The sequence below is a fragment of the Danio rerio genome, chromosome 6, assembly GCF_052040795.2.
Source record: "Danio rerio strain M-AB ecotype USA chromosome 6, GRCz13ab, whole genome shotgun sequence".
NCBI lineage: Eukaryota > Metazoa > Chordata > Actinopteri > Cypriniformes > Danionidae > Danio > Danio rerio.
The window spans coordinates 45,372,470-45,607,264 of record NC_141026.1 but is presented as its reverse complement, the minus strand read 5'-3'; the positions used below and the strand labels follow the sequence as shown (position 1 = coordinate 45,607,264).

Below are 234,795 nucleotides of genomic sequence, written 5' to 3'. Positions count from 1 at the left end.
GGGGGGCAAAGTTTTCAAGATGGTTGGTGACCAAGGTCATCATTTTGAAGTTGGCCGTCTTGGATCCAACTTTTGTTTTTTTCAATAAGAAGAGGGTCATTTGACACATCAAACTTATTAGGAATTTCACAAGAAAAACAATGATGTGCTGCCCATTGTGTTGGATTGTCAATGCAACCCTCTTCTCCCGATCTTCACACACTGATAGCAACACCACAGGAGAAGTGCCAGCACAGGCTTCCAGCATCTGTAGTTTCAGGTGCTGCACATCTTGTATCTTCACTGCAGCACCTGAAACTACAGATACTGGAAGCCTGTGCTGGCATTTCTCCTGCGGTGTTGCTATCAGTGTGTGAGGAGTAGGAGAAGAGAGTTGCATTGACAATCCAACACAATGGGAAGCACATTGAACACTTTTTATAAGTGGTCAGAAACTTGTAAATGACTCATGAAAGAATATTCCCAATAAACTTCCCAATAAGTTTGATGTGTCAAATGACCCTTTTCTTATTGAAAAAACAAAAGTTTGATCCAAGATGGCAGACTTCATAATGGTCACCACCCATATATATATATATATATATATATATATATATATATATATATATATATATATATATATATATATATATGTATGTATGTATGTATGTATGTATGTATGTATGTATGTATGTATGTATGTATGTATGTATGTATGTATGTATGTATGTATGTATGTATGTATGTATGTATGTATGTATATATACCATCACCACCCATATATGTGTGTGTGTGTGTGTGTGTGTGTATATATATATATATATATATATATATATATATATATTCACCAACATGCTACTTTCAAGGTCTATCTATTAGAGTAGCAAGTGAGCCTACCACATTTATGAGACATTCCTCTGACTTTTATGTTGGTTTTATTTATGTATATTTACAAAAAATGTGAACAAGACAGTACGTTTTCTTTTCTTTTGCACTGCACTTTAAAAGGTTCGCATAAATTGCTCTCCAAGTAGACTTTGGAGGCCTGTCACGCTTTCCCTGACATAAACTGTGCCTGAGCAAACAGATGCCTGCTTAAACGGTAAACATCTGCATGTCTACAACTTTTGGATCTCTGTCAAATTACCTGATAGCTATGGGAGCCACAGGAGCTGTTGGGCTCCACTAATGGTTCAGCATGTGGTCTTACTATCTATTTAAAGAACTTCACAAAAGTTTGTTTTATTTCTTTGCATCTGTGACGGTCTTTTCATTGTCTCTGATAATTCTGTATTAAGAGAATGTACGATGGATTATGTAAGATGAATGATGAGTTTTTATAGATCTATACTAAATAAGCTAGCTAAATATCACTCGCCAAACAATCTTAAAATAACAGATCAACTCACTCCCCACAATTCTGTACTCTGCATGAGAAAACGCAAGCTACGTTGTTAACAATGTTAAGGAATGTGTCAGAGAAAAAACTTGTTTGAATAAAAGTAATGCAGATCTTGAAATCGTATGATGTGGAAATTATCTCTGAATTATGAATGCTCCGATGTGTGCAAGTGTGAAGTCCATTATCTATTATTTCCCAAGATTATTTATCCCCCAGTAGGCTATCAAACAGCTCGTGGCTTTTGAATCTGGGCCATGCGAGTGGATGTATGTCAGCCATGTACACAATCAAAAAGTGAGCTCCCCCTTTTTTATGAACTCGGGTGGGTTTTATGCCTCTGGGCTACGCAGACGTTCAATCCCAGTGTGTTTCAAACGCCCATCAAGCCCATGGGCTCATAACAGAGATACCTTTCAATGAGTAAATGATCCCCATCTGACATGACAGGTGATTTTCCTTTGCGTCCAATTAATAACCTCATTTTAACAATTAACAATGGAGGATTGTGGAAAGCCCTGCGGAAAGCGAAGGCCTGAGGGATCGGCAGCAGATTTAGGATTCGCCAAAGCAAATCAGACCCTCATAGGTTCATCATCCTCGGTCATAAGGTCACGCTCTTTTTCAGGTGTTGGGTCTCTGAGGATGGGATGGGGTAAAAGGTAAGGTTGGAGATGAGCTGGGGAGGGAAAGCGCATATGGCAGGGAATGATGGAGTCTCTCTTTACACCCCACGGAGAAGAGGAAATTAAAGACCAGGTGGAGGGAAGGAGAGCGTTAGGGGGTGTTTGTGAAAGGAAAGGGTGATTTAAGTGTCAGTACAGGGGGGGATGGGGCTGTGGAGTTAATTACTGAGTAATGAGGGACAATTTATTGTCTTCTTGTTAGACACATCAAAATGGCTATTGTGAGACTCTCTGTTAATGTGTCCCCTTAGAGCTCGGTGCTAAAGGTCTCGAAAGCTTGTCTGGGGCTTTAGTAGCCCGCCAGAGTCTGATGCAGCCATCCTGGGACCCCAAGGGCCCCCCGGAGCCACTGAAATACCACCAGGTGCTTTTAGTGTCGGTCCCCGAGTCAGGAGAATTTATTCCGAGAAATAATGAGAGTTGCATTAGCAGAGTATTGATCCGCCTCAGTGTGGCCTTCCCTGGTGAGCCTGCGGTAAGTCTTTCGAGGCACCTCCCAACCCCACTAAATCTTCACATCCTCAGTTATACAGCCCTCTCCTGTTGTTTCCTACGTTGTGTCCATCCGTTTTATTTTAGGTCAAAGTTTGTAATTCATCTCTGGATTTGTGAAGTTTATTCTGGAAATATTAAAACTAGGAAAGGAAAGATATGATTGATGTTGAGTGATCCCGTTTTAAAACAATTACCTCAAAAATTAAACCAAAGTTTTTGATGAAAAGATGTAAATGATTTAAATTGGAAATATACTACAGGGCTGTTGAATGCTTGAACTGTATGAGGACAAAACCTGATAAATCTCCTGAAAAACAACATCTGAACAATGTGTTTAGGAGTGGCAACTATCATCTAATTGGAATAATTGACTCCATTCTATTGAGTTAAAATAATCGACAATGTGTATTTTGTAGTATTTACCTTGTCTGTCATGAATATTTCACAATATTGTTTTTGCCCTGTTTGTGATTAAATAAATGCAAATTGGTAAACATAACAGACTTACCTAAAGTCAAAAATACACAACAAAACAGAAAACCTAATGTAAGTAATTTAGTTAATGTAAGTTATTTAGCTAATGTAAGTTATTTAATTAAATAAAACTCTTATTAAGGTCAATTAACACCACCACTTTTACCACAGTTAATTAGCACCACTTTCAGCTAAAAATGTCATTTTTAGAATATGTGTTGGCTGTTCCTTTGCATAACTACAACTGGTTTGAAGGTTTTTTTTTGTTTTTTTTTTTGGAAGATTTATTATTGTCTATATATTATCGTTATGTACACTACCTGACAAAAGTCTTGTCGCCTATCCAAGTTTTAGGAAGATCAAATAATAACTTGACTGGTTGTTGATCTTTTGGTATCAGAAGTGGCTTTCATAAAAGGCAAAGGCCTCTAGATTATGCTTATTTTACCAAGAGAAAGTATGATCATGCCTTGATTTTTAATTATTTAATTAGGATAACTCAAATAACTTATTAAAGTCATCTGGAATGGCAAAGCAAACATTCTTGCAGGACTCTGAGAGTTCATCAATATTCTTTGAAATCATCTTCAATGCCTCCTTCTTCATCTTACCCCAGACATGCTTAATAATGTTTATATTTGGTAACTGGGATGGCCAATCCTAATGCACCTTGGCCTTCTTTTCTTTCAGGAACTTTCTTTCAGTGGAAGCTGAAGTATGAGAAGGAGAGCTATCTTGCTGAAGTATTTGCCCTCTCCTGTGGTTAGCAATGTAATGGGCAGCACAAATGTCTTGATACCTCAGGCTCTTGATGTTGCCATCCACTCTGCAAATCGCTCGCACTACCCCATACTGAATGTAAACCCAAACCATGATTTTTCCTTCACCAAACTTGGCAAATCCACCTTCTGCCACTTTTCCAATTGATCAACTAGAATTCAATTTATTATTTGTTGCTCTAACAACTGGGATCAACGGCAAGATAATTGTCAGCTAGTCTAATTATATTGTTTTTATCATCTCCATAAAAACAAAAATGGCAAACTACAGAATGCAGATGTAGTGTTTCTTAATATGGTCACATCGCTAACTACTTGCCTGTCTTACATAATACAGCAGTATTAGTCATTTTCTCAAATCTCCATGAATGGTGGATCACTGATTTTACCAAGAAAGCATCAATTGGTAACTACTGTATTTGTTGGAAACCACCTTTTTTTGAGTCGAGGAAAGAAGCATCAATTCATTGAACTAAAGTGCGTGCGATTCTCAAGACCACTTCTTGAAGGAAAGTCAGTAAAATCATCCTTCAGCCCTTTGCTAGACAGAGAAACGCCAGCCTTTGATGTGGTGCGCATGAAATCAGGCCACAGAACAAAGCCGCCGTCACCAACAGCCAGATGTCAAAAGTAATCCGTACCAATTATTATTGAGTACCTGTCATGCATGATTCACAAGCTGCAGTATCAATAGAGAGACGTGCGTCTGCATGACATACAACCCCAGAGGAGAGGATATAAATACAATCAGCTCTAAATAACATGTTAAACATGCCTAAAATGATCACATTAAACATATTTTGTCCTTTTCCAGCAACAAACTTGAGTTAACCCATGTCTTTTTACCCCCTGGTGCAGATTGTAATCTAAACCCAGCGGTAATGGCATTTCTAATCTGCGATAATGCACATTGCAATCTTGTTTTTGTAACTCAAATGAATATGTTCCATCAGCAGCTGAATCTGCTTTTGAAATGATCTCGCGAGTAGAATATGGGAATGTCTATAGAATGCAAATGAGTTTTCTCTGGACGTGCATAAATTAAGCGATGAGGTTCCTGCAGTAACACCAGGCTGTCTATTAATAGATTAATAGAATTCCAAATGAGGCTTTATTTACGACTCAGCTCCACGAACAAGATTCCTCCCCTGGTGCTTCAAGAGCCAGAGGAACAAACTCTTGGTCCAGTTTAATCCTAATGGAAGCTTTCTGAAGGAAAATGCATCGCTTTTTGCATTACAAACAAAGTGCTTTCCTTATAGCTCAGCATCGGCTTTTACAGCTCAGCGCTCAGATATACAGTATACCCCCAATGCCATACGTTGAGTATACATTATTGAGTGCTTTTCTAAGACACATTCGTGGTGTTGTTCTCTTTTGTTCTCCAAACGTCCCTTAGGGGCCACCGACAGCAAGCTCAAACTCTTTCTGAGGAGAGACTACAATTTTTCCGCCATCCGAGTCAACTTTTTCATTCATCAAAATGGCAGAACACGTATGCATCGGGCTCCCTATAGAATTGTCCTCTGAGGAACGTCTTCGTCAGTTTGAGAAAACAAGTTCTGTAAACCAACAGTGTGTTACTGTAGGTAACAGGCCACCTCATTAATCACCACAAGTTATAGCTTATGTAATGGCAAAACAACCTCAGCCTAACAGTCATAGATTTGTGTCATGCACAAACTTGGGTGTATGATTTTATTTTATTTTTACCAGTCTATGAATTGTCTTTGAATCATTAAATGGACCTCAATAAAATACAGATATGCTCACTGAATACAAACCTCATAGATCACTCAGATCTTTAGGATCATATAAACTAGAAATTCCAAGGGTTCAGTCAAAGCAGGGTGAATCAGCCTTCAGCTACTGTGCCCCTCGCTGCTGGAATCAACTTCCAGAAATGATCAGATGTGCTCCAACATTAGGCACGTTCAAATCAATACTGAAAACACATCTATTTAGCTGTGCCTTTAATGAATGAGCATAGTGCTACATCTGACAGATAACACTATTATGCCATTCGTTTCTTTTTAATTCAAGGTCAAGGTCGAGGTAAAATTTATTGTCTCCCGTAGGAGAAATTTGTTTTAGAAAAAAGGTTCTGCTGTACATAGACACCAACAAGACAACATGTAACATACATACACATTAAAATCTAATCCTAAAATACCTCCTAATATAAATACTTTTATAATACTTTTTATTTTTATAATTCTTTTATAACCTAGTTTTAACACATTTTAATCTGTTTTTAGTCATTTTTATTCTTTATTGTTTCTATTTTTTTATACTTGTCTTATTTATTTCTGTTAATGTACAGCACTTTGAATTTCCTTTGTGTATGAAATGTGCTATATAAATAAACCTGCCTTGCCCTTGATGCTGTTTAAATATAGCAAATGACATTGGTCTTTACCTTTTTTTTGTCAGCTATACTTGACTAAAATAGCTGTCAAGAACTGACATACATTAAAAGGCAGCCATGATGCATAAAACATGGCATTTCTGACATGACATCTGTGGCAGCGCATCAAAAAAATCCATCTTTGATAATTCATGACGTTCACCATATAAACCAGTAGTTTTTGAAACTGCGCATTGATTCTGTTGTGTTCTGTTGAGCGCAAACTCTCAAATAAAACCGTCATTCTGAAATTTACGAAGCCGAATGTTTAGGCAGCTCTAGTCAAACAGGCCTTTGCTGGACGTTTACATGAATAATGCGCATCAGTGTGGCCGATTTTATTCGAATAGAATCGAGACAAAACGTTGACAAACTGTTGCCCTTTTTATTATTTAGTGGAGATGTGCTTTTTGTACGTGTCGTAATGTGTTGTGAAGTCCTGTATGTCAGCAGGTGAGCCTGATACGAACAAACAGCACACGCTTGCCATCATCAATAAGACATGAGATCACAAACAGGGCATAAACAGAGCTTACACATCACAAATAAACTCCTGTGCGCACCACAACAGATGGAGATGCAAAGGCTGCATCAGAGAAAAGGTCAACGGTCAGCCATTTTCTCAAAATAAACCTAATTAAAAATTGCAAAACTTGCATTCTAAAGTAAACTGATAAAAGAGATGCAACTGTCTTAACGTCCCCTCCTCAGCCTTCGTGGGGTTGTTCATTTGTGTAGTTACAACTCATTGTTCTTCCCAAGTTTAAAAACAAGGACTGTCAAATGTCAAACTATTCAACAGCATAGAAAGGTTACAGTGCAGTGGCATCTGTGCGGGTATGAATATGTGTGTCTGACATCTGTATTGACATAATGTATTATAGACAATAATTTTAAAAATGAATGTATATTTAAAATGTAATTTTAAAAACGGTCTAAAATTTTTATTAATTTTTTTTAATTGTTTTTTTTTTTACTATAACTTGCGGGCGGCACGGTGGCTTAGTGGTTAGCACTGTCACCTCACAGCAAGAAAGTCACTGAGTCCCAGCTGGGCCAGTTGGAATTTCTGTGGGAAGTTTGCATGTTCTCCCTGTCTTGGCGTGGGTTTCCCCCAGGTGCTCCAGTTTCCCCAACAAGTCTAAAAACATGTGCTGTAAGTGAATTGGATAATCCAAATTGGCTGTAGTGTAAGAGTGTGTGTGTGAATTTGAGATTGTATGGGTGTTTCCCAGTACTGGATTGTTGCTGGAAAGGCATACACTGCCTAAAACATATAAAACATATGAATAATTGGTGATTCATTCCACTGTGGCGACTCCTGATAGGGACTAAGCCGAAGGAAAAATGAATGAATGAATGAATGAATGAATGAATAAACTAACTTGCAAAAAGCATTTACATAAATAATGAAAATAATACTCATTTGTGAAAATATTATCAAAATAATTATAATAAGGTATTTTTAATTTAACTTAACTTAAGTTTATTTGTAAAGCGCTTTTTACAATAATTATTGCGTTACAATCAAATTAAGATAAGGTTACAGTCAAATATAAGTTACTATATATATATATATATATATATATATATATATATATATATATATATATATATATATATATATATATATATAGAGTGTGTGTGTGTGTGTGTGTGTGTGTGTATATATATATATATATATATATATATATATATTACACAATACATGATGGGAAAAAAATCTGATCATGTAAAGTTCCTGCTATATACTGTATGGCATTTTTTGCAGAAAAGATTATATTATATTGTTATAGCCTGTAACGTGATACATGAAAATTAGTGACTTTGGACACCATTTATACTGCAGATATAACCAAAAACTATGGCATGTGTCTGCACATACTGTAAAATCATATTATTTCGGGATATTGCATTTATAACAACAGTTCAATGGCATAATCAATCACGGATAGTTGAAAACCTTTTGTATTTGGAACTACTTTCTTCCGCCATTTTTTCCCGCAATATTTGTCAAACTGTAGAGTGTCTTCTGTTTGTCACTGTATGTGGGCGGAGTAATACAAAAGGGTGAAGGATTAAGTGGCTGGACGAGTGCTGTTACTGGCAGAATATAGCACGGCTATCAGCCAATCAGACTCAAGAACTAGAAAGAAATGTTGTATAAATATATACCATATATCGTTTTTTCTTCTTGCTATGCTTAAATGAATACTAGTTATCTTGCAAAATAAGTTGAAAATTATGTACTGTCACCATGGCAAAGATCAAATAAACTAGTTATTAAAACGTCCATGTTTGGAAAAATCAATTGGGAAATACTGCATTTTTAAAAGAATTAAAATAATAATTTTGACTTCAACTGTATATGCATATATCACTAATGGAAATTTACATGCACTATAAACTTCTATATATACACTTTATGTGTAGCAAAAATTTTAAATGATAATATGCTCAGGGCTCAACAATGACTGCCTGGTGGCCCGGGGCCAGAGTGAAAGACACTCGGGAAAGTAGACAGGATTGTTACTGGCCCCTATCGGCCAGTAACGATGAGCGCGTTTTTTTTTTTTTTTGTAACCTGGTAACAACCAGTACAGCAAAAGGTGGCAACATGACGGCAAAATTAAACAATGGGGCTAAAAGAAAACGTCTGTTTCTAAAGTCTTAAAAGCAGACAATTATACAAAATTAAGAAACTGAAAAAAAAGAAGAAAAAAACAGTTGTCAGTTTGGCAAGCCATTTTTATAAAAATTATTTAGAATTGCATTAAAATCCCACCATTTTTTGGTGGGGCCAATGAAAATTTTGGTAAGGCAAGTAAAAATCTCAACCAATGGCCCGATCGGACCCGTATAAAAATTCTTAGCGTTGAACCCTGATGCTGTAAACACTGTAGCAGCACAGTATTTTTGAGTAGTAAAGCATTGTTCATTCTGGGCTGTACACAGTGCATGCAGCAGTAACTCGATTTGTCTCCACAATTTCAATCAGAAACTGTCAGACCTTTGAAAAGTGTCCACATTAATCAGAGTTGAGCTCAAGTATGTATGGGCTACTATAGAAAGTTGCTTTTTTCCCCATGAAGGCATGTTTAGCACAACAGTTCTGTGTGCTCTCGCTCCTGACAGTAATTGCAGCTCAAGGAGGTCATCAATAATGTATTCAAGATCACTTACACATCATGGAGCAGTCATGGGTTTAAAGAGAGATGCTAAAAAAAAACTACTGTGCAAAAGGTTCAGGGAAAATGAGGTCTTCAAAGAGACCTTGGAAACGGTTTACTGCTGTAAACAATATATATTGTCATTCGAAAAGCTGTGGTCAAGATTCATTCATTTTCTGTTCCGCTTAATCCCTTTATTTATTAGGGGTTGCCACAGCGTAATGAACTGCTAACTTATCCAGCATATGCTTTACGCAGCGCACACCTTTCCAGCTGCAACCCAGCTCTGAGAAACATCCATACACCCTTGCATTCACACACATACACTACGGCCAATTTAGCTTATTCAATTCCCCTATAGCGCATGTCTTTGGACTGTGAGCGAAACCGGAGTACCCGGAGAAAACTCACACCAACACGAGGAGAACATACAAACTCCACACAGATATGCCTGTGGTCCAAATATGACATTGGATTACAGTTACATAAACTGAAGTGTGCAGTAGGTTTGATTATAAGGTGGCATTTGAGCCTTTTTAAACATAAAATCTACATAATAAATGTAAAATTTGTGATAATTTACATTTAGAGTACATTTAGGGTCTCTGTCATGTTCATGTATGAAAGAGAACTGTCACACACACATTGTTTGCTATATGAAATGCAAAAACTTTAAGGCTAAATATCTCAAAATCAAAATCTCAAAGTGACAATGTCTATGTAGCTTAGTATAAATGATTTTATTTTAGCTTGGAGCTGCACAACTGAATGATTTATCGTTTAAATATCACGATTGATTATTTTAGGTCTATTAAACTTTTGACAAATATAATAACGTGGGATACTTGTCATGTAAAATTATGACAAATATTAGTCCTTTGCCTTTTCAACAACATTTGTCTGTGTGTTAAGCCTTCAGATTATCATAGAAATACAGGGGTGACCGTTTAGAGTTTGGATAATTTTTGTAGTGATCAAAATAAATGATTTAAAAGATTATGAAAAACATAGTTATGCCAAATGGCGGCATCAAGAAACTAGTATACTATACATGTACTTGTCAACAATGACTGATTTGTTGAGTCACTTTGAATATACATACAGCTAAAGTCAGAAATATTACCACCCCCCTATCCCCCCCCCCCCCCCCAATTTTTGTTTAAATGAGAGACTTTAACACATTTCTAAACATAATAGTTTTAATAACTAATTTCTAATAACTGATTTATTTTATCTTTTCCATGATGACTAAATAATATTTTACTACATATTTTATATACTAGACACTTTTACACAGCTTAAAGTGACATTTAAAGGCTTAACTAGGTTAATTAGGCTGGTTAGTGTAAATAGGCAAGTTATTGTATAATGACGGTTGGTTCTGTAGACTATCTATAAAATATATAGTTTAAAAGGGCTAATAATTTTGACCTTAAAATGTATAGAAAAAAATTAAAAACTGCTTTTAATCTAGCCGAAATAAAACAAATAAGACTTTCTCCAGAAGAAATTTTTTTTATCAAACATACTGTGAAAATGTCCTTGTTCTGTTAAACATAATTTGGGAAAAAATTAAAACAATAAATAAATTCAAAGGGGGCGCAAATAATTCTGACTTCAACTGTATATACATACAAACATTTTATAAAAAAAAGTGGTTCCACAGAATAATTAAAAAAGGCATACTAATTCATATTTTATTTGTGTATATATATATATATATATATATATATATATATATATATATATATATATATATATATATATATATATATATATATATATATATATATATATATATATATATATAGGCATACCAGGCATACTATTTAATGTTTTGTTATTAAAACTGTATTATTTTAACTAGTTATTAATAGTTTATTTACCTAAATTGTTTTAAAAATCATATTCTGTGCAGTAAAAAGTGCAGTGTTTACTACTTATACTAAAAACATCTGTGCAAATAAATACATTCATCAAATATGCAAGCAAATAAATATCAACACACTAAAAGAATTCGAAATAGCAGGTTTAAGCGGAAGTTGATATGAAGCAATGTTCTTTTTCTGCATATCTCTATGGCAAGCCCTTTTGACATTTAATCATCAGCCCGTACTAGTACTCATTTTTTAGACACTAGTATCTTTTGCATTAAGTACTAGTACTTATTCATTAGATACTAGTGTATATTTAATTGTTACTAGACTTTATTCAGTAGATAGCATCTATTTAATAAACACTAGTACTTATTAATTAGATACGAGTACTTATTTAATAGATACTAGTACTTATTATATAGATACTACAATGTATTTAAAAGATACTAGTGCACATTTATTAGATACTAGTACTTGTCTGAAATGTCACTAGTAAAAATCTTTATTTTAATTGAACTCTACTCTTTCATTTGGATTAGTCATAAGATGAGTAAAAAAGTAGAACTGACTAGTAAAATAAGAATAGTTACTAGTCATTATAAAAGACACTCGTGTCTAATAAATAAATAATAGTACTAACAAATAACTAGTATTTATTAGTTACTAGTATTTAATGAGTTGGCAACAGTATTTATTTAATAAGTACTAGTATTTACTAAATAGATACTAGTATCTACTAAATAAGTACTAGTGACTATTAAATAAATACTATTATCTAATAAGTACAAGTAATGAATAAGCATTAGTATCTAAAACATAAGTATTAGTATCTAATGAATGAGTACTAGTATACATCAAAAAATAACTAGTGTCTAATGAGTATTTTTAAAGAGCACTAATATCTAAAGAACAGGCACTAATATCTAACATTAGTATCACTAGTAAGCACTAGTATCTAATGAATAAGTACTAGTATTTAATGGAAAACTTCCATCCTTATCTTAAAAATAAGTACTAATAACATGAAAATAGATACAGGCTAATGATTAAATGCCAAAACGGCTTGCCATATATCTCCCATGTGCAGAGTGGAGACAATGGGCAATGACAGTTTGATAGTGGTTCAGTGATCTGTACTAAAGCTTTCTGACTCCATGCTTCCACTTTGTGGACAGACAATGAATCACACTCCTAAATCTGATCTCCAATTCCTATTTGGACTGATTTTTCAACCAACTCAGAGGATCTGTTAAATATAACTTTGCCATTAGATAATAATATACCCTTAATTAATGGTATCTCTGGTTTTAAACACATCAAAACATGTATATTCTGTATTCTTGGACCTGAACATGAATATCATGACAGTTAATGTGATGCCGGCCTTCAGATCATTCACTGAATCGGCGATCTAACATAACAATGAACCTCTCCAACACCAATCTTCTCATTTTCCGTACTAATTATGTAAATATGTGGCCTGAGTATCTGAGCTGATGGCATGAAATTACAGACATTTATGTGCATACCTGCTGTCCTATTGCTTTACTAATGGAACTAATTGGCCACTCCTTTAGAATAATTGCAGTGACGAGGGTCAAGTTCTCCACTGGCCTGTTCATTCAAGTATTGTTTTTTAGCATACATTCAGAACAGAGAGCAATTAAGACAACGGTGGAGAGAGGTCCTCACGCTGCCATTCGGGACTAGTGATGGTGAAAGAGACTAGTGATGTTTTACACAAGGCTAAACAAGAGTGGATGGACCTGAAGAAGTGTGACAGCAAATCATTTTAGGGCAGGTAGCAACAGAGATGCATCTTAAAAATTACTTATGATTAATCAAGACAATGTTGCATGGGCGACAGAGTAGCTCAAGGGTTAGCATCATCATCTCATAGCAAGAAGGTCACTGGTTCGAGCTTCGGCTGGGTCAGTTGGCATTTCTGTGTGAAGTCAACATGTTCTCTCCGTGTTTGTGTGGGTTTTTTCCACAGTCAAAGGACATGCGCTATAGGTAAATTGAATAAACTAAATAAGCCTTATGTGTGTAAATAAGTATGTATGGATGTTTCCCAGTACAGGGTTGCAGCTGCAAGGGCATCCGCTGTGCAAAACATATGCTGGATAAGTTAGCGGATCATTTCACTATGACCACCCCTGATGAATGAAGGGACTAAGCCGAAGGAAAATGAATGAAAGAAAGAAAGAATGAATGAATGAATGAATGAAGACAATGTTACTTCCATCTTTGTTTGACCAGTTTAAAAAGATACTTCACCCAAACATGAAAATTCAGCCATCGTTTATTCACTAAAAGTTACTATGGATGTCAATGGCTGCCAGTTTTCATCAAGATGGTCTTAAAAAAAAAACACTCTTCTCACTGAAATCCTGTAGAATTCATCCAAACACGACTTTAAAACTACTATGGTAATATGGTAAATGTAAGCACATATGTACAACCAAGTATGAAATGAATAGCTTAGTAAAGCCTAAAGACATTGCTAAGATGTTTAATGTTTTAAAAGACTTTTGTCAAGTTTTATCCATAAAATGTTCAAATTAAAAGAATCCAGCATTCATCAGCCTTGTAGTATCCCACCAAGAGATTTTGTGCTTAATAAACATCTAACAGACATCTAAACATAGACGACTTGGCTACAGTGAAAGTGAATGAATTCATGTAATATTTTAAGTGTATATGGATTAATAAATATTTTGTTGGTCATGATGAAAATTATTTTGTTTAAAGAATTGTTTTAAGTGCATGATAATAAATAAATCACATAAAAATAAAAAATAAAAAAAATAAATCAAGTAGGCCTCAATTAGGGCTGTCTGTGAAAATCTATTAGGCATCAAGTCCAAAACTAGACTAGTCATTAAAGGTGCTGTAAGTTTTTGACTCTTCAAAAGGATAAAATACCCTAATGTGTGTGCATATATAAACATATCAAGTGAACACTCGTTTATCTGAAAAGCAATGCTGTAGTCAGATATTCTGCTTTAAAAATGTCCATTTTGTCCGTCTTTGTTTTGGTTCTTTTAATCCGCCCACTGCCAATTTAGCCAATGATTTTTCAGTACCCCGGGTTGCCTTGTTAAAAAACCGCATGTTTTTTTCGTACATTGAGAAAGGCTCTCAAAGCATAAGTCTGTGACCAAAATGCGACCTCCGGTAGACAGTAGCAGACTCCGAAATGAGACGCAGATTCAGAGTTCCACATGAGGTTATTAATTAGCAAATAATATAAATATTAGGAATGTAAACATTAGGTGAGTAGGTTACATTGTAACCCTGTGTCGTAACAACACGCTACGTGACGAGATTTGCAGTGATAAGCAATTTGGCTCTTTGCACCAGACGAAACTTGACAGAAATTTAAATACAGCCATTCAAAAGCACAGAATATCCACTCACTCATGAAATGGTAAGCTTTATAATCTATTTAATACATATTAAACCTCTTTAACATTATTAAATGTACATGCTGAATCACTGATTTGTGTTGGCAGTTCTGATATGATTCACAGTTCTAAAGTTTAATTTAAATGGTTTGTTTTATTTTCAAGATCTGAGGTAAACTATCTACTGCGGATTTTTTTAGGTAGTATGGCAATAAATGGCATGTAAAATGGCATTCAAACTCACGTTGTAAGCATTTAACACTGAATAAAGCACATGAGGTGTACCTGAGGTGATCATTGTCATAGTTCTGTAGTTCAGATAAAAAAAAAAAAAGCTGTTTCTATAAATTTGACTTTTAGCATGGTAAGTATTCCTTCTATCGCATGCCGTTGCTTTTATTTAGAAATCGATTTAAATCAGCCTTTAGGCTCGATAGTCAGGCTCGCATTGGTCCTCAATCTGGTAAACTGTGCTTGCGTGTGTTTTGATGAAGGAATGCAATACCTAGGTCAACCACTGAGTGCCAAACTTACATACTGCACCTTTAAATAGACAGATGTATAGTCATTCCTTGCTGTGCATTTGTTGACTTACACTAGCTTTGGGCTATTCTTAGACATCTATTAGATTGTCAGCCTAAATTTCACCTTGTTTAAGCCAAACCGTCATTTTTTAGATGTCTATTAGACTTCTTTTAAATGGAAACAAGGCATGCTGGGATAAAAGATAAAACCGAAGTGTTGCTTTTAATCTGACAAATTTGGAGAACATGTTGTGGAAGATGGTGTTTATTATAAAATTGTTCAAATGTAAGAAAACCTCATACAAAAATGCTCTATAGAGTAATGTTTTCCAACCCTGTTCCTGGAGGCACACAACAGTACATATTTTGGATATCTCTCATAATCTGTCCCAGTAATGTGAGATTTAGGGGTCTCTTCTAATATTCTGATGAGTGTGTTCGATTAAAAAGAGTGAGGACATGTGTAGAGTTTGTGTGGTAGAGCTACACAGGTAGAGCTGCTTACAACTGAGACATAAGTGTTTATCCTGGACCCTTTGATTACATAAAATGGACAGTGCATCCTTTTACTAAAGTACTGCATCACTAAAATCATATATATTTTATGAACGGTCGATGAGAGTGTTACCGAATCCGAGAGGCAAACTTTCTCTACCATAGACTCTGACCACCCTCTATGACTAAGTTATGCCCTGTCATGTAGTCAGAGGCGTCAGATGCCAAGTATACCACTGCAGCTTGGAGGTCTGTCACTTGAGCCAGTCGTCCGGCTGGGATATCTGACAGCCAGCGCTGAACTAGAGGCTCCAGACTCTCTGAATGGATGAGAGGGGTGTCAACAATACCACTGTAGAGAAAAAGACAGAGAGAGAAAGAGAGAGACATGAGAAGAAGGTAGACAGTGTTGTTTCAGGGCCACTTGCTTCAGTTATAGCAGTCACACTGACATAAAGTAAAGTGGGCTCTTCTTCAAGGACTTCAGTGCTGAGCTCTGATGGTGTTTACATTGGTTCATAGTGCTTTTGATGGATGGACTGATAGTTTGATTGACACACTCCAAACTAAACTTCAGAAAGTTCAAATAAAAGCAAACATGACCCTATTTGTGACTTGATCTTGTTGAGAATTTCTGTCTTTGCATTTAGTTTATTGAATTTAATATATTTGCTTAAGCTGAAATTACTTGCCTTTTAAATCTGAACAGAAAACAGAAAATAAGGTATTTTTAAGACGGCCTAAAACCTCTAAATATTAACTAATATTTGTTTTTCCTACTGTAAATTAAATGATTACAGGTGTTTAGATTTCTTCAAAAAAATATTTTCCTTAGTGTTTAACAGAGTTTGGTTACAAAAGTTTGCAACAACTTAAGAAATAGCAAGTAAATGTTAATTTTTGGATGATTATTACCCAAATTAGTCATGCTGATTTTGGTATATTGCTCCTATAATCCAGTCGTATCACAAGTGGTGTTTTAAATATCTAAATATGCTGAGTAAATAATACGAGTTACTGTATTTGGCCATGAAAATTCACTGATATGACTGCAGCATAAATTTTTTGTCATCAAAATTGACGACTTCATCCAAAACTAGTGACAAGATATATCATTGCCCATTTCAGTATGAGATGATTAGTGGTTATTTTAATGTCAGCTCAGCAACAATAAAAAAATAATTATTGGCCAATAAATGTGTTTAATGGTTTGAGGTTTTTGATTGGTGCTTCCCAAATGACATTTGTAAATGATTTTGGATAGAAACCAAGATGTTTCCTTGCAGTTTCCTTATTGCCTGAAGGTTTAAATGAAATCAGTTAACCATTGTGTTTTTGGAATTAGGCTCAGAAAGATTTATATCAAGATTTGTAAATAATCATGACCAAGGTAATATAAACTCACCACTTTATTAGGTACACCTTACAAGTACCGGATTGGACCCCGTTTTGCCTTCAAAACTGCCTTAATCCTTCGTGGCATATATTCAACAAGGTACTGAAAACATTCCTCAAATGTCCATATTGACATGATAGCAACACGCAGTTGCTGCAGATTTGTCGGTTGCACATCCATAATGCAAATCTCCCGTTTTACCACATCCCAGAGGTGTTCTATTAGATTGAGGATCTGGTGACTGTGGAGGACATTTGAGTATAGTGAACTCATTGTCATGTTCAAGAAACCAGTTTGAGATGATTCACGCTTTATGATATGGCACGTTATCCTGCTGGAAGTGGCCATCAGAAGATGGGTACACTGTGGTCATAAAGGGATGGACATACTCAGCAGCAATACTCGGATAGGCTGTGGCATTAACACGATGCTCAATTGGTGCTAATGGGCCCAAAGTGTGCCGAGAAAATTTCCCCCACACCAGCACACCACCTGCCTGAACTGTTGATACAAGGCAGGATGGATCTATTCTTTCATGTTGTTGATGCCAAATTCTGACCCTACTGTCCATAAGTTGCAGCAGAAATCGAGACTCATCAGACCAGGCAACATTTTTCCAATCTTCTATTGTCCAATTTTGGTGTGCCTGTGCGAATTGTAGCCTCAGTTTCCTGTTCTTAGCTGGCAGCAGTGGCACCCAGTGTGGTCTTCTGCTGCTGTAGCCCATCTGCCTCAAGCTTGGACATATTGTGCATTTAGAGATGCTCTTCTGCATACCTCAGTTGTAACGAGTGATTATTTGAGTTACTGTTGCCTTTCTATCAGCTTGAAACAGTCTGGCTATTCTCTTCTGACCTCTGGCATCAGCAAGGCATTTGCACCCACAGAACTGCTGCTGACTGGATATTTCCTCTTTTTCAGACCATTCTCTGTAAATCCTAGAGATGGTTTTGCGTGGGAATCCCAGTAGATCTGCAGTTTCTGAAAAACTCAAGACCAGCCCGTCTGGCACCAACAACCATGCCACGTTCAAAGTCACTTAATTCACCTTTTTTCCCCCATTATGATGCTTGGTTTGAACTGCAGCAGATCGTCTTGACCATGTCTACATGCCTAAATGCATCGAGTTGCTGCCATGTGATTGGCTGATTAGAAATTTGCGCTAACGAGCAGTTGGACAAGTGTACCTAATAAAGTGGTCGGCAGTGTGTATATATATATTAAATATACATGTGTGTGTGTGTCACCAAAAAAATAAATAAATAAGCTTTCAGATGATCCTTAATAGTTTGTTAGGATATGACTAAACTATTTGAAAATGTAAAATCAAATACTGAGAAAATCACATTTAAAATTGAACAAATTAAGAGCTTATCAAAATTAGTTTTTTGATATTTTAAAGGTAGGAAATTTACAAAACATGCTCATGAAATATGATCTTTACACAAATTTCTATGGAGTTTTGGCATCAAAGAAAAATCATTAATTTTGACCCATGCAATGTATTTTTTGGATATTGCCAAAAATATAACCACTGAACATGAAGTCACATCAGTCATTGGCTTCCAAATAAAGACTTACATAATATAATATCATGCATTTCGCTAGATCTGTAGTTTTGTTTTCAAGTTGGTCAAGCAAATTTGCAGTATAGTTTCAGTTCCTGTTCAAGTTGCTAGTGAAAAACTATATCCCTACATCATCCAGCATTATGGACCAAACTAAAGTGAAGCTTTGGTCCCTAACTAAAGGAAATGCACTCCAAATTGGAGCAAACGCATTTCTCAGCGAGATGGTCGCAAGGGAAATAAAGCCTGTCTGTTCACACATTCAATGACAGTCGAAATCCCCAACAGCCTTCTGCACCATTTAAGCCTAGACGGATAGATTCCATTCGACTTGATACCCAATCCGACACTGCCGCTAAATTAGAGCTGCTGAAGAAGCATGTGACACCTTTGGTTAACATATTTAAATCTCAATTATATTTCTCATCACAACTGCTTTATCTGGGAACCCGTCCTGGCAATCAAAGGCTTACTGTTTTCCCTCAGCCAATTTCGTAGATAATGCGGCTTATCACTGTCGCGGCTAAAGTTGCCAATGAAATCAGGCGGCAGTCAACCTCACGCGCTCTAATTGTGGTCCCCCTGCCCGTATGCATATTTACCAACCATCACTTCACACAAATCAGGGGCCCATTGAGAGACCTCGTATACGAGGGAGAGGCGGGGGCTTGATGGAGAGAAAAGAATTGCTTCCTCGCAAATTAAAATTAGAAAACAAGCTGGCACTACACAGAAATGAATAAAGAGCACATGCGAGCGTGTTGCGGATTTGCTGAGGGAACCACGGGGGCTTGGGGATGCTCGGCTTCAAGCGACATGCACACGCTTCCTCTCGCTCTTTTCTTCCTTTCCTCAGAAGAACTGCGCTGACAAATAGATACAAACAAGGCTGCCATTGTTTTGCTGACACTTCTGCTGAAGAGCCTAATTTGAATCCCTAATTGAATATAACAATTAAAGAAACTGTTTGCTCTACTCATCCCTCTAGACGTCATCCAATTAAGCTGGATTGCATTGTTTCACACTGTAATTTAGTAACCGAGTCTCAATTGTGTGTCCCATTGTGGAAAATACTGCATTTTGACCCTGTCAAAACAAATTAAGTTTCCACTTAAATATCAAAACAGTCCTCTCTGCTTAATTGGTGCACTGCATACATGAAGAAAGAAAGGTCTTTCTTTGTTGGCGAAAAAACTTGGCTTTGATTCATGCGTTGCATTTGAAAACATAATACTAGGAAGGACTGGAGCATGAGAGTCATGTAAGATTGCACAAAGTGGGAAATAATCATTTGTGCAGCACTAAAAATGCATTCCAGTGAAATTTCAACTCATTCCAGAAAGTCGACAGTCTATTTTCTTTGAACTTACGGTGAGATGCAATTGACTCGAACGCCTCGGTCGATCCATTCTGTGCCCAGGGTTTGAGTGAGTTTCACTACTCCAGCTTTGGATGTGTTATAGGACAGCTGCTTCTGTGGATGCGGCACTATTGAGAAGGACACAGCACATTTCAAACTTATTAAGAACATTTTTATCAGTTTTTGTCACTTTAACTGCTTCTGACAGAGAAATACCATTAGTTCGATCAAATCCCAAAATTATTTGATGAAAAAGTTAACTGAGGTGATTGTATTTCCCATTTTGGAAAATACACTTTAATTTTGTGTGCCATATGCATCAGACTTGTGAATGATGTTTGAGACTAAGACTACGGTTAATGTGGCTGCACATTATGTACCACCAAATATAAATAAATAAAAGCATTAAGGTCATGTCTGAATTCTCTTCCACTGTGTTAAGGATGGAAAAATAAGCTCTGCGCCCCGGCACATGGTCTAGAAAAAAACAGACCATCTGCAGCAAGGATAAAGAATGAGCCTCCTCCATTCAGCCTCTTTACTTTCACTTTACTTTTACTCCTTCGTGGAGTAAGAAAACTATGTTTTACGCACTCCACTAAAGACATCCATTAGCCTACATATTTAATTTCTATTGTTGATAACTATAATGCACAGTATAGTTATGATCTTATTGCCACATAAGATCGTTATGATAACATAATATGCCTTCAGTGATTTCCTGAAGATAAATACCAAAAAAATAAACACAACTGGAATAACTACAGCAGTCGCGATTGTCTGATTTCATATGAAGCAAGAGATTGCGATTGCATATGATGACGTGTGCAGGTGCTGTAGTGCTGTCCCATTTCTTAGGAGTACATTTTGAAGCCCTTCCCCTTCACACTCTGTTTCAAGGGCCAAGGGGAAGGGGTAGGGGTACAAAAATAGAATTGGGATTGGGCCTAAATGTAATCAGCAATTGCAAAAAGAACTGCATCGATAAACTGAAATAAATTAAATAAGCTAACTTTTAAACACACATTAACTCCATTTCATAGTTCTAATGACCTAAACATGTGATTAATACAAGGCCCGATTACTTCATTCCCCTCATAACTCAGCGAGAGGGTCCTGAACTCCAATGTGACATGAAAACACTTTCATTAGCTTTTGGGACCCCGCAGATGAAGCGATGTAAAATTAATTACTCGGGATGTTCGGTGTGCATCATCTTCAGGAACAAAGGCAAAACGCCATTTGTTTGCCTTGACCATCACAGATGCTCAACGCTGCATGCAATGCAGGGAAAAAGGGGCTCGCTTGATTAATCATCACGAGGGAGGCTCCAAGTTACATGCAACTTTAGTAGTTAACCTCGTCACCCGGTGATCTCACTGCCAAATTGCCGTGGTTGGGAGCGGGATGATAAATACGGCACAGCTGTGCGAAGGCAGCGGCCGGTCCTGTGGAGATGAGTTCGCGCTCTCCGGACCCTCGTTTGTTTTAAAGGAGAAATGCTAACCGGACAATTGTCAGGTTGCACTGGGCCTGTTGTATTGTAAAAAAAAAAAAAAAAAACAGGTCGTTCTTTGCCCACAAATAAGCTTTATGCTTTAAGGTCTGTCTTATCGGCACACAAAAAGGCAAAAAGGCCAACAAGTATTAATCCTAGCAGAAAATGCGGTGAGAGGACAAGCCTTTTTATGCCTCAGAGCACCACTGATGGTTCAAAGAATATTGTATTTAAAGAGCAGTCAGCTTAAAAGGTTAAAGAGGAAAGTGGAACATATCTAAAAATCACATTTAACATCCATCCAGATTCTCATTTCACATGTTTAAAGGAAGGAAATAATACTCTGCTCTGATCTGAGATGTTGCAGGTCAAATTGATGTCATCAGAGCCTGATTTGTTATCTGACAGATATAGTTCACTATTAGGTATGCACGATAACCAGTTTTAAAGTTTACCAGGTTTTGGAAAAACCTGCTGTTCATTCCCATGATAAAGCAGGGAATAAGCCCAAGTAAAGTGAATGAATGACATTCCAAATTTCAAAAATTATATAGGGATGAAGTTTTTTTTTTTTTTTTTTATAAAAAGTACCAAACTGTGCAAAACTTAAATTCAATTCAATTCATGTTTATTTATTCAATGTAGATTGTGTCAAAGCAGCTTAACATAGTTCTAGTAAAGTCCAGATTTCAGAGTTGAAGTTCAGATAAGTTTAAACTTACAGAAAAAAAAATAACTAAACTGCATAATGGAAATATGGTCACAAAATAGGAATATGTGAAAAACTCAATTTGAGACAAATATTAGAAAGAACCCTATAGTTCCAAAATGACAAAATAGCTAATGCTTTCTGTGAGAAACCAAATTACTGAAGGGTTGTTTTCTGGGGGGAAAGTAAGAGTCTAAAACAAGTTAAAAGAAATGCCAGCGAGGTCAGGAAAAATGTTAACCTAAATTAAATAAATTGTGTTTTGGGCGGCACGGTGGCACAGTGCGTAGCTCTGTTGCCTCACAGCAAGAAGGTTGCTGATTTGAGCATCAGCTGGGACAGTTACCATTTCTATATAAAGTTTGCACGTTCTCCCCGTGTTTGCGTAAGTTCTCCACCTGCTCCAGTTTCCCCCACAGTCCAAAAACATGAGCTATACGTAAATTGGGTAAGCTAAATTGTCCGTAGTGTATGTGCTGGAATGAGAATGTGTGGGTGTTTCCCAGTAATGGGTTGCAGCTGGAAGGGCATCCGGCAACCCCAGATTAATAAAGAGACTAAACCAAAAAGAAAACAAATGAATGAATGAATGTTTTGAATGTCAAATAACAATTTAGGATTTTTATTTATTTATTTTTTAATCTTTACTTTTGAATGTTTTCTGAATGTTTATTTTGAATGAATATATTTGTATTTTCAAAATGAGATAAAAAAAATAAATATAAATCCAAGCATTATAATTGTAATCAGTGCATTCATTCATTTGTTCATTTATTCACTTCAGTTTGTGCTCCAAATAGCTAAAAAAAATCATAAGGATTCAAAACTACATGAGAATAAATAATAAAATAAAATAAAATATATACAATTTTAAATCTCAGATATTTGCTTAGCCATTTCGTTTAGGCATCATGTTTAAATGCATGACGCCCCCTATCTTCCACATTAGGTCAAACACCTCTCTCATCCATAGGCCGAAAAAAAAGCAAAACACTAAATATTTTCTGAGAGACTCTTAAAAATGCCATCCACACTCAACTGAATGTACAATATAAAGAGAGAGGGGAAAACACTGTGCTATTCAGCAGATGGACAGAGGCAGTGTCATTGTGCATTTTAATTGGACTTTCAAGATGTATCCCCCTACTCTGCTACAACAGCCCCCGTCTGATTACACATTATGACAATATTATAACAGATGTCCAGGCCAATAAAGAAAATTCCTAAAGGACTGTATGTAATGTGAGTAATTGATCACTTTTTTTTTTGCATTGCCCTCTACTACCCCTGCTTCATCACGCTCTCTCCACTGTTACAGATTGCACCCACAGTTGGGACGAGCGTCCATATGGTACACAAGTTTATTGGCTACTCGACTACACAGTTGATGGAGTGCTGCTGTTGCACAGTAAGGGACCTGTTGGAGGAATTGTGTTACGCTGAATCGCAAATAATGCCCCTTTTACAGCATGCTGAATTAAAAAAACACACTGGTGCTCCCAGGACCTGCGTAACACTCCAGGAAGTCACTTTACTCAAGCTGCAATTTACAGGCTTCAGCAATGCTTTTATGCTCAAAATGATGCAAAAACAGAACTGTGAGAGGCTATATGGTGAACTGGGTTTTGATTGAACAAACAATAAAAAGGTCAGTGAATTTTTGATGAATAGTACAGATCATGTAGATAGTTTGAGCACAGTTGATATATACGAGCTGTAAAGAGGTAATACTAATAATTTTTTTAATCTGATTTCAGTAGTTTTAGTGTGAAATTCTGAAGAAAAGGGGGCCTCTTTAAAAGAGTGAAATATTTAAGGGGCAGCAAAACTTATCAAGTAGTTAGCAAACTTGTATTATTATTACTAATGGAAAAGAATATGTAATTATTTTATTAAATATACACTTGATTTGTTTTTCATTAAAATGCTAATTAAAATTATATAGAGAGGTATGAACACAACTAAAAGACCACTTGACAATTTTAGTTGCTCTTAACAATTTATAGTTATGTGTTTGAGTAAAACATAACTTCTTGTTTTATCCACTTGTTAGGTCGTGATGTATGGAATACTGTTATAATATGAAATAAATGAAAATATTCATTTATGATCACTTTTCAGTCATATCACATATTAAAGTGAATTTTATATGAAATCATGGTGTACACTACAGTCTCTGGACTTGCTGCATCACAGACATCAATATTTTAACAATTTATCAAAAAAAATAATCACTTTCTGGCCATCTGATATTAGGCATGGGTATATATATTGCGATCAAGATTTTCAAAAGTATTACAGCGCTTTGTAAAGGTTTATTACATTTGTTAAATCTCCCAATACAGTTTGATAGAGGGCTTGGACACGGAAGCCGCTTAGCACTAAGTCACACTTAACAAGCGGATTCTCAACCCAGTCTTATTCTGAAAACAAAGCCCTATAAGCATTTCTGGAGAGTGCCAAATACGTCCCAGCTGGTATGTTTTTTCGCAGTTTTTTGTTTTTCGGGAATTCATCAGAGGCTTCTGTGTACGCTTTTTCAGATCTCAAATTTCCCTCATGAGTGCCACCAGAGGCCGCTGTCGACCGACTGACTGAGTGAGTGATCCACTGACCCAACCAGTTGTTTTTTTGTGTGGCTAGATTATTTTATTTACTTGGTTGGTTTTATTGATTGTTTTAAACTTACTATTAATACTCCAATATTCTTTTAATTTTCCAGGCCTACTGAACTGCCATGTGTGTAAATGTACACCTGTAAGCCCTATTTGTGTATGTGAGCTAAACTGTACCTTCTTGATTGTTTAATAGTTTTTTGTCATTTATTTAACTGTTGTTGTCATTGTATCATCATTATTTTGCAAAGATGTTTTTTAAAGCAAAAACATAATAAACACACACACACACATATATATCTCTATCTATCTATCTATCTATCTATCTATCTATCTATCTATCTATCTATCTATCTATCTATCTATCTATCTATCTATCTATCTATCTATACACACACACACACACACACACACACACACACACACACAAAAAAAGCACCGATTGACCCGCCCACCCACTTCTCTAAACCCAACAGAAAGTTTTTCTAAAAAATCCATTAAAAAAAAGCCCAGATTTTTACCACATTTTTCTGATTTTACCACATTCTCTGCGTTATTTACTTTATTTTTTTAGGCTTCTGTTTTTGTCTTACCCGTTTTCTGATACCGTTATTTGCCAGACTCGAACCCCATCATCACAATCAACTCCTCTCTATTTCTCAAGTCCACCAACATACGTGACAAGCTACGGGACAAACTGGTAACAGTCAGAATGCGGTACATTTGGAGTAAACAATCAGCCGGTTAGCACGAAAAGGAACAGCGTCATACCGCCCCGGAGTGAACGTTTAAAGACGAAATGCACCCATACTGCACATACTTTTGGCTACATAATTCACAACCTCCAGAAATGTATATTGGACTACATTTTCAGAATGAACCTATATTGCTTATTCTGAAAACTGCTGATTTTTTCCAATTTTCAAAAGAAAAAGGTTGTTTTGTAAAGCATTATTTGCCAAAAAATAACAAAAAGGTGTTTTATTTTCAAATATGTTTTATTAATATTTAGCTAATAACTAATTATACATGTTTAGATAATAAAAATTGGAGTTAAAGTAAACTGTCATAATTATGTTAATACATTTGTATTTATTTATTTTAACTTAAACCCTTTGTACGTTTTGATATTTTCTCAAAAGCATATGAAACCAACATAAAAATGAAACATGGGTAAAATAATAAGGTATGCCATTAAGTTATCAAAATGATTGTTCTCATAATTATAGAGGCATATGCGTCAATAATGTATAGTCAAGTTTTCTTTATTTCTCTTGCTTGATGCTCTCTTTTCCAAAAAAAAGGCGCTCCCATACGCTTGATGAGCGTATTAAATTCAGAGGGAAGAGACGGTGTAATATCTCAGCTTATGGCGGCATAAAAATCATCACTCACCTATTAAACTGGCCATGGAAGCTGTGTTGATTATCTTGCCGTATCCTTGCTTCAGCATGACACGACCGGCCGCCTGAGGCAGTAATTTGAGGGGAGAGAAGAGACAAATGTGCTTTCAGAGGAGCGTCACAGTATTGACACCTTCACTAATCAGACTTCCACGTCTACAGTCTTACAGGGAGAGAAATAACACTCCCTGGATGAGCGGAGCGACAAAAAGTGTCAAAATCTCTGGGCTTTCGTTTTAATGCATCTCCATCACCTCTCGGTTTGGTGTAAAACAGCTTACTCTGATTTATCTGCTGCCTGGCAGGATTTAATGTCTTCTAATGCTGTAGGTATGAAATCACTTTCCTTTACACCTCTTGGTTCCCATATCAAAGCTTTTATTCCGTCTTCTGGGGAAATGTCAGAAACTAATGGAAAAGTTGCTGCTAATAGTGTCACAATTTGAGAATTTCCAACTTCGATACAATACTTTGTACACTATTTTTTTTTTACATATTACAGGAAAAGATAGCCAAAATATTTTAAATATCAAGCGTTTTTACTTGCCCTGCCAAAATTTTCACTGGCCCAACTAAGAAAAAATAATAATAATAATAAAAGGAGATTTAAAAAATACTTAAATAGAAATATTTGTTGTTTTGAAGCATTCTAGTGCATTTTTACAAAATTTCATATTTCCAATTTAAGTATCAAAGAATATAATTTATATACATTTAAAACTAGGGCTGCACAACATATCAAAATATCTTCATCAGGATAATGGTATATGCAATATTCATATTGCAGAGAAGAGTGACAAATTATTTTCATTCCTTTATTATTCATTTATTCTTGGCTTAGTCTCTTATTTATCAGCGGTCGCCACAGCAGAATGAACTGCCAATAATTCCATCATATGTTTAATACAGTGGATGCCCTCCCAGCCACAACATAGTACTGGGAAACACCCATATACTCTCTCATTCACACACTACAGGTAATTTAGTTCAACAAATTCACTTATAGTGCACGTCTTTAAACCAGAGCACCTGGAGGAGACCCACGCAAACACAAGGAGAACATGGTAACACCACACAGAAACAAGAACTGGCCCAGGCGGGACTCGAACCAGTGACCCTCTTGCTGTTAGGCGACACTGCTAAGTAACCGTGCCACCACAATTGTTTTTGTGTGTTAATTTTGTGTGCAGAGCTTTTGTGTTATGTGCATAGATTGCATATCCAAGTTTGACAAATCAAATGGGGCATAACTACCTTTATACCCGCTTCCAAGTAGGTGCTGTTCTGCTATTGGCTAGAGGGGCTCAAGAGTGAACATCAAGCCTCGGAGCAGAGCTCACTCATAGGGTTTTAAAGTTGAAAGATTTGCACTTTGATAAAGCTAATAGCTAATAAAAATATCCTTTAGAGCGTCACGGTGACACAGTGGGTAGCACAATCGCCTCACAGCAAGAAGGTCGCTGGTTCGAGTCTCAGCTAGGACAGTTAAAATTTCTGTGTGGAGTTTGCATGTTCTCCCTGTGTTTACGTTGGTTTTCTCTGGGTGCTCCGGTTTCCCACACAGTCCAAAGACATGCGGTACAGGTGAATTGGGTAGGCTAAATTGTCTGTAGAGTATGAGTGTGAATGAGAGTGTATGGGTGTGTCCCAGTGATGGGTTGCAACTGTATAAAACATGGATAAGTTGGCGGTTCATTCCGCTGTGGGGACCCCAGATTAATAAAAGGACTAAGCCGAAAATGAAAGAATGAATAAATGAAAACAGCATTTTTCTGGGAACATTTTTTATATAGTTAATAAAATATCATTTCTCAGGGAAAATGTTATATAGCTGGCAAAATTTTTAATTGCCATACTCAACAACCATATTCCATATCTTCCGAAAAACATGCAGCCCTTTTTGAAATATCCCTGAAGACAAGTGAACAGTCAGTAATGAATAATTAAATTACAGTCAATAGCGCCAATAAAGATAGCAGACATCAACTCTGTCGGGACAGACTAGACTGAGGTGGGCCATAACACCAAAACAAAAAGCTTCAACCTGTCTGAATGAAAGTTGGGTGGGAAATATTGATTCTTCTGACAGCACTACTTGCTCATATGCAAAAGCAATTTGAATCTGGAAAAAAGGTTTGAAACAAAATGTTACATACTGCATACAACAAAAATGAACAGTGATCAATGGCTGTCAGATTCACTGGATGTTTAGCTTAAGTTTATATTGTACTAAAACGACATGATTTCTGAGGATTTAAACCTATGTCTTTTCAAAAAAACTGCACCAATAGTTTACTATTTGGCCAAGACTAAACTTATCTACATGTCCTCTTCAAATGTTCATGCCTAAATTTAATTTAGCTTGAAATAAAAACAAATAAAACCTATGGATGTACCTGGCAGCACATGAAAGTGCCTCTGAGGTTCACGTTAAAGGTTTGGTCCCATTCTTCTAGACTGGTCTCCTCACTTGCTGAGTTTTTGTTGATGCCAGCATTGTTACAAGCAATGTGAAGTGTGCCCCATTTCGTAACGATGCCGTCAATCATCTTCTGGACGTCGTCTGGTTTGCTAATGTCTGCCACTACAGCCATGCTTGAAATGCCTGGACAACACACACATGAACACAAACAGCAATGTATCATATATTAACACATTCATGTGTGTCTTGTCCCAGTTTTAAGCACTCACTAATCATAAGTGATATCATAAGTCAAAAAGTGAAAATCAGTCTAAACAAGATGAGAAGGATGAGTGCAGTTTGATACTGTGGTGCAAGGACACCATCTGCTGGTCAAATTTGGCAGTGCATGAACTATAAACAAGATGAACCATAAAAAAAATATTAAGCATTGAGTTAAACTTATTATAAAGCACTCATTTTCAAATACACATCTATTTCTATGATTTCTGGTATGACCCCTTAAATAAGTGTTGTTACTGTACTATTACAATATTAACATTTTAATTAGCATTGTCTTTTTTTTTAGCCTCCGGGTGCTTTGGTTTCCCCCACAAATCCAAAGACATGCAGTATATGCAAATTGGGTAGGCTAAATTGTCCGTAGTGTATGTGTGTGAATGAGTGTGTATGGATGTTTCCCAGTGATGGGTTGCAGCAGGAAGAGCATTCGCTGTGTAAAACATATATAATTTGGCGGTTCATTCCGCTGTGGTGACCCCTGATGAATAAAAAGATTAAACCAAAAAGAAAATGAATGAATTTTTTTTTTAAGTTTTAGAAACGGATATTTTTATTTACATTTAATATAATATAATTAGAAAAAAATGAATGAAGCTATATTTAATGTCCTTGTTTAATGTTTTTAACATTAGCATCTCCTTTCAGTTACCTTACTATTATTTATACCATTAATTTACTGTTTTATTGTAATTGTTTATATTATTGTATGATATTGTTTTGTTTTAGTTTGTTTCTAAAGTTGTGATTTCTCAAATATTTTTATACACTTCTTTTGCCTTGTGTTTAATTTCCTTCTTCAGCTTTACAAATTTTAGTCTATTTTCAGTCTTCAGATTTTAACAAGACTCATATTAGTAACATAATTATCGGTTACTGCAAGTAAAAGACACGCATAGTTGAAGTAATTGAAAATGTTTGTAAACATTTAATGATGTCTATTTGATGTATTTATATGTAACATTATATATTTACATAAGAAGTGGTAGCACGTTGTAGGTTATCTAAAATAAAGGCACGAAAGAGAAATTCTCATGTTTTATGTCATTATAATGCTCTTTTAAATTACATACATTTAAATGAGATTTTGCTGCATTCAGGTGCTACAAACTATACCCATTACAACTCCAATGAACCAGTAGGATCGCCCAGGGTCCTAGGCAGACCCAATTGTCAGGGGGGACTCGGTGTCACATGACACCGGCAGCTGGCTCTCTGCTACTCTCAAATGGTCACCAACTGAAGCTAAGCAGGACAGTACCTGGATGGAAGATCACATGGGAAAGCTTGGTTGCTGCTGGAAGTGGTGTTAGTGAGACCAGCAGGAGGCGCTCAACCTGCAGTCTGTGCGAGTACTAATGCCCCAGTATATTGATGGGGACTCTATACAGCTCAGTGAGCGCTGTCTTTCGGATGACAGGTTAAACCGATGTCCCGACTCTCTGTGGTCCTTAAAAATCTCAGGATGTCTTTCGAAAAAGAGTAGGGGTTTAACCCTGGCATTCTGGCCAAATTTGCCGACTGTCCTCTGCCCATAATGGCCACCTAACAATCTCAGTATCATAATTGGCTTCATCACCCTGTTTCCTCTCCACCAATCAGCTGGTGTGTGGTGTGCGGTGTGGCGCAATATGGCTGCCGTCCCATCATCCAGGTGGATGCTGCACACTGGTGGTTGATGAGGAGATCATCCACCCCCAAAAATGTTTTTGTCTTTAATGTCTTTAAATGTCTTTAAGTGTCCGGAAAAGCACAATATAAATGTAAGGAATTATTATTATTAAGAAATTATTTAGTTTGTGAAATTTGTGTTTTATATATACTGAATTAACAAAAACAATTATTAATCATTTCATTTCTTTTAGTTTTAAGTTAACAATCATACGACTGTCTGAAATACAAAACCATGAAAGGATCACTTACCTTTTAAAGTCAGTTCATGCGCCACATCCTCAGCCTTTCCTCTGTCCATGTCTACGATGGCGACTTTGGCTCCAGCCTCTCCGAGAGCATGTGCGAAAGCCCTGCCAATGCCCTGACCGGCCCCGGTAACATAGGCCACTTTCCCATCCAAACGTAACCTGTCCAGAACTGGCTTTCCTTGGACTCCTCTAAACACCTCATCATAGGTTACTGTACCACTCTGCAAACCATAGTTTATCATCACCGCACTGATCAACTCACTCACTTGTGACATTAAAGGCTGATTTATACTTCTGCATCAATCGCACGCATATGCTACGGTGCAGCTTAAGCCCTCACCATAATCATCGGCATCGCAGACATGCACCTCTCAACAAAATCTAATTACATGTCGCACCGACGCGTAGCGCATCTGTGATTGGTCGGCTTGATAGCACTGATGAGTGTGGGCGGGACCAAGAGCTAGTAGAGGGGGGGTTAGTAGAGAGGGGGTGGCATTTATTTTTTTGTAATTGTTTTTTTCTCCTGTTCATGTTCGTAAGGGAGTGAGGGTCTTTTGTAGTGGTGGGCAAAGCAAGTCCCTGAAAGAGTTGAAGCAAATGTGTCAAAGCTTGAAACTTTTCGAAACCCATTTCTACAATAACATCAACTAGTAAGTTTTTTATGTATTGCTCATGAACGGCTTTAGCAAAGAACGAGTTAAGCAAATTAAGGTATTAAACCCATTGTTGTAGAGTTGAGGTTTCAAGTGATTTAGTGAAGCAGTGAGATCCAGGGTGATGCAGTTATAGACATTCATTTTTAAATACTTGGTCTGACAACCTAATGAACACTTTGTGAATAAATACATCCTGTTTTGGTCATTAAAAAATTACATTATTAAAATACATCATCATAAATAGTCATAATTTCAGAGTCAGGATTCGAATGGTCCATTAGGCTACATATGACCCTGTCAGAAAACAGATTCACCAGCTCTTGAAATGCTTCTGAAATGACGTCAGATGACGCGAGTCCACGTGACCTGGTGTTTCAAAACCCTTTAGTCACATGACCTGGGTGTTTCGGATCATGCTTTGGTGCAGGGTTTCAAAACACTTGCACTTCAGGATCTCAACACTCTGTCAAAACGTCAGTTTCACGTTAGTTTTTAATGCGCTTTTCTTTCCTTGATAAGATTATTTAGTTCTTTCCTTTCTATCAGTTAGAGAACTTTTAGTTTGTTGCTTTGGCATGAACTCTCTCTTTAATCTTTCTTGAAACGCTCCCTAATCGAAATCAACATTCAGAACCTATAATCGATCTAATTTTTCCAGATCAATTTTTTCAATTACTTTCCCTACCATGTGTGGAGTCATGAATATTTTATACTTTTATACTTATTAAGATTTATACGTATTTTATTATATTATATTATACTGATGGGGCTAGGCAGTGGCGCAGTAGGTAGTGCTGTCGCCTCATAGCAAAAAGGTCGCTGGTTCGAACCTCGGCTCAGTTGGCGTTTCTGTGTGGAGTTTGCATGTTCTCCCTGCCTTCGTGTGGGTTTCCTCCGGGTGCTGCCTTCGTGTGGGTTTCCTCCGGGTGCTCCGGTTTCGCCCACAGTCCAAAGACATGCGGTACAGGTGAATTGGGTAGGCTAAATTGCCTGTAGTGTATAAGTGTGTGTATGAATGTGTGTTTGTGGATGATACCCAGAGATGGGTTGCGGCTGGAAGGGCATGCGCTGCGTGAAAGACTTGCTGGATAAGTTGGCGGTTCATTCCGCTGTGGTGACCCCGGATTAATAAAGGGACTAAGCCGACAAGAAAATGAATGAATTAATTATACTGATATTATACTTCTGCCAAGCGCATGGTACAGTGCAGCCTCCGCATAACCGCACACCTCTCAAAAAATGTAACTACACATCACAATGACACACAGCGCAAGCTTTGTGATTGGTTGGTTGAGTAGCGATGACAACGCAACACGGAGAGTGGCATTTTAGCCAGTGTGTGTTTTAATTTTAGTTGTTCAGCATTGATGTTCAATAAATATACAAAGATAGTACACAGTGTGTGTTTCCTTCAGTTATTTTGAAAATCAAATAATGCTTCCTTCATTTGAAAATCTCTCTCTTGTAATAAGTATATTTACTGTACAAAACCTGTCAGTGAACTATGAGGGCAAAAACATAAAATAAATAAATAAAATAATCGTTCATTAATCAAAATCAAGTAAAAATATTCAATTTATCGAGATTTTGATTTTAGGCCTAATCGCCCAGCCCTATTTTCCACTGTGAGTTTTCCTCTTTAGCTAAATTTTCTTTCATTTAGTCTTTTGGAGGTTGCTCATGGGATCTCATTGCTGATACACACACACAAACTCCACTAACCTTCTGTTGCGTACCTGTGTTCCCCTAGACAGAATTAAGGGATCATAACATTCCTCTTATAGTAATATTATAAGACTTTTGGGGGCTAAATCATCTAGTTTTGATTTTTGTTTCATTAATCTGAGCAGTTCAAGACTAGTATATTCAAGTTTGCCATCTGAACACACACACACACAAAAAAGACTTGATTCAACAAAGGTAAAGTATAATGTATCGTCACCTGTGAGTTTGGCTGAGGTGTATAGGGCACTCTTCGTATTATAGTGAGTCCATCTCTCAGAGGGATGATGACCTATAAAACGAAATACACCCATGATCAACACAGAACTGAAATTCAGATTGTAAAATATTCATTTTGTTGCATTGAGAAAACAGGTTTCTCACCTGCTCTACCCGAGGATCAGCTGTGACAAACTGATTAAAATCCCGCAATGCTTTTCCCATTTCATCCACAGAGTCCTTGAGGTAAACTCTGCCTTTAAACAGTGTGTTGTCGACACATATAACACCATCGATCCGCAGAAGGTTATGGTCCAGGAGGAACTTATAATAGTTGATGTAGTTCTGCTTGTCCGCGTCAATAAATACCATGTCAAACTGCTCTCCTGTGGCAGCCAATTCCTACAAAACAGTAAATCTGTTTTTTAACAAATAAATCAATATCAGGGGGAAAAAGTGGAAGATGTTCTCACCTTCAGGGTATCCATAGCAGGCCCAGTCTTCACAGTTATCTTTTTCCCATGAGGAGATTTATCAAATATAGGCTGTGCAAAGTCTTTGAGGTAAGGCTCAAGCTCACAGGCGATAAGCTGGCCATTTTCTGGTAAGGCCTCCGCCATTGACAAGGCCCCATACCCTGTGAACATTCCTATCTCTAAGACCCTCTTTGCTTTGCTCATATGCACCAGCATCTTCAATACTTGACCTATGGAATAAAAATAAATGGTCTTAAAGTTCAGTTTGCACACACACAATAAGCTATCATTCACATTTTTAGGAATCTGTAGAAAAAGTCACCTAGAATGTATTACTTTTATTTAAAATACTTTGAAATAAAATTTATTTATGTGATGTCAAAAGGGAATTTTCAATGATTAGGGTCGAATGTTGCTTTAGAAATCATTCTACACTGTAAACAATACTGGGTTCAACAAAGTTGCTTCATGTTGTCTTAACCCAAATCAATTAAGTTAACAATTGTTTTAACAAATTTAAAGGTGCAGTATGTAAGTTTGACACCAAGTGGTTGAACTAGGTATTGCATTCCTGGATCAAAACAAACGCAAGCGCAAGTTGCCAGATTGAGGACCAACAGAAGCTATCGAGCCTAAATGTGGATTTAAATGAGGTTCAAAATAAAATGTTTTAACTAAAAGCAACAACACATGATAGAAGGAATATTTTTATATATTAAAAGGAGTTTTTGGTCCAACCAACACCTCGAATTGAAATATTAGTACGGCTTCTCTTTCTTGAAGCTGAGCAACAGAAAAGTGACAATGATCACCTCAGGTACACATCAGGTGCTTTATTTAGTACTAAATGCTAATAATGTGAGTTTGCGTGCTATTTTACATGACATTTATTGCTGTATACTAAAAGCAGCAGCAGCAGATAGTTCACCTCAGACTTTGAAAATAAAATAAACCAATTTAAATTGAACTTTAGACTCAAAACCAACAAATAATGATTCAGCATGTGCATTTATTGTTAAAGAGGGTTAATATGTATAAAAAGCTTACCATTTTGTGAGTGAATGCATATTCTGTGCTTCTGAATGCCTGGATTTGCATTTCTGATGTGTTTCGTTGAGTCTAAACAGCCAAATTGCTTATCACTGCAAATCTCATCATGTAGCATGTCATTAGGAAACAGGGTTAGAATGTAACCTGCTCTCCTAATGTTTACGCTCGTTATATTTAAATTATTTGCTAATTAATAACCTCATGTGAAACTCTGAATCAGCATTTCATTTCAGAGTCTGCTACTGTCCACCGGAGGTCACATTTAAGTTACGGGCGCATGCTTTGAGAGACTTTATGAATGAATTAATAAAATACGCGGTTTTCCAACAAGGCAACAAGGAGTGCTGAAATATAATTATCTAAACTGGCAGTGGACACATTTTCAAAGCAGAATATCTGACTTTAGCATTGCTTTTCAGAACATATCATGGTATTTTTTGCTTAAGAAGACTCAAAACTTTATAGCACCTTTAGCTGGACAAAAAATTGTAAAACTTAAAACAATTAATTTGTCCCAAAAAAAAAAAAACTCACAAATTGTGTTGTTTTAGCTCATTTTAAATAAGTAGTTTGAATGAGCAGTAAAAATCTTTTTTTTTAGCGTAACATGCCGATTTAGCACTGAAGAAACATGGAGTATTTTGAACGCAGTTGTGCATGTTGCAGTGCGCAGTTGAACATGGGGTTTTTGCTGGTGAACATTTTTTTTTTTTTGTGGAAATAGGTGATGCAGTTTTATAATACTAATTTTCTGTAATATGATAAATGGTCTTAATGTCATTTTTGATCCTTTTTATACATTATTACAAAGCTAAAGTATTATTTTCTTTTAACAAACATCTTGCAGATCCCATCATGGTAGCTTAAAACTTCTTTGTTGAGAGATTGTGTGCACCCATGAAAACATCATGCATCAATACTCAAAACTATTACAGTACTGAGTAGGTTTTGCAATTAAACTTTAAATGATGTGCATTTTAAAAAAATGTATACCTTCTACCTGTCCGGTGATGCATGTAACAGGAAGCCTAAATAAGGTTTTTCCGTCCGCATGCACCTTATTCCAGTCATGAGAAACTGATTTCCTTCAGGAAAAAAATATTGAAACGTATAAAGTGGATACTGCATATATAATATTCAACAACTGAAGTCAGTTACAGTTTTTCTTGATTGCTTTGATGCAGCCGTCAACTGAAACTCCACATTTTCAAAACAGTTAACACGCACGCCTAAACAGCAGCACTCATGGTCCAAATTACACATTGTGTTTTCAAAATGCACATACCGTGTCAAAACATTTACAGTATGCAACAAAAGCTAGTTTTACCTTCAAACAACACAACTTGCAAACAAGTATATGAGCTCTTTCAATTAATCATTACACAACGAACAACAAAAAACAAAATATAGAACTCAGTGTGAATTAGTGCACCATTGCTTGACATTGTAGTCTATTGCCAATGCCGTTTGTTGTCTTTATTTGGGCTGTCAAATTTACCTTTTTGCAAAGAATTGGATCAAGAATAAGAAATGCTTTGATTAAATTTATATTGAATTCGGAAAATTTTTGAAACTGTGGCTGAAAACTGAAAAACTGTATAAATTTTTTTTTTTAAAAACAGACAAAAGTAATAAAATACTGTTAATTTTAGAGAAAACACATGTAAAAACCTACATACAGTCAAATCTATTGGGAGTATAGGATGTAGCCACTACTGACTTCCTCCATCCATGCTGGCACAGAACAACACAGACCTTCCACCTTTTTCAATGTTTGCAGACTGATTGCTAAATGAAAATTTCTGTGAAAGAGTGTCAAACCAGTGTTTCAGTGAATTCGTACTGATCTCGGTAGTTTCAAATGATAAAGAATAGATGGTCTCTGTTTGGTTGCCATAGCTAAAACAATGGGGTTTGGACTGCTTGAATGACATCTGTGTTAACTGTTTTGAAAAATGGTGGGGAAAATGTGTCAACCTAAAGAGAAAGGGTTGACACATTTGCAAGACCTGTCTTCTGCTCTGCTGGGATAGTGATAATGAAAATGAAGTGGAACCTGGTTTCTTTACCCAGGTCAAAGGCAAAGCAAACAAAAAAAACTGTAAAATCTACCACCAAAGTTGTCCAAAAACTGTTAAACAATCCCCATGCTCTGTCTTGGGTCAATGTTGACTTCATAAAACAGTAATATAATGCATGCTAACAGCACTATTTAAACACTATTAAAAACTGTTTAAACACAAACATATATTAAGGATCTTTAACCCACACTATATATCTCAGGGGAATAGTAAGTTACCTATACAACTCAGTCAACGGTTCACTCTCCTTGCTGCTCATTTGTTCAAGGTATTCGTCTAGTCCACTAGCGATGTCCAAAGCCTTCTGAAGATTATCCCGAAGTTCGACTGGAATACTTGCATGATTCTCTGCGATCTCTTTTGCCTTCAGCAGGTGTTCAACGATGAACTCCACAGGAGTGTCTGAAACTAATATTCAGAAAGTAAATAACTAGATTGTCATTGTGCGGTTAGAGGTGTTAGTCCAGTAGGCTTTTCCTGCTATCTAATTTTCTTGCTGCTATTAACGGCAGAAGCTTTTAACATGACTATCATCATAATAATTAATAATTATGCACAATATTTTGAACTGTTTACAATATATTCAGTGCATGTTTATAATCACAATATATTGAATATTGGCATGTCTAAATTCCAGTGACTAATATTATTACATGCATGCTCTATGGAATTGCAAATTTGACAGTAGAGCATTGAGCTAGAGCTGAGGTGCAAATAAAATGTATTACATTCTTAAAAATATAAATCATTCTAGTCAAATATATCAGTGATTATCAGTAGTATTGTTCTAAACTGACCAACAGCTTAAGTTGTTATAAAAGTATCTGCACTGGTTTGTAATTGAACTCTCGATCATGAAACAAATACATATACTAGGCATCTTTGCTCCAGTAACTTGAATTTTAGGAGTGTATAACTTTTTTATAGGCTCTATGTTATACTGTATCATGTTAATCGTCAATCCAGTGTATGACACACAGGTCATTTACATTTTTTTAATTGTATTTTTTTATTAATAATTTAAAAATAAAGCTTTAAAAAGAGAGGTCTGTGGATAGTGCATGTGCATTTTGTGAGATCAATGCATTGGGTGGAGCTAAAGACCTCTACTGTTTCTCAATAACTCTGTGGAATTTTCTGCGCAGCCTCATGTGTAAAATACTTTTTCTGCACTAATTGTACTATTAAAATAACAATTTGTTTTTTGTAAATTTGTAATTAATTAATGCATTCCTGTTTTCATATGTGAATATTACGAATATAAAACGTTTATACATTTAATTAAATACAGATCATATGGAAACCAGACTGCTGCTTTCAGATTTTTAATTAAAACATTTTTTTAACATTTTAATATATACATAAAGAATATTCATGTATGTACAGTTGCAATCCAAATTATTAAACCCCCTTTGAATTTCTTTCTTTTTTAAAAAAAATATATTTCCCAAATGATGTTCAACAGAGCGAGGACATTTTCACAGTATATCTGATAATATTTTTTTCTTCTGGAGAAAGTCTCATTTGTTTTTAATTAAAAAAATAAATTTAAGGACAGAACTATTAGCCCCTTTAAGCTATTAATTTTTTCGATAGTCTACAAAACAAACCATCATTATACAATAACTTGCCTATCCTGCCTAGTTCACCTAATTAACCCAGTTAAGCCTTTAAAATGTCACTTTAAGCTGCACAGAAGTGTCTTGAAAAATCTAGTAAAATATTATTTACTGTCATCATGGCAAAGATAAAATAAATCAGTTATTTGAAATGAGTTATTAAAACTATTATTTTTAAAATGTGTTGAGAAAAAAAACTAAAAATAAACGGGGGGGGGGGGTATAATTCGGGGGGAGTGGGTTAATAATTCTGACTGCAACAGTGTGTTTCAATGACTGTAAAAAATATGGACGACGCGACAGCCCTTTTTCCCATTGAACGCCTTGAGGGCAAAACGCCTGCTTGACGGGCACAAACTGTCGCAAAAGACTGCTGAAATTGGAGCCAGACATGCGCAGAAGGATTGTCTGATGGAGCCAGAGGAGGAGCCGCGAAAATGAGCGGAGTCGAGCTTCCAATCAAACGCTTTATGTAAAATCAACTACGCCCCCCGAACTTCTCAGCATGCGTTTGCTGTCATATCAACACAAATGGATGTAATAACGTTAACAAATATGAGGGTTTTATATATTCAATCGCGCCAGCTCCAGGCCGCAGCGCATAACTTTACTCGCGGCGTCGCGGGCTGATTCCGGCTCGCATGCGGCAGCACCGGCTCGCTCGGCCGCCGCATCTGGCTCGATTGACTCGGACTGGAATCGGGCAGTGAGTCCAGGCATCCGGAGTAGGTCCAGCAGAGGTAACATTAGTCAGTCTGAGCTCTAAGAGATAAGTCTCCGGCAGGCGAGAATCTAGCCGGAACTGTGTTTTGCTATCTGGGTGGCTAGGCGTGTATCAGCAAACTAATAAAGCCCGAAAAAAGCCCTGAACTTAGCGAATAAACAGTGTTCCACCAGGATCATGTATGTCAGAAACTATAGTTTACTGCTGAACTCATTTTGTCATGGTAAAATAACACAGAAATCGAATAATAACATTTCAGTCTACTTCAGTCTCCTGCCGAAGCTCAGACGCCGCGCTTTGAGAAACTGTCAATCACAGCTGTAAATCACGATGACACGCCCAGCATTAAATTACTGCTAAAAACAAACTGTTTACAAAAATGAAGATCTGCACCTATTTCAGCACAATAACCAGTGCCTTAATCGACCAGAACTATCTTTCGGGACATTTTATTGCAAGTGTAATATTTTTTTTTATTTGGGCTCAAGTCTCCTTCATTAACACGGAGGAGGCGGGCTTTATGACTTGTACTGCAGCCAGCCCCCAGGGGGCGATCTAACGGCCGAAACCTTCACTCAAACGTAGGCTTGCGGCACACTTGGTGTGTTTTCAGCAACGGTTCTGTTTCATTCCCTGGATTGAAGCGAATTGCATTGACGGCAGGAGGAGCTGTTCCACACATAAACACAACAGTTTAACACGATCAACGCATGACATGTTTTCGTTTTTATTGTGTTCTAAAGTAATTTATTAACCGTGTCGTGTTGATATTAGGAGTACACTGACCGAGTTCAGCAACACTAACCCAGACTGGAATCCCACTCGTGACTTTGTGAAGTTATTTTTGGCTGTCCTGATAACGTTAGTAAGTCTCAGCTAGATTTATGAGACAATATTAAGCACGCGTTAGCTCTGCTCCAGCAAGCAAAACAGACGTTATTTCAGAAAACTGCGGTTTGGTTTGTCATTTAGCGAGCTCCAACAGACCCACGTAAACATTCCTACCTTTTGCTGTCTGCATGGCGAATCCGTGTAGTTTTAGTAGGGAGGGCTTGGTTGTGTTGGCCGTGTTCCCCGTTGAACAAACCCACCCTACATGTACAGTTTATGCAAATGAGCGCGTCACAAACTTACACAAGGTAACGATTTCGCCTTGAGTGCATTGCTCCGCTTCTATAGCTGCCTGCCACGCTGCTCGCGTGTGCGCGCGCAGCGCACTGACTATGTAACTGTGTATGGGTCACCCGGATCGCAGTGACCCGGGCACAGTGCCCCAATGCGGTCACGTTATCTCAACCTGCTCTGTCAAATATGTTAATGATTGCTATATTTTTTTTAATCATGAGGAACAAGGTTTGGCTCATTTGACTGTCTAAGACAGGGTTTTCATCAATATATTAATCTTAAAGGCTACGCCTTGTAAAGCTATAGCCTAGGCTTTGTTTGTGTGCATATAACTTTATTCTTTAGATATTTAATCTATGTTTCTGTTTATAGTTGATAATGGAATAAAAGTAATGTTAGAGATTAATAGTTGTAAGTGAGTAAAAATAGAAACTTGACCTCAAGCAATTCCAAAGATCAGATGAAGTCTACATGACATGCAAAGGCATGCAATAAAAAAAAATCAAATGATTTTTTTTAGTACGCATGACTTCCAATAAAATCCAAAAGTGCATAACACTATTCTCCACCGCACAATTTACTCTTTAAAATCTAAACACTGTCATAGAGCATAACTGCAACTGCAATTAAAAAAGGATCAGTACATGCAGTAGTTACAATTACAGTGTACTTATCTAAGCAAGCTATGGGTAAGTTATAGGGGTTAGTAAATATTATATAGGCTAGATATGAAAACTGAGATGTGCTCTGAGTTTGCAGTGCATGTGGTTGCTTATCAAACAATCAAACCAGTTTAACCAGCTTTACTTCACACCTAAAATGTATTTCCTTTGTCTTGTTTTATTATTGTTTATTTTCATTTATGATCATGCTAATTATTTACTTGATTGTGTTTTTATTTCATTTATTTGATTTAGATTCAAACTGTCTAAAATTAGGATTTTAAAAATGAGTCATCTTTACAATGGATGATTACCATTGCAGCTTAGAAATAAATAATAAATAGCTCTACCATCATATAACTGTGATGGCATTCTTTTAAACATACTGAAAAAAGCTTCTGTCTTCAAAGCACATTCAGACTATTTAATGAAAGTAGTAGCCTACACTTTGGTACAAGATAAATCGTCTAAATGTGTGTGTGTGCGTGTGTGTTATTTTTTATTTTATTTTTTTTAATTCATTTATTTATTTTTTATTTTTATTTTTTTGCATAATCGCGTAATACATAACATTAACCGTTGATTATATAGCTCACCTAACGCCATATTTCATAACACTCGCCTCCGGGTGTTTCGTGCACGTGAGGCCATCGCTACTAATCTTATAGTGAAGATGAGTTATGCAAGTTCAAGTTTAGTGAGAGACAGCGGGTTTTGGAGAGGGAGAAACTTTCATAAGTTTCTCGCGCAAGCTCCTCCTGCTGATGCGCCTCAAGTCATAATATATTGACGCCTGAACTATGGAGCGACCTGGGGAGACATTTACAGTGAGTTCACCTGAAGAAGTTCGCCTGCCATCTGTTCACCGGGACAACTCGACGATGGAGAACCACAACAAGCAGGAGACTGTCTTCAGCCTGGTGCAGGTGAAGGGGACGTGGAAACGCAAAGCAGGGCAAAATGCCAAGCAAGGAATGAAAGGACGAGTTTCACCGGCTAAAATGTGCGTATTAATCAAATGTGTTTCATTTACAGAACAGTAATTATTGAATTTTTAAATGCGTTGTCAGGTATGCCTTTTATCAATTAGTTTTAAGGGTAAATCCATTTCAATATGGCACAGAATGTGCAACGATCATATAAAGTCCAAATTAGTCCTGCTATGAGATACTGCAACAATCTGTGGTCAGTTTAATTTTTTTACAAGCTTCCAATATTTTACAAAATACATGAGTAATGTTTTAGCTTATGGAAGGTCTTATGGATCATGTATTATTTAATTTTGTTTTTTTCCTTACAATTATGATATCATTTGGTTCATTCACTACATAAATCATCAACATGATCAAATATTTTTACTAGCATCAACAACGATTAATTTATGTTGTATTATCTATCATCGAATGTTAACAAAAAAACATTGTAAAGTGTAACTAAATGTGTTAAATATAAATTACTTTTAGTTAACTTTAATTACTTTTGGCATTTAATAACATTTCATGAAAAGTATTACTTTAACTTAAAAGTTCATAAATTTTTTATATTCCTCTTTTTATCATACTAACTCTACAGTTAGACAGAAAAAAACTCATGGTTAAGCCAGTCAAGGCAGTCAAATATGAACTTTGCATATCACATATCCATTGCTAATGCAAAGCAGGCTTTGTCATTTTAGGGTAGTGGCTTAATGGTTTATGTTACTACAGTGTCTCTAGGTAATTACAAAGGGACAGATTTTCTACCCCAATATTTAAAAATCTCTTTAATTAACGCTTTAATGTACATTTTGTTGTTAGGATGACAAAACTTTTAGGTTGTTCTCGGTTGTTGCATCAGATGTCCAACATTGATTGTCGATGTAAAATGAATGAGATGAGCAAATAAATTAAAGTAGTCAGAGTTTGGGAGTCACCAATGTGGAAACTTTAAAGAATGACTGTTTTAAATAATGGTTTACACACACAGCATTGTTGGTTTTCAAACAAAAAATAATAATAATCAAAAACATAATTCTGTTGCACTACTACGCTTGGTTTTGGTATTGGTTTTGGCCTACGGCCTCGTGCCAACGCATGCCTCCCACCAGTGCTGTGCTGATATACAGCCATATCGCACTGCTACTCGTGTGATATTGCTCATATATATATATATATATATATATATATATATATATATATATATATATATATATATAAGAAAACATGTTAAATGAGAATCTGAAATATTTTAAGGCATACTTCAAAAAATAAAGAGGATTTAGTATTTAAAAATGTTTTATTTTGAATAGGTTTTTTAACAAATTGGTCTTACACTTCGTATTTTCAGATTTTTAATATTATAATGGTGCTTTTAAAATAAACTGACTTATCAACCATTTGGTAGAGGTTGATATATTTAACTAGCGACATTAGGAGTTAAGAAATGCAATTCAAAATGTTTTTTCTTGATGGCGCAGTTAATAGAATATATAACATAAATATGCACCAATCATACCCTCATGGCCAGCAGAACACCTCTGAAGGGGATCATCCATCAATTATCAGCTTTAATGTATTGACTTGATTATTTGCTTTGGACCGATAATGATGACATTAAAAATAAGCATCTGATATTTATCATTTGTAATTACTGAATGAATTATTATCCATATTTTATTGTCTTTATTATATAAATATATTTGGACTGTAGCAATAGATAAATGTATTTATCGGTCAGTATAGATGGCTGTCAATATTTATTATGAACCTATAGGGTTTACTGTTTACACACCGCAAAGAAAAGATTGAAGGGATCAAAACATTTAAAGGTGCAGTAGGTGATTGTCTTCAGAAACATTTTTTGTTGTGGTGGTTGAAAGTCTCTTCACATTCAAATAGTAATAATAAAAGTAAATTATCTAAACATACTAATAATAATAATAATAATATAAAAATACTTAAATGTATTTTTATATTCTGGGTAAGGCATAAGACTAAAAAATGTTCATCCAGTTAAAAATTGTCAGGCCGACAATTACCATAATTCTGATAAGTAGCCCAAACTGTTTGTCAACAAATCTAGATTTGTACATCTGTGCACCCCGTTCACACAGATTCGCCATTTGCGCTTGTATATTTAGTTTAACAACTAAACATAAGTATATAGCTCTTTTTGCTAGAAAGAGGTGATTAAGAATGTAATTGTTGGACTTCATACAGCTGTTCCACTCACGCTGTCATCTTTAAGGTGCACATTTGTAATTTCAGGAAGCTTGGCTTTGGATGACAGGGGAGGGACTGTGTTTTCAAAGCTATTATGCTAATGGATGGCATTCTGGCAGATCACCTACTGCACCTTTAATGTATGACACATTTTGTTCAAACTGAAAAAAAATCCTGTTATTGTGTAAGTGAATTTGATGTGGAAATAATACATTCTGTGCTGTGTAAATCAGTGATAAAAAAAATCTTTCTAGAAATAGACCTACAGTCCTACAGCAATTTACTGATCGCCATAAAATAAACAAATAAATTAAAAACAGTCCCTTAAAAATCTTACTTTATACTTAATCTGCATATTGCCTTATATTATGTCCTTGCTCCAAAATAATGTAAAGGTTAAATATCTTTCTACAAGCATTTTTTAATAAATTAAAAATGTTTTATTAGATGGAAAGCAGGAACATCTTAGTAATATTTAATTTAACATTTAAATTTCCAATCAAAACCAAGCAACAAATTGAGTTACGAGCTTTATATGTTGCAGTTACGAAAGCAGCTCCTCTAGTGGCACTACCTGGACAGTGGTCACCCCCATCACCTTCACATATACTGTTACTCAGACCAAAAACCTTCTTGACCCCAGCAATGACACTCTGCTTTTGGGCCACATCATTGACACTCAGCAGCTTGAGGCCGTACGGTCCAACACCAAACCCTTAAAACGCTTCATAGTCATGGATGAGGTAGTGTACAATATCTATGGTTCTCAGGTCACCGATTACCTCGAGGCCAGAAATGTCCTGTACCGGATCCTGCCCCTGCCCACGACAGAGGAGAACAAGTCCATGGATATGGCCCTGAAGATCCTAGAGGAGGTGCACCAGTTTGGGATCGACCGGCGCACGGAGCCCATTATCGCCATTGGAGGGGGCGTCTGCCTGGATATCGTGGGTCTGGCGGCGTCGCTTTACAGAAGACGCACTCCATACATTCGTGTTCCCACCACTCTACTGTCCTACATTGACGCCAGTGTCGGAGCCAAAACAGGTGTCAATTTCGCCAATTGTAAGAACAAACTTGGCACCTACATCGCACCTGTTGCTGCATTCCTGGACCGGTCGTTTATACAGAGCATTCCTCGCAGGCACATAGCTAACGGTCTTGCAGAAATGCTGAAGGTACATTGGAGTGTTTTAGTCTTTGTTGAAGCATTATTTTTCTACAAGTTTCCATGATTTGTTTCTCATCACTTAAATTGAGTCACCTATTCATAAAGACTCAAATACAGTTGAAGTCAGAATTATTAGACCTCCTGAATTATTAGCCTCCTCTATATTTTTCCCAATTTCTGCAGGTCTAAACATAATAGTTTTATTAACTCATTTCTAATAACCGATTTCTTTTATCTTTGCCATGATGACAGTAAATAATATTTTACTAGATATTTTTCAAGATATTTAGCTTAAAGTGACATTTAAATGTCAATGAATGGGGTTAACTAGGCTAGTTAGGGTAATTAGGCAAGTCATTGTATTACAGTGGTTTGTTCTGTAGACAATTGAAAAAATAATGCTTAAGGTCGCTAATAATAATGACCTTAAAATGGTTTTATTAAAAGTAAAAGCTGCTTTTATTCTAGCCGGAATAAAACAAATGAGACTTTCTTCAAAGGAAAAATATTATAGAAAACACTGTAAACAATGTCTTGCTCTGTTAAACATCATTTGGGAAATATTTGACAAAAGAAAATCCCAAGAGGGCTACTAATTTTTACTTCAACTGTATGTCTATGTGAATGTAACTACAAAGCTGAATCTATATATTTATTTATTGTCTTTTATAAACCCCATTCCACAATTCGATGCACAATATTCTACTTTTTAAAAAATAAAACAACCAAAAGCACTGTTAGTTTTTCAAGTGCCTTTCGTGATTTTGGCTTACATGAATGGGTGTGTACACTTTTACACACCAATGTAAACTTGAAATCTGAAACTGAGCGTCAAAGTGCTGAAAACTTTAATATTTTGGAGACTTTGATGTATAGTTTTGGTAGCTGTAGACAGTGTTGGGGTAACGCATTATAAATAATGCCAGTTACGTAATAATATTACTTTTACATCATGAGTAACAAGTAAAGTATTTTACTCCAGTAAAGAGTAAAACACATTTCTTTTCAAAATTAAGTTATAATATTTAAGTTACTTTTAAAAAATGTAATGCAAGTTACTTTTTAGTTGAGTTTATTCACTTTTAATAAATAAATTGCTGAATTAAAATTATCGTAGTCACGTTGAATCATGCACTCAAGGAGAGAATGCAAGGATAGACAGAAATAAAGACGGCACAGCCTTACATTTCTCAAATATCCTTAATATTATGAACACATGGAGAAAAAGGAAAAGAGGAATATCTGAATGGACAGTGAATTTAGTTTTTCATAAGGCAAATAGCTCAAAAGTAGCTTTAAAGGGGTGGTCCACTATCATATTTTAAACTTTAGTGGGGATGTAATGTAGCTGTGTGAACATGAATCTCTGAATGTAAGCCGCTCAAAGTTCAATGCAAAGGGAGACATTCGCTTTACAGAGTCAACTTAGCAAAGCCTACACCAAGCAAAGTTTGGGGACTACAAAAAAATACATCTGGGTTAATGATGTCTTAAACCCTTTGATTATGCGCATACACCCTGCACAGCGAAGGGGCGTGGCCAGAGGCAATGCAATGTTATAACAGAGACACTACCTGGTGATGTGGAGCTGATCCACTAATCACATCACATTATGTTGGCTGACCAATCAGAGCCTCTTAAGGGCGGGCTTTCGGAGGCACTAGAAAATATGACAGTCATTTTCATGTTAGCTGAATAGCAGTATATAATCAAAGTAAAATATATGAAAAAAAATATGATTTTTACAAATAAAGCATGAGCATACACTGCTATGCATTTTGCTTTGCATTTTATAAACAAAGCCAAACCCTAAAAATACACTCAGGACCATCCCTTTAAACTTTCACTAATCTGTATATATGGCATGTAGAACTCTGGGGTCAGGAAGTTCTTTGAAGATAATATCCCACATTAATTTTTTATGTGTTTTTTAAAGGTAAATGCAGGTTATACAGTGTGTTTATAATTGCAGAGCTTCACTATTTAAAGAGAGATGTTTTATCCAAAGTCATTAATCCTCAGCTAGGTCAGAAAAAGTAGCGCAAAAGTAACATAACGCATTACTTACAATAAAAAGTAAAAAGTTACTTATTGAGGAGTAACTCAATATTGTAATGCATTACTTTCAGAGTAACTTTTGCCCAACACTGGACAAGTGCAATTTCAATTCAAATTCAACTACTGTGCTATGCTAAAAATTGTAAGCTGATCCATGTAAAGTTTTTGAAATATTGACAAACATGTCATAGTGACTGCAATAAATAGTACATATCACTGAAGTCTATTCCTATTCTTGTAGATGGCTCTTATGAAGCACAGAGGGCTGTTTGAACTCCTGGAAGTGCACGGACAGTTTCTCTTAGACTCCAAGTTCCAGTCTGCTTCAGTCCTAGAGAACGACCGCATTGACCCTGCTTCTGTCTCTACACGTGTCGCAATAGAAACCATGCTAGAAGAGTTAGCCCCAAACCTGTGGGAGGACGATCTTGACAGACTGGTTGACTTTGGGCACCTCATAAGCCCTCAACTAGAGATGGTATCTTCAATTCTTCACCTGTGCTATCAAGCACTTTCCAAGATTTGGGTTGGGTTATAAATTACAGTCTACTGTTGATGATTGATGTATTTTACCTCAAGGCTTACAATAAACTTTTCTTGCGTAAGATACATTACTTTAGGAATGTAGACTGTCTAAAGGGAAATCTCATAATTAAATATTGTTTCTCCATGTTTAAATGCCTCATACCACATTTTGGGGTTTGGATTTTGCATGCATGCCAACTTCAGCATAAACTACATGTGAACTTTCCCCCCATTTTTTTTTTAGAAAGTCCTACCAGCTCTTCTCCACGGTGAAGCGGTGAATATTGATATGGCCTACATGGTGTATGTGTCTTGTGAAATTGGATTGCTGACAGAGGAGGAGAAATTCAGGATCATCTGTTGCATGATGGGACTGGAGCTGCCGGTGTGGCATCAAGACTTCACATTTGCTTTGGTGCAGAAGTCTCTGTGTGACAGACTCCAGCATTCTGGAGGCCTCGTGAGAATGCCTTTACCAACAGGCCTCGGAAGAGCAGGTAATATATTAAGTCAAATCTTAAAAATGAGAAATTATTCACATAACCATAGACAATCATCACATTAAAGTGTGTCACATCTCAAACATTTCACAACCTGACAAATGGAGGCTAAACATAAGACAGGTGGCAACAGTTGGCAACAAAACCAAACAAAGGGTTCGTCGCTGCTTACGTCATCTCGGTGCAATGTCAGTTATCATTTTAACTAGTCTTGTTGGCAGAATTTAAAAAATGTTAAATGCAAATCATGTAGTACAACAAACTAAAATTTTGTGTGCATACAGTAAACCAGTTAATCAACTTTTAGGGCCAGGACATACCAAGCCTACAGCAAATAACTAGCACCAACAAAACCCAACTGTGAGGTCGCTTTGCTTTAGATCGCCTGCGGACCAAAAAGCTGCACGTGAACTCCCCAAACGAATAACAGCAGAGAACGAAAACATGAAACGAGAGCTGTCCCAGATAGCATACGCATGTGGGCCACTTTAGGCAGTTATGCAGCACTGGTGGTTTTCCTTCTGCCAGACGAAATGAATGTGAGCCTGAAGTGGCCCACCTGTACAATGGCAAAAGGGGGCCATAGATTCCAATTCATATATGGGCCATTTAAGGCAAAGATATGGCGCTTATGGCAAAATGTAATCTGAATGTGAGCCTAATGTGGCCCAAGTGGAAAATCATAAATTTGGCCCAAATGATGGAGGACAAATGTGAGTCACAGTTGGCAAAAATCTGAGTCTAAACCTGAAGTAATTCACACGTGTAGGTGCAAATGTGGCCCAGTTATCTTAAGACATATGTGGGCCACTTTTGGCAAATATTTGGCACCGTAAGCTCTGGCTATTGCAGCTGTGAGCCTAATGTGGGCCAGAGAAAATATGGCAAATGTGGCCCAGTTATTTTAAAACATATGTGGGCCACTTTTGGCAAACATTCGGCACAGTAAACTCTAGCTAATACAGCCGTTAGCCTGTAATGGCCCAAAGAAGATATGGAAAATGTGGCCCAGTTATCCTAAAACAAATGTGGGTCACTTTTGCCAAATATTTGGCACAGTAAGCTATGGCTAATGTGGCTGTGAGCCAAAAGCAGCCCAGAGAAGATATGGCAAATGTGGCCCAGTTATTTTAAAACATATGCGGACCACTTTTGGCGAATATTCGGAACAGTAAGGGGTCATAAAAGAGATGAGAATTTTAGGGGTAAAAACCATAGCTCTTTGACATGGCAGATATAGGTAGTAATATATACTGTAAAACATTTTGTTGTAAATTTACTTTTTGTTATTATTTACAATAATACTGGCAGTTGGTTCAGTAGTCTGTTTTCTCGTTCCACAAAGGGAAACCAAACTTCTAACGAATGCAGAGCAGCATTAGGTATCATTATCTTTGCAATATAAACTGAACAATTATAGTGTCTTTTTTAATGCATTTACTTAAATGCAAAAAGTGGGTCTCATTTACAAATAATCAGCTGATTCGAATGTTATCACTTGACTGAATTATCAGTCGTGATCAGCTGATAGATATGGGCCAGTAGGATAATCTAATCACCCATCCATATGGTTAATCAGCTATAGATCAAATATGGTTGTGGCTGGAAGTTAACAAGAATTATTTATATCATTTATTAAATTTTACATTAATTGTATTTTATTAACATCTTCCCCGACCCTAACTCTAAACCCAACCATCACAGTAATGTAAAAACAGATCTGAATCTGGAGTCTTCTCTATTAGTATACCGGAATAACCATGAGAATTATTGATATTATTATTAAATTTCCCGTAAATTCATTCATTCATTTCTTTTCGGCTTAGTCCCTTTATTAATCCGGGGTCGCCACAGCGGAATGAACCGCCAACTTATCCAGCACATTACTACGCAGCGAATGCCCTTCCAGCCGCAACCCATCTCTGGGAATTTCCCATTAAATGTATTTTATTAATGTTGCCCCCTACCCAAACCCTAAACCCAACTGTCACAGTAATGTAAAAACATATCTAGATCTAGAGTCTTCTCTATTAGTATAGCTGATTAACCATGTGGATGCATGATTACAGCCTTTTGAGCCTACCATTAGGTGCAGAAGGCCCCTACTGGTCCATATCCATCAGTTGATAGCCACTGAAAACGTTCATTCTATCGAGTGATAACATTCAAATCGAGTGCAAATAATTGCATAGATCTGCATTTATGTGTACATCCACAAAATTGTTCTTTTTTATGTTGGTTAATTTGGAGTATAGTAAATTAGTAGTCAAGAGCATAAAAATGCACAAATATAAGCAGGTAATTTGCATAAAATACGTACAAAACATCTTTATCCACACAGCATTGTATTTTATGTGCTTTTTTGTGTATGAGTGGTTTCAGAAATTTGTATATATTTTCATAAATTTGAATGCATTTTAGTATAAAAATTAAGTTCATGGGTCTATTTCACAAACAAACTTGTTGGGCTCTATTTTGACGATCCAGGCGCAAAGTCCAAAGCGCAGGGCGCAAAAGCATTAAGGGCGTGTCCGAATCCACTTTTACTATTTTAAGGATGGAAAAATCTGCTTTGCGCTGTGGCGCATGTTCTAACAGGGTTGAGCTTATTCTCTCAATGAGTTATAAGTGTGTTTTGAGAATAAACCTATCAAAGTCTCATCTCCCATTCCCTTTAAGAGTCAGTTTCGTCGCGCCATGGCACATTTGCTATTTACATGGCGGACTTTGTAAGTGGAAAAACTGAGCGCTTTGCTAGCGAGAAAACAGTTTAACAGGGTTAAACATTTTTTACTTTCACTTTCGCTCTCGTGGATAGGGAAACGTGTTGTTCGCAAAGACATCCATTAGCCTACACATAATTAATTTAGTTTATTAAGCCCAAAGATTTATTTTACAACTATTTCTAAATTCAGTTTTATTTTCCAGCAAATGAATAAATGAACAATAATTTAAAAAAAATTTGTTCAAAAACTGAGTTATATCCAAATACACATGCTTTGCCTTTATGTGGTCTTAAACCTGACAGGTGGGCAAATCTAAGCTTGTTTTTATTTAAACAAAGATAAATATGCATATATTAATATTAATACTACAACTAATAATGACATTATACAAAAGCAAATTGTCATGAATAAACTAAAAAATCCCCTGGGATGAGAAAGGCATGGAGGCTGTGCATTTTATATTTGTGTAGGCTAGAAAATAATATTTTTTGTAATATTTTAATCCTTTAATTCTTTTTCATTTGTAAGGATATTTGTGTATTGCTGTACATGCTTTGTGTATTAAGCAGTGTGTAAGCGAGACGCACAAATAACGCGCTTTGCACTGGACTCTATACCAGCTTTGATCTAGTGTATTGTGCAGTCTATTATAGTTCCTCAAAATAGCAGCGCGCCAGCAATGCGCCTCAACACACCTCCTTTTTTAGACCAGAACGCCTATGGGCACACATGAGTGCAAATGCACTTGCTTTTTAAACAGCATGCTGCAAAACGTCAAAACACAGTCCATGCTTGAATTGCAAGTTGGATTATATTTAAAGTGATCTTTTTTCTTCTCATTTCTCTCACAGAAATCTTCAACGACACTGATGAAGGCTCTCTGTTCAGGGCGTACGAGAAGTGGTGTGATGAGCTCAGCACTGGGTCACCTCAATGAAACCACTTCAAAAACCTGACACCAATGTTTACTCTTAGCTTTACCAATTAATGCTCATGTATTATTCTTTAGACTTTGAATTTCTTCTCAACTTGTACACATCATGGGCATTTAAGTGTTTTACATTTAAAACAATTGCTTTTCATTACTGCAAATGCCATTTTTGTATGGCTGCGAATAGAAGGAGGACTTGATATGTGAAGATCTTTCTTTAGCTTTGTTAAAGGGTTTCTTTGCCAGTATTTCATACTGCATTAGATAAAGGGACATTTCGGTTAATAGAGAGATCATGTATTAAAAATGTTACGAAGTCTGCTTAATGTGTTTAATGTAATGCATGCAGGTTTATAATAAACAACTCATTTATTAACAACAAGTTTCTTGTTATGAAAAGAAGGCCACATTATGTTTTAGGGCCACAATAGCTTTAGTTTTGTGGTGAATACCATCAAAAACACCACAGATATGTCTGGTGATAAAACATGACTCCATTAGTGTGTTATTCAATGAATGCATCTTCCTCTTTTTATGTTTTTATAGGCCTTAAAAAATTTAAAAGTGCCTTTAATGCAGGATTCTTAGTAATCACTGACCCGTAGTCAGGTCAGCTAAAAAGGAAAAAACTAATAGGATAAAAGAAAACTAATAGATATGGATCATATAATCTGATATAAATATTCATCTCTTAAAAAGCCTTTGAAAATTGCAGAAAACTTCAATAGGAACCAAATAAGGAGTATAATACTGAAAGAGATTGTGTTTCAGCTGTTTAAGAGCAACATTATTCATTATTATATGGTATATATCAGTGGTTTGGAAAATGTAGAAATAAGTCATTTAAAGATTTGTGTTTTTTGTGTTATTATCATGCCTAAAATGTTTAAGACTGAGAAATCGCTGCGTAAAAACTTGCTGGATAATTGGCGGTTCATTCTGCTGTGGTGACCCCGGATTAATAAAGGGACTAAGCCGACAAGAAAATGAATGAATGAATGAAAAAAATCACTTACTAATTATTAAAAACAGTCACTGAATGATGAAATCTGCGAATACATCATTCATCAATTTTTTTCTTTTGGTTTAGTCCCTTTATTATTCAGGGGTGGCCACAGCAGAATGAACCTCCTACTTATCTAACATATGTTTTACGCAGCGGATGCCCTTCCAGCTGCAACCCATCACTGGGAAACACCCACACACTCTCATTCACACACACTCATATGCTACAGACAATTTAGCTTACCCAATTCACCTATAGCGCAGGAGGAAATGCCAACTGACCCAGCCGAGGCTCGAATCAGGGATTTTCTTGCTTTGAGGCAACAACGTTACCTACTGCGCAGCCGCCAATACATCAAACCCTGATTAAAAGAAGAAACAAATAAAAGACATGATGTGAAAGTTCATATTTGCTGATAATGACGATTAAGGTTGTGCCATTACACATTCTTATAAAAAAATAATGATAATCACTTGCAGTTTTGAAAGAAAATCTAATAAAAAATGTTAGAAACAGAACACACCTTACTCAGATTATCTAATTAAGACACTTAAAAATGCTTTTTGATTTACTTTCATTTATTCAACAATGAATTAGAAAATACCTTATTTTAATAAGGTATAATATACCACTTACTATAAACAAAAGAATCTCTGACCAGAATACTTGTTTTAAAGGTTTTGGCAGAAGTTCTGCTAGAGCTTATAATTTTGTTGCACTTTTGTTATCACTGAATTGAAAGCAAGTTTGCACAAGACATTTTTTAAAGTAAAAAAAAAAAAAAAAAAGATTTGAAGCATTTACCTGCCTTCTCATTGATAGTATATAAAATGTATTGATCATTGAGTTCAAACACAAGAGTTCAAAGCTCCCATAAGCACTCCCATTCCCATATTTGATGAATGAGTGGCCTACTTTAAGTTTCACCATCAGTAATATAAGTTAATTAATGAGTCATAACTGCCACAATTGCCAATGGCTTTGACTTTTGAAAATAGACCCTATTAAGTTTTTTTTTCAGCCACCAAAAAATAATAAAAAAAAATGTGTGCTACAATATATTATTGATCTAACAACCGTTCAATAATAATAGCAATACATGCTAATAATAATAGCATAGCTTATTGCATGTTGCCTGTTGTGTTGAAAACTTTAAATGGTTGCAGTCTAATCAAATTCGATTGGTTTTATGTGATTCAAGAAAATTATAACTCAATTCAAAATCGGGCAGTTTGATGAGAAAAGACAAGTAGTAGCATTGCCACATTACTTAAATCTTACCTTGCTCTTAAAGCTTCAAGCTGGATATCGCGCTCTTTTTCTGTTCCACAAACTCCGCCCACTATAATTACCATCTCAATCATTTCCATGCTGACGACCAAACTAAAACCCAACCTACTTTAGAGATGTCAGTTAATGTCAAATGCCAAATAACCTTTTAACAGTTTTGAGTTTTAAAACATAAGAATACAAATAATAGTGAATGAATAGCATCTTTTATAAAAACAGTATTAGCAAATTTGCTAAATGATTACTTCCTAACTATTAGCCCTAGAGACTGTCTTCTCTGACTTATTTCATTTTAAAAACAATTTTCAAGGCATGGTTACATCAATACGTAAAAGTAGGGCCTAACAAACAAGAGTTTTGAGTAATGGAGCACTGCAGGGCGGTAGTAAAATATTAAAGGGATCGTTCACTTTAAAATTAAAATTAAATATGAGAGCTCTCTGATCCTATAGACAGCAGGAGTCACAAGACATTCAAAGTCCAGAAAGGTACCAAAAATATCCTCAAAATAGTCCTCAATCGTAAAGTTATGAAGCAACAAGAATGATTTGTGCACAAAAAACAAAAATAACTTTATTCAACATTTTCTTCTCAGTTCAGGGCATGCATTCACGCTGCGTTGTGCTCTGTATAGTATGTGTGTTGTGTTGCTGGTGTACAGTTCAACTCAGAGTTAGGGGAGAGCGGGGCACAAAGTAACACTTTTTGGTTTTAGTCAAATGATGAACAAAGTAATATGTTTAGACAAACCATATATATATATATATATATATATATATATATATATATATATATATATATATATATATATATATATATATATATATATATATATATATATATATATATATATATATTTACAAATAACACACAAGCCTCTCCTACAAATGAGCACTAAAATTATGATCACCGGACATATGGTTTCAGTGTAGTATTGCTAAAAGTGCAAGGAGTAAAATAGTTACTATTTACCCAACCTGCGGGTCAAGATGTAACAGACAGAGGGTTAGTCGTAACACATGCTTATAAAGGTAGATTTTACACAATTAATTTAAATTCGGTTCACTTTAAATAGTAGCTATATATCCTGATTAATTGGCTCTTTTTATTCTACATAGCACAGCAGGTTTATTTATTTATCTATTAGACTTACACATTTGAATCTATTTGCATTATTATCAATTTATCCATTATTATACAATGCATTTATTTGCATTATTAGCTTTTTTTTTCTATTAAAACAATATTTTCTATTAAAAAGCTTTTTTTATATAAAAAGTTCTCAGTGTTACACTCATAATTCAAAACATTATTTTTTTGGTTTAATTGGTTTCCAGTAGTGTGTGGCTTACTTATAACACCCTGTTATAACTAACCCCGCTGTGTCATGTTTTCCTCAAAACTGGCTAGCAGTCACTGTCAATGTGTGTTTTATACACCATTCCAAATGGTTTAATATTTTAGCCTAGAAGACAATAGTCACAACAGTATAATATTTTACTTACATATTTTCACAGATTTTTTTAAAATAAATAATATCGACTATAATAAAAAATACTTTTATGCTACAAAAATGGTTTCTCCTGTGTCTCTCATCCAAATTTCTCCGAACTTTTTCAGTAATCTGCAGGAAGACATCTGCTGACACTGTGGTGAAATCCTTAGACGCATGCCATGGTTAACCCTGAGCAAATACCTTTAAACTGTGTTACATTTAACCCCACGTTACTCTGTGCCCCGCGTTCCCCTATTAGCCCCCCTGAATTATTAGCCCCACTTTTTTTTCTCAATTTCTGTTTAACAGAGACCAGATTTTTTTCAACACATTTCTAAACATAATAGTTTTAATAACACATTTGTATTAACTGATTTATTTTATTTTTGCCATGATGACAGTAAATAATATTTGACTAGATATTTTTAAGACACTTCTATACAGCTTAAATTGACATTTAAAGGCTTAACTAGGTTAATTAGGTTATCCTAGCAGGTTAGGGTAATTAGGCAAGTTATCGTATAATGATGGTTTGTTCTGTAGACTATCGAAAAATATATAGCTTAAAGGGGCTAATAATTTTGACCTTAAAATGGTTTTTAAAAAAACTAAAACAAATAAGACTTTCTCCAGAAGAAACAATATTATCAGACACACTGTGAGAATTTCCGTGCTCTGTTAAACATAATTTGGGAAAAATTAAAAAAAGAACAAATTATTGAGAGGGGGGCTAATAATTCTGACTTTAACTATATATCCCCCAGATTTGTCTGTGCTTTGTTTTAAACAGAGTAAGTTGCATACGGGCATGCCCTTTATCCCTGAAAACACTTAAGAAACTGTTGCTTATTTTTGTTGGGCAAAAAAATCTCACAGCTTTTTAACATTATGACAGAACCACCGAGGAAACATGCACTGTTTTAAGCATGTATTTGGGAACTTTATGAACTTCGACTTGCGAATTCTGCTGCCTATGGAGGGTCAGAAAGATCTCAGATTGTATCCAAAATATCATTTTTTGTGTTTTAAAGATGAACAAAGGTCTCAGGGAATTGGAACGACATGAGGATGATTAATTAATGAAAAAAATTTCATTTTTGGGTGAACTATCCCTTAAATCAAAGCAATTTGGGCATTTTTTTCTAATTATTATGGAGAACTTGCATCACAGCTCTTCCACTAGAAAATAAATTTCAGAAATACTGCAGAAATACTTTTGGACTTAATGTTAAATAACAATGTAAAAAGTTTTTCCAGGGCATCGTGGTGGCGCAGTGGGTAGCATTGTCGCCTTACAGCAAGAAGGTCGCTGGTTCGAGACTTGGTTGGGTCATTTCTGTGTGGAGTTTGCATGTTCTCCCCATGTTCGTGTGGGTTTCCTCCGGGTGCTCCAGTTTCACCTACAGCCCTAAGACATGCGCTATAGGTGAATTGGGTAAGCTAAATTGTCTAAAGTGAATGGTACTGTGGTGGGTGTTTCCCAGTGATGGGTTGCAGCTGCAAGGGCATCCGCTGGATATGTTTGTTGGCATAAGTTGGCAGTTCATTCAACTGTGGCAACCCCTGATTAATAAAGGGACTAAGCCAAAAAGAAAATGAATGACTGAATGAAAGTGAATCCAGTTGTACATGCCTAGACATGTCCTCCACCCTTGCAAGATGTACACCCCAAGAAATGGAGCTGCATTTGAGGACAACAATAAGCCAAGCCTGCAAATAAAAGACACCTCAACAGTTTTTATTCAAGCTACTCTTTATATCATCCGCGAGAATCCTTCAAAAATCAACTAATTGTTTACACGATTTCATTCTTGACTAGACTCTGACATGATAAATGAAAAAATATATACACAAGCACACTAAATATTCTGAAATACAAGATTAATACTTTACGAAATTGCGCTCTTCATGATCTGGATGTAACACTGGTACTTACAAGACACACACACACACAAATCTAATTGTCTAACTTTGGTTCATGAAATTTAGTTGGCATTGCTAACAGCCATTGTCATGTTCGTCCATACTGCTGCTGACACTACTGTTGGAAGGTACTGGGGATCCGGAGGACAACAGCGGGTCGCTGCTGCCCACCGGAGACAGGGTGTTGTCCATAAGCATGTCCTCCAACTTGGTGGAGGCCTTGTTTGGGCTGTCGTAGACCCCCGGCTCGCTGTCCTCTGTGGGACTGTCATTGTAGCTGATGGTGCCGTTGTTGAGGTCCAGAGTGGTAGGACGGGACATGTCAGGACTGGGAAGGTGTGGGTACAAATTGGATGTGCAGTCCCCCATCCCAGGCTCTTGTTTTATTGCTCGAGCCACTAACTCAGCGGAATAAAGGCTGGAAGAAGCTACAACGGTGAGTCCATGAGCACGGGCTTGCATTTCAAGTTCCTGGACACAAACAAAAATGACAAATGCATAACAAAGCTTTATTCACAAAAATGCATGTATGCTTGAAAAGTAGTGTGTGTAAACAGTAGGTTTATTGTGAACTAAATGCCATGTGTCAAAGTGAGGGAAATTCCCTTTAATTGATTAGTTAAGTGTAACGTTTGAATTTCATGCAGCTGAAGCACTGAGCATGCTTGATAAGCTTTTAAAGCAATGTCACGCTTGGTGCTTCGCCATCCAACTTCAAAAAAACAGATGGCGTTTTGTGAAAGGGCAAACCGAAACATGCTTGTCCACAAAGCTCATGTGAGAGATTTGAACCAATGGCCTTGTGTGTTTTTTGTTTATCGTTGGGTTTACCTGAATACGGAGCAGGAGATGTCTGTTTGCGTGTTCTAGTCTCTTCTGTCTGTTTTCCAGCTCTTTTGCTTTCTGCTGCTCTTTCTGCAATTTCCTAATGTAATCCACCGATGCTTTCAGGATGGTGCCTTTATTCCACCTCATGTCTCTGTGAAAAAGAAATCAAGACTGTTGATCTGTAATCATTACATTTTCACATATTGGTGTAGAATTGGATAACGTATAAGATTTATTTTTCAGAGTAAAATTGATTGCCTATCATACATTCGTAACTCAAATTACAGAACAAGACGGGCAATAAAAGGTTATTGTATTGTATTGGTTATTGTAGATCACGTATGTTTATATCAAGAATCATTTTATACATAACAGGGATGTCCAGATTGGATCGGGCGTTGACTTCCGATGTATATCATATATATTATCATTATTTTTAAACACGTCTATAGTTATGCAATGGCACAGAGTTAGACCTCTTTCTTGACTTCACACAGGAACAACAACGTGTGCGGCATGACATCACTTTGTTTTAGACGCTATCGATTAAAATCAGACAAAGTAGAAGCTTGAAGCGGAAATCGCGAGTATGTGGTAAAGTCTACGTAGGATACAGCTGCGGATACGCACTTTAATATAGCATCATTTTTGTGACTGCATAACAATAATTCATATTTTTTACAGGACTGGGATTTTTGGGTTTATGGTTGGGGTAGGGGTAGATTTTAATAAAATACAATTTATTGGGTAATTTAATAAATAACATAAATAATGCTCAGTACAGCTACTGTTTTTACATAACTGTGACGGTTGGGTTTATGGTGGGGGTAAGGGTAGAATATGATTAATGGAAAATTTAAAAAATAACGAAAATAAATCTTGTTAGCTTCTGGCCACAGCCATATTTGATCTAGCAACAATGGTCTTGAGGTATTATAAAGTTGATGACGTAACAAACTGGATTGCTAGAGGTGAAGAATTGGTGTTATTCATTAGTTAATTATTCAAGCTATTTCACAGAAGTGCTCTGTGTGTTGACAGAGTTGTTGAATGTAAAAATAAGGTGAATTAAATAAAAAAATAAGGAACATCCTGGACCTGTTTCTTCGCTCTTCTTTATTAATTGTTCATGTATTATCCCTGCAGACACAGGACGTCAACATGACATCATATTGACGTTGTACCCCAACGTCATGAGGACGTTGGCTTTTGTTTGGAAATGAAAATCAGGTTGACGTCCGAACCCAACGTCAGGCCAATGTCAATGTTTAATGTCCAACGTAAAATCAACCTTAATTGAATCAAATATCAACGTTTAATCATGTTACACCTTTATGTTGTGTGGACGTTACCACCATGACATTTATTAGACGTTAGATTATGGTTCCAACACAACCTAAAGTCAACCAAATATCAACGTAATTTAACGTTGTTATTGAACATCAAAATAAGATTGTCTTCAGACGCTGGCTAGACATTGATTTTTGGTCACCTGACGTCACAACCTAAATCTAACCTAATATTAACGTCTTACGATGTTGTGTGCCTGCTGGGATTTATATCAGATTGGGTTTTAGTATTGGTACATACTCAAAATCAAATGACTCGGACTTAGACTCGAGGGCAAAAAAACCTTATCGGGACATCCCTAGTTTATAATATAATTGTTACTATACTGTACTATACTATACTATACTATACTATACTATACTATACTATACTATACCACTAGATTTTACCTATTTGTCATCTAAATGTTTTTATTCATTTGAAATATAATACAATTTAGTATCATAATTTGTTCTTTATATATTTATTCAAATATGTAATTATTTAAAGAATAAATCCATATTATAAATTTGATGATGATGGAACAATATTTATAATGTTTTCTCTATATATAAAATCACTTTTATTTATTAATCCATCATTTTATTTACCACAGGCACCAAAATGTAACATTTGGACTAAAGTAAATCAAGAAGTAGATCAAATTTGAATTTTAATAGAGTGGTTTTTGAAACTTACGGATCATTTGACTTGGGAATTAAAGTCCCCAGCTCCTTAATTCTGTCATTGATATTAAACCGCCTTCTTCGTTCAACTGCAAGGATGAAAAAAAACGAGACATTATCATTAATAACTGTACAATAAACAAAATAAGATGTTTCATCACATATTTGAAATGTGATGAACATTTAATGTGATAATCAGACTCACTGAGGTTGTGGTTGTCCTTCTTTTGTCTCTCTTTTGCCAGGGCTCTGACTTCTGCTTCTGAAATGAATCATTGCATTAACTTCATTCATAACTGTCACAGTCAACTTCTCACTAAAACTACAAAACGAATGCAGTTTCTTCCTTAGGATGCCTATGTATTCAAAAGTGTTGCTTTGCATAAGAAATTTGTGAAATTTATTTACAAAGGCCATTTTGGTTTCTTGAAATGTATGTCAATGTAATTTCATATGTGCAACTTGTTGATATGCATCTCAGTTTATCAAATAATGTACCACACACAACAAAGAATAACACTTTATTCAAGCATATAGCCTTCATAGGCTGAGAAAAGGAAAACATACCTACTGGAAAGCCATCCGGTCTTTGATAAGAGTCAAACTTGCCACATGGTCCAGCTTTGTCCATTATGTGCATCATGCCCGGAGATGGAGTAACTATTGAATAATATAATACATCTTTGATTGATATTGTGCATTCATTACTGCACCCAATATGAACACTTCTATTCCTCAGCATGGTGAGCTTGGACATTTAAACTCAAACGTTATTGTAATCTCCAATGGTAAACAAGACAATGTTAATACATACCGGATAATTCCCTTTTGACGGCCGGCAGGCTTGAGGGGCAGGAGTTACTGATGGAAACTCCAGCTGGAGGAAGAGCATGATTGCTGTACATGTCCAGCAGGTTTGCTGAAACTGGAATCTGAGAAATAATAAATGATTATTTGGATGTGCTGATTGTTCAGGCTATCTTAACTGAAACAAATGTGCATGATACTAATGTTCGTATCATACTTAAGGCTATTACCGTGTTTGTCATTTGAAGTCCTGCATCCATGAACCCAAGAATGTCATCACTGTAGCTTGATTCCAAACTTATAATGTCTTCAATTACATCGTCCATCTGTAACAAATTTAAATGAAAGAAGAATGTACAGTAGTTATTTGGTGTCATCTTGTAATTAATGCTTAGGTGCCAAAATACTAATCAGACCTATATCTGTATTAACCTGCACTCATGAAGGGAACCTCAATCCACACATCCATTATCAATCAGTCACAGACAAGATAGCATCTCTCTGAAGAATTAGTGAGAAAGTATTTAGACTTACATAACTTTTTTTTTTTTTTTTTTTTGATGGCTAACAGGCCTCGGCATGCATGTTTGGTGTAGTTTTATTTTAACATCACAGAGTAACTATTGTAGTTTTAATTGATAGTTGTTGTCTTTTGCTTTGATTACAATCTTAGGTAACTTGGCTGAGCACTCTTTTTTCTTTTGTTTTGAATTAAAATATTTGTTTTTATGCTTAACTTTTATATAGTTTACAGTGTCTTCTTTATGTATTTGTTTTATTAACATTTTTCAAATTAAACATGTACGCATTAATTTAGCAATTTTGGTGAGTGTTATTTGTTTTATTTGTGTTTTTTATTTTTAACTACTTTTGCATTGTTTCAATTCTTTTCATTTTCAATTGAGTTACTTTGAGTCTGTCTGTCTGTCTGTCTGTCCACCTACCTACCTTTCTGTCTGTCTGTCTGTCTATCTGTGTATCTATTTATGTATCTATTTGTCTGTCTGTCTGTCTACCTATCTGTCTGTCTATCTATCTGACCATCCATCTGTCCATCCATCCATCCTTCCATCCATCCATCCATCCATCCATCCATCCATCCATCCTTCTGTCTGTCTGTCTGTCTGTCTGTCTGTCTGTCTGTCTGTATGTCTGTCTGTCTGTCTGTCTATCATCTTTTTAAAAGAAATTAATACTTTTATTTACCAATAATCTATTTAAAAATTCATGGTAAGTGAAAGGAAAAACATTTCATAATGCTAATAAAGCATTTATTTATTTGTTTATTTGCAAAAATAGATGTATCAGCTTCTTTTATCATTGGTAATTATGGTAATAAATGTTTACTGATGTCTAAATCAGCATATTATAACAATTTCTGAATATTAATACAGTGAAGAGTGGCAAAAAGATGCAATAAATGCTTATTTTTTAAAATAAATTTTGCTTAAATACATTATATATTACAAAACTTTTTTTTACTTTAACTGTATTTTGGACCAAATAAAGTCATAAATGACTTCTTTTAGACGTAAGAAGTGTTGAAATCACTGTTCTCACAGCATTTTGGCACCAATTTTTGGCCAAATGTAGAGCGTCACAATCATTCAACATTTATCATTTGCCAGTTCGTGCATGTACCTCTTTCTCACAGTTGAGGGTGAGAAGGGCCATAGGGCTGTTGGGAGCGCTGGCTCCGGGTCCCGGGGTCATGCCGTGCTCGGCGGGCTGGCTGGGGCCGGGCCCTGTGCTGGCCTGTGGGCTCAGCTTGGCTCCCAGTGCACTGGACAGGTAGTGCTTCACCTGCTGCCTCTGGCTCTGCTGGATGTGGTACTTCGAGGGGGTTTCCAGGTGGGTCTGAACCTGAATCACAAACAGAGATAACGCCAATAAGCTCACATTCTACTACTGCAAAAATATTACTTTGCATATCGCGGTATATTCATCTTAAAGTGGAATTATTGCAATTATATGTTTAGTCTTGCAATTCATTAATGCTGTTGGATTGTATCAAACTAATTTAGCTATTTTAAGGCAATGACAAAGAAGTTTCTTATGTTTCTAATGTTATTTAAAGGTATAGTTCACCCATAAAATTTAAATGCAATTACAATTTACTCATGCTGATGTGATTCTACACCTTTATGATGTTTTTATTACTTTGCTAAACACAAGAAGAGAATATCTAGCGATTACTGGAAACCAGTAGCCATTTACATTCTAAATTAAGAAGAAATATACAGTTGTACAAGTCAATGGCTACCATTTTCTAACCTTCTCAAAAAATATCTTCATGATCAACAGAAGAAAGAGACAGATTTAGAATAAATGGACAGTGACAAACACGACAGGTTTTATAATTTTGTGTGTGATATCCCTTTATTACGGCACATATGAATAATATTTTCAACAACACATTATATTTAAAAAAGATTAGAGACCTAATATGTTAAATCAGTATTTTATAACCGCTCAGTCTATAAATATGCAAGCATGCAAACATACAGAAGATTAAATGAATATTCTAATCTGCTTACGTCTTAATATGTGTAAAGCATATTTTTCTTCAAGGTTAACACACAAAATCCCATCTCACCTGGTAGTGACTGTACTCGAGCATCTCCAACATGTTCAACTATGTGTTAGCTTCAAAAAAGTATTCCCTTTGTGAATTTAGGTGATGTGCAAGAACTGACCAGTCGTCTTGGCCAGCTGAAGATGTCAATGCCAAAGAAAAGACACAAAATGTATTTAAGGGGGTGGGAGGGGATTGCTCTTCTCATATTGTTTTTTTTACCCAAACGATGAATTTATGCCTTTATAAAGTTCATTTGACGTCACCGGTCCGATTCGACAAAAGCCTCTTTGAGACGATGGGTTACTAGTGTCTAAACTGAAACTGGCTTACGGCTAACTAACGTTTCATCTTTAGTTCCACTCATCCTGCATAAAACATTGTTTGTTCTCAGCATCCGGCATACAATCACTAGCACTGTTGGTCTAAAAACAAGACAGTTTAAGATGGAGTTATCTCTGAAATGTTGAAGAGCAAAAGATAGGAAAGAGAACTTTGTTGTCTGATGGGCCTTTGGTAATTGCATTTTTTTCTTAAGAGTTGAAATATTGTGCACACGTATGTAAGTGCGCACAAACAAAATCACAGACGTACAGTTCATATTCAGAAGCCAATGGATTCAGACATGTACAGTCAAGCCCGAAATGATCCATAACCCAAATTTTGACTTAAATAAATAAAACCTGAGAAAGAGTTTTTTTTTTTCTACAATGATGCCTCATGTACATCATCTTATTATCTTACGTGTCATTTGCAGTCAAAAAAAAACTAGCTGGTTGAATAAAAGTAACTTTAAGTCAGAATTTGCCAGACGTATGAACACTTTGGGGCTTGATTGTAAGTCTTTTTTGTTGTTGTTGTTGGATGTACTGGCACAATTATCATCAGAGTAAATCAGTAACTGTTGTGCATTTGCACAGAAAGCATAGAAATGAACTGTAGTTAAAAAAGCTAACAATCATAAACAAAGTAGCATGTGCATATACTGTACTGAATTTTTTTTAAATAATAATTGACATAATCACTGGTTGTAATGTGTAAAAAATGAGTCTGCCTTAACCCAACTTCCACTCTAAATTGTGTGTTGATGCTCATTTCCCAAAAGGGCTGAATTACGATAGAAAAGATAAGTCAACAGTTTGTTGTCTCTGCATTGTTTGAGTTGACTACATCTTGAGCAAATGTAGCTATTGTAAAATGTGGATGAGTATGTGGTACAGAGAACCATCTCGTCAATGGAGTGGAAACTGCATTAACATAGAGAGATAGAGAGAACAGCTGTGTCTAGGCATGGGGTATAAGATTCTGATGGTATGATAACCTTTGATAAAAATATCACAGTTTGATGGTATTGTGATTGCCACTCTAAAATATATTATTTTTTTTAATGTCTTAGTAAAAAACAAAAACTTTAAACATAATATATTTTATTTTGAGAAACATTTAAAAAATATTTTGGAACAGAAAACATGTCAAGCTTAATAATTTCAATGAATGATCGACTTCTGCTGTCTTCATTAGTTTCAAAAACAGATTTCTTTACAATTTAAAAAGCATTTTTGTATCTCTTTTCTGCTGAAAATGCTGTTGTCCTAAAAAACAAAAAAATAAAAAATAAATAAAAAATCTTAAATATACCTTAGGAACGGTATAGCAGAAAATATTGGTGGTTTTAAACCCTTGACTTTTTCAAACCGGGGTATACCTTGAAATCGGTTATCGTTCTTATGCCTAGCTTTGTCAACAACCAAAAAGCAACTTTATTAACATCTTAAGGCAAGTTTAAAGGCAACATCTAAAACAGAATGAACGGTTGGAGTTTAGTGAAGTTTATTTATAAACTAATTTCGAGAGAATCACGTGCTTATGACTGACTACAGCTGGTCCCACATTAGCCTATGTATGATTCACCAATCAGACAATTCCTAACTCATCATAGGCCGCCAGAGTTCCTTTCATTTCCTCGAAAGAGCGGCACAGCAGCCCAGTGGTTAGCACTGTTGCCTCAAAGCAAGAACGTCACTGGTCCAAGTCTCTAACAGGCCAGTCCATGGTTCTGTGTGGAGTTTACATGTTGTCCTCGTGCTCATGTGGATATCCCCTGGGTTCTCCGGTTTTCTCCTACAGTCCAAAAACTTGCGACATAGGTGAATTGAACAAAACCAAATTAGCATAGACAAGCTCCTAATCAGCAGAATATCTCTCCGTAGCAATCTCTTATTCCCCATTAGCTATAAATAGCAGGGAAGTTCTCGAGACCTACCTAAGCTCAAACTCCCCTTTAGCCCTGCAAACGAGAAGGATCCCAGGGCTCGAGGATCTTATAAGCTCAGGGCTCTCTCCTGGGACAGCATGCCAAACAAACTTTATAATCAATCGTCAGCTAAGTGTGAACTCTTGAAAGAATGTTGGGGTTTATTTTGACTCAGATAAATCAGGGTACTGCTGTGTACTTTGAGACTGCTATGCTGAATAAACATCTTCACTGAGATCTTTCAGAGTCCTCATTTTTTCTTAAAAATGTACAGTAGCTATTCAATTAATCCAAACACAAATTTAAACCTGCTCAGCTTGGGATATTATATATATATATATATATATATATATATATATATATATATATAGAGAGAGAGAGAGAGAGAGAGAGAGAGAGAGAGAGAGAGAGAGAGAGAGAGAGAGAGAAAGAGAGATGATAGATAGACAGACAGACAGACAGACAGACAGACAGACAGACAGACAGACAGACAGACAGACAGACAGATAGACAGATAGATAGATAGATAGATAGATAGATAGATAGATAGATAGATAGATAGATAGATAGATAGATAGATAGATAGATAGATAGATACTTTTTCGTTATATAATCTGCATCTGTTAAACCCCAGAGCTGTCAATGGTTTAAAACCAATACAACCTGAGACAGCTCTGAAATCAATGCTCTTTTCATTTATCAAGGAGACTTTTTTTCCCACGATGATGCTTTTTGTGAATCATCTTATTATCTTTTAGGAGAAGTTGGTGTTATTTCTGGTCAAAAGCAAAACTTGCTAGTCGAATAAAGGTCATTTTAAGCCAGGACAGGAGTATGAATAATTTTGGGCTTGATAGTAAGTTAAACTATAAACAATAAACAATAAAAATAAACTGTAATTATAAATGCTGACAATCATAAACAAAGTAGCATGAGCATATACTGTACTGAAGGTTTTTAATAATAATTTACATAATCATTGGAGTTGTGATGTTTTGCATGTTTGCACATGCGTGAATGCGTAAAGTAGGTATTCAAGTAATCCAAAAACAAATTAAAACCTGCTCAGCTCGGGATATTATATATATAAGAAGCGCCTCGGGTACTTTTTCATGTCATAATCTGAATCCGTTAAACCTCAAAGCTGTCAATAATTTAAAAACAATACAACCTGAGACAGCTCTGAAATCAATGCTCTTTTTCATATATCGAGGAGATCAAGTAGAAAAACTTTTTTTTTCCCCCACAAAGATGTCTTTTGTAAATCATCATATTTTATTTTGGGAGAAGCCGGTGTCCTTTACAGTCAAAAATAAGACTTACTGACTGAAAAAGGTCATTTTAAGTCAGACTTTGCCAGGAATAGGAATAATTTCAGGCTTAATTGTAAATTATCAAAGGACAGCATTTTTTGTTGCTGACACAATTATCCTCATAGGAGTGCATCAGTAACTCAATATTTGTGCATTTGCACAAAAGCATAGAAATAAACTGTAAATAAAAATGCTAACAATCATAAACAAAGTAACATGCACATGAAGTTTTTTAAAATAATACAGTAATTTATATAATCATTGGTGTTGTGATGTTTTGCATGTTTGCACATGCGTGAATGTGTACAGTAGGTATTTAAGTAATCCAAGCACAAATTAAAACCTGCTCAGCTTGGGATCTTTTATAAAAAGTGCCTCGGGTACTTTTTCATGTCATAATCTGAATCCGTTAAACCCCAGAGCTGTCAATAGTTTAAAAACAATACAATATGAGACAGCTCTGATATCAATGCTCTTTTCATATATCGAGGAGATCAAGTAGAAAAACTTTTTTCCCAAAATGATGCCTTTTGTAAATCATCTTTTTTTTAATTTGGGAGAAGCCGGTGCATGTCCTTTACAGTGAATAATAAAACTAACTGACTAAAAAAGGTCATTTTAAGTCAGAATTTGCCAGGAATGTGAATAATTTCAGGCTTGATTGTAAGCCATTAAAGGTCAGCATTTTTGTTGGATTTACTGACACAATTATCCTCATCGAAGTGCATCAGTAACTCAATATTCGTGCATTTGCACAAAAAAGCATAGAAATAAACTGTAAATAAAAATGCTAACAATCATAAAGTAACATGCACATGAAGTTGTTTTTAATAGTAATTTATATAATCATTGGTGTTGTGATGTTTTGCATGTTTGCACATGCGTGAATGTGTACAGTAGGTATTTAAGTAATCCAAGCACACATTAAAACCTGCTCAGCTTGGGATCATTTATATATAAGAAGTGCCTCGGGTACTTTTTTCATGTCATAATCTGAATCCGTTAAACCTCAGAGCTGTCAATTTTTTAAAAACAATACAATATGAGACAGCTCTGATATCAATGCACTTTTCATATATCAAGGAGAATAAGTAGAATAGTTTTTTTTTCCCACAATGATGCCTTTTGTAAATCATCTTATTATATTTTGATAGAAGCCGGTGTCCTTTACGGTCAAAAATAAAACTTACTGACTGAAAAAGGTCATTTTAAGTCAGAATTTGCTAGGAGTATGAAGAATTTCAGACTTGATTGTAAGTTATTAAAAGACAGCAATTTTTGTTGGATGTACTGACACAATTATTCACATTGGAGTGCATAAGTAACTCAATATTCGTCCATTTGCACAAAAAGTATAGAAAACAACCTTAAATATAAATACTAACCATCATAAACAAAGTAACATGCTCATGAAGTTTTAAAAAAAATTAATTTACATATTCATTTGTGTTGTAATATTTTGGTTGTTTGCACATGCATGAATGCGTACAGTAGATATTCAAGTAATCTAAACACAAATTAAATCCTGCTCAGCTTGGGATCTATTATATATAAGAAGCGCCTCGGGTACTTTTTCATGTAATAATCTGAATCCGTTAAACCTCAGAGCTGTCAATAGTTTAAAAACAATACAACCGGAGACAGCTCTGAAATCAGTGCTCTTTTCATATATCAAGGAGATCAAATAATAATAATAATAATGATAATAATGTCTTAATTTATTTACATCATGAGTCATGACCTTTTTTTATTGTACTCATAGGACAAGTCAGAACAAGTGCTATTCTGGATTCAGTAGTCAACTCAAAAGCAATACCTTTGTGATTGAAAAAAATACTGTACAAAAGGCATTTAAGGATAAGTCGCCCATCAAAGCAAATAATCTCACCAAATCATATTACATATTTTACAGATTATAAATATATACAGTTTGAACATTTACTTTCTCATGTGAAATATAATCTAGACAGTCAGATAAAATAAATATAAATAAATAAATAAATAAATAACAGGACTTCCTTTGACTTGCTCACTTTTAAAGTGGTTTCACAAGCCTCCTCCCCTTTTCTAAATATTTCCAGAGTCTTTTGAATGTCTTAAAAACAGAGGAGTAATTCAGAGATTTCTGTGATGAAGAACTCACATCATCGGTCTAAGCACGTGTACGGCTGACATTCACACAGGGAATATAGTCTGTGTTCAGTGATCCTGAGATTAAACTGATTCTGATTATAAGAAACATGAATTATTTACTTGGAATGATGGCCTGGTGTCTATTCTTATGATACAATCTATAAGCACTGGTTAAAAAATCCTCACAACCTGTCAATTTTACAATCCATCCAAATTAAGACTTAATGCAGCATTTCACACCAATTATCTATTTAACTTAAAAAGCAAAGCAAATGATCCAGCAGCATGATTTATTACATACTGTTATGTGCTGACATGTTGCACCACCACGAGACACAAACATGCTGAAACCTCCCTTCTGGTCAAATATAGGGACAGTGTTTGTCCCCACAATGTGAGAATTGTGCATTTTTAAGATCCCTGCAGAAAAGGGAAGAAAAATCCTGCATTGTATGGGTATATTTTTATGGGTAAATAGATTGTGGGTTAAACAGTTGAGTTTTCGATCTTCGGGTCTGGCTGGGGAAATTTTAGCTTAGCTTAGCATAAGTCAGTAAATCGGATTTGACCATTAGCATCTTGCTCAAAAATAGATAAATAAATAAATAAATATTGACAATTTTCCTATTTATAGCTTGATTCTTCTGTAGTTACATTAAGAATTAAGACATTATATATAGAAAATAAAAAGCAATTTTGCAATATGTCTAGGAACTCTCATTCTGGTGAAATAATCAAGAGCTGTTTCTCAATTGCAAGAACGCTGAGACCAGACTTGCCAAGTTACCTCGGATTAACAAACTCGGGAGACTGTGAGAACAGAGAATGCGTCCAGTAAGAAATGGGATGCTGGGTTCTTCCTGATGGTCACATGACCTTTATACATTTTAAACAGAAAAGTATTTAAACATTACAGCAGTCATACAACGATTTATTGTTTGTCCCCTTCTCACAATATATACTTTGCATAGAGACCTTACAAATATATGTTGCACGATACAAATAAAGCGGATTTTGATATGAATTTCAACAAATAAACACCCTTAATGTGTTCATATCTTCATAAAGATTTTCATGTTAATGTTTAATTTTACCATTTCATATAGGGAAACTCCTAAGTCAAATAAGTTATATCTCTGAACCTAATATTAAACCTATATTAAATTCTGCGTGTCTCAGAGATGCGTTGCACCTGGAAGGGCATCCGCTGTGTAAAAAAAATGCTGGATATGTTGGCGGTTCATTCCGCTGTGGCAACCCCAGATTAATAACAGGACTAAGCCAAAAAGAAAATGAATAAATGCTGCGCTTCCCACCTCCTTTATTCCACAGCAATGACTTCTGGGACTTCTCGAGTGAGTTCAGTGCTCAAATCTGCATCGATGCATCCGGTGACTTTCACATCTCCTCCATTTTTTTTTTTTTGGTCTTGAGTTTTGGAACTGAACGTTGACGATTAATGATGACGTTACACGAGAACACAAGGATGCAAGAACGCTGAGGGCCCATTCACACAGGGCATCAGCTTTAACATTTCCTATTCACTTTAAATGTGTGACGTCAAGCATTGCTGAATTAAATTGTGGCTCTGTCGGTGCTGAAGTTGGGACTTTCTTAATTTTTCAAGCTTCATTAAGATCGCTGAATCCAAATATCGCAGCTCAGACAGTAGCCAATTGCTGACTAATTTCATTGGCTGGCACTGCTATGATGATCACGTCAGCCCCAACTTCAGACATGTCCTCTGTCAAGAGTTGACGCTGAAGCCCCGTGTGAATCAGGTGTGAAGAACTCATATTGAGAAATATGCCAAGGAACTTTGCTGTTGTACCACGGCTGCAGCAAATTATATTACGCAGCACCTGAAAATAGTCCCCAGTTAGGTAACTAGGTCTGCATTTTAAATAGGAACACTGTTGAAACTCTTTTCTTGACTTAGAGCGAGATGCTAATTGTCTAATCTGATTCAATTATTTATGCTAAGCTTAGCTAAAAGTGCTCCAGCCAGACCCAGAGTGTCACATAACCAGCAATCTATTTCTGAAAGATTGCTGGCATACTACACATGTCATTCATGAACTACATATCCCAGCATGCCTTTGCACAAACCAGTCACCATTAATCACACACAGCTGAATATCGTCATCATCAATTGTTTGGACTATTGATACACATTGCACACACCAGTCAATGCGGAATCTTTGTTTGTCAGTACCTGTATGGTTTCAGTGAATGTCGTCCTGTTTAGTTTTTCTAGTTATGTTTTGATGATTGTTTTGTAACTTTTTGTACTTTGATCATCGCTTTGTTTTTGGATTTTTCGATGCCCTTCTTGATTTCTGAGTTCTTGTTTTGTGACCTCATTTGTTTTTGCCTGCACGAATAATCTTTTTCATTAAAAATTGCATTTGGATCCAACCTCTTGTCTTCGCTCCCTTGACATCTGGTGACACAGAGACTGGCTGAATAGATTCAATAATCGTAAAACTCAGATGTTTAACTCTAGGCGACTTGCAAAATTAGCCATTTCTTTAAAAAAGTGAGTGTTGCTTTAAAGCCAAACTTATTCAGCACAGCTTTTGAGTAACCTTTTCCACCTTTTAATTGCTTTAAAGCTTTATTGATATTCCTGTATTGATCAAGCAGTCCACTATTTATAATGTTTTAATTTGTAATTAATTTGCAATTAATGTGTAATTTTGTTTTGTTGCTGTAAAGCACTTTGGGCAGCCCTTTGGTTTAAGCAAGATACTAAATAAATAAGGTTTGTTGATTGATTGAAGGTGGCACGGTGGCTCAGTGGTTATCCCAATTCTGGGTGCTCCAGTTTCCCCCATAGTCCAAAGACATGCTCAACATAATTGGTGGTTCATTCCGCTGTGGCGATCCCTGATAAAATAAAGGGCCTAAGCTAAAGTGAATGAATGATTGATTGAACATGCACAAGTGGTAACAGTTGGCTATTTTATATTATATCATGGCACTTTATTATATTTTGCACTGTTTTTCCAATTAATAAAAGGAAATGGCTGATATTTCACACAGTGCATGCGTATACATGTGTGCATTATTATTTAAAGATAGTCACACTTCAAAATATCAGTCACGTGTGCATCCCACAGACAGTCATGTCCTCTAGGCCTTAAATCTGTAGTCATATCAGAACTCTCTTCTATTTTTTTTTTCATAACATAAGGGAAAGTCTTTGTGCTTTTCTTTACTCTCACTATCTGGTACTATCCTTCGTCAGCTCAAAACCTTTGACTTCAATAAAGAGTTGCTGCTGAAGAGAAGCAGTATTCTCTGAATGCCTACAGCTACTGCATCTATAGAGGGATTCAGGAATTTTGAGCAGTTTTATCATCTTTCCACAGGAGAGTGGCTGAAGGAGGTGAAAGTCAATAGTCACCCATGTCCTTGAGGAATTAGTGACATTTTGGTGACGACTTGAGGCTTGAAGTCCAATTATATTGGGTGTTTGTTGATTACAAGTAGATGTTCGTATAAAACAACTGAGTAACACTACTTTATATACAAATATATTAAGTTTATTAAATAAAAATAAGAGGTAATTATTATCTGTGCATCTGCACCAGAGCTTCAGGCTCATGTTACTGCTTTTTTTTCTTTCTCCTTTTCTAACTGTTCTGTGAAAATGTAGTGGCTCCTAAAATCAATTCATTCATTGACAAAATGCTTCGATCCACAGCAAAATAATCAATCTTAAATAGCCTGAATGAACTCTGGAGCGGTTGGTTCATATAAGGAAGCAATTCAACCCAAAAAGTAAACTAAGCAATATTTATAATTCATAACAGTACATAAAAGGAGCACTATGTGGTTCTGTGAGTGAGCCCATTAGTTAATGCATCTGAAAACAAAGGTGCGCCTCTTCGTCTTAAAATACTGTGTAATTGTTTTTCCTCTGTCCTGAAGAAGCCTTGACTCTTGCTCTAACTGCATTAGAAATTATCATTTATCATTATCATTTCAAATCGAAATGGAATTTTCACAGTATCTCCTATAATAATTTTTCTTCTGGATGAAGTCTTTTTTGGGGGAAGAATAAAAAAAGTAACATTTTTTCTAAACAAGTGTAAGCTTAATGTTGGTAGTCTCCTTTAGAAATATATGGTAAGGTAAGAAAGTTTATTTATATACTACATTTCATACACAGTGGTAATTCAAAGTGCTTTACATAAACAGGAATAAAAGAGACATGTATAAAATACAAAAAAATAGAAATAATAATAGATAATAATAAACAGATTAAAATGTGTTAAAACAGGGTTTAAAAAAATGAAAAAGAAAAGAAAAACATAATAGTGTGATCTGTTGGACGTAGCTCAGTGCTCATTTTAGTAAAGGCACAGCTAAACAGATGTGTTTTCAGCCTTGATTTGAATGTGCCTAATGTTGGAGCACATCTGATCATTTCTGGAAGCTGAATCCAGCAGCGAGGGGCACAGTAGCTGAAGGCCGATTCACCTTGCTTTGACTATGTTGGGAAAATAACACTGTTAAACAACACTTGGGAAATGTTTATAAAATAATAACATATCTGGTCTTGTTTTAAACTTTCTGATTTTGGGGGAAAGTCTTCAGGTGTTTTTCTGCTTTTTTTTTTTATGAAAAGACTTAAACCCCTTAACAGCACTGTTTCCTGACAGAATATGTTCAATTAAATTCATTATAGGCTGATAGTGTAGCCTTTGCAACTTTACTGGCAAGACGACTTATTCTTATGAATTGGAAGTCAGCAGCTAACTCTTCTTATCAGCAATGGGTTTCTGATTTTTTACATGCTCTTAGAATGGAAAAATCGGTTCACAATAAAACAAAACCTGAAGATTTCCAGAAAATCTGGAGCCCTTTTCTAAAATAAATTAAAGAAACACCTTTATCTTAATTGCATTTTTTTCTTTGTATAATTGTTTAGATTTATTTATGTTATTTACTTATTTTTCCCTTCTGCTTGCTTTTTTAATATTTTTCATGATTTCACAGTTACAGATGAAGCATATTTGGCATGCTCGGAAAAGCACAACCCCCCCAATTGATGTGTTACAATGGCTGAAACGTCTATGCATGCTCCACCCGAAATATGTTTATAAAACAACAGTTATTGTCTTTAAGTTATCATATGTGTGTATATTTTTGTGTATTTATGTGGCATTTTACCTTATTATTTACACACTTTTTAGTGTATAATTATGTTTTCCTGATAATTTATCAGTGTGTGTGTGTGCGTGTGTGTGTGTGTGCGTGCATGCATCAACATTGTGTCTGACTTAAGATGAACCTAATAAAGCAATATATATATTCAATCAAATTGCATGAAGATGATTTACATATATATATATATATATATATATATATATATATATATATATATATATATATATATATATATATATATATATATATATATATATATATATATATATATATTTATATAAATCATTTTCATGCAATTTTGAAATGTTGCCCTGTGAAAGTGAAATCCATTTTAAAAATTGAAACAAATGATGTCTCTGTTTCTGAACAAAGCAAACCATCTATAAGTCTAAAGTTCCCACTCAATGAAAAGAGGGTCTGATAAAGTCCAGCTCAGTAATTATTATTGGAAAAAAATCCTTGAGATGCCTTGGGGATAGGGGGTCTGGAATATGCGTTCTATGAACTAGCAAAGTACAGCAAATTGTTACAGCAAAACCATGTGTGATACGCCTTAATTTGGGTCTATTTTAAGGTCTATCAAAATGCGTTCAATTGGATTCATCAATTCCTTAAAGATTTTACTGGATAAACGTGGGACAGCCTTATAAAACTGCACTATAAGAAATGCTGGGTTCCATGCAATTCCTTGATGTTGATCGAATAAGTCAGGGGTGTCCAAACTTGGTCCTGGAGGGCAGGTGCAGCTAAGTTCATCTCCAACTTGCTTCAACACACCTGCCAGGACGTTTCTAGTATATCTAGTAAGAGCTTGAATAGCTGGATCAGCTGTGTTTAATTAGGATTGGAACTTAACTCTCCAGGACATTGTCCCTCCATGACCGAATTTGGACACCCCTGGATTAAGTTAACTAAATTGTTTTTACAAATTTAAGTGGATTGAACATAAAACCATTAGGTTGTCACAAAAACAAATCTAGAATTGTGTTGATTCAGCTTATTTTAAATAAGTAGGTTGAACAAGCAGCTAATAAATAAATAGATTTGAGTGTACAAACTAGGAAAAGGGAACCAAAAGCAACCCATAAGGACTTTGGATTTAATTAAAGCTTTGTAGTAAAAGCCTGTCAGTCTGAGTCATGTGATTTGGTAGAAGGGGACAAAGATTTGGTTAAAGACTGACAAAGCATTCCCAGCAAATGGTGTGCAAAATCTTCTTCACATAATCTTGATTTTGTTCAATAATATTATCTATAAACCAAACGAAGACACTCAAATCACTTTGAGATATAGCTCACAGTATTAATTCTTATTTGTTCTTATTTTGCTATAAAAATAAATCTATATCATAGTTGCAACTGCATTAAAGAAGAGCTGATATTTACGCTCTGATCCTTACTAGCATGGTCACATAATCAGCAAATATCTATAATGTTGTGTATGGTGGTGGCTAAACGAGTGATCTTGATAGATTGGAAGTCCATTCTACCATCTACTTTTCATAAATGGCTGACTGAAACGGTTACCACTCTTCAGCTTAAAAGAATTTGTTTTGCTCAGAAATCAGAATTAAGTAATCAGGATTTGTTTATTGTTTATGCTTACGGTTAGGTTTATGCACTTCTACATGATTGTTATCCAATTATTATTACCCTCTGATCTTTTGAATAATTTACAGTAATGGTAGGGATTAAGGGCAGGGAATAAGTAACCAGATAGCATATGAATGTGGGCCACTTTAGGCAGTTATGCACTACTTGTGGTCTTCCTTTATCCCAGACAAAATGAATGTGAGCCTGAAGTGGCCCACCTGTACAATGGTAAAAGGGGGCCAAAGATTACAATTAATATATGGGCTATTTAAAGCAAAGATTTGGCACTTATGGCAAAATGTCATTTGAATGTGAGCCTAAAGTGGCCTATGTGGAAAATGGTAAATTTGGCCCAAATAACAGAAGACAAATGTGGGCGACAGTTGGCAAAATGTGGTCATTTAAGGGTAGTCCTTGGACTTGTGGGGGAATCCGGAGCACATGGAGGAAACCCACTCGAACACAGGGAGAACATAGGAACTCCACACAGAAACACCAACTGACCCAGCCAGGGCTTGAAAGTGTAGGGGAGTTTTTCAAAAGCTGACATTCGTCCTAACTCTGAGATCCACTTGAAGATCGGAGAACTACTGGAAGATTTTCAGTTTTTTTACAATCACGCATCTGCCTAGCATGATACAGCTCTGTATTTACTGTGATTTGGCTTTATTCATGACGCCTGTTAGGGATAGGGGTCACCAATTATGCATAAGCTTGGCAAAAGTCATACTGGGTCTGCAATATCTTTACATGGTATTCATGCACCTCTCTCCAAAAATATTGGACTTCTGACATTGCCATAATTGGATTACATTTTCTAACAAAAATGAGGTTCCAGTATCAACATAGATAGAGAATAGAAAATTTACATATAAAAATCACACACATCTATATGTTTTTGCTTTAAAAACTTGAATTGTAGGGTTTTTCTAACAAAGTTAAATGCAATAATATTGTGTGCATTTTACAATACAGAGACACCTAATTCACAGTACATTATCACCATATTAAAAACACATTTTCAATTATTTTCTGATGTTTATCTAGTCCTAAGTTTTGATTTTCACAGCTAATTCACAACTAAAATAATGCAACGCAAAAAAAATGCTTGAAAAGAGCTACGCACAGCCTGAAACAAAAGAAAAAAAAGAAAAACAAACACTATCCTTTATATGCCATACTTTGCTGACATTAAATGATCTGTAGCCATAAGTTTATAGTAAAATAAAACTTTTATGTCCATTAAGACCATAAAAGATCAGTTAGGGGGTCAAAGTTCAAAGACTGATGTGCTTCACTTCAAATGGTGAAAGTGGGGAGAGAAAAATGATCTGAACCACACACAAATGTGCATGACCAACATCCAGCTTGTTTAAGACAACAGCCACTTTGTATGGATGAGAGAGGGTTTGTATGTGTGCATTCATGAATGTGTGTGAGCTTGAATGGTGCATGTGCACATACATGAAAGAAAACGTGAATGGGTCAAACACAAAACTATGACATTTATATGGTAAAACTCATTCAGAAACATTGAAATAAACTCAAATTAGTTGCTTTAGGATTATTTATTCGATGTAATCTCTAAAACTATCCATAAAGAAATCCCTGTTTGACCTAAAATTTGTATTCTTGATCTTTTTCCATCTGCTTTATCTCTGAAAACATATGAACAGAAGTTTGTAAACCTGTGTCTATTGCATGCGAAGCGCCTGATTGCCATTCACTGGAAAAGTATTCATGGTACATCTTTGTCACTCTGGATTAAGGAAATGTCCTCTTGTTTGGCAATGGAAAGACTAACTTACTCAATCAAACAAAAAATGCACATATTTTACAAGATTTAGGAATTCGTCCTTCATTTTTTAGATAAGAATGGACTGAGAACTGAATAACACCAAACAATGTGATCATGTGTAAGTATTTAACAGTTGACTGTGTTTATATGTGCACTGTGTTTGTTATGACCTATTTGATATATTTTTCACTTTCATTGGAATGTATATGTGTTGAACAGTCATTGTCTTGATATATATTTATTATGTAAAATATTGATTTTTTATTATTATTTTATCACTATTATTATGTTTTTTGCATGTATACACAGTTGAAGTCAAAAGCCCTCCTGTTTACTTTTCCCCAATTTCTGTTTAACGGAGAGAAGACTTTTTCAACACATTTCTAAACATCATAGTTTAATAACTCATTTCTAATAACTGATTTATTTTATCTTTGCCATGATGACAGTAAAATATATTTTACTAGATATTTTTCAAGACACTTCTATACAGCTTAAAGTGACATTTAAGGGCTTAACTAGGTTAATTGGGTTAACTAGGCATGTTAGGGTAATTAGGCAAGTTATTGTATAACAATGGTTTGTTCTGTAGACTATTGGAAGAAATAGCTTAAAGGGGCTGATAATATTGACCCTAAAATTAAAAAATTAAAAACTGCTTTTAATCTAGCTGAAATAAAACAAATAAGACTTTCTCCACATGCACTCAAAGAAAAAAAATTTTTTTTTTTTTTGCTTGTTCAAACTACTGATTTAAAATGAGTTGAAACAACCCAATTCTTGAGGTTTCATTGGGACAACTACATTTTTTATGTTCAATCAACATAAATTTGTTAAAAGTTTTAAGTTAACTTAATCAAATTGACTTGGAACAACATAACATTTTGTGGAACCCTGCATTTTTTACAGTGCAGAAGAAAAAACATTATCAGACATACTGTGAAAATTTTCTGTTAAACATCATTTGGGCAACATTTAAAAAAGAAAAAAATTTCAATGGGGGTGAATAATTCTGACTTCAACTGTGTATATTTTTATGGCTCTGTTGGGATGGGGTGGGTGTTCATTTGTTGGTATTTGGTTACTAATACAGCATATATCTATCACATTTTTCTAAAACAATAAAAGTAAAAAAAAAAAAGTTAGTAGCTTTAAATTTTCACAATGTAATTTACAATTCAATTTTTAATCAATGTATTTATTATTTTGACAACAAATAAAAGATTCAATCAAAGTAGAATCACATTATCCCGTCAGCATTTTCAGTCAATGTAACATCCAAATGTTACCTGTGGTCCGTCACTGACTCAATAGGTGCAGAGAATAGTGTCTAACAGCCGTATGTGTATATGTGTAGACTACCCTGTTGCAAAATATGGCGAAAAGTCCTACATGACGGTAATAGTTTGATTAAGATGTTGACATGTCTGTAACTTCAATAATGCCTCTTAAATCGGCATAATCCACATATCTTGATTTAATTTCTGATTTGTTAGATTATGACCTGGTAACATGGTAGAATCTTAACCAGAGTATTGTCTTATTCATATTAAAATTTGTTTTCAGATTATTGGTGTCCACTTAAATGTACTCATTGACTTCCATAGTATATGTTCTTTTGTGTTTAACATAAGATAGAAAGACAAAGGTTTGTAGCAAGTAAGGGGGAGTAAATTATGACAGGATTTAAGTTTTTGGGTGAACTATCGCCTTTAGGCACAGCCTAAAAAATGAAATTTTTATAATGAGTTTATATAAATACTTTACTAGACTTGAACAACCCAAAGAAACACAATTTGTGTTCTTTTAACTTATCCGTTGTGTTGTTCTTAACACAGGGAGTGTGTTTTAAATTGTCTTTTTTTCACATGCAGTGAGATGTTAATGGGCACCTATGATGAAAATCAACTTTTGTAAGCTGTTTTAACAGAACTGTCCGTATGTATAGTGTGTGTACTGTCATATTAGATTAATATGAACCCAACAAGTCTCTTTTTTTAAATTTCCTGTCGTTAAAATAGGACCCAAATCCTAGTGATTTTGAGGCCCACCACAACGTGACAGAGGAGTGCAGTTTCCCCACCCACCCATTTTTGCAAATAAACTGGGATTAAAATATCCCCTCTAACTCTGTGATTTTTATAAGTGTTATACACTTAAAACAATTTTAAAACAGAGCATGTTTGTAATAAAGACAGAAAAATTTATATGTAATTCTTAACCGCTATTATCACCCCAGCCGCATGGTGTCAGTAAACGCTAGTGTGTGTGTGTGTGTGTGTGTGTGTGTGTGTGTGTGTGTGTGTGTGTGTGTGTGTGTGTGTGTGTATACTGCAAACGGCATTTTGTGAGACTCATCATATCAGAAAGGCTTGAATAGACTCTGCCACAAATATATGAAATAAACTTACTTAGTAGTTTTGACTAATGAGCTGTATTTCAGCTTTATGAATGTCTGTCTCTGTCACTGACTGCTGTTTATCTGTAGTAATGCATCATAAGAAGCAGACAAAAACAGCTACAAAAACAGCTACAGTATACTCATGCACCAAAATGGACAAATTGTAGAGGCTATAATAAATAATCTGATAGGTATTTTGAGCTGAAAATTTACAGACACATTCTGGAGACACCAAAAGCTTATCTTACATCTTGTAAAAGAGGCATATTTACAACAAACATTTGAAAGATTATTCAAGCATCACAGTACAGCCACAAAATACTAATTCATTGTCTTAATGTTGACGACACAAAGGCTCAGAGGTTAGCACTGTCGCCTCACAGCAAGAAGGTCCCGGCTGGGTCAGTTGGCATTTCTGTGTGGAGTTTGCATGTTCTCCCTGTGTTCGTGTGGGTTTCCCCCACAGTCCACAGACATGCGCTTTAGGTGAATTGGAGAAATTGGCCATTGTGTATGTATGTGAATGAGTGTGTATGGGTGTTTCCCAGTACTGGGTTGCAGCTGGAAAGGTGTCCGATATGTAAAACACATGCTGGATAAGTTGGTGGCTCATTCTGCTGTGGCAACCCCTGATGAATAAAGGGACTGAGCCGAAGGAAAATGAATGAATTAATGTCTTTACGCTTTACCACAATGCTTCAAAGTTCAAACCACTAGGTTTTACCCAGTTGTTAGTAACACAAAAAGGTTTAAATGTAATATAAAAATAATAAAACCGATTATGATCATGTTTTACATATTTTAATAAGCACAAGTCAGAATAAGTATGCTCCGTTTCCACTCTGAATTATAACAGAACACAAGTTCACCTCTATTTTGACTTTCTATTTTCACAAAGGTTATTGGAAACATTAAAGTAGTATGGCTTTTAAGCATGGTTTATGGGTGGAATTCCTTTTAAGCAACCAAAAGCATGAACACAATTTTGAAATGGAGATTATACTATACACAAAGTGTTTATTTCTTTGTGTGTATGTGTGTGCTGCTAGCCTGCACTTACTGATTAGATGTAAGCCTGAGGCTGGTGAATTAGCATTTGCCTCTAGTGAAGAGACATTCACATTACGCATAAAGGGCCATGATGAAGATATGGGATCAGAGACAAAAGAGTGACTTTTTCTCCAGCCACATTCGTGCAATGTGCTTTTGGGCCTGTGGCAAGAGGCATTAACAAGAATGTTCCAGCGTCAAACCAGAATGGGCAACACTGGACGATTTACAAGAGACTACAAAAATGCACTTGCTTAAATGACAGACAATGCTGCTTATGTGCGCAGCTGGGCTACTGTCCCAAGTCAAGTCTGATATAAATTCATTAAAAGTCCAGGACGGCGCGATTATGACAATTTGGGAGGGCCAGGGCCAAACTGAATACACAGTGTACCATAATGTGGGTGTTGAGAGCACAAATATTTGTCACGGTGTCAGAGGTCAGAGAGGCCACACAGGCCAAAAACAGCATGAATGATGACTTTATAGTGAGACACACATAGAAATAAAAGACAATTAGTCACTCTTATGAAAGTACACAATACGCTGCTCACAAATCTAAGATTATCCTGCAGATCGGCAGATCATAGATAGTAATGAGGCCAATGCCAGTGAGAGGATTCTTCACAGACTAAAGTAAGATTAAACCTCATTCCGTTCATGTAAGACTGATGCTATATTCAATCATTATAAAACATTCAACATAAAAAAAGCACTTTTTAGCGTTAATAATGTATTTAAGACAGGAGAGCAACACACATTTCTAGTAATAAAACTCAGAAAATGTTTTGTTTAAAGCCATTTGGGGGAAAAAAATCTAAATAGCTATAAAAAAAAAAACTAATTAATTGTCAATTTTCAAAGTTGGTGTCAGATTTTCTTTTCCCCATTTCAAACACACATTTGAAACTGAATCTTTTTCATAAGTATATGCAGTTGTCAGCCACAAATCAAAAGGGATTTAAGAATTGAATTAAGTTATGTTAATTCCAAAGTTTTTAATACTCGTAATTCATATTTCTCCAATATATATATATATATATATATATATATATATATATATTGCTGTTCAGCTCATATGTAATTTGAAATGCCAAAGAATTTAAATTGTTTGCTAATAACATGGTAGCATTCTAAACTTTTATTTTTTTACATTATTTATTTATTTATTTATTTAACCAGGACTGTCCAATTGAGAAACAATATCTCTTCTACCAAGGCGTCCCGGCCAAGACAGGCAGCATAGGACAGAGTAACAAAAAAATAAATAAAAAATACATCACAATACATAAACACATGCAAAAAATGATATAAATCATACTCAATTATTAAAACATGCCCACTGTTCTAAACTGACAGTCTTTAAAATAGCAAGAAATGGTATGTAGTTTATCTTGAAGCACATTCCATACATTTTGGAGCATATTTAGAGAATGCAGATCGACCTAACTCTGTGTGAAAAAATGGCATCTTAAGTAAGAGTATATCTGCTGATCAGGTATTGTAAGTATTTGAACAGTACTCAAACAAACTACAGTTGAAGTCAGAATTATTAGCCCCCTGTTTATTGTTTCCCCTATTTTCTGTTTAACGTGGAGAAGATTTTTTTTCACCACATTTCTAAACATTATAGTTTCACTATAATGACACTTCTATACAGCTAAAGTGACATTTAAAGGCTTAACTAGGTTAGAGTTATTAAGCAAGTTATTGTATAACCATGGTTTGTTCTGTAGACTATCGAGAAAAAATACAACTTAAAGTGGCTAATAATTTTGACCTTAAAATGGTTTTTAAAATTGAAAACTGCTTTTATTCTAGCTGAAATAAAACAAATAAGACTTTCTCCAGAAAAAAAAAAATATTATCAGACATACTGTGAAAATTTCCTCGCTCTGTTACAGTAAACATCATCTAGGAAATATTTAAAAGAGAAAGAAAAAATTCAAAGGGGTGCTAATAAATCTGATGTCAACTGTAAATACTGTGGTAATTTACCAACTAATGCTTAAAAAAATAAAAACTAAGAAATGTTGTTTTCTCCTTAATTGTAATGAGGTCCAGTCTTTCATTTTATATAAATTACAGTCATGTGTGCATGTACTTGAACCAGGGACAAATTTTAAGGCACTATGGTAAACAATAACCAAATTTTTAAAAACATTCAGAGGTGAATATGAAGTATATCTCTATAATGCAAAACTGACAGAAGTGTACTCTCAACTAAACGTTTTCAAACTACGAAACATTTTTTTAAACGAAAATAAAAACCTAATGTTGGTCTCAGTTTTTTTTTAAAGGCTATCAATATGAACCTTACCATCAAGACAGACACCTAAATATTTATAAGATAAAAACTTTCTCAGTCTGTGTGCCATTCATAGTTTTAATTTTAAAATCGTGTATTGAGCTGCTGATCAGATATACAGTAATTTGGGTTAAACTGAAAAATATCATATGAATGCCTTAAAACAACAATTCGATAACACTTTACAAAAATGTTGTTTTAGTTAATGTTAGTTAATGCTTTTACTAACATGAACAATTCATTTATTACAGTATTTGTTCATGTTAGTTCATGTTAACTCACTGTGCATTAACAAGCATGAATTTGGATGTTAAAAATCCAATATGTAATGTTGAATTTTGATTAACCCCTGTGTGCTGTTTAAATTTACTACCTTTTGTCCTGTTTTTATATCGAAAATAAGTAATTTAGTGCGTTCATATTTTACCAAATGAGTGACATTATTTGTGAACTCAGCAATTAAAGAGTTCATCCTGTTTTTTTTACTTTATTTTTGTACGTTTTACAGAACTATACAGTTAGTGACAGCAGCAGTTCTTAAAATAATAATAATAATAATAATAGTATTATTATTGTCATTATTATTATTATTATTATTATTATTATTATTATTAACAACAACAAGTAACGCTACCAGTAAATGAAAACAATTTGCAAAAAGACATACACCGTTAGCTAGGAATATTATGTCCTGTTGCCATGTTCAGATACATAGTAACAGGTGCCCATCTTTGTTTAAAAATATCCTATTTCAATTGAAGTTGAGCAGACAAATATTCCATTCTATATATTGATTCAAGTTTTTCTACCACTGTGTTGGAGGGTGTGCTCTCATCCAATTTTTTGTTGTAGTCTTTCTTGCACTAAGTAGTAATATATGTCGTAAATAGCTCTGGTTTTTGTTATATACATCAAATCCGGTGATATTCTGAACAATTTAGTAGTTTTGATCAGGACTGAGGTTTTATGTTTTATGTCGGTTTTTAACCGATTTATGAAAATAAATAAATAAATAAATAAATAAATAAATAATTAATAATAATAATAATAATAATAATAATAATTTAAATATTAATCTGATGCATGTTTACAGCAGTTTATTTGAATGAATGTTTTCATCACTAACATAACAGAAGTAGAAAAATCTTTCTGCTGGTTAAAACAAAGAAAACGTTATGGCCAAATTAAGACGAAAAATCACCCCAGAGTGAATGAAAACATCCCCAACACAACATAAGGGTTAATAAATGCTGTACAAGTGTTGTGTTCATTAGTAGTTCAGGTTAGTAAATACATTGATTAATGAAACCTAATTGTGACCAACAATTCATCTAGTCAAAACAGACACTAAATGCACATAGGCTACAGCTTTTGAATGTTTTATAAGGGTGCAAATAAAATATGATCCATTTAAAAGACAATAAATATTTAACATGTGTTTAAAATCTTAAAAATTACATTTGTAATACAAGGACAGACTTGCACATTAAAACTGGAAACACCGATCTAGCATTTTATTTCAAAATATGATGCTGGCATATTTATTTGACTAAACCATTAATATATGTTTACATAGCATATCCTATAATACAATGAATGTGAAACAACAGATAGTCATTTCCAAATAAAAGCCAAAAAACTCATTTGTGTAATAATATGCCTTCCAAACGACAACATTACAGCCCTGCTACTGTATACTCAAAACGACATACTTATAACCAACTAAATACGCTACAGGCTTTTATATTATGAAAGACTCCTTGCACGTGACAATGAGTTAGCATTTTAAATATCGTTTTAAACTCAAAACTTTTGAATGTACATTTAACTCAACTCGACAAACCTGCCAGCAAACCAATACACACAACTTCTCAGAAACAGGCCAGTTGCATTTTTTTTTCTCAGAACAAAAGCTCTTTTTCTGCTGTCTAGGTTTTGACAGAGTACAGTGCCTCAAGCCTCATCATCTCCTGGAGCTGCTACACAAAGCCAGAGTTGTGTATGCACACGGACAGAGTCCTGAAGCATCGCAGTTTGAAAGGTCAACCCAACCACCAAGCAGCCAAGCAGACAACAGCAAGCCATTCGCACGTGGAGCTCAAATCTGATGGTATTTAAAGTCATCTGTTTGTGGAAAACATTTGCAGGGCTGTCTTGCCGAAACAATAAGTACAGTGCTGCCATGCAACGAGTAATAATGCATTTAATTCACTCACATGAAACTATCAGAATGGGTCACAAAATGATTTTTTGGTTGAGAAATTAATTCAGCTCCATTTTCAAGTGGTGAATACTGGAAGTTTTGACATTATATGTTTTGTATACATTTCTTACAATGATATTTCCAAATAAACTTTCTCCTCAGTATTAAAAAAAACTATATATGAGCATTATTCATAATACATTGTAAAAAAAAGTAGTTTCTAAATTTACTTTGACTTAAACACGTATTCCAATTCTGGTTTTTGCAACACATTAAAAAACGTTAGAACAGAAGAAGTTTAGGGCTAGTAATCAGGTAAATTGGTTAAATAATTATGTGATTTAAAACAGCCGATGTCATCAGTTGATTGTAATTATGATTTGGTACAATAGCAGCATCCAAGAAAGGTCTTGTCCTTCAGAAGCAAAGATGGGCAGAGGATCGCAGGTTTGCCAACAAATACATGAGAAAATTATTGAAATGTTTTAATAATAATATTCTTTAAAGAAAGATAGGAAGATATTTGGATATTTCACCTTCAACATAACATATTTAAAAGATTCAAGGAATCTGGAGGAATTTCAGTACGTAAAGGACAAGGGCAGAAGCCTAAGCTAAACAGCCATGATCTCTGATCCCTTAGGTGGCACTGCATCAAGAATCGTCATTCATAAGCGATATCACCACTTGGGCTCAGGACTACTTTGACAAACCTTTATCAAGTACCACAGTATGTAGTTACATCCACAAATGCCAGTTAAAACTGTACTGTGCCTAAATGAAGCCCTATGTTAACAGTTAACAGTGGCTCAGAGGCATCTGGGATGAACCATCACACAGTGAAAACATGTACTGTGGTCAGATGAATCAGTATTTCAGGTATTTTTGGAGAGAAATTGATGCTCTGTGCTCTGGATCAAAGAAGAAAAGGATCGTCCAGACTGTTACCAGCAACAAGTCCAAAAGCCAGGGTTTTTCATGGTATGGGGTTGTGTGGATCGCCAGTTTGCCAACAAATAGATGAAAAAATTGTTGAAATGTTTTTAAAATAATGTTCCTCAAAGAAAGATAGGAAGACATTTGGATATTTCACCTTCAACAGTGCGTAAAATATTTAAAAGATTCAAGGAATCTGGAGGAATTCAGTACGTAAAGGACAAGGGCAGAAGCTGAACAACTGCGATCCCTCAGGTGGCACCGCATAAAGAATCGTCATTCATCTATAAGCGATATCACCACATGAGCTCAGGACTACTTTGGCAAACCTTAATCAAGTACCACAATATGTAGTTACAAATGCAAATTCAAACTGTACTGCGCCAAAAGAAAGCCCTATGTTAACAGTGTCCAGAAGTGCTGGTGACTTCTCTAGGCTCAGAGGCATCTGGGATGGACCATCACACAGTGAAAACATGTACTGTGGTCAGATGAATCAGTATTCAGATGAATCAGACACCGTGTGCTCTGGACCAAAAAAGAAAAAGATCATCCAGACTGTTACCAGCAACAAGTCCAAAAGCCAGGGTCTGCATAGTATGGGGTTGTGTCAGTGCCCTTGGCAAAGGTAACCTACACTTCTGTGATGGCAACATTAATGCTGCAAAGTACATAGAGATTTTGGAGCACAATATGCTTTCTTCTTTTTCAGGGACACTCATGTATATTTCAACAAGACAATGCAAAACCACATTCTGTACACATTACAAAGTCCTGGCTGCGGAGAAAGAGGATACAGATACTTGACTAGCCTGCCTGCAGTCCCGACCTGTCTCCAAAAGAGAATGTGTGGAGCATTTTGAATCTTGAAATGCAACAATGAATTCCCCGTACTGTTGCCCACTAAATACTTAATTCCAGGAAGAATGGGACAGAATTAGATCTGAAACACTTCCACACTTGGTGTCTTTAGTCCCTAAATGTCTTTTAAGTGTTCTGAAAAGGAATGGCAACATTACAAAGTGGTAAATGCCTTACTGGTCCCAGTTTTTCTTTAAATGTGTTGGAAGAGCCAAAATTTAAATACGTGAGTATTAAAAAATAATCATGAAGAAGGAAGACTTTTTATACCTCTTTATTAATTTTATTTTATTTATTTTTAGTTTTCATGTATATTTTCGTTATTAAAAAGTGGTAAGTGCAGTAAAAACATGATAATATTTAAAACATTGACATTTTTACACATTCATTGGTTAATCAGAAGTTTCTGATCAGATGCAGTATGGTTTTAGTTTAAATAATATTAATTATGACTGTTCTATCAAAACATGCTGAGACGTTTTCAGTCTCAAAGGGAATCGTGAGCTTGAACGTTGATCATGACGTTAAAACCCGTAGACAGGATCATGTCCCGTCACCATTTCAAAGCAGTCCTCCTAAATATCCGAGGAATGAGAACGGCTAATTATGAGCATTCTTGGTTGAATTAAAACTGAGTGTGTGTGTGGCAGAACTGTGTTTGCCTTTGTCTTCGTATCTTGAGCTGATTCTTTGCTTATTTCTGGTCGGGTCAGAGGTACTTCAGCTAATTAGGGGTTCACTCATTCTTTGGACAAACCCATTTGGGCTTAACGATTTCACTTTTCTGCTTCAGCAGTCTCTGCCTGGTACCTCTCAAAAAAAAAAAAAGTTTGTCTGCCTTGTGGAGACATGGACTAATCTATACAAAAGACCTTGATCTCCTGTAAAACTCTTTACAAACATTATTACTATATTTAAAGACAATGTGCGACTATGTTTTGCTTACATTATGAGAACTAAACGTCCCCACAGGGATAGTAAAACATGAGATTTACTTTGAGGAAGCGGTGGTCATTAAAAATACAAAATGATGTTTATCTGAAAATGTAAAAATGCATTAAGTTTACTCTGTGGTTTAGAATTAACTGTAGGCTTAGGTTTAGTGAAAATATGTGTCCATTGTAAAAACTGTATAAACTTGAGTGTGTATGTTGCAGTTCTTAAAACAGCACAGCATATTATCATGTTATTTAAAGCAACAAAACAATCTGTTGTAAACTTTTTATGAGCCATATACAGCATTTGCATTGCCATAGAAGAGTCTTTGCATATTTTAAGGGTCCAAACAGTATATTTTTATTACAGCAACTTAGAAATGCATGTCTGTCATCTTTGGCTTGCTTATAGTTGGGGTTAGTAGAGCTGCCCACACAGTGAATCACATTCTATAACAGTGACCGACCTTTATATGGACCTCAAATGAATCATCATGAACCAAACATAGAGCATAATCAGCAGCCTGTAAAGGTGAATGTGCTTGATGAAGTTATTTAGCATTGACGAAACTTGATATTTGATTTTAGCCTGTTTTCTCTGTAAAGCTCCTTTGACACGATTTGCAATGTATAAAGAGTTACACAAATTATGACATTGCTTGAGTTGTATAAAGCAAATCAAACTTGTGGATTTGACTAATATTACACCTGCAGATATAACGGCTCCCTAAATACAATCCTCATCAAAGAGGACAATGCTGGTCTCAAACAGAAGCATAAAAGAAGTATAGAAATTATGGGGAAAAACGTAATTAATACTTACTTGTAGGGATTTATCTAGTAACATTCCAAATGTGCACTGAAACCCCGCCAAAAGACTTTGACGATTTGTAGTTTCTCTTTTCAGTGCTTTAAATATTTTCAAAAAACTTTAAATATTCTAGCTAAATTTTAAAGAGTAAAAAAAAAAAAAAAAAATGTTTCCACTATAAATAAAACTGAAAATGGATTGCATTTTTTAAAGCAAATGAATTTCATCAAATTCCTAACTGCTCAAATTACCTTGAAACTACAGCAAATCAAGTAAAGCAAGTGTGTCATTGGCTATAACCATCACAAGATTATTACAGTATATTCTCAACAATTTTACAAATAAATGAGAAATCCTTACCAGATCCTTTCAGCTAGTTCCTTTCTATCAGAAGGGCCATTTTTGCCGCCAATGAAACCACTCTGTGCCTCTGTTCAAGAGATTCTCACTATCTGCTTGTGTAGTCCACTCGGACCTACCAGAAATCAAAGCCATGAAAATACGTCAATGTAGTGGAGCAAATAGGATTAAACATTTTGAACGCCAAAAGTCTGGAAACGGAGCACAAATTAGGAGAGGAATTCACTGAGTACAGATAATCCCCCCTATGGATTTAACACAGTTTAGTCTTTTAAACCAGTATTATTTAGCCGAAGACACAGGCCGTGGAATTTTCTCTGGAGGCCGAGATCCTACAAATGAGATTGTCACTGCAAATTCAACTATTTTCCGAGCTTTATTAAGTCTCTGTCCAAAAGCGAACAACTTAGCTGTCATTTGTAGAAAACTGGTCAAAAATGTACCAAAGCCTTACCTTCAGTGCATCAATGGTAATTCCATCATCTAGTGTTAGGATCCTTCTAGCATGAAGATCTTCAGATGATGTGGTGCTTGTTTTTTCTCAAGATTTTTTTCCTGGCATCATCTGCAGACAGAGAGAAATGGTTGATCTCATTTTCAATTAGATATACCGTGCACGAACACATAAAATACACACCGAAAGTGAAACACATGAATACCAAAAGTGCACATGGCAGAGAAACACATGTCAGAACTTTAAAAATCCTCAGAGAGCGCTTATATGAATGACAAAAAGGAACAAATGGGAAAATATGACCAAAAAGTGGTGCAACAACATCCACTAGGAAGTAACAAGAGGAAGTGACAAGAGGAAACTCAAAGTGTGGAAAAAAGACTATTTTAGAGAATAAAAATCAGTTTTGTGCAAATAATTAGATTTAAGCTGTTCATTAATGCATAGACATTATAAATAAATTATTTTACTTCCTTTCATTAACATGATTCAAAATTATATAAATTAAACAGGACCATTTAAATCTGAAAACCATAAATATATTGGTTTAAATATTTTACCCAGAGAAATTTATCTTTTTATTGTTCACTCAAAAGTGAAAATTAATTTACTAACCCTTTACTTAACTGTTTGATTTTCTTTCTTCTGTTGAACATGTAATTAAATATTTTTATTTGTATATAATATTTAATTACAGGCTTTTAGCGTTCTTCAAATTATCTTCTTTTGTGTTCAGCAGAATAAAGAAACGCATAAAGATCTGGAACCACTCATAGGGTCAGGAAATAGTGATTAAATTTTCATTTTTGGATGAACTGTCCCTTTAATAGCAGACTTGCCTCCACCTGATGAGTCAACATCCTTTTTAAGCAAGACAATTGAAATATCAAGATTAAAAAAAAAAATCAATTCAAGTCTCAAAACATTGTTTTATTTCAGTTGGGCAGCATACATTTATGGAGAAAACTAAATGGCTAATTGTGCATGTAACATCTCTAAACATCTCTAAACATAATATTTATTTTATTGGTTGAAGGAACATTCCTGTTTTTTGACAGTAGGCTCCTTTTACAGGTCCTCCAGCCCAGAGTTAAACTGAATTTTGCCATTTTTGAATCCAGCCTACTGATCTCCTCGTCCAGCGGTAGTATACTTTTAGCTTAGCTTAGCATAGATCATTGAATTTGATTAGACCATTAGCATTTGCTCAAAAAACACTACATTTTTCTATTTCAAATTTGGCTGTTCTGTAGTAACATTGTGTACTGAGACTGAAAGAAAACGAAAAAGTATTACTCATTTCAGTGTAATAATCAAGGAATTTTGCTGCCGCACATGTCTGCAGCAAGCACAGTGACATAACACAGTGGCAGAATTATTTTTTACACATTTTTTCATTCATTTTCTTTTCGGCTTCGTCCTTTTATTAATCCAAGGTCGCCACAGCGGAATGAACAGCCAACTTATCCAGCACATGTTTTGCGCTGGATTTCACAGACAGATCCGCTTACCCAATTCACCTGTACCATATGTCTTTGGACTGTCGAGGAAACCGGAGCACATGCAACCTCCACACAGAAATGCCAACTGATAAATAAAAAAACTAAGCCGAAAAAAAAAAAAAAAAACATATATATATATATATATATATATATATATATATATATATATATATATATATATATATATATATATATATACCTTGTCAGGCATATTTAGAATAAGAATAACTTGGCGACAATCCATCATTGCTAGAATCCTTCAAACCACTACAGTGCAATTCATTTCGAAAAATTGTGCACAAAACAATCTCATCATCAGTGTCTCCAGTCAAGTAAAGGCATTTATGTTACAAAAGATTTTATTTAAAAAAATGAATGCTTAAATTTGCCAATATGTTGTTTCATTTAATCTAATTACAAGTTAAACAGATGGTGCAGTGGGTGATCGCCTCACAGCAAGAAGGTCGCTGGTTCGAGCACCGGCTGAGTCAGTTGCTGTTTCTGTGTGGAGCTTGCATGTTCTCCCCGTGTTGATGTGGGTTTCCTCTGGGTGCTCCAGTTTCCCTCAGAATCTAAAGACATGCGCTATAGGTGAATTGACACAGTCCAAAGACATGTATAGGTGTTGTATGTGTGTGAATGCAAGAATGTATGGGGGTTTCCCAGTACTGGGTTGTAGCTGGAAGGGCATCCTCTGAGTAAAACATATGCTGGATAAGTTGGCAGTTAACTGATTAATAAAGGGACTAAGACAAAAAGAAAATGAATGAATAAATGAATGAAAAGTAATTTGACACACTAGGGAGTAAGATTTACTATGAATCTTTTGTATGTAAAATCACTTCTAAAGGACATCATCTTTGACCCATTTAGAAACTTATTTACATACAAATATATATTTATATAAACTTATTTAACTGCTGTTAGTGAAAGGAGGTGATGTTTGATGCTTGAAAGCCAACAGAAACTGTCCAAACAACCTGCCAAAGCAAACTATTTGTGTTACATCTACTGTAGCTGTACCGCATTAAACAGCATGTTTTAGAGGTCAAAACTGGCTCCTGAGTGGAAAATTCCAGCCGCTGTTATTCTGAGTTCTCTCTCTGCACTTTGTGGCGAGTATGAAACAGGAAGGATGGAGCATGACGTGTTTCCAGACTTTAAATGATTCTGAAATTGTGCCCATTTCTGTGACAGGTTGCTGCATGCTCTTTCTCCTCCCTGAATATTGCAAAGTCTGATGTTGGCCTGGCACCAATAAAAGTCAAGTTCGAGGAATGATGTGGTTTAAAAATTTATAGATAGATATAGGTGATCATTGTACTTTTGCAACTATTGTGAATAACTCGACAGCCAAAACATAGAATTTAAAAAAATGAAACACAAGAGATAAATTATGTGATCAAACTTATGAAACTACAGAGTAGAAATTGAGACTCATCAGACCAGGCAACACTTTTCCAATCTTCTACTGTCTAATTTTGGTGAGCCTGTGCTGACAGGAGTGGCACTCGGTGTGGTTTTCTGCTGCTGTAACCCATCCGTCTCTACGTTGAACAAGTTGTGCTTTCAGAGATGCTCTTCTGCATACCTCGGTTGTAACAAGTGGTTATTTGAGTAACTGTTGACTGGAACCAGTCTGGTTATTCTCCTCTGACTGCTGGCATCAACAAGACATTTGCACCCACAGAACTGTCGCTCACTGGATAGTTTCTCTTTTCGAAACATTCTCTGTAAATCCTACAAATGGTTGTGCGTGAAAATTCTGAAATACCAACAGCCATGCCATGTTCAAAGTCACTAAAATCACCTATTTTCTCCATTCTGATGCTCGGTTTGAACTGCAACAGATCGTCTTGACCATGTCTACATAACTAAATGCATTGATTTGCTGCCTTTTGACTGGCTGATTAGAAATGTGTGTTAACGATCAGAGAGATGTACCTTATAAAGTGGCCAGTGAGTGTAAATAGCTGACCTTTTTTCCCTGCCTCTGGCTTAGTAATGAATGGAGAGTGTTTTTTTTTATTATTTTTGTTTTCCATTTCTTTCTAATAATTTTTTTTATTAATTTATTTTCTACTGCTGTACCTTTTGCATATTTGTATTTATATATTTTCTGTATTGCTATAAGATATGTATTGCTATAATTGCCTGATTTGTGTTAGTTTTATTGATAATGTTATTGTATCCAATCTTTTTTATTTATGTTTTGTGCTTTTTAAATTGTTCTTATTGCAAGAATATATTATTGTATTGCTTAATTCAGAGAGAAAGTAAATGTGAGCTAATTGTTTTCTGCTGCAAGATTGGAGCAGTTGATGTCTTGTAATTTAAACTATTAAACTATAAATCACATATTAAATCGGAATTTTGATCAGAAAAATCGTAATTACATTTTTCCTCCACATTATGTAGCCCTTTGACAACGTTACTATATTAAGTTACTGTTAAGTTACTATGGGTAGTGGAAAGCAAACATTTACAGTGAAAATCTATTTTGATTTTCAGCCTGAATCAGCAAAACAGTACATAAATATATTTATAGTAAATTATTGTTTTATAAAAAGTTTTTGGTTACTCATAAATGAAAGTAGGTTAATTTATGTTGTTTTATAATTTTTGTTGTATAATCAACTTAATTTAACATTTCAGCAACCACAACTGTCAGATCCTGCCATAAATCACACAGGTAATTTTACAGTGTGAAATTTGATGTGTAAAATCAAAGTGACAAGCGATAATAATCTGTGTATGATATAAACCCTCTTGTGCTGTTCTTACATGAGTAATGAAGGCTTTGTGAAACATGTACCATCAGCAGCCCAACCCAATACCAAAATCCAAAACACTGTTACAAAACTTCCAGTCATCCAAAGACACGGAGATGGCAGATAAAACACCTGAAATCCACGTGAGCTACTGGGGCTACTGGGTTCATAAATGGCACAAACAGCCTCCAGGAAAATTCTTCTCAAATGAAAGTGTGAATTTTCAAGCTGAAAAAAGCATTTCTCCCTGCCTGCATGCTACCTGCAGGCTACCCTCAAAAAAGATCATGTCAGTCAAACTTGTGGACTTGCATTACTTGAGATACTATGAAATCTGTTAGCAGAGTTTGACCTAAAGCAAGGGAGTTACTCTAAAACTGCTTAAAATTAAACAAGAGGGAGTTTAAATACTAAGAGAGAAAAAAAATCATTCACACATTCACATCTAACAATAATTAAATTATAATTACAGAAAACTGTCCCCACTGGCTTGCTTGGTTTGGACTCGTGGAGCTGCACATCGATGGATTTGCTCTTCAGTGTTTGGACTTTCAGCAGTGAAAATTAAACCACACTGAACTGAACTAAATTGAATTGAATTGAATTTTATTTGACAGATTTTAGACAAACTGTACAAAAAGTATTCCATACAATTTGTTAAAAAACTGTCAAGGATAAAAACACAATAAAGCCCTGGGCTCATTTCCATTGTGGTCCTCTGTTAAATAAAAACAATGTATGGCTTCAAAATACTAATGAAGAATAAAAAAAACAGTCGCCACAGCGGTACGAACAGTCAACTTATCCAGCACATGTTCTACACAGCTAATGGCCTTCCAGCCGCAAACCTATTCACAATCAAGTAACATACAGTATAAATTAAAACATCCTCGTCCACCATGCAAACTGATTATCCTCATTAAACAACCATCTTTTGATAATTTTTTTGAACAACCTTAAATCTTTTATCTTTTAATTTATCCTTGATTGATTTTGGTAGTTTGTTCCACATGATTGCACTTGTATATAAAAACATATTTTTCCCCACTAAACTTCAAAATTTAAATAAACAAATATTAAAATCCCAACTCCTAGTACTGTATGAATGCTGTTGCCTCACCATTTGAAAATAGTTCATCGAATAACTAGGACTGAACTGAACTTCAACTCTGAAAAGTGGACTGTAACAGTTTCAATTCACTAGAACTTCTATGTCTTTGACACAATCTACATTGTAAAAGCGCTATAGAAATAAATATAAATTTAATTTAATTGAACTATAATCATAAACTTTTATTTGTTATTATGAATCTGAGAGCAGAAAAGTGCCACTGTTATAATGTTTTCAGTGTGAACAGACCTGTATTCTTATTTCTATTCTGGCACTGCATACCACACGGCTAGAACATATCATATTTCGAAAGATTGAAAAGCAGAAGCAGATTTTAAAAAAATATGAATATTCATAAAATTATTATATAAGTATTAGTATTTTAAATTCTATGGGAGTTTTCACAGTTGTGGTTAGGGTCCTTTGCTTCTTTTGTTTTGCTCTAAAAGAGAAAATGACACACTGAGTCCCCAATTGGCAGCTATGTGGTACAACTCTTAAGATATTTTACTGTAATTTCAACTTTGTTTTACTTTTAGCACAAAAAGAGAGAAATGGTGTGGCTCACAAACAAAAAAAAAATCTCCCATGTAATCAATCTGAGAGGTTGGGTACCAAACTACAGCAAAAAATATAATGAGGTTAATTATATTTTGGTTTTAGATATGTTATATCCAGGAAATATATTACTTACTTCGAACATTATGTCTCACAAAAACAAATAGTCCAGCAGATGATCCACACGCCATCATCTCAGAGGAATGGTTCTGTTCATGTAGACCATTTTAATGTGGCCATGTCATTGGCCCATGAACATGCTTGTTATCAAACCTTTATAACTGTAACAAGAGGCAATTCAGTCATAACTTAATGTTAAAACAACTATCATAACATTATCAATATGTGGCTCCGTTTGGATTCTCGGAAGCTATAGAAATTAAAAATGTAAAACAGGAAATATGTTGGGTTCATTGTTTTTGTTTACATCCCTCAAAATGGTATATAAGACATCCAAAATAATCCTAAAGGACAGAAATGAATATATTTTTTGTCTTTTTAATTTAAAGAGAAAGCTTTAAAGATATAGCACCCAAAATTGTAAAATATCATCATTTACCGACCATTGTTTCAACCCTTTTATTCTTCAATTAAACACAAAAGATGAATGTGAAGATGAATTGAAGAATGTTGGAATGTAGCCTAAGCAAGAAAAACAAATAGAATGAAAGACAATGGTTATAGTGAGTAGACTTTCGTTCATCCCTTAAAGTTCATTTGGAAACAAGCACATAAGATGCACACAAACTATTGAGGCAAAAGGAAAGCATAATGTATAATGAAGTATAATTCTGTAGGCCTATAAGTAGACTGAAAATGTAAGGAAAAGTAGATGAACACATTATTTCTATAGAACCACAAGTTGTTTTATTAGTTTTTTCACAACAAATCTTGAATTCTGTTTTATGAAACACACTTGACTTTGCGTTATGTTCGACCTATGAACCTTTACAATGACCCTTATGAACATTTAAACATCAAAGAGTGAGAGTTTTAAGCGAAAAATAACTCATCTTTAAAACCATCAAGTTCTCTGTGGCATAACCTTTAAAAAAGGCCAATCTTCATGAGGTCAAATAATTGAATAACAGCTTCAAAGTAGGCTACGCTAATATCTGAATTTAATCTTTTTTAATCAATGTCTACAATTTCGTTTGTAGCTTTACTAAATGCATGCATACGTTTGTCAACGATTCATTCGAAATGTCAACTGACCCAGCCGAGACTCGAACCAGCGATCTTGCTGTGAGACGATCATGCTTAATTAATTTAGCGTTGGAAAGTAAATGTGTGTGTTTGTAGTTAGCTTGTTAACAAACTTGTGTGACAAAATTGACAAAATTCGTGATCCTTCTTCTTGAGGTAAAATAAAAACATTCATTAAAACACTGCAAAAACAATTAGCCTGACTGCGCTGCCTTTACACAGAATATACTTATAATTCGTTCGGTTAAAGTCAAAGACTATAGAAATGGACTTTGTTAAAGAACTGGTGTTGTAGAACAATTCAAATAGGCCTACTTACTTCTCTAGTCTCTTTCTGTCATGAGATGTTTCTCCAACAGATGGAGCCAAACATTTCTAATTACCTGACTAGTAAAACAGTTTTACCCTCTAGATGGCAGTAAACAATAGCTTATCATTACTTACAGCTTATCAAAGCTCTATTGTGTTTGCACGTGTCTTTTTGTTTTCTTAATATCAGGGAAAGGATTATAATTTACTACTGTTCATATATGCATGACACACGGTAATTTCCTCAGTTTTGCTTTTAATGGACAAATAGTCTACCATTTAGCCAAGAGCATATCTTAATTCAGAATGAATTAATAATGTTTTGTTAATTTAACAGGCCTATAAAAGAGAAGTTTGTTTTGGACAAAGTGACAATGGTAACAGAACAAAGCTGTGTGTATATTTTTGTATTTACTATTTACAATTAACTTTAAAGCATTTAAAATAAGAAGAAAATCAATCAATGACAAATACAACAAAAGTTAGGCCTACATATATTGTTGTTTTTTTTTATTACTGATTGATTTCATTTTGTAATATTAAAATCTAATTCGGTGCCTAATGTCCAGCATGTTATAAGCCACTTTTTTGTTCCTGCAGTATAGTTCTATTGTTTCTCTTTCTGAGAGATTTTCTATTGTTTTGAGCATTGGCACTCCCTTCCTTCCCCATTCCTCTCCCTCCCTCTTTGCTCTCTCTCTCTCTCTCTCTCTTTTTTTTTTTTTTTTAGGAAAACCTTTTAAATTGGAAAGCCTACTTATACCATATCCCACATCTTTATATTTACATTTCGCATGATGATCTGTACAACAGACTATAACTATTTTTGATCAATTTTTGTGTACATTTACATTACATTTTTATTTGGTCCCATTACGACTACTGGAACCAAAAAGAAATAAATAATTCAATAAAAGAACAATGACAAAACAGATGTGTTACTTAGTTTTTTTTTTTTTTTTGTTACATTATTTGTTGGTAAATGATATGTTTAGGATTAAAAAAATTAAAAATATATATTTTTCTCTTACAAACACTACCTTTGTTATGAAAATGATTTTTATTTGTATATTTAAAATTATTTTAATGTCACTGTTCGTTTCTTTTTAATGTTTAATATTTATTTTTTATTTTAACTTTTTCATCTGGTAGTTGTTTGTCTTTGACTTCATCAAAACTGTTTAAACAAAATACATTCTTGTTATTTTTGGGTTCATAAGAAAAGCCCACATGCAGCTATACTTTTGACTCAGTATCGAAAAGTCAATATAGTTCAAGGTGATGTGTCCTTCATTTGGACTAATGTGTGTTGTGATTGTGGTGTCCAGTGATTTGTTGTGATCACTGAGGTGAGAAGTGGGACTTTTCTCTGTGATGTGACCAGAGAACTCATTAACCCGTCTTACTGGATAATCAACTGGATCAAATGAATGTGGGAGAGAAAGCGGGCATCACAGTGTCATTCAGCCATGTGTGAAATCACAACGACGGACAAGATAAGATTGCAATCACTTACACTCCTCCTTTTCCATAAGATACAGAAGCAGAAAAGGTCTAAAAGAAAAAAAAAAAATCAGCATGAGCATCTGTCAATTCCTGTCTGTATTGTATGTATGACTGATGCATGTTGTATTAAAGTGCAATTTAATGATGGTGTTGCAGATATTATATTGATATTAAATTAACACCTGAGGTGAATTAGAGTTGCTGACTTGTCAAATAGGCTTGACTAAATAAAAATGTACAGTTCTTTGGACTAATAATATTAATGTAACGCGTGTTTGCATTCTCATGGCATGTCAAACAAGAAAAAAAAAAAAAAAAAAAGCCATTATGCTGAATGTCTAAAAAATATTGCTTGGTGGTACTTTTGCTTTAAGTTCATAATACATATGTCTTATTATTTGGTATTGGCAGTGTTCATATGACAAAATAAAGTTCCTCATATTGATGTATTGTGTAAATTTAATAAATGTCTGTGAAAATAACTAATTTTAATTTTGGCCTAAAAAGCATTTTAAAACTTTTTATATTTGATTCTACTTACAATAACAGTTACAAAACAAAAACAAATGTAACGAGGAGACTGACACAGAGGGATCCATTATGCAGTATTTATTAATCACACTCTTACTCAAACACTCAATATGCACAAAGGTGCAAACACACATCAACAGTAGTAATAGTAAAGGTCTCAAGGCTGGCGGCAGACTCAAAGTGATTTACCAGGCATGGGTCAAAGGCAGGCGGCGTGATTCAGAGTCCATGTATCAGGCTTAGGTCGAGGGCAGGCAGCGAGTTTCAGAGTCCATGTATCAGGCTTGGGTCGAGGGCAGGCAGAAGGCAAAGCAGAGTCAGAAACGGGCTAGAGTAATACACAGGAGATCAGGCAGGATATACCGCTCAGTAATGCTGACCGGGGCTGAACAAGACTTCACACTGAATGACTGTTTGAGTGCGGCTTATAAAGGGTACGTGGGTCGTTAACTGAAATGGGAATCAGGTGTGCACGATCAGTGTAAGTGGATGATGTAATGCTAGAAGTGCGGAGATGGCGACCTCTGCTGGCCAGCGAGTGGAATGACTGGGACCGAGTCGGTGACATCAAAACAGCTTTTGTGTCTAAATTTGACTATATGTGTAGGATTTTTGTCTTCGATATTACATCTAATTGAAGCTCAATATGTGTTTAAAATCAAATCTTAAAACAATAAAATAAAAAAAATCTAAAAAAATCTAAAACAATTTAAATAATAATAATAATATTATATATATATATATATATATATATATATATATATATATATATATATAAATATATAAATATATATATATATATATATATATATATATATATATTATTTGTATTTACATTTTAATTAGATTTTATGCTGGCAAATAGGCTTGTAGGACTTATATTCTAATTTTTGCAGGATTTATATTCCACATTTATATTTTTTTTACATTTAAATATTTTATTATTATTATTGTTATTATTATTCATTCATTCAGTCATTTTTCTTCGGCATATGTTTTCACAGCGGATGCCTTTCCAGCTGCAACCCAATACTGGAAAACATCTACACAAACTCATTCACACACATGGCCAATTTAGTTTATTCAATCCACCTATAGCACATGTCTTTAGACTGTGGGGGTAACCGGAGCACCCGGAGGACACCCATGCCAACATGGAGAGAATATGCAAACTCCATACAGAAATGCCAACTGACTCAGCCGAGGCTTGAACCAGCGACCTTTTTGCAGTGAGGCGATCGTGCTACCCACTGCACCACCATGACGCCCAATGTACAGTTCTTCAGACTAATAATATGAATGTAAAGTATGTTTGCATTTTCTTATGGCACGTCAACAAAAAAAAAACAAAAAAAACATGCCATTATGCTGAATTCATTCATTCATTCATTCGTTTTCTTGTCGGCTTAGTCCCTTTATTAACCCGGGGTCGCCACATCAGAATAAACGCCAACTTATCCAGCAAGTTTTTACGCAGCAGATACCCTTCCAGCCGCAACCCATCTCTGGGAAACATACACTACGGACTATTTAGCCTACCCAATTCACCTGTACTGCATGCTGTCTTTGGACTGTGGAGGAAACTGGAGTACCCGGAGGAAACCCACACGAATGCAGGGAGAACATGCAAACTCCACACAGAAACAGCAACTTAGCCAAGGCTCGAATCAGCGACCTTCTTGCTGTGAGGCGACAGCACTACCTACTGCGCCACTGCTTTGCATTATGTTGGATGTCTGAAAGAAATTACTTGATGGTACTTTCTGCATTAATTTGTGTTATGATTTGGTATCCATAAAATGTTCCATAAAATAAAGTTAACCGTTTTGTGTAAATAAGATAAATGTCTGTGAAATTAACTCAAATGTAAATTTAGGCCTGCACATTATTTTTTTTAAACCTTGTTTTATTGTATTTTGCTTACAATAACAGTAACAGAACAAAAACAAAACAGTTTTCTCATATTTCATCTAAGTCAAGCACATTTTTATTATTTTATTATTAAACACAAATATATATATTTTTTATTTTTTTATTATTATTTTGGTGTCTGTAGATCTAAATATTTGTGTTTATTTTATTTATGCAGCCACATTATACAAAAAAATCTGCTTGTTCAAACTACTTATTTAAACGAGTTAAAACAACACAGTTCTTCACATTTTTGTGGGACGACTTAAATATTTTATGTTTACTCAACGTACATCTGTTAAGTTACCTTAATCGAACTTAATTAACTAAAGTAACTTCAAGATTAAAATTTGTGTTGGGACAACATGAATTAATTGTATTAAACCCTGCATTTTTTCCCGTGTAGGCTAACGTTATACTCAACAAATTTTTTGCTGCTTCTTCAAACTATCTATGACCAGGATCAACACAATTCTCGAGTTTTTCTGAGGATAACTTAATTGCTTTAAGCTCAATCCTCTAAGTTTTTTTTAAACACAATAACTTAACTGAATCAATTTGTGTTGGGACAACATAGCAATCGTATAGCGAACAGTGTTTACATGTATGTGTTCATCCCGCGCTCCCGCGAGTCAATGGCGTTCATATCCCCATGGTAACGACAGAGGGAGATTCGCCTGCTCCGGCTGGGCTGAAGGGGCGGAGGAGGAGAACAGAGAGGCAGCGGTAAACCAGTCAACGGACACCGCTTCACCGACACTGCCCGAGTCCTCACAAACCTGTCATGAACTCTATCACCGGCTGCTATTGCTTTGCACGCCGGCTTTCTCCTTGTGTTCATGACTCTGGAAGCGATATCACGGAGACAACGGAGTTATTTTAGCCTCCGGTGACAAAAAAAGACAAAAGATTTTCGCCAACCTGGGGCTTGAACACAACAATACCGACCATAAAGAGAGGTGAGTTCCCCTTGTTATTGAATAGACTGCTTGTTATGCATGTGCTTGTGCTTTAGGGATACTGGATATACAATATTATAATAACTTGAGGAAAAGAAGTTCAGTTTCTTTGATGTGTACAGTATGTTTGTTATACATGACGGTCTCGCGATGTGTAAACCTGACTGATGTCAGAAACTTCACCGCATGTGCCAGAGGCGCTATTTATTATCTGAGATACAAAACAAATAGCTCATTATCTTACTATACATGAACACACAACAGACAGACATGATTTAAACTTAGTGGAGAGAGTTTTTGAATTTCAAATAGCCTATATGGTGTTATTTTGACAAAGCACCTGACTCATAAAGGAGCCCTCAATAAGTGTTTACATTAATTTATTTAGTTGATTCTCACAGTTACTCAGTGTAGAGTTATATCTTTTTCATAATTATGGTAAAAAAACAACAAGTTTTTGTTTCTTGTTTAAACCTTGTTAAACAATGGAGAGACTACCTGAGTGAGAACATGTGTATGCTTGTTTCCTGTTGACACATGTGAGAGCTGTTGATTAGAAACACAGACTGGTTTTGAGAGACCTGAGGAAGACAAAAGTCCACCGAAAAGCCCATTTTCTCCACTGCTCCTATACAGACGCTGATTCTGAACTTCCTGCTTCCTGAGAAAGACAAACAATGGGAGACAGAAGCATGTGACATCCTGAGAGTGTGAAAGAGTGACGCATTTCAGTCCAAATTTAAGAAGGATAAGAAATTTAAGAAGGAAAAAATTCTTTGATCTAGGGCTTGTTTTTGGGAACAAGTGATTTTATTCAGCTTGAATCAAAATGAAAATTAAATTAGGCTTGTGTTTTTGAAGACAAGGACTTTTTTATTTTGTGCGTGTGGTTACAAATGATTTACGCCACCTTTTTTCATTTTAGTTGGTTATATTATAACAGTGCATGCTTGAAGCACAAATGTATACTAAGGGTGTTTTTACACTTGGCAAGATTGTTTTCATTGAAATTGTATTGGGCTAGTTTAGATGTCTTTATTCAGAGAGTTGCATTCAATTGCATTAAACCTTCATCAGTTTTTTTGAGCATGCTGACACCAATCATTTCATTGGTTTCAGACTCTGTCTGCTTTTTTGGTGCACACCAAGAACTGGCAAAACTCACAATTATTTAATGAAATTTACACTTAATTTCAAACACACCAAACCTGCCAAGTGTAAACACACAGATGTTGTTCATGAGCTGATTAAGTGTGAATGCTAATACCTAAAGTTGGTGCTCACCAAACAAGTTTGATTTTTACAAATGTTGAGCCCAATGCATTGTTTTCAGGCATGGGCCAGTTAGATTGTGATAACCTTGGATAATGGTTTCACTGTATTGCAGTTACTGCTCTAAAATGTATTCTTTTTAAATGTCTGGGTAAAAAAAAACTACAACTTTTTTTCTTCTTTGAACACAATATATTTTATTTTGAGAAACATTTTAAATATTTTGGAACAGTAAATATGTCAGGCTGAATAATTCAAATCAGTCATTGACTTCTGCTGTCTTTGTTTAAAAAACACATTTAAAAAAAATGTTGAATAAGAATCTTACATATACCTCGGTTTTAAAACCTTGACTTTTCCAAACCGTGGTATACCTTGAAAAGGGTTATCCTCCCATGCCTAATTGTTTTGATGTTTCTTTTGGCTCTGATGCAAAATGAGACATAATTTTTTGGTGTGAATTTTTACGTTTGGTCTTAAAAATAAGTGTTGTGCAACTGAACCTAGATTAAATGCTTAATTTTTAAACCCAATCGATATAAAAAAACAAAACTAAAAGTATGAATACAAAATAAAATCAAGTAGACATTTTGTTAATATTATAATCTGGCTGTTCAGTTGCATGCATTAAATAATGTGGTCAGTGTTTCTGATTCCTTTAAGCTATTAACTAATAAATTCCATACTCAGCATTCGCCTATCAGGGTGCTTTAATGGACAGATGTGTCTATAGGAACTATGCTTTTAATGGGCAAGTACCATTAAAAAGCAAGGCTTTTTTTTCCTCTGGAGGTTTTTAGGGTATAGAGTGCTTAATTGAAGCACACGTTAAACACTTACCATCCCCCCTCTCAATTGCATTTCAGTCTATACTGTATGTTGGTTCGCAGAGTTTTATCTTTAAACCTTTGTCAGATTTCAGTTTCTCACCTTTTAACACTGCACTGGTGATGTTATATGATATAGTTGTAAATCCAGTATGTTCACCATGTGAAACCTGACAACCAGCTCATCTTCCTGTTGCACAACAAAGGAAGGCTGACCACTAAAGATAGTATTCCCTGCCTGTGTAAACTGAAGACTTCTAGAAGTGTACCTTAAAAATGGGTATTTTTGGCAATTGTTTCCCTCTGCACTAGGTGGATTTCAAAATGGCTTTAAGGTATTGTGCTCCAATTGTCAATTTCTCTCCATGGGTTGGCCGTTATCTTTAAGCTTGGAAGTACAAATCAATTCAAAGCCTCTGCATTTAGTGTTGCTAGCAATGCCTCAGAGGGGTGTGTGGATTCAGTTCAATTCAATTTAACTTACTCAGTTAAAGCACAAGTGTGACCCGGTGTCGTATAATTGATCCCTTATTGCATTAAGGACACTGGTGTCAGTCTAAATTGACCGTGTCCTTAGAAAGGCATGCTGGCAAATATGGCATCAGATGGTTGAGATGATGAAATGTACAAAGTACATTTGTAGTAGTACATCCAGAAAGAGTGGGTGAACGTGTGCTTTTATGTTGTATTTGCAGATCTGATGAAACTAGATAATGCTTGAGGATGTTTGTGGCATTCACTGCTATAATTTTCTAAGTATCATGTGGACATTTAGAATATCTGTGTCAAATTAGTGTGAAATGTTACAAGTTTTAGTAGGTCATTGCTTTCATGTGTTTTATAGCTGTTTTAGACTTGTTTTTCTCTTTTGTCTCAACTTGGAGTCTTTAAATTGTTATGAGGCAGCTCTGAAAAACAAAAGCATCCAAACAAGATTTGGGAGTCCATAAATCTGTCCACATGACTTTTTAGTTCATGGTGGTAATCCATAAAAATATATAGGGTAGAACATGTCCTGTTCATTTTTTTAAAAGAAAAAGTACATTTTTGCCATGACTTCGAGAAGACACTCATTAAAATATAATTCTGTGTAAAAAGTTTATACACCAAAAACGCTTGATATGCATACTGACTACAAAATAATTTCAAGACACGATGCGGTCCCAAAATACTATTTAATTTAAATTTTTGTTACGTAACCTCAACCACTGTAGATTCCATCCATATTTTGATAACTTATTATGGGCACTTATTTTTGAATGTATTTTCATAAATACATAAGTGTGTTATTTAAATTTTATAAAAATATGTAATTTTTCACACGTATGAACCTTAAACATTTTATTATCATGAGACAAGAGTTATTTGAAACATTAGAGGCTTTATTCACAATTTATATAGTCAGTTTGATCAATTTAATTTAACTCAAACACCAAAATAGAATGCATCAACTTTGACCCATAGACAACATTTTATAGAATCACTTACTTACTTACTCCCAGGGTTGTTTATATCGAAGTTCATGTTTATCCACATTTTCGTGTTTGAACGGGGCTTGAACCAGCGACCTTCTTGTTGTGAGGTGACAGTATATCTAAATGTATAAATATAAATAAAAATTTATATCATGATTATTTACTTTATTCTTGGTGTGCGAGCTGGTGCAGTCATTTAAATCTTTTTGCCTAAAGACTTTCGGTCTCTTTCATTTCCATTAATTGTAGATGTAAAAAACAGCTTGTTATGCTGCTTGATGTTGCAGACTGACATTTTCTTATTATATGATTTTGCTTTGTTTATATAATCATGCAAAAACCTGTTTGTAGAGCATATAATTTGACCGTTTTCTGCACTTTATTATTCCTAGTCATTTCTCCTATAGGAAGCTGAATTGGAAGTTCTAAAACAATCGCAAAAACGAGTGCACTTTCACACTGAAGTATAAGGTCAGTAGTAGGGCTGCAACTGAATAATCGATTAATCTGTCGATTAATTTTCAGATTAATAGATGAATCGGCATAAAAAAACAAAGCATTAATTTCTAACCCTTAATTAAAAACAGAACTAAAATCTTTAGAAAGTGAACAAACATGTTGTGCTTAAACATCACTGAACTGTTATAATACTAAGTATAATAATATTAATGATAATGATAATAAAATAGGGTGACATGGTGGCGCAGTGGGTAGCACGTTCGCCTTACAGCAAGAAGTCAACTGGTTCGAGCCACAGCTGGGTCAGTTGGAATTTCTGTGTGGAGTTTGAATGTTCTCCCTGTGTTGGCGTGGGTTTCCCCCACAAGTCCAAAGACATGTAGTACAGGTGAATTGGGTATGCCAAAATTGACCGTAGTGAATGAGTGTGTGTGTTTCCCAGTGATGGGTTGTGGCTGGAAGGACATCCCTTGCGTAAAACGAGAAGAAAATTAATGAATAATAAAATAAAAACCTAACTTGAGTTTTGTTAGGAGATCATTGTTTTAGTACGTTCACTGTTAATGTTTCAGTGGCGATGCAATGCGTCATGTTTGTCACGTGACACACCGCAGCTACAATAGTGTGACAGATGTATCACTTTTATTATGCTTTTTCGTTTTAATACAAAATATTCACACTCTTGCTCATCATGTCATCAACTACCTGATATTCCAATTCACAAAAACATGTAAGTGCTTTTCTTGTTTAAACAACGTATAAATGATCTTGATTGTGATCTGCAGTATGACGTGAGATGGGCATCGCCATGTTTATTTTAAGTCTGGTCGTATGCCTCATACATAAAAATAGAACACGCAGTATTCAGCACATAAATTAATCATTTACTCCCAAAATGCATGCAAGCAAGTGGCTGGCCAACTGGGAAAAGAAGCTCAGTTAGAATTTTTCATGTTATGCTGCTTTTGTTTATTTAGCGTGAAATGTTCCCACACCTTGGATGACTAGGATCGCACAGAATACTCTGCCTTTACCATGTATATTTTCTCTAACGTTACCGCCATTTGCTTTTTTGCGCTGTCCTGTCTACGAGGCGCCGAATTCTGCTGGCATCAGTGCGCGACAGAGGCAGAGTGCATTCACTCTGCTCTGCGGTCAACTAAAGTTTTTTAATAATCAAATGTCTCCGCGTCGCGCGACACGGCCAATCGATTATGAAATTAGTTGCCGATGCTTTTAGTAATCGATTTTAATTGATTTAATTGATTCGTTGTTGCAGCCCTAGTCAATAGTATATAATACAGTTGTGATAATAAATAGTGAGAAAATATGGGGGAAAAATGTTTTGTCCTATGTAAAATATAAAATTACATATTTTATGTTTTATTTGTATTTTAATTATATATATAAACCTACCTTCAATTATAAGCTCATAGAAAAATGTTAACTAATCATTATGTGATGCTGTTATGTTCCAAAAATGTAATTATAATGTCCAAGATGCCTCGCTGCTGTTCTGCAGGGAAAGCTGAGAATGATTCATACTCATTTTCTCTTTTCCACTGGCAGGCATATGTTCAATTACATTCCATCAATTCACGAATGAGAGCGACTATTAATATCAGTCCACATAGACACAGAAAGGAAGTACTCATGATAATGGGCCATTCGCTACCGTCTCGCCTATCACTACTGTTGGATATAAATGTGTGTGTGTCTGTGTGTGTTTCCCCTCTCGAGAGGCCTCGGTGGAAACATCCTCACCAAAAAATAGACATGGCCTACAGTCTGGGTGCAGTGGAAATCAATAGAGCTGCTCCACATAAGTGGTAACGCTGGAGGGCTTGTGGCTGAATCTTCAATATTTTTCCTCTTTTTTTTAAAGGGAGATGAGTAGAGAGTGAATAATGTGTCCTGTAATATGGTAAACATTATCAGAAGGATGTTTTATAAATGGTGGGTTTGGGTTAGTAGCACAAATACAGCCCCAAGGCCACAGTGACAATGAACTGCAGGCAGGAAATGGACACAGGTCAGGGGCAGCTTTTCATCTAGCAGATGGTTAAGGAATTGCTTTTTACATTACAATGAGTGACAATCAAATCCACCACGTGCCCTTTGCTTTTTAATGATTATTCAGCCTTAAAAAAGTATCATTTTTAAGGAACAGATGCTGCATTAAAAGTGGATCTTCGTTTGTTATTTGTCCCATATGGGCTTGTGCTACAGAAATTGATGATACTTTAAACTGTGCAGCATTGTTGGATGGAGGCTTGCTGTTATTTTTCTAAATGATTTTTAGTCTAGTCATCTGAACCAAATGGTGCTTGATTGCTTGTTTTGTTTTTTGAAAAAAAAAACAGTAACATGAAAGTATTTTAATGAATAAATTTGTATTGAAAATATTTACAATTTAGCATAAGATTTGATGATAAAATGTGTGAAAATAAATACCAGCCCTTTTTACACCAATGGCAACTGTACAATTTTAATGACACAACTATAATGACAATATTAATTACACAAAAGAACAATTGCAGCTCCAGGGCTGCACAATATTGGGAAAACAAATTTGATATTTTGTTTTCTTGCAAGATACTGAACAATGGGATTTGGCTCCCTAGAAAAAAGCACAATGTTTTATTTCATTTGTGTCTTTGTTCTATTTTTCTATGGTTGTAATTACATTATTACATTTTACTTCCCCCCCAAAATCGTTCCATCCATTCTTAAATTGTGATTTCCACACAGCTGTACGTCTACTGAAATTGTTTTCAGATCAGAATATAGGGCTGCACAATATACTACATGTGGAAGTATGCTAAAGGACTTTTAATTTGTCAGTAACTCGGGTTAAGTGCTTCCGGTGAACTTTATGCCATTTCAAAATCGGCTTGATTAAGGTCTGTTATTTTTACAAGTCAGCGATCTCCACTGGCTGAATGATATCCGATATAAAGCAAGTCTCAGGTTATACAAGGCGCACTGCTTTAAATTATATTTTCCCCACCATGTCTTTATAGTATGAGCTTTTATTTTACCCCAGTATATTCAATGGAGCTTCGGTACTAGCCTGCCAGTTCTGACGGGCATGTGCAAGTAAACGGCTTTTTGTCTCGTTTTACGCTTGAGGAACTAAATGAATGCCAAAGTCTATTTAACTGATTGTATTGTAATTACATTACAACATTAATGCTGTAAAAGTAATCAAATAAAATGGAAAAAAAGTCACATTAACCGTTTACCGGAAGTTTATCAGTATGAGAAGAAACATTAGCTCCACATATACCCTATAAATCATTTCAGCATCGAGTTTCACTATGTGCACATCCAAAATAGTCACATTACAAAGATATGCAATGTCCAGTCTGAATTATAGTTGACCATGAGCTTCAGAATTGTATTTAATCACTGAATTTATGGACTTTATATGATTTATGCAAAAAAACATTTCTTAATTAAAATTTCTGTCTTGTTTCTAGTCCAAATATCTACATTTTAATGCAAAAACAAGATTTCACTTACCTCACTGGCAAATAATTTCCTTAAAACAAGCTAAATCACTTAATTTTCACTCATTTCTTCTGACAATGAAAATTAAACAATGTTTTTAGTTGGTCTAAGATAATCTGGACTTAACAAAGACATAACAAAGTAAGAAAAGCATTTTTTGCATTGTGGTTATTCAATTTCTGTACACCAATACCGTTAGACTTCCCAGAAGATCGTCCAACAGAGCTATTCAAACCATCTTCTGAAACAATATTCATATCGCAATATTTATCGCAGAAAAATAAAATATCGCAACATCAGATTTTTTCAATATCGTGCAGCCCAATCGGAAGATTTATAAAACAAAATATTGCATTGTGAGTTTCCAATGTTGTGCAGCCATGGTGAATAGCATTAAAGTACAGTCCCATGTGTTCTGGGGATATACATGACACTAATTCATGAGATTAAACTTGCTGTTTACAACAACTAGCCTAGAAAAAGGACAAATGGACAGCTTTGATAAGTCAAGAACAACAAAACATAACACTCAATGTGATTTTCTCAAAATTATCTGTCGATTTTTTTTTTTTTTTACTAAATGTTAAGACGGGTTGTACCAGTCAGAATCGCATTTGACAAATAAACACGATAAGTTCCTCATATTGTTACAAACACAACAGAGAAGTGCACAGATTTTGTGTTGCACTTCTATTTATTCTATGTATCATCAAGGTTTTCATCCTATATAAGCCTGTCAGGATAAAGAATATTTGTTGTGCGATTTAATGTTGTGATGATCTGCAGTATATTATTGTCATTTTGAGATCATTTTATTCACTGATTTTATAATAATTATTCAACAGCATAAAATGGCAAATAGCCACAAACACTTTCAATAAACAAGACTTTAGACTTTTCATTCTTAAGGTTATTTAGACACTTGAATTTAATGTCAAAACAGTAAATGTCCTATTGTAAGTCCTATTAAATGTTCTATAAAGTAAAAGTCCAATTATAAAGATTGACACTGGTGAGGAAGAATGTAAATGTGTTTCAAAATGGCTTTAAATTTATTATAAATTATCATTTTTTATAAATTATATTGCAACACCAAAAGTTATTAAGGTAATGCATGTATTGCAACATATAAGTCGATGTTTATTATTGTGACAGGCCTAATCAGAAAATACATTTCTTGAATGACTCAGCTTTCATGTTTCCCATTACCACCAGTAATGTCAACTAGTTCAAAACTAATTTCAAAGAAAAACTCACTTTGTATGTCCACAGTGAAATTCACATTTCAGACCCCTCTTTGCTTCTAAAGATGACTTTTGCCTTAGAAACCTGATACTGTTACTAGTTTCCCGAGTTTAGCCCTAAAACTGAAATATTTGACTGAAAGAGAGAGATCTTGTAGTTTTCCATCATTGTAATCTGACCGTCAGGTATGCCTCTAGCCCTAGGATGGGGCAAAGGCCTTGATAAGGCTTTGAAAAAGGGCAGTGACCTTCTCATGCCATAAACAACCGGCAATAGCTGACTAACTCCTGCCCAAAGCTATTAAAGCCTTTTTAACTCTATAAGGCTTTCTTGTAATTTGTTGTACATAATCAAATGTCTTTTTTCTTGTTTTCCTGAGAATGGTGGGGATTCTGCTGAATGGTTTTTATTTTGAACCGAAACAAAGAAAACATCTTGTACGACTGGATCATTGAGATAAGACTTAGAGAAAAGGGTGCAGGTGGCGTGTTGTGATCCAACTTGTCATGTCTGCAAATTACTCGCTTATGCGTTCGCTTTCCCTGCTGCGAGCTTGCCCTGTTTATTTATGCTGACACATGGCGTTGGTCGGTGGGAGAGGATAAAGATCTCAGTTCAAGTCATTTGATTGTCCTGTCCTTCTGTTTCCTGCTCAGAGATTTAAAGGGATAGTTCAGTAATGAAAATTAGCTTAATTGATTTATCCTTTAAGCCAAGATGTAAATGGATTATTTTCTTCAGAAGAACATTAAAAAAGATAAGATTTTGGGCTGGAATTTTGACTCTTGGTGAGTCAACAGCTATCAGCACTTTGAGAGTCAAAAAATCATATACAGGCGAAACAAGAAAACAAGAAACTGAACATATTTAATATCATTATTACCTTTAATAATTCACAGATTCAGCAAACAGTTAGTGTCTTGTCTCATAATAATTGTTTAATAGCAAGGTTTTATTGCACTGTAAATGGCAGTGATTTTTAATGATAAAACTGAAAATAAAAAAAAAGCTACTGCAATAATCTGTACCCTGGTTAATAGTAAGTTTTCTTAATATATACAGTAAATAACCATAATTTTAGTTTCCCAGAATTGTCTGCATAACACTTCACTTTTATGTTTTTTTTTTACATTACTGTGTGACAGAGGTACAATATTTAGATACTAATACTTCAAAACATTGTTGTATTTACACTATAAATGAATGAAATATGGCAGTTTACTATCAAGTTGATTGTTGTTGTATATTCTGGCAATCATAAGCAATGTTTCCATCCACCTATGGTTGCAAAATAGGCTCCTTCTGCAAACGTAGTCCTATATACATTTCTGGAAATCATAAATTATGTATCAAAAAGTACGTATGGCTGCATTTAATTTTTTAAATGCATGCTACAAGGCGGTATGATGTCGTTCCTTTTCACGCTTACCAGCTGACCGCTTACCTCTGTATGGACGACTTTTCGGCTGTTACCAGTTTGACCATTTAGCTGGCCTTATACGTCGATGTACTTGAGACGCAGAGAGGAGTTGACCATGACGACGAGGTTCGAGTCTGGTGAAAAATGGTTCCAGAAAGGGGGTAAGACAAAAACAGAGTCAAAAAATACATAAACAAGTAAACAGCAGGGTGAGTGCGATTATTAGTGTATGCAAACCAGAGATGGGTTGCAGCTGGAAGGGCATCCGCTGTGTAAAACATATGCTGGATAAGTTGGCGGTTCATTCCGCTGTGGCGACCCCAGATTAATAAAAGGACTAAGCCAAACAGAAAATGAATGTATTGGTTGGGTTTAGGGAAGGGGGAAGGTGGGCCAGTCGATCGGTCAGTCAGTCAGTCATTCAGTCAGTCTAACAGTTAGTCCACAGCGACCTCTACATTTTGTACTCTACGTGTACAACCATTTGACGACAGTCACCTTTACACTTTGGGTCAAATACCATGTCTTCTGTTTTCTTAGTATTTATTTTTAGCTTATTGTTATCACACCAATCAACAAACCGGCTCATTTTTGACTGGTAGATAACACTAATATCATCATTCTCATAAAGTAAACTTAGTAGGGCTGTGTCATCTGAAAATGTTAAAATAAAATTCTGTTAATGCTTACTTGATCATTCATTTGTAAAAAGTGTAAAAAGAATCGGTCAGCCTTGTGGAACCCCAGTACTACTGTTCTTTCCATCTGAACTGATATTTTTAACCTTTACAACCTTAGTTGTTTTTGTTAAAAATGAGAAATACATTTTACATATGCATGGGTCTATATTTTGAGTTTATATTTTCGTATAAATCGTATTAAAAGCGAAACTAAAATTAACTAAAGGATTAAACAAATAATGCACAACACTACTACAATTAGAAAAGGTCGCTCTGTTATAATTCACTTACATTTGAATACGTTTTGGTGTGATTATAACCTGCTGTAATAAAAAAAAAAAACTGCAGCAACTTAAGGTTTTGAATGAGGAAGCCATAATGTAGCCATGGCGGGAAGGAATTTTGGTGTGCTGCCCCACCATGGAAGAATGAATGTGGCGGAAACCATGCTGTTGCTTGAAATGTTGCATTAGCAAAAAACTTATAAGGAATGTAACTATTTCTCATTTTGTCGGTTTAGTTTGTACCAATTTATACCAGTTCAGATGTACGAAAAATTTAAGATTTTTAAAAGGAGGCGTGGCACCAAACCACACTCCTAAACCCAACCGTCATAGGGAGATGAGCAAATCAATTGTAATGAGATCATTATCAATGAAGTTACACATTTCCTTGAGATATTGTTTCAGATATGGCCTTAATGAACACAAATGTTTAAAATGTTCACCCACTATGTGTTTAAGGACTGTGAATTATTCTAGTATCATTTTGTTACATTTTAAAACAAATGCTAGAGTTAAAAGGGAACAACTACATAAACATCTACACAAGAAGTTGAATTCTTGATTCTTGTCTGGAAATACTTACACATGGCCATTTACAGCAGTAGCTTTTTTCTGAACCCAGCCTGTTGTGGTGCAATAAAAGTATTCCACAAAACTCATCTGTATTTATTAAAACAGATTCTTCCAGCTCTAAATATTATTCCATATATTTAAGGCCAGCGGGAGGAATTGTCGTTTCAGCACTGTTGAAATTAAGCCGAAATTTCACACTGACTTTGATGGATACCACAAGAGACAAGGACGTAAGGATCGGTACAAATGTTCTGAAATGTTAACAGTGATAGTATGCATAATATATAGTTGAAGATGCACTGTGAAGCAGGAGGGAACATTAAATATTAATAAGGACAAGAGCCAAGAGAGATGGAATGAGCTAAAGACTTCTTATGCTTCGGTAGCTCTGCCATTACAGTTTCACAAAAATGCGCATATATAAACATATCAGTGTGAGGATGTATTCAGAATGTTTTATGTATATAGTGTGCTCATCGTTTTCTAAGCAATTGTCAGGAGACAATAATGCAGTAGGTCAGTGCTTCTCATCTGGGGGGTTGTGACCCAAAATAAGTGCTAAATAAACAAAGGATCGAATGAAACTAAGGATATAATGAAAGAAAAAGAATTATATTGTATATGTTAGGGCTATGAATTGATTTAAAAAAGAATGAAATCGTGCAGGTTTTTCTTATTAATAGTATAAACATTAGCCAAATAAAGGGACAGAAAAATAGAGATCACATTGCAGTGTTCACAATGTTAAAAATATTTAATAAAGTATCAGGGTGTCCACAGGGTCTTAAAAATTTCTACATTTCAAAAACTAAATTGTAGGCCTTTAAAAATAAGTCTTAAATTCACATAAATATTGTGCTGTAGGTCTTAAATCCAATTACCAACAATCAATCTAAATAATTTTTATATAGAAATATTTAAGTTTTTTATTGCAAACTCACAACACCTGTTAGACATTTTACATTTTTCTTAATTAATTTTTTCTAATCAGGAAAAGAAAACTTAAAACAAATACACAATTCCTTTATATATGGTAATAACAGCAATATATTTCTTTACATGATCTTCCATTTAGACAAAAACTATTCGCAGAAGTAAGGGGGAGTGCAAATAATATTTATAAATAGGCATGAAAAATAAGGTTTTATAACAGAAACACATTACGTTGAATAAGTGTTATACTCATTTAATTTGGACAAAAATCAAACAACTGTATATTTTTGTAATTTTCTTCATAATAAATATACTTTTTACAATGCTAAACTTGTCACTAAAAACAAACATGCTGAAAAACGTGTATACAACTAAATAAACTAAGATATGTGGTTAAGAAATAAATGCATTTGATTTGTTCCCAATTCCCTTTTGGCCCAAATGGGCTATTACAAAAAATCCTTAGTGTTTAGCCCTATATAAGTCTAAAGTTTATTTATAATGGCATTAAAAGGGTCTAAAAAAGTCCTTAATTTGACTTGACAAAAATAGCAGAAACCCTAAATATCATTAAGATTTATAATTTGGGTTTTAATCAAATAAAATATCATTGCTGATTCTTTTTTTGCAAGTGAGCCAAAAATTCTTTCTATTATTATTAGGAATATTTATGAATGTTTTTAATAGACCTGCAGAGCAGTATTGATGCGTCCTCAATTAAAGTGAAACGACCATAAACTCCTGCAAGATAAAGTATGTCATAGTATGCAGAGCCATTGATCTTTATCTATAAAAAAGTGTAATTTTGGAAACTGTTCATCATAACCGAAAGCAATGTCATATTTGCTGGCCTCACGCATCACACACCTGTCAGTCAGTCAGTCAGTCAGCATGTCACCTTAAAAGGTTCAACAAATAACGCACAGCATTACTACGATTACAGTAAAGTTAGCGCTGTTATAATTAATTTACCTTTTAATATGTTTTGGTGCGATTAATTCGCTATTTAAAAAAAAAACCGACTGAACGTTTTGAATGAGAAGCTGTAATGTAGCTGTGGCGGGATGAATTTTGGTGTGGCGCCCTGCCATGGAAGAATGAATGTAGCGGAAACTATGCACAGTGATTCAAAATAATTTCATCGTCCCAAAATGATTCAAAAAGTTCAGCATGTTCTGTCTGAGAAAACAAAAATTCTAAAAGTTCAACTTCTAAAATAGTGTTTAGCCAATAATATATATATATATATATATATATATATATATATATATATATATATATATATTTTTTTTTTTTTTTTTTTTTAAATGTACAACTTCAAAACATTATTTCACACTGTAGTTGCTCATTGCTATGAGTTCATTCAGTCTCTTTCTCTCTCTCAGATTTCCCTCTTTGTCATCATTCTGCCCCCCTACAGTGCAACGAAGAGAATCCATTCATGGTTTTCATCTCTTGTAAATGATATTTAAACCCAGTAGTCCCCGCATTCTCAATCTACCCCTCTGCACAGTCCCTGCACCCCCCACCGTCCCGCTGGGACCTTATTAGAGGGGTCAGACAGACAGTACTCGCTGAACACTGGGCAGAAGCAGCAGTGTCCACCTCCCCCGTCTGCTCCGCGGCATCTGTGTTATTCACACACACACACACACACACATACACACTCACGCACACACTCACACACCCATCCTTTTTGTCATGGTTCAGAGGTTTCAGCATAACCCATCTCTCTGTGTGTTGTGGCCTACATCAGCCCCAAATCCCAGTCATCCAGACACTTCAATGGGCTCACAGTGACAGCTCACATACTAATAATTCCGCCACCACCACACATAAAGCAAAGACTTACTGTAATCTCAATGCCTAAGCTGAAATATTCATGAAGGCGTAAGCTTATATTTCTTAATCTTCATAAAGATGTCCATTTGTTTCTCTGTGCTGTCTAAGATTAAAAGAACATTTCATTTTCTAAGAAAATAAAGTGTTTCTTAGTGAAGTGGGTGGATGTCGCTCTCAAGGTGTTCTGGATTGGTTAAAAGATTGTCATTAGGAATGTGCGATATTGATAGAACAGTTGGATCTCAGTGTTTTTTTTTTATATAAAATCAAGAATTTCCAGTGCTGCTACCTTGGCAGGTTTAGGGCTTTTGTGAATAAATCTAAATATCACTCACGATTGTGTTTTTTTAGACATTAAAGCCTGGTTTATACTTCTGCACCAAGTGATCAGCGTAACCTATGGCGCCTGCCTTGCGTGTTGTGGTGTATTTAGAATTCTGCATGCTGTCTGTGTTGATCTTTAATAACACTTCCGAAACACTAGCTGGCAGTGAAGTTTTTATGTTTCTCCATCTTAAGTTTTTTTTCCGCTAGTGTTTTGTTTTTTCTGAATGCTACCCTAATGTGCAAGTAGCTCAAACTCACTTATTTTGAGGCTGAAACCGGCAGACGTGCAACAACTTTATTGATAAGGTAAACAACACAAAACAAAACTTTCCATCTAGACCTCCTTCACAGGACTCGACTCTTGTTAACATTCGCTCCATCAGGCTCACGCAGCTCTCGGTCCCGCCCACACTCGCCAGCGCTACAAAGCCGACCAATCACAGAGCTTGCGCTACGCGTCATTGCAACATATAGTTACTTTTTTTAAAGGTGTGTGTCAGCATCAGAGATGGCCACAGCGAGGGCTCTGCAACTACGTGCAGGCTGCGCTGGAGCAAACAAGTGCGCTTGACGCAGAATTATAAATCAGCCTTTAGACAAAAGAAAATTTGTCAGAGAGCGGCATGGTGGCTCAGTGGTGGGCACTGCCGCCTCACAGCAAAAAGGTTGCTGGTTCGAGTCCTGGCTTGCCCAAGTGGCATTTCTGTGTAGACTTTGGATATTCTCCCCGTGTTCATGTGGGTTTCCACCGTGTGCTCTGATTTCCCCCACAGTCCAAACATATGTAGTATAGGTGAATTGAATAAGCTAAATTGGCCGTAGTGTGTGTGTGTGTGTGTGTTTCCCAGTACTGGGTTGCAGCTGGAAGCGAAAACATATACTGAAATAGCTGGTGGTTCATTCTGCAGTTTTGACTCCTGACGTCAAAATAACATCCTTAGACACTGGCTAGACCTTGAATTTTGGTCACCTGACGTCACGACCTAAATCTAACCTAATAATAACGTCTTATGATGTTGTGTGCCTGCTGGAAAGGAACTAAGCTGAAGGAAAATAAATTAAAATTTGGCAGAACAATTTTTTTGGTATGACTTATAGCAAGATTTGCATCGCTTCGTTAATGGAAAAGCATGATTTTGCAATGAGTTTTACAGACAATTTGGAAATATATATATAAAAAAACAAATCAGACTTTCTCAAATGTACTCAAATCTATATAAAAGTTAGTTATAACTTTTTGTTAGGCGAACAGTTAGTAAAACAATCAATATCACATTTATTGCACATTTATTGCACATTTATTATCACAATTTATAACAATAAAAAGCCACTCAATGGATAGATGTTTTTATCACCTCAATTATGTGGTCATAATAACTGCATCACTTATCACGCATCGAAAATATTTTTGTAATTATTTTGCCAAGTAACTTACAAAATGTGACGACACGGTGGCTCAGTGGTTTGCAGTTTCGCCTCACAGCAGAAAGATCACTGGTTCGAATCCCAGCTGGGCCAGTTGGCATTTCAGTGTGGAGTTTGTATGTTCTTCCTGTGTTCGTGTGGGTTTTCTTCGGGTGCTCCGGTTTCCCTCACAGTCCAAAGACATGCGCTTTTGGTGAATTAAATAAACTAAATTGGCCTTGGTATATGTATGTGAATGAGTGTGTATGGATGTTTCCCAGTGATGGGTGGCAGCTGGAAGAGTATCCGCTGTGTAAAACGTATTCTGGATAAGTTGGCGGTTCATTCTGCTGTGGCGACCCCTGATGAATAAAGGGACTAAGCCAAAAGAAAAATGAATGAATAAATGAACTTACAAAATATAATGTCAGCTTACACACTGTTAAATCAGCAGTTACAATATTATCATAGACTATAAAGAGTTGGACATTTCTGCAGTTGCATTATTGCTCCAGTCTTCCATGTCAAATGATCCTTAGATGACAGAATGTGGCTTAAGTTCTTCTGTCATATGATTTTCTTTTTTCTGAAGCTTGTTTGATTTTGTTTCAATTGTATAGTACGCCTCTGTTCAGCCAATCAGCCCAATTAGAGATATCAGTTATGCTCAAAGCACAAGCAAAGCAGAACTAGTTTGATACTTTGATACTAAATGTCAGGCTAAACTCAGTATCAGAGCCTTGTGTTTTTCTTCTGAGGCATTTTAAATTAAAACACACCAGAGCTGAATTTATTACAGCTGTCTGCTCTGATTTAGACCTCCGTTGGTTATGAAAAATCATTATTATTATATATATATATATATATATATATATATATATATATATATATATATATATATATATATATATATATATATATATATTACAAAACAGTCCTTTAATATAAAGACTCAGAATATTATTGATTTCTCTTCTAACAATCCACCTGTCAGGCCATCTGTAACCCAACAGAGACTTCAGTCAGTCGTTGGGCCGGTCAAACAGCCGTTTTTCTGTTGGCTCTGTACAGTAGTCGAACGCTTTGGAAGGCATCCCAGTAATGAAAGGGTAATGCAGACGCTGCACTTCTCAAAGCACTGTCATGCACACTTTTGGGGCCATCAGCTGTTGATGTGCACACGTGTACTTCATAGCAGCTGCATACCCATCGTGTTTGAGTGCGTGCACGCGCCCTCTGGATTCATGAAATGCTTTGCCTTTTCAGCCAATTAAATATGCTCATATTGCTTTTGGTAATTGATGTCACATTATTGCTATGCTGAAGGGGAACCGCATGGTATGATGAGGGTGGAAGATATGTGCAGCCCTCCTCTGGGTTATCATCGCAAATTAGCTCATTAATACAAATCAGCGTATGAATGGAACCATGGGAGTTTGTCCTAGTGCTGATAAAGGGGAGAAAGATTAAGAAGACTGCTACAAAGAGGGAGCGAGGGAGAGAGAGAAAAAATCCGCCATTAAATCTTTTTTTTTTTTTTGTGGGTGGCATGGTGGCTCAGTGGTTAGTACTGTCACCTCACAGCAAGATGGGCACTGGTTCGAGGCCTGGCTTGGCAAGTTGCATTTCTGTGTGGAGTCTTCATGTTCTCCCCATGTTGGTGTGGGTTTCCTCCGATTGCTCCGGTTTACCCCACAGTCCAAAGACATGCGCCATGTGAATTAGATGAACTAAATTAGCCATAGTGTATGGGTGTGTGTGAATGTGAGAGTGTATGGGTGTTTCCCAGTACTGGGATGTGGCTGAAAGAGCATTCGCTGTGTAAAACATGCTGGGGTAGTTGGTGGTTCATTCCGCTGTGGCGACCCCTGACAAATAAGGGACTAAGCCGAAGAAAAAATAAATGAATGAACTTCTTCATGCCTTAGATACTATATGATTAATGGATTCATTTCCCCCCATTTATTCACCCTCAAATGGTTACAAGCTTTGAGTTTTCTTCTTTTTTCTTTGTTGTTTAACACAAAAAAAAATTCTTTTGAAGAACGTTGGTAACAGGTATAAAATATATATGTAAATTTCTAATTTTTGTTTTTATTTTTCCCTATTTGTTTATGCTTTTAAATTGCATTACGAGACCTTGATTTTTCTTCCAACAACTTTTAACCTTAAAAAGTGTGTAAAAGTTAATTCATTCATTGTCTTTTCGGCTTAGTCCCTTTATTGATCCGGGGTCGCCACAGCGGAATGAACGATCAACTTATCCAGCACATGTTTTTATGCAGCTGATGCCCTTCCAGCAGCAACCCATCTCTGGGAATCATCCATACACACACTCATTCACACTCATTCACTAGGGACAGTTTAGCCCACCCAATTCACCTGTACCGCATGTCTTTGGACTTGTGGGGGAAACCGGAGAACCCGGAGGAAACCCACACGAACGCAGGGAGAACATGCAAACTCCATACAGAAGCGCCAACTGACCCAGCCGAGGCTCAAACCAGCGACCTTCTTGCTGTGAGGCAACAGCACTACCTACTGCGCCACTGCGTCAATTTATTTTTTTTATTTACATTTTTAGTTTAAAGTGATATTTATTGTCTTGGTTGGTGTTAAACTTTATGGTACAAAAACCTTGAAATAAACTGCCAGTACATTTTCTGTTATTTGCATTATTCTATATATTATTTATTATACATAATATTATTTCAAAGCACTAAAATGTCAGCAAAAGTCACTTTGTTCAACTGTAGAGTTGAATTTTCAACATCAAAAGTTGACAGAGCAGAGATTACCGTCCCATAATGCAATTCACAACTGTAAATAAATGGAAAACACTTGTGGATCACAAAAGACGGAAACTGTTAATTAACAGTTTTTTTTTAAACAGTGTAGCTATTTTGGAAAAAAATGAATGGAAGTCATTGGCTATCGGTTACCAACATTTTGCAATTGATCTTCTTTTGGGTTTCAACAGGAGAAGTAAAAGTCAACTGGTCAAATAGATCACAATTTTTCTTTTTTTTTTTCAGGTGAACTTTTACTTTAAGGAATAGGTCATCAAAACACACAAACATGTAATACCCATATGACTTCCTTTTCATGAATGACTTATTTTTTGCAGTTATTTTTGGCTTTTTGTGAATAATTGTGTGGGTTATTCACTTTAACATGCACTGGAGACTCACACCACATAGAGGAAATGAAAATGCATAAATAAAAACACAAAAAAGATGTCTGTTTGGTTTCAGTTGAGGTTTGTTTTCCCAGACTGAACATGCTGATTCTGCACTTCTGCTGTCATGCAAATTCATATACAAGGTCAGATTTTTTGCACATGTACTTGACAACCAAACTGCTGGATATGGTTTTATCGATTTTTTTAAATGACTTTTTTATCTCACAGTTCAAAACTGCACAATAAAATCTTGTATTTGCTAGTTATGAACAGAATAACGAGGAAAACAATAGAAATGGCGTATAAACCCATAAATCAAATCAGACTTTTCTACTTATAATTCTGGCTTCTTTACTCACATTTACATTTATTCACCAGATGAGGGGCAGCACAGTGGCTCAGTGGTTAGCACTGTCACCTCACAGCAAGAAGGTCGGTGGTTCGAGTCCCAGCTTGGCCAGTTGGCATTTCTGTGTGGAGTTTGCATGTTCTCCCTGTGTTGGTATTTCCTCCGGGTACTCCGGTTTCCCCCACAATGCGGTACATGCAGTATGGGGGAATTGAATAAACTAAATTTAGTGAGTGTGTGTGAATGAGTGTGCATGTGTGTTTCCCAGTGGACTGGGTTGCGGCTGGAAGGGCATCCGCTAAGTAAAACATAGGAATAGTTGTGGTTCATTCCGCTGTGGCGACCCCTGAAATAGAGACTAAGCCGAAGGGTAATGGATGAATGAATTTAGTAGATGCGACTCAAAGCAAATTACAAATGAGTATACATTTTTTATTTGTTAACTATTGTTAGAAAAAATGATTAATAAAGTATTATTGAAACAAATGTGTTTCTTAACAGATGTTTCTTAACAATGGCTCAAGACTTCATTCCACTGGGTTTGAACATTAAAGGTGAAAGTCCTTTTTATTTATTTTAGTGGCAATTTAGGATGGTAATTAAAGCAACGTTCAGTAGCAGAGTGACACAAGACACAAGACATAAACTTGCAATTATCAATTTTCTACTCACAATTCTGACTTACATTCTCAAAAATCAGTACGATACCAATAAAAAATAATTTAAAATGTTACAAATTTCACTTTCTTTTAAAAATCCCTCCTTAAAATATTTTAACTTTACCTGGGATCACACCATCATTCATGCCTCGTCTTAAAGACTTACTCTGCTGACGTAATACAAGACAACACGTAATTGTTTTGTTTGTTTTGGAAATACAACAGGCATTTAATTACCAGCAGGCTGCCATCAAGTGTCAATGCCATTAAAATGAATAGGATCCCATGTCACTGAGAGCTTGAGTGCACATGACACCAGACCAATGGCAGTGTGTGAGATCACGGTTCAGACTGAAACCGTAATAGTATCTCCTTCATAGTTTCATGTGTAATGTTTCTAATAATGACAAAAATGCATCTCAAAGGCACTGCTCTTTCAGATGTTTTGGCTTTTTGAACACAACATGTGGAAATTAAGTTCACCATTTGATGTTTTCGCCCCCACATTGAAGTGAAAGTCTTTTGTTTTAGTTCACAATATGCTTTCTTTTGAGTTTCGGCCTAAAATATGGCTTCAAAAGCTACAGCTGTGTTTACTTTTAAAGGTGCAGGCAGAATGTGAACATTGGTTGCTCTGTGCGATTGTGAATACAGGCAATTATTTTCCTTTCATGGAAGAGCCATTGAGTGTGAATCTCATGCAGTGTGTGTGTGTGTGTGTGTGTGTGTGTTTGTACTTGCATTCCATATTTACAGCCGGCATTTGATGTGAAGTATGTGAATTTGATCTATGTGATGTATGTGCATTTGATCTATGTGGTGTTTCTCCTTGTGTGATGTGTGGTGTTGCTGTGTTTCATACACACTGAGATATACCCAGTTATCTAAGACTTCCCCTGGGAATGAGTTTCAGCTTCGTATTCCTTGGTGTATTCTAGTCTGAGGCTTCATTAATCAACAAATTATGTAACAAGAGTGTTTTTTTGTCATATTCATTCAAAACAATACAAATTCCTTTCTTAGTTTGTTCAGTTGAAATGTATTTTAACTAGATGTATAATAAATAATTATAATGGTTAATTTTAATACAAATAATATTTATATATTCAAATCAAATTTTTTTGTCTTACACTGAAAAAAAATTATTCATTGGATTTACAAATTTTTTTTAAGATAAGAGGTTTTAAACTGTTTAAATTGGCTGAATTTATAGTTTTCAACTTCATTTGTGGCGACACAGTGGCGAAGTGGGTAGTGCTGTCGCCACACAGCAAGAAGATTGTTGGTTTGAGCCTCGGCTGGGTCAGTTGGCGTATCAGTGTGGAGTTTGCATGTTCTCCCTGCGTTTGTGTGGGTTTCCTCTGGGTGCTCCGGTTTCCCCCACAGTCCAAAGACATGCGGTACAGGTGAATTGGGTAGGCTAAATTGCTTGTATGTATGAGAGTGTGTGTGTGTGTGTGTGTGGATGTTTCCCAGAGATGGGTTGCGGCTGGAAGGGCATCCGCTGCGTAATAAAACGTGCTGGATAAGTTGGTGGTTCATTCCGCTGTGGCGACCCCAGATTAATAAAGGGACTAGCCGACAAGAAAATTAACGAATGAATTAACTTCATTTGTTTGTTTCAATACCGATTATTTAAAATTGTTTAAAACAATTTGCAATAAACCATTTTTTTCAGCGCAAACAGTATGATTTGCAGTGAAATACTTATATACCAGCCCGTGACCTTAAAAAATGTAACAAAAAATAATATCAATACGAATCTAAATTATGGAGTAATTAGACGTAAAAACACAGACAGTTTTCCCAAAGATGGCTTGCGGCTGAAAGGGCATCCGCTACGTAAAAACATGCTGGATAAGTTGGCGGTTCATTCCGCTGTGGTGACCCTGGATTAATACAGGGAATAAGCCGACAAGAAAATGAATGAATGAATGAACACAGACAGTTTTAGATATAAATAAAATAATAGAAGTTATAGTTATATCATATAAAACAAATATCAAACATGCAATATAGGCTCTTTCTGAAGATGTACCCTTATATTCATTTCTGGAGATCACAAATTATGTAGCCTTTTCTGCTGTGACCATTTTGTCCAGTGGCTCGCCGCACACTTTGGAGGATTTGAGACATAGAACGGAATTGACCGCTATGATGGGGTTTGAATCCGGTGAATATTCGAACCCCAGGAACCATTCTTCTTTTTGAAGAATAAATCCAAAAAGCAGATAAGCAAATAAGACAAAAACAAAAATCTTTAAATAAAATAAACATAACAGGGTGAGAATGTGGTAAAATCTGAAAATGTGGTAAAAAATCTGCCGGTTTTATTTTTCTGGATTGCTTTTCAAAACACTGTCATTGGGTTTAGGGAAGTGAGTGGTCAGTCGATGCATTTTAAAACACTATTGGTTGAGTTTAGGGAAGGAAGAGGCTGGGAAGATTGGTTGACAGCAGCCTCTGGTGGATTTATGCAAGAACAGCAGGTGTGAATTCGCAAGTGAAATTTGAGATCTCAAAAAGTGTACACAGCGGCCTCTGGTGGATTCACGAAAACAAAAACTGCAAATAAGAATTTAGCTCCTGGGACTTATTTGGTGCTCTCCAAAAATGTATATAGGGGTATGTAATCAGAATAAGCCTAGGTTGAAAATATTTAAACTTTAGATATGAAGAAATATAGAAAATAGAATAAAATATTAGAAATATATGTAAAAAAAAAAGCTATACAAAAAAATTACAAACATAGAAGTGTTTCTAACAAAGTGTCTGGTGTATAGAGAGGAAAGAGTGTATTGTTCTGGTGTTTTGACAAGCTCACTCATCTGCATATAGAGTACACTCAGAACTACACAATATATGGGTGTATGATTGTGCATCAATGTTATAATTCTATTTAAATTAGTCATTATAACATTTTAGTGACATTTGTAAGTATATTCAGCTTAGTTTGATATTTGAAAGAATAGTTTATAACATTTTCTTTTCAAATGTCATACTTATAAATATTAAAAAAATAAACAGCAGAATAATAAAAAGTAATGATTTTTTTTCTTGTAATTCCATTGTTTTTATTTAGCAGAGGAAATGTGTTTCCATTGTAAAGTCATGTATGAAAAAGACGAAATAGGCTTAAAATGATTATGCAAAATAAATATATGGGTCAATGACGTGACGCTCATTTTTTTGTGTCCATGTCTTTTAAATAAATTCAAGTAGGTTACAGTTTCAAAATAAATAAGCAAATTACTTGCATACATTCTCTATTTTGAGGACCAAGTTTAATTTTTTGGTTTTAATCCATTTTAAGAAAATTTTTAGGGGATTATTGCAAGAATGTCAATGTGGTGTAACCAAAAAAAATTGGTACCAAATAGTTTACCTTGTTTAAAAAATGTGAAAGCCTCAATGAAACATTGTATCGGCTAGTCTGGCATAATTTTACATTAGACATATTTAATAGTAAATAAAGGTAAATATAGCACAATTGTTTTAAATATTATAATTCATTTGGGGAATTTTTTCTGTCACCTCAAATTTCTGAAATGTCAAGATGGTGTAACCACCATTTATTGAGCCATTTTGTTAATATTGTGCACAAGACAGTTAGACAGGAAATTGAATCACAGAGAAGAACTCTTGATAAGACTAATTGCTGCATGCAAAGGTTAGTAACTCTTTTTAAAATGTGAGATACTTTGACCTTTTTAAGGTATGGTCAGCTATTCTTAGATATGCATGTCAAATGGTAAGACCCCAGAAATGCACTGATAATTGTTCATAATTATAAAAATAAGTATTATATTTAAAAGTTAAATTTGAAATATTCCCACCAAGCCCATGTGCTTACATAGATGTTATTGATAATGCCTGTCAAATTTCATTTTGAGTTGAAATGTCAAGGGGTGTAACTGGTTACACCATTTGACTCATATAGCAGGAGTCTTTCTGTCAGGGGTCAATTTAGTCAAATATCATTAGTTCATGATGCTGATCAAAAATGCGACATAAATTAAACTACTATTTGTGTTCATAGTGTAGATTATTTATTTATTTTTGTTTGAGAAATAGGTGCTTAATCCACAACCTTACTATTAAAGCTTTGTAAACATAGGATAAAATTATTTTACTGCACAACATGAATGTTTTTTTTTTTGTTTATGTTAATCCATGTTTATATTCACACAATATAATGTACACACTCTCTCATTCACACACACATTCATACACTACAGTCAATTTAGTTTTTCTAATTCACCTATACCGCAAGTCTTTGGACTGTGGGGGAAACTGGAGCTCCCAGAGAAAACCCATGTCAACTCCACACAGTAAGCCATCCTGGTCCATCTTGGACTCAAACCAGCAACCTTGTTGTTGTGAGACAACTGTGCTAACCACATTAGCCACTGTATCACCCTCCTTTGAAATGTTGTAAGTATTTTTTTTCTTCTTGAGAAAGTCTTATTTCTTTTAGTTTGGATAGAATAAAAGCAGTTTTTAAAATGTTTAAGCAGTTTTTAAGGTCAATATTGTTAGCCTTCTTAAATACAGAACAAACCACAGTTACCCAATGACTTGGCCAATAGATCTTACTTGCCTAATTAACCTAATTACATTTTTAAATGTCACTTTAGGCTGAATACTAATGTCTTACAAATTATCTACTCAAATATTATGTGCTGTCATCATGGCAAAGATTACGGAAGAAATCAGTTATTAGAATTTAGTCATTTAAACTATTTTGTTTAGAAATGTGTTGACAATAATATTCTCTCTGTTAAAGAGCACTTGGGAATTTCTTTTTTAAATAAAAGAAAAAATTAACATGGGAAATGAAACAAGGTTGACAAGCCTCTATAGACTGAGTGCACACAGCCTTAAGTTTTGGAGGTTTTCATACTTGATGCGCTTGCTGTTGTACTATTATTATTAACAACTGGAGGTGACTCGGAGGAACTTTAATGATGAAAAGTTGTGAAGAACAAGTCAGAAGTCGCTAAACAAATGAATTGCAGTTGAAATCAGTTTTGTTTGGGTTTTTTTACAGCATGTCTGATAAAAAATTTTCTTCTGGAGAAAGTCTTATTTGTTTTATTTAGGCTAGAATAAAAGCAATTTTTAAAAGCCATTTTGAGGTAAAAATTATTGGCCCTTTTAAGCTTTTTCCCCGCGATAGTCTACAGAACAAACCATGGATATACAATAACTAATTACTCTAACCTGCCTAGTTAACCTAATTAAGCCTTTAAATGCTACTTTAAGCTGTATAGAAGTGTCTTGAAGAATATCTAGTCTAATATTATTTACTGTCATCATGGCAAAGAGAAAATAAATCAGTTATTAGAGATGAGTTATTAAAACTATTATGTGTTGAAAATGTGTTGAAAAAATCTTCTCTCTGTTAAACCGAAATTGGGGAAAAAATAACAGGGGAGCTAATAGCTCAGGGGGACTAATAATAATTCTGCATAATTCTGAAGTTAACTGTATAAAATAAATAGTTTGTGGATAAGTTGTGGATACACTCATGAAATTATTTGTTGTCAGTCAGTCGTGTATGCTTACAAAAATTGGCCTTTAATCCCAGCACCAAGGCAACAACGAGTAAGCAGCAGTTCTTACGTACTAGTGATTTACGTACAGTGTTTGGCAAATTGTTTCTAAATAGCTTAAAAGTAAAATAGTGGATTTTTTTCTAATATCATCTACTTATTTTTATTTTAATTAAGCCAACTGAAAAGAAACAGTGATGGAAAAGGTGTTAAATGTTAAACATGTTTCTTTAGTTTGTTAATATTCTATTGATGAGGGCCACACATTTAATGTAAAGGATGTTATTACTTGGTGTATTAAAGTTCAGCAACCTGGTTTCATTGTTCTAAACACATTTGTCAATGACAATCCCACTGAAATTGTTGACTATCATTCTTAATTTGAATTGATTTTAATTGTCAATTTCAAAATCTTTGGCTGTAGAAGCAACACTGTCAGGTGGTGTAACTGGTTTTTGTCAATTGGTGTAACCAGTATTTTACATAAAAATATAATTATGTACATGGAAATAATGTGAAATTAAAATTAAAACACTTAGTTTAGTGTAATAAAATAGTTTTTAACATTTTTTACATAATTTGTCAAAGATTATTTAGAAACCAGAAGTGTTTTTAGCATGTGTCTGGCCGAATATTGCAAAAACTCATTAAAATGTACATTTAGAGATAATGCGAATACAATAAATGTTATTGTGGTATTTTAAAATAAAGTATTTATTTCAGTGTGTACACTTGCATATCATCTAGAAGGAGTAAATTTTTTAATATTTCACAATTTTTGGCAGTTACACCATTTGACATTTTCAGTTGCATTCAGTCTTAATGTCTGTAAAAAATGGTGTAAATGTTATTTTTAATTACATAAAATCAACATGAATACAATCTGTACATTTTAAAATATCTGACGGATGCTTTTAAATCAACTTTGTAAAAGATTTTTAAATTTCCCATCTTGCCAAACCTCTTTTGTCACTGACCCATATACAGTAAAGCCTGAAATTATTCATACCTCTGGCAAATTTTGACTTAAAGTTTTTGTTCAAATGTAAATAAAAGCTCATAATTATTTTTTTTTTCACAATGATCTCTTCTACAACTACATCTCTTGGGAGAAGCCAGTCTCATTTCTGTTTAAAAAATTGCTGGTTGAATGAAACTAAATTACTTGACTATATAAAATGTTTTATGCAAAAATGTATTATTATGAAAAATACATTTGTAAAACATGGATTGTTTTCAACTTATAGTTTTAGACTAAGGTTGAAGGCTCTTAGAGATCAATGCAAGACCGCAGGCTGCCCAGTTTCTAACCCCTATGTTCTCTCTTACCAATACCAAAGGCTCTCTGAATTCCCAGAATGCACTTAAACCCTTGACTCTTTGCCTTCAAGCATCCAATCAGCTCCTTACATGAATGGCTGCTCTACTCCTTGAGGAGATGTTATTGAACATGGGTCATAACTTCGTCAGTCATGGTTGGAGGCTTTTTACACTAATGCGTGGTTTAATAAACAGTTTGTATTTTTGCAGTGTTGTCTATATAAATAGTCATGTGGAGCTTTGAGACTACAAGAATTTTGTGTTTACTTGGACTAGGTTTTAAGGTTATTGTTCAATGGCGTTGGTTAAATAAAGCTATATATGGATGAAAAACTATAGCTCAGAGACCACTTGAAAAAAACATAATGATTTATAGTTATGTATTTGAGAAAAACATAATTTTTGTTTTATTCCTTTAATGGCTGATAGCATTTTTTTGCAAAATATTTTTATGTAAAGCGTAAAATGACAATTCATCAAAATAAAAAAAATGCAGACATGATTTCTGAAGTTTATATTCATGTTTAGACAACACAAACTTGACTTTAATAAGTCAACCCTGTAAAATATATATTGCTGCCTTAATTTTGTTAGTTAAATCAATTTAACTTTTCAACCCAGGCTCATTCTGAAAATGTAGCCCTATATACATTTATGGAGAGCGCCAAATACCTCAAGAGCTACGTGTTTTTTTTTTTTTGCAGTTTTTTTTTTTTTTTTTGCAGTTTTTGCAAATCCGCTGTGTACGCTTTTTGCGATCACAAATTTCTCTCGTGAGTGCCACTCTTGCCTGCTATTCTCGCGTAAACCCACCAGAGGCCACTGTCGACTGACTGTTTGTCTGACTGAATGACTGACTGATCGACTGACCCACCCTCCTTCCATAAACCCAACCAATAGCACCCAAAAAAAAAAGCTTAAAGGGACAAATAATTTTGACCTTAAAATGCATTTAAAAAATTTTGTCGAAAACTAGCCGAAATAAAACAAATAAGACTTTCTCCAGAAGAAAAAATATTATCAGATATCCTGTGAAAAATTCCTTGCTCTGGTAAACATCATAAATATAATATATGTCTTTGTGTTTCTCAATTCTCTCAATTGTTTTTGTTTGCATTATTTTGTTGTGACTTCTGCGAATAAGCACCTTAAGCAACTTATATCCAGTTCAAGTGTTTGATTAATTTAGCTGTTTTTCTCTTACCATTTGCATCATATCCATTAATTTCAAGTGCAGTATTTAGTTTAACAAGATTTTCATCCTCTAAACATGCATTGAAATGTAAAATCCACTTTAAACAGCTGTGTGCGCATGTTCCTTCTTGATGTCTAGTTGTCTGCCAAAATGACCCTTAAGTATGAACTCAACACCCCTAAGATGTGTAATGCAAGAACCCAAACTCATACACAGACAGCAGGAGGAGAAAGAAAAACATCCGCTTGGATTGCTGCAACCTGAACATCTGACATTTTCAGTGTAATTTCAACAGATTTAGATCAGGAAGTGATGCTGTGGAAAACTGGAGGTCAGATGGATGACAGATTTAGGTGAGGGGTTCACTGTGAGGATGGAAAGTGTCTTGATTTATTCCGTTTTGCCCTTTAAATTTCCTCTATAATTTGCTGAGTTTGGGCGTTAGTCATAACACATCAGCCGCTTATATTGTACATAACTCACACGAAAGTGAGTATTTTTATACGTTTTTTTTTCCTTTATGGAATATGCCGGGTGGAGAAGTGTGGCGTCTGGCAGAATGCACACACTTAATAGGCACACTTTCACACTTGTATATACAGAAACTGCTCAGTTTGACCATTTTTTTCTCAAGAAGTCAAAAATACAAGTGTAAAAAAGTTCAAAGATTCAAAGAAAACTGTAATGTGAAGCAGACGGTGACAACAGAGGTGCGGATCCAAATGCAGAGTCTTTAGTTAACAGAAAATGGTTAGGCAAGCAACACAGAAGCAAACAGATGTATAAAGGCAATCCAGGGCAGTAGTCAAAATAACAGGCAGATGGTTAAAAAAGCAGGAAGCATACAACATAAACAAACAAAACAAAGCTAGGGTCAAAAACACGGCAGAGCAAGGCAGCCGTGTCGTAATGTTAACTCACAGTTCAACAAGACTCAGCAAAGTCTGTTTTAAATTGAAATATTTGTTTGACATTTTTAAATAATAGTGTTTGTTGAGTTAATACAGGTTCAGTTTAGGTTATATTTCCTTAAACCCAACTGACAGTTTTCAAAAGCAATTCAGAAAAAGAAAAGCCCTTACCTGATTCTTATCATGATTTCAGGTTTTACCACATTCTCACCCTGTTATTTACTTGTTTATTTTATCTTTTGGATTCTGTTTTTGTCTTACCCACTTAACTGTTCTTCATTGGACTTAAACCCAGTTGTTATAGTTAACTCCTCTCTGCGTTTAAGTTTGCCAACGTACATGGCGGGCTAACAGGACTAACTGCTGACATCGGGAAAGCCGTTTATACGGAGGTAAGCAGTCAGCTGTAAGTGCGAAAAGAAACGGCACCATACCGCCCTGTAGCATTGGTTTTCTGGATACATAACTAGTGATCTCCAGAAACATAAATAGAGCTCCGTTTTCAGAATGTTATTGAACATCTATAAAATTTACAAGGAAATAACCATTCAATAAAAAAATTGTGACAATTCTTTATGAGTTCTCCCAATTCTTTTTTTCCTCTTAAGAATTGTGAGATATAAGTAGTATAAGATATAGGAGATATACAGTATGCTGCTCAGAAATAATTAGAATAGGGTTTTTTTGATGGGCAAGTAATTTCTTATTAAAAAGCCTAAGCGTTTAGCCCCTATACAGCATAAGTCCAAAATTTGATTCTTGATGGTTTTAAAAAGGTCTTTAAAAGTCTTGAATTTGACTTGGTGAAACATGCAGAAACCCTTTCTAGGAATGGTAAGACATAAACTCAAGGTAAAATGACTTTTGCTGCTTATTTAAACTACTTAACCCTTTAACTGCCTGCTCTACCAAATGGTTGACCTTAATTTGACTGTTTTTATTAATGACTGTTAAATTCATTTAAAGAATGACTGTTTAAAGTAATGGTTTACACTACACAGTATTGTTACAAAAAATTAAAAAAAAAAATAAATTAAAAAAAATAAAGATGATTTAGTACTCAGAAATGTTTTATTTTGATTATGTTTTTAAATAAATTGGTCTTACTCTTTAAATGTTCAGATTTTTCATAGTATATCTAAAAAATCCAGTACTTTTACCATAAACCGACATATTAACCATTTGGTAGAGGTTGATATTTAAAAAATAATGGGGTGTGGAAAAAAATGCATTAAGTGTGTTAACTAGCAAAATGAGGAGTTAAAAAAAATCTTGGTGGGGCAGTTAAAGGGTTAAAATAAGCTGAAACAACACAACTCTTAAAGTTTTTTCGGGGACAACTTAATAGTTTTATGTTCAATCCACTTAAATTTGTAAAAAATGATTAAGTTAATCAATTAAGTTAATCGATTTGTGTTTGCAGAAACATGAAGGTTTTGTGTGGAACCCAGCGCTTTTTAAATTGTTAGAAGATACAACATCACAATGGAGAGAAAAAGGAATTAATTTTTTAATAAATGTTAATTTGTTTATGAGTGAAATTTGTTTCGACACCAACTATTTTCATCCTCACTTTACTCTCTATGACAACCAGAACAGAAATCTCTTTTGATTGCTCTTATATAAGTGTCTATAAAATCTTGCTCACAATTGCCATCCCCTTGTGAAAAGCCCAGAGAAACCACAACGTTTGTTTATGAGAAGAGACTGGCACGACTGGGTCGGCCATTGTGCTCAATCTGAGTAAATATGTGTGTGTATGTATGTGTGTGTGTAAGTCTGCACTTATTTGTGCTCACATTCTTTTGTTTATGAGTGTGTAAATACTCAGTATGTCTCAGTCAGAGTAGTGGTGGTGGAGGCTTGTCTCTGACGGAGGATTGTTTGTGGCCTCTCTCTCTCTCTCTCTCTCTCTCTCTCTCAATGAGTGTTTTTCCGAGGGGGAAAGTCTTGGACAGGATCCTCAAACCCAGCCAGTGGTATTCAGACCCTGGCTCTTCCAGGCTCCAGTTAGGTTACATCAGCCTCTGAGGGAGCACAGCTTCCCTATACTGTAGAGTGGCAAGCAGACAGGGATGGCGCTGGGTTTGTTTTGTTGCATGGAGGATCTGCTGGCTGCTGGAAGTCAGTTAGTGTGGACTGTGGCTGAGCAGGTGCTGAGGAGATGCTACAGTGATGGGCTTGTGCCCTGTAGGAGGTTCCTGCAGACGTGGTGTCTTCTGGGAGATGTCTATCAGGTATGAGATGTTAAAGGAAAGAGACGATTTAGTTTTGCTCCAATGTTTGGGGTCAGTTGTGTATGGGACGATAACCTGTTTTAAGGTTTGAAAAAGTCAAGGTTTTAAAACTGCTAAAATTTGCTGTTAAACCATTCCTGCGGTATATGTGTTTTTTTTACGACTCTTTTCTTTGGTTTTAGTTTAGTTTAAGCTGTATTGTCCATTCTGCTTGGCACAGAAAGGAAATTGGTCTTTAATACTGCAACATGCATACAACCCAACCACATAATAGCAACACTCAGCAAGTCAACAATATGAAATAAAAACTTAAAAACAAATTAGCCCCAAATTACAGCAGATTATTCTTAACAACCGCACCATTTACATTAAACAGTGATCCGATCGGATACAGCAACTACAATTAGTACACTGTAAAAAAGTCCAGGTTACCTTAAAATTGAACTTACTTTATGCTGAATCAAATTAACCTTTTGAGTCCATTGAACTTATCTATAATGACGTAAAACGTTTGTTGTCAGCACCAATTAATCATATCATTTTTACAGTGTATAAATGACATTTTATAAGCATTTCTTTAGGCTCTAGGAATTTTAAACCTGTGTCCTAATGGTAACGTTTCAAAAGTTTTAAAAGTGAAGGACATTTGTGTTATCTTAAAAATAAGTTTTTTACATAAACGAGTCAAATAAAATCTGCAGTGAATGTTATTTGTGACCAGTTATCTTATTTGCCTGATTGATCATTTGCAGACATTTCTTCTTCTGTTTGAGTGTTGTGTTACCAAACCATGAGAAAATATTATATGTCAGAACACTCTCTATTGATGATGTAAATGCCAAGTATGTGTGCTTAATTTAAAACTTCTTAACTTGCGGAGGAGACTGAGGCGCTGACTTGCCTTCTTCTTCTTATAAACAGCCTCCACATTACTATTAAAAGATAAACAGTATCTCCAGATCAAAAGCCACCGCTGACATTTGCTACACTACACATTTGAAAAACAAATAGCTTATATACCAACATCCAAACATGATATACACCTGAAGAGGGCAGTGGCTTTTCTTTTATTCCCAGAGAAAAGAAATAAATCCAAATATGTCTTTTAAAGCTGTAAAAAATCATTTTTTTAATCTAATGAAGTTAGCAGAAGTCAATGATTTATTTTAATTATTTATCCTGACTTGTTTACTGTTACAAAATATTATAAATGTCTCTTAAAATAAAATATATTTTGTTCAATGGCGGAAAAATCTTTTTTTTTTTACCAAGAAATAAAAAAAAAAAACATATTTTAGAGCAGTAATCACAATACCATGACACTGTGATATTTTTATTTGAGGTTCATACCATCTGAATCTTACACCGGCCCATCCCTGGTTGTGTATTTTTGTAGCAATGGATAAAAAGAAGAAACTAACTGGAAATTCTAGTTGGATGTATTGGATTTATAAGGTGTTTAAGTGAAATGTTAATATTTGTTTTATCCTATTTCAAGGTCTGATGGTAACACTTTACGATACGAGACTAACATGAACAAACAATGAACAATGCTTGTAGCATAGTATTTATTAATCATAGTTCAACATTTACTAATGCATTATTAAAATCAAACAATGTGCTCGTAAACATTAGTTAATGCTCCGTGTTAACATAAACTGTATTTTCATACAAACGCAAATAAAGTTTAGTTTATTGTTTATTGATGTTAAATACATTACAGACAGTAACTATATACTTGTTTCTTATTGTAAAATGTTAGCATTCTGATGGCAAGTTTCATATAAATATTGTCAAAATATTGTTCTTTAAAGCATTTTTTTTCAGAATATTACAGTTGGATAGCAAAATGAATTATTATTATTATATTAAATATAGTATAACACTAGTAAACAACTAAAACACTGCTCTCAAAAAAATATATGTTTGCTGTTTGTTCAAATAAACATATTTACAATGAGCTAAAACAACATAATTGTTGAGTTTTTTGCGGGACAACTTAATTTTATGTTTATGTAACTTAATTCCTTCAGGCTGTCTCAACACAAATTGATTATATGAAACCCAGCATTTTTTACAGTTGTTCAAATTCATATAAATGTGTGAAAAAAAGGTAAAAGCATGCAGAATAAATGCTGCATACGTGGAAATGTGATCAGCAGTTAACAGTATAACAAAAGGGACCTTCTACTTACGCACATACACTGTAAAATAACCCAACAGTCAACTTTATTAAATGAAATGAGTGTAGTTAACTCAATATATATATATATATATATATATATATATATATATATATATATATATATATATATATATATATATATATATATATATAATATTAAATATAAATTATATATATATATATATCAATATATATAAATATATATTTTTAAAAATAAATCGTACTGACCCACAAAATTATAAACAGTAGTAGTGTAAATTCAGACTACAGGTTTAGTTTATTGAAGGAATAATTTTCTCAGACTTGCTCCAAACCTGGCTTTTTGTTTTCTTCTGTGGATCAGGAAATGAATAAGTTGAACGCCTGCAGAATTTAGTTGCTGTTCCTATGATTAAAGTGGATAAAGTCCAATGCTGTAGTTTATAGCTTAAATTATTCACTATATTTCATATCTCTTACAAACAAATTAGATTAGCATTACACAGCAACCATGTTAAATATGAAGGAACAGCTTGGACATTCTGATTTTATTAACTTCTTTTGTGCGTCATGGAAGATAGAAAGTCATACGGGTTTAGAGCAACATCAGGGTGTGGAACTGACAGAATTTGAATTTATGGGTGAACTTAATGACAAAAATGTTTTATTTACAGCAGACCTGTTAAGAGAAAGATACAAATTCATGTTCATGTGTGTACTGTAAAAGTGTGTACATTTTGGACTAAGGATGCAGTTTGGTGTCTTGTTGTCAGTGCTATGATCTTTCTGATGTCTTGTGTTGTTGATGTCAATCCGGATTCAGCCCTTCATGATGAACATTTTCATAGGTCTTATAACTGTTAGAAGTGCTTTTTTTTTGTTTGTTTTTTACATGTTTACACAAAAAAAATAGTGGAAAAACTAAAAAAAGCACAATGGGAACTATCCTGTAACTGCGTTCCTATAACTATCTGATGTGAAAGCCACTTAATATGTATTAAATGCTGTCAGAAAAGTATATGAATTTCAGGAAGTCAAGATAAACAAATGTTTATTGTCCACTCTAATGTTTACTTTTTTGAACAAAGTATTTAAATATGATGACAATGAAAAATAGGCAGTAAAAGTGATTTCTTTTTCTTTTGTCATCAAACAGTCAAACGAAAGAAAATGTTGTTTGCCCATTTGATTTCTCAGAGCTAGACACACAGTGTGGAGCTTTATTTTGAGTGTCAGGTAGTTTCCTCGGTGAAGTATGTCAAAACCTAATTCAATTTTACAGCTTTGCATTTGATTGTGATTGTTTACGATTGAAATGCTTTCTGATGGTATGAGATTCTGCTAAATTAGTTGTAGTCATTATATTCATTATTATTGAATATAAAATATGAAAGTGAAAGTCGTGACATGTGGCCAAGTATTATGACAAGATGGGCAAGTATTATGCCCATCCAAGTGCACACACACACACAGCAGTGAACACACACCATGAACACTGCTGGTGCCGGGATTTAAACCTGCAATCTTTGGATCACAAAACCAACTTTTTGACCATAAAGCCATGGCTGCCCTTAAATGTACATCATGTATGTAATGTAATGTAAACATTTACAAATTTTTTTATTCAGTTTATTTTTATTTATTTAGCAAATGTGTTTTAATATGCAGAAATCAGTTAAAATGTTTTCTTCACAAAATGTAAATAGTGTCGTCATTACTCTCCATTTGATTTTTCCTTCTGTTCATGTGGGATGCATTTCCCAAACAACAACATAACTAGTGGCTGAACTTTCATAGTACCATGCATTGTTTGGGAAAAGAACGATGTAGTGACGAGTGTTTCCCCAAAACCGCAGTTTCTCTGTCTCAGATCCAACGTTTGAACCACGTTAGTTATAACGTAAAACCTCCATAATGACGCTCTAAACGGGGCGGATTAACAACTTCCTTAGAGAAAATGACCAGCATTTTTTTGTATAAAATGATATTGTTTTATCCCCACACACACACTTAAAAAAATCCAATATTAGTTTTAGTAAAACCATGCACTCATTCATTATATTTACTAAAATATATGTAAACTGTACATATACACAGCTGTCACTGGAGTGGTGCCTTTTCAAAAGATACAAATTTGTACCTAAAAGGTCCATGTTAATACCTCAAGGGTACATATTAGTTTCTAAAAAGTACAAAAGTGTTCCTTTTGAATTTTGTAGGTACTAATATATACTTTTGAGTTACCAATATGTACGCTTTAAGTACAAACGAGTACCTTTTGAAAAGGTACCACCCCAGTGACAGCTCGCGTCGAGTGTAGGGTCAATGTTTCCTTTACAAATATTTTTGAGAATACTCCATTTTCAATGCTAAAAGATAAAATCAATTAGCTAACACTCTTAGCTCATGCTAATTAAGTAGCTTGAACAAGTTAAAAAATATATTTTTTGAGTGTACTATAAATTAAAATCATTAACCTATGCTATATATTTTTGTTTTCACAAGCATTGGAGATGTAGCGTAAATTCCGCTTTTAAATAATTGTCACATATAGCTTTCGTTATGAGCCACGGCTGCGTTCAAAATGTTTAATGTTTTCAAAGTGCCCTACAAAGAGAGCGCAATTGTCAATATGAAGATCGCTAAAACTGAACTGTTAAAATACTTTGAAAGCAAACTACACCTAAGAGAGCTGACTTTTTAAATCATTCCAAGTTTAAATGTTGGACGTTCTAAATAAATGGAGCATAAGGGGGTAGACCAGGCCCGGCGCCAGGAAGTCAAAACTGAGGGGGCACTTTAAATCCATAGGGGGGCACTAGACCTGGTGACTCATTTTGTTCTCTTGTTTCTTTCATTTAGGCTATTTATTCACATTTATTATTACTTTGCATTACTGCCTAAGTTACTGAACTAAGGCAGTAATATAGGCTACGTTTTAATAGTAATAACAATATGCAGTTTCGCTATTACGAATTTTATTAACGATAGTAATGATTACCGCTTATTAATGCAGACGGATGATGGCTTCAGTGCCAAACGAGTGCTTTAAATCATATGTTATTCTCCTTATTTCCGTTTTATTTCAAATAACAGGCATATGAATGTTTAAAGTTTTAGGTAAAGACGTCAAATTATGCCCACGCATGCAAGCTGACCCACAATCAGACTATTCATTTAACCGGTAAATAAATATAGTAAAATCAGCTTAACCGAGTCATCCCGCTTCACGTATTATCCAACCAACATCATTGTTAGGGAAAAGCTAAATGTTACAATTTAATGTCATTTAAAACAATTACTTAGTTTCATTTTAAGGCATTAGTGTAGCCAGAAACATACCTAAAAAGATACCAAAATTCACATGTTATTACCGTGAAAAATGGTTAAATTTTGGCATGGATAACACTCAATATGCTATATAACTTTTTTTCATGATTTTAAATGTAAAAACAAAAATTTATCTTAGGCTATCATAAGTGTGTTTTTTTCGTGATATTGTAAACCATCATAAACCATTAGGTTACTAAGCCTACCCGTAATTTTATTTATTAATTATTTAATTTATTAAGCCTTTTTTAATAGCTTGTTTTCAGGTTATTTTCATTTTAGGGCCATGAGCTACAAGTCAAAAAAAAAAAAAATTATATATATATATATATATATATATATATATATATATATATATATATATATATATATATATATATATAGTTTAATTTTACATGAGCAAAAAGCTGTATAGCCTAAATGACATATTTTTAAAAGATTATCATTCTGCCTACCTGCAGCGCGTGAGAGGTTTCTCGGTTGATCCGCGATAAATCCACTTAAGCACTATATTCCATTTATAACACTGCAAACTTGACTTAATAAACGCAAAAGGCATTTATTATGTGTTATACCTTGACTGCTGCTGCATAATGGGATGTTTCTCTACACAACTGTAAAATTGCGCTTTTTAGCAAAATGAAAGCAAACATTCAAAGGGTTCTGCGTTTTGTCAATTTTAGTTTAATTGTAATAATATTAATAATAATATTAATAAATAAAATTAAAATATTATTTATAGTGTAGCCTACTGTGGGACTGTGCAGTAAACTATTTGTTTTTATTAAAACATTCTATTAGGCTACATCTTCCCGAATTCTAATAAATGACTGGCAGTTGCGTCTCTGCTAAAATTAATTTAACAGCAAATTTCTTATGTGTTTTTTTTCCTTTTAGAGCTCAAGAGAGTTGTGTTTAAATAATTAGTTAACCAAAGCATGTAATGAATTAAGCTGCTCCTTTCATGTCACCCACTTTTCTCCGTTGTGAGTTGAGTGCGCCTCCATCGCCGTGTGCGCGTTTTAAAGGCTATTTACGGCCGCACCTGACCTGACGCGGGGACCGGATCTCTGAACTATGAGACTAGCTTTAATATCACTATTTTCATAATTCAATTGCTATGTCATATATTTTAAAATATTTAAATGTGTGTTCTTAAGGTTGGAACGACGGGAGTGTTACTGGGGGGGCACAAACTCTTTCTGAGGGGGCAATGCCCCCCTTTGCCCCCCCGTAGCGCCGGGCCTGGGGTAGACACAACCAGAAACTATTGCTAACTCTCTAGAGGTGTAGTTAAAAGTGTACAAGCTTGCAACGCAGTTTGTGAATGTTCGTTGGAACGACAGATTTGGAAAACATTAAATCAACAAACTATGTTTGTAATGATGGAAATTGCGACCTTGGTTGGCTAACGATGGTTTTCGGAAACCCACCCCAAGCTAATTTACATGATGCTGACACGTCTTTTGTCTTTACAATGAAACTGAATAGAGACTATATATGTTGTCTAGCTTCATGAATACCCAAAAAGCATAATAAAAACCAGAAGGAAACTTTTTGACTTTTGAAACTAATTAAAAGTAGCTATATATTTTATAGCTAATTTTAATTTCAGTAATCAAATGTCAATTCACAGTTTAGTGGTATTTATAAATCCGCACAGATCTTCTCTCCAGATGTTTTCTCTCTTTTTATATTTCGTTAAGTTGCTGTAATTTTAGAGCTGGTATGAGTCATTTCATCCTTTTGTTTTTCTTTGGGCTCAGCCCTGACTTGTCATTGTTTGTGTAGGACTGGACATGAAAAGGCACACTTAAGCTTGGCACAGGTTGAGAGGTTTTTAAGTCACCAATGAAGCTTGGCTAAAAGTCAGACGAGTTTGCCGCTAATGTTACATTAATGGTTTAAGAGGCATTTTAAAACAGAACTAGTGGTACATCTATATGTTCATATGTATATGTTTTTGCAAAGGGAGTAATGGGCTTTGTTTGAACTCAGATTATAATTCAGAGTCAATGACCCATATGTCAAGAGCATTACACGTCACATGACCCTTTCTTTTTGCATGGTCACTCGTTCCCTGCCCCCGTGGTCACATAGGCTTAAGATCATACACAAACACAAGCAAGCTTTCATTAGCTTTGTCTCTATTCATTTTTTGGGTAATTCCATGTAAATGTTGGATGAAAACCAATATGTGCTTCACATTTTTATATGATAAGATAGCATGAATAAACTGTTGAAAATCAATTCATCTTTATTTATATAGCGCTTTTACAAATTGTGTCAAAGCAACTTAACATTGAAGTTATAGTAAATTGAAACTGTGTCAGTCCAGTTTTCAAAGTTCAATTTAGTTCAGTTCAGTGTGAATACATTTTCACTGTTGAAAGTCCAAACACTGAAGAGCAAATCCATCATTGCGCAGCTCCACGAGTCCCAAACCATGCAAACCAGGGCAACAGTGGCAAGGAACACTTTCGTCAATTGGTGAAATTTGAAGGAAAAAAACTCAAGAGAAACCAGGCTCAGTTAAGCACGATCATTTCTCCTCTGCCAAACTTCTTGTGCAGAGCTGCAGTCTGCGCCGGAGAAGTAGGCATTGCTCTATAGACTGTGTAATAAAGTAGCACATTCTCCACCTTGTTAATTTGACAGATTGCCTTCAATATTAGCTGTTTTTAGTTTAACAAATGTTTTTTGTTGGTTCTGAAAATGTTTTTATATGTACACTGTAACTTCTTATCAAATGAATGTGGATTTTTCAGTTCATTATCCCTTTGAAGTATAAAACACAATACTTTTTGGCAGTCATATCAAAATAGTTATGTGATTAAAGAGTTTTGTTCATTTCTGACCTAGCACAACAAGAGCAAAAGAAACCAAATTTGAAATGTTTAATTGCTTGCGTTTGAAGTTAACCATATAATTACTCATCCTTTATTTCATGATCTTATACACTCCTTTAAATCAATTACCAAACTTTGGTAATTTATACATTTATTACAGATTGCTTATCCAATGCGTACTAGGACTGGACGATATGACAAAATTCTCATAACATGATATATATGTCAACTCATATCCTTATAATGATACATCACGATATATTCAATTAGTAAATATTGACTATATGGTAAGGACTATTTCTTTAATTCATTCATTCATTCATTCATTCATTTATTCATTTATTCATTCATTCATTTTCTTTTCAGCTTAGTCCCTTTATTAATCTGGGGTCACCTCAGCAAAATGAACGACCAATTTATCCACCATATGTTTTACGTAATATGATTTACGATGCCCTTCCAGCTGCAACCCATCACAGGGAAACATCAATGCACTCTTATTCACACACATACACTACGGACAATTTAGCCTACACAATTCACCTATATCACATGTCTTTGGACTTGTGGGGGAAACTGGAGCACCCGGAGGAAACCCAAGGGAGAACATGCAAACTCCACACAGAAATGCCAACTGACCCAGCCGAGGCTTAAACCTGCGACCTTCTTGCTATGAGTCGATGAGGCTACCCACTGCGGCACCACACCACCCCTATTTCTTTTTTGACAATTTAAAGTATATGCTCAAATATGTACTCATACATTATTTTTTCTTTTTTTATGTATAACTTTTAGGCAAATGTTTGATTAAGAATGTAGACATTTTAAATAAATATGAATAAAATATATAATACACTTTACTGCAGGCCTAATGTAAAATATTGATAAAAAAAATTCAAAGTTGGGGCGGCACATTGGCTCAGTGGGTAGCACTATTACCTCACAGCAAGAAGATTGCTGGGTTTGCTTGAGTCGTGTAAGTTTCCTCCGTGTGCTCCGGGTTTCCCCACAGTCCAAAGACATGCAGCATAGGTGAATTTAATAGACTAAATTAGTCCTAGTGTATGAGTGTTTGTGTGAATGATAATCTGTATGGGTGTTTCCCAGTACTTGGTTGCAGGTTCAATGTTGCAGTTGTCGGTTCATTCTGCTGTCGCGACCTCTGATAAATCAGAGACTAAGCCGAAGGAAAATGAATGAATAAATACTTTCAAAGTGCTTTTTCGACCTGCATCCAGATTGGTCATTTAAATGATGAGAAAAGTAAACAATGTACTAAATAAATAAATGATTTAGCATTATATTCAATGATAGACATTTTATTTGGCAGTGCAATATATATTGTCACATTGCACGGCCCTACATGAGTACTCTTTTTTACTATCTGCATTGATCCATAAAGGAGTTAGCTGACTGATATAAAGGCCCATTGGTGCCTGGCACAGTGATGACCTTACAGTCTGACAGCAAACAACACAAGATCTCTGCATGCGTAAGTCTACACTGGACAGGCAGAAAATACATAAGAGGATGTTTTCAGGGATAAGTGGACGGCTTGTTAGCGGGGGACAATACGGCCTTAGGTGGGGGGCAGGGAAGTGATGCCGCATTAAGCTTAAATAATGCTGATGCTGAGTCTGGTGTAAAGCACTTTCAAGAGCATTGTTTTTGGCAAGATAATGTTCAACTCATAGCCAACGAGGCTCTCTGCTGTCCTTGTGGAGCAGCTTTTCCTAATGTATAGCAAATGGTATTGACTCTATGGACTCGTGTCATGATTCAAATATTAAGCGAAGCATTTGAACAAGCATGAAACATTGAGTTAGAAAATGCTTGAAATCAATTTGTAATTTGTCGGAAATTAATTAGACATGCTTTTTTTTATTAAAATTTGAATCATCAGAATAAATAAATAATTTATAAATATAAAAAAGAAGAGCACGTTTTTCATAAAGCTCCATTTTAGTACCAATGTTGTCATCTTTCATAACAAAACAAGATTTATTAGAGCACTGCTTAAATCTTTTATTGGGCTGGGCTGGTCCTGTAAAGGGTTTCTATAGTGACTAATCCAAGCTTAGACAATGGAGCCTGTGTAATTAACAACACCAATAATTCTCTCCGCTAAGACGGCTTAAATGTAGGTCCTTGTTTTTTATAGTGACCAACCCTCTGCTTTTTCTCCGCAGTTGAGCCTCTTTTACCTCAATTTTCTAGTACTGGTACTTTTTTAGACCCGATTGCAATTTTATACAGTTGAAGTCAAAATTATTCGCCCTCCTGTGAGTTTTATTTATTTTTTTTATTATTTCTCAAATGATGTTTAACAGAGCAAGGAATTTTTCACAGTATTTCCTACAATATTTTTTCTTATGGAGAAAGTCCTAATTGTTTTATTTTGGCTAAAAAATATTCAATATCAAGAATTCAATAATAGAATCAATATTATTAGCTCTCGTGAGCAATATTCGTTTTAATTGTCTACAGAACAAACCATCGTTTTAACCAGCCTAATTAACCTAATTACCTAATTAAGCCTTTAAATGTCACTTTAAGATGAATACTAGTGGCTTGAATATCTAGTCAAATATTATGTACTGTCTTCATGACAAAGATTATTAGTAGTGAATTATTGAAACTATTAAGTTTAGAAATATGTTGAAAAAAAATATTTTTTCTATAAAACAGAAATTGGGGGAAAATAAATAAGTCGTTACGTATTGGTGATGCATGAAATACTTTTTTCGGGTCCAAGCTCCCACTCATTTAAATTGAGAAAATATTAATATATGAAAACTTTTTAAGTCATATCACACATTAAAGTGAATTTTATATGAAATCATGTTGTACACTAGAGTCTCTGGACTTGCTGCATCACAGACATCAACATTTTAACAATTTATTAAAAAAGTAAATTACTTTCTGGCCATCTGATCTATCTATCTATCTATCTATCTATCTATCTATCTATCTATCTATCTATCTATCTATCTATCTATCTATCTATCTATCTATCTATCTATCTATCTATCTGTCTGTCTGTCTGTCTGTCTGTCTGTCTGTCTGTCTGTCTGTCTGTCTGTCTGTCTGTCTGTCTGTCTGTCTGTCTGTCTGTCTGTCTGTCTGTCTGTCTGTCTGTCTGTCTGTCTGTCTATCTATCTATCTATCTATCTATCTATCTATCTATCATAAGCATTTGACGAGCCTCCCCACACAGTCTGATATGGTGCTTGGACCCAGAAGCTGCTTTGCGTGACATCACACTTAACAAGCGGATTCAGGAGGGCTAATAGTTCTGACTTTAACTTTATAAACTCTAGGGCTAGGCGGTATGACTAAAGGTTTATATCATGATATAGTTTATATCATATAGTTTATAACGGGTGTCTATGGGCGCTTTAAAAGTACTAATAAGTCTTAAATGCTATTTAACTTGGTATAGTTTTGGATTATAAAATGTAGAGTTTTATGCTAAAGTTTGCCTAAATTTAATCTGCTAATACTGGGATGATGTGTAGTTTATGAAATCAATAAAATCCTGCTAGATTTGACATCACGCTGCTTTGTTTACTACAGTAACCAAGTGTTACGTCCAACGGCAACACTTCCGGCTGTTTTATAGGGTCCTTGATCAAATATGATTAACAAGAATTATTAATATCAATTACAAAATATGTTCTGTAGACAACTGGAAAAAAAATATTGCTTAAGAGGGCTAATGATATTGAACCTGCAGTTAGCTCTCTGCAACTCTCACATAGTCACCCACTGAAGCTAAGCAGGGCTGTGCCTAGTCAGTACCTGGATTGCTAGAAAAAGCTGAAAAGCTAGGTTGCTGCCGGAAGTGGTGTTAGTGAGGCCAACAGGGGCCACTCAACTTCCAATTGAGGATCAACTCTGTGTGGATCCTAACGCTCCAGTATAGGGAAGGGGACTCTAATCAAAGGCCTTTATTTGTCACATACACTTCCATGTAGTCAAATAAACAATCATGTGGTGAAAATAGGACTCCTCTATACTGCTCAGTGAGCGCCATCTTTTGGATGAGAAAACCGAGGTCCTGACTCTGGCAAACACCGACATCCTGGCCAAATTTGCCCACTGGTCTCTATCCATTATGGCCTCCTTAACATCCCTAATATCATAATTGGCTTTATGACTCTCAATCCTCTCCACCAATCAAGCTGTGTGTGGTGTGCAGTCTGGCGCAATATGGCTGCCATCGTGTCATCGAAGTGGATGCTGCACACTGGTGGTGGATTAGGAGATCCCCCCATATGTAAAGCGCTATGAGTGTCCAGAAAAGCGCTATATAAATGTTAAAAAAATATATCATTATTATTATTAATAATAACTTAAAATTTTTTTCAAAATATAAAAACTGCTCTTAATCCAGCCGAAATAAAACAAATAAGCCTTTCTCCAGAAGAAAAAATATTATAAGAAATACTGTAGAAAAAAAAATCCTTGCCAAACATAATTTGGGAAATATTTAATAAATATATAAAAAATCACAGGAGGGCTAATCATTTTGACTTCAACTATATATAACATATTATGATATACATAATATTAATTATTAATATAAAATACTTTATTATAATAAATATATATATTTTTATTTTTATAGAAATAATCACAAGCCACAAGACAAGATAGTAATGCTCATTAGAATGACTAATTCTGGTAATTAATCAACTGTTATCAGTGCATAGACACTGGTGAATCTGGTGAAGCAAGATAGTTTGGTTCTTATTAATTAAGCACGATTGACATTATTCTTTAGCTCTTAAGTGTTTTCATTTGTGAAAAAGAAAAGTGAATTGTGATCTTTATTAAATTTTCAATTGATTTAAAGCAGTGTAAAGGTGATTCGATAAAGGCAGATTGATTATACACAATTAAAGTAATAAAGCTCTATCGGTGGGCAGCTTTCAACAAAAAAAGATTTGTAGTTTCCAATTTCACATGACTATGATTCACTCGGATTATATTAAATTCTATTAGGGCCCAGTGTTGTGCAAAAAGGCCTTTCAGTTATGCAGCTGCACAGCCATTGTGTAAGAAAACATGATGTAAACCCTCAAAAATAAATATAAGCGTTGTAATAGACATGGCGAAGAGAACAATGTGTCCTTACAAATTCAGGTTTACATCAGTTCAAAATCTTTAGGCCCTCTTGTTGAAGTGCTTTTGCTCTTCTTTTTCTTTATTTGTGTCTGTTGTTTTTTTTTCTCTCTGTCCCATTCTAAATCAAATGCTTACATTTTATATATACATATTCTGTAAATGATAACAAAATTCATAATTATGTTCACATATTTTGATTTGACTTTGTTGAATACTTTTAAAGTCACCCTGCCAAGAGGCTGCCAGGACCACATCATTAGATTAGTGGTTAGAAGTGTAGCGGTGTCTAAATCACTATTAGAGTTCATGAAAGCGCGTGTTTACTATATTTTAAAATCTAATTCATTCTTGTGGCAGCAAACACCGTAAAAAGTTTTATGGCAGAAAGTCAAGACAAATATTGCTATGCTGCTTTAACTTATTTTATAACTAAATTTAAAAAAAAAAAATTAAGTTATGCAACGTTTAACTTAATAATTTTAGTCAGTTTGATTGATGTAAGTTGAAATGACTAGAAAAGTTCATTTGATTCGGCTAAAATGTTTAAGGCAGCATATTTATTTACAGTGAAAATTAATTTTCAGCAGTTAGTCATCAGACCTTTAGAATTTAGGTTAACTGGGCAGGTTTGGGCAATTAGGCAAGTTATTGTATGACGATGGTTTGTTCTGTAGACTATCGAAAAAAATAGCTTAAGGGGCTAACAATTTTGACCTTAATATGTTTTTTTTTTTTTTTTTTTTAAACTGCTTTTATTCTAGCCGAAATAAAACAAATAAAACGTTCTCCAGAAGAAAAATAATTCTGACTTTAACTGTATATATTACGCAATATAATTATTTACAATAAATATTTAATATCCAATCAATAACAGTACTTTTGTTTAATCTAGGATATATTTTATATGATTTTTTTATCAATATTTACACTTTCGGTCAAAAGTTTGGGGTCCGCTTTTTTATTATTAATTTTATTTAAAAATGTAAATAAAATTATTCTGTTTATCAAGATGACATTTAATAAATGTAAAAAATGTTGAATTTGTTAAATAATTAATAATAACAACAACAATAATAATAATAATAATAATAATAATAATAATAATAATAATAATAATAATAATAGAGTGATTTCTGAAGGATCATGGGACTCTGAAGACTGAAGTAATGATGCTGAAAATTCATCTTTAAAATCACTGGAATAAATTAAATGATTAAATTATACTCTTCTTTTGAACAGTTTTTTATAGTGCAATAACATTTCACAATTAGTTTTTTTTTTCACAATTTGTACTCTATTTTTGATTAAATAAATGCAGCCTTGGTGAGCAGTATAAGCTTATTTTAAAACATTTAAAAGTCCTACTGACCCCTAACTTTTGACCGGTAGTGTATATTCTGTATATTTTTTACTTAAATAATTGGCTTGCTGAATAAAAAGTATCTCTGTCAAAAAAACAAATTTTACACTTATTCATTGCCATATATTTTTTATACAGCTATGAAATATATTCAATAATTGTATGTGTATGTGTTTGTTTTTTTTTAGATGACGGAGGGTCGGCTGTGTCAGGTGCTTCTCCTGGATGACCGGCAGCTGGAACTGCTGGTCCAGGTACACCAATATAACTTATTTCTCTGAATCAGAAAATAAAACAGACACATAATTAAAGGTAAAATGTGTTCTCCCTTATACAGCCAAAACTGCTGTCTCGAGATCTCCTGGATCTGGTTTCATCACATTTTAACCTGAAAGAGAAAGACTATTTTGGAATCTCCTTTACTGATGAGAGGTAAGTTAGTAAAGTAATTAGTTATCAGTGAATATAAAGTTGTATTTATGATATATTTGCTTTAATAGGCCTACTAAAATATTTTCAATATTAAAGGGATAGTTTACCCAAAAGTAAAAAGCTTATCATTTATTCTCCCTCAACTTACTGCAAACCTATTTGAGCTTCTTTCTTCTGTCAAACTCAAATGAAAATATTTTGAAGATTGATGCAAAACTGCAACCATTGACTTCCACGGTATTTTGTTCCAACTACTGATGTCAAAGACTACCGATTAGCAACATTCTTCGAATTATCTCATATACGGCGGTTAAAATAATTATTGAACACGTCACCATTTTACTTAGAAAACATATTTCTAAAGGTGCTGTTGAATTTAAACGTTCCTCCGATGATGGTAACAACCAAAGATATCCATATATGCAAATAAACCAAACCTAATTAGTTTACAAATTAGGTTATGCATAATGGATGAATAAAGAGAGCTGTAGAAAAGCAGTGAAAGCTCAGACCATCGCTGAAATATCCCAGTAATTCTTCAGCAACCTTCTGCCCTTTGCCATTGTAAATGAATATGAGCTGCTTCAGTCCAACATCTACATTAGCAGGATGATGAAGATGAAACCAGAGTGGACATTTCAGCAAGACAATGATCCAAAACACAGCCAAGAAAACTCTGGGGAATGCTAACTATTTATTCATCCACACAAATCACATATAGAATCATGCATATTTACATAATGGCCATTCAATCAAAGACAGCATCACAGCAGATGCGTGTGTTTCTTATAAAACTTCAATCACAGTATTCAATTCGATTTATTGCCATTCATCAGGGGGCAGAAAAAGTGGCTTCAGCTGGACCGCAGGGTGCTGGATCATGACTTCAATAAAAAATCCGGACCACTTGAGCTCAAGTTTCAAGTCAGGTTAGTTCATACTATCTCATTTGCATAACTATTGTCTGTCCAACAGGGGGCGCCACCAGCACAGCATGAGATATAATGGCACTTTTTCAGCATGCAAAAAGCCCCCCACAGATTTATGGTTTATCTTTGGGACTGGCAATCATTTCTGCTTATTCATATCCTCTTTCTATTAATATGCATAGAATGAATTAATTAGGGCTTATTATGGGAATCAGTTTGTTGTGTATGTGTGTTTTTTTTTAGGTTTTACATTGAAAGCGTTGCATATTTGAAAGACGCTACCACTGTTGAACTGTTTTTCCGGAATGCCAAGATATCAGTCTACAACGTAAGTTATCTGAGTTTTAAAACAGTACCATAGATTAGAGCAACTACTACAATCCACTCTTTAAGTACAGTAATTGACTGTTATTTTATAGCAAAATCCATACTAAAGGTTAATAGAATAACTCCCTGTGTACTCTTATGTTTTCTGCAGCAACCATCATAGATGGTTTTTCCCTTTCATTTTTATTTTGTGAGGCTTTAAAAGAGCTTGGCAGGTGGCTTCCATTAAGTTCTTTTTGATTACGGGCATTTACAGATGACAGCCCTGACACAGCAGGAAGCTGCAGGGTTGGCTGGGTCCTCTCTCGCCGCTTTCAGCTGTAAAGGCTATTATTGAACCAGCAAATCTAATTTCACCTAACACATTTGATAAAGAAAGAAAGATAGCAGGAGTTTAACTTGCCCTCAAAGCTATTGTTGTTTTTTGTGAAGAAGCCATAAGAAATCACATAATTCAGGAATAATCATATTCAGGGTTTTGTTTTTCTGTGCTGCTTTTTCCTGGTTTGATAACAGAAAGAAAAGCTAAATTACATTTTTCACAAAAATGATTATATTATAAAAGTGATTATATTATAAAGAGAAAGTAAGGAAAGCAGTTTTAATGTTGAAGTTGATGCAGAAATGTTCTTTTTTATGGAAGTCAACACGAACATTTAGAAATTTTATTAATGTTTGTTTTTATTTATTTATTTGAAATGGACAGTTTACAATATTGAACATAATGACAAGCTTGTATCTAGCCTATATCTCACAAAGTGGAGCTTTTTGCAGTTATTCACCTCAATTTCTATTCAATTATGAGGTTTGAATACTGCATTTTTGTAACATTTTAAGCTCTAATCTTTGCTGCATTAGCTTGTGGGATTGTGATGATAACCACACTTATTTATGCAGCAAAAATATTTCCTCCAATTTTTTCAAAGTGCTTAGCATACTATGTTACCTTAGAGTGTTAATTTAGAAATGTGTTTAAACTGTAAGTTATTACAGTTTTATAAATAATGTTATATTTTTATAGAATATTATAGAATATAATTTTAAATTAAATTTTTTGAATAAAGAACAAAATACTTATTTTTAAAATACAAATTTATTATGCATCATTAAAAAAGTAATTAGGAATCTGTTAAAACATATAACAATTTAGCCTGTATGCAAATAACAAATTGGCCAGCTTATTTCCTCACTCAAAATTTGTGAATTTAAATAATTAAAATTTTTTATTTTCAGTTTATGATGGCATACGGTCAAAAAACAGACAAATGAGCTCATATAGAGGCCAGACACCTTGGCTACAGGCCTGAATGATCATTATTTGATATTAGAACTGTAATGTTTTAAAATTTTATACAATCAAACATTTATTTGTTGATTTCATGAGTCTTAAAGGAATAGTTTTAGCATTGAAGAACTTTTTTTTCAAACCATGGTCCTCAGTGATACATAAATTGCAATTTAATAGTTACCAGCACTTAGAGAGGTAAAGAAACATATACAAGCTAAACAGAAATGTGAAACAATCTGTCTGTGCGGGGAAAATAATGTTATTTGCAGCATTACTATGGCAATGTATCGTCAGGAGCCACAGTATTAATTTTGATTTGCTTTAAATGTTATTCAAGCAACATGCCTCTCAAAATGCCCTCTTAATTTGCATTATTTAAATCATCAAGGACCACAGTTACATCTAATGTAAAAACGCCACCTACATCTGACCTAAGGCTTAGTAAATGACATAAAATTTTCTTCTGAGTTAGTTATTTTATAGTAGATATGTTATATGGTAGATATTTAAACGTTTACAGCTCTTACAATCAAGTATACATGTATCTTAAATAATGTAATTATTAATATTATTTATACTATACTATCCTATTTATCAACACTGAATTTTTGAGTAATCCTGCATTCCCTTACAAAAGTAAACCATGCTTTTATTAAAGTAAACATGTAGTAATCAAAGTATACAAACAACCATTTATACTAATTGCAGTTTTACAACAAATACTATGGTTAAACTAAGATTAGTGTGTCAAAACCATGGTGCATTTGCAGTTATTTTGGTTTAGCAACAATGTTTTTGTTGTTGTTTGTAGTAAAACCATATTTTTTTCATAAGGGTATAAAATGATATTTATACAATTGCTATTCATTTATTATTGTAAGTATTATAATGTATAATTAATATAGTATATATCACTATTAATTCATTATAAATAAACATTTGAGCAGCCTGTAGTATTCAGTTGTGTGATCTGAGGCCTCACGGGGCGCTGCATATGGCGTGATTGAGTGCTTGAGGGATTTTCCTCGTTGCTGTACAGCGACCCCATGTTGACTGATTAAACATCTACTCTTACAACTGTTGTTTTAAAGCCTCAAACTACTTTCGTCGTTTATTTAAAACTGTCCCTTGGCGATCGTGCGGCTAAAACTGTTTATTTAAATCCATAACGTTTGTTATCATTATTAGCGTTAGCGAGACACCAGAATAACTTTTGATGCACGTTGAAACACGAGAGCGCTGAACCTGCTCTCCGACTGTACCATGGCATTCTGGGGGTGAACCAAGTTATTTATTAAAGGCATTTAGAACATATTGCTGGCTTTTGTGATGCTTAAAATGCTAAATAAGTTTGTTTTCTGAATAAATTGTCAGTCGCTTAATGATAATTGTGCGTGTAATGTAGATAAAGTGATTACTTTCGTACAGACGCCCTGTGTCTGTTTACAAAGATAGTATCGTCCTCAGTGGAACCTGTGTGTGTGGAGACGGTTGTTGCTGGGATAAATAGTAAGATTCGACCTGCCGAAAGCTTTACGAGTATAGATTAATCGTTTTCTCCTCTTTTTTTTGTAACTTACAGGAAAACATTGAAGTGGAGAGTGAGATCGTTTTTAAGTTAGCTGCGTACACTCTTCAGGTGAGTATTTGAATTCTCTCGGTTAGTTTTGACAGACTCGCTGCGAGTCATTTTCATAGCAGTTACGTTATCTGAAGTGATTTACTGCTGCTTTACAAATAAACCCGTTGAAACGCTATACAAGCTACTGAATGCATAGTTTTTACGTCAGGTTTGCATTATATTTTTTCTAAACTACAGTTTGATGTTCGTTAGTTAAACTTTTGTGTTTGTGTAAGCGATAAGGGTGCAAATAAAGTGAACATTTCAACTTTTCATTAATTGACAAATGTTTTCTATAAAGTTTGGAGACGGGTGGTCTGTAGTGGATTGCACTATGCAGTTAAGCTTCTTACCGCATTGACTCAAGACTCGAGCATGTGTAGTTTAGTGTTCAGTCTGAAATAATTCATCAACACAAGCACTTTTTGTCTCTTTCTTTAGGAGGCAAACGGAGACTATACAAGGTAAGCCAATCTTTTTATTTGAAACTTTAGATCAGAGGTAAAGGTTTTTTTAAACACTTTAAAAAATATCCTTGAATCATGTAAAGTTTGCGATTTTTTTTCAAAATCAAGAAAACCATCTGGAAAAAATATTATCTAGTAAAAGTAAAACTGAGGTTGTCAAACTTGATGAAAAGGTTTTGTGTCTTTCCTTTTTGAGCAATATAACTAAGTTAAGTTAGTAAGTTACAGTACCGGTAAAAATGTTGTTTTTTTAAGCTTTTGAATAATTAAATGTTTGAATCATGTATAAATATTGTTTAAATTATGAAAGCCATCTAAAAAAAAGTCTATCACCTAGTAAAAGTTAAACTCAGGTTGTCAAACTTTATGAAAAGGTGTTGTGTCTTTCCTTCCTTGGCAGTATAGTAGAGTACAGCTCAAAAATGTAAGAAAAATATAATAATAATAATTAAGCCTTTGGATAATTATATATTTGAATCATGTATAGATATTGTTCACAATTATAAAAAAAACACCTGAAAAATGTTTATCACAAAGTAAAACTTTATGAAAAGGTGTTGTGTCTTTCCTTCCTGAGCAGTATAGTAAGTTACAGTACGGTTCAAAAAGGTTTTTTCTATGCCATTGAATAATTATATCTTTCAATCATGTATAGATATTGTTCAAAATTGTGAAAACCACCTGAAAAAATGTTTGTCACCTAGTAAAAGTCAAACTCGGGTTGTCAAACTTTCTTTCCTTACTGAGCAGTATATAACAGTACGGTTCAAAAATGAAAATACATCTGTGTGAATGAAAAGGGATAATATTAAGTCCACTAAAATGACCTTGTATCCAAGTTTACATAAATGCAGTAATTGAAAGCTAGTTCTGAGAAAATCTTAAGCATCAATTTCCTGTGCAATGACATGTACGAGTAGTGTTTATAAAGTTTTCTAAGACATTTATAAAGTCACTGTTAGGAAATATCTGTATTTCTTAGGATCATCAAGTTATTTTGAAAATGCTATGAAAAGTTAGCACTCTCACTATAGATTAAGCGTTCTGTTCTCACAGTTTATCTTTTAAAAAGTTGATAGAGACAATAACAAGTGACAGGCGTAAGGGTTACTAAGCTGCTCTCTTGAGATACTAAACATTTATTACAGCAGTAAATGATATACAATTCAAATAAAACAAATATATATATATATATATATATATATATATATATATATATATATATATATATATATATATATATATATATATATATTTAAGCCTAGCATGAATGTGTCCTTCAAATGTTGTGTTTATGAGGTTTTGAATGAAAACAACTTTTTTTTTCTTTTATTGTGTAGGGCGGTTTATTTCTTCATCTGATAATCAATCCATAATAAATTGAACTGAATTGTCAACAGCTAAGAAAGAAAAGTTACTCTCAATTTTCAAACTTACTATCAAATATTGCATTTGATTAAACATGTCACCATATCATGCAAAGTAATTGCTAAAATCTTAAGTTTAAAAATGACACTGTGTTTTGTAGCTAAAAAAAAGTGTCTGTCCTACATGGTCATGGTTAGATCCATCTAAAAGCAAGCATTTTTAAGTTAATGTTTAGACTATGTGCCTCAATGTTTTGCTGTGAATCCAGTTCTAGTTGATCATTTCCAGAAGGAAACATTTAATGTGTGAATAGGGTTGGTCATTATATCTCTTGTATATATCTTTGGCTTGAATATTCCAGCATTTCAGGACTCTTGGCATGTGATCTCTGTGTAAGACAGAGCATAATTCAGCTCAGGGCTTTTCATTGCTTATAAATGTTGCCCTCTTTCTAAGCACATTACAGTCGCTATACCGGTTGGCATTTTACCGTGTCCTCCGTTCATAAATTTTGAAGAGGTTTACATCAAATGATTGGTTGCTGTAAGTAATGGAGTTCTTCATCTTCTCCGTTAGCCTGTTTTGATTTTTAGCAGTGAATGAGCATAGGGATAAAGCAATCTGTTAACGTAACACTAACAAATGAAAAGGGTCAAAAAGGTTTGAACGTGTTGGTCAGCCTTGAAGCTCATTATTGAAAAACAAAGCTTTGCCACTATTAAGCATAGAGCAGCAGCGGTGTGTGCAAACAGCCCCTTTTTACTCCAAAAATGTTTACCTTGCGACAACGACTGCCTTTGTTTGGCAGCGGGGAGCTTGTTAAAGACCTTGTGAAATAGACTGACAAGCTTTGTTTTCTTTCTGTGGTGACGTGTTACTGTCAAAAGGGACGGGAAAGGACATTCGAAAGGCTTGAGGTGAAAATGGGAGGTTGGAGTATACGCAGGTGGCATTAAAGCTAGTTAGTTGAAGTTCATGCTGAGTGTATTTTTAATTTTTATGAATATTTCCTGGGACATAATTAGGCTGTGCGGTCAAGCTGTTCTGGTAGCAGTGTGTCATTACTGATAGCATAAGTGCATTTAAGATACAGCAAACCTTTTCTTGCCTCTGGTTTCTGTTCCGTTTCATTTCCATGTGGATGAAATCTTCTAGATCTCATAAAGCTTGAACGGTTGCATTTTGAGGCCCAGGGCTTTAAGTTTATATAGGAAGTTCGAAGACCCCCTCCTCTTTCCATATAAACCAACTACTCCTACTCTCTCCTCTGTTAAAACTAGATGTAGGGTGAAAGGGAGTGGAGACATCTCCCGTTGGCAGACGATAGGGCGTCATGCAGTATGCTGATGTCATCTGTCTGCAGTTTATGTCAGGAGCAACCAAGCAGGGGTTCTCTCTATAACATCACCCCGTATGTTCGGTGGACAGAGTATGGAAATTTAGGAAGTGGTGTTTCTTTTCAAATAAAAAAGAGGTCTTTATTGTTCTTAAATATTTTTACGATAATCCTTGATCCTGTTGAATCTTAATTATAAACAGAAGTCACCTTTGGCTCAAGGACAGTGACGTCTGTTAAGAGTATACTGTGCAACAGTTCAGTTCTGGACTTAAAAAAGGTCAATTTTTCTTGACAGGAAAGTATATAAGTGGCTCAGTGGTTAGCACTTTCGCCACAGCAAAAAGGATGCTGGTTGAAGTCCCGGCTGGGTCAGTTGCCGTTTTAGTGTGCAGTGTTCATATTCTCCCTGTGTTTGTGTGGGTTTCCTCCGAGTGCTTCTGTTTCCCCCACAGTCCAAAAACATATGATATAAGTGAACTTAATAAGCTACATTGGCCGTAGTAAGTGAGAGTGTATGGGTGTTTCCCAGTACTGAGTTGCGGCTGGAAGAGCATCCGCTGTGTAAAACTGGTGAATCCTGATAAAAAAGGGATAAGCCGAAGGAGAAGGAATGAATGAATGAATGAATGAATGAATGAATGACAAAATTAGCTAAAACGCCAGTTAATGGAAACGCCAAGATGCGCATACATTTTGAAAATGTGCATAAAAATCTTATGCGCAAAACAGAGTTGGATAAACTTTTTATTCAAAGAAAATATGTGCATAAACTACGATGGAAACACTTTTACAGCACAAATTTCAGTAAGCGCAATTAAAAAAGGTCATGTGATTGTGTTATAAGAGATCATGTGATAATGAAAATGTGTGTAAATGGACAAATCAGCCGGCTGAGCACACTGTTCAACATCTGGAATGTTGTTTTGGTCATTCTAAAAGCCTTACCATTTAAATATTAGTTTTATTATATTATTGATGACCTCCAGAGTCTGTGATCCATGTCTGACACCTTAAAACGCCACCGCGTGTTCACTTCGTGTCAGGATTGCCTTCTGAGGCGCTAGTCATTTATTATATGAAGAAAAGATTCACGCAGCTTCTACTGCAGCAAATTCCATTTTTACTGTTGTTATTTGGCACCAGTTAATCAGGAAGTGATGATTTTGTTTGCTTTGACTCGTTGGTTGGAAATGCTGCTTTATTTGCTTGTCTTTTATGCGATAATCCAGTTTTGCGCATAAAGTTCATTAGCATTTTTGGATGGAAACATAGCTAATGTCTTGATTTGATTCTCCCTCTGCCCTCAAATATATGCTTTTAATAAATATACATACATACAAATATACATACATACATAAATGTATTTATTTAAATTAATGATATATATTATATATTTAATATAATTTTATTTATTTATATATATATATATATATATAGTTTTTTTTTTAACATTATTATCATTTATTTTATTTTTTTTTAAGATTTATTTTTGCCTTTACATGACAGGACACTAGTTTTGACAGGAAGTGAAGTGGGAGAGAGAGTGAGGTAGGATCGGGAAAGCCGGGGTTTGAACTCTGGACACCCGGAGCGCTTTTGCACCATATGTCAGCACGCTAACCACTGGGCTATTGTGCCAACAATAATAAATATTTTTTGCTTAAATGAAATGAATCGTTTTTATTGATTTAATTTTTATAATAAACAACTTTAAATTAATAGCTTTAGGAAACATTTGCTGAACAGTTTCAACTAAAACCTAAATATTATTTCATGTTTTGTCTGTTAACCTAGTTAAATGCTGTGATTTAAAAATATTTTTAAAACCATACCATTGTAACATGAAAATTACCTATGTATTCAGTCTATAGGGATTAACAAGTACGCAACCAGAATGACAAGTGCTGACTATAGAACTATAGTGTGCTTTCACACTGTGTTTCTTTACAAAGTGGCATTGGTATCTACTAACCTAGCATGAATAAGCTTTTGTAGTAGCTTTTGCAGGTCTGTGTGAAAGAGGACTGTTTGACAACATTGTCACCTGCTCATGAACTTTGTAGTACAAGGATGTCCTATAAATATACCATTTATATTTCTCCATAATTTAGATTGTAATTTGCATTGCTTAATGTAATTGTAGTTCTTTCCTTTAGTAAAGTCTTTTACTAAAAGACTAAAAGACAATGTTGTACCTTTCTTGATTGATTTTCATAAATAGTTTTTATAGTTTACTTCAAATTAGGGCTGCACAATATATAATTTCAGCATTGATATTGCAATGTGCTCATCCGCAATATTCACATCGCTAGGTATGGAATTTTTAGCTTCAATTATAGTTGAAAAGTAGCTACAAAATTGTATTTAATCACTGTATTTATATGGAATTTATATGATTTTAATCAATGTTATATGATTCAATATACGATCCAAATATGAAAACTTTTTTTTTTTACTTGTCCCACTGGAAGTTGAAAACAAAACAAAAAAATTGTACTTGATCTCAGAGTTTTTAAATATTTGTACAAGAAATGAGACAAATCAAAGTAAGAAAAGCATTTTTGTGTTGCGTTTATTTAATTTCTGGACCTGAATACTGTTGGGCTCCCTAGAAAATCATCATCAAATATAATCAAACTATCTTGGGATACCATTCATATCGCAATATTTGTCGCAGAAAAATAAAATATAACAATATCTGTTTTTTCCAATATTGTGCAGCCCTACTTCATATAAGTCATTTAATGTGGTGTAAACATTTCTTTGCATTGAGCATATTGAAAAAGCTGACACATGGCTTTCACTCTTCCATGCGTTACTTGTGCTGGGTTAGTAGAGACAACATAATGAATTCCAGATTGCTGACAAGACATTGTGGTCTCAGAGAACCAGCTTAGTGTATTTTACCACATCATCAAGCCAGCCTGTTAGATTTATACCTTAAACTTATCATAAATCGCTGAACAGCAGAACCAACTGGCCTGGAAAGGGAGGAGCGCCAGGGAATATAGTGGTGCTTAGTCAAGCAAGGTATTAATTGCCTGATAACAGGGCTAGAAAAGGCTTTTACATGTTATCCACTCTGTAACCTGTTTCCTTTTGTTTTCAATTAAATTTCAAAGTATTCTTACTCAGATGTTTAATGTTTTTCACATTTAGGTGAGTTATTGGCCCTTTGTTTTCTAAGTCATTGCTTCCTGTTAAAACAATATCGCCCACTGCACCCTCAACAGTTTTGGAAAAGATTAGATCAAAGATTGCTAAATTAGATTAGATCCATGAAACCCCATGACATGAGGGTTTATGAATTCAGGTGTTGTGTCTTTCCTTCCATTGTGATGGTGCCATTTGTGCCTCGTTTGCACTGAGAGGTATAGTACAGTACGGTTCAGTATGAGTCTCCCTGATCAGGCTTGTGTTTCCACTGTCAACAGTACCACTACTTGGTAGTTGTGGTGTATGCCAGAATGTTGCAATTGACGTCATTCTCGCTTGAAGACGAAAGCTGTACAGGCCGTTTACGTATCGCATATCTTTTGTACTCATTTATTTCAAATATATGCATCTGGTAACCATGTACAAATTGAGAGTAGAATGACATGCTCCTTTCCACAATTTGATTTGCCTCATAAACAACAATATAGCACATCCAGCAGATCATGTTCTTGTTTCTTGGCATGTGGCTGTTGGTCACAAGAATACGCCAAGCTTTGTTTCGTGTTTCGGCTCTGCATTTCAAAATTCAGCTTCCTGGTTAGTTGATCCCCTGCCCCGTTGTATGCACTGGTGATGCTTCTCTGTAAACCGATAGCATTCACCAGCAAGTATAGCTCTACCTGCTGAGTTCAGACTGCACGATTTTTAATCTGATGTTTTCATACTGCATGACTGTCTGGGGTAGCATTCCGTCGCTTATGTGTTTCCACTGCAGGATGGATTGGCGACAGGGGGTTCACACTGCATGACTTTACAATAGTAGAATCGCAAGTTTGTCTCAGTCCAAACACTACCTCTTACAACCAAACACCCGCGAGAAGTGACTTGAAAACAACGCGAGGTCATGTAGTATATATTTTTTCTTTTGTTATTAACTTATTAATGAGAAAGAAGCCTTTCTTGGGGTAAAAAAATGTACTTTTTTTGCTTACCTGGGTTTTGAAGGGAATTAGCTATTTATCCTCAACGGTTGAGATTTTGCTCAGATAGCACGTCAAACAGACACATGTGCTCCGGCCATTTTTACACAAATTTTTCCTCCATTTCTTGTGTCCAAATAGACCAAAAAGAAGCCCTTTTAACTTCTCCCTCTGCAGATACGTACTAAAACTACAGTGTTCCTACGGAAATCCTGCAAATTTCTTGATTTTTTTAATATAGTGTTTTTTTAAGGTTAGAAAAGGGCTTGAATTTTGAACAAAGTGCTTGAACCTGCTTGAATTTGAAATTGCAGGGCTCGAAATTGTGACCGTTTTGTTGCATATGCGCACAATTTTATCTATATGACCTCAAAATATATTTGGGAGTTCTTTATTTTTGTTAGCAAAATAAATGTTTATTTCTCAAAAATAAATTTTCGCTTTGCAGTTTTTAGAGATTTGCATTTATTTATTTATTTATTTAATTTAATTTTTTATTTTTGCTCAATACTTTTTGTTTGCAAAACTTTCTTTTATTTTGCAAGTATATATGGCCCTAGATTGACTCCATACAAATAATAAAGCCACTGTTTTCCCAAACATCAAGAAGCTCTAAAAGAAAAAAATTCAAAGATCAGTCTATCAGTGTCTTCAACCTATCTTTTAAGATTTCTATTTCAAAAGAAGGCTATCTGCTTCTTCAAACAAACCTCATTGTATTTTTGAATCATTTGTTTTGTCCTGTCAAGACTGGCATTCAGATGAGCTATTCAGGTTTTGCTGCATTATTTTGTAGAATGCATTCATTTTCAGTGAAAGGGAAAAGGTTGTATTAAGTTGTAAGATATTGTGGTAGTAGAGAAATATCTTGGTCAACATCAAATAAAAAGTTAATTTAAAAATCTGTTATTTTTTCAGAGTTTTAAGTAACAGCAAGACTGTTAATAATCCACATATGTGAAAATATCATGGCTTAAACATAGACTCAGGAAACTCTTTACCTGATTTAAACATCCTTTTTGTTTGTTTGTTTGTTTGTTTGTTTGTTTGTTTTTTGTTCTCATTTAGTTTTTTTTTTTTACTATGCTAATATGCTAATTGAAAAAAGAAATGAATATATTGTACCAAAAAACATGAAAGTATAGTAGATTTTCTAATTACTATCGAGGTTATTAGTCTTGTTTCTTTGAAATAGTTTTGAAATTAATGCTCACAAACACGTCAGACTATGACTATTTCTATTAAATGTATATTACTGTTTACCATGTTACTATATTAAAGTTCATAAAATTCTGAAAAGTTTTTATTTGTTTTCCTTTTTAGTGATGAAAGCACAAGATCAGCCTTAAAAAAGCTTCCAGCTTTCCCTACTGCGGTTTTAAAGGAGCACCCGTCATTAACATTCTGGTAAGACAGCGTTTTTATTTCTGTAATAAATGCAGGCAATGTAACTGACATTTTTTGAAACTATATTTGATAGGAAATTATGCAGCATGAAACTTGATCGTATCTATTAGGATATGATTTCATCTTGAAAAGTGTGTCAATTGTATAATTTGTTAATATTATAGAGTTCAATGCTGCTTCTCTTCATCATTTTGAATTTATGTGCAATTTTAAAAATACTAATGCATACATTTGATTTTAGACTTTTAAGCACTTTTATTTTCATTCAGTTGATCTTTATTTCCAAAGCTCTTTTACAATGTAGATTTTGTCAAAGTGCCTGTGCTTTACAGAAGTTCTAGCAAATTGAAACTGTCAGTCGAGTTTTAAGAGTTAAATTTCAGTATCTAAAACCCCAAAATGTGAATGCATATGCATCTGGAGTCTCAAAGCAGCTATTCTTTAGTGTATCCAGGTGTAGTGTGCAAGCTGCAGCCTGTTTATTTCAAACAAGCCTTGTTAATTAACTTGCTTGTTAATGATGCCTGCCCTCTGGCTTGTGGAGCCCTAGACGTCTACATGTTGATGTCTGCCACCTTAAAAGGATTGATGTGGCAGCTTTAATCAATGGCTATTGAATGTGGCGAGCTGTAAGACAGTAAACCAGTTAGCAGACAGCAATTATTGAAGTGTGCGAGTGAGAATGAGTATGTGCAGAAAACAGCTGTGCATTAGTGCAAGTGTTTAAGAGGCAGCTGCATGAGTCAGTGCATAAGCAGCTGTGTTCCTTTATATACTGTATTACATACAAATCACTACTATATTACAATTCATTTTTAGGTGAGCAGATTTGTTGTGATCTTTATCTGGCATATTAATGTCATTTCTGCTGTTCTTCAGTAATGGTAGACATAAATGAATACCTACAGTGTTTGAGGAACTGGTTATTAGGATAATTGCAGCAAACAGTTTGTGTATGTGTATGTGTGTGTGTGTGATTCACAGTATGTCCAGCCAGATGGCATTTCACACATGGGTGCACCTGGTGTAATAGTTAAAAGTCTGACTAGCCACGTCATTTAAATGGCACATTCACATGTTGGTCTCATGCTCAATTACTGTTATGTTGCAATTGTGCGGATGGTAATGTTTCTCTCTTTTGCCCTCTAGTGAAGATAAAGTAATCGAGCGTTATAAGAAGCTGAAGGGACTCAGTCGTGGACAGGCTATTGTACGGTAAGCAGTCTTCGATCACGTTTGATTTGTTTATAAAACAAAAAACATAAATCCCTCCATTTTTTTACTAATAATTCCTGTTCATAATAGGGCTGGGTGATTTGAACTAAAATCAAAATCTCGATCAATTGAACATCTTAACTCAATTACGATTAATGAATGATTATATATATGGATAAGTTCTATACAGTCAGTCTTAGCTTTTGTTTTGAGTGTTTGCCGTGACCCACGGCGCATGCCTTGGGCGTAGTCGTGCATTTATACTTCTGCATGCTGTTTGTGTTGCTCTGCAATAACACTTCCAAAACACTGGCATGGGGTTTTTATGTGTCGAGTCTCTTTAAGATTGTTTAGTTTTTTCTGAACGCTACCCCCTCCCATCAATGTGATGTGTAGTTACATTTTTTGAGAGCTGCACATCAGCATCAGCCACCCTCACCAAGGCTGTGCCAGACCATCCGCGTGCCTACGATACAGAGGTTTAAACAGAGTGGGGTCACATGACTCCACATGCGGTAGGGAAAATAATCGGAAAAAATCCACCTGGAAAAATGTTATCAATTACAAGACCTAAATGTCGATTTCTATTTCTATTATTAGTGCCCAGCCCTAGTTTATAACCACAATATTGTTCTTTTTCTTTGTTTTTGTTTTTTCAGAACAGATAAAATGTTTATAAAATTTGTAAAGAAAAATAAATAAATAAATAATTTTTTAAATCTATTTTATAAAAGCATTTCCTTATTTATTTTGCATAAAAACACTAACATAGACAACAGCAGGTTTATTATTTTATGAGTAGTGATGGGCAAAAAAATAATTGTGATTAATCGCATCCAGAAAAAAGTTTGTTTTGAAATCAATATAGTTGTGTGTACTGTGTATATTTATATAAATACAGGCATGCATGCACATATTAAAGAAAAAAATATATATAAATTTAAATATATTTATGTAACAAAAAAGTTTTGTTTTTATCACATATACATAATAAATATTTGTAATGCACACACATAAATTATGTCAAATCCAACTTTTATTTTGTATAGGATTAATCTGTGCCCAGTGATGTAGGGTTTCATTTAAAATTTAATAAATCATGAACTATATATATATATATATATATATATATATATATATATATATATATATATATATATATATATATATATATATATGAAAACAGATGTGAGTTATTATGTAGACTTAAATTGCTATAGATTGATTAAAATTTTGTAATATTATGTAATTTATAATTAACATAATACAATTATACTTTTTGCTATAAATCAGTACATTAATTATAATAGGCCTATTTAAAAGCATTTTATATATAGAATTATTTAGTTTTTTGTATCAATGTAGAACCATTCACATCATCATCATCATTATCATGTATCAAATAATATATTTTTTTTTTCCACTATCAATAAATTAAACATCTGACATAAAGACCTCAGGAAACATAATTACAGGAATTGCGAGTCTCAGCCTGTAGTCTTGCCTCTGATTACTGTTGCACAGTTGTTTGTGCAGAAGACGAAACTGGGTAATTAATTAGACCACATTACTGAAAATGACTGCCTAACCACACTGTCCCACTTTATTTTTAGCCTTTTGGGATGAGACAAGGTCATTTCTGTTTGCAGTCATGTATTGACATTGTCCATCACTGTGAAAGCACTAGTAGAAATCAATAGTGGGAATACAGTCAGTGGCATGTTACAGATGGTTTACTATGGTTAAAATGTGTTCATTCTTGGATTTATCTTGTCTGAAATTGTGCTGTGCTTTTGTTTACTGTTTTAACTTCAACAGGTATCTGACCTTAGTTGAATCCTTGCCTGCATATGGAGTTCATTACTACAAAGTGAAGGTGTGTGGTTTGATTTATAATGTGTTATTTGAGGAGACAGAACTAGACGCTATAAATACTGAAGCTGCCGTAATTAATTTCTTCCTAACTTGATTTATGGTTTGTTAAATTATTAACTACTAGAAAAAAAAATGTGTGTGTGGGTACAATTAAAATTGTGCTTTGTTCATGAGAAATGTCTCTTGAGATCAGATAAAATAGCTGCTGCTGTATGTGAATGGTTGTGTTGGCCGGCTCCATTTGATCTTTTTATTTTACAACTGTGCCCAGACAAAAGCAGTAATTACCTTTCTTTTTCACACATTCTCTCTCACAGGACAAGCAAGGCCTACCGTGGTGGCTGGGGATTAGCTATAAAGGAATTGGACAGTACGACCTGCAAGACAAGCTCAAGCCACGAAAGGTTTGCTGATTTGTTTGCTTTGTTTAGAACGGGGGTGCTCAAACTATTTCGTATAAAGGACCAAAAACCAAATGTCAATGAGAGCCGTGGGCTGAAGATACACACACCAAACTAAACTACAAAACTTAATCACATTTATAACACAGTGGAGTTCAATGCTGAAAACACTAGTCAAGCAGAATCTGCCTTTGCCTTGATTCACTCTTCAAAGTCTCTGCATTATCCTCTCTCTGTCGCATGTACATTTGAAACTAAATCTGATTCATTTACACCATTTAAATGTTTAATTTTAGATAGCTTTTTTGTGGCTTAACAACAAAATAAACAAATGAAAGGTTATTTTAAATCTCAAATTGCATTCTCTAAACCATTCTCTGATGGGATAGCGGGCCAAATCAAAGGTTACCATGGATCTCTGAGAGCCCTTGTTTGGGCAACTCTGGTTTAGAAGGTAATAAGAGACGACAGTAGTTGAAGGAAAAAAAAAGAAATTGGTTAAGGTTTTAAAAAATGTAAACAATTTACAGACAATCCATTGGCGTATATATGTATTTTAATATGTTCATATTTAAATTTTCTTATATTTTGGAAGGGAATTATTTTTAGTAAAACATTCTTTTTAGCAAAGATCCAAGAGTAAAATCAAGACTTAAAGTAAAACAAAATAAAAGAATTACGTTGCACAACCGTTTTAAGAGAATTGAACTATTTACTCTGATGGATCATGTGACTGGAGTAATAGTGCTTTACATATTACCAACCTGTTTGCCCTTATTTAAAGAGGTACCAAATACTCTCTGAACTGCTCAGAGGATTTGCTGTGCTTTACCTGTTTTAAGACTAAAATGTCTTAGCGTACGAGCAACGCGGTGCGTCTTCGCTGGTGTGGGGGTTGAGGAGAGTTGAAATCAAGTCAACTTTATGGTAATGAGCTATGACGCGGTGCGGCAGCAAGCAATCAGAATGAAGAAGTCCACCTCTTAAGAGGAGTCCAGAGAACACAATCACTGTGAACTTTGGTTACGACCACAGTTGTTTGATTATTGCGGACGCCAGATTTCTAATTATTTGCAATGTTTTCTTAAAATAACATACATTTAAAAAGTTACTGGCAAGTTGATGTGCAGTAATGTTATTTTTTTTTTCTTTAAAAAAAAAAAACGGAATCTCAAACCAGTATTGCTGCTTCAGAATGTTTAAGACACTATGGACACATTGAATAATTAAGTAGAGCAAAGCCACACCACATGCAACTTGATCTTCCGTTGTTAAATGAATTTGCTTGTTAAGTGGGCAACATTTTCTGGCTAATAAGCATGTTTTACATGGGAATGTAACTAATGTGATATGCTGCAACGGCCCCTTTAAATACGAGATCAATGTAGCGAATTTTGACGCTCTCGCCGCCGGAGCTGAAGGCAGACAGCGTTGTCGCCAGGGTGGCCAGAGCGACCTTTGATGCTCTCACCGCCTTTGGTGTGAATGCACAGAAATAGACAACTTAAAATGTTAGTTTTTTTGCAACCTTTAAAAAGGTTAGAGTCATTATTTGCTATACCACACTTGCTGTAAATTAAAATTTGCTTTTGCCATCTCATGCGGAGCATCAGCATATTGGTATGCCCGAAATCTCAGAAGTTGCTAAAAGTCAGCCAATTTGATTGGTCAGTTCTTACCTTTTTTGCGCAATATGCATTCCCTTTTCTCTTTAAATATATCAAAGCAACATTTTTTTTTTTTTGGCAATTAAATAAAAATCCAGATTTACCACATTTCTAGCCTTTGAGAGATTACTACCTATTTCTCTTTTTTTATGAGGAGGGCTTCTATATTTCACCCCAGACTCACTCATTAAAGTGTTTGTTAATTGGCATCCATTACACCCGTGCTTTGTAGGATGCAGCTGGGTGTGTATGTGTATTCCACCCTGTGCCAGAGTGTTAATGGGCATGTCCCACTCCGTAACCCTGCTGCATGGCTGCAATGAACACCAGCCCCTCCCTGCTGGATGGTGTAATTATGGAGCTTCATGGGGAGCAGTGATGGGCTGCAGAGACGGGATCTGGAGAGATGCCAGCAATCTGATGTCTGAAGGAGGATTTTGTCTGTTGATGGTGCCCCTGTCTGCTCATCTCTTGGAAAAGCAAAGATCTTTAGGGAGTTAGAGAGTTAATATTGTCCTTTTCTATATTTCTGTTTCTTTTCTTTTTTGTGTGTGGATGGTGCAGTAGTATAACCAAAGTATATACAGTCACAATTTTACAAGATACAATGTTGGAAAAAAAAAAAAAAAAGATAGTAAATCCGGTCATCTTTTCTTCCATCCCCTCCCTCTCTTTTTTGTGTTTTTCCCACTCGACTGAGTATTTTAACACTCTTTTTTTAAAGTACACTATAGGCCCTGTCAGAGTGCAACTCATCATCTGGCCAGTATTGATTGTGTTTCCTGCCAAGGAGGGCAGTCTTTGTGTCCGCCCGCCCCCCAATCTTCTCCCAGCACGCCAAGCTCATTATGCAGATCTGACCGCCATTGTGCATTTCACTCAGCCCAGACAATTGATCAAGCAATAAAACACAATTAGCTTAGCAGGGGGCCATAGAGGATAGCGAGGGGTCTCGCGGCTGTAACTCCTCCGCATACAGGAGCCATCGGGGGTGTTTGCTATTAAAAAGCTCTCCAACTTTTTGTCTAAACTTTCCCGGGCTCTGAACCGATGCCGCATGAAAGCAGCAAGTGAAGTGTATTTTGAAGTGTTGCTGATAAAGGAACATTTTACCCAACTTATTAGATTTTTTTTCGCCCCAGTTTTATCTCATAGTTTTAAAATGATTTTAACTACATTCATTTACTTGCCAGATGAATTGGTTATTGTTATTTTTTGTGTATTAAATGCTATGTTCTAAAAAAAAAATTTAATGTAGGTTTTTTTTTTTTTTTTTACTAAGAAGTAGGGCTAGGCGATTTGGGCTAAAATCAAAATCTCAATAAATTGATAATTTTAACTCGATTACGATTAATGAACGATTATTTGATTTATTTATTTAACAGATTTTGCACATTAAATGTACTCACAAATTACAAGTGAGAGATCTTTCAATGAAGGGTGCATTACTTGATTTTAAAGTAATTAAAGTAAACACATACTGCTGTCTTTATGTATTGAACGTCAACGCTGAACAGCTGAAATTAAACCGCACTTTGCCTACAACCAACAGTCACTTTTTTTCTTAAAAAAATAAATAAATAAATAAAAATTGCACTTTTGGAAACACAATTAATCATATTCAGTGTTACATCTTTTTATATTAAAAGTAGAAAATAAGCAGTATCTCTTCTAAATAAAATAACTTGTATATTCTGTAAATAATATTTTAAACAGTGCATTTCTTGAATCTTCTGTAAACAAACATTTCAATGTAAATAATAATTTTATTGTAATGGAAAATATGCAGTCTTTGGCGCAGCTTCCAATCATGTCAATGTAGTGCAAACTTCCGACGTGTAGTTAAATTTTTTGAGAGGTGCACAGGTATGCGACCTCATGAAGGCTGCGCCAGACCATACCTGTGCATTCGATGCAGAAGTATTAAATAGCCTTAACAGAGGGGTCACGTGACTCGATAGGGAAAGCAGTTGAAAAAAATAGATCTGAATGGTAGGTTCTGAATGTTGATTTTGAATAACTGCTCAGCCCACCAAACTACATTTGTTGCTATTTTGGTTTGCGTTGATGTCACTGCTTGTGACATGGCAAGTAACTACAGTATATCTGAGACACTGACTTGGCACTTGATTAGTTCAGAAGAATGCATGCTCTTATCCTATGAGAAGATTCTTTGCTTTATTTTTCGTGACAACAGTCATTGATTTCATGACAGTCTATTGTGAGCTCACATAATAATAATAATATTGATAATAATAATAAAAATAAAAATTCCTTACATTTATTTAGCACTTTCTGGACACTCAAAGCGCTTTACACATTTTTTGGAGGAATCTCCTTATTCACCACCAGTGTGCAGCATCCACCTGGATGATGCAATGACAGCCATATTGCATCAGAACGCACACTACACACCAGCTGATGGATGTGGGGATGGTTAGAAGGCCATAATGGGATAGTGGGCAAATTTGGCCAGGATGGCGGGGTTAAACCCCTACTACTTTTTTTTTTTTCTTTTTTTTTTTTTTGAAAGACATCCTGGCATTTTTAATGACCACCGAGAGTCAAGACCTCAGTTTGACGTCTCGTCCGAAAGATGGCACTTACTGAGCAGTATAGAGTCTCCGTTAATATACTGGGGCGTTAGGACCAACACGGACTGCAAAGCATGCTTACACTGTACATACACAATCAACAAACAGTATAGGAAGAAATATGGCTGCTTGCCTGTGCAGAACATGCCACTTGGATGGTTTGGTGTTGCATTCGTGGATTAAGGATGGTTATTTTTGTTTTGTAAGAGTTTAGCATGGGTTAAATTATTTTCTGTATACCCTGAGATTTTGAGACATTGTATTAAGAAATAACAAGTTCTAAAATATGACGATATATTTTATATCCGATCGCAAGTGACTCCTTTTATGAAATAAAATGGCAGCAGTGTTATTTCACATATAAATTCCTATTATATCATGTGAAATATTCTGTAATTTACAGATACAGTGCTCAACATAATTGAGTACACACCATTTTGAAATTGAATATTTGTATCCATTTCTCAGTGAATATAATCAATGTATTTTGGTGCATTTAAACAAAACAGTTAAAAAAAAACAATTTATTAAACATATATATTCATTAAAATATTTTTTTAGTCACCAAACATATTCAGAAATTGAAAGATAATACAATTAAATTCAAGCAAAATATTGCAAAAATATATATACAACATCCAAAATTTCTAATACACTTTTCCATTTTTTGTTTCTCTTGAATTTTCCTTTTTTTTTTAAATAAAAAATAAATTGTATTTAATATTTTTCTTTAACATATAAATTTGAGTGTACTAGTTTTTGGACCGTTATTGTAAGTTATTTTGTTAGATAAACTGAAGTGATTTGGCTTCAGTACTGACTAATCTTATTTATATGCACAAATATAATATTGTATAGCTTCCTATTAAAATATGAATTTAAAAAATAGATTTGTAAGGGGTGTATAAATATAACCTGTTGTTTTCTAAATTTAAAAACAGGCCTTACTTTATATTGTTATTGTACAAAGGCCAAATCAAATTAATGAAGTAGTTCCTGTAAATATTGACTTGACGTGATATTGACTGTTAATAATCTCTGAAGATCTTAGCAACAGCCCAAATCACCAAAACATCAAGGTGGCGCGCTCTGCACAGGCAAGCTGCCATCATATTTCTTCCTAAACTGTTTGTTGATTGTGTATGTATAAGCACGTCTTGTGTCTGAGAGACCAAGACGGATAGTATGTTTGAGTCATCTTTCAGAGCTAATAATCACGTTGGGTTGTCTGTAAATGCGCTGATGACAAATCATAGACACATCAGAGATTTCAAGGCTGCCAGACCATTTAATATTTGTTGTCAGTAAGCTGCTTTCATTATAGACGCATCAAGCTTTCAAAGCAGCAGCACTTCACACATGAGCTCATGTTTGATTGTGTGTATTAGTAGTGTCTGGTGTGGCCTCAAGTCTCTTATATCTATTAAAAGACTGAAATATTACTTTACAAACTGTATTGTAAATAAATCAAATAAACACTTTCATATTATTACTGAAATCAATTTAAAAATGGAATAAAATATAAATTTACATACATTTACACAAGTAAATAAATAGACTCAGTAATGGGCTACAATCTTTAGATTTCTGGGCACAGATTTGTTGTAGGCCTGCACATTACTTAGAAAAGTAATATTATTACAACTTTTTGTGCAATGGTTAGCATTTTCCTCTGCTTTTTAGGTGCTACCATGGGTACCTTAGATGGTGCATAATGTTTAGTCGACATTATGGGGTTTGTTAGGGAGAAAATTTGCAAACATACAGTACAGCACTTCAGTCGTACTGCTAGCTATAAAAGATTTATGTAAATTTGGCAAGCTAAATGCATTCTGTACTGTACAGGAGACACGGCACAGAGGAGATTGATTGATAATTTTCTACAGCCAATCAGGACGCAGAACATAATGCGCTGTTAAAAAAAAAAAAAAAAAAAACATGTAAAATTGCACTCCAAAAAAAAAAAATCCGCAGAACTACGAGACCGCGAAAGGTGAAACATGTTTTGACAACGGAAACCACTGTATAGTGCAAACAGGCTTAAACCTGTGCTGTTGGTTAAGTTTTGTGACTTGTAGGAAATTCAGTGGGTCAGTGTTTTGGATTGACAATTCTATTTCCTAAACATTTTTAAAGAACATCCTGTTTTCTTCAGATAGTCCAGATTTATAAAATGTTGCTGTGAGTCTTGCAAAATTGTAAAAGGATCAGTTTGGATATAGAATGCCATTCTCCGCAATCACATAATATACCCACGTGTCATCATTACTGTATTTATCGCTCCAAAAAAGGACTGATAACCATTTTCTGCTGCTGTGTGAATTGAACGCAGCCTGTCTTGAAGATCCAGTGACACATCTTGAGGGTGTGTTCATATTAGCAGCATATTTGTACAGTGGATCATCATTATCCCAGTAACATCAAAGATTTTTAGGTGTGTAAGATAAATGCTCCTGTAGTCTGTAAAATGCTACTTTCACTTATCGGGATTATGAACTGGTTTTTAGATATGTGTAATGGTGCAATTAGAGTACATTTATTGAGACTGGTGCTAATTGGTATCAGGTAAGCGTTGCATCAGGATCAGTCATACTTTTAAAGATACATAATCTGCCATTGCTTATGTGCGTGTGTTTATTATTACTTTTGTGTTTATTTTATTTAAATTGTTAACTTCTTCAGATTTCCTAGATGTGCCTACATTTTTTGTGTTATCAGTCACAGACGGTCTGAGGTGTTACAGATTGTCTTTCCATTTGCATGCTCTCTCATTGAGACTTATCTAGTTATCTGCTATTTAATTAACTGAAAGAATTACTCTGTAATAGCTTGTCTTGCTCAGCCTTTTAAAGGTCTGCTGTTAATGGGATGTTGACAATAGTTTAATCTTATGATCTTGGTATTAAATTAAAGAGATTTGAAATTCGTCACAAGAAATTGATGTGTGTATTCTATTGAAAAAATAATGACTTCACAAAAAGACTGGCTAAATCTGAGTATAATATATATATATATATATATATATATATATATGTATAATATATATATATATATATATATATATATATATATATATATATATATATATATATATATATATATATATATATATATATATATATATATATATATAATTTTTTTTTTTTTTTTTTTTTTTTTTTTTTAATGGCAAAGAAAGGTCAGGGAACTTTCACGTTGTCAGACAGTGAGACATTCACTGTTGTCGTCGCATCAGCTATTCAGTCCCTGTGAGAGAGGCATGCTGTTTTCACCAGGAGGTGAAGAGTGCCATGGCCAGCCATTAATGATTACAAGAAAGTAGTAGATTCCTGACATATTTCCTTTAGGAAGTGTGAGGGAGGGAGCATCTAAACCAACAGGTGACAGATTAAATTTTGCATGGTAAAAGTAAGATACAACAGGAAAAAAAATTATAATAATGAATGGCTATTGGGGGGTGTACATTATGACCAATGCTCCAAATCTCCTCCCAAAATGAAACAAGAGGAATGCCGTTCTGTGTGCGTGTGTATTTCAGTGAGTACAACCTGTTTGTCTGGTTTGACGAGATAGGAAGCTAGTATCAAGAGGGAGGTGACCGTAAAGAAAGAATGAAGTTCTGAAGCTTTAATTACGTGTGTGTATGTGTTAGAGTTTCAGAGAAGTCATGGCATAGTCGATGGATTGAGACTAGTATTTGAAGACAAGTCTTACTCAAGGTGGGTAATGGCAGTGTGAGGTGCTAGTGATGTCATAGGAAGAGGGTGGAGCTCACTCTCCTGAAACTCTTGCAACACCTTTTGGTCTCTTGGAAAACAGACAAGAGAGTATTGTTCAAGAAAGCCACAGCCCTGTGGGAAACTTTAGAGCAGGACTATACACAACCTGTCCGGCTATCCAGGGATTTTACAGGCTTACTAAACTGGTAAGGTCCATTTAAGGTCTTTGAAATTAGAAGTAGTAGATTATAATGTGTGCTATTACACATGATTTTTTTAGAAATGTTACGGTTGAAGTTAAATCTCCTCTGTGATGCATGCTCAGGTTATTTTGTTCTGTGTTACTCAGAGCTTCATTCGGGCAGTACCCGGTAGAGAGCGTTTATTAACATTCCTGGTAAATCCTCACCCCCGTTCACTGATAGTAGTTGGATATTGTACTTTCCCTGCCCTAAGCTGGGAAGAGCTATGACTGCACTGTGGAAAAAAAAGCTTTGAAAGGACAGTTCTCATGAATGGCAGATGTTTTGGCCATGCTTTAAAGATAAACCTGTTTTTCTCTGCTCTCCCTTTAGGGTATTTAGGTTTGATAACAGTAGCTCAGTGGACGATTTGCTTTTGTAGTGATTGTGTGTTGGCTTCATACCTGAAACAATTGTCTTGTGCCTCCAGCTAAGCATATCAATATCCATATGGATCTAGTGATGTTTTTTTGAGTATTTTGTTTCTAGGAGGAAATGAATCATGCATTTTGGTGCAGTTTTTCTTTTGTTGACAGAGAACGCAGAAAGCTAAATAAAAAACTGTCATATAATGGTTTAAATGATCTTGATAATTTATGTTTATGATCTAAACATTACCCTATTTGATATTTTAGGACTTTCTTCCCTATTTAGAAATGTTCAAAGCATGTTTCCCCTAACCACGTTCCTAATGTTGCTCTTGTCTAAATCGCATTTCCTTTTTCTCTGTAGCTATTTCTGTGGAAGCAACTAGAGAACTTGTATTTCCGCGAGAAGAAGTTTGCCGTAGAGGTCAACGACCCACAGAGGTAAGAGAATAAGGCAAATCTAGGTTAGTTAAGGTTTTATGTGGACTGTGGTGTTAAAAACAAAAAAAACAGTCCCCATTTGGATTGAACTAATGAAGAGATTATGATTAGGTCATTAATGAAATTATGCTTTCAGTTTTATATTTGTTGACAATTCTTTTAACAGATGTATCATGCAGCTTTTATTTACTTTGAACTACTGTAATGGGAGATGTACATTTCCATGGCCATATTGAAAGATAATGCCAAGATTCAAATGGTTCATTTTGTGGAAATGGTTTGAGCATATGGACTTTAACTATTTAAAAATCTGTTAATAGGTAAAAAATGTGCTTATTTTAACTTTTCGTAATAGTATGAGTAATGAGTTTGATTCTCATTGTCAATGTAAGGTCTCAGATCAAAAATAATGAATGCAACTCATGGAAAAATATATGTTGTGGTCTTCAATAAATTGCATGCCACTGTGCATATACACTTCAACACTATAATCAAAGCTAAAGGTGATCCAGATAAATATCAGGGCTATAAACCTGATTGGAAGTTGAATGAAGCCCTCTTTGAGCACAGTTTATGATGTAAGCATTATTTCTGCGCTTTCAGGCTGTAGGACATGGCCTTTTAAATGGACTGAGTAAATTTAAGTCTTTTATGCATTGTCAATGCTGAAGTGCAGCAATGATGCAATTGTTTGTAGTAGTAATATGGGCTGGGGTTGCTCTGTAAACAAAGATGATATCACCACTGTACATTGTACCACAATGTCACCAATCTGCCTCATAGTTGATCTTTATCATATATAAAATCCAAAAGACCTCAAAACTACTAACTTCATTGTTTTTATCCAACTAAATTAACCTATTGGTGTGATAATAACTGGATATTTTTAGGAAATGTTTCCACGTTTTAAATATTATGTAAATTATATTTCTTGCACAAACTTTTGTTTAAATATCATTGACACAATATAGGGTTTAGTGTGTAATGCTTTACTTCAGTGTGTACATGTGTTAATTCACAGAAGAACAGCTTCTAGACGCACATTTGGTCAGTCTGGCCAGGCCATCCACACGTGGTATGCCAGCCACTCTCTGATCAAAACCATCTGGGTGATGGCTATCAGCCAACACCAGTTCTACCTGGACCGCAAACAAAGTAAAGTAAGTATGCATCAAAGTTGGCACATCTTCAGTACTCACAATTATTAGAAACGCACAAATCATTGCTTTGTTTCTACATTGATAGCATGCAAAAGTATTTAAGATGGTGTTTTTTTTTTTTTTTTTGAAGGCTAAAATAACAACAGCAAGAAGTTTGGGCGATATTGCTATGGATCTCACAGAGACTGGAGCTCCACGGAACAGTAAGCTGGTCAGCATGGAGAGTAAAGACAAGCTCATCATGGCCAGCAATGGAAGTTTGGTCTCTTCCAGTAAGACAATCTTGTTTCTTCCATTTCCAAGAACAGCCTGTAGTGAACTCTGCCATTCATATCGATGGCATGATCGAGGACACTTTTGCTTTCATTTAGATTCTGCAGACAATGATGTGAATGAGGAACAGAAGAAAGAGAAAATAGCAGAACTCAAGGACAAACAGGAGAAAATAAAGCAAATTCTGGCACTGAAGGAAGAAGAGCTGAAGAAAATGTGCCTCCGGGAAGCTGTTAGTGTCATATTTTCAATATATTTTTTTAAATACTTCAGTTTAAAAAAGGCCTATCTAAGGTTTTTGTTTTTCCCATTTTTATTTGATTAGGAGTTGACCGGTGTGTTGCCTAAGGAGTTTCCTTTGGCATCAGGAGAAAAGCCCCCCACCATCCGAAGGCGTGTGGGAACTGCTTTTAAATTAGATGACCTTTTCCCTTATGATGCGGTAGGTTGTCTCTGAAATTCTGCAGACTGTTCTCTGTTGTGTACTACTTTGCTAATTCTACATTTTGACTTGTTTTTCCTCGCAGGATCCTTGTTTAAGAAATCTAGAGAGCTGTTTCGCACTCCAAAAGAAGATCGTGGAGGCAGCGAGAAAACTTGCTCATGAAAACGAACTCGGGAAAACCGTGAAGAAGAAACGCAGGAGAAACCTTTTGGATGCTACCAAAAAACTCCAGGCCATCGAAAATGAGATTAATGATTACAGAGTGAAGATTGGCAAGGAGCCCACACAAAGAGCTTCCGTCATCATTGCTGGTGCTTACTTGCTTCAATTACTAGTCATCATTGTATGTTAAATGTATTGGAGAATCTGGAAAGTTGCACTCTCTTCTTGTTGACAGTTGACTCTTAGTTTGATGCTATTCTTGCAATGAGCTAATGTCTTATGTTAGTTGAGGTGATTGTTTATGACAGCAACAGAACTATAATGTCTGTTATTTCTGCAGATGATGTTAACCTTGACAGCCTTTCGGACTGCCTGAATTTAGATGATAGTGAGTATTGCTGAATGTTGATTTCTGATGCACAGACGTTCAAAATTTTGAAAAATGTATTGGAAAAAAAATCTAATGCTCATTAAGGACTACAGAAAGTTTTCAGGAATTACTGTATTTACTAGATACCTTTGTCTAACATTATTTGTTTTATTCTATATTGATTCCATAACACTTCTTTTAAATTACGAAAGAAAAGGGCAATTTTTTAAAAATAAAAATGTTCTTAAAAATGAATTAAATAATCAAAAATGAAGTTTTTTCCCACTAAACATTTACTTAAATACTCTGAAGTAATAATATTGCTATATACTGTTGTCTAAATGAAATATAATGAAATAAATAAAATGTAATTAATATAATCATTTTCTGTTTGGACAAATTTATCATTTAAAATATTGTACAACATTGGAAAAATCTTTGATAAATATTGTGATAAGTATAGTTTCAAGAGATGGATTGAATAGCTCTACTTGACAGTTTTCTGTTTTTTTATAAAATTAAATTTAATTAATTTTTAATAAAACAAATTTTTTTGCACCTCCAGCATCATAATTTTTTGTGCCCAAATGTTAAACTCTTGAAAAGCTCAGTTACTGACCTTAAAAACACATGCACATATTAAGGTTAAACATAGCAGTGACTAGAAACCTCATGTGTTCTGTGGCTCATAATTAACTTTAATTCATAGTCAACCCTGCTTATCTTGCGATGTGACTATTGGGGATCACACATATGCAATCTTGATGCTGAAACGATATATTGTGCAGCCCTAAGTCAGAATTATTAGCCCCGTTTATTTTTTTCTTCCCCAATTTCTGTTAAACAGAGAAGATTTTTTTTCAACACATTTCGAAACACAATAGTTTTAACAACTCATTTCTAATAACATTTTTAATAACTCATTTCTAATATATATATACATATACAGTTGAAGTCAGAATTATTAGCCCCCCTAAATTATTAGTGCTCCTGTTTATTTTTTTCCCCAATTTCTGTTTAATGGAGGGAAGATTGTTTCAGCACATTTCTAAGCATAATAGTTTTAAAAACTTATTTCTAATAATTGATTTATTTTATCTTTGCCATGATGACAGTAAATAATATTTGACTAGATATTTTTCAAGACACTTTTACACAGCTTAAAGGGACCTTTAAAGGCTTTCCTAGGTTAATTTGGTTAATTAGGCAGGTTAGGGTAATTTGGCAAGTCATTGTATAATGATGGTTTGTTCTGTAGACTATCGAAAAATATATATAGCTTAAAAGGGCTAATAATTATGTCCCAAAAATGTTTTTTTTTAAATTGTGTTTATTCTAGTCGAAATAAAGCAAATAAGACTTTCTCCAGAAGAAAAAATATTATCAAACATACTGTAAAAATTTCCTTGCTTTGTTAAACAAGCATACATATTTTAAAAAGAAAAAAAAAATCAAAGGGGGCTAATAATTCTGACTTCAGCTGTATATACCAGTAGTTTCCAGAACAAAACAAAATGATGTTTTTTTTAAAATGGTTTTTACAGTTAAACTATTCATTTGAATTACTTCTAAAATGTAAGTTACATCAGCTACAAAACTTTAAACAGTATTTTATAAACACGTGACGCTTATCGCTGTAGGCTAGACTAAATGGCAACCTTCTTAATCCTGTGAACTTGTTTTGTCTTAGACGAGCCGTCACAGAGACAGCGTTCGCGTTCAGTACAGTATTCTCCGCTTCCCAACTCCTCTGGCTCCTTCACTGCATCCTACCATTCAGATCAACTAGATCACGCCAATGACGACTACAGCAACTGCAGCAGGTGAGAGCACTGCCAACCACAGCTCTTCAGGATTAAGCTGAAGCACTTTCCACCATTCCCTGCCTCTGGCTTGTGTTTGCTTTTGTGTCCGCTGAGCTAGTAGAGACCTGCGAACAAGGAGTCAGGCCTGCATTCCAGTCCTCCCTTGCCTCGACTTCTTCCTTCACAATCTCCTCTTATCAGCCCAAACACTCGCAGTGTTAAAAATAGTGCCCCAGGAATAAGCATGTCGCTGCTTGACTGCAAAAAAAACTCCAGCAATAATCGCAAAGAGGGGGCGGAAGGGGCATAAGCAGCTCTGGAAAATCTCACAGGAACAACAGGCATTAAATTAAACAGCCAGTAAGGTGGAAGTTCAATGAGACCAGACGGTTCAAATCCATCTGTAAAATGAGATGAAATGCAGCCGTTTGTTATTCAATCATTTGTTCCTTAAATAAAAAGCCAATGGGTTTTGTGTTTGATCTTAACAAGTATAAGGTCGGTGTGGTGTGACATGTTTTTTTTGTACTTCCTTTGAGGCTTTGTTTAAGGTAAGAACTCCACCCATGAAGGAAGTTTGGTTTGATAAAGCCTTGTTCTTATCTGTGTTCTAGATTAAATTATGCTGAAGTCCAAGAACCTGTTGCCTATATTCACGAAGATGCCTTATCGACCCACAGCAGCCCTTACCGGCAACCTTTGCGACAACCTTCCGACTCGCGGAGCATGCCACCAACACCTCAGCTTCCCCGCAACGCCTACAGCAGCATCCAGCTCAGGTACAAATCGCAGTCCACTTATATCACGTTACCTGCAGTTGACTTTTGTTAAGGAGTAATGACCAAGTACCAGTGCTCATGAACAACATGAGGAAATATCCAAGTTTGATTTAGATTTAAAGAAATGTTCTTGATCCTTTTAGCAAATTTTTAAAATAATAAAAAAAGCTCATATCATTATAAGTTGTACCAGGACATTGGTGTATAGATGATTTTGACGGATGTAAACAAAAACTGGTCCCAACGTATTTCCTGTTTTACATTTTTAATTTCTATAGCTTCCGAGAATCCAAAAAGAGCCACATATTGATAAATAATGTCATGATAGCTGTTTTAACAATAAGTTAGGATTGAATTGCCTCTTGTTACACACATGAAATAGTTAATAATAATAATAACAAGCAGGAATTATTCATGAGCCTGACCACATTGAAATGGTCTATAGGTCAAATTTTATTATTTAATTTGCAAATAAAGTCAAATAAGCTTCTGGCGACCTTATAACAAAACACTTACACACATTATGATCGCATTTAAAACAAGAAACGAATGCTAGAAGTACACAATGCACCGGTATTACCATGGAATTCACTATTAACATATACTTTAAATACATAACCTAAACAAATTTATTTAATGTGAAACTGAAAACTAGCGGGATATGTAAAATAGAGCATGCAAATACTCACATGGCTCTTTAATTTTAATTAGAGTTCATCAAACCTGTCCTCAGGTCTTTACAATGGCTCCCAGTTACATTCAGAATAGATTTTAAAGTATTATTATTCGTCTCTAAATCACTAAATGCCCTAGGACATCAATACATTAAAGATATGCTCACTGAATACAAACTGAACAGATCACTCACATTTTTAGGATCAAATAAATTGTGTTTAGTCAAAGAAGGGTAAATCCGTCATTCAAAAAAAACACATTAAAAAAACACATAAACAAAACATTGTATTATTACATGTAATGTTGCATTAATAAATTGTTGTGATTTCCATAAACATAGCATTTTATTTGTTTATGTAAAGTATAATTTGGTTAATTTAATTTAGTTTAGTGTGATTTAAAGCTTTATTAATGCCCTTGTGGCAATTCATTCTAACATGGTATTGTGCTTCACATATAGCAAAAATGACACCCTTAACACAACAAATAGCAACACTTAACATCAAGTGCACAAACAAAAACTGAAACAAAAATAATATTTATTAATAATAGTTAAAAATAATAATAATTAAGCTTGATCAGCTACATTTCTTTTGTGACCAAATTGCTTCAGGCACAAAGTAAATATTGATTAAAAAGAAAAAAAGATTTATTAGAAATATTATGAGATCTTAATAGCATTCAAATGTCTCCAGTAAATGGGTTATTTTATTTATTAGTTAAAATTGACACTTGACACACCATTTTGATCCTTAAATTTAATTTGACCTAATTTCATTAATTTATTTTTTACATTTAGATTACTAGCTAGGCAATAGGGCTGCACAATATATAGTTTCAGCATCGAAATCGCAATGTGATTCTTCGCAATGGTCACTTTGGCCTGTTACTGTGTGAAGGTTTAAAAAGCATTTAGGCATAAGAAACTGTACCGTTTATAACTTTGAAAAATGAATAATCGTTGGTTTATTAAATTTTTCATAAAACGAAGACTATGCAGTATTATTTTACATTTGATTATTCATTTACTGTATACACTAATACGGTTCAACTCCTTGAAAATAAAAATTAAACGCTGTTTATTTAAATTATATTTTATTTTAAATTTAATTTGTCTGTGCTCGTAGATTGTTTATTATATTTTACAAACTTTCTTACAGTATCATCCCAATCAAAATTATAAATAATCTAAAATGATAAATTCTTTCCAAATAGTTAGTCAAGTTATGCAGTGAAATTGTATTTACTTAGCAATATAAATCACAGAATAAAAAAAAATCGCAATGTTAGATGTTAGTATATCGTGCAGCCCTAGCATTATATGGAGAAATCTGAATTGTTTCTCCCCTTTCTCCGTGCAGCACTCTTTATCGCCAGCGCAGCGGCAGTCTGGAATCTCAGTCGCAGTTTCTAACAGAGAGCGAGCCGTCAGAGCCCGTCTTCATTTCTGCTCCTCGTCGAAGCAACAGCACGGAGTTACTTGATGACGGCTCATCCTACACCAGCCAGTCCAGTGTGGAGTACTCCGCGCCTCATTCCCGTGCCAAAAACCGCCATCGACGGAGACAGGGCAACATATATGCCAACACGGGGAGCATGCCCAACCTAGCACAAAACGACACGCGGGGTTACATATCCCAATCTCAACATCCGCAAACCACCACGGCCTATTACGTTACCGGATATCCACGGTACATCGAACCTGAAGTCTATCCAAATGGACCATACATGTATGAAAGCGAGATGGAGGGACACTATAATGTGAACCCATCCTACCATAGACATGAGCCACATGGAAACTACGCTCAGGATGAGATGGACGGTTTGTCTCATAATCTCTATGCCACATTAAGACCACCAAGGAATCGTCCTCCATCCAGGAATGAGAATTTAGTCAAAAACATGCAAAGGGCTGAAGTGGTGGAACACTTGCGGGGTTGGTACAATAGACAGCACAAACCACAAGGGTATGATGCGTACAGGGCGCCACAGCAGAGTTTGAACTACAGGACTATGTCAACGAGTTATGTACGCAGCGACAGTACAGCTTCCTACTCAACAGGTGAGCACTTTTGAATAAAAAAAATGACATCCTGCTTCCTCGTGTTAGAAATGTTCAAGATACTTCATGGCAGGCAGAGTCATTCTACAAGAATCTCATTGTTGACGTTTCTTCCACAATATGTTACAGTACACTGCAAAAAAAATGTTGTTTCAATTCTAGTCCAAATATCTAAAAGTTCTTGAATCAAGAAGTATTTTCCAGACAAGTAACAAATATTGTTATATCCGTTTTTCAAAAAAAGGAAAACTAAGAAAACGCATGTTTTTTTGATTTAGGGCAGGAAAACGGATAGTCTACATATTCATTCAATCATTTAGCAGTTAGCAGGCTTACATACGTTGCGTACGCATGAATTAAATAAACATGTAAATTAGCAGTATTATTACACATTTGTCATTAAATAAGGTCATGGTTTGCTGCCAAACTTCTTGCTGCGATGCACCGGATTTTGAGCAAAGATTGCTACATATATATATATATATATATATATATATATATATGTATATATATGTATATATATATATATATATATATATATATATATATATATATATATATATATATATATATATATATATATATATATATATATATATATGTGTATATATATATATGTGTATATATATATATATATATATATATGTATATATATATATATGTATATGTATATATATATATATATATATATGTATATATATATATATATATATATATATATATATATACACGACTATTATTTTGAGGGTGGTGTCACAAGCTCAGATTTGGTTGGCCAGAGGAAAAGGGATGTTTCAGCAGCGCCTACATGTGTATAATGAATTTTAAAGTCGTTTATCCATTTTCCTACCCTTAAACCAAAAAGAAAATTAAATTAAGCCAAAATCTTGTTTTTTTTTATTTGTAACTTTTTGTGAGCAAAAGAAAAACCAAAAAGCGTCCAAAACTAGCAAAATAATCTGGCAATGGGTGTAAGAAAAATATTCTTATGACAAAACGTTAAACAAGATTATTTTGCTTGTTTTCAGGAAAAATTCACTTAATTTTGGCATATTAATGCTTAAAACAGGACAATATTCTTTACTTGTCTAGAAAATGCTTCTCGATTTAAGAGTTTTAGATAAACAAACTTTTTTTTGTTTTAAAACAAAAAATAAATGACATTCTGATCCAGTTTATTTTATTTAAAGAATATTTTAGTCAGAATAATCATTCATTTGTACTGCACACATGTATTTACAGTTTAGCATACAGTATGTGTTAATAAATATCTTTATTTCTATTGTTAATGAAATAATTACTGTGTTTAATTGTAATTAAAATATGACTCTATTTTTTCTTTTAAATGTTTCTTTCAAAAATACAGATGACAATATTTAAAGGGCACCTAAAGAAATAACAGATAAAGATACTTCTGGGCAGCCAGAGTCATTCTACAAGAATCTCTAAGAATCTAGTTTTTGTTTAATTTCTAGTCCAAATATCTGAAAGTTCCTGAACCGAGAAGCATTTTCTAGACAAGTAAAGAATATTGACTTGTTTTAAGAAATAATTTGCCAAAATTAAGGGAGTGTTTTCCTTAAAACCAAAATAATCTGGCAATGGGGTAAACAAAGTAATCGTTTGACAAAACAAAAAAAAACAAGATTATTTTGCTTGTTATTATTTAATTCGTTAACTGCTGTAATTAGTTGTAATTAAAATATAACTCTAATATTTCCCTTATAAATGTTTCTTTCAACACTACAGATGACAATATTTAAAGGACACCCAAAGAAATGTTAAATTGTTGATGGAAAATGAGATTTAGATGAGATAAGTAGAAGAACTTTACATTTGAAAGCACTAAGACATCTAATAATTTTGTTAATCTGCCGTGTGTCCATATCAGTCAAACATCTTCCATTTAATTATCCTGGTTATCTAAAACATTTAGTGTTTTTTGTGTCTTGATGAATAATTTGTCTTCTCTTTTATAATGTTTATTTACCTGAGGTTCCCCTTCATTAATTTCCTTTCATCTTCATGTAATTGCAGTTGGTTCGGGGAACTGGCACGGTCGACCAGTCATGGCAATGTCAGAGTATGAAATGCCTCTCGCACACCATCAGTCCTACGGCTACAACACTGTCCATCACAGCCACCCGTTACACAGCAGGTACAACTCCTCTGTGCTCCATCAGCCTTCACAGACGTCCTCATTAGCCTTTATCTGAACCATCTTAACTAGAGTAAATCTTGACATGCCAAGAAACTCCATGCTGGGTGGTTTCATAGCATTACACAATTTTTAGGGTGAAATATACTGTACACTACCTGATAAATGTCTTTGCCTATCCAAGGTTTAGGAACAGCAAATAATATCTTTACTTTTTGGTTGATCATTTTGGTATCAGAAGTTGCTTATATGAAAGACAAAGGCCTCTAGATTTAGCTTATTTTACCAAAATAAAATATGATCATGCCTTGATTTTTAATTATTTATTTGGACTCTAAGGTCCCAGAGTTCATCAAAATTTTTTGGATTCATCTTTAATGCATCCCTTCATTTAACCCAAACATGCTCAATAATGTTTATGTCTTGTGACTGGGCTGGACAATCTTTGAGCACCTTGACCTTTGAACTCAAGAACTGACTAGGAGCGCTACCCTGCTGAAGAATTTGTCCTTTCCTGTGGTTTGTAGTGTAATGGGCAGCACAAATGTCTTGATACCTCAAGCTGTTGATGTTGCCATCCACTCTGCAGATCTTTCGCACGCCCCCATACTAAATGTAATCCCAAACCATGATTTTTCCTTTACCAAACTTGACTGATTTCTTTGACCTTTTGCCACTTTTCCAAATGATTAACTAGAAGTCAAGTTATTATATGTTGCTCTTACAACTGGGATCGAAGACAAGTCTTTTGTCAGGTAGTGTACACCCACATGAAATAATGCCTTGGTTATACCTGGTATTAAGATGCAATTTGTTAACACTAAATACAGATGACGTGTTTTGATCTTGTCTGCTTCCCAGCATTTTCAGGGGCAGCCAAAAACTAATTCAGTTGGATTGTTTTGTAGTGTAAACTATGAAATACATTTAAAGGGCCTCATTTTTGTGGGGTTATTGGGCAAATTTTTTAATTATAATTTTTTTTTTCAAATTATAAAACATTACAAAACTTCATAGTGCACTAGCCAGATTGGCTAGCCACATTTAAATTTGGTTTCTTAAATCTTAAGTTTGGTCTGAAGTTGGAAAAAAAAAAGTAAAAAGCACAATGTTTTCTTAAAGGGACAGTTCACTTAAAATTTTAAGTTCTGTCATAATTTCCTTACAATTGGCTTGCTCCAAACTGGTTAGAGTTTTTTTTGGTTCTGCCGAACACAAAAGATTCTAAAGAATGCTGGAACCCGGTTCAACAAAAAAAAAAAAAAAAGAAAATTAAACGGGTTTGGGACCAGTCAAAAAAAAAAAGAGTAAACGATGACAGAATTTTAAATTGTTTTTGTAAAATATCTTTATCAATCTGATTCTAAAGCCTGATTTATACTTCTGCATTAAGTGAACGCTGTACCCCACGACCCCATGGTCATCAATTGACAAAAATGCACCTTGAAGCGACATTTCACCCAAAAAACTAAATTCTATCCTTATTTACTCATCATTGACTTGTTCCAAACTAGTTTAAGTATATTGTTCTGTTAAACACAAAAGAAGATTTTTTGAAGAATGTTGTGAACTCTATAGCCATTGACATCTATAGTAGGAAAAACAAATACTATGGAAGTCAATGGTTATCAGTTTACAACTCTTTTTTAAAATATCTTATATTTTCAGAAATGAAGGGTGAATAATGACAGAATTTATTTTTTGGGGTGAACTATCCCTTTAACACCAAGTGTAAACAAAACCTAAGGCTCCTCATTCATATTATTGAAGCTTATGGGGGCTATTTGTTTTAACTTGGTCACTGATCATCCACCCAGAACCCCCTACACTGTAAAAAATGGTCCACACAATCAGTTTGTGTTGGGTTCAACATAAAGGTATTTATTTAACTTATTAATATTTACTTATTGAAGTAGATTGAACTTAAAACAATTAAGTCATTGCCAAAAGAACTTAAGTATTGTGTTGTTTCAGCTCAATTTAAATGAGTAGTTTTTTACATTTTTGAGTGTATAAACCACCTTAAAACACCCCACATGTATTATTCTGCATTCTCCTTTAAATGTAGTATATATTTTCCTGATGTTTCCACATTGTTGGTTATCCAGCTGTATGCTACAGTGCATCAGGGGCTTGTGTTAGCTAACAGCTCGGCTGATATTGTGCATCTGGTGAATTCTGCAGGTGCGCTGGTGCAGTAGCTGCTCTCACACTTTTTTTTTGTTCTCCGTATGCTCGTTCTCTCCCTCCAGCTCGCACCCTAAACGTGCTTGGCACTGCCCCGCCAGCCCTCAATACTATCATCCTCATTTTTCCCAAGCTTGCTCTTCCTCCCTCCCTCCCCGTCCTCTTCCTCCTTCCTCTTCTTGCTATCAGATGAAGCAGACGGGGTTGTCCGCGCCTCAAACTGGCGGTGCAAGAGTTAATAAAGCTTCATTTGCTAAGTGTAGCCCTTGATAGTAAGTAAAGCGTCAGTCGTGTGAGGTTGCTCTGTCTGTTACTCTGCGTGATTTGTTGTTTCAGTCAGCGTTTTAGGATGTTTGCTTTGTTGTGTGTTGTAAAAGTACGACTGCATGGCTTACTTTTAAATGTCCTGCTGGTGTTTCTCCAACTTTAAAGGTGTAGTTCACTCTCGTGTACTCACCCTCATGTTATTTTATACTCCTGTGAGTTTATGTAAATATGCAAATAAAGAAGATGTATTGCAGAGTAGTTGTTTTCAAAACAGGTTTCATATGCATCTTATCCTTCAAAAGCTTTTACTGCAGGATTTGAAAGTATTTCATATTTTTATTAAGCAAGGATGCATTGGAACAAAAGTGACCATTAAGATGTTTATAATTTTGCAAAAAAAGAAACTTCTATTGAAATGTTTTTTTTTTTGTTGGTCATCAAAACATTTAGAAAACTGATCATTGATTTTAGTGAGAATTTTATGCAAATGTTTTTGCTGATTTGTTTTCTTATTATTGATAATAACGCAAAATGTTTTGGAGCTCCAAATCTGCATAGTATCCGCTTGTTAAGTGTGATATGCTCAAAGTTCAATACAAAGGAAGACATTGGCTTTTACAGATTTAGATTAGCAAAGCCTACAGCAAATGAAGCTTGGGGACTACAAAAAAATACATCCGGGCTAGTGAGATCATAAACCTTTCAGGTTACGCGCATGCACCACCTGCAGCACAGAGATGTGGCCAGAGGCGCTGTAATGTTATGCACTTGTTAAGTGTGATGTCTTGTGAAGCGGCTTCCGGGTCCAAGCGCTCTATCAAACTGTTTGGGGAGACTTAACAAATGGTAATAGTAAACCTTTACGAGGCAGTGTAATACTTTCAAAAATCACCATCGCAATATAAATACCCATGCCTAATAACTGATGGCCAGAAATTGTATAAATTGTTAAAATATTGGTGTCTATGATGCAGTAAGTCCACAGACTGATATGTACACCATGATTTTATATAAAGTTTACTTTAATGTGTGATATGACCAAAAAGGGGCCATAAATGAATAATTTCTCAATTTAAACGAGTAGCAGCTTGAACCTGGAAACCGTATTTCATACGTCATGACTTATCAAGCGGATAATGATTTCTAAAACATTTTTTTTTTAATGTGAAACTTTATTATTAAATATATAATAATATTTCAATTATAGTAGAAAACAGATTTTTATGGTAACCAATGCTACATTTATTTAAAAAAAAAAAGACTTGGTAAGACATTTGAATATTTATATAATATGATATAAAATTTGAATAGGGATATGTAATTTTATGTGTATATGCAAAGTTTTGCATGTATATTGTTAACACTATCAAGTGCGTTAAAGGGGTGGTCTAGAGTATATTTTTAAGGCTTGGTTGTGTTTATAAGATGCAAAGCGATGTGTGTTCATGCTTCATTTGTAAAAAAAATTCTGTTATTTATTCATATATCTTTTATTATATACTGCTACTAAGCTAACATGAACACGACTGTCATATTTCCTAGTTTCTCCATAAGGCCCGCCCTTAAGATGCTCTGATTAGTTAGCTAACATAATGTGCTGTAATACGCGGATTAGATCACCAGGAAAAGTGTCATGTGGGGGTTCGGGGGGTCTTCACGTGAACACAGCTGCTGCGCTCGTGCATCCAGGTTAATCATGAACAACTCAGTGCGCATGCGCTAGTTGCACTATCGGGGTCTGATTATGTTTCAATCAAGGTTTATATGCATCAAATACATAACATCTGTGCCAAACATTTCAACTGACGAACATATTACCAATAATACAACCGTATAGCCGAATTAAATGTATGCATTGGCAATACAGTCCAAATGAGTATGATTATGTGAAACTCCATATAGATACATATTGCAATGATTTCGGGTACTTACTTAGCGATGCACGCACACATAACGTTATGTGCACAATCCTTAAATGCTCTGCTGATTTGGACTCTATAATACCTGTTTTATAACTTTAAACTATCAACAACCACTACGTTCTTTTTGCTCCGTGGTGGATTTTGGCATAGTCCATTTCACATGAGATGGCGGGGGTGAGTGGAAGAAACCAAGTCGCGGGGGGAATATTTCTACAGCAATAATTTAGGATTTCTTATGTGGCCCGGTACCAATTGTTCTCCGGTGGTTGGGGACCACTGACATAGAGAGACACTGTATCGCTGGTGAAGATTGTATCTTAGCTTTCTCTGCAATCTATATATCTCGATATATATATATATATATATATATATATATATATATATATATATATATATATATAAGAATCCATATATATATATGAATCTATCCATGCATCTCCCTATACAGTTTGATAGAGCCGGAAGCCGCTTCACTTGATGTCACACTTAACAAGCGGATAACATTACAGTGCCTCTGGCCATGCCTCTATGCTGCAGGGGTTGTATATGTGTAACCTGAAGGGTTTATGATCTCACTAGCCTGGTTTGGTGAGAAATCGGGTCCCCCTTGCAATCGAGTTCGCTTAGGACCCTATTGGATCGTCTGCGTTGAATGCCTGATGAAAAGCTATTTGGTGCTTTTTAGTCTATTCTCAGTCTCGGCATTTCAACAAGACTAATCATATTAGTAACATTATTATCGGTAACTACAAGACACACATAGTTGAAAACGTTTGTAAATATTTAATGATGTCTTTTTGACGTTTTATGTATTTATATGTAACATTATATATTTACATAAGAATTGGTATTACGTTGTAGGCAATCTAAAATAAAAGATATGCTCCATGCCACAATACATGCCTTTAGTTGTACATCAGTATACGAAATACATAATTTATATATATATATATATATATTAATCAGGCACTACAAACTATACCTTTTACAACTCCAGTGAACCAATAGGATCACCCAGAGTCCCAGGCGGACCCGATTGTCAGGGGGGACCCGATTTCTCATGACACCGGATGTATTTTTTTTGAAGTCCCTAAACTTCATTGGCTGTTGGCTTTGCTAAGCTAAATCTGTAAAATCAGTCAAATCTGTCTCCCTTTGCATTGCACTTTGAGCATATTTCATTCAGAGATGTTGTTTATGTTCACAAAGCTTAGAATAGGATGTTGTAGTGGACCACTCCTCAAAAAAAATTAATAAAATCATAGCTAGTGTAATAATTACACTTTAATGTCCATGACCGTGATCAATTGCTAAATACTTAATGGAAAATGCTCAATAATTACATACATTTTTAACAAGAACCGAGCTTATGTAAAGCATAAAAGTACTTGGACAACTGCCAGCACCTGTATCCTGCCTTTGTCCATGTTTTGTCCACACTTTTTATGTGTGTTTTATGTGTTTTCAACAACATGAGGATGAGTCCTAGTTTTGTGTTTGAGTGAACTATCCCTTTAAGCGTCAGCATACATCCAGTCATTTGTCTCTCTCTAGCAATGAGCACACTGATCTGACTCCTGCTAACCCTTCCTCCCAAACCAGCCCTGACCCCCGTCTGCTGGCTCCGCCTCCTGACCCTCTTTTGGACAGATTCCCACCCGAGTACGGGTGGATGACTCCGGGCAGGAGAAGCCCATTGCCAGTGCCTTTAGAGGTGCCTGGTGCTGTTGCCAGTGGTTATGACCCGGATTACTTTTACACTGATTGCTAGTGAAAGAGACAACACGTAAAAAAGTGGTGAGACATGAAGGACTCTCTTAACAATCCTGGCCAATCACTCAGGGGGGGTTTGCCACAGCTCTTTTCTAGCCCTTACTCACTGGTGGTGGGATGATTTTCAGTTTTTTATTTTCTTCCAGTCGGGTGAGGTCTCGTTTTGAAGGGAAGCATGTGACTCTGCATTACATATCTTTGATTGCTGTGTGCAAGTTTTGACTAGCATACGTGTGTTTTTGTATGGTCTGCTTCAGGTGTGTGAGTGTTTAACAGTGTTCAGTGATGTTTTGTCTCGATCAACCTTGAAATCTGTCTAATGAGCATGTTTGCATTTGGGGTGTAACGGTACATGTATTTGTGAACAGTGTTTTGCTGTTATGTTTAACAGCTGCTTAAACTACTGAACGTCTTGAAGTCTTAGTAATCTTAACTTTAAAAAATCAGTATCAAATTTAAATCCCAACCCATGGTTTTTTAAAATCAGAAAGTTTCCAGATGATTTAGAGTATAACGATGCTCTAATATTGACCAAATCTTTACGGTACTGTTAAGAAATTTGCTTCAACTTTAGTTTTAGTAATGTTAAACAGTGTGGAGTTTCAGTTTTAATTGCAGCAGAGCACGAGTGAGCTTGATCATTTTTTTTTCTTTACTGCTAGTTCTAGCATGAGATAAATTATTAAAATAATAAAATAAATAATCGTATCAAATTCTAGGTTGATGGATGGATGGTTGGATGGATCGTTAAATAGACGGGTGGACAGATAGACAGACAGATGGGTTGATGGGTAGATATGATGGATAGGATAGAAATGGATGGACATAGATAGACAGACAGATAGATAAATAGACAGACACCGACAGATGGATAGATCCATAGACGGGATAAATAAAAGGATAGGCTTAGATAAGTGGATAGATAGATAAACAGACAGCTTGTATAACATTTACGCCATGATGTGGTGAGATTAGGAATAATTCCTAAACAATTTCTGGAAATGAGCGAATAACTGTTTATAGTTCCTATAATATTTACATAGACACATTTTTAAGTTTATAAAGCATGAAAAAATCTAATTTATAATCCACAAATGTAGCATGAAATGGCAATCTGCAGCAGTTGGATAGAGTTTTATCTTAAAGTGATAGTTCACCCAAAACTAATATATATTTTATTTTTGAGAGTTTCTGTTTGAGTTTCTAAGAATATATTTAGAAAAATGTCAGAAACCGGTAGCCATTGACTTCCATAGAATTTGTTTTTCCTACTCTGGAACTCAATAATTACCGGGTTTCAGCTTTCTTCAGAATATTTTCTGTTGTGTTCTTTTGAGAACTCAAAGGTTTGAAACCACTTGATTTTTGGTTGAACTATCCCTTTATGAAAGCTTTTTCCTACTATCTACATTTCTGGAGCAAAAGCTGAAGTATGCAACAAACCATCATTATTGAGTACCGTCACACCCCTGAGTTTACATGCATTAATAACAAAAAATACAATAAATCATCAATTTGGAAACAAAGCTTGTTTCTTCACCAGACATACTGAATTCCTTTGAACTCAATGCTGCAAAACCAGCCGCACGAGCATTTATTTTTGTACCATTGTTGTTTTTGAGAAATCATCTGGATTTTAGTATATCTGGTGTTGTGTGTGTACTTTCTGTGTGTCACTGGGGTGTAAAACATTCAGCGCTTTATACAAGTAATTGTCCACATCTTCTTTTTTCCTCCAAGATATTACATATTGAGCGTCTTTTCTCTTTGCAGATCCTACATAGACGTGAGCCAGCACGATTCCCACACCAGCAGCCCGATGGACAGCAGCTTTGACTCTGAAGACCAGCAGACGATATACTGGCATGAAGACTCCAAACCTGGAACAATAGTGTAGAGAGTGAGACAAACTGTTTTCTGTTCGCTCTCAGGTGCCTTCTTATGCTTATTAATGGCAGAAAAGTTTTTAACTTGAGGAATGCAGCCAGACGAGAGGCTTGCGGAGTCGATCCTGCCAGGCGACTTAAGAGAGGGAGGACAATGCATTCTCTCTGTGAACACTTATGGGATAGCACTTCACCTTCAACACACAGAGACACTGTGGGGGAGGTTTTTTTTCCGATGCTGTGGGGCTGAATGAACTGGGTATGCTGTTTAAACCCCAGTGTGTGACATTGAAGGATTTGACATTAATACTTCACTATGATATGAAGGATTCAAAGCAGATTTCTCTTTCTTGTGTGCAAACATATTCTGCAATGCTGATCTTTAGTTCTTTTTAAGTTGTGTGTTCATAGACTGAACACAAAACTGCGCGACAGCTTTTCCTTCAGTGTTTCATTCATTCGCATTCAGCATAACCGGGTCTTTTACTGGAAGATTGAAACCCTCGTCAACTATATTCACACTTGTATTCTTCAAGCTTTTGACATTTTTCTGAACACAAAACAGTATTTTTTTCACTCTTTTGCATTCATAATAACAGTTATCTGCCATTTCTGGCATTTCCATTTGGTTAACAGGGTTAAAACTAACATTTGGACCAATCACAAAGCAGTATTTCTGTTTTCAAGCATACCAAGTACTTGTAAATCGTCTCGGTGTCATCTTGGGTCGGTGCCAAGTGTTCAACCTCCTTTCTAATCCTGCTCAAGTGGAGTGCAACAGCTCTAATTACTGACACCTCACCGTTTAATTGTATTTATACCGTCACTAACAATTAGGCAGGTACAATTGTGGTCATTTACTGCACTTTTATACCCTATTGGACTTTGGAAGATTGAAAAGCGTGACCCGTCTCTCTTTCTCTTCAGAAGGGAATTGTACATGTATTTGTAAATACTGTAAAAACATTTGATACTTTTTTTCTTCTTTGTTTTTTTTGTACTTTTTAGAGAGATTTGTTTTTATCATTTGGAAAGTATATAATATATAGTTTGGATTTCTCAAGCTGGTTCTTAGTAATTTGTCTAAAAATATTCATCGGAATTAAAAGCCAAAAACCAACATTGGTTGCCTTTATTTGGGTTAATATTGTGCATGAACGGTTGAGTGCATTTAATAGGAAATCTCACTTTCATAATGACTTTATAAGGAAATGCCACCTGCTGGGATGCAATAGGGAAGTTGCAGGCTTCACTGAGCCTATCTTCAAATGCTTTTAGTACTATAAAAATGATGGTTGCATTGTGTGTTTTGGCCTACTTGTTTGGTCCACACCATGGTTGGATGGCATTTACATATGAGGTCTTTGCACAAAAAAGTCTGACATTTTTGCATGCGTTTTTTTGTATTCATATGTGAAAAATTGAGCAGTACGTCAAGTGTATGGACACACACTACCAAACAGCACAGCAGCAGGGCAGAGATGTGCCAGTCACTGAATCCAGCATAAGGGTTCTCAACTGTCTGCCACATGCTGTCTTTATTTTGTGCACTGCGTTTGACTTAAAGTTATCTGTAGCTCAAGTGACGTCATTCTGTATTTAGCTATTGGCTTGTATGGTGGCTCTGAACTGTCAAAACACCTATAAAATGCTTTTATGAATGTGAAAAGCGGGGGAAAACAAACCCGGTTCCACGTTTTGTTTTTAATGACGGACAAAAGTTTAGGAGGCAGTGTGTCGATACGATTCACACAATGTGAGGTTGATTTTTTTTTTTTTTTTTTTTAACATGTTAAATTTACGGACAAAAATTTCGGATTTAGTGTGCAATAACCTGCATACAAACCTTTGTTTTTATTTAAATTAATAGTTAAATTACATTAACTCCTCGCACTCAACACTTTAAAAAAATTTACTCAAATTTATAAGGCAACTTGCTGCAGAGCTTGTTTGAGTTGACTCAGCTTTTAACCCAGGGACTGCACTTGACTCAGTTTAAGTTGAGTCAGCTCAAAAAAAAAAAGCTCTGCAGCAAGTTGCCTTAAAAAGTTGAGTCAACTTTTTTTTTTCTAATGAAATGGTTCCAAACTTTTAAGAATTTCATTCTTCTGTAGAACATAAAACAGGATATTCTGAATAATGCTGGGGAAAAAGCAGCCATTGACATCCATAGTAGAAATGAAAAATACTATGGAAGTTAATGGTATTCAGTATTTTTAAGTATAGTTGCCTTTGTAGAAAAAAAGCTCAAACAGGCTTGAAACAATTGGATGATGATTACATTAGCATTTTGGGGTAAACTGTCCTTTTAACCAAAGCTCAACTTAGATCATTTTATCCAGTAATGTTTACCTTTTTTTTATTCAAAGGTGAAAAAGCTGCTTATTTGTAGTAAATATCTATCTATCTATCTATCTATCTATCTATCTATCTATCTATCTATCTATCTATCTATCTATCTAGCTAAAATATTTTGTAGGTTTATAAGTTTGCTTGTAAAGCGCTCTTATTAAAGCTACACACTCTAATAGTTAGGGTGATTTTTCTCATGAGAACAGGCAGGCCGTCATCATGCATGAACTACAGTATCAAACCAGAAGAACGTGTTTAAAGTGTCATGAGCCACTCCTGTAAAGATAAGTAATCAGTCATCTGTGTACAGAATGAGGTAAGGAGAGATCATGCGACTGACCTGCTTTCTATGCTACACCTTTAATAAATATATTATAATAAAGCATTGCTAAAGTTAAAATTCATTAATGTTTCTAAAAAAAACAATTAACATTTTGTGACCTTCACATTCTGTGACATTCTGATTTTGATACAAACTCATAACTTAAACACTGTAAAAAATGAAGTTAGGCTTTGTGTAACTTAAAACATTTACTTGAAACCTGATATAAAAATATTAAAATATGTTAAAGCAACATAAAATATTTGTTGTCTTGACTTTTTGTCTTGACATTTTTACGGTGTGTATAGACCATTTTAATGTAGTGATGTCATTGGCCCATGAACATTTCCTTCTCATTGTCAAACCATTGCATAATTGTAACTAGAGGCAATTTACTCATAACTTAGGATTATAACCGCAAACATAACATTAATTATCAATATGTAGATCTTTTTAGATTCTCAGAAGCCATAGAAATTAAATATGTATCACAGGAAATATGTCAGGACCATTGTTATAGTTTACATCCTTCAAAATGGTCTGTATATACACATGTATATGATGCTAAATATACTGCAAGGACTATATTTAATTTAAAAAACTATATTTTTAACTGGAGAAAATATAATGACCTTAATTCCTTGACCTTTTTTCAATATTGTATTATAAATATAATAACAATCATTAACTGAGGAGGGAAAATCAGAGTTCAACAAGCATCAAAAAAGGGAAATCCTTTACCTCCATACTATATGTTAGAATGTGTTTTGGTTCTTTTGAGCCAAATAAATAAATATAATTCAGCAGATGGACAAAAGTGTACACTCAAAAATATATTTTTAATAAACCGTTTTCTGTATTTGGTGTTTTTCACTTGTTTATGCTTTAGAAATGTATTATGGTCATGTATGTCGTGGACTTGAGATGACTTGCGTAAGACAAAAATAGAGTAAAAAAAATAAATAAAATAAACAAGTAAATAACATGGTGAGGATGTGGTAAAATCTGAATACGTGGTAAAAAAACCAGGTGAAGGCTTTTCTTTTTCTAGATTGCATTTGAAAACACTATTGGTTGGGTTTAGGGAAATGGGTGGGCGCTGGTCAATTGGTGCTTTAGAAAACACAATGGCTGCGTCCGAAACCGCATACTTCCATTCTATATAGTACGCCAAAATCAGTATGCGAGCCAAGTAGTATGTCTGAATTCATAGAATTCGAAAATCAGTATGCGAAAAGTACCCGGATGACTTACTACTTCCGGCGAGATTCCGGAGTGCGCATCCCATGCATGCTGCGCTATCCCATGATGCCCCGCGAGCGAATTCATGAATGGAAGTAAAGCGACGCAACTGACGCATGTAGGTCACGTGACCATGACAAAATGGCGGATGTAGTACGTCTGAATTCCATTCATACTTTTCACATTCATACTGTATAGAACCTACTTTTCTAACGGCCGAGTAGTACGTTTAAATTCAAATGCAGTACCTACTGAGTAGTAGGCGGTTTCGGACGCAGCCAATATGTTGGATTTAGGGAAGGAGGAGGGTGGGTCAGTCGATCACTCAGTCAGTCAGTCGACAGCGGCCTCTGGTGGATTTATGAGAGAACAGCAGGCGTAAATAGCACTCACGAGAAATTTGAGATCTCAAAAAAACGTACACAGCGGCCTCTGGTGGATTCGCGAAAACAAAAAGTGCAAAAAAGCGATGCTCCTGGGACGTATTTTCTGTTCTCCAGGAATGTAAATAGGGCTAAATTTTCCGAATGAGCCTGGGTTGTTTGACTAATATTTACAACAGCTTACTCTACTTACACCACATTTTTGAGTACGTAATAGTACTTTTAACCCGAGTATGATTTTTCAGTGCTCTTTTCACCACCGGCGAGGAGCATCAAAATAAAGCATTCACAGATATTAGTCAATCCGATTACTGATACTTAAATAACTGCTAGTTGACATGAAATCCCAAGCCGTCTAAAGGCATCGCAATGAGGTCTTACCTAATTCCATGATGTGTTTAGTAAGTGTCTGTGATTTGAGGGTGTTTTTTGAAGTCATCTGTCCTCCTGTTGCCCTCTGCTCTGGAGAAACGGAGGCTTTGTTCTGGCAAGCGCAGGCCTGAGGCGGTTCACCCTACACTGCTTCTGAAAGACTGGATATACTGCAGCTGTGCTCATCTGTCTAAGCCTCCTCCAGCTGTACTGAGATCAGCCAGGTCATCCACAGCTGACTCCATCCACTGCAAACAATGGCCATCTATTACTGCTTCATCAACACACATAATCTCTACAATTGTCAAGTGGGGTTGTGGTTAAATGTACCACATTTAAATTTCATAGATGGTATCCAATATTGTTCTATAACCAATGATAAACTGCATGAATTGAGACCCCCCAAATCCCCCGCACCCTGGATGTGAGCGTTAAATATAGTTTATATATAGTTTATTGCAAGATACAAAAACATAAAGATGCAGGGTCCCATGTCACAAATTCCCAGAATGCATTGCACTGTAACGTCACTTTCATTCTCTGTTTATAAACCATCAGTCACGTCTGGAAAAAAGGTGGATATAAGCACAATATTTAATGGAACCATTGCTTACTGGGTAAGTGGTGTTTTGTTTACTTTTTCCTTCAAAAGACTCAGTGTATACATAGACCTGTATAACCACACAATTGCTCATCAAAATCACTTCGTTTGAGACTTTGTCCCTCAAAGCCTTTTACCTTTGACAATTGCACTGTTCAAACTTGCTACATCTTCTGCGTCGTCAAAAAGCTCTCCTTTGTTCCGCTACCCCGCTGAACCAAAGTCATTTCACGGTGGTGTAAAATTTAGCAACAACGGTCAACTTATGCACCTGAAGGTCATCAGAGATGAGGTCATGTTTAACCTTTATAGAGGGAGACTTCACTTTCTTCCAGAGACACTCGTGGCCTAACGTTTCATAAATCTTTTAAAAGACATATTCGGTCAGAATTTAATATGTGCTGTAACATATGTAACATTTAATATGTGCTGTAGGTGACGATTTTAAAATTATAACATTTAACCTAAAACTGTCTTTATTTGATTTAACTGCTAGTCAAGAGTCAAAAACATCAAAGGAAAACAAAATTGAATACCAACATAGCTCCCGAGTGACGATACATCGAGGTCTAATGAAGTGAAAAGAATAGTCTGTAAGAAACTGATAATGATATTAATAATATATTAATCCACCACGGTCTCAGCAAACAATCCATAAAATCTTTTATGAGAGACGAGCTTAAGGTCACATTATGGCACTTCATTTACAGTTATATTAGCGGGAACAAAATCACTGTAATAGCTATCAAAATGTTTTATTTTCAGCTGATGAGCTATTAAAAAACTCCTAACCGATCAGAATCCATCTTGCGTTAAAGGGGCAGAATATCTATAAGAAACCCTTGTTATTAGGTGTGCTTAAGTGAACTGCAGCTTGTAACTTCACTCAAAAAATGATGTTAGCAGTTTGTTCAAAATACTTGATTAAAGTTAGCTGAGACAACCCAAATCTTGAGTTTTGGGGGGACAACCTATTTGTTTAAGTTTAGGTGGATTAAACATAAAACAATTAAGTTAACTTCATTCCTTCATGTTGTGTCAACACAAATCGACTGAGTGAAACCCAGCATTTTTTACAGTGTTGTAGGTAATACGTTGTTTGCAGTCGTAGATATAGGCCTACTGTACAGGCCAGTAGCCAGCATGGGGAAAGGGGTGGTTCTTTTTTCTCGAAAAGTGATACTTTTTCAGGTTTACACCTCATTTTCTGCAGCTGGAAGGGCATCCGCTGCGTAAAAAAAACGTGCTGGATAAGTTGGCGGTTCAGTTTAGAAGTTACTTGTAAAATGTTTTCTATTTAATAAACAATTCAGTCGCCAAAGATGAATTATCTTACATCAGATTATGTTTTTTTGCACATCAGGATGTTGGACTCATGAAAAATAATTGTTAGTATTGGCCAAAACTGATTAGCTGAAGTCACACCAAAGCGACAGCTAAAAGAGGATTCCGCTTGGGCCTTTTTCGATGGGATATTTTCACTATTTGTGACAAATTGACAAACGAGCTCATGTATGGGACAAATTCTGGACCTTTGTCAGTGAGGGGTGGGTCATCCAACCTCCCCTGGGTACAGGCCTGAGGTATACTGTAAGCTACCTACAAAAAAGATTTTTCAAGCCACCTTTTCTTGTTTTTCAGTCAGTTTCTTGAAAACTACTCTTTATGAGCAAATAATTTTGAACTTTATAAGCTCTTCGTTGTTTCTTAATTTGACAGGCTTTAACAATTTTAAACAACACAAAACAAACATTTTAAAGTTCTGATAGTGATTCTTATTAAATAATCACTTCCTGGCCTCTATCTGAAATGCACATAAACCATAGTTGTCAAATCCACAAATAATACAAACATTTTAAATTATTCTTAAAGTTACGTTAAAATATACCTGGATGTTTGCAGATCTTTCTTATTTTATTTGCTTGCTCAATAAAAAATAATAAGCTAATTTATTATTATTATTATAAATTTTTTTTTGCATTTGGCCGATTATGTTTTCCAAAGCTTTGACTGACACTAAAATTCAGTGTAATTATATTAATTTAAATTAGATCCTCTTTTTCTTCTTTTCCATCTCCCTACGTTTTGATGTCCATGACAGCCATCTGTTAAGGATACGGGCTGGATCCAAGATTATGTGAACCTTAAAATAAGGAGAAAGAGGCTGGTTTGAGTGTAGATGCTGTTTAAATTACAGAGTTTTTGGGTAGTGTTCCTGGCTCCATTTGCTCTAATCAATGCAGGCTAAGAATTAGTATTTTAAAAGTTACAGTTTGTGTTTTGTATGTATGCTAGCGCAAATCCATGTTTTTTAAATCTAGTTTTACCCAGAGATTTTCTAATGTGAGGAGCATGCAGATTAAAATAAGTCAATGAAAGGTTATCAGCTACTTTTTGTTGAATCAAACAACAGAAATAAGGCCGTAACAAACCCTAAATGGCTTTGCAGATCGTCCAGTAGTATTTTTCCTCAAATATCAAGAGAAGAACTTATTTATACAGTGCACGGTGAAATCTGGGGACATTACAATCTGTAGTAAATCTGTTTGCTCAGCAGTTACAGTAAAAAGAGTGAATAGAGGTCTGAAAAGGGTCTGTTTTTAAATGTAAACACATGAAGGTGAAGTTGCTGATTCAGCAGGTTGCTTCAGATGGAGGGAAAGCCGCATGATTTACTGCAGGTGAGTTTGCGCAGATGTTGAGAGCCGCTCTGAAACACCCTGTGATCTACTGCAGAAAACTATTAATGGGACAGAATGACGACTGTTCAGATGTGCAGATAAGCTACCTTAAAAGTCATCGTTTCTGTCAAGGTTTTACATTTTAAAGACTCAATGCTTTGATGTACGACTCCTCAATCTTCTGTGTAAGTTCAGTCGTTTTGCGGTCTGTAATGAGAGACAGCTGTTGAAAACGTGGACTCGGGTCTGTGCTCAGTCATTTTATTTGCAGAAAAGTCATGTATAGCCTACTCGCAGAAGATTTCGGTCATTCAGTAGCCTAATAAAAGCTGATTTATCTTACAAGATACGTTGCATGTGGTTAACATGTTGAGGTCACATGACCAACTTATACTTGTGCTGTGTCCCAATTCACATACTTACACTACGCCTTAAAAGTATGTACTTTTTGGTAAAGTAAAAATCTTTACCTTTAGGTGTGTAACAGTAAAGTATGCAAGCTTTGGGACGTACAACTTCCTCGTTAACAGATCGCTGTGCTGCTGAGTTATGATCCCTTGGTTATCCACACATCATCCACATTTCTGACTAATTAATTTCCTACCTATTTGAAGAAGCAGTGTTAGGCGGTAAAGTTAGTTTGATGTTTAACATTCATTAGAAATTACATTTTAAACCAATTAAATTATTTGCTGCTGTTATAGTTTGAGCCAAAAAATATGTCAGATAGGCATAAATATGTGCCCTTTATGTTGCACAAGGCTTAATTTCTCGATTAATAATAATAATAATAATAAAAATTAACCATGTGAATGAAATAAACAATTCAACCATATGAAATTATACAATATAACCCTCAACAAAATTTTTAGAAAAACATCCTGCTTATTGCACAAGACTGTTTTTGGAATAAGCAATTGGAATTATTTGTTTTGTAACATTTTGTTAGTAACTTTTAATGTAAAAATGGTAAAAGTCAATTAAACTCTGACACAATTTGAGATGAAATATTTAAATCAACTCTAAAATTCTCTAAATATTATCCTCTATGATGCACAAGCTTTGTTTTTTTTTTTTTGTTGATTTTATATACAGTTCTGAATCCATATTTTCAGTATATTAGATACACTGAACACTTAAATGAATTAAACTCTGACACATTTTAAGATAAAATATTCAAATTAACTAAATAAAAGTAATACATTTCTAAATATTATTTTCTAAACTTCTAAATGATAAATATGGATTTAGTACTGTATATAAAATTAACAAAGGCATAACTGTAAAAAAAACAAAGCTCGTGCATCATAGAGGATAATATTCAGACAATTTTAGAGTTGATTTGTATATTTTATCTCAAATGGCATAAATTCAGTATTGTTGTCGCAGATGAAATATAATGCAATTTAAATATTTTCCAGTCGGCTAGACATTAATTAACAGTCATACAAAATTCTTTACTGAAGCCTCTCTTCTTGATGGTTGGTCTCGCGTGTCCACCATGTTTGTAGTTTATTTACACTTTTCATTTGCGTGTGTAGTACTAATCTAATTCATGTGTAGCGCTCAATGTGCTGTGGGCAATATCAGCGGTTAAAGTATGGACACTTCTACACTTAAATTTTGCCCAGAAATAGTAAACCATCCAGCAGTATCGGGGAATTACCAACCTACGTCACACGGGCTCATCCGCACATAGCGGTTGCAAAAAAGACAGATTGCAATAGCAAACATGTCGTGTTGTGCAGTAGGATGCCAAATTCGAAAGGCCAAAAATAGAAAACTTACATTTTACCGTACACCACACTGCTTTTAATGCCAACCGCTGACATCTTTGGCTAACGGCCATTGGAAGAGCTGAATGGAGTGAGGACCTAATTAAAAATGCTGGACTCTGCAGTTCTCATGTTAAATCAGGTAAGTTCACGCTATGCTGAATCATACACATTACTCATTTTTGATTGCAGCAATGATTTTAGCAAAAACAGTTAAATATGGTGAATTAAGCTGCGGACACTGAATGCTAAGAATGAAATGTAAAAATGTAAGTTCAGATAGCCTGGATTACAGTTGCAGTTCTTTGTCAGAGTGCAGTTGTTTTGCTTGTTGATGATTACCCAGGCCTTGTGCAGATATGTCTTCTGTCCTTGTATTTGGCTAAGCAGCACCTCTGTTTTTAGCACTACAAAGTTTTGAATCTGATAATCATGCAACATTATTTCTTGCACTTGACCACACAGAACAAAATTTTAGGCATCTAAATACATTTAGGCCTTTAACTTCTCTCTTGTAAAATTACATGGAGCTTCAATGAGATTGTATATTTTAATTGTGCTTATCACTGGGTCACAAGCTGTTATAATAAGCTGAAAGCATTATGTAAATAGTATGTAATCAATATAACTTATCTCTAATACAACAACTAACTCTGAACCACATCAGATGCCATTCCCTCGCTGTAAAAGCTATCGCTCCCATTTTTTTCTGTAACCTCGCTGCGTGCGCATCCTGAGTTTTTACAAACCGGTAATTTGTCTATTGGCATACTCTTTTCAACATAGGCCACTACAATTTGGGACATACTAATTCTACTTTCAAATACTATTTAGGATGAATGATATGCAAATTGGGATGCAGCGTTGGTTTATCTGTGCAATGCCATTGATTTCAAACACATTTGAATGTGGAATAAAATAATTGTTACTGATTGCAAATAATGCGTCTCTAAAATACCTTTTACTGTTATTCAGATTTCAATAATCCATGTTTGACTAAAATGAAACAAATTATGTGCCACAATGGGTCTTTATTAACTCTTTTTCTCTTTTTGCATAGATTAAAGAACGCAGGCTCTTCTTTGATCACACAGGCTGTAGATTACAGAATTTACCAACAGGTAAGTGATGATCATAGACCTGATTGACCTATGGTAAAATCATTGTAATGCAATACTTTGATTGTTTACTTATTGCTGGAGCAGCATTATAAAATACATCAATGTTCATTAAGTCCACATAAACAAGATCAACCTGAAGAAAATAGTTCCAATACAAGGTGTTTCAGCTGCCAATAAAAACGGTCACACTTGTACAATTCCAGTTATCATCACACTTCACAACGTTTGGAGATGTTCAAACTCAGAAACTTCTTGTCGTTTTATAATTAGATTTTTCATAATAAGGGAAAACATTTTTAAACATTAACACTTTAAATATGAAACATGTTTCATTAAGGTTAGAAAAATGTCTCAAAGACCATTTTTCAATTGCATCCTGCTACATTTGACCTGAGATGTAAACAAACAACACGTCTTTCCATAAAACATACTTTTGCCAAATTAAGCATGTTGAAAGTAACGGAGCGAGTTTCTCAAATTGCACCAGTTTCTTCATGATTTGGTGAGAATCCCAGACGAAAAAAGATTTCACTCCTTCAGTTTGCTCTCCAGAAAGTCTTGAATTTTATTGAAGTTTTCTTCTTGTTGACCCAGTGCTTCAAGTATGATCCCCATGGGTGATTTCTTGAGTCCCGCACTTTCCATCTTATTCTCCAGTTTGTTTTTTATGTTCCTTAAGCGAAGAGATGCATGTGCAAAGATCACTGAAACACAGAATGACAAAAGTTTCAACAGAGTATATACAGCAGGGGTTGCAAGGATGTTTTGAGAAAGCCAAGGTAGCGCTTGATTAGCTAGCCCAGATGTGTTTGATTGGGGTTGGAACTAAACTTTGCAGGGCACCGGCCCTCCAGGACCAAGTTTGGACACCCCTGATATACAGGAATCAGAGAGTGAAATTTAATACTTTTAAAGACCTTTTCTATACATTTTAAGACCTTATAACCACTTTAGGTTTTAACCAGAAACACTGGCGAGATTTTAACTTACAGTATATTAATATTAATGTAAGAAACTAATCCAAAACTAAAACATTATCCATATACTGAATAAAAATCTATTAAATCTAGCTAATTCAGCTGGTTGGCGCCTATAGAGCAGCAGAAATAATGGTGTTGCCTTGGTTGCTGCAGTAAACAAAGCAGCATGATGTCAAATCTAACAGGATTTTATTGATTTCATAAACACAGATTACAGATCACCCAAAACCTAAAATCCTGTCAGCATTTACTCACCTTCACTTGTTCCAAACCTGTTTGAGTTTTCTTTTGTTGAGCACAGAGTAAGATATTTTGAAAAATGTTGGAGACTGAAAGCCATTGACTTTCATAGTATTTTTTATGCATGTTAAATGCTACCAGTTTCCAACATTCTTCAGAATGTCTTCTTTCATGTTCAACAGAAGACATAATTTGGAATCCCTTAAAGAAATACTCCACTTTTTTTGGAAAATAGGCTAATTTTAAAAGTCACCAATAGAGTTCAACACTTGCGTTTTACCATTTTTGAACCCATTCAGCCAATCTCCGGGTCTGGTGGAGAAACTTTTAACTTAGCTTAGAATACATTAATGAATCAGATTAGACCACTAGCATCTCATAAAAAAAATCCAAAGAGGGTTTTAATAGTTTTCCTATTTTAAGCTCGAGTCTTCTGTTGTTTCATCATGTAATAAACATGACGTAAAAATGAAAAGTGGATCATCTCTAGGTCGATATGACTACTGAAGGAACTTTGTTGCCGTACTATGGCTGCAGCAGTCACAATCAAATTACACAGCACCTGAAAATAATCCACATCCAAGTATCAGCGCTGTGTAATATTGTAGGATTCAAAAATGGTAAAAACCAACCGTTTAACTTATATTTAACCATATTTCCAAAAAAAGAGGTGTGTTTCTTTAAATCGGGGTTCACACGCTTCTTGGAAATACTCAGACAGATGATTTTAAGGCCTGGAAAGTGCTTGAAAACAAACACAGGTCCTTGAAAGTGCTTAAATTAAATTTGAAATTAGTTTTTGGATTATTTCAACAATTATTATGCTGCTGTCAAAAAACTGAATGAAAAAAAATATATAGAAATTCTTCATTGAAAAATCTTAAATTAAAAGAATTATAGTTCTAGTACAAAAAGACAAAAAACGCACATTTTATAAATATAACAGAAACCACATCTGAATATTACCAAATATTGAAAATGACACATGTAAAGTCTAAGTGAGTTTTTTTAACCATTTTTTTAAAACCATTCACCTGATCTCTGGGTCTGGTGGAGGTTTTAGTTTGGCTTAGCATATAGCATTGAATCAGATTAGACTATTAGAATCTCACTAAAAATTTCCAAAAAGTGTTTTAACAGTTTTCCTATTTAAAGCTTGACTCTTTTGTCATTTCATTGTGTACTAAAAATGAAAAGTTGCTATTTTCTAGGTCGATATGACTACCGAACGAACTTTGTTGGCAAACCATGACTGCAGTAGTCTCAATGATATTATGTAGCACTTGAAAATAGCCCCCACCTAGGTAACAGCACTGCGTAATATTATTCAATGACTCAAAAATGGTAAAAACCAGCTGTTTGACTCATAAAATAACTTGTAACTATTTGGCTTGTAAAATTAGCATATTTCCAACAAAAAAAAAAGAGGTGTGTTTTTTTTAAATGGGTTTCCCACGCTTCTTGAAAATACTTAAATTTCAGCAGACATATAGATTTAAGGCCTGGAAAGTTATTGAAAACATACACAGGTCCTTGAATGTGCTTGAATAAAACTAGAAATTTGTTTTTGGTGTTATTTCAACAACTGTAATGCTTTTACTTTTAATTATAGTTCTTGTACAAGAACTGACCAATAACGCACATTTTATAAAAGCATCAGAAACCACAACTGAATATTACCAGTTTGGAATTCAAACTTTGAAAATGACATTCAAAACATCATCACTCATCACTGATTAATGATACATACATTTCCATCTAATAAATTTCCATCCCCTTTTGTAATTGATCATTTTAGCTAGCAGTAAATGCTTGATGGTTTCTTCAGAAACTTACACAAAAGTGGCAGCTTGATTCCTAGCAGGAATACCATGACTCCACCAAAGAGAGACATGAGGAAGTAGCTCACAACCATGATCAGGAAAACAAACAAGCTTGGGTTCTCCTTCTTGAACTTTTTGATGATGGCCTTGTTCTCTCCTGCCCACACAGAGCCTATGAAGACGGATGCCACCACCACTGCTCCTGTGAACATGCTCACAGGATTTAAGAAGCTGTGGACAGAAAATAAACAACGACAGAATGTTATTGAGGCCACAGTTATGGTAAGTGTAGTATACACGCTTGCGAAATTGCTTTTAATGTGTTCTTTTATTGTGCTTTGAAGGTCCTGTTAAGTGCTTTAAAATGTGCTATTTTTTATTCGAAGTTTTGAATGGTGGGTTGGGGGGGTGGATAGGGGGGTAACTTCTCCCCTTTCAAAAAAACGGCCAAAAGCTTTAGTTTTATATCATATACTATAGAGCATTTAATTGCTCAAGATTTGATGAAAATACCAAATTTTTTATGCTGTGATAAAAAAAAAGTATAAAATAGAATAGATTTTAAAAAAAGATAGATTTAGGCAGAAGTAACTACAAGCTGTGGATGTTTATGACATCCTGTTTTGGAGCACACTAGCTTATAGACATCCATAAAACAGACCGATAATAACATTGACATTTTTTATTTTAAATTTCACAGGACCTTTAAAAGCACACATTTAAGTAAAAAGTTTATTAGTAAATAAGATCATATTTCTGGAAATAAATGTGCGTGATTTCAGTTTATTATCATGTCCAGCCCCTGCTCAATGAACCTTGTTACATAGAAGTCAAATATAATTACAAATATGTACATAATAATGTATATAACTTTGAAGAAAGTACATATAAAGCTGTTAAAAGTTCAGCTGAAGTGTGTTGTGCTGTGTCCAAAATGTAGATTTTTATTTATGCTTCAAAGTCTGTTTAGAAATAAGCATTTTACTCATTAAATCTTCAACAGGTGAACCCAAAAGCTTGCTTGAACTTGTACTAGAAGTTACCGCCAATAATAAAACCATCTCTGACAGTCACCGTTTAAAGGCTTAGTTCATTCAAAAATCTAAATTCTGTCATCATTTACTTCTTCTTGTTTAGAACCACTAAGAGTTTCTATTTTCTGTTAAACTCGAAATAAGTTATTTTGAAGAATGCTGAAAACCTGTAACCATTGACTTCCAATTGTCTGTCCTAATCAGTGGTGTAAAGTAACTAATTACAAATACTCAAATTACTGTAATTGAGTGGTTTTTCTCAGACATTGTAATTTACTAGGTAGTTTTAAAAATGTTTACTTTTACTTACCCTTGAGTACATTTTTAGTGCTGTATCGGTACTTTTACTTTACTACTTTCTTTTAACCTGCAGTCACTACTTTATTTTTTCTAGTCTATAGGGATTAGAAAAAAATCAGTCCTGTGATTCTGGTCTAATCACATTGCACATAGAAGGTAAATGGCCTCATAATGAACTACTTCAAGACATGGGCGAGTTATAATTGCAGCAAACTGTTTGGAAGCATTCAAAGTGTACAAGAAGATGTCCAAAATCTTTATACACATTGACCCAGAGACTGTTTAGATGCATGTCACTGATGACAAGATGACGGATGTTTACTGTATGATGACTGAAATGGGCCTAAACATCCAGCAAGCACAAGACCTCAACATGATGTCAAATTGACGTTGTACCCCAACATCGTGGGGACGTTACATTTTGCTTGGAAATGAAAATCGGGTTGATGTCAGAACTGAACGTCCAACCTTAAAATCAACTAAATATTAACGTCTAATGATGTTACAGCTTGACGTTGTGTGAACATTACCACTATGACGTCTATCAGAGATTGGATTTTGGTTGTCATACCTGACGAATAAATGTCAGTATTTGAAGTCAATATGATGCTGGTTTTAGATGTTGGCTGGACGTTGGATTTTGGTCACTTTCCAACACAACCTAAAATCAACCAAATATCAAAGTCATTTGACGTCGCTATTAGACATCAAGATAATGTTGTCCTTGGACGCTGACTAGACATTGAATTTTGTCACCTGACATCACAACCTTAATCTGACCCATGATTAACGTTTTATGATGTTGTGTACCTGCTGGGAAATAAATGCACTACAGAATGTTATGTTTACACACATCCACAAATTACATGTAAATGCATCAACTTTTTACAGCGGATAGGCCTGTGCACAAGGGACGCTTTTTGCTCGCATTTTCCATCGACGTTTAATGCCTTATGACTGAATAAACATTGGCAATGTGATCGTGCACACCAACGTGCAAAACGCCATGTGCAAAAGTATCATTTAAAAAAATATATGCCTCTTGCTCGTTTTTTTTTTTGTTTTGTTTTGACACGCCACGTCAAAACCTTCTCCTCCAATCAGGCATTTTTGTTCACATGCACGGAGCTGCTGAGTACTTTTAAAAAGGCTTTTTACTCCTACTTTGAGTAATATAATGGTACTTTTACTCAAGTATGATTTTTCAGTACTCGTTCCACCACTGGTCCTAGTATGGAAGTCAGGTCACAGCTTTCTGTTTCAAGGTGTTCAGCTTTCTTCAAAATATCTTCTAATTTGTTCAAGAAAAAGAAATAAACTCGTAAAGGTTTGGAACCACCTGACAATGAGTAAATAGTGAGCACATTTTCATTTTGGGGTGAACTATACCTTTAAGAAAGCAAGCATGCGTTGATGGTGACACCTAGTGGCTATAAATTGTAAACGCTATAAAACATTGTTGATAAAAGGAAACATTGCATGTGTTGACCTGAACATAAATAGTATACATGATTTGAGTGTGAAATAATACATGTTAATAAAATGTGATAATAACAATTAGAATGGAAAACTTGACAATAATTAACAGAGTTTTTTAAACGGAGTAAAAAACAGGGTTAATAGATGTTATTATACTAACCACGAGTCAATCAAGTTATTGCTACACCAAATTTGATTTAACCAAGTTTTTATAGTATAACGGATGTTTTAAAAATATGCACTAACATTTATAACAACACTCATTTTTGTGAGAGCTGTATGATTGTGAAAATACTATGACAAAATACTGTCATGACCTTTGCTCATAAGTGTCATGTGATAAAACCCTTAAATATTGTTCAGTCTTAGCAACTAGTTATAATATTAGAGACAAACCATCATCTCTTGGACATTAAACTGGCTTACAAACTTAAACACAGCTGCCCATATATCAACACAGCCATGTCTGTCAGGATCAACTAGCTATATTTAGGTAGAAATAACATCATGTTCTATATTGGACAGATGGGGAAACAATTTTAAAAGTTTATCACTTAAAAACAGCATGAAATACACAACATGAAATACCCATAAAATAAAACACCATACAGTGGAGATTGCAATATTGTGTACCATGGGATTTACAATGCAAAACTATTGAAAATATGTTATACATTGCAGTTTAACAACAACAGTAGAACTAAATGCATTGCCATGTTAGTTTGTGCTCAAATACAGCCTATATTTAAAGATCACTGTTCTCGCGATACTTTCCGCAATCCGATATTTGTGTTGAAGTTCATTGAATGTTACAAATACTACTTTAATATTGTTTTTATAGAATTTCTGCATGTAAGACGCTGTGCAAAGGACTTACCCTACAACCAGGAATACAAGTATAGCTACCACCAGATAGTTGGTTTGATAGTACAGGAGGTTGCTGACCACTCTGTTGTTCCATTTCGCCAAATCGCGTGTATCTGGTTTGCCGAAGCGATCTGAGCCGGGATAGAAATCATCCCAGCCTCTCAAAGGAGCGATTTCCACTTTAGCCATCTATTCAGACTGTCCGGATGCCGACAGCTGCTCTGAATGTAAGCAACAGCCTGTCACTTCCGTCCTCTCGCCAGCAGCATGCGCTTTGGCTTTAAATGGGAGGTTACTTCAGATGTAAACAAATGATCAGCAAAAATGATCGCGTTTGAATATTAGGGACTTAATCTAATCATGCAGATAAGGATTCTTATTATCACACAGTGTACGATATACTGGCTGATTGAATTATAAAGTAAACTAGCGATTAACGAGTGAAACGTTTGCGCTATGGCAAGCTGTTTTAACATTTAATCGATGCTAATATATTTTCATGCTGCTAGCTGCTAGTTTATTTCAACTATTCGGTTTTTAGTGTATTCCAAGTATGAGAAGTGCATGCTGTTTTTAGTAGACTAGTAGTTGTATGCTAGTTTTTTTACGCTATTCATAGGTAGCCTATCGCTAATAGCTCAAGATGTCAGTGCTTATATTAGATACGAACTCATTCAGTTTGTTACCAAGTCTACTACCGTAAGAATAGTTACTCTATATAACGAAACAAATACATTTACAAATACAAATGATTATTTTCAACAAGTGCAAACTAATGATTAAGTTATACTACGATCTAATAAATAAGAACTAGTATCTACTAAAAATGTAAGTATATAGATTATATGTTAAAATGGCTTGCCATAACTGTAGCATGCTGGATGGGCGACTGAAAAAAAATAAAAGTGCTCAGTTTTCATTGGACGATCTTGTTATTACGCGAGTGTCCCGGAAGCAGTTGGCCACGCCCTTACGTGAATGTCTGTCATGGCTGCTCGCAGCGTGAGTGAAACTACCGATGTGCTAAAATAGCATCTGATGTTTTCCTAAGGTGAATAAATATTAACTGTTGTGAGTCATGTTTGATAAATGCTTAGCATCGCCATTAGTATAATAGGTGTTAAATAATAGTAATTCCTAGCATATTGAAAACTAGCATTGGAGTTGAAGAGTCTGGAAGATAATTACTGAACATTCAACGTTATAGGTATTTAGCATGTATCATTAACATTAATTCAGTGGCATGTGACATTTACAGATAACGACTCTCTTGTTTTTAGGTCCACCGATGTGGGCAAAATTATTTCTACGCCCTTCGTTTGTCAACCGGGTTCATCTCACGTGGAGTTGCAGGGCTTTATTGACGATGCAGCTGAAAACTAAAGAGTTTGAGTCTTTATTTACCGACGGACTCGTTGGTCTTGCTGGTAAGCTCACTTTATAAATGACATTGCTAAAAACACAGAGTTAATACTTCATGACAAATAATAATTGCACATCTACTCACACTTTGTTGCTAACGATACCACAAAGTTTATTCATTCATTCATTCATTTAGGGCTTTATTAATCAGGGGTTGCCACAGTAAAATTAACCGCCAACTTATCCATCATATTTTTTATGCAGCGGATGCCCTCCCAGTCGCAACCCAGAAACACCCATACACTCTTGCATTCACACTCATACAGTACACTACAGACAATTTAGCTTATTAAATTCACCTATACCACATGTCTTTGGACTTGTGGGGGAAAACGGAGCACGTGGAGGAAACCCATGCAAAAACGGGAAGGATAAACGGTTGGCACAGAAATGCCAACTGATCCAACCGGGGCTCGAACCAGCGGCTTTCTTGCTGTGAGGCGACAGTTTTACCCACTGAGCCACTGTGTTGCGCTAATTCATTCAGTTTTGTGCAAACCTTTGAATCTTTAACATTGTCATGTACCTCACAACTTAATTAGTGCAAACATATCCAAAACATGCCATATTTATTTGATATCTAGAAATATTTCAAAAGAACCAGTTTGAGCTGAGGATTGCCGGAGGTGCGGTGCGGGACCTTCTGTCTGGAAAACGGCCTGAAGATGTGGATTTTGCCACAACAGCCACTCCAGAGGAGATGAAGAGCATGTTCCAGACAGCAGGAGTCCGCATGATCAACAATAAAGGAGAGAAACATGGCACCATTACTGCCAGGGTGAGGTGAAGCATAGGTTCTAGTTCTTCAATGAATTCTGATGTCCACATGTCAACGTAATGACTCTAAATGTGCCAATTTCTTCATAATATAGCTTCATGAGGAGAACTTTGAAGTGACCACATTGCGAGTGGATGTCCAGACTGATGGACGTCATGCAGAAGTGGAGTTTACCACTGATTGGCAGAAAGATGCCGAGCGCAGAGACCTCACCATCAACTCCATGTTTCTCGGTAAAACACAAGGAGCTATGAGGATATATTTAACTAGAATTATTAGTCTTTCTATTTAAATTTGCCATTTTTATTGATTTGCTTTGTTCTTCTTTGTGTGTTTAAAGGTCTGGATGGGACTCTGTATGATTATTTTCAAGGATATGAGGACCTTAAAAACAGAAAAGTGAGGTTTGTTGGAAGTGCTTCACTACGGATCCAAGAGGACTACCTGCGAATTCTGAGATATTTCAGGTAATTATAGGCTGAGAAAGCACATGGATCAGAGAAAAAAAAAATCAAGCATCTAAATAGTAAAATATATATATATATATATATATATATAGTAAAATAATGATATAGCTTATTTTAGCATTATTACTCCATGCACATAAACCTAGAAATTTAGCTTTGAAATCACAGGAAAACAATGCATGTTTAAATATATTCAAATAGGGGCCAGTTATTTCAACTTATAAAAAATATTTCATTATTTTGTTTGTTTTAAAACTGTTGGCCAGCAGTGTGTGTATGTATGTATGTAAAATCACATTTATAATATTAATTAGTGATGTGACGTTGTGCGCCGAGGCTTCGAAGCATGTATCAAAAAAAGATACATCTCGCAGTGAAGCAGTGTACCGGAGCTTGATTCGTTTTGCCATCATCACGTGATCAGTGACGTCCGAAGCTTCATTTTCGCCTTTACCCACTTGACTGCTTCGAATTTTGATTCAAAGGTTTAAACACCTTCATAGTAAAGTGTATAGCGAGAGAATTGGCGTCTATTACATACATTTGTTTCAAAGCACTGCACCAGTCCCACGCACCAGTAATTAAACTAAACTACAATAGTATTTTTTAGTAAAAAGGTTTTGAACAATACTAAAGTGTATTAGCGTATTTTTTTTATGACTATCTTTAAAGAAAACCACCGCATATCGTAGTATTGTGTTTAACAGAGACCATCTGGAGAATCTGACCCTGAAGCATCGTTCACATAGCGTCCTCCTAGAGCACTCGCCTCCCAATCAGGAATCCCTGGTTCGATCCCTGCTTGGAGCGGGACTAATTGTATTATGATAAACTTTTAAAAACCTTGGATTTTACTACAATCATCAGTTGTGTAATGTTATATATCTTGTGTAAAAACTACAGTAATTGAGTAATTTGTTTATATTGCTGTTGTTGTATTACTACATGAATGAGTTGGTCAGTTGTGAACATTTGACATTATGGCAACACAGTGCTTTCCCACACTTTCACCAGAAGAGGTCCTCATCGAGCTCTGATTTAGAAAGCTTCGAGTAACGAACCTTTTTCCGATACAATTGAGTCGAGTGCTTCACTGGTTCAGAAAGCTTCATTTCACCATCACTAATATTAATTTAACAACAAGGAACTTCTCGTCTTTGATCCACATGCATGTTTGAAACAGTACGAGGGTAAAGTAATTATGAGGTTTGGTTGCTCTGTAGATTCTATGGACGAGTGGCAGCTGAACCTGGCCAACATGAACCAGAGACTTTGGAGGCAATAAGAGAAAACGCTAGAGGATTGGCTGGAATCTCAGGCGAGAGGATCTGGGTGGAGTTGAAGAAGATGCTGGTTGGAAATCATGCTGGTCACCTACTGGAACTCGTCTATGAGTTGGGTTTAGCCCAGTACAGCGGTGAGGAAAAACTTTGTGATTGAAAATATGTAGAGAAACATCTTACAGCTCATTTTTTTCATTTTGATTTTTAAGCTTTTTAATTAAATTGCAATTCATACTGACAGTAGCTATGTTTCCATCCACCTATTTTATTCACATTTTGGAGATGCGCATAAAAAATCAGTTGATGGAAACACCACAATGCACATAAATAATCAGGAAGTGATGATTTTGTTTGCTTTGACTCCTAGAATAGAAACACTGCTTTATTTGCACGTCTTTTATGCGATAATCCAGTTTTTCGCAAAAGGTTAATTCACATTTTTGGATGGAAACACAGCTAGTGACTGTGATGTGCATGCTTTTGATGTCTGAATTATCATAGAAGTATCTTTATTTGTACTTTTGAGGGTAAACAATTGTAATGTAGCTCTTTAAAGATTTTTTTCTTTTTACCTTAATCATAAGTTCTATTCAAATATATTTTTATCTTTTTTAAAGTATTTTTGTATGAATACAGATCTATCTACAACAAACGTTTTAAAAACATTTCTCTACATGTGTTATTTTTTTTAATTCATTTCAAACCTTGCTGTCTTTGATCTTAAGATTTGTATAAACAATGTATCTTTCAACATCCTTCAAACAACAGTTAAAAATCTCTTAAGAGAACACCTGAGCCCCGGTGAATAATAATTAAACAGCCTGGAGGAGCACCTTCTCTTTTCCTCTCTCTTAAAAGACCTCTAATACTGTACCATACTCTAGAACTAAATTCTCTGAGCACAAACAACTTCTTTGAAATACTAGCACTTATATGTATTGCCTCTTGTTGAATCGCTAAATTCCTCCTCAATTGTAAGTCGTTTTGGACAAAAGCATCTACTTAATGTCAATTAAATTGCAATGTAAGTGTTTTTTTTTTATGAATGCAGAAAAAAAATGTAAAACGAAGAAGTTTTAAAAAAATGTAAAACAAAGAAGTTTTAAGTTTTTAAAGATGCATTACATAGCTAACTGTATTTGATTAATATATCTACTTTTCTCTTCATGTATACTTTTTTTTGAAAGAGGTTTTATTTGAGTGAAAACAAATAATGTGCCAAAAAAGTGTTATACTTTGTTGTTGTTGTCCTGCAGGTCTTCCAGCAGATGGCGATGTGGAGGAAATGAAGCAGGTCTGGCAGAGGGCCCATGTCAGCTCTCCTAAACCCATGACCGTCCTGGCAGCTCTCTTCAGAAAGCAGGCCGATGTGGAGAACCTGGACCAAAGACTGAAGGTGTCCAGAGAAGAGAAAAACCTGGGCCTCTTCCTGGTCAAATACAGACGAGATCTCATCAAGGGACACGACGAACATGACACAATGAAACCATACACTGATTTCATCACTGATGTAAGTATATTTCCCGGCTAAGACTTTAACTTGATTTAAAAGTAATATTAAAAATATGTGCGGAAATTAATGTACAAATCACAGGATATAATGCATAAGGGATCATTTATATCTTGATGGTTGTTCTCTCAGAAAAAAAAGACTTGACAGGCTTATCAGCAAATGGAGAACTGTTGTAAAAGACAGAATACATTGATTCCGCAAAACAACCATTATATCAAATACGTTTTCTGGTTTATTACATGACTACATGACACAAAAGTAACAAATTAGACACAAAACATTGATCTAAGCGCTAAAAGTTTACAAATTATTTAATTAAAATGTTACAAACCTACATATTATTCAGTCACAAGATTCCTGCAAACAGTGAAGAAGAGCAGCGTGACAAACAAGCATATACGTATGCATTTGGTTAAACTCACTAACAGTAAAGATGTTTCCTAGATGAGCCTGTGTTATTATTTCAGCTCTTGTTGTTTAGGGATAACATTTTTGGAATGTTGTGATTGACCAATCAGCATCAAGAATACATTTAAACATACAGTTGAAATCAGAATTATTCGCCCCCCTTTAACTTGTTTTCTTTTTAAAATATTTTCCAAATGATGATTAACAGAGCAAGGAAATGTTCACAGTATGTCTGATAATGTTTTTTCTTCAGGAGAAAGTCTTTTTTGTCTTATTTTAGCTGGAATAAAAGCAGTTTTTTATTTTTTAAACACCATTTAAGGACATAATTATTAGCCCCTTTAAGCTATATATTTTTTCGATAGTCTACAGAACAAAACATCGTTATTCAATAAGTTTCCTAATTACCCTAACCTGCCTAGTAACCCTTATTAACCTAGTTAAGCCTTTAAATGTCACTTTAAGCTGTATAGAAGTGTCTTGAAAAATATCTAGGATATATTATTTACTGTCATCATGGCAAAGATAAAAAAGAAATCTGTTATTAGAGATGAGACATTAAAACTATTATGTTTAGAAATGTGTTGAAAAAATCTTCTCACCGTTAAACAGAAATTGGGGAAAAAAAATAAACAGGGGGGCTAATAATTCAGGGGGGGTTAATAGTTCTGATTGCAACTGTTTATGAGCTATTTTGTTATTTGTTTCATTTTACTATACTAGTATTTATTAACATTGTCTTTATTTCTATATTTTTATTGTTTGTTTTGTTTAACATGTTTGCGATTTTTATTGTACTATTATAATTTTTTTTTTCAGTATTTCTATTTAGCCTCATTTTATTTTTTTGTCATTTTTGTTTAAAGCATTAAAAATATTTAATGTAATCTTTTAGTTCATTTAACGTCTATGATGACTTATTAAAATACAAAACAATACATGGTGAATACATTTAACATTTTGAAATTATTAAAAGCTATTTTTGCTGAAGAATTTTTAGGGGTGTGATGTGACTCTTACTCAATGAGAGGAGACACGAGATTGGTTCACGAAGAATGAGACTTTTAGACATTTTTTTTTTAAGTCTAAAGGGCAGTTAACACCAAAGACGATAGCTATTTCTCTTATACAATAAAAGTCTTTTTTTTATTCAACAGTATAAAAAAATAGTACAATCAGCATCAATGACCCAAATTAATAATGCAACACATGCAAACATTGCTAAATATGTTTTTTTAAAAACCACTGACTAGGCAAACTCTGAGCTACTGGATGTGAGTAAGGTCTGATAGGAGAGAGCAGTTTTAATGGAATTTGATACTGAATGAAAAGAAAACTTAAATTTTTTCGGACAGCATAAATTATGATGATGATAACTAGTGTGTGTCTCCAGGAGTTTACTGTGTGTGTGTGTGTGTGCGCGCCAGTGCTCGCACTAGGAGGAGATGTGTGTCTTTGGTGCTTTACTGACTCAGTAGGTGCAGAGAATAGTGTCAAACAGCCGTGTGTGTATAGCTTATCCTGTCTCAAAATGCAGCTGAAAGTCCTACATGAGGGTAATAGTTTGATTATGTCTTTACATGTCTTTCCTGCACTTCAATAATGCGACTAAAATAGGAATATTTCACATCTTAATTTGATTTGTGTTTACAACGGTAATGACTTATCTTAAGTGCTATTCCATCACATGGTTAATGTGTGTTCGTGTGTGTGTGTGTGTGTGTGTGTGTGAGTTGTAGCAGCCTTTCATTTGGACACAGCAACCTTTAAACTATTACGTCACACCCATCCAAGCAAACGGGTTGCCAGGTGTGTGCAAAGCACTTGATTTTGCGGTTCAAATCTAATCCTGCCTCCAATCTTCAGTGCTAAATTCACCCTCACGCTCCATCATAACATCACAACTCGCGAGAAAACTTTTCACCTCGACGAGAAATCTCATTGCAATTTAGTCTTGTGAGATCCTGTAGCCTACGATCTCGCACATCCCTACAAATTGGTAAAACCTAGTAAATTTAATAAGTGAAAAATTTTAAAGATGTATAAAAAATAAAAATCTGAGGTAAATATGCATGACACGAATTTGCGGTATTGTGCACTGAATTAAAATTTTAATAAGGATCCTTTTTTTTTTTTTGTCCATTGTAGTCTCGAGAGCCGGATACCCAGAGTAAAGTACTAGAGCTTTTGAAGTATCAAGGAGAAAATAAACTCTTAGATGAGCTGCGCAGGTGGTCAATCCCACGATTCCCAGTGAGCGGACATGACCTACGCAAACTGGGTTACACCTCAGGTAAAGAGATCGGCACCATCCTGCAGGAGCTCAGAGACATGTGGAAGAAGAGCCGCTATCAGATGAGCAAAGACGAGCTTTTGTCCACACTCAGTCAATCCTGATGACATAAACACTCACACACAAACACACACACACACTAGAGTCAAAAGTTGTGCATGCATGAGCTATAATGCATTACGAGTCTAAAGATGAACCTCTGTAGTGTCTTATATCGAACAATCAGGGGAGTTTAATGCTTATTATTCACAAAATTTCCTTTCATTTTCCTCTTATAATTGGCAGTTTGGTGCGACAAGATTACGTTCATTCATTAATATAATTGCTTTGAAGAAAGGATGTGTCTAAACTGAATGCCTCCGTAATAGAAAGTTCATTTTGTGCTTTTTATTATTTGATGCAGGATTTTGCCCTTTCATGAGAGTGAAGTGGTGTAATTATTACAGTAAAGGGAGCAATTTATCTGTCCTGCAGGATGACATTTTCTCATATGAAGCTGTAGCCATGGTTTCATTATAAGGAAAAATTGTCCCCTTGTCAGTGGTTCATATAGTTGTTATTAGAAGGTTATGTAACCAACTCTCAAGGTGTTTACTTTACAATAAAGTAGCAAACATCACGTCTTGCAGTGTCGTGGTGTCTCTTTTTTTTTAAAGGCCATCGGGTGGTCAGAGGTGACTTATTATTTTATTAATATTATATTATATTATTATTATTATTATATAGAGGTGACTTCTTATATTTTGAGTATTATATATACATATATATATATATATATATATATATATATATATATATATATATATATATATATATATATATATATATATTTTAAATGACCTTATATAATATTTGTTATAAAATGATGCATGTTTGGGGAGAGGGGCTGACCATCAATTGGTATTATTATTATTATTATTATTATTATAACCTTTATTTTACCAGGAAGGACACATTGAGATTAAAAATCTCTTTTACAAGACGGTCTTGGCCAAGATTAGGCAGTATACATGTCATAGGTCTAACAGACAACAAACAAAAAACCATTACAGTTAACATGAATCACACATCAACAAACAAACTATTGAACGCATCTACAAGCATGTGTTTTATTTTCTTAACCATTTATACTCCTTTAAAAACATTTAGTGAAATCAATTCTTTAAACTGCGACTTGTTAAACTGCAAAAACCAAAAAGTTAAGGTAACTCAAACCATTTGAGGAAACCGATTGCAATAAACCATTTGAGTTCAAGTTGACTGTTGGGTTTTACTTTGTAGGTTATTCCATGCAAAATCTGCTGAGTATTTAAAAGCTATTTTTCCCCATCTCAGTCCGCAATTCAGGAACAGACAGTAAATAAATATCCTGAGTTTTTTTATTTTTTATTATTAGTATTATTATTATTATAATTTTTTTTTTTTTTTTTTTTTTTACAATTATTAGTCATTTAAACAGTCTTTATGTTAAATAAAGAATGAGTCAAAGTCAGAGGAAAAGTAGTGTAAAGACAAATTTGTAACCAAAAATGTAAATTAAGTTTGGTTTTGGTTATATCTTTTACTTTTTGTTTGGGCTAAAATTGATTCTATGTGAATTTTAACTGCTTTGTGTAATAAAATAGTGAGTGTGTCATTTTAAGGGTTTTAAATGTACCAGCAAAATGTTGACTCCTACTGTAGATGCATTTTGGAAAGGCTGTAGAAACCCAAAAATAAGCACTTAAAATGGCAGCAAGCATCTTAGACTAGAACATGGTGTGCCAAATTCTGATATTTGAAATAAATGAGAAAGTGTGTTGTATTGAAGGAATTTTGTAAATGCTAACAGTTTATTTTTATCAAACTGCATTCCTGCTTGAAAATCTGTAAAAGGACAGATTGTACACGAAGTACAAATAGAAATGAACATTTCTTAAGTGCAAATAATGATGGATGTGATTTGGAACTCGGTGTGTAAAAATTGGTTGTCATACAAAAATCATTATTTTGTGTCTGCACTGCTGATTTCCAATTGACTTACAAAAATAGGAAATAATAAGAAGACATTTTATTACAATAGCTGAAAAATCAAATACATTGACTTCTATTGGTTTATCACAACGTGTGTATATATATAGTACATGTCTCGTTTTAATTAATCTGGCCTGCAAAGCAGAAAACAAGTACAAAACATGTGTTTGCTTTTGGCCGAACTTATATATGTTTAACAAGTCATGTGTATTATTTTATAATAGTTTCAAAAGTGAATCCAAAGGGCATGCATTAATGAGAGTGCTCTGAGGGATACGTCAGCAGAGAATGTAGGTATTAAAATGGATGTTATATTGGTGATAAATGTATGCCCTTGGAATATTAAACACTATTCTAAACGTTCACTCGGGGGAATTTATGAGTATAAGATGCAACTTACAACTCGTACTAGTGTACAAAGATGAATCAAAGTCAGATGGACGATATCTGCTGCAGTAGCAGCAAAAGTGTTTTGGAAAGTGTAATCCTGAACAAAGCTCAATGTTCACAGTTGAAGCATGTCAATTACTTTTAGCTCTTCACCGATTAGAAAAGGAACAGCAATCAATGTCATATTTAAATTGGCACAGTATCTATCTTGCTAACAAGCACTCAGGTCTATGAAAACTGATCATTCTATGATTTTCAACATAATAGGACTGTTTATAAGAAGAAGAATTTTTTTTTTTGCTGTTGTTGGATACTTGGACATATGGCAATTGACTGGAAATAAACGGACAGATAAAGCAGCTAAGGAAGCCCTACAGTTAGAAGTATAGCATAATGCAAAATTCCTGTGTCTGATGATAGAGTTGCTTTCTGTTCGATTCTGTTCGTTAATAAGAAATGGCAAATTTAATGTGTTGAATGTACAAAGAAATTGTCTGAAGCGAATCCCTTAGTAAGTGAAAGGTGTAGACTCAACCAGGTTGCATATACAATAGGGCTGCGTGATATTGGAAAGATTTGAGATGGAATATTTTTTTCTCTGCTATATATATAAATGCAATGCGACTATTCTGGATGCACATTGCTATAACAATGCTAAAACAATATATTGTGAAGCCCTAATAACAAGATGACCACTCAGTACATATTTATTGAAAGGGGAAGAGAAACCAATTTGTGAATTGTAACAATATTTTAACTATAAAATATTTGAATAAAATGAATATATTTTTTAAACTATTAGAGAATGTTTTTATTCTGAAAATATTTTAAGGGGAATGTTTAAAAAAGTGTCTCCTGTATTTAATACTGAATTTTTTAAATACTATCACTGACTAAATTGAAAGATCTTCTATGACATTTTATGAGTATTGTAGCCATCTGAATGTTTTTGTATAATGTTTTTTTTTATTAAGAAACTAATATGAGGCATTAATAGGAGTGGGAAGACTCACAATGTTTCACTGTACACAGATGATCTCATTATATACAAATCCAATCCTAATAGTTCCATACCCAAAAGAAAGATCTTATAAATAGATTTTGGTCAATTTCAGGATATAAAATCAATTTCAGTAAAAGTATACTATTTCCAATTATTAAGAAAGCAAAGAAGTCAGAACTCAGTAAATTCCCAAACAAAATTAATAATCTATCTTTTAGGTACCTTGGAATTTCAGTGACCAGTACATATAAAGCTATTTAGATTAACTTTGATGCAGTGATGGAAAAAACCAAACAAGATTTAAACTGATGGTCTTTATTGCCTATCTCTCTTGCAAGCAGAATTAAGTCGGTTAGGTTTTTGTATCAAAATGTCCCAGTATTTATCCCTAAATGTTTCTTTAAGAAGCTGGACAAACAGGTGTCTTCTTTTATATGGAATAAAAGCATTCCACGAATTAGGAAAACATTTTAGAAAGGCAGAAAGAATTTTTCGAGAACAGATCTATTCCAAATACTTTAATTGTAGCTCCCCCAACTCACCCCTAAATCTATTTTTTACAATTTTTTTTATTTACCTTTTTTTTTAATAGTATTATTTTACTTTATATTTGTTTTCCTTTTTTCATATACTTTGTTTTTGTATATGTTTGAGGTTCTGTGTTAAAGTTTTTTCTGAAAAATTCAATGAAAAGACTTGTCTACTAAGAAACTAAGTTTGTTGGGCTGCACTGTCACCTCATGCTGGTTTGAATGGGTGTACCAGAAGGCCTTTATAAGTGTGTTTATGACTGAGTGCATGGGTGTTTCCCATCACAGGGGGTTAGGTTAATGAATGCACTCTCAGTGCTGGGTTTTGGCTAAAAGGGCATCAGCTGCATATGCCACAGTAATTGGCAGTTTGTTCCAATAGTATTTGGATGCAGCCTTTACAAGCTGAGATTGCATCTTTTACCAATGCAATGTCAGACACAATGCACTTAATAGAGCTAGTGTAATCACTGTGAGGGGTAGGGTTATGGGTGGGGTTAGGTGAGCCCATTAAAAAGCATTGCATGCAGCTCAGCTTGCGTCTGCACCAAGTCTGCTGCCAGACCCCTCTTGTTCGTTCTGCTGTTGCAACCCCATAAAAACAGGGACTAGCTAAAGAAAAGTGAGCGAGTAAATAATTTTGAGCCTATTGGGACCTGTACTGTCTATGGAAGACGGAGGAGCCCTCTGATATCACCCAAAATATCTTAATCTGTGTTTAGAAGTCTTTGGAACCAATATAAAGACAAGTACTTGAGGCAGAATTGTTTTATTTTTGGGTGAGCTAACATTTTAAGGATGTGCTAAAGATTTAACACTTTTGTCAGGAAGTTGTTTTGTCCCACGATTTAATGGTCCATCTTTTTTTTAACTTATGGATTTCTGAATGCATTCATAATTTTGAATGAAGACCCTCCCTCTCCCGGCAGAGCCCCATATAAAAGGTCTCGTCTCCATTCTCCCTCACACTAAAGATGACAGTGTGGTGTACGCGCCACCAGCTGGACTTTACCTACTGAACTTGAAGTATTTCTAACATCATCCACCTATTCAGATAATGCCGTTTTCATTCACGTTAAACTTAAGCAACACATCCGTGGAGATGGACACCTCCGCAGATGAGCCCCGAAACGAGCAACTGGCTCAAATCGAGATCGCGCTTCTGAGCGTTATCTTCCTCTGCGCGTCCACTCTGAACTTCAGCCTGCTGCTGGTCCTGTGGAGGAAACGACAGCAGATGTCCAGAATGCGCGTGTTCGTGACCCACCTCTGTTTGGCGGACCTGGTGGTCGCGTTTTTTCAAGTGTGCCCTCAGCTGATGTGGGACATAACTGACCGCTTCGTCGGTCCAGACCTCGTATGTCGTTTGGTCAAGTATCTGCAGGTCGTCGGCATGTTTGCGTCCACTTATATGATAGTTGTGATGACTGTTGACCGCTATCAGGCGATCTGCAACCCGATGGTGACTTTCCAGAGGAGGCGCGCGCGCTGGAATCTGCCCGTGTGCGTCGCGTGGCTGGTGTCGTTCGTTTTAAGCGTCCCGCAATTGTTTATTTTCTCCAGAGTTCAAATCGCCCCGGGGGTCTACGACTGCTGGGCTGAGTTTGTCCAGCCGTGGGGACTTAAAGCGTACGTGACATGGACGACGCTGGTGATTTTTCTGGTGCCCGTGGTAATGGTGACTGCCTGTCAGGTGCGCATCTGCCGCGCGCTCCAGATCAACCTGTATCTAAAGACGCAGCAGCAACAGCGGGGAGACGAAGGACACTCGCACCCACTCTCCTCCAGAGCCAGCAATGTGGTGTCGGTGTCCAAATCTCGGATTAAGACGGTGAAGATGACTGTGGTGATCGTGCTCGCCTACACTGTTTGCTGGGCTCCTTTCTTCACCGTGCAGCTGTGGTCTGTGTGGGACGACGACGCACCGACCGAGAGTAAGAGAAGTTTTCTTAAATTGAATTGTTGCTAGAATTGTGGCACCTTTATCGAATACTAGCCTTTATCCATTTGACAGTAAACATATACAATCTATTTGATACATTTTAAACAGTTGTGTTCATTAATAAGAGTTTGGCCACACAACAAATTAAGCAATAGAACTATACAGAATTAAAATACATTCTAATGTTGCAAAAATAAAAATACAAAATTTCAACAAAATGCAATATTTTTATGGTACTCATACTTTTTCTCTTGAATAAAATGTAATGTAATATTATTGTAATTGTATTTATTTTGGTGTACACATTTTTTTTTTCAAGATGTTAAGTTATTTTGTTAGATTTATTCCAGTTTTGTCTTTGGTACTAACTAATCTAATGTACAGTGCCTAGAAAAATCATCTTACCTCTTTGAAATAATTACAGTCATACACTCTGAAATAAAATCACATTCCAAATGTGATTTGGAAATGTTTGAGGGGTGAATGTAACCTCTAATTAACCTTTAATTCCACATAAAGAACATCAAAACAAGATGTATGAAGGGGTCTGCCCTTTAACACTTAAGACAAAGTTTGCTCTGATCACCTTAAATAATATTACTAATTAAAATAATAGATAATGTAAATGTACATTAGACAATCTCTATTGTAAATGCATTGTTTTTTAGCAGTTTGAAACTGGTAAATCTAGAGCACCAACAACTGACGGCGTAATTGTTCACAAAACGTTTTTTGTAAAAAATGCTTTTGTATTGTATGTGTCCATAAAACTAGAAGCGTAGTTGGGGTTTTATTATACACTTGCTTGCAAACCTCTAACCATTTATTTAATATCACAAATATCATTGAGAACCACCCAGTATCCCTTAAAACACTCAAAACAAAAGTTAGGTTAATGAATTAAATGTAATTGAATTAAATATATAACTTTGCTTCACTTTGACATACTACTGAACATAACTGAAAAACTTGACACCCTCGCTTATCAATGAATAATTTACACCCTGCCTGTGCCTTTCTACAACTTTATCTTGAAAGTCTTTTGAAAGCAGGGTGTAATTTGAGGAAAAGTTTAGAATTTTTTTTTTTTTATGGGAACTGAATATAAACACATCTTATTCTTTAGCATCCTATACATGTATAAAAACTTAGATTCTTGATTGGTGGATGAATATACAATTTTTCATAAATACATTTCAGATTTATATTGTTTATTGTTCTACCTGTCAAAAAAACCATTATAAAGAAAAAAAATACAAACAAAATATTCCCTTTAATCTATGTGTATGAAGAGAGAGCCACGAGAGTGATGTCATCATTCCTGTAACTCAATTATAATTGTGTAATTCATGTCAACACTCCACACTCTCCCCTTCATAAGCAGTGCTCAGTCACTATGGAATGTATAGGGTGTTTACTAAGAGTGGGACCAAATGCGGTTTCTTATGTCTAACCCATATATATTATGATATTTCAGCTGCAACCTTCACCATCCTCATGCTGCTGGCGAGTCTGAACAGCGTTGCCAATCCATGCATCTACCTGCTGTTCACAGTGAAGTTTCCAGAACTCTTAGGGTCTCTGCTGTGCATGAAACACGCTGAGAAGAAGGAGCCACTGCCTGAGGAGACTACAATGGTCAGCTCTCTCTATCTGAGCTTTAAAAGCCACTCTGACATACGGTGAAAAAGAAACATTGTTTTGTACTTTGCGCATGTATGCCAGTATTCTCTGTACATTTACCATGTAAATAATTTGTAAATTTGATAAGTGTTCAGTACCTCTGTACATACAACATAATTTATATAGTGCTATTACCATCTAGTACCATCAGTGCATCATGGTACGAGAACAATACATTTATTTAAAGTAGACGTTTGTTAAATTAATTAAATTTAAATGAATGGTTCGGTACAATGTGCTTATTGAGTACATGCATGTTTCTATCATAGTTATTTTTGAAATAGCTGCATGTCATCTGCAATTACATCCTTAAACTTTTATATGCAACCAGACCTGACCCTTATACTTGTATCCCTCCTCAGTAGCACCAAGTATTTTGGAATACCATATGAACACAATAAGTACATTGCATTTATTTTTTGGATGGAAGTAAATTGTTATGGGGCCTTACATTGTACATTTTGATTATGTGTCTATTAAATAGGCTCTTAAATATTCTGTCATTTGATATATTTATCTGTACATATCAAGCAGGGAAATAAAATGATGTACAATGACTTCTAGTCTGACTTTAAGTGTTGTTGTTATGAAATTGGCTGTACATGTTGACTGTTCTGTGTGTTAATAAAGTGCTTTAACATAACAAACTGAAATCAGTTCTACGTGAATTTGTTTAAATGCATAGCTTAATGTTCTAAAAGCTACATTTGAGCCTTATGTGAGCTTTAGGAGACTGAAAAGACTGAAAGTCCATGTGTGGAGAGAATCAAAGGCAAAGTTAATTTCTTTTTAACGTGGCATTGTTTTCGCTGGGAAGACTGTGTGGTCTGATCCTCTTATTAGGGTTTAACATCCTCCTCCAATGGAACCTGCTATACAAATTAGGTGCAGAGACATGAAAAAAGAGCACACTGTTTTAATTCACTTATTACATAAGGAAGAGCTTAGCACTAGCAACAAACAAACCAATGAATCCTTACAGAATGTTACTTTTTGCTGGACAACTATGCTGCAAACATACAGTAAAACAATTATTGTGAAGTTATTATGCTGTAATAGCGGTTTAAAATGAACTTTTCTACTTTAAAATGAAATTCTGAAGATGTAGATTACTAGATTGTTCTTCACTAAGAGAAAAAATGCCAACCCCTTGATGAGCTTGGCATTTATACCCAATTAGGAAATCACTCTGGTAATTCCTGTGGTGTAAACATGCCCAAAAAAGGAGAAAGTTTTTCTAGTGCTACACTACCTGACTAAAGTCTTGTCATCAATCCCAGTTGCTAATCATTTGAAACAGTGGCAGAAGATAGATTTTTCCAATGTACTGCATCCCAATCATCACAAATACTACAGAAGACCTATTAGAACTCGCATGAACCCAAGATTCTCGCTGAAATCTGTCTAGTTTGGTGAAGGAAAAATCATGGTTTGGGGTTACATTCAGTGTGGGGGAGTGCGAGAGATCTGCAGAGTGGATGGCAACATCAAGAGCCTGAGGAATCAAGACATTTGTGCTGCTGATTACATTACAAACCACAGGAGAGGGCAAATTCTTCAGCAGTGTAGTGCTCCTTCTCTTACTTTAGCCTCCATATCAAAGTTCCTGAAAGCAAAGAAGGTCAAGGTGCTCCAGGATTGGCCAGCCCAGTCACCAGACATGAACATTATTGAGCTTGTCTTGAGTAAGATGGGGGAGGCATTGAAGATGAATCCAAAGAGTCTCGATGAACTCTGGGAGTCCTGCAAGAACACTTTCTTTGCCATTCCAGATGACTTTATTAATAAGTTATTTGAGTCATTGCAGAGATGTATGGATGCAGTCCTCCAAGCTAATGGGAGTCATACACAATATTAATTCTTTTTCCACTGCAGCATGACTTTATATTCTATACTCTACATTTTCTGTTAAGTGACAAGACCTTTGCTTCAGCAAAGTCAGACCTTACTGTTGTAATTAAAGTTTTAAAAATCAAGACATGATCATATTTTATTTAGGTAAACTAGCAAAATCTAGAGGCCTTTGCCTTTCATATAAGCCACTTCTGATACCAAATGATCAACTAAAAGTCAAGTTATTATTTGTTGTTTGTTAAACTTTTATAGGCAACAAGACTTTTGTCAGGTAGTGTACAGTGAAACAATTATCCCACAGCTAATAGCAGATTAAAATAAACTCTTGTAGTTTAAAATGAAAATTTGTAGTTTGAGATTACAAAAATGCTCTCTACTAAGAAATATGACGAATTGGCAGTTATACTTAATTAGGGAATGACTCCAGTAGTTCCTGTAGCGTGAATATGCCAATAGTTGAGTACTTCCACAAAAAATGCTATCTTCCACACAACCAATTTGTGTTGGGACAGCATGAAGAAATGAAGTTAACTTTATTATTCTTTATAAATTTTAGTGGATGTAGCATAAAAAATTAGTTGTCTCTAAAAAAACTCAATAATTCTGTTGTTTCAGCTCATTTTAATTAAGTATTTTGAACAAACGACAAATGTCATGTTTTGAGTGTAGAAACTATAGAAAAAGTTAATCTTAATTAAGTTAATCTTAATTTTGATAAGACATACTCTTAAAATGTCCCTTGTGGAACCAGAAATGGTTCATTGCAAATAATTTAAACTGAATTTAAACAAACAAATTTACGTTAAACTTGACAAAAGTTAATTGTTTGAATTCAGCCCACACTGAAAAAAATGATGTCTGCTAAATTTTTGCAGAAACAAACAAATTAAATGTTGTAATGTTCAACTTAATTGGTTTGTTTAAATTGAACCCAAATAAATGGTTTACAACCGCTTAATTAAAAAAAGTAAATCCAAGGAATCATCCCAGAATACATTTTTAGTGCATGTAAACTGTCTACAACTACTTATCTTAAATAAAAAAAAGTAAATCCAATGAATTGTTTTTTTACAGTGTGTTATTCCTGTATCTTTACTTTAAGAAACTATAATGTGGTGCCAAACAGATAAACTAATCAATTGGGGATCTTTATTTCTTGGTGTTTAATGATGTATAATAAGTTTGAATCACATTAAATTTAAAAGTGTTCAGCTTACAATGCCATTCCCAGACGTAGATGGTCACCTGTCATTCCCACAGATTTGAGCAATCTGGATCACAGTGTTGTGACATCACTGACTGCATGACTGTTTGCATTTGTTTGATCAATAACCAAAATATTAGGGTGTTCCAAAAATATATACAGCTGAACTCAGAATTATTAGCCCCTCCTTTAAATTTTTTTTTTTTTTATTTCCCAAATTAAGTTTAACAAAGCAAGGACATTTTTACAGTATGTCTGACTAATATTTTTTTCTTCTGGAGAAAGTCTTATTTGTTTTATTTTATTTTAAATAATTTTTAAAAAGTCATTTTAAGGTCAAAATTATTAGTTCCTTTAAGCTGTATTTTTTTCCGATAGTCTACAGAACAAACCATCGATATACAATAACTTTCCGAATTACCCTAACCTGTTAACCTAATTAACCTATTAATTATGATTAATTATAATTATTAGGGGTCTAATAATTCTGATTGCAACTGTAAAAGTGAATAATAATATTACGCTGCATTGTTTATTTTGTTGCCAAGGTGACATCTCAGTTAAATGCTCCACAGTGTTTTTGCTTTAGAGCTTCATATTGATTTGATTCAGCGTTGACTTTGAAGCTGTAAGTGCTTTTGAGAACATACGTCGTTGAGTGTCTGAATGTAGCGCACATGACAATTGTAGAGGAACATTGGTGTAAGTAGCAATTATTCAGGCTTTGAGAGGTTGCTACTGAAGCCAGATCATAAAATAGAAACTCTTTACAATCACGACAGCATTCTTGCCCCTGTAACACTACATTTCCCCTAATATCTGCATCAAACGAATCAAACATAAAAGCATTTTACTAGCCAGCCTAATGACAGACATGCTCCTGACCTACATATCACTGTGGAAAACATATGCTTTTAAGGACGTTTTCCAGTAGGTCAAGTGATTACAAGTTTGGGAACGAATCATGTTTGTATGCGGACTGGACATACATCAGTCGAGCTGTAATTATTTGTGCCAGTGTGAGCCTTTGATGGCTTGCATGGAAGCCCTAATAGATATAGTGGCCCACTGGGATTTACATTTTCATTAGGCATCTTGCTGTTCTATTCAGCAGCAGTCTTGTATTTTATTTATATTTACAAAGACATTGCATTGAAAAAAAGCTTCTTGGAGGAGCTATTTTAAAGGGATGGTTCACCTTAAAATGAAAAGCTACAGTTATGTATTCATCCTCAGGCCATTGAAGATGTGGGTGACTTTTTTTCTTCAGTAGAATATGAAGTAGAGGAGAATGGAAAAACTGGACATACCTAGGCATAGCTGAATAATAATAGTTGAGTATATGGCAATGACACACTGTGAGTCTCAAACATAATCGTGTCCTCCGTTCACTGTGTAAATCCCTGTCAGTGTAAAATCCCTATGAAAAACAAACCGAACACGACTCTGACATTATTTAGGCTGTGGTCACACTGGACTTTTCTCCCCATAGACTTCCAATCATAAGCATGCGAATGCGTCAGACCGGAAATGCAAGTCTATGCCTCAAATTTGGCAGATCATTGCTTTGCAAAGTTCAAGCTTGGTGAACTCTGACCTACGAAATTGCTTCAATCGACTGCGTGAAACCAATCAAGGATCAAAACATGACCACTCTGGACAGAAATTTAAAATATGGAGCAATCGATCACCTTTTTTAAATGTCTAATTATCTCGTTTAATCCTACCTCTTTTTACAGCGCTGTGCGACAGAATTCCGCATGCTCAGTGTCACAGTGTAGAACTGAGCAAAGACACTGTGACTGACATCCATCACATTACACTCATACATAAAATACATACAATTATAAACATGGTTTGATTGCCAGCAAAACAATATGTATACACATTTTTGCAATGTCATCAGTGTATTGTGCATGTGTGTGTTTGTGTAATGTGAATTTGGTTTATTGTCCAAGATTAGCATTGTTTATGTAAATATCTTAATATCATGTCAAACAATAGCACATATCATCTTTCCATTCACACTGAAATAAACACAGACACGTTTTCTTTTAAACATCATTTATTAACCATATATAGAAAGATAGACCTTTTACGCAAAAACCGGAAGTACGTCAACAACGTGTAAACCCAGTTCCGGTATAAGTTTTTTGGCGGAGAAAAGGCAGCTAGCGTGTTTTCGGCGAGCCTGGGTAGTCTTCTGAAGTTAATTAAATAAGTAATTAAATACATGCAATTAAAATAGGGGAGAGCGGGGCAGAACCTAACACAGGGCCAGTTGTAACACACTTGTTTTAAATACTTCCATACATGCTAGTATGATAAAACTTTGTGTATTTACTAGATGTCACAGCAATAAATTGTTTCATTATTAAAAAAAAATATTTTATTTTATTAGTTGAGTTTCGTGAACAGCTTATATTATTAACATTAATTTGTTCAGGTAGATATGCATAACGGTACACACAGGTGACTAGCGTTAACTAAATACACTATGAACAATCTTAACTGCAGGTGGGATAGTGGTAAAGTTGGTTCTTATTTGCACATTCAGACTTTCCCTTTAACAATATAATTTATTTAAAGTATTATTTGCAAACTCAAAATAGCGAAATCATATTAGCAGCCAATGACTATCAAAGTACAGCATTGTTCACAGTCAAATAACCAATGTTAATGTTGTTTTCAAGTCATGTTTGCATGGTTATTTCGATCGAATATTCAAAGTAACATGGTAAATAATATAGAGACTTCCAAATGAACGAATGTGTGAATATAATACCAACTTTACCTCAATGCAGGTGGGTGTGTCACGTAGTCGTGATCCATCCTTGCTGTCTTAGCCACCGTGTCGCTATCTTCACAGCATAGCTGTTTAGACTGATGTTTGTTAGTTCTGTCATATACTGACTCCCTTCTCAAAGGAGCTGTAAAGTTGTTCCAAGGGAATAGGCTCGGGACAACACCACTATTCAGGCGGCGAACGACGCAGCCACCGCTGTAATCATCCGGAGCGAAGTGCCGGCTGCAGACATAGGTGCTACCTGTTTTACATTAAAACTATGCCCTTCCTCTCTTCGGATCGCCTGTATGCATTTGGGTTTCAGGTTTGGATTCACAGGAAAAGAATGAAATAAAAGGTAGGGCTGTTTTTGGTTAGAAGACGAACAGCCTGGAACACAACAGAAACTGCGATTCTTCGACTCTGCCATTTTTCGTATCTGCCGCTATGATAACAGGAAGTTCTAATGCACTACATTGACGTATTTCCGTTCGAAAAATGCGGAAGTGCGTAAAAGGTCTATTACATACACTTTCCTTTACTTCAAAGCAGCCATTTTGGATCTTATCATCAGGGTCATGACCCCTTGGTCAGTGATTAAAAATCAACTAGTGTTCTGTTGTTTATATTTGTATTGGTTATTTGTTGTGTTGTATTTTGAGTTTTGTATGCATGTTTATTTACTTGCATTCATTCATACTTTTATTAATTGTGTTTTTTATGGGTTTTTTTCTGCATGTTACCCTACAACCTGTAGAATGGTTTAACCCATGGGCGTGGCCAATGATATAAAATGGCCCCAAACCGTCACTCTGTGTGGGCGGTTGTAGAAGGTTGTATTGTGTGAGAGATTGGTTATTAAAAGGTTTTATTCAGGTCATATCCTTGATTTAGTTGAGCAAGCCTGTAAATACTCTGTTAATATTTTAAGAGTTTTTTTTTTTCTTTATTGTTATTTTGTCACTTTCACCTTTTTGCTGGATTTTTTTCTTCACTTTGTGCCAAATAAATCACTTTTCACTTTCACCTGCGGTTTCTGTGACAATTTTTGCCTTCCACCCGCCTGGTCAATCATAACACTCAAACTCGAGTGTGACCGCAGCTTTATGTGGGATTGTTAATTCCCACATCCACAGCAGTGTTTAATTGAAGTTTAATAGGGCTTATTTTATTTCTTATGGATGTGGGACTCCTGGTTCCAGAATCCAGCTTGTCAGAATGCAAAATACTGGATAGATGAAATATAAGTTTATGCAACAATCAACCAAAAAAAAAGCTTATTCATGTCTGTTTAACACACTTTTGTATTTTGTGCAAAATTATATATTTAACTATAGGCGGCAACACCAAAGCTTCAAAAATACCAATTTATTAAATTAAAAACACAAAGTGTGTAACATTTTGAGCGCACCAGTGCTTCATCAGACATGCTTGAAACGTTACACGCTTTGTGTTAGCCTTTTTAATTGAATAAATGAGCATTTTTGGAGCTTTGTTGTTACCGCCTTGAATATATTTTTGCATTTTTTGCTGTTTTACTGAGCACCCATTTAGAGAGATGTGCATTATGGCTGCACAATATATTGTTTCAGCATCGATATCGCAATGTGTGCATTCGCAAGTCACATAGTCAATATGGATTATAGTTGATCAGCTATGAAGAATGGACAGTGTTATTTTATTCAATTTGATTATTCAATAAAATAGGTGTGAGACAAAACATCAATATGCTGATTTATCGTGATAATTATGTTTTATTGATAAAACATCGTGATAAAATAATAATTACAAATACACTTACAAATATCATGATATATTGTGGATGGATTTCTGATCTATTATTGTCATCATCGTCATATAATCTGGAGCAAAAATATTGTGAAAATATCGTGGCGTGTTACCGTACATGAATATCTGATTACTTATTTCATTTTTATTTTTAGTCTTTTTTTATTTTACTTATCTTATTTGGCTTTATGGTCTTTATTTTGATTTTATTTATTTATGATTGCAAGTTCTTTGATTTACTCAACTATAAGATTATTTCAATCAATCTAAATGAATGATTTAATTCCAAATAGAGCTATTCAATTGTGATCATATCACCGTATATCGCAGTAAAATAAAATGTCAAACAGGATTTTTTCAATATCGTGCAGCCTTAATGTGCGTGCTTATGTGCATTTTCTTCATTCT

The 234,795-nt window shown here is 34.9% G+C and overlaps 7 protein-coding genes and 2 long non-coding RNA genes across 29 annotated transcripts; 5 read left to right on the top strand and 4 right to left on the bottom strand.

Moving 5' to 3' along the window:
* The first annotated feature begins 8,798 nt into the window (after positions 1-8,798).
* LOC147836457 (uncharacterized) lies at positions 8,799-15,750 on the top strand. The gene is made up of 2 exons (XR_015494054.1): positions 8,799-9,781; positions 13,269-15,750. It is a non-coding gene; the product is annotated as an uncharacterized LOC147836457 (long non-coding RNA).
* On the bottom strand, positions 15,454-40,621 carry zgc:113054. Its single transcript, NM_001013450.1, is given in 11 exon segments — positions 15,454-16,047; positions 20,030-20,147; positions 26,237-26,309; positions 28,641-28,849; positions 30,869-31,088; positions 33,469-33,540; positions 33,633-33,869; positions 33,941-34,173; positions 35,987-36,078; positions 37,293-37,482; positions 40,423-40,621. Coding segments are annotated over 11 exon segments (1,656 nt in total). The 5' UTR covers positions 40,439-40,621; the 3' UTR covers positions 15,454-15,851.
* Positions 40,582-52,697, top strand: eevs (2-epi-5-epi-valiolone synthase). Of its 2 annotated transcripts, none has more exons than XM_087257847.1 (5): positions 40,582-42,207; positions 44,949-45,582; positions 47,875-48,111; positions 48,403-48,655; positions 52,236-52,697. In XM_087257847.1, the coding sequence occupies exons 1-5, from the start codon at positions 42,005-42,007 to the stop codon at positions 52,319-52,321; spliced, it is 1,413 nt and encodes a 470-aa protein (XP_087113973.1). In that variant the 5' UTR covers positions 40,582-42,004; the 3' UTR covers positions 52,322-52,697. The 2 variants fall into 2 exon arrangements, with proteins under 2 accessions (XP_087113973.1, XP_087113974.1); XM_087257848.1 differs by having other exon boundaries at positions 42,017-42,207; positions 45,175-45,582.
* Positions 52,698-57,841: 5,144 nt separating this feature from the next.
* Positions 57,842-99,853, bottom strand: mitfa (melanocyte inducing transcription factor a). 3 transcript variants are annotated; one of them, NM_001362262.2, is given in 12 exon segments: positions 57,842-58,500; positions 58,861-59,008; positions 60,886-60,961; positions 61,078-61,128; positions 61,440-61,532; positions 61,687-61,804; positions 61,910-62,005; positions 63,321-63,542; positions 90,388-90,502; positions 90,842-90,952; positions 96,920-97,064; positions 99,815-99,853. In NM_001362262.2, coding segments are annotated over 8 exon segments (1,050 nt in total). In that variant the 5' UTR covers positions 63,393-63,542; positions 90,388-90,502; positions 90,842-90,952; positions 96,920-97,064; positions 99,815-99,853; the 3' UTR covers positions 57,842-58,104.
* A 3,115-nt stretch (positions 99,854-102,968) lies between these two features.
* frmd4ba (FERM domain containing 4Ba) lies at positions 102,969-194,579 on the top strand. 14 transcript variants are annotated; one of them, XM_087257840.1, is made up of 24 exons: positions 102,969-103,205; positions 149,888-149,953; positions 150,037-150,131; positions 150,968-151,060; positions 151,304-151,388; positions 154,258-154,314; positions 154,738-154,760; positions 162,930-163,013; positions 164,163-164,228; positions 166,047-166,104; positions 166,421-166,507; positions 175,459-175,535; positions 176,557-176,695; positions 176,826-176,967; positions 177,067-177,200; positions 177,294-177,410; positions 177,496-177,724; positions 177,916-177,963; positions 179,636-179,768; positions 180,365-180,529; positions 182,566-183,266; positions 185,304-185,424; positions 191,403-191,597; positions 193,347-194,579. In XM_087257840.1, exons 2-23 carry the CDS (start codon positions 149,888-149,890, stop codon positions 191,569-191,571), a joined length of 2,889 nt encoding a protein of 962 aa, XP_087113966.1. In that variant the 5' UTR covers positions 102,969-103,205; the 3' UTR covers positions 191,572-191,597; positions 193,347-194,579. The 14 variants fall into 14 exon arrangements, 13 of the variants coding, with proteins under 13 accessions (XP_087113966.1, XP_087113964.1, XP_087113967.1 ...); XM_087257838.1 differs by lacking the exon at positions 191,403-191,597 and adding an exon at positions 187,677-187,883; XM_087257836.1 differs by lacking the exon at positions 102,969-103,205 and adding an exon at positions 134,099-134,866.
* Positions 192,996-198,967, bottom strand: LOC147836455 (uncharacterized). The gene is made up of 3 exons (XR_015494053.1): positions 198,869-198,967; positions 198,140-198,378; positions 192,996-193,453 (listed from the first exon to the last, which is right to left on the bottom strand). It is a non-coding gene; the product is annotated as an uncharacterized LOC147836455 (long non-coding RNA).
* A 5,236-nt stretch (positions 198,968-204,203) lies between these two features.
* arl6ip5a (ARF like GTPase 6 interacting protein 5a) lies at positions 204,204-211,289 on the bottom strand. 2 transcript variants are annotated; one of them, XR_015492746.1, is made up of 3 exons: positions 211,042-211,289; positions 205,336-207,582; positions 204,204-205,278 (listed from the first exon to the last, which is right to left on the bottom strand). XR_015492746.1 is itself a non-coding variant. In NM_001006096.1 (3 exon segments), coding segments are annotated over 3 exon segments (573 nt in total). In that variant the 5' UTR covers positions 211,221-211,288; the 3' UTR covers positions 204,204-204,836.
* Positions 211,290-211,961: 672 nt separating this feature from the next.
* On the top strand, positions 211,962-219,818 carry trnt1 (tRNA nucleotidyl transferase, CCA-adding, 1). Of its 4 annotated transcripts, none has more exon segments than NM_001002159.2 (8): positions 211,962-212,082; positions 212,312-212,458; positions 213,038-213,231; positions 213,326-213,464; positions 213,572-213,698; positions 214,922-215,112; positions 216,235-216,491; positions 219,051-219,818. In NM_001002159.2, coding segments are annotated over 7 exon segments (1,296 nt in total). In that variant the 5' UTR covers positions 211,962-212,082; positions 212,312-212,319; the 3' UTR covers positions 219,300-219,818.
* A 4,278-nt stretch (positions 219,819-224,096) lies between these two features.
* On the top strand, positions 224,097-227,403 carry avpr2b.1 (arginine vasopressin receptor 2b, tandem duplicate, 1). Its single transcript, XM_087257833.1, has 2 exons — positions 224,097-225,065; positions 226,551-227,403. The coding sequence occupies exons 1-2, from the start codon at positions 224,189-224,191 to the stop codon at positions 226,757-226,759; spliced, it is 1,086 nt and encodes a 361-aa protein (XP_087113959.1). The 5' UTR covers positions 224,097-224,188; the 3' UTR covers positions 226,760-227,403.
* Positions 227,404-234,795: the final 7,392 nt, after the last annotated feature.

Coding starts and splice junctions, on each gene's coding strand:
- eevs (XM_087257847.1), top strand. CDS start 42,005: ATGGAGCGACCTGGGGAGACATTTACAGTGAGTTCACCTGAAGAAGTT. Junction 45,583..47,874: donor GTCTTGCAGAAATGCTGAAG/GTACATTGGAGT, acceptor CTATTCTTGTAG/ATGGCTCTTATGAAGCACAG. Junction 48,656..52,235: donor AACAGGCCTCGGAAGAGCAG/GTAATATATTAA, acceptor TTTCTCTCACAG/AAATCTTCAACGACACTGAT.
- avpr2b.1 (XM_087257833.1), top strand. CDS start 224,189: ATGCCGTTTTCATTCACGTTAAACTTAAGCAACACATCCGTGGAGATG. Junction 225,066..226,550: donor CGACGACGCACCGACCGAGA/GTAAGAGAAGTT, acceptor ATGATATTTCAG/CTGCAACCTTCACCATCCTC.
- mitfa (XM_087254976.1), bottom strand. CDS start 63,392: ATGACCCCGGGACCCGGAGCCAGCGCTCCCAACAGCCCTATGGCCCTT. Junction 61,805..61,909: donor GACTTCAAATGACAAACACG/GTAATAGCCTTA, acceptor ATTATTTCTCAG/ATTCCAGTTTCAGCAAACCT. Junction 59,009..60,885: donor ATTCCCAAGTCAAATGATCC/GTAAGTTTCAAA, acceptor TCTTTTTCACAG/AGACATGAGGTGGAATAAAG.
- frmd4ba (XM_087257834.1), top strand. CDS start 134,705: ATGGCGCTGGGTTTGTTTTGTTGCATGGAGGATCTGCTGGCTGCTGGA. Junction 154,315..154,737: donor TAGCTGCGTACACTCTTCAG/GTGAGTATTTGA, acceptor CTCTTTCTTTAG/GAGGCAAACGGAGACTATAC. Junction 163,014..164,162: donor CACCCGTCATTAACATTCTG/GTAAGACAGCGT, acceptor TTTGCCCTCTAG/TGAAGATAAAGTAATCGAGC.
- trnt1 (XM_087255386.1), top strand. CDS start 212,320: ATGTGGGCAAAATTATTTCTACGCCCTTCGTTTGTCAACCGGGTTCAT. Junction 212,459..213,037: donor CGGACTCGTTGGTCTTGCTG/GTAAGCTCACTT, acceptor TTTGATATCTAG/AAATATTTCAAAAGAACCAG. Junction 215,116..216,237: donor GGGTTTAGCCCAGTACAGCG/GTGAGGAAAAAC, acceptor GTTGTCCTGCAG/GTCTTCCAGCAGATGGCGAT.